Source organism: Eulemur rufifrons, chromosome 18, assembly GCF_041146395.1.
Source record: "Eulemur rufifrons isolate Redbay chromosome 18, OSU_ERuf_1, whole genome shotgun sequence".
In the NCBI taxonomy this organism is placed as follows: domain Eukaryota; kingdom Metazoa; phylum Chordata; class Mammalia; order Primates; family Lemuridae; genus Eulemur; species Eulemur rufifrons.
The window spans coordinates 18,703,955-18,992,312 of NC_091000.1; the positions used below are offsets into that span (position 1 = coordinate 18,703,955).

The window sequence follows — 288,358 nt, forward strand, 5'->3', positions numbered from 1 at the left end:
CCTTAAATATACACAAGCCAAGAAAACATGTGCCTGGGCTTAAACTGTCCATGAGGTGCACTCAGACAGTGAACTTTAATTGGCTCCATCAGGTAAATTCACTGGAGGATTTTGGTATGTTGGTGAGTTCTCCGAAACGGTCAACTTAGAATTTAAAAAAATAAAAATAAAACCATAACTGTCATACAAATATAGAGTGAATATAACAAAGTTTTATAAACCCAATAATGAGGAAATAAGTAAAACATTAAAGCAGGTTTTAAGAATATTTGTGGAACCAGTCATTTACAAACATTATTTTAAAATAAAAAATATTAGGATTGTTAAGTTAGAACTACAACAGATTAATGCCACACAGAACAATAAAATCACGACCTTTAGAGTTATCTTTTCAACTGGACAGCAATATACAAGTTGACTTTTAACTTTTCAAGTCAACCTTCAAGTCAATTTAGTGGGCTCTGAGCAATTAGAACACAGGTGTATTCCCCTAGATAATTAAATAATCCATGACTGTGTCTATAAAATAATGTTCCAATATGGTGTATACTCTATTTTGCCTTATTTCCAACTTTTGAATAATTTTTCTAAACACTATAATTTAGTCTTTCTAATCAGTGGTCATGAGCATATTTTATTTTAAAATATAGTCATGTAACTGGGATTTCTATAAACCTGACTTAAACTAGAATGTTTCTCAGTATGTTCATTTTCATCTTCCTGAAGTTATGATTACTTTCACTGTCTCACTATCCAATATTTCATCTTTATACACTAACCATTAAAAAAAAAAAAACTCAAGAATTTAGGAAAAAATTGATTTTAATTTAACCCAATTTGCATCATCACACTTTTCTAATACAAAGGACATAGATTTGTCTTGTTCAGGGATAAAAGATGATTACTGCTTTGAAATGCTCCTGAGTTAATATTGACTTTTAGTATTTTAGTGCTTCCTTTCAGTTAATATTCATTAAGTTACCAATTAAGTAACCCCTAATGAGATTTATAAATAACATACAGAGTATCCTTTTTTTTCAAATACAGTTTCTTCATTGATAAAAGGGCCCAAAATCATAAAAACAAAATTAGTGATCTATTTTAGTTAATAAAGAGGCAGATTGATATTTGCGTAGAGTCTTCTCTGATAATTGCTATCTCTTTCTATGTAAATATATATACATTTTTGCTACATATCACAAAATTTAGCTTTCGCATGTTCTTATTTACTCATATCATTAGATACTTAGCAGTAGGCTTCACTTGTATCATTTTTCTTCATTCAAAATATTGTAAAGTGAAAGCAGCCAAGAATATTCAACTATTCCTACACAATGTTTGCAAACATTACTTTGCAATATTAACTTCCCTCTTCTCTTTGATAACATAGGAGGTAGGTGTCTCTTTCTGTCATTTATGTCTACTGCATTTGAGAAACAGAGGAAGAGATAATCCCAGCAGGTACCATCAGAAATGAAGACTTTGACATGTTTCACATATCAGTTCCATTAGTTTGTCAAAAGCATTATTCTAAAACTATAAAATTCTGAAAAAAAATTCTTGCTTCATTTCTGAAGACAATAGATTCTGAGGCTAACAGAGCATATAAAGAAGGAATCCTAATCTTTTTCTTATTTTTGAAAGCAATTGTGTTTTCTTATCTTAAACTTGCACATATAGAGAGACATAAATAAATGTCTATTTTTCTTGAGGATGATTTCCACATATTTACTACTATCCTTTTATTTTTTGTTTTCTTCGTATGAAAATTGAATAAACTGAAAGTCAAATCAAGTAAAAAGGGGAATTTTGTCTATTCATTTCCTAAGGTTTTTTTTTTTAAATCTTTGCTTGCGTTTCAAGTTAGACACTCCCATGCTTACTTCTCAAGAATAATGGGAGATTTGCTTTGAACTATATAACAGTAATTGTCAATTTAGATGATGAAGGAAAAAGGAGACATGAAGGTATTTGTCAGTCTCATATGCCCTGGTGAATTGCAAAAAAGATGGAGAGGGGGTGTAAAGAACACTATATTTGATTAATAACAAAATATTCTTTGAAGGTTTTATGAAAAGCAGGCATAAGTATAAATGAAATAAAGAAGATTCAATAAAATGGATTTATAGGTTCACATGTTCCTTTAAGGTGGGTGGGAAATTGCTTTATCTAAGCAATGCTAAGACTTTATTGTAAGATTGTAAAAAGCTCATTAGGCAAGAAATTCTTGGAATCTCTTTTTGGTTTATAGCAATTAGCTGTTTGAATGCAGCCTTACTTTTTGTAGCAATTAACTTTGTGGAAAAATCCCATTAAATTATCTTTGGGTAACATTACAAAACTACCAGCAATTGTTTGCCTATAACTAAGTCTTTGTAATTTCTTTGGCCTTTGTGTTATAACAAAATATTTTTTCCATGTAGGAGGGCCAATTTCTCATTGTTGTTGAAATAAGTCAGGAACTAGAAAGATGGGAGTATATGCATTTTGTATGCATTTCCCTCCCTCTGGTGGGTTAGCTGTGAAAGACAATGAGGTATTATGATTGCCACAAATTAGCTTGTGACTTGTCATTTAAATACCATTCCTTATGAATGCTATGTATTTTAGAAGAAGGAAATCAAATAATATTCTTTTGATTACTGACAATTTAATTCATATTCATGAGTCCTCAAAAACTATTTCCAGGTTATTAAGATAGATTGAGCCTGATTCTTCCAAAGAGAAGGGACACATTCCCTTGTTATGAAGACATTCAAGTACAAAAGAATGTCATATATCTATTCATATTCATCTCTTTATTAGTATGTATCTATCTGTATGCAGCCAGCTATTCACATCTAACAGAGCTGATTCTGGAATATCTCCCCAGGGAAAGCCAGTTTCTTTTCTCTTCACTCCCTTTGCCATTATGGCCCCTTGGATATGGTCAGGGTTACTATCAACTTGGACTGGAGAAAGAAATAATAATATAAGTAATTTCCTTTGAGTCGTACACCAGTGAAAAGCCCATCTGCCCACTTCAAGTCTGCTAGGCTAAGAGATAAGATGCCAATCAATGTCTTTTATCACCAAGCTGGAAATCAACTTTGGGTAGCTGTATGCAACTCGGTGACATCTAGATAAATATTACACTATAACTAAGGATATCCAAGCCAAATGCTTGTCTTTCAGACACACCTGGTTCTGCATATCCCTTGAAGAAACCCAACACTAGATCAGAATTATACCCAGATGATGGTGGACAGATCAGTCAGAGTCAGTGTTCTTGGTTCCCATAGCCTGTAGAGGCCTTGAAGATTATAATCAGTGGTTAAAATTCCTGCTTCTTTGGTGAGAGAATATGGAAAGTCAGTGGACCAGTGGGGAATCAACATAACCATGAAGGCCGGGGTAGAACGTGAGAAACAAGGACTTCCCAAAACTCAGCAGGCTTCTAAGATTTTGCAGTTTTGCAGGCGATGATTAAAGAGTTGTCCTGGTGTTAAAGAGGATCTCAGGCAGAAACCATCACATTGAAAACCTCCCTCCTCCACGAGATTGTAAATACCCTGTCTACCCGAATACCATCTTAGGGAAGAACATGAGAAGGCTGAGACAGTCTGTCTTTACTTTTATGTTTAACATGATGCTCTAAAGATTCAAATCAAATAAAGTATAATAAATATTTTAATATATTTTTCCTGTATATACTTGGATCAGTTTTTACCTTGACAAGTTTACTCAAAAGAATCTTGTGCATTCAAAAGGAGCAAGTTGGTACTTTAAAATTTTGCCTGGGAATTTCTTTAATCATGAGTTCATTAGGTACCCTTTCTATTGTCTATATTATTGCAGATCATGGTGCTGCCAAACTTTCCAACAATGCATAACAAAGGAGCTCTAATAATAATTTCTTCACTTTCTTTCAAATCTTCATTAAGAGTCTCTTGGAAGCCCTTCAGACCTCACCTGCTCCACCTCCTCACCCCTGTACTAAAGACAATGCCACAGATTTTGAATTTGTTTATAGCACCATCACAGTTCCAAGTTACAAATTCTGTTTTGGTTATCTGTGGCTGTATGACTCAAACCAACCCAATTCTTAGGTGCCTAAAATAATAACAATAACTTATTAATTCATAACTTTGTGATTTCAGCAGACTTGACCTGGACAGCTTATCTCTCTTCCAAATAGTGTCAGCTAAAGAATTCATTCCCACGGTAGTCTATTCACATGGCAGGAGATTGGGCGCTTGCTCTTCCATGGGAGGATCCATTGCCCTCTGCAACCACCTTTCCCTGTAGTTGCTTGAGTTTGATTAACTGCTGGGTTCCAAGGAGCAGGAATAAGGAAGTAACATTTGTTTTAAACACTAGGTCTGTGTCTGGCAATGCGTCACTTCCATCATGCTCTATTTGTCAAAACAGATTAAGTAGGTGGATAAATAGACGCCTTTCTTTGTGGGAAAAGAGGATTTATAGCCTTCTTTAATCCACTATGGTGTTTAAATTGTTTTAATTCAACATTTCCCACCTCTCCCACTAACGCTACAGACATGCTACATTTTATTTTCAAACAACCTACACCATAAGTAGAACCAAAAAGAATAAAATTGGAAATCTGTTTTTACACAATTTGACATTTGCTTATGAATTCTGTGTTACTCAGCAAAATCCAGTAGATAAGCAATTTTCTGAAAATTTTAACATACATATTTATGCAGGATAATTGAAATTCCCATTTGTGGTTGGTGGGGGGAAGTAACCCAATACTGTTTATCTGTGTATCTAGCCCAGAGCAACCTAAAAATTTGGTACTCAGGTAAGCTAATGCTAATCATTTTGTATCATTCAAAACCATATGCATTAGATATTGTTTTCAATATTTTCTGTCATAGAAGTTGGGGATAAAATGTTTTTCTATTAAAAATTCTCTCTCTCTCTCTCTCTCTCTCTATAGCTTTATATAATAACATGCTTCCACTAGTCAAAGGATCAATTGTGGACAAAAGCAATATTGTTTCTGCATATTATGGTTTTCACTTTTAGATTTTTTTTCTCATTCAGTGTAGAATTTTACAGCACATGTTGCTATAGTGATGCTTAGAAAGGTCCTGAGAAAGTAATATTTTATGGTTGGGTAGATTAGCTCCTAAGATTAAAGTCAAATTATTATTGTAGTATAGAAATGTTCTTACAGATTTGTGTATGTGCATACATGTGAATGTGTTGGTTTTAGTAATTTCAAAGGCACTGGCCCAACTCCCAAAAGCTGTAATTACATTTGTTCAAATTATAAAGAAATGTAATCGCTTTCTCATTAGTTGAACCAAACAGTCAGCTATTTTACATCTAAAATCAATCCCCAGCATATCTTACCTTCTTTATGTTATGGACATATGTTTGCATGATATTATAATAAAAAGTCGAGTAGCTCATTTTCTGAAAGTCATGACATGTTAAAGAACTCTCAAGTTTATAGAAACAAGCCTTTTTTTTCTTACAGCACATAATAAAACAACTAAATCAAAGTGGCTTTTTCTTTATAAACCAATTATAGCATTGCAATATGGTTTCATTTACATGGACTATTAAAGGTTTGATTGAAGTTGCAAACTCCTGAGTTTAGAATATTAGCTCACCTGAATGCAAAAGAAATCTCTGTTTCAAAAGGCAATTATCATGCATGTCAGTACTTTTTGTGGTACAAATTGGATTGCTCTCCTTTAAAATATATATTTTCTTCCACAAACAAGTTACACTAAATTACAACTGAACCTTTTCTCAGAAACTTAACATTTTAACAACTTGAGGTTTCAAATAAAATTTAAGAGTTTCTTTTTAATAAAGTTTCTGTCATTAGAAGAACTCAAGGTATGCTAAGAGCACAAAATATTCAAATACATTTGATTATAAGCACTTTAAAAATGATAGAAAATGTTGATCTTTTAATATATCAATATCAACCTTAATTTATTTCAGAATAAAAATTATGTTTTTGATTAATGTAATTACCCACTAATATTTATAGGCAAATACATTTTTAGAATCTGAGTACAAATGACAATGAAATCATTTAGTATGCCTAGTTTTAGAATTTTGTGATTTTATTTTCATCTTGAGCCTCACAGAAAATTTCAATACACATTGTGAGACTCAAGATGAAAATGTTTGTCCCTTAAATTTTTTTCAGAAACTGGACTCATCAGAAAAATTAAAAAGCGATTCTTGATAAGACTCTGACAAAGAATAAGTAGGAATTTAGAAAGCAGTGATTATTAATTTTTTTAGGTCATGGGTCATTTTAATAACATATGTAATTTTTTCAATACATACATACACAGTGTGAGCTGATATCTACCAGACCCCGGACTGACTTCGTGGGTCTGCAACCTTCACCATCACATGTGCCAATAAGGACCCCATACATGGTTTAATGCTCTGCTGTTGTTGACTTGACATTCTTGGAGCTCCACATTTTCATATTGCACTAGACCAAGCAGATTATGTAGCTGTTCCTACCTGGCCTTGTTTTCTTCATGAGCTCTGACCCAGAGACTTCCAGTCTACTTGAGTAGAGAGATAATAGTTAGACAAATAAATCTATAATTAAAAATTTCAGTAAATAGCATGAAGAAAAAGAAGCATTGTTGCATTGTTGTTTTAGCCTGTTTATGCTGCTATAACAAAATGTCTGAGACTGGGTAATTTACAAACAACAAAAATTTATTTCTCACAGTTCTAGATGCTGAGAAGTCCAAGATCAAGGAAATGGCAGGTTCAGGGTCTGGTGAAGGCTGTTCTCTGCTTCCAAGATGGCTCCTTGTTGCTGTGTCCTCACATGGTGGAAGGGATGGAAAGAAACAAACTCACATGTTCAAGATCTTTTATAAAAACCCGAATTCTATCCATGAGGGCTCTGCCCTCTTGACTTAATCACCTCCTAAAGGCCCTACCTCTTAATACTGTCACATTGATGATTAAGTTTCAACACATGAATTTTGGGGATATTCACACCATAGCAGTTGTTATAAAGATTAAAGGAAAGATATTTTTGTTTACTTTAAATTGTTTGGTCTAGAATGGGCTATATAAAAAAATGAAATTTTAGCTAATGATTAAAGGATGAGCAGGTGCCAGTCCTGCAATAAGTCAGGGAAAGAGCCTTCCATGCTCAGGAAATACATTGAGCAGATGGTTTAAGACAGGTGTGGTAGTCATGGAGATTTCCTTTCAAGGATTTGCCCAACTGCTTAACTTCTCCCACTGTCAATTCCACTGTCAATACCTCAACCTCAATGAGCTATACCTCAGCCAAGGTCCATGCATGCCCTTTGCAGGGCATCTCATATCTTGCACAACAAACTCCATCTTAGCATCCACTTCTGGAAAACCTATCTGTGCCAGTTGGTGCCAGTTGGTACCAGAAGTGGTTCAAGAATCCAGGCTATAAGGTGAAGTTTGGGAGCTGGCTTACTCATCGCCTAGCAGGCAAAAAGGATCTCATCACTAGTGGGAGAATCTCATCACAGACAACAGCCGGCAAATGGTAGCACTCTGATCATTAAAATCTTTACCTGTAGTAGATAGAAAGTTGAGATGGTTCACCAGTAAGAGAGAATGCATTCAATGGAGCAATGCACCATGCATTTGAGATGTACGGAAGAGAAAGGGGATTGGGTAGCTATAACTAAGCCCGACTGACAGTTTACAAAATGATAACAAACAACTGAGGGGGAAAAATGGGTCTGATTTGGAAGCCAGACGCAATCTTTGTTTACATACAGAAAAAGCCCTCATCTTTTTCTGCAAAGGGCAAAGAAAGCTGAGGACCAAGTCCCAGGGTATATTAATAAGTGTGGTTGAACTTCAAGACAAACAACAAAAGCAGGCCTGTGATAGCAAAAGCAAGGTCCTAGCTGAGAAAACTGGAAGCTTAACACTTGATATGCAGTCATCTGACGGATGTCCCCATATAGTTCGCTTCACCAGGCTCTTCTGATCATGGAGAGGTAGCAAAACCTTTCTGACTGAAAGCTGGAATACTCTCCCCAAAACTAGAAAACAAATTTTTCCCCTTGAGATCTTCTAAATGTTTCAATCACAGAAGTTAACATAGATCCTTCTCTACCCTCCTAAATGCCACCAGGTCTATAACTAGCATTAATTTTTAACATAACCCAACTGAAACATGCATTGCCAGAGAAAAGAGAAGAGGAACTATACCCCAAGGAGCTACAAGACCTAGCTGGCATGTACCAGCAGAGCCAGGACAGTATGTATGGGACTTGATACCAAGGGTTCTTAATCAATAGAGCAGGGATAAAATATTGACAAGAACTCCAGGATAGGATGCAAATTTACTTTCTACAAGTATGAAAAAATGATGGCCCAAACTGGGGGAAGTTGAAATGCAGAATTTCCATGACATATAGTGGAGGAAGCTATAAAAAACTCAGGAAAATGGGCATGCAGATAAAAGAACTCTTAAATGATATTTTGCACTAGAAGACCTAAAGGTCACACCATGTACTAAGATGATAAGAAATGTGCTAGTGAGAGGAACATCAGTATTAATAAATAGTCATATCTGCTGAAGTTCATGGCTTATAACAGAAAAGGCTGTTACAGAAATAGCTTTACTAGTATCAATGGGGATGATAGAACATCAAAACAATAGAGGTCAAGTAGTATTGTTTGAAAGCCAGAAGCCAAGGGTCATGTTCATAATAAGGTCAGAGTGAAAACCAAGGGGAACCTTACCTATAAAGAGAGAAGTATGGAGATGGTTAAATGAATATGTCATCCCTAGATGCAAAATGCATGGATAGACAATAATATTAATACCACTGCTTACCTGTACCAGCAGAAGAAATCAAGGGTAGATGACTTAGAAGCAAAGGTCATAATGAAAAGTTAAAATCTCTTACCCAGTTTCTAAACCCAAACAAGTTTTCAGACCCAAAACCCACCAAAAGATGTGGCTGGATCCTAAGGAGAAAGAACCTTGCAGCACCAAAGCCGGTATATAATGTAGTGAAACCCCAAGAGGATTAAGGCCAAATGCTCAATTACTGGACACCAGGAGAAAGGGGATACTCAATTATTTTAGATATCTGAATTGACATTGTTATCTAGAGACCTAAAGTATCACAATGGATTTCTTATTAGATTTGAGACATGAAGGAACTATTTTATACATGAAGTTGAGGCAAGAAAAGAATTTTTATGTGAGGAATGTGAGCCCTTTCAAATTATTAGGTCCAGATAGGCATTAAAATGAGACTGCAAGCATGTCCTGCTTCCCCCCTTTTGAGCTATGCGTTCATCTATTGAAACTGCTTGCTATTAATGCAAGTAGCTTTGAATTAACTTAATAATGCCTCACCTGATACCACTATATCCCACACCCTATAGCTTAATGATGTATAGTCACTAATTAATGTTATTTCTGTAAACCAATGAGAATTCCGGCAAAACTCTCTATCAGCCCACTGCCTTTCCCCCCACCCCTATTTTCTTTTTCCTTTAAAAACTTGCCTGTTAACAAAGGCCAAATGGAGTTCATGTCCAAGGTTACTTGGATCTGAGTCTTTTGGGTAGCTGTCCTTATTTTGGCTCAAGTAAACTCTTTAAATTGCATTTTGTGCTTTAGCCTCTTCCTTTTAGGTTACAAAGTTATGACCAAGGTCTGATTTACAGAGGCCCCGCTATGCCCACACAGTCCAGTAGTCATTTCCCCTGTCAGTGAATAATTGAAATTGACATACTTGGCAGTTGGTACAAAACTCACATTGAATACACGGTCTGTTGGGAAGATATTATACTGTGGAAGGTTAAGCAGAAGTCTCTGAAACTACCAACCATCCTTCCTAAGAATTTAAATCAACAACAATATCATATTCCATGGGTAATGGGAGAAATCAATGCCACCCTTAAAGATCTAAGATGCAGGGATTGTAGAGCTCATCACATCTGTGTTTAATTCATTAGGCTGACCCCTGCAAAAATCTGATAAATCTTGTAGACTGGTTGTAGACTATTGCAAGCTCAACCAAGTAATAGCCAAAAGGCAGTCTTAATGCCAGATGAGACATCTGTGCCAGAGAAGATGAATACAGTCTCAGGAACATGATATTAATATATGATTATTGACTTGTGATTACTTCCTTCTCTATCTTGTTCAGAATAAAAGGTCAGAAACAGTTTGCTTTCGCAAAAAAGAAACGACAGTACACAATCACAATTTTGCCTCAGGGCCACCTTCTAATATAATACAGACCAAAGAGATCTAGATCATCTGGATTTCCCATAGATGATCAAAATGATCCATGTTATGATGACATTATGTTAATTAGGCCTGATGAGGAAGAAGCTAGTACACTGCAGGTGTTGGTAATTTGTATATACTCCAGATTGTAAGAGATGAACCGTGTGGAGATTCTGGGGCATACCACATCAATAAAAGAATTAGGAGTCTGGGGGCAGGGAGCAGTGGGGTCAGGAGCTTATTGGGATGTTCTCTTTAAAGAAAAATTGTTGAATCTTGTATTCTCAACCAGGAAGATAAAAGTACTCCTAGTTATCCTCTTTGGGTTCTAGATGTGGAATATTTTGCACCTAGGGATACTCTTCCCATCCATATACTGGATGGCACGAAACCTGATAGCTTTGAGTGGGAATCAGAGAAGAAAATATCTCTATAGCAGATTCAGACTACAATGCAATCAGTCTTGTGGTTTGGGCTATAAGATGCAGTAAACCCTCTTTGTAGGAGGTATCATTGGGGGAAAAAACTACCTATATGGAATTTGTGGCAAACCCCCATGAAAGAATCAGAATGGTCATTGTGATTCTATACCATGACCGTGACAACTATAGCAGAAAATCATATAGTTTTTGAAAAACAGCTCCAGGGATGCATTGGGCTTTGATAATAATAGAATATCTGACCATGAGATACCAAGTGACCCACGAATCCAGAGTTGCTCTTCATGCATTGGGTCCTATCAGACCACCACACCAGGACATAATCAGGAAGATCCAGCAACAATTTAAAGTGAGATGGAAGTAGAACATTCAATGCTGAGCACAAACAGGGCTAGAGTTCACAGGCAAGCTGCCTAAGTAAGACGCCTGACCCCTTGGCACTCTCTACCATTGTTTCACTGCCTCTGCTTCAGTTCATGCCTGAGGCTATACTGAGGACTCTCTACCACCAGCTGGAAAAGAATGAAAAAGTCCAAGCTTGTTTTATGGATGGGTTGACTTGGCATGTAGGTACAAACCAAAAGTGGACAACAGTTACCCTATAGCCTTGTCTCAAAGGATGGTAGCAAAGGAAAATCCCTCCAGTAGACAAAGGTTTGAGCACACTTGGGCACTGGATAGAGAAGTAGCCTGAGGTTAGAATATACCTGGCCTGGCCAGATGATTATTACTTTAATTCGCATAATTTTGTCAAATATAGATACAGCTTTTAAAAAGAACATTGGTTTTTTAGTATCCATATTTATTCACCATTTTATGTTGAGAAATACTAAATTCACGGTATATGGTGAGAATTAAATTTTGCATAAAATATACATATATATGTAAAGTGAGTTTGCACAATTTAGAAAAAAATAAATGATTTAAAGTGCTGAGTATGAACTCTGTATTGAATAAACTCTTTTAGTATGATTGTTTTGGTGAGGGGAGCAATATAGATATAACCCTTCTTTGGTAGTTACTTCAAATGTACTAATATTATCTCTTTTTTTCTTTTTTAGTCATCCAAACATATTCTTTCAGTTTTGAATGTAACTGAATAAAAATTACCCAAAAGTAAAATAGGCTTCCAAATCCACTGGCCACAAAGAGTAAAATGATAATATCTCTTGAAATGAAAATATAACTAAATCCAGGATGGAAAAATCTTTGAATAATCATGGATTTCAGTCCCTGTTTTATATAAAACTATATTTTGACTCAAAATCTTAGAAGGGGATCACTTTCTTATATATAGATGACATAAAATAATAAACATGTTTTCTCTCTTATTACACAGTTCCTTGGCATATGGGCATATAGAATACATGAGATAGAATGCACTTGCTTTTTTGGTAGAATTTCTTTATACCATTGGCTCAGTGTTACTTGGATTTTGATATCAAATGAATCCTGACCCAAGAAACCTTACATACAAAAAAGCAAAACCAATTGCACTGTGTTATTACTCATGTTAACTTTAATCAGCAGTATAAATTTAAAAAGACATTTGTTGTTGCTATCATATCACTTGTGAAAGTGCCTATATTAAAGTAATGTGAAGCCATAAGGCAAGAACTGGGGTAGAAGTCTGATTTCTACAGAAGTATAGGCATCGCTAAAAGTTAACTAGCTGTTGTTTCATTGCTTGCCATCCTATAGTTGCTTATTGCTTGGCAGCTCCATATCTCTGTCATAAGACTTGTAACTTCCCTAATCACTTCCATAGATAGCATCACTATTATAAAACCTAAGACTGGTCTTTGAGATATTTTCCATACTCTGCATTGAGAGGACTGACTGACATAAACTGGATTAGTGGCCACACTTGGGGACTGACCATGTAGGTCCTGCAATCCTTTACCCAGGAATCGTCTCAATGCAAGAAGACAATTTCTGCTTCCGAACTATGAGTTCATCCCCAGCCAATCAGCAGACCCAATTCCCTAGCCCTTCGTCTGCCAAATTACCTTTAAAAACCCTGATCCCCAAATTCTCAGGGAGATGGATTTGAGAAATTCCTCCCATCTCCTCACTAGGCTCCCTGCAATATTAAACTCTTTCTCTGTTGGAACACCTGCTGTTCCAGTGTATTGGCTTCCTCCTGTGCAACAGGCAAAGAAGCCAGTTGGGTGGTAACACTTGGAAGTTATTGGGTTATTCTTATGTTACTTAGTTGTAACTTGTCCCCCAAAGTTGCCTATAACTTCTTTAAAAACAGAAGCCATTTTTTCTATATTTACTATATCCTTTAATTCCTACCACAATTATTCCCACTTTGAAATTATTATCTGAAAACTACTCTTAACATATGTACTATTATTATCTCATTTACACATGAATAAGCCGATGCCTCTTTTAAGAAGTCATGTAGCTTGCATAGCCTTGTAAGTAGTGAAATGGAGACTTGGACCCAGATCTATTGGATTCCAAAGGCAATATTATTTTCCATCTATACCACAGTAATTTTGCATCATTCCCCAAATTGGCAATGAATCACAAAAACTTAGAGCAGTATACATTTTCCTCTCCAGTGTCAGACAACTTGTTAGTCTAAAAATATAACTGCAAAGTCTTAGGTTACTGTCCATCCTTTGTTCTTTCCTTCCTTCCTTCAACCAACATTTCAGCATCTATTCAGTGCTAAATACTGTGCTGGATTATAAAAATTGTTTTTCTCAATAGATCCCACTGGGACTTAAAAACAAATCACAAGAATTGGAATCAAATCACCGTGTATTCTATTAATACTAGAGTTCACAATACATGGTTCTCTTGTGTAGAGAGAGACTGTCATCTTAATTTGATATTCAAATTTTAAGTAATCTGTAATAGCAGAATTGCTTTGGCTTGTGTACCTACTGCTCATAGAGGTTTTTTTTTTTTTTTTTTAAATGATTATAGCAAAATATTATTAAATTTTGAATAATTTAATGATAGGAAAAATATCAGAGTGCCAGGGAGTGTTGTTCATTATTAGTGTTTTCCCTTGAATACATAGTAATATTAGCTGTTATGTATGTGTTCTCACTATGTGCCAAGTAGTTAGGATTTTTGCTATTCTTGTTCTACGAATGAGGAAACTGAGTCTTAAAGAACTTCAGCAATTACCCCAAATCACATAGCTATAAAATGGTAGAACTGAGGCTGGAAACATGGTTGTCTTTGCCAGAGCCTATGAACTTACCCCTGTCCTATTTGGTGCAAGTGCAGGGAGTTTGAATGGATTAATCAAATGTAGTTTTTGTAACAATAGAGAATATTCCCATCAAAGTGTTAGGTAGACAGTGAGGACCTCCAGCCCGTCCTGGAGACAAAGGGAGGCGCCCCAAGCAACTGCCACACCTGGGAGAGGAGGGAACGCTGCATCAATCTACCAACCATAATTTGGCGTGCCAACTGCAAAAGGATGCAGAGGTACAATAGGGTTTGGAAGGTGACCTAGAACAACCTAAGGCTAATTATCATGTCATTAGCTTAAATCTACATTGTGGTTCATCACTCCCGCAATGGGATTTCAGAGAGGCTCATGGGAGGTCTACATGCACAGTAAGACTTAGGTCATATAACTACCAACTCTCCATCAAAGTGGTTCCATGATGCCATCTGAACCACGAGGAGGGCCCAATCCAGACACTATAAAATAAGATGCCAGACCATAACTAAGACACTTTTGTTATGACAGGAGGTCCATTTGTCATCTGCGGCAAATGTATCTTGCTCTTGCTCTAAAATCCTATCTTGTCCTTCCTCAATAAACTTCTTTTCATGCTGGCCTTGCTTTTGGTGTGTCTGTTCATTCTTCGGCCAAGAACACACCAAGAACAGAGAACAGACTATGACCCGACAAAAGATCTAATTAAATAACTCCAAAAATCATAATTTTAAAAACAGAAAATATAACACTTTGATAAAATTAATCCCCTCCTATTATACTTGTAAATTTGTAATTGGAACAAGGACTAAATGTACTGGTCACAAATGCACCTTCAAAATGTGGGTTAGATTATTATTTTTTTACCTAATGACAGACATCATCAAAAGGCTTTCTTGTGGCACTTTGAGGAGTTTGTAAATTGCTATAAATTGTTCCATACTTTCTTTTTAGAGTCTTAATCTGTCCTTAATTCAGGAGAGAATGAGACTATTCTTCATGTTGACCCAGAGAATATTGTGTTTAATTTCCCTGAAGGGCAGAGTCCTATTTCATTGTGGTCACTACAAAAGAAAATGGTAAGAAGATGAAATGGCTGTTTATTTTACCACCATTGTTTTAATTTAAATTGCTGTTGGGGTTCTGATTATCCACTAATACTAGGAGTTGTTGAGAAGCTAATGGCTTACTTCATAAAAAAATTGAAGCACGTATAAGTTATTATAAATCACTTGACATTTTCATGGAAGATAGTTTCATGGCAATCTTTATAGCTATCCCTGAACTTATTTTTTTGCAACTTTTTCTAAAGTTGGTAACATCACTGTGTTCAGATATAGAACATCAAAGTCTTAAGCAGTATCTACACACAAACTTGAAAGCAGCAAGGAATTCTGAGTCCTTCACCCATATATAATATATACAAATCTTATAGTGTACTATCTCTTTTGACAGTTCTAGGGTTTTAAAACTATCTTGACTTATCTCTTTGGGGAAACTATTTTAAAGGAAGAGTATTCTTGATGCTAACACTCTTTTCAATATGACTAGAATAACCTCCAGTACAAAATGCAAAAGACATGACTTGGTACTGATTATTTGCAATATATGGCAACATCTTAGAAGGAATTTCTGTCTGCCTTAACTGAGTTAGACAGATTTGTAAATATCAATCTTATGCAAATCTTCACAATGATATCACATAACTGTATAAGAACTGCAAATATTGTGAAAGTTATGTATCTACATGAAAAAACTGCTCAATAAGACTGAATGGGCTTCTTGGCCTCCCAAAGCAGCAAGAGAGATTGGTTTTCTTTTTCTATTCACATCACAGTATTATACATGGACCCCATTTATACTAAGTCAAGAACATATAGAAGACTGATAAGGATTTATTAAGAGCATGACTACTTCACATTATCTTTCTTATTGTTATTGCAGGAGTATCTTTTACTGGAATTATGAGTTGCATAAAGATAGATTCTTGCAGGTATAATTGGGGACACAAAATATTCATAATGGCATACCAGAGTGAATATGAATCAGTGACTATGTAAAAGGTTATTTTCACGATGACTGAGTAAATATAAAATCCTTAGAAACATATCTAGGGACACTAGTAATGGCTTTTGACTAAGCATTCTGTAGCTTTCACAGAAGAACTATTTCTTCTCTGCTAACTCTGGAGCAGATTCTAAAAAATGTAGTTACTTTATTTCTATACCTATTACTTATAACAATGAAATGGCTCTGCAAATGTTTAAAGAATTTGTTTAGCTAAGCAGAAATAAAGGTTTATTCTATCACTACAGGGATTCACAACGAGAGTTCTTTTTCAGTTATCATAGTTAATTGCTGTTTGGTTTGATCTAGTTTGGGTTGCTTTACTTTGGGGGTTATTTCGTAAGCTACAGACTTTTAAGTGTGGTTGGAGTATTAGTTGCAACAATAAAAAATTGTTTTCTTCAGGGCCAATCTTGTTATAAAGTTAATTCTGAACAGTCTCTATGAAGAAATACTGTTTGTCATCTTGGGAATGCTATTTTGTGACTATATCAAGGCTAAAGATCCTGAATATATCCTTTGAAAATAAATTAATGAAACTTTCACTTCTGAAAAAAATTAGTTTATGTCCACATCATCTTTTCCTGTGTTAGAAGTAAAAAGTCAAGTTCAGTAAAAGAAACAACTGTTGAAAATCAACAAATTATACTTGATTTCAAAATCAGAATTTTCTCAACCCATCAGCCAAAATTCCATGAAAATATTTGTCACATGTTGAAATATTCATTGGAAGTTGAGTTATGTCTTCAGTTTTAAGACAACCCACCACTTTCAATATTAATATGTTAACAGATGCTATAAATCTAACAATATAGAGACTGAAAGATTTTGAAGTAATCGTATAGAGTTAAAATAATATTGTTAACATGGTAATTTACATATCTTTGGAACATAAATATCTTGCTTTCAAGTATAAAAACGAATTATCTTTCTTTAAAATGTTTTTAAAACTGAATTCAGTAAAATTTGTCTTAAGATTTATTCTATCACAATTTTTTCTTTGTGCTGAAATTTTCATGCAGAGTTATAATTCATCAGGAGAAATAGAAAATTATTTTGTGGACCTTTAATTCTCTCATCACTTTTTATAAGAAAATTTCTCCTGAACAGAAGAGAATTTTTCTTTTAAGACTGTGTGTGCAATTCCTCCATACAGGAATGTGTTATCTACTATTGTGCTACCATAGTTACCTGCCCTCTTAGAAACAGTCAATGCTGAAGAACTTCTGCTCATTCCTGATATTCAGGTACATTTATTTAAATATATCTCCCACTATGAATCAAATAACCTCTTACAAACTTTTAAATAGACAAAAAGAAAGCATAAGAAAATGCTTCTTTTTCTAGCAATATAGCAGAGCTATAGCTTTTCTTTTATAACTTCTGAGTCGTAGTATTTTTGTTATATTTTCTTCATTAATTATTTATGAACTGTTAGAGATAGGAAAAACCCCGCTGTTTTTCCTACTCTTACACTTAACATTCTATACAGAATACTTTACCTCTGGTCACCAAAATGTGTGTGAGATGTTTATCCATATACCAAGCAATTCTATAGCACACCAAGTGGGTGTCCTACAGTTCAATTCAATTAGGCCACTATCTACCTGAAGTTAGAGTGAGATCACACAGGTTAAGGGTCCAGTCCCACAAGACCGCCCCCTACTTTAACAGGTCAGTTGCAAGTCCCAGGTTGTGACTTGTACTTCTGACCCAAAATGTGCATAATTTTAGAGATAGGAAGAGATACATTTCCAATTATTATTTATTTACTTATATCTATTTGCAACAAATGGTTTCTAAAAATTTATCATCTTCACATTTTGTATCAAAGTATTCCAGTTATTTATTTTTGTATAATAAACCATCTCAAACATAGAAGCTTAAATAGTAATTTATCATTATCTTTCACAGTTCTGAGGATTGGCTGTGCCCAGTTGGGTGGTTCTCACTAGAGATCTCTCCTGGAGTTACACTTGGTTGGAGGGTGGGGCTGGACTTACTTGAAGGCTATACCGCATTGAACATCCAAGTTGGCTTCTCCACTCAAATGTCTGGAGCAGAGCTGGGATGGTTGAAGAGATGAGGGCTGGCCAGGCCTCTCTCTCTCCAAGTGGCCTCTCCACGTGGCCAGCTTGGCCTTCCTCACAGCATGCTGGCTTTAGGGTAGTAAGAATCATATGTTGTCAGCTAAATTCTCCCAAAGCAAGTGTTCTACAGGCAGAAAAGTCAAGGCTTCTTGTGACTTGGATTAAAAGTCACACAGTATCATTTTGGTAAAAATGTGTATCATTGGTAAAAAAAAAAAAAAAAAAAGAAGAAAAAGAAAAAGAGATAGTAGTCAGCCTAGATTTAAGGCAGTGGAGGGGGAGAATATACAAGAAGATGATACCAGAAATACAAAATAATACCTGATCCTGTAACCAGCTCTGTGAACAAATATCAAGGACTCCTATATGGTTTTTTTTTTTATAATCTCCTTCCTTAACTAACTACTTGAACTTTTTGAGTTATTTCCCAGAAGTGGCAGAGTTTTTACAAGAAAAGGAGTTGAGATTTCAAAGTCCCCAGAACTAGATTCCTAAAACCAAATATCACCATCCCCCAAGACCTGTCACAGGGCACGAGCCCCTTCCTTAAAAAGCTGCTGATCTCTGTTGGTGGGGGGGACAGATTTGAAACCACTTCTCCCATTCTCCCAACAGATGTCTTTCACATTAAGACTCCTTCTTCCTTGGCAACCCTCGGTGTTTCAATAATTGACTCTTCGTGTGGCAAGCAACTAGATGTAGGCCGAAACCCACTTGCAGTTTTGTTAATAATCCTTAAAAAACAAAAAGAACTTACTTACTTTTGGGATCTCCAATTTGACTCATTTAAAAGAAACATTACCTCTCCCTGTTTTATCAATGATAAATTGAGGAACAGAGAATGAAGTAATTTCATTGACATCGAACGAAGAACTCAATTTCTAGTTCCTATATTAAGGACCTAATTGAATGCCATTTTAAAAATGTTTTTTTTTTTTTTATTTTATTTTATTTCATCTTGTTATGGGGGATACAGAATTTCAGGTTACATACGTTGCTCCTGTTCCGCCTTTCCCCCCAAGCCAGAGCTCCAGACGTGTCTGTTCCCCAGGTCGTGCGCATTGCACCCATCATGTAGGTATATATCCCTCCCTTCCCCACCCCCCCTTCCCGAGTCAGCACCTTCAAGTGTTACCACTCCCCAAACGGTGCGCAATGCACTCATTGTGTAGGCATACCCCTATCCCCTCCCCCGCCCCCCACCTCAGTCTGACATCCGATTGGTGTTGTTCCCAGATGTGTATTTAGGTGATGATCGGGGAACCAATTTTCTGGTGAGTACATGTGATGCTTGTTTTTCCATTCTTGGGATACTTCACTTAATATAATGGGTTCCAATTCTCTCCAGGAGAACCATAGAGATGTCGTATCTTCATCATTCCTTATAGCTGAGTAATATTCCATGGTATACATATACCACAGCTTACTAATCCAATCATGTATTGATGGGCAAAAAAATTTATCAAATTATACCTCCCCCAAGTATGGCTGGGGACAAGACTAAGGTGGGGCAGCACCAAGACTGGGGGAGGGTGCGGTATATGTATTATTGAAAAGATTTTGGCACTTACCTTCTAAAACTAAAATACACCCACCTCATGACTTAGCAATTTCATTACTGAGCATATACTAATGAAAAATGAATGAATATGTCCAGAAAAAGACATTATATGAATGTTTGTATCAATTGTTTATATTAGTAGTAGTCTGAAACTAAAAGCAACTTAAAGCTCATCAACAGAAGAATGGATGGAAATGGAGGTATATTCACACAATGGAACACTACACAGGAAAATAATGAACTACTGATTTACACATAGTATATTTTAATCTCACAGATATGTTGAGAGAAACAAACCAGAAAATAATGATTACATACTATATAAGAGGTTAGAATCATGGTTCATTCTGAGGGGTTATAGTCTGGGAGGGGCACACTGGAAGCTTATGAATTTTATACATTTCTGTAAGTGAAGTTTATACCATGGCACTCTCTGTCTCTCTCTCTCTCTCTCTGCATGTTTGGGTGTATAAAACCAAGGTGAAAACCCAAGATCATATTACTTCATGCTCCTTTATGTATTTTATTATTCAATAAAAAATACAATGGTGCAATGTCCTACAGAATTGTAAGTTATGCAGAAATAAAAGAAATGACCACAACAGCACAAAAGATGAAATACATGAATCAAAGCATATTATTACATTAAATACAAGTGAACTAAATAATACAATTGATATTAAAAATATTTGAATGGTTAAAAACTGGAGGTAAATTCAAGGTAGATATAAACATATAACACAGGAAAACCACTCACAGCAAAAAAAAAATTGTCATCATTACAAAGTTTACGGCTATATTCTGGTGGTTTAGCAAGAAGATGTTAAATGGTGTTCTTATAGACAAAGAATACAGAATTAAAACAAGAAGACATTGGAGTTTTGCTTCAAAAGGATCATTCAAGTGGAAATCAAAGTTCTATAAAACGGTAATTGTGGCTAGGCGTCCATTATAGTTCCATTTCTTAAAATACTTTTGGATGCCAGCTCTGGCTTTCAGAATTGTTTTCATTGGCCTATATTTTGGAATATTTGATGTTTCATAAATCTTCTTAGTAAGGATATGAAAAAAATTACCACCGCCTAATTTCATATATCTCTTGAAGGAGCTCAGGAAATTTTACCCCAAAATATGATTCCTCGGTATAAAGAATATTTTGAATTACAGGCCCCTCAAGATCCACAAAGCATTGGAGGGGGCTTTCCTTCTATCTGCATAAACCGGACTGACCTGATCAAAAGATCAAAGGGGGTATGGACTTCCCTTCCTCTCCCTGTTATCTCAATATATTACAGAATATAGCCTGACCTGCTCCAAATCATTTAAAATATTTAAAACCTGTCTCTCAGGTTAATTTACAAGTCAGTCTGTTTCCCCCATTCATTCATCCTCTCTAGCAACGGTTTATCTTTTATTGCTCCTAAACAGAATTACCTATACTCTTCATTTCCCCTCTCCCCTCTAAAAGGCATGTATAAGAATATCTGAACTTCACTGGCATATGGGATAATCACTATGTAATTCTCCCCATGCACATGGTATTGGTAAATAAACATTTCTCTTATTAATCTGCCTTAATTGTGAGTTGATCTTTCAGTGAACTTTTGGGGAAAAGGGCAAGTTTCTCCTCACCCTTAACTCTTTTGAATGGATATTAAGTTAATTGTAAATTATTTTGAAAGAATTGCACTTTTGATACAGGAAGGAGGGTTAGATCCCTTGGCTATAAGTTAAGGTCTGCCTTAGGCCAGGCGCGGTGGCTCACGCCTGTAATCCTAGCACTCTGGGAGGCCGAGGTGGGCGGATCGTTTGAGCTCAGGAGTTCGAGACCAGCCTGAGCAAAAGTGAGACCCCATCTCTACTAAAAATAGAAAGAAATTATATGGACAGCTAAAAATATATATAGAAAAAATTAGCCGGGCATGGTGGCGCATGCCTGTAGTCCCAGCTACTCGGGAGGCTGAGACAGGAGGATCGCTTGAGCTCAGGAGTTTGAGGTTGCTGTGAGCTAGGCTGATGCCACGGCACTCACTCTAGCCTGGGCAACAGAGTGAGACTCTGTCTCAAAAAAAAAAAAAAAAAAAAAAAAAAAAAAGTCTGCCTTGAAGAAGGGGATTTTTCTTAAGGTCAATCAACCACGAAATTGGCAAGTGTTCAGACAGGAAATTGAAGCATACAAGTCAGATTTGATAGGCGTGGTGAAGGGAACCCATTTCTCTTTCTGACAATGTCTCTGACATCTAGATTTTGAGGATATGGCCAACACAGAGGACAAGAAGCAATGCATCAAACTGAATGATTTTAAAGTTCTTGCATATTTCAGAGAGTAGTAAAAACTACTAATTTAAGATAAATTGTAATAGGTCAGGGAAATATAGTATAGGGTAATTACTAAAAGAATGATGCAAGAATGAGTCACTAAAAAGCTAATTGAAATGAAAGATAGAAAAAATTTAAAAATATTTGATTAATCCAACCCTGGAAAATTCTTATCCACACCTCACACCTTTGAAAGCCTGACTCTTCTATTCCAGCACTGTGCTCAGGCTATTCTACATTGTACTTAGAAACTCTTTCTATCCTCCCAATGGATTTGATCTCAACTTGCTTATGTTCACTCTTCTCTTCCCTAAATCCGTATTCAGAAACCCAAATGCATTTGCCTTTAATCTCCTCTCCACAAGTTTTTCTCCCTGACTTTACTCTTGGCATTCAGGATTTCAGCTTTTTCACAAGTTTCTTTGACCCACAGCTTTAACTCGTTGGCTGTCTGTGTTAAGGACTCCTGGTTTCAGCCTAATAAGCCCCTATGAACTCTTGATAAATCTCTGTGGAATAAAAAGTGTTATTGATGGTGGCAAGTGACTGTTTAATGATAATATGGTGCCATATAACCTCAATAATATGGGAATTTATTTTTGATCATTTGCATGTTCCATTTCAATGGAAGCTCATTTAGAGCAGGTCCCTCATCTGTGGTTCCCCCCACCCACCCACCCACCCTGCTGTTGTTATTAGAATAGGGCTTGGCACAGAGTAAGCACTCAATAAAATCTTATCTGACGTAAAAATTCAGGTATGATTATCTCCACGTTACACTTGCCACAGAGAAGCTTGCTTGGGTTCTTAAAGCAGAGTTTATAATAAAACTTACATGTCCCATGTCACTTATGGAGTAACAAGTATGTTTCCCCAGGGAAGTCCTTCTAGTTCTAGGGACTGAGCACACAGTAGAGAATAAGACAAAGTCCCCATCCTTGTGAAGCTTACATAAATAATAGGCAGACAATGTGTATAAAATAAAATGTCATGTAGTCACAAGTTTTGGGAAGAAAAACAATATGGGCAAGGCAAAGACAGAGTGAAGGATGTGCCATTACAGGGTGGTTAGGGAAGCAGTGGGTCCAGCTCGGTGTATTTGTTCCTAAAATGCCCAGATAGCAGTACCTATAACCCATGTTAACCAGTCAATTACTTTTTTTTTTTTGTAACTGAGTCTGAAACACAAAGATTCTATGTAAGAACTCCATTCTATCTTAAGGCATATGCTAGAATAACTTGGTTTTAATTAATCTCATTGATACAAATCCAAATGTACATAAATAACAGTTAAAAGTGGGGATAATTAAACTTTACTTAAAATATTAATAATGTTTTTAAAGATTTACCTAGCATTTTTATATAGAAGGAGTAGCAAATTAAGTTTTAGATCTGCAAAAGTAATGTATGTTACCAAAATCTCGGCACTTGTCCTCAAGTCCACATCAGAAGAATGAGGACAAGTGGTTTTAGGAGAGGGAAAGAGAAGGTTATTGCTTTGCTGGCAAAGGAGGAAAAATGGTAGACTCTCATCTCAAAATCCAGATTTCCTGGACATAAGCAGAAATACAGAGCTTTTAAAGGGAGGGCCCTCAGTTCTAGGCTACTGATTCTAATTATCCCATCTCTGCCAAAGACAAAGCCTGTGACCTCTGCTCACCTGGGCCCACCTAGGAGGCTGTTGCCAGCCTGGGATGGCTGAGCTATCTCCTGTAATACAAAGAACAAAAGATATTCCCCTGCCTTCCCCCCACCCCCACCCCCGCCCCCCACCTGGCTGAAGCAGGGATGCAGGCCAAGTCTCAGTTCCCAAAAAGAGCGGGGGAAGTTTTAAAGAGACAGAAAATATTTTTGCCATTTTTTTTCAGGCCATTCCCTCTGTTACATATTCCCCACTCTCAGTTTTATGCTTCCAGATCTATGGGAGGAGGGGTGACTACTCTGTTACGTATACATGTAAGAACCACTATATTATGAAAGGAAGACACACAATGCCACAGTGATTTTACACATGCCACACAAGTTGCACTACAAAAGATAATTTATTTAAAGCATTTTTTACAAAATTATGGATAATTAGTAGAAAATTATTAGTAGAAAATTAGATCCTAAAACTAAATAGGACCTCAAAAGATTAACTGGCTAGACTTTGTTGTGAAGATCTGAAGCCTTAGCAACACATTGGGGATGACAGACAGCTTGTCATTTGGGGGATCATTGAAGGAAAAGAGACATAGAACTCACATCTCCTTTTTACTCTAGGGTCTTAGAGCATGAGCAATTCAATGCCAGCTGATTTAGCTGGCAGAAAATTTTAGCTGGAGAAACAATGAAAATCACTGCAAAAGGCTATGGAAGATGCATCCTTAAAGTTTTTTGTTCTGTTGTGTTGTATTGGGTTCCTGTGTTATTTTGTTTTTTGGTTGAATAATTATTAAAAAATCCTATTGCTTCCTCTGTTCAAGGGCATGATGTTCAGGTGGTGCCTGCTTTAGATTCACATCCTTTCTTCCTCCTTGTATTGTTCAAATTCAATTCAATTCAATTCTGCATCTTTTCATGCGTAAGCAGTCTTACTTATCAAAATAGCTCCGTGGTGTACTGAAAAATGCTAATGCACATTACTCATGGAGAATTAGAAATTTTATTGTTTTTAAATCAAATTTATCTTTTAAAAATAGGAATCATAATTTTGTAAAGAAAAAGTAAAAATGTTAGGAATTAAAATGAAGTTTGACTACAATCTTGGGTGTTACAACATTTCCATGGACACTTTGTATGTGGAATTTTTTCAAGCAAAAATAATTTATCATGTAGCACACTTTGTGAGCTAGAGTATACAAATGCAAAAATTACTTAAAATGATAGATATTATTTATGAAAATTTACAAAATATCAGAAGTTGGCTAAGTGTCTACTAAAAATATCCCTGAGTTTTGCTTTGGCAGAGTATTTGCACACCATGTGGAACATTTCCTTTCCAGCTACTTTTACGGAAAACTCAGGGATCCATTTTCTGCCTCTAAAAAATTCACTTGGCTCTGCACTGGAGTAGAGAGAAAAGGAGTTTCAGGCGGAGTGGCTGAGCAAGCAGCAGCTGCTCCCTTCCACTGGCCCCATCTCTGAGTGTCACATGTCAGGGTCTTAAAAAAATAATGATCACTGTCCACAGTTACAAAATTTAGCATCTATCCCTATGAAGTAGCCAGGCATTAGAGCTTAAGGAATTGTGCTCACATGTATCAGCACCCTCTTAAACGCCTCACTAATGAGATTCAGGGTGGGGAAGGGGAAAGCAAGTCAAACAAACCCCATCTAAACAGCCACTTGAGTTTATTTTGTTAGTTTATTTATTATTTGACATAGTAATAACAATCCTTCTATATCATAGAAGGTAGTTAATAACGATCATTGTTTAACTGAATTCATTTAAGCAATTTTTCTGATATTTGTAGAGTAATTTATTAAGCACAATCTTTTAAAGTGATCCAAACTAAACTTCTTTCTTTCTTCATTATCCTTTTCTATATAGCTCAGTGTTTCGCATGCCATCACCACCAAATTGATAGCTGCAAGATTGTGACTCCTATACTTTTAAGAGGGGAATGTTACCTGTTGACAATATAGCAAACAGACCTTATCAATTTGACCTAAAAGTATCTGTAACTATATGACAGGAACTCCTGCTGACTGACTATATGGTTTTAGAAGCAAGTGCTACAATTATTTCTTTTGTTTTCAGAATCTCATGCAAAATTTGATATTCACAGCTGCTAGGCATCAACTTGATTGAAAACCAATCTTACCACAAAAAAAACACAAAAGTAACTGATTCCAGATTATTGCCAGATCATGCATTGTAGTGCTGGAGAGGATTCAAGCTTAAGTGCTACAAAAGTAGCCATGGCCCAGGTGGGCTATAAGATTTCAGTAAGCCAGGCCAGACTCCTGTCTGCTGATACAGCCTGATAGCATCTAGGAATTCCTACTAGTGGAGAAAGCATGGTAGCTGCAGATATTCCCCTCCCCGCCCTTAATATGACTATCCTGAAACAGACAACTGATAAAGGAATTACAAGACTGAAACTAATACTAATACATGTTTGCTTGCTGAGAAACTCAATCAAAATTCCTATTTACAATGTCAATAAAGACCGTGCATTGCAACATGAAACATATATATGCATATACAATATATATAAACATGGTTTTCACAAACTTAAAAAACCATATATAGAGAGAAGCCATATATAGAGAACATGGACTATACATAAAACCATGGGAAGCTATGTGCATGCAGAGCCTGGAAGAGCCTGGACACAAAGCAAGAACATTATTTAGAAAGTAATTTTTTTTATTATTTTAATTCCCTCTCTTTAAATATTGCTCTTTGAGTATTAGTTAAAATTATAAGAGAGAAACAATTACATGAGAAAATCATTTTAGCCACATAAAAAGGTGGAAAGTCACAATGACAACAAAAAGGGGGGGAATTACTGCATTCTTTTGTGTTACAATAAGAATTCCTGTCAATATCTCTTAAAGAATTAAGCAAGTCTTGGGAATTATTTATCTCTGTCCAACTGCATGTGTGGCACATTTGTTCTACAAAAGATTTATTGCCATAAATAGACTAAACATGCTTAAAGAAATCAATATAATTCAAAACATCACATGTTTTTAAACTTTAAATATAAATTTAAATGCAAGCATTACTGGAAATATTTCTACATACACATTGTTTTGCTTTTGTTCAATATGTGTTCTATGCTCTTAGAAGAGATTTACTTCTTCATTATTTTCTGTTCTTTTATTGTTACACAGATATTTCCATGCATTATCATCACCATTTCCACACATTTATAGACATTATTCATATGTGTTTCTTGTGCTTTCATTCCCATCCCATTCTAGACATGTATGATGATAGTTACATTTCAACATTAGGTTGTACCTTTGTGCTTTTACCTCTGCCGAGAAAGTTTTCTGTTTTACCAAAATGAGCATTTTCTAATTCTCTATATAATTTCTCTTCAGCTTCCTACCTACTACATATAGGCATGGTAACACTATTCAGAATAAAACCTATTTAAACCTCAGAGGGTTTAGACTCCCATGCTCTGCTATGCTGTGAGCTGGTTGTTTTGAAAACAGTAGTAATAGTAAAAAAATAAAAAAAGTACTCAGTCAGACTTGAAGAACAGGGAATCGGGAGACTAGGTCATGTTTTGTGAGCAAGTCAGTTTCCTTATCGTGAATCTTATATGACTCTTAGGTAAAATGAGGAAGAGGAAAAGATGATCTCTAAAACCTCTTCCAAATCTAAAGTGTTGGATATCATTAATTTAACAAACATCTGTATGTACAGAGCACTTTCTTTATTTTAATGAATTTATGGGATACAAGTGCAATTTTGTTATATGCATAGATTGTGTAGTGGTCAAGTTAGGGCTTTGGGTTATCCATTATCCAAATAATGTACATTGTACTCATTAAGTAATTTCTCATCATCCAGCCCTCTCCCATGCCCTCACCACTTCCATGTATCCATTGTCTATCATTCCACTCTCTACATCCCTGTGTAAACATTGTTTAGCACCTACTTAGCAGAATATGTGATATTTGACTTTTTGTGGTTGGCTTGTTTCACTTAAGATAATGACCTCTAGTTCCATCCATGTTTCATTTTTTAATGGCTAAATAGTATTCCATTGTGTACATGTACCACATTTTCTTTACACACTCATACATTGATGGACATATAGGTTTTGTTCCTGTCATATTGTTAATTGCTTTTTAGATGTTTTATAAATTCTTTGTTGCTATCTTTTTCTCTGTCTTTGTGGCTTGGTAGAGTTCTGTAGTAGAGTCATTTGATTCCTTCCCCTTCCTCCTTTGTGTGATTTATAATTTTATGTATTTTCATGGTGATGAGTAGCATCCATTTCCTTCATTTACGAAGCTTAATCTTGCTCAATATAGAATTCTTGATTAGCAGTTTCTTTTCTCTTTCAGCAGCTTGAATATGTTATCGCATCCTCTTCTGGCCTGCAACTTTTCTGCTGACAAGTCTGTTGTTGTTGGTTTTATGGTGTTTTGTTTTGTTTTCTGTGATAGGTGACTGGACATTTATCCCTTGCTGATTTTAGAATTCATTCTTTCACTTTGACTTTAAACCATTTGATTATAATATGGTGTGGTAAAGTCTTTTTGTATTGTATTTCCCTGGGGATCTCTGAGCCTCCTTTATCTAGATATCTAGATACCTTTAGCCTTGGAAAGTTTTCATCTATTATTTTGTTAAATAGGTTCTCTAAGCCTTTTAATCTCTCTTCACCCTCATAAATAGTGATAATTTGTAAGTTTGGCCTCTTTATGTAGTCCCAAATGTCTTAAAGCATTTGTTCCTCCTTTTTTATTCTTTTTTCTTTATTTTTGTTTGGCTGGGTTATTTCAAAATACCTCTCTTCAAGTTCTGAAATTCTTTCTTCTGTTTAGTCTAGTCTATTTTTGAAGTTTTTGAATGTATTTTATATTTCCTTCAATGAATTTTTCAGTTCCAGAATTTCTACTTTTTTTTTTTTTTTTAAGATATCCACCTCCCTGGTAAAATTCTCATTTTTATCTTGAATTGATTTTTTTGAGTTCTTTGTATTAGTTTTCAGACTTCTCTTGCATCTTGTTGAGCTTATTTAAAATCAATATTTTCAATTCTTTATCTGTGATTTTGAGGATTTCTTTTTGGTTAGTATCTGTTGCTGGAGAATTATTGTGTTCCTTTGAGAATTTCTTTGCTTTTTTTATGTTTTCTGTATCTTTTCATTGTCTTTCCATTGATTTCTGCATATCTGTTGTAACAGTTGCTTCTTCTTATTTTTCAATTTACTTTCCTTGGGAAGGAAATTTTTTCTTGATGATGTATTTGTATACATTATTATTATTATGACATATTATAAGTCAAAATATGAACAAGATATTTTCTCATCTTCACCAAGTTTTACCTATAGATAGATAGATAGATAGATAATAGATATAGATGATATAGATACAGATAAAGATATACAGATCTATCTTTTTTCTTTTTCCCTACCAGTTTTCTAATGAATATCCGTTCTCTTTTTTACTTTATTGACATGTTATTGTCCTCAGTTTTGGTATGTGAATTGTCAGATGTGTTTTGTCAAAATGTCTTAATTCCCAAAGCTTCTTTGCTTCACCAAATGGATTTTCTTGAAAGAAAAAGTTTTTCATGTTAAAATGTGGCAGGTACAGCTGGAAAATATCACCACTTGGAATCCACTTTCAGTCTGGGTTATGGAATTGATGTTTGGAGATAAAGCAGCCATCTTGTTGACATGAATAGGGTGTTAGATGGAGTCTGTATCTCAATGGCTAATGATTCCACTGGGTGGCTTCCACAGCCCTGAGCTACCTACATTGAGATTTCTTATTATGTATGAATTATAAACTTACATGTGGTTAAGGCAATATAGTTTCTATTTCTGTTATTTTCAGCATAAGTAATCCTAGTTCATATATTTGCCCTTATATTTATTAACCAGAAGTAATGTTCTGTGTATGAAAACTGTATTAGATATTAGTAGATTCTTTAGAAAATTTAAAATCTAAATATAAATATATAACATTTATGCTTTTACTGAGATAACTTTTTATCTCTCTAGTGTTTATTTCTGTCTTTGTTCTATATTTTATTTCTTATATTCTCTTTCATTCAGCATTGATTTTAGAATTTCTAATTGTCTTACCAAAAACTTCAGTTAGAGAATTGATATTTTATTTACATATTTATCAAATACTATATCTGTTTCTCAAGGAACAGATGACATCATAATCTATTGTACTTTCCATTGTCATTCCCTTTCTTATTGTATTGATTTGGCATTACATACCTCTCAAATCCGTTGGTTTTGTTTAGCATCTCAATTTACTCTTCATTCTATCAAGGAATTATTCATATATTTTGGCTTTTATTTCCTTGTACTTTATTTTCAACATTTGTAATCTTTGGCTTTTATTTTTGCATATTGCTGTTTCTTCCCTCTGTAACTGTCATCTGTATTCTCATTGCCCTTTAAAATGATCTCTGTGTGACTGATTTTCTGCATATATGGTCTCATTTTTCAATTTGACATTTGATACTATCCTTATTGTGCATGCTGTGTTTTAAGACAATAGATGAGCAAAATGTACATAAACATTCTGCATGGTTTATGTACTAGGGAGAGTGCTCTTCTTCATTAAAAACCTTTGATGGGTAGCACAAATGCTAAACAAAATTGTGGTTCTTTCTATTTTAGAAATAGTCCTACAAAGTGTAAGAAAGAATGATCTAAGTTATATGCCACTAATATCCTAGAAATTATATCAAATATTGGGACATGTGTTTTTCTGCTGAGAACTACAATAAAATTCACTCAAATGTCTTAGTATACATTTAAAGTATAATTATTGATAAAAATTGAATATGAAACAATAATTTGGAAAATTATTAGAAATTATTTTATACTGTATACATATTAACTTTTTAATTAAACAAACTTAATTAACAAATTTTAATGTGTTTACTAACAAAATTTTGTGACTCAGGTGTTGTGCAAAACTGAAGATCAAAGGGTAAGCAAGACAAATGAGGTCTCAGTCCTCATGGCAATTTTAGGTGTCATGCATAAATTAATATATTATGACTGGTCTAATTCCAGAGTTGGCAGACTGTAGTTCACATGCTAACTCCCACATGCCAGCTGTTATTTTGTAAATAAGTTTAATTGAAACACAGCCATGCCTATATAAAATACTGTCCATGACTGCTTTGATGCCATAATGGCTGAGTTGACTACTTGGAACAGATATCTTATGACCCACAAAGCCAAAAATGTTTACTATCTGGGCTTGTACAGAAAAAGTTTGCTGACCTCTGGTCTAATTGATCATATCCATAATTAAATAACAATAACAGTAACTCTGACTACTTTATCCAGCTGTTTAAAATATGATCTGCATGTGTGAATGCAATGGGAATTGACAGGTTTAGTTAACCAAAAAGTCATTCCAGTTTGTATAAGAGCCTTTATTTGATGCAACCATTGCTGCATTCATTTGCTCAGGACTATCTTTAACATATACAATATCATCAAGCCAAGAATCAACGATTTACCTTCATTAATATTATGGTCTTCCCATTCAGGTACAGATGCAATACTATAACTAACAGGATAACTCATAGTTATTATATTAAGTATTCAGGAGAAATATCTAATATGGTTACTACATCAGTAGAGCACCTTAGAAGAATTCATTTTTCTTAAACACCACAATGGCTTTGAGATATCCTACCTATAAATTTAGATAATATTTAAGAGTCTATTTAAATATTTTTGATTGAGAAAATTTGCTGATGTTTATGGGAACTTAAAGATTCTAGTTGTAAAATATGGTTAACAGGAAATTGTCCTATTATAGAATGGACTCTAAATTTCCTCACATTCTCAGGAAGTTTGTAGTCTAAATCACCTTCTTGCTTCTCCTAGTAATTAGCTATGTTAATAGCACTGATAAATCCTCACAGGTATTCTGTCAACCCCTTACTTAACTTTAAGATAGCATTTTTTGATAAAAAGCATACAGATAAAAATCAATCATTTCCTTTAATAAATTTATTATAGATATCTGTATGCCTGTTGTATAAAAAATAAATTTGGCCCCATGTGTTTGTAGAGAATGGATATTTATTATTGCATATCTATATCTGTTTTCAAAAGAAAGTATATTCCTCCCATTATTTAATCTTCTTTTACACCAGATTTTCAGAAAAATAAATTTATGCAATTGATGGAAAACTTACCTGAGATTAAAAAATAGTATGACTTCATCATCACTAACCAATAATTGAAAAATCCCTGCCTAAAAAGTGATAGATTTGAGATTTACTCACTGATCTTTCAAACAAAGAAATATCTGGTAAAACACTACTGAATCATATTTACTAAAACAAACTAAAAATAGCTTAAAGCGAAATATGAAAAATATCTTTTTTCATCATTTAGAGTGTTGCTATTATTCTTATTATTTAAAGGTCTATATTTTCTCTGTATATAAGATTGTGTGTGCAAATGCTGTATAATTAGCCTGGGCTACAAAAACATCATAAAAATTTATATAAGGGGGATAACACAAGAAAAGAGTACATAATGTTGACTGACTTTTCTAAGCAGACTTGTAGGTCTCTAGCCTGTGTTAGTTCTTGTGATTAAGACAATTTTATCTATCCCATACCTTTATCCTGACATCTTAAAGATTAAAAAAAATTGAGAGAATCAAGAGTCAAAAAGAATAAATAACAATATTGCATTAGTATATGGCAGCTCCAATGTTACAATCTGTCTGCTTCTAAGACCTGTATTCTTTCCTCCATAGTATGATGTTATGAATTTGGCTCCATGTATTTGAGTAAATACATGGGCAATCTTCATAGAAAGAATGGGAGGGGGGCACCTCGTAAGTATATATTCAGGCACATCTTCTTTTCTGAATGAGGTGGACAAGTGGAATCTTCAAAACTTCTGACAATTACAAAGGTCTATGGTTTTGCAAAAATGGAAGTCCAAGAGTTGAAATTTAATAATTCAAAAATTAGAATTTTGATTAAAAGTGGAAATTCACTGTACAAATGTACAATGACAAATTTGTATAATCAAATATATATTTCCTTTACTAACACATGTTAATTCTGCCAGAAAAAAATCTCAGAAAAACTCTTTGGGCCGGGCGCGGTGGCTCACGCCTGTAATCCTAGCACTCTGGGAGGCCGAGGCGGGTGGATCGCTCGAGGTCAGGAGTTCGAGACCAGCCTGAGCAAGAGTGAGACCCCGTCTCTACTAAAAATAGAAAGAAATTATATGGACAACTAAAATATATATATACAAAAAATTAGCCGGGCATGGTGGCGCATGTCTGTAGTCCCAGCTACTCGGGAGGCTGAGGCAGTAGGATCGCTTAAGCCCAGGAGTTTGAGGTTGCTGTGAGCTAGACTGACGCCACGGCACTCACTCTAGCCCGGGCAACAGAGTGAGACTCTGTCTCAAAAAAAAAAAAAAAAAAAAAAAAAAACTCTTTGATAATATTTTTAACTTGCTTTTCCCAGAATAAATCAAGATAAGCATGACATGAACAGGACAATGTTATGTCACTAATTTTTGAAATTTGAGATTAGATTGTAGCATATATTCTCAGCAGAAAGAATAAATTGGTGTGGATTTAGACAACATATTGAATTTCTCAATTTCGGTATTCAGTAGCCACCATCTAAAATTTATTTTTAAATTATGTTCTATGACTTCCAGATTCACAAATATTTAGAAATTCAGTTGTGAAGTTAGCCATCTTATTCTGTGATTTCTGGTAAAGGATGATGTTATAAATGCTAAAGCAGATTGTAAGAATCCTAGCACTCTGGGAGGCCGAGGCGGGTGGATCGCTCAAGGTCAGGAGTTCGAGACCAGCCTGAGCAAGAGCGAGACCCCGTCTCTACTAAAAAATAGAAAAAAATTATATGGACAACTAAAAATATATATATAGAAAAATTAGCCGGGCATAGTGGCGCATGCCTGTAGTCCCAGCTACTCGGGAGGCTGAGGCAGGAGGATCGCTTGAGCCCAGGAGTTTGAGGTTGCTGTGAGCTAGGCTGACGCCACGGCACTCACTCTAGCCTGGGCAACAAAGTGAGACTCTGTCTCAAAAAAAAAAAAAAAAAAAAAAAAAGATTGTAAGAAAATTAGAAGGTACTTAAGGCATTTTTCTTTTGCAAATTATTATGTGATATTTTTAAATCATTTTATATTAAAAAAGTTTAAGCATTGTGAATAAAGTTTTTTTTAAGAAAATACTACTAGCTTTCAACAAATGAATACCTAAGAAATAATGGAAGCTATTTCATAAAATAAAATAAGAAACAATATTAATGGTCATGTAACTTATAATATTCATAAAATTTTGGATGGTGTTTATAAATGCAATTTGTCTTGGATACATAGTACTTGATTCAATGTTAAAAAGAATAAGCTTTTGACAGTTTCAGATATTAGACATTTAAAAACACTATTAAATTCTTAAATAATTAGATTGAATAAAATTTCTATTTTGAAGTTATAAAAATGTTCTCAGCCCAGAAATGTTATCAACATAAAGTGGGCACCGAATAAAACTTTATTAAATGAGTAAGAATATAATAAGACAATGGGAAAACAAACAAAACAAGCTGAGACTGCCAAGTAAAATTAATACTGACTACAAGAAATGGGCAGAAATGCAACTGGGGAAAATATAAAGATTTATCTTTATCTTGCTTTTACAACACTGCATCAATCATCCATTCATTTGTCATTTGGAAGATAAAGAGTGAGACATAAAAAAAAAATAAAATAAAACCTCTTTATATCAAAATCAAATGGTAAGTGTTTGTAGAGGCATTCTGCCATGGAGCCTAAACATCCCTGCCTATGCTTGCTGGGTATTCCAACAATGCAGAGCTCTGACTGATCTTCACCTTAGCCATTTTTCAAGGTTGTGATTGTGGTGAGCAACCTTAAGATGAGGTAGCATCTGCCCCTTGGCAGAGGGCGGTCTTGTTCCAACTTGCTGTAAAAACAGTAAATCCCACAACCTCAGTGTTTCTCTGTTGTAATGCAATTCACTGCATGTGTAGACACCCGTGGGACTTGGAGGACAGAGGGAACCTGTATCAATATGAAGCTCTGGTTACTACTTTTGCTGTGAGTAATAAAGTCCTTTGTCTCTGACATAGTTTTGTGATTTTTGTCAGAATATATGAAACAGTAACAGTCGAATTTTCTAGCTTGCAAGTAGGATAAAATCTAAGACCCTGGACAGTTCTGTATAATGACATCACTATCAAAATTTGTGTGTGTGTACATATATAATTCTCTCTATATAATTCCATATATACAAAGACACACACATATATATCTCATTATCTACTGTTTTTTTTTAGTTAGTTTTTGTAACATATTGCTAATGACATGCAATCTTGTGTCATTTTCTTAAGTTCTCTGGGCCCTTGTTTCCTCAACTATACATTGAGGACATCACTGGTAGATAACTCATAGGGTTGTTATATACATTAAATGGTGTAATGAGTGTAGCATTCTTAGAACAATGTTTGGCACTCAATAATTTTAACCATTCAACTTTATCTTTGATTTCTATTAGTACGTTTTATAATCCATCATTTTGCTGAGATATTTCATTGAAAGTAGGCTTATGATACTACTATAAATATTAAAGAACATAGACTTTGAGTAAAACAAATGCCATTTATAGAGTAATATCTACAATTGCATATAATGACAATTTTTAAAGGAAAATTTCACATTTTGCTTTAAAATCACTTAAAAATCATTTTTTTAAATTTCAAATAGGCAGATTGCACAAAGGACAATACATGTCTTCCTCCTGTTTCTAAAATTGATCACTTTTGAGGTTACTCAGACATAATATTTGAAGATGTTGATAATGATGAAATATATTTAAAAGACAACAGTGGCCTCTAGTGATGCAAAATCTAAAATAACAGGATGGAGATCTCTAAGCCATTCAAAGAAAAGTAAACAAATTATTTACTGACATTTTTAAATTCCATTGATGAAAGATTAATGTAATCTTTTATCTTGTATCAATGAAGAAAATGTCAATAGAGAAAGCACCTTCTTTTCAAAAGTGACTTTGCATACACTGTTAATGTGCACACTGTTTAAGTCAAATAGGAACTGACATCTTCACTTCTACAGTTTATAGATACATAAATAGCCAAATCATAAATAATTACAAGAATACTAATTTATTGTTCAAACATCTTTGATTAGCAATGAATTAAAACTTTTCTGTGAATATTAATGCAGATGGTCCCTGACTTACAGATGGTTCAACTTACATTTTTTTGACTTTACAATAGTGTGAAAACAATGTGTACTCAGTAGAAACCATACTTTGAATTTTGAATTTTGATCTTTTCTTGGGCTAGCAATATACCTTATAATACTTTCTTGTGATGCTGGGCCAAATCATCTAACACAAAGCCTATTTCATAATAAGAGTGGTAAATATCTCATAATTTATTGAATACTGTACTGAAAATATTCTGAGCATGTTTAAAGGTAGGCTAGGCTAAACTATGATGTTTGGTAGGCTATGTGTATTAAATGCATTTTTGACATGATATTTTCAGCTCATGATGGGTTTATTAGGAAGTAACCCCATCTTAACTTCAGGAGTATCTGTATTATACTAGGATTTGGTGCCAAAACTCCAACCTTGTAATACTTGTTTTTAAGAAAACTATCTCAGGGAGGTCCAACTATTTAGTAAATATATGTTTATATAGAATTTTAGTTTAAGTCAAAGGAAATTATGATTATTGAATATATACACATGTCATACATATATCATGCATGCATACACACAGGTGCCTTATGTCTGCATATTGCATATGTATGTATGTACACATATATATATATTGTGTCATATTGTATACTTTTTGATTACATTATACAGATAGTTTTTACTTATAGTTTTTATATTATCTAGTGAGAGTCTATTATTTACCGAGCATATAACTAAAATCTTTTATTTTAGTTTGACACTGAATATTTTGAATGATTTTCTTTTTTTACTATTCAGTATATAAAAAGCCATGCTTTCTAAATTTGCTTATAAAGACATCAGTCAGGTAAAAAGTCAAAAGTCTGTACTTTACTGATCCATCTGAAAATGACTACTCAAAGCAACAAATTACTCTCTTTAGCTTATGAGTGAATTTTTCTAAAAAGTAAATCCACCAGAAATTAAAAGTAATTTTTTTTACCTTAATGTTTAACCTTGGTACATTTGAATAGTTAAATCACCTGTATACCATATAAATCTAAGTATCAGCTAACTTGGAAAATCTTTCTGAAAATGGGGTTAAAAATCTTAGAAGTAAATTTTCTTATCTCATTTGGTTGAAGGTGATAATACCATTGTTTGTTATATTGCTAAGAGCCTAAGAGTCAACAAATGTCAAATGACTACAGTCAGTCAGGTAGTTTTAAAAATACATGAGGATGTTCTAGGATAAGATAGCCTGTCACTTAGGCATTACAAAGCCCTATATTGCTTTCTGTGTTTTTCCTATTCCCACATGTGTACAGTAATTTTATAATAGTTATAAATTGTCTATGATAGTTAAAAAAAAATGCTCTCAAGTTTTCCAAGACTTAGTGTTCTCCAACCTTTTTGGCACAAGGGACTGGTTTCGTGGAAGACAATTTTTCCATAGATGGGGATGGGGGTGGGGAAGGGGTGCAGGGCTCTGCAGCCTGGTCCCTGACAGGCTGAAGACCATACTGGTCCGCGGCCCAGGGATTGGGGACTGCAGCTTTAAGATAAGTATAAGTTAACATTTGTTGCTTCAGCTGAAGAGTTTCTAAAGGAAAAATTAAATAAAAATAAAAACCTATAGAGGAGAATAAATATTTGATTGATAATTAGTTAATAACTAGACTAAAATAATAACTAGACCAAATAAGTCAGCATCATAAATATTTCTATTTTATTATCTGTTCTAAAATATATTTCCCACTTGCCATTACTTCTAAAACTAATTCTTCTCTTTTTTTTTTTTTGCTCAGTTCTTCATTTTTTTCCTTTTCATATATTTCTTTCCATCTGTTGTTTCATCTCGTATAAATTGCAATTCTCATCTATAAATTGATTCTCTTTGTATAATAAAACAAAAATTGTTTTATGTTTTTAACATTTATGAACTTTTTTCTTTAATCCTTCCTTCCATTTTCTTCCTCCCTTATATGGGGTTGGCAGATATGAGAGCTCTTATTCATGGCTAATAGATATGTGCATTTTGACTTCCAAACATTTAATCCAATTGTTTGTAAACTGTGACCTTAATTATCAAAAATTTTGAAGCAAGACGGGAATCTATTGTAGCCTGAGAATTAAAAAAATAAAATAAAAACCAAAAAAGAAGGCTCAATTCACTTCTGATAAAGCAGAAATAATTCTTACATAAGAAAGAAATTGGACTAAAAATTTCAAGGAAACTACTAATACAGTAGTAAAAACTAAAATTTTTTTCCATCAATAATATTCAAGTAACCATCACAGAATATCATCATGAGAATTAATATGAATTACTAGATAAATGACTTTAGGTGCTTTCATTTGAAGAATGTAAAATCTGAAAAACAATTCTGAAAATTATCAGCATGTAAGTAAATATCAGTTAACATATACACCAAACAAGCAAGAATTTACATTGTGCTCCAAAGACCATTTGGTGGGAAAGTTAGTAAACAGGAACTCTATATAGAATTCAGGGTAAAGTTGAAGGATATTGCCATATCTGAATCATTAGAGAAATTTTTATGGAACATAAAGGGTTTCTAGAGATATTTAAAAAATAATCATCACATAGCTTTTTTTAAAAAAATAATGCGTACGAAGTGGTTAGTAGTTGGAAGATGAAATCAGAACCCAGACTGCTTGATTTTGTGTGTGTATGTGTGAGAGCATAAGGTTTTATTTCTCTTGAATAAATACTTAGGAGTAAAATACTGGGATGTGTGGAAAGCATATGCTTAAATTTATTAGAAACTGCCAAACTCTTTTCTAAAGTGGCTATACCATATTGCTTTATCATTATGAGGGCAACGAAAGAGAGATTTTTTTAATTTTTATTTTAGCTCATTGAGACATGTGGTTTATTTTGTCACTTGCTTTGCTTTTTAATGCCCTATTTTCTCCTTCCCCCCAGCTTTATTGAGGTATAATTGATATACAAAAACATAGATCTAATTAATGTATACAATTTGATGAGTTTGGATATATGTATACGTTAGTGTTGTCATCACCACAATCAAGGTAATAATAGGTACCATGTTACATTGATGCAAGATGAGTAAGTTCCAGGTTGTATTATTTTGAGTCCTTGCTCTGCCACCTGGTAAGTTTGGCATTTTACCTCTATTTCCTCAAATTCTTCATCTGTAAAGTAAGGATAGAAATAGTGTGGTTTCAGTGAGGATTAAATTAGTTCATAAATGCATCAGCCTCTTTATATATTACCTATAATTATGGTTTTAGTTGGGAAGATTAATTAGAAAAAAAGCAAAGGAATTACATCAAACTAAAAAGCTTCTGCACAGCAAAAGAAGCAATTAGCAGAGTGAAGAGGTAACCTTCAGAAGGATAGAGAATATTTCCAAATCATTCATCTGCTAAGGAGATATTAGCCAAAATATATAAGAAACTCAAACAACTCCACAGTAGGAAAAACAAATAACCCAATTTAAAAAGGAGCACAGAAAAAGGTACTTCTCAAAAGAAGACATACAAATGGCCAACGCGTATATGAAAAAATGTTCACCATCACTAATCATCAGGGAAATGTAAATTCAAACCACAGTGAGATTTCACCTCACACCTTTTAAGATAGCCATGATTAAAAAGACAAGTGGTAACAAGTGTTGGTGAACTCCTTACACATTTTAGTTGCTTTGTTTGCAAAGTTGATTAATTTAGTTATTACATTTTTGCACTCAAATGTCAGTCACACATTGGTGAACTGCTTAACTCACCAAAGAATTTGAAGCAATACCATATACTTGGCTTCCAACTATCTACAAGTAGCCATATTGCTATAAGCCAAGCATGTGAGGTCAGAGTTCATGATATACCCAATAATTCCTGCTTTATTTTTTTAACATTTCTAGTATATCATTTTGTTTAAACATTGTATTACATAGCAGTTTTCTGTGCATACACACTCCTATACTTTTCTCCATGCCTATAACAAAACAAAAATATACATACATAGGTAATTTTTTATATAAATAGGATACTACTCATGTTTCTCTAAAAATTATTTTTTCATTACACAATTTATGACAGTCATTTTTCCAGGTTAATACCTATAAGTCTACATTAATATTTTAAATAGAAACAACATGGCATGCATCCAAATTTCTTAGTTGTTTTTATAAATTTCTTAAAATTATAGGTCCATAAAAACCTTATTTACAATTCTAAAATTAAAATTTTTCTTGATTCATTTGGTGGGAAACCTGACCTGAAGCAATATGAGGCTATTTATAATCTTTATTTAACCTAGTTTGAATATTTAAAAATTTCTATGAAGAAATATTAATGTGTTTGATTATAAGGTGCTGCCCCAGACAACCTGGTGGTATTAATAATATATGAAATATGTTTCATATTATTGTCATAAAATCCTAAAATATCAGAATTCTTAAACATTATCTGACCCTAAAGGTTTTAGTAAATGGTTTGTAGAATCGTATAAGGATTGCTGCAATAGAAATCCTTGTGCCTATACCCCAAAAGACTGGGACATTCATTTTTATAAATTAGACTTTGTGGAAGTGAAATTGCTAGGTCATAGAATATGTACTTTTTCAATTTCTTAAATACCTTAAATTGCTTTTCTGAAATGTTGTAATTCATCGTTTCATCAAAAATATGTTAATATGTGTCTATTTCTCATGGTTTCACCACCAAAGTATTTTTACAAACTTTTAATATAGTATAATAACTTTTATACATGGACTACCTTAATTTTTATGCTGATGTTTCCCACAATGAATGTGCCATTCAAGGATTACTATGCACAAGATTTGATAAATAATTCTGAAACCCAATAGACAATGTAAAATAGGTAACTCAGGATAAGTAAACATAAAAGTTTATCTTTTTTTTACTATTTTTATTGATACATAGTAATTGAACATATTTATGGGGTACATGTGATATTTTGATACACGCATACAATGTGTAATGATCGAATTAGGGATTTAGGATATCTATCACATCAAACATTTATCATTTCTTTGTGTTGGGAATATTTCAACTCTTCTCTTCTAGCTATTTTGTAATATATATGAAATTATTATTAACTATAGTCACGCTACTATGCTACTAAATATTAGGACCTATTCCTTCTATCTAATTGTACATTTGTACCCATTAACCAACATCTTTTCATTTCCTCCCACTCATATTCCCCAGCCTCTGCTGACCATCATTCCACTCTCTACCTCCATGAGATCAACTTTTATAAATCCCACATATGAGTGAGAACATGTGAAATTTTTCTTTCTGTGCCTGGCTTATTTCACTTATCATAATGATCTCTGGTTCCATCCATGTTACTGCAAATGACAGAATTTCATTCTTTTTATGGCTAAATATTATTCTATGGTGTGTATATACCACATTTTCTTATCTGTTCATGTATTGATGGATACGTATGTTGATTTCATACCTTGGCTGTTGTGAATAGTGCTGCAATAAACAGGAGGGTGCAGGCATCCCTTTGAAATACTGATTTCCCTTCTTTTGAATAAATACTGAGGCAATACCGAGTAGTGGGAATTCTGGATTATATGGTAGTTCTACTTGTAGTTTTTTGAGAAACCTCCATGCTGTTTTTCATAATGGCTATATTAATTTACATTCCTATCAACAGTGTATGAGAGTTGCTTTTTCTCCACACGTTCACTAGCATTGGTTACTTTTTGTCTCTTTAATAATAGCTGTTCTTACTGGGGTAGATGACACCACATTGTGATTTCGATTTGCATTTCCTTGATGATTAGTGATGTTGAGCATTTTTCATACAACTTTTGACCATTCGTATGTCTTCTTTTAATGAATATATATTTAGATCCTTTGCCCACTTATTAATGGAATTATATGGTTGTATTTTTTGCAGAGGCTATTATTTCAGGTCCTTGTATATTCTGGATATTTTTGGATGAATAGTTTACAAATGTTTTCTTCCATTCTACAGGTTGTCTTTTCACTCTGTTCATTGTTTCCTTTTCTGTGCAGAAGCTTTTTAGTTTAGTATAGTCCTGTTTGCATATTTTTGGATTTGTTGCCTGCGCTTTTGAAGTCTCAGCCATAAAATTTTTGCCCAGACCATTGTCATGAAGCATTTTCCCTTATGTTGTCTTGTAGTAGTTTTATAGCTTTGGATCTTATGTTTAAGTCTTCAATCCATTTTGAGTTGATTTTGTGTATAGTGAGAGATGGGGATTAGTGTCATTCTCTCGTTTATGGATATCCATTCTTCCCAGTGCCATTTATTGAAGAAGATGTCTTTTCCCCAATGTATGTTCTTGGCATCTTTGTTGAAAATCAGTTGGCTGTAAACATGTGGATTTATTATTTCTGAGTTCTCTATTCTGTTCCATTGGTCTATGTGTCAGGGTAATGCTGCCCTTGAAGAGTAAGTCAGGAAGAATTCCTTCCTTTTCAATGTTTTGAAATAGTTTGAGAAAAACTGGTGTTAGCTATTCATTATATGTTATTCATTATTGTGTTCAGTAGAAAAAACATGCATTCTTGGGCTTTTCTTTGCTGGGAGACATTTTATGACTGATTCAATCTCATTGTTTATTATTCTGTTCAGGTTTTGGATTTTTTTTCTAGTTCAATCTTGGTAGGTTGTATGTCCAGGAATTTATTTATTTCCTCTGGATTTTCCAATTATTTAACATTCGTTATTCACGATAATCTCTAATTATCCTTTGTATGTCTGTGGTATCAGTTTTAATGTTTCTTTTTTTCTGATTTTATTTATTTGGATCTTTTACCTTTTTTCTTGGTTATTCTAGCTAGGGGGTTATTGATTTTATTTATCTCTCCAAAGATGCATTTTTATTGTTTTATTGGTCATTTTTATATTGCTTAAGTCACTAATTCATTTAGTTTTGCTCTGATCGTTATTATTTTTTTCCTTCTATTATAATAATTTGGGGTTTGGTTTGTTCTTGTTTTTTTTAGTTTCTTTAGGTGCATTATTAGGTTGTTTATTTGAAATCTTTCTACTTTTCTGATGTAAGCGTTTATTTCTATAAAATTCCCTTTTAACACTGCTTTTTCTATATCCCATATGCTTCGGTATGTTGTATTTCTATTTTCCTGTGTTTCAAGACAGTTTTTGATTTCTGTATTACTTTCTTCATTGACCCAATGGTAGTTCAGGAGTATGGTATTTAATTTCTTTTGTATTTGTAGAGTTTCCAGAGGTCCTTATTTTTTGTTTTTTATTTTTTTTCACCTCCCCCAAAGGTCCTTTTACTATTGATTTCTAGTTTTATTCCATTGTAGTCTGAGAAGACTCTTACTATGATATTGACTTATTTTTAATTTGTTGAGACTTGTTTTATTGCCTAACATATGGTCTATCCTGGAGAATGTTCAATGTTCTGATGAGAAAACTGTGTATTCTGTAGGTATTAGATGAAATATTCTAGAAATGTCTATAAGGTTCATTTCGTTACAGTGCAATTTAAATCTATTTTTTTGTTGTTGTTCATTTTCTGTCAAGATGATCTGTCTAATGCTGAGAGTAGGGTGTTGAAGTCTACATGTATTATTGTATTGCAGTCTATCTCTCTCTTTACATCTGATAATATTTGCTTTATGTATCTTTACATATGCTTTATTTTTTTTACTATCTTTATATATGCACACAAGCCTGGGTGGTCCAGGGTTGGGTACATATATATTTAGGATTATTATATCCTCTTGATGAATTGATCATATTATGATTATATAATGACTTCTTTTCCTCTTTTTACAGTTTTTGAGTTTAAGTCTGTTTTACCTGGTGTAAGTATAACTACCCTGGTTCGCTTTTAGTTTCTATTTGTGTAGGGTATCTCTTTCCATCCCTTCACTTTCAATCTGTATGTGTAAAGACAGGTCAAGTAAGTTTCTTGTAGGCAGCATATAGTTGGGTCTGATTTTTATCCATTTAGACAATATAGATCTTTTAAGTGAGTAATTTAATTCACTTACATTCAAAATTATTATTGATGGGTGAGGAGTTATTCCTGTCATTTAGTTAATTGTTTTCTATAGTGTTTGTTCCTCTTTTCCTCTGTTATTGTTTATCATTGTCATTTGGTGGTTTTTTGTAGTGGTAAAACTTGACTCCTTTCTCTTTTTCATTTGTATATCTGCTTTACAACTGAGTTACTGAGTTTTATATTTCTGTATGTTTTTATGATAGTAGCTATCCTCCTTTCACTTTGAGATGTAGGACTACGTTAAGCGTTTCTTATAGGGCCAGTCTAGTGGTGATAAATTCTTAGTTTTTGCTGGTTTGAGAAAGACTTTATTCCTTTTTTTTTTTTTTTTTTTTTGAAGAATAATATTCTTGACTGAGAGGTTTTATTTTGTTTTTTTTTCCTTTCAGCACTTTGATTATATCATCCCATTCACTTCTGGCCTGTAATATTACTGCTGAGAAGCCCCACTGTTATTATGAGGGGAATTACCTTATACGTGACTTGAAACTTTGTCCTCGCTGTTTTTAGAATTCTCTCATTGTGTTTGACTTTTGGTAGTGTGACTAATGTGCCTTGGAAAATACTTTATTGGGTTGAATCTATTTGGGGATCTGTGTACTTCTTGTATCTAGATGTCTATATTTCTTTCAAGACATAGGAATTGTTTAGCTATTATTTCACTAAATAGATTTACTATGCCTTTGCCTATCACTTCTCCCTCTGAAACTGCCAAAATTCAAGTATTTAATTGCTTATGTTGTTCCATATGTCATATAGTATTTCTTCATTCTTAATTTTTTAATTCTTTTTTCTTTTCTTTTTTCAGTCTGACAGGGTTATTTCAAAACACCCATATTCAAGTTCAAAAACTTTTTCTTCTCTTTGATGTAGTCTACTATTGATGCTCTCATTTGTGTTTGTTATTTCATTCATGGAATTCTTCAGTTCCAGGATTTCTGTTTGGTTCTTTTTTATGATATGTATCTCTTTACCAAATTTCTCATTTAGATTATAAATTGTTTTCCTGATTTCTTTGTATTGTTTATCTGTGTGCTCCTCTCTGTCACTAAGTTCCTTTAATGTCATTATTTTGAATTGTTTTTCAGGCATTTCATAAATTTTCTTTTATTTTGGATCTATTATCAGAGAATTATTGTGTTCCTTTGGAGATGTCATGTTTCCTTACTTTTTCACATTTCTTATGTCCTTATGCTGATATCTGTGCATCCCGTGTAACAGTCACTTCTTCCAATTTTCTTGATTGGTTTTTATATGGAAAGATTTTTTTCCTTGGTGTTTCTATAGTGTTGGTTGGAGTACATTGACTTTGATTCTGAATGGGTACCATGATGTAATCTCTGTATGAATTCTGTGGCTGTAACCAATGTCAATGTTGTCTGTGAGATCCTTAGTGGCTTAGACTACAGTTGTTACTTAAGGTTGTGGTTACTATGTTACAAAGAGCTTTTTTCAAATCATTTCCATAAATTATTTGTTAACTCCATTCATTTATTTTTATAACCTTTATTTCCATCCTTTTAACACAGCTGCCTGTTAACTAAAATTTAGTAACAAACCCTATTAGTCTGTTGTTCTCTTCTTCCCTCCTACTTGTTCCCTCTTTCATTACAGTATCATTTGGAGATTACTTTTCTTCCAAGTGTATCTGAACTTTAAGTATTTATGGTGTTGAGTTAATAAACCCACATTTATTTCTCTAGACTATTCTTCTATTTCACATACACTTGGCTACAAAATGTGCAATGTAGTATGTGCACTGCATATCAACTAGAATATTCCATAAGCATTTTATTCTCTTGTCTCTCACCATCTGCCTTCTTAAAATGCCCATTTTATATCTTATGTATCCCAGGAGCTAGCAATGCCTGGCATTTAATGGACTCACAAAATGTTTGATGAATGCATGAATAAAAAATAATAGTGCTTTAAATTTCTTTAAAATATTTTCATAGAAATTACCCAATATTAAAACATGGTAACAATAATTCTTTGAACAGTTGGATAGTTCCAAAGAAGTGAAGCAGATTGAAAAATTTTATAATACTCAAATGTGGTAGAATCGGCAATAAAATCAAGTTTCTTGGTTTCAAATCTACATTTTTAACTATTTCATCAGATGGATTTTAACATATAACTCCTTCATTTATTTACTTTTATAAAGTGCATCTCAATTTGTTGTTGTTCATTAGCTTAAATACATCATAAAATATAAAATCATATTGGAATACTAAATAGACTAGTTAATAGTGTGGGCAAAAAATGTGAAATGTTCACTTAAAATTATTACATATAATAGATAAACTCATAATTGCATGTATATACCTGAGCATACACTCTAAATTCCATTTTTCTTGAATTACAGCCATTTTCATAGGAAATCAAAGGCAATGATAGATACCCCTGAGCCAGAAGTTGATGCCTTTGGTTTTAGTCTGCCTTGCTTTTGGTTTAGTGTATCTAATGATAATGAGGACATATATAGATACATTTGATTTTACAAAGTGAAGATATGTCATTTTACTTAGTATGAGATTGCAAAGAAATACTGCTTTATTTTCAGGACTAGTACATATGAATCATAATCAGTTTTTTGAATTCCTTCAAAGAGGTTGAAACCCATCCAAGGATGCAAACTTTCCTCATTTCACAATATTCTTGAAAGATATGTGACCAGCAGACACCACTGTGCCTGTTGGTACGTGCGGGAACACTGCCGCATATTCATTAGCCAATCATTTCTTCTTGCTATTTCCCTATATTGGCAAAACAGAATATTCCCACGCTGGTTTTCTTCAGATGACTCAGTAAATCTTTCAGCTTATCTGTAAAGCTCTCTCCACACTACCCACCTCCCAGAGTGTACAGAATGCACGCCTGTGGTGAGTACATGTCAGGACTTGATCAAAAGGCTGAATGTGGCTCTGTGCCTAGTTTGCATTTTACAGTCACAAAAGAGACTGGACAAAACCATCATGCTGTAGACCGTTTACTTGCCTGGAGCGTCACGACACTCCTGGGCTCCAGATAACTCTCTGGCCTTTTGAACTGACTTCCTCCCTGCTTCATTCAAATCAACGTTTTTCAGTGCACCTTTTTAGATACAGTGTTCATTAACAAACTTTGAATAAGTCAGGCAATTAGAAAGATCTGTAATCTCTTCTGCAAACCTAAAGTGAATTTATTTGGAGACAAAATCTAACCTGACCAGACATAAGGCTATTCATAATCTCTATTTATTCTATTTAGTGTGACTATTTGTTCAGGTCCCTGTGGAAGAATGTGTTTGATGAGAGGGTGCCACTCAAGACATAATTGGAAATACTACAATAATATACACTATGTGCATCATATTACCTTTAGAAAATTCTGAATTTCAAAATGTATCTAGTCCCAAGAGTTTCAGGTAAGAGAGTATGGACCTACGAATATGTACTGCATTGTATCTCTTAATATATGTATTAACTTGGAAAAATTATTATTGTATATTAAGTTTTAAAAAAGTTTTTTAAAATATGGCATAATTCCATTAAAACAAATACATATCTGTGTTTATGTGCCTAAGGTGTGTGTTTACATATAACAATGTTCACAGCAATAACTAGAAATATATGTTACTCTCTTATATATTCTATTTTATGTCATCTTATACAAATCGGCAACTTCATATGTAAGGACATAAACTTTTCCTGAGAATTTGTACTAGGTAGGAAGGGCATATGGAGAAGGAGGCAGTTATATAATATTCTTTTACTATGAATATAATTATTTCTAATTCTGCTGCTGTTCGCAAAATATTTATTAAGCACTTACTATAAGGCACACATTGGAATAAGTATTTGCATTGATTACTTTATTTAATATTTAACACAATTCCTTGAAGTTTAATTTAATAGACTTTTTACTCTCTAAATTTTTAAAGGTGATCAAAACACATAGGACCTAACACATGGTAGAAATTTCCATTTTAACTGCATAAAATTATAAAAATTGCTTAATTATTTTAAACTACAATAGAAAAGATTCAATTTTTAAATGCAATACACTTCCATTTTTATATTTAGCACAAAAAATGCATAAATAATAAGTAGTAATGTTTACCAACCAGCTTCCGTGGTGTAGGAGGAGCCCTGATTTGTTACATCGGTCCATTAGTGGGGTATAAATAGTCCTATTATGGCTGATTTAAAGATACCCATGTGACACCTGAACACAGAGTTGCAATGAGATGTGCACAATTGCTTTAGGGAGCCAGTGCAAACCGCCTCTTGTGCTCCTCTGAGGGAAACTCAATAACCCCAGATATAAGAAAGTTAATTTTAAATAACAAATATAGATGCCAGTGCTAAAATGTTCTAGATACATTCATTAAACATGGAAGAAAAATACAAGTAAATCAAAACAAAGCAAACAAGTACAAGCAAGGTTATTCCAGCTAAGTTCATTATATATTTAACATAAACTAAAATTTATAAACAAGAATTTTTATAAACAAATAGCTATATTTACTGAATATCAATGCATTTTTCTGAAAAATCAGGACGATTAACTACGTTCAGGAATTTTAAGAAGTGGGTTCCTTTGAGGTAGCACAATACACTTGAGGTCACAGGATTCAGGGAATGAGCACATACGCAACATGTTACTTCAACAGCATTTTGCAAAGCTGTGATTCGTTAGGGTGTTGCACATAAAACTCCAAAGAATGTCACCTGCATTCTCCATAATGAGCATGAGTACATGAGAAGTCTAGGTAAAAAGAGAAATGCTGGCTGTCACTTTAAGAAAAGGTGCAGTTGGCCAGGCAAGGTGGTTCAGCTCAGGAGTTCAAGACCAGCCTGAGCAAGAATGAGACCCCATCTCTACTAAAAATAGAAAAATTAGCCAGATATCATTGCATGCACCTGTAGTCCCAGCTACTCAGGAGGCTGAAGTAGGAGGATTGCTTGAGGCCAGGAGCTGGAGGTTACAGTGAGCTGTGATGATGCCACTATACTCTACCCAGGGCAACAGAGCAGACTCTGTCTCAACACACACAAAAAAACAGGGTTTTTAGGATTAGGGTTAGGGTTAGGCATGTGATAAATGTGGGATATTGGAAGCATCAATTTGACATCAATGCAATAGGACCAAGTTGAGGAGTGACAGCTTGGTTGCAGAAGAAAAATGGAATGAAGATATTTTAGAAACTACCATTTCTTAAATGTACTTAATGAGATAGACACTACATTAAGCACTTTCATACATTATCTCATGTAATTCTATACGATAAACTTATGAGGCAATTTTTTGTTATTCTCTCTTAAGAGGAAGATGAGGCTCAAAAAAGTGAAGTAACTTGCCCAAAGTCACACAGCTAACAATGGTCCCATCATTCTAGGGCAGTGGTCCCCAACCTTTTTGGCACTAGGGCCCGGTTCCATGGAAGACAATTTTTCCATGGATTGGGGAGCAGGGGAATGATTTCGGGATGATTCAAGCACATTATATTTATTGTGCATTTTATTATTATTATTACATTGTAATATATGATGAAATAATTATACAACTCACCATAATGCAGAGTCAGTGGGAACTGTGGGCTTGTTTTCCTGCAACTAGATGGTCCCATCTGGGTATGATGGGAGACAGTGACTGCCAGGGGGCAGAGCTCAGGTGGTGATGTGAGCAATGGGGAGTGGCTGTAATACAGAGGAAGCTTCACTTGCTTTTGGCCACCCCTCAGCTCCTGCTGGTCTGCAGCCCAGGGGTTGGGGACCATGGTTATAGGGCATCAGCTAACAATGATCAGCTAATAATAATCCCCTCCTGAATTCAAACCTAGAGCAACTGAAAAGTTTGTATTTTAACTACTACATTAGTGATCTAGAATTTGTTTTATTGCACATCACTTTCAGTTTGATAAAATACAAATATGTATGACATAAAGTTTAAATATGACATTTCCATTGTATTAGAATTTCACCATAGCCCCAAATGCTGAAATCAATGTGATTAACTGTCAAAACCTTCTTACTCGAAAGTGAGACATTATACCACCTACTCAGAACACTGTGAATCTGTTTCTGTCAGTGTTAGCAAATTACCCACAGCCAGCCTACAGAAGAGAAGACAAAATGTGAATATAAAATTGAATTATGAAAAGCCCTATTATGTCATGCCCTACTCACTCCTTAGAGGCCAAGCAAGAGGGAGAGCTTGATGTATATGCTCTGAAATTTGAGTAAGAAAGAGACAAATCTAGAAAGAGTGAAATAAAGAGGTTGCTTCTAGAGTGAGTGTTTCAGGAGAGCCCACTCTAGGAGTGAGCTACACTTCCACCTTCAGAGAGCTGTGGGAGCAAAGGCTTTTGTCCCCCTAAGGTTCACTGAAAAATCACTGACATGAAGCAGATTGACCAATAGGAGGAAAAGATACAAATTTATCTTTTATTTAACATGTATACACAGGAACCCTCAGAATGAAGATTCAACTCCTCAATGAGGTACAGATGTTTTTAAAGAATGCGGGCTTGAAAACAGAAAAACAGGTTTTGGGAGGGAGAGAGGAAGAGGCTTGTGTAGCTAACAAAGGTGGTCTTGTTATGTAAATGAAACCTTAGAGGTAGCAGCCCTCAGAGAGAATAGAAGGTTAATGTTTCTTTAACGGTGTCAGACTACTCTCAGTTAATCTTTTCTAGATTGGGAAAGGATAGACTTGGCTGTATGAATGCAGATTCTCTACAGATATAAATTCTCAAGCGGCGCCCCCCCCCCCAAAAACACACAAAAGACAGCTTTGCAGTGTCACTTCTATCTGTGAGACTTATGGCAGCCATCTCAAAATATGTCATACAAATATATTTTGGAGTAAAATATTTCTAATTTCTGTCAGAGCCAAAGGTATGTTCTCATCTCCATGGGTCCTCTGTGGTCACCTGGATGAAAACAAGCATTTTTGAATAGGATGTATTCAAAATGTTTTCCTGACACAAGGGAGGTGACCTGAGCAGAGGGAGCATGAAGGTGAATGTTGAGTGTGATAGTGGGGTGGGGGCTTAGCAGTGCGCACCTGGTAAAGGTGGTACCTGCACAGAGGACTTCAGCTGGAGACCTATGGCACAGTGCCTCTGAGGAACCCACAGTGTGAGGCAGCTATGGATATTTGTCACCTGTGATTACATTTGGGCCACTTGAGAAGACTTTTTCTGTCCTTCACTGCTGCTCCTCCCTATCTCCAAACCTGGAGAAGATGGAGTAGCACAAATAGAAAATAGATATTGTCAACTACAACCCACTGTCCACACTGCCAGTGTGCACATTTGAACCGAGCCCAAGGTTGAACAACAAGAAATGCTTTACATTTGAAGAGCACCTGAAGTTTTTGTATTAGACTGGAGTAGACTTGACAAAACTCAAACCTTTGCAACTCACCAAGATTTTATCCAAAGGATTAGAGAGATAGTAGCCCATGGATGGAGTCGTGAAATGAGCATGTTACTGAAAGCTCTGCACCTGTCTTTGAGGCTGCATCAGAAAAATGAGGACAAGTTGTTTGAGGAGAAGGAAAGAGTAGTTTATTAATTTGCCAGCAAATGAGGAGGATGGAGACTCCTGTCTAAAATGCCATCATCTTCCTCCTAAGCAGAAACACAGAGCTTTTAAAGGGCGGCCATTCAGCTTTGGGCAATTGCTGTTCAACTACAACTACAGTTGATGATTCCCATAGTCCCATCTCTGTCCCATCTCTGCTGAAGACAATCCCATGACCCCCACCTAGGACCTCCACCTAAACAGTTCTGTTGAGCCATCGTCTGTACCACAAGGAACAAAGGAGGCTCCCCTACTCCTCCTGACCACTGGCCTGAGGCAGGGATGCAGGTTTTAGTCCTCCAAAAGGAGTGGGGGAAATTTTAATGAGACAGAAAACATTTTTGCCATTTTTATCAGGCCATTCCCTCTGTAACAAGCAGATGTGAAAAAGAACCCATTTGCTTTCTGCTAGCACCCCTCAGAAATTGTAATTGGTTTATTTTTTTTTTATTTTTTTTTTTTTGAGACAGAGTCTCACTCTGTTGCCCAGGCTAGAGTGAGTGCCGTGGCGTCAGCCTAGCTCACAGCAACCTCAAACTCCTGAGCTCAAGCGATCCTCCTGTCTCAGCCTCCCGAGTAGCTGGGACTACAGGCATGTGCCACCATGCCCGGCTAATTTTTTTCTATATATATTTTTAGCTGTCTATATAATTTCTTTCTATTTTTTTTTTTAGTAGAGGTGGGGTCTCGCTCTTGCTCAGGCTGGTCTCGAACTCCTGAGCTCAAACGATCCGCCCACCTCGGCCTCCCAGAGTGCTAGGATTACAGGCGTGAGCCACCGCGCCCGGCCTTGTAATTGGCTTTATGAACAAATTTCAATGGCCTTTATGTTTTTTTTATAATCTTCCTTAGCTAGCTATTTGAAATTTTTGAGTTGTTTCCTAGAAATGGTAGAATTTTACAAGACAAAGGATTTGAGATTCCAAAGTCCCTTGAGCAAGATTCTTGATGCCAAGAATCACCATCCCCAATGACCTACCCCAATACATATTACCTACGCCAATGCGTGTGGCCTCTCCTTAAAAAGCTGATGATCTCTGTTGATTAGGCACATGGATTTGAGACCATTTCTCCCATTCTCCCAACATATGTCTTTTGCATTTTAATTCCTTTCTTCCTTGGCAATCCTCATTGTCTCAATAATTGGATCTTTGTGCAGTGAGTGAGTAACTGGATCTAGGTTGAAACCCCCTTGTGGTTTTAATAACAAAACAAGTGATTTTATATAATTGCTAATATGTTTATTTACTTATATTTGCCTCTCTAGTGATTTTAACCCTACAAATATACTATAAAACACAAATCATGTACATCTTGAAAGGATAATTGTGTTCCCACTTTGAAAGTTAATCTATTGTAATAATCCCTGCATAAGACAATGAGTCTATATTGAGAGAGTGTGGGATGAGAGTGAGGTGGTTCTATACATATGTAAGGAATAATTGACAGCTGGTTAGGGAAAATGATTTTGATGCAATAAATGGCAAAATCTAGACTAGTAGTGGACTACCATAACATCGTGAGATCCAGTCATATGTAATTTGGCTGTTTTAATTAAAATGAAACTATTTTTTTCAAAAATACGTGAGTAAATTTTTAGTAAGATGTTAAAGGAAAGGCAAACATGTAGTCTAGAGTATTTTTTTAATCAGTTTTCAGTGATCATTTATCAAATGTTGGGACCATAAAGTGCTATAAATAATCTTTATAAATGCAACTTTATTTGTGTTACATAATCAGTTTTCAGATTTTCAATAATAGGCATTGTTTTTTATTATTATTTCATATAATTATTTTTAATTATAGAAATTGCTGTATTTTATGAATAACATATATGAATGTATTCAATTAACTTTTCCTATCTCCTGTCTTCAATTTTTTCATATTTTCCAGTAACTTTCCTATTACTAAACCATAATTGTCATATTTGTTTAAACTACACACATAGACACACACAGCATCCCCTAGCTTCTAAGGTATAATACAGTTTCACAAATGATTTTGTAGGAATAAATGGATGAACAAATGAATGAAGGATGAAAGAAAAGAATAAATATGTTTAACTCTTTCCACGATGAGGTAATAGTCATTTTAATTTGAATTCTTAGACTTTTGTTCATGTCCTTCTCTGATTAGATAAGAAAAGCTGAAGAAATGTATGCTTTCAACTGGTAGTCTCTGTTCCTCAGTGGTCATTCTTTTTGTGGCTCTTGCCCCCATAACTTCTGACCCCCACAACTATTCTCTTTTACTACTTACATTGAATTCTGAGAAAACCGTAAAACAAAAGTCCCATGTGCAAATATCCTTCTGCATTTCTCCCTTTGCCCAGGGAGCACTACGTGGAAGTTGAGAATAGTGAGGATTTGATACAGTGATATTTTTTCAGTCTTCTTTTATTTATATCCTACACACACAATTCATTATCTTTAGGCTACAACTATCTTTGTTTTTAGAATTCTCACCATGCCATGCTCATACATCGTTGTTTCTAGATGTAATGCTACCTTTATTACTCCTTTGGCTGCTGCTGCTGTTGTTGCTGTGTGTGTGTGTATGTGTTTCTGTGTGTGTGTTTTATGGAGTATTTCAATGCAGGAGGAGTATGGACAAGGAAGAGAGGATGGAAGGATACTTGGGAAGGAAAAAGAAATATGTGCTGGTTTAAGATTTCCAAGTATACTTCACTATCTAAAAATTCTGCAAATCAAATTTACTCTGTAATGATATTTTCCCAGTTTTCAGATACAGGTAATAAGCTTCATAGCCCTTCAGTGTTTACTTTCCTTTTGTTAATGATAATGAATAATGACAACACTGTGTATTACATGTTTCTTACATGCAAGTTCTCTTCTAAGTACTCTGCATGCATATTTAATTCTTAAAAGAAACCTCTGAGGCAAATGCTTCTCTTATTCCCATTTTACAGACAAAGTTGAGGTAAGGAACATTAAAATATTTCCCAACGTCATCCAAGAAAGTAAGTAGTAAAATCAGAACAGAATCTATAAACATTTACCCTTATGATCCCAATATTCATGGTCTTAAATTTTTATTATACAATTGGTTTTTTCCTATCAGGTTGATCCTTTCTTCACCTGGTGATAAAGAATAAGTTTAGAAGAGAAAAACTATCCAGTAGAAGGAAAAGTGTTCCTTTTCCACGCTATATAGCATCTTCAGACTTAAAAAAAGTTCTCCATCTGATGCCAAAATAGAACTGTTTAGTTCAAGAAATTCTTTTTCTATACCTTAAACTTATGCCTTAAACTTAAATTGTATTTCTGTGTTTTGAGACTATAAAGATAAGTAAGATATAGTACCTGTTTTGTATTTAATTTTGTAAATGTTTGGATTTTACAAATCGTTTAAAGGAAAATAATATGACAAAGGGTAAGAAACTGTCTTTGTTTGGTTAAAGTCTGCCACCATGTGGCTACTTTGAAAAATAACATTTTTAGAAGTGATTTTTCTTAAGCATTTAGATGCAGAAGGGTATATAACATACAATGGGAAATTCCATCATTGGTAAGCCGATTTAATCAATATAAAAAGCCCATTTGTGATTATGGTATTATTATACAAAGAATTTCACATAAATAATTTATTTCTCACTACCAGCTTGTGAGGTAGATGTACAAGACCTCTCCTTGGTCTGCAAGTATTGTTAATATTTCCCTCACCCTTCATGGAGTATTGACACAAGCCCTGAACAGGAATGCTTAGATAATAAATTGAACTGTAATGTCAACTAGCTGTATCTGTGTAGCATCACACGACTATGACATGGTAGAGTTGGATTTTAAGCCCAATTTAGTCTGACACTGAAACTAGATATATTAAGACCTAAAAATTTTTCCATGCCTTGGAATTTCTAGATATTTTAGTATATTAATTATATTTGTCAAATAGCTAAAATATCTAAGCTTTCACTTTGTGCTAAGTTGACATAAAATTAGTAGTGCAACTAGTACTGGTATAGTATAGTATTTTTGTGAGAAGATAAATATTCTAGTGATGGTTAATTTTAGGTGTCAACTTGGCTAGATTAAGGAATTCCAAGAGAAAGAGTGTTTCCGTAAGGATTAGAGTGTAAGTCTGAATGAACTAAGTGGGGAGGCACCATCTAATCAGCTGAGAGCTTGAATAGAACACAAACAGAGAAAAGGCAAATTGTTTTTTTCTCTCTGGGATCTGGGATACACACTTCTTCTCCTGTGTTGGGCATCAGAATTTCAGATTCTCCAGCCATAGGACTGCATGACTTAACACCAGTTGCCTTCCAGGTGCTCAGGCTCTTCGCCTCAGAGTGAGAGTTACACCATTAGCATCCCTGGTTCTTAGGCCCTTAGTCTTGGACTGACCCAGGTTATGGCATCCCAGGGTCTCCAGTTTGCAGACAGCGTGTGATGGGACTTCTCAACCTCTATAATCTTGTAAGCCAATTCCCCTAATAAGTTCCCTTTCTTCCTTCCATCTATCTATCTATCTATCTATCCATCCATCCATCCTATTGGTTCTGTCTCTCTGGAGAACCCTGACTAATATAATTGTTATCTTATTAAGAATCAGTACCTAAGGATTTCCAAGTTGTTCTTTTCACACTATGTCAAGCAAACCACAACAAAACAAACATAAAAATAACATGATATGGATAAATACATAGTATGTGCTTGTTTTATGAATTTTCTACTGTAATGAGATGAGAAATTATCATCACTGTGTGAAGAATTATCACTAATTTTGTGTAATAGCATTTTATAGCAATGTACTTTGATTAAGCTAAAATTTATATTTTTGGACCTAGCAATAAGTTTTATAAGGTAAGGTTGCATATTTCTTACCCTCAGAATTATCCATAACCTCTATCACAATGTTTTCTTTCCTTTCATAGAATCACAGGATCAAAAGAATCTATTTCCTTAAGAACTGGTCTTATACGGTTTACTTTTTGTTGTGAAATTATCTCAATTGTCAGTTAAAGGATCAGTTAGGGAAACAATAATTCTCTATTCCACATCTTTTTTTTTCTTCTTCTTCATAATGTTATATAAGAAAGAGTGACTGAACAACCACTTTTTACTTCCCTCTAAAATTATAGGTAGAGGAAAGTATAAAACTTTTGAAATAAGAGTCTAGAGGCTGTTTGTTAACCACTCTTCTAAAAAATTGCTGGCAAGAACTGTGGACTAGATCTCCAAGAAAAATCAGGGAAATTTTTGAATACGTTTTTTTTACAAATCACAAGCAAAAAATTGCTAAATTTGAGCCTTACTGTGCTGAGTTGATCTTTCTCCAACTTTTTTAAACCTAAATCCCCTCCAACTTTTTTAAACCTAAATCCCCTCCAACTTTTTTAAACCTAAATCCCCTCAAACTTTTTTAAACCTAAATCCCCTCTTTCCACAGTTTCAGTTACCCATGGTCAACCATAGTCCAAAAAATATTAAATGGAAAGTTCTAGAAATAATTCATAAGCTTTAAAATGCACACTGTTCTGGGTAGCGTGATCAAATCTCACACTTTCCTGCTTTGCCCTGCTCCATCCTGCACAGGTCCTGAATTGTCCCTTTGTCCAGCATATCTACCCATGTCCAGCTGAATACTCTACCCATCCATTAGTCACTTAGTAACTGACTTGGTTATCAGATCAAAAAAAACATGGTATATATAAGGTTCAATACTATCTGAGGTTTCAAGTGTCCAATGTGGGTCTTAGAACTTAGCCTCCACAGATAAGGAGGGACTACTGTACCCTCAAAAGTTTAAGGTATAACACTGTATTTGCTATACTCATGATTTAAGTTGATTTAGCACCAGAGAGACCTGTTAACCTTCATTTTTTGTTACTTAAAAAAAAATCCATTGATGTTGCACCTCTCCTATTCAGTGTATATTGCAATATTCCACAACTATCTGAAGCCATCATAGGAAACAGATCTTGACAGCTGCTTACACTGCAGGTAAAGGAACCTTTAGACAATTCAGGTGGGGAGGATATAGCTAGTAATAATATACCATGTATTTATCCATTTGACGTATGTCTGTTAAATATTTATTGTCTGGTAGGTTTTGTTCTAAGCAGTGGGGATAGAACTTCAATAAGTCAAGGCTCTTACACATGTGAAGCTTACATTCTAGCGGAACAGAGAGTTTATCAACAAGTAAATAAATAGCATAACTTTGGATTGTGACTGCTTCCTTGAAGAAAATTAAGCAAAATACTCTAATAGCAAGTAACTGTTGGGAGGCAACTTTAAATATGGAAATTGGATGAGAAATTTCTGAGAAAGGGACATCTAACTGTAAGCTTAAATGATAAGAAAGAGAGAACCATACAGACACCTTAGAGATGAGCATTGAGCCAGAAAGAATTAGGAAGTGAAAAGGCCTTAGGGGAAATCGCGTTTGGGAAAAAATAAAAAAATAAAAGCAGGGTAATTGGATCAAAGAAGTTGATCCAATTTCACAAAATCAAATACCTATTTGTGATAAAATTTAAGAGTGAGGAACTTCCTCAAATTGATAAAGAATATTTACAAAAAAACCCCAGAATTTATCATTATACTTAATGGTGAGAAACTAGAAGCTTCCCCACTAAGATAAGAAACAATGCAAGCATGTTCCCTCATCACACATTTTTTTTTATTTATTAAATATTTTATTATAAAAAATTTCAAACAAAAGTATAGAAAATAGTATAATTGAACCCCCATGACACATGACTCAGTATAACAACAGTTAAAGTTTTGGCAATCTTGTTAAACCTATATACCTCCCTCCCCTGTTTATTTTCTGGTAAGTATTTTAAAGCAAATTGCAGAGAGCACATAATTTTATCTGTATACTTCAGGATGCATCTTTAAGAAATGAGAATTTAAAAACTACAATACCATCGTCATCCCTAAAAAAATCGACATTAATTTATTGACATTATCTAATAACCAGCCCATATTCAAATTTCCTTGATTGCCCTAAAATTACTCTTTTAAGTTGATTTTTTTTCAAATCAGAACCCAAATAATGTCAACATATTACATTTTTGTCACTGTTTTTTTAATCAGTGGTGGCCATCTACCTTTTTAGTTATTTATTGTCTATTGATACCTTATTATAAGCTATATTGAATTTAGCTGATAATTCTTCCCCTCTTCACCTCCTCCCCTAAAATACCTGATTTGAAATAATGCTCCTTAATTATAAGTTAATAACTAATAAGCAACAGGCAAACATTTTATTTTTTATATCTTCTCTGTATTATCCCTGTTTTATTTATTGTTTTATATGTCTATATTATTAAAGCATTTGTCCATTAAACAGTATATTATCACCTTGTAACCATTATTTAGTGTTAGTGCTATAGGCAAGTATATGCTTTCTTTATTTTTTTAATTTTTTTTTTTATTTCAGCACATTATGGGAGTATAAATGTTTAGGTTACATATATTGCCTTTGCCCCACCCGAGTCAGAGCTTCAGGTGTGTCCATCCCCCAGAAGGTATACACCACACCCATTAGGTGTGTATATACCCATCCCCTTTCCCCCCCTCCATCTGCCCAACACCCAATGAATGTTATTACTATATGTGCACATAAGTGTTGATCAATTAATACCAATTTGATGGTGAGTACATGTAGTGCTTGTTTTCCCATTCTTGGGATACTTCACTTAGTAGAATGGGCTCCAGCTCTATCCGGGTTGATACAGGGGGTGCTAGATCACCATTGTTTTTTGTGACTGAGTAGAACTCCATGGTATACATATACCACATTTTATTAATCCACTCATGTATTGATGGGAACTTGGGTTGTTTCCACATTTTTGCAATTGTGAATTGTACTGCCGTAAACATTCGAGTGCAGATGTCTTTATTATAGAATATCTTTTTTTCCTTTGGGTAGATGCCTAATAGTGGGATTGCTAGATCAAATGGTATTTCTATTTTTAGTTCTTTGGGATATCTCCAAATTACTTTCCACAGAGGTTGTACTAATTTCCAGTCCCACCAGCAGTGTAAGATTGTTCCTATCCCTCCACATCCTTCTTGCCAGCATTTGTTGTTTGGGGACTTTCTGGTAAAAGCCATTCTCACTGGAGTTAAGTGATATCTCATTGTGGTTTTGATTTGCATCTCCCTGATGATTAGAGATGTTGAGCACTTTTTTATATGTTTGCTGGCCATTATTCTGTCTTCTTTTGCAAAATTTCTGTTCATGTCCTTTGCCCACTTTTTAATGGGGTTGTTTAATTGTTTCTTGTTAATTTTGTTAAGTTCTGTATAGATTCTAGTTATCAGCCCTTTATCGGATGTGTAGCATGCAAATATTTTCTCCCATTGTGTAGGTTTTCTATTCACCCTAATGATAGTTTTCTTGGCTGTGCAAAAGCTTTTTAATTTGATCAGGTCCCATTTATTTATTTTTGTTGCTGCCGTGATTGCTTCTTCTTAATAAATTCTTTATTAAGGGGAGATTTTCTTCATAAATTCTTTGCCTAGGCCTATGTCTATAAGTTTTCCCAACATTTTCTTCTAGAATTATCAAGTTTTATGTCTTAGGTTTAAATCTGTTATCCATTGTGAGTTGATTTTTGTGAGAGGTTGAGAGGTACAGATCCAATTTCAATCTTCTGCATGTGGCTATCCAATTTTCCCAGCAACATTTATTGAATAGAGATTTTTCCCAGTGTATTTTTTTTTCTGCTTTGTCAAAGATTAGATGACAATATGAGGATGGTTTTATATCTGGGTTCTCAGTCCTGTTCCAAAGGTCTATATCACTGTTCTTGTGCCAGTACCATACTGCTTTGGTTACTATAGCCTTGTAGTGTAGCTTAAAGTCTAATAGACTGATGCCTCCCAATTTGTTCTTTTTGCTTAAAATTGCTTTGGCTATACAGGATCTTCTCTGGTTTCACATGAAGCATAGAATTATTTTTTCTAGGTCTGTGAAAAATGATGATGATATTTTGATAGGGATTGCATTGATTCTGTAGATCACTTTAGGTAGTATAGGCATTTTAACAATATTGATTCTGCCAATCCATGAGCATGGTAAGGTTTTCCATCTGTTTAAATCCTCTATAATTTCTTTTCTCAGTGTTTCATAGTTCTCCCTATATAGATCTCTCACCTCTTTAGCTGAGTATATTCCTAAATATTTAATTTTCTTGGATGCTATTGTGAAAGGTGTTGCGTCTTTGATTTGATTTTCAGCTTGACTATTATTGGTATATATTAAAGCCACTGACTTTTGTGCATTGATTTTGTATCCTGAGACTTTACTGAATTCATTAATCAATTCCAGGAGTTTCTTGGTTGAATTTTTGGGGTTTCCTTGATATAATATTATACATTCAATTGTCTTAATAGCACCAACTTAGTTTCTTGAGTTATATAATGATATGATAAATGCAATCATCATGAAAGGATAACAACTAAAGCCAGAGATTTACCATTTGCAAGCTAGAGTCTACCATGAGGCATTGACCATGAAACACTCCCCAAGAGGCAAAGATGAAACACAAATTACCAAAGCCAAAGTGATTATTTCAAATCATATTGTTCTTTTACAGAAAGTCCTTAAAAAAGAAAAAAATAAATAACAAAGTATAGACCCACTGGGGATCAGAGATGGAGTTTGGACTATTCCCTTAACATGCAAGCTATAAGTTTGTTACTACCAATCTCCTAACTCAAAAACAACAGAAATATTTTTATAAAAAGTTAAATTCAAGTTTGATGTATAGATTTCCAAAGGAAACTGGTCATAAAATTATAGAGCAGTATTTTGATTACTGCCTATAGTAATATTCATTGACAGTTGCTTTTACTGAAAGTGTTAACATGACATTAGAATTTCCTCAAATGTATTTTTTATTTGGAGGAAATAAAACTTTTGTCAGTTTCTCTGAAATATTTGTATATATGTTACTATGTCTATATATATATATATATATATATATATATATGCTTCTGTTCAACTTTATATGGTTTTGGTATTTTCTTAGCAATAAATTTTATTAACATATTGCCCTGTTTAAATCCACTCCATTTCTATTTATTTAAATTTAATTTAAAATAAACACACTATCTGTATTTCCATTCACATAACCATATTATGGCATTTAGTTTTATTTACCCATAAATATATCAATAATTTACTTTATATTATTTTTATTGTTTTCATCCAAGGTTTGTAGAAAATTACTACATATCCCAAAATTCCATATATGTGTGTGTGTATATATATGTGTGTGTGTGTATATGTATATATAACTCTGCACTATGTACTGTTAAGTGAATAAAATTATGCTTTCCTTCCATAAAAATTGTAATTATATGTTTAACTTTTCCTCAATGTCTGTACAACCAACAGTATTTAACTTTTATCTAGAATTTTTCTCATTAAACTGAGATGTATCTCACACACTGGCTGGTGGTAATCAACTCATAGTTACCACATGAGCTGATTTCTCTCATTTAATAAATGAAGAAAAATATATTACAAATTCAATCATGGAATATTGAAATTACATGTGACCCTACAGAGAACAGAAAATAGAGTCAGGACTAGATACAAAGATTTTTCAGATTCAAAAACTGACCTTTATTTAAAGGCATAAATTAAGAGACTTAAAGATATCCTATCTGTGATTGCCCATACTATTTTAATTTAACATTGTCTTGTGAATATTAAACTGTCACTTTTTATTTGCTTCTTTCTCCAGAAATATCTCCTTATGTAACTGCGCTAATATTTGAATTGAAAAATGTTTTATTTTTATATGCTTTGTTTATTTTGTGTTTACTGTTTCTTTGTGTTTTCTTGTGAGTTCATAAGCAGGGTGGAAAGGAAGGGGTTAATATGTTCTGCCACTCAGAAATTACTACCCACAACCAAAATCATAGCTTAGTTTCTTCTCAAAACACATGTTTGCCATTTTTAATCACAGACTCAGTGATTAAGAATGGAATGAAAAAGAGACATGACTAAGGAGCAATTCAAATAAACAAAGAATTAAGATGTTGTGATATGTTTATAAAGACTAGCAACATCCGGAATATTCCAACTATAAGTAGTACAGATAATGCACTCTTTCTTTTAATAAGGGATTTTAGCATCATAAAATATAAAAAATGCTTAATTATTACTGATACCCTCTGTTACTTTTCTTTTGTCTTTTGGCATATGCCAGGGTCTGAGTTTTTTCTTTATTTCAATGTGTTGTGTTCACTACCTCTGACTCATGTTAGATATTAATCTTCTTTATTTAAGAGAATTTATCTTGTGTTCAAACAGTATCATGCTAATCAAATCTTGATGAATTATACTTGTCATGCAGGACTATTCACTTAGATAACTCTCTATTCAAAAGGAAAATATGCAGTGTTATAGAGGAGGTAAAACATTCTGATACCAACCACAAAATCTCTCCTTTACTTGAAAGAGAAATGAAAAGGGAATAATTTTCATAACCTATGATTTTTCAGTCAAGGTTCAGTTGCTGGAACTATAAGGCAGTCTAGCTATTTCGAAAAGTACATTTACTATTAGGAATTAGGTGATTTCAAAATTATTGAGAAAGCTACAGAAATATAAATGCCCCACAAGGGCACTGTGACTTCCACCACAATCAGCAAGGTGGAAAAATTGAAGGCCACCACTGGAATAATTGATTTCATCAAAATGACTGTGATCCAGGGATCGGAAATTTGTTGCAACTGCAAATGGCCTGACTGTTGCCTCTCAACACACACAGACTGGCCACTGGCATACTGGTGTGGACATGCATCCACCGCTCTGCTGGCTGGCAGAGAAACAGCTCATGCAAAAGGAAGAATTACCAAAGCTACCCATGTAACAAAAACATTTGTACCCCCTTAATATTTTGAAATTAAAAAAAAGGAAGACAGTTTCTGCCCTATGCGTGCTCACAAATTCCATGTGAATGCATCTAAACAGAGGAACATTGCATGAAGAGTGTCTGAATAAAACCTCTAGAAACACACACTAGAAATAGGATGTGGAGGTTTTAATGGAAGGTGAAGGTCAAGCCACAATACCCAGCACAGTGTTTTTAATTTTTTAAAAAATTCTCATTTATTGTACCATTCAAAATCCTTTTCTAAATCCCCAGCATCATCTGTGAGTACCAACACTATTATGTTTCAGAAAATATTGTTTTAGACTGTGGAGTTCAAACCATCTATTACTGCTTTTTTTCTGATCTTTTTTCTAAAAATTTAGGCACCCTGTGAGGTATGCAATTGAATAGGCATGTGTTGAATCCTATCTGAAAGCCAAGCAATGTGCTAGGGACAGAGAAAACAATTAAATATTTATTTTCCCAGCTCCTGTGGCATGAGGCCAATTGATACAACATAATTAAGAAAAAGGAGAAGGAAGAGCAGAAAGAGAAGACTAGAATTAAAGTCTTATGAATACTTATTTTGTTTCTGGATAAAGGAAAGAATTACAAATTTAAAAGAAAGGTGTTCACAAAGGAAACAGAATAGATTTAACAACAATAGCAGCAATGACCGGAAAAAAATCGCTGAGACCTCAGTTGATTAAATTGGCAAAGAGCATGGATAATTTTTGGGGAAAAAAGACATACAAATAGCAAATATATGAAAAATATATTAGAAATTCATGTCAAAAGAAGACATTCTTTTATCCCCTTAAATGGGTCATGCTTTAAAACATGCTACATTCAAACATGTTTGTTTCTTTGTTTTGCTGATAGAATTCTGACACACTTCAGTTTCAATTACAAATTGGTACATCATTTCTGGAAAGCAACTTAGCAATAAGTAATAACAGAGATTAAGCATTTACATTCTTTTTAAAATTTTTATAAATTGACTAAACATGGCAGAAGTATGTCTATTTTATTCCCGAGTGTATCATATTTAACTTAGGATCTGACATATAGTTGCTTTTCAATAAATTTTGTTGAATAAACGAATGATACTTATAAAAGCATTATTCATAATAGCAAAATAACCTAGAAATATCCTGGAATGGCAACATTCAAGGAAAACTTAATAATTTTTGAACTATTTACATGAAAAAATGTTATTCAGCCAAGAAAATATTTATGTCAAACTATTATAATATTAATAGCAAGGGAATGCTCATTAAATGATAATCCAAAATAATGTAGTATTATAGTATTCTATATTTCATTATCTCAAATAAATTTAAAACAGAAAATCAGAAAAGGTGATAAAATATTAGCTGTGAGTAAAGGTTGTTTGTGTTCTAAGAATCAACTCTTCTGGTAGGTCTCATCTAGTTCTCCACTCTCCTGTTGATGAAAGTTACAGTAGAAATTGTTCTGTATATTCAAAATGTTTTGTATGTTAAAAGTTTAGCAAACCTAGACTTTCATTCTCCTTAACACTTCTCTGGCATGACAAATATACGTATTTCATATAAATTAAAGGCATCTATTGTTCTTCGTTTTCTAGCATGAAATGCAATGCCAGGTTTATTTTAATGTTTTTGATAGGAAATATACGGTCTTTGATCATGACCTATATTAATATTTTTTTAGTTTGATATAAGTAGGATACATATTATATATAATAAAGATTTAAATATGACCAGTTCAACATATTGTATATTTCAACAAAATGGTAGCTTGTCACAAACAGTTGTTGGACTGAGAAGTTTCTCCAAATTATGGTAGGTAATCACTAGTTTGTGGCAAATGCCACAACATTCAGAAACCTAGTCTCACATTTAGTATAAGCAATTTCCATTCCAGTGGGTTTGCTCACATACTCACATGTACTATATTATGAAGGATTTTAAAGCAAACCCTTCATTTTGTTTCTCCCATAAGTGTGATGTTAAAAAATATGACTCTAGTTTCCATCATGTAGTTTTAGATTTATTTACATACAATGATGGTTCTACATAATCTTTGGAAATTAAATACTTGTCGGAAAAAAATTACATATACATATAAAAGTTTTTTATATATTATAAGTATATAAAATAAGGAGATACGGATAATGAAAGAAGATAGCTAAGCACCAAATAAAGGCAGAAAGCTTATGCAAAGGCAAGAAAGGATGACTATTCAGAAAAAAAATTGCTTTTGCCAGTACGCTATGTTGCCTTGAGGCAATTCTCACCTACTTCTCTGCAGAAAGCAGCAGCAGCATCCTCATGAAATAGGTGCAAACTGGCCAGTTGCGCTTAGGCATTAAGCATCCCAACCCTACACTCTAAAACTCCCCAGGGTTGAGTATTACACTTTAGGGAGCTTGTCTCTTCCCAATCATGCTTCACCTCACAGTTTAAAATTCAAGATTACGAATGGGAATGATTAACACTGGTCATCTGGTGAAGTTCTCTGTACAGGGCTTATCTCCTCTGCTCTAAAATAGGGGTCAGCAAATGATAACTGGTGGGACAAATTGGCCTTGGTTCCTGTTTTTGTAAATGTAGATTTATTGGAACACACCCAACAGGTCATTTCTATAGTATCTAAAGCTGCTGTCCTACTACAAGAGTAGGGTTAAATAGTATGACAGAGATTGTCTGCCTCTCAAAACTAAAAATATTCACTATCTTGTGTTTTACAGAAAAAAAATTGCCAACCTCTGCTCTAAACTCACAGACTAAAGCTTGGGCTTTGATTCTTCCTCAACACACGTTACCACTGCAGTTGGCACACATCACAACAAAAAGATCATGAGTTAAAATAACTGAACACATAAAGAAATGAATATCTCAGGAACTTCAAACTGGATAATACAGGTCACAGGAAGCAAAGAATTTTAACAGATGAACAAGAATCTAAAATAAATATCTCCTAAAGATAGGTGATTGATTGATAGGTAGGTAGATATGTATTGTCAATACCAAACAGGAATTAAAATTTATTTAAAAATAAAGTAGAAATATTAGGTATAAAAAGATATGAGTCGAAATAAAGAGAAAAAAAATATTGGTCAGCAGTGGATGGATATACTGTACCTAAAGAATGAATTAGTAAGTTGAAGCATCAAATTTAGGAATTTTCCCAAAAGGTAGCAAGAAAAGCAAAAGAGACATGGGTGATGGATGAGAACCTAATAATAAGATTTCCCAAAGGAGAAAAAGCAAATGAGAAAACTATTTGAAGAGATAATGAAGGTATCCTTCCTATTCTGGTAATATGCCAATAAAAACAAGGAAAATCACTGAATTGTAAAATACTTTCTTAAAGGATTGGCCAGGTGTGGTGGCTCACGCCTGTGATAGCCACACTGTGAGAGACTGAGGCGGGAGAATCACTTGAGGTCAGGAGTCCAAGACTAGCCTGAGCAAGAGTGAGACCGCGTCTCTACAAAAAGTTAGCCTGGCATGGTGATGAGTGCCTGTAGTCCCAGTCTTGAGGCAGGAGGATCGCTTGAGCCCAGGAGTTGGAGGTTGCAGTGGGTTTTGATGATGCCACTGCACTCTAGTCTGGGCTACAGAGTGAGACCCTGTATCAAAAAAAAAAATCAAAAATCAAAGAGCTGACATGATAGTTAGGAATTACCATATAAAGTCTAGGAAAAACTGAGGGTCCTAAGAGGTAAACTCAACAATGAAGTAGCTTTTACCCTGAGAACATGTGCCAAACTTTGCAAATCTGGGCTTTGACTTTTAAGGTGTAGAAGAGTATGAAAGCTAAGAGGAAAAGCCCAGGCTTTTCTGAAGGTATGGGGTCTAACAGGAAATTTCTCCTATTAAAGCTGGAGTTCCCAAATACTAAGGTCCTCAGCTAAGAGTTTAAATATGTGTGTGTGTGTGTGTGTGTGTGTGTGTGTGTATGCAGTCACCTTGTCTTCTCCAAAAGACTGAAACTGAAGTTGCCTTGGCACTGATTAGACCAGGAGGGTAGGGGGATCAATTCCTGAGAAGTTAAAGCCACAAGGCAGCTCTCAAAACCACATTACTGGGGAGGTACAAGAAAAAAAACCCTCAAGTTGGAAATTTACCTTATGCCATTGTTTTAAGATTAACTTTTTTGGAGGGTACCATTTTAACATTTCCTATAATAACATTAACAATTAGGATGTGTATTGTATTAGGGCTAAAATCCCAAAGCAGCTGTAACTTAATTACTATTGATTGTACATGAACATCAAATAGGCAGTGTCAGGATGTTAGAAAAAAAAACCCACAGATAATAATATAGCACTTTTTCACACAACAAAATGATTAACTATGAGCAAAAACTAACAATGACAAGGCAAAGCAGAAACAGACTGTTCAGTATTTCTGATATTGGAATTGTCAGAAATTTAAAACAACAGGAAAACTATAACATTCTTGACAAAATAGAAAATAAGTTTGAAAATATCTGGAAGGGACAGTTATCTATGAACCAACATAGAATGTTTAGGTAAAAGAATTCTGTAATTAAATACAAAATCAAATGAATGAATTTAGAAACAGATTAGAAACAGCAGAAGATAGAATTTGTGAACTGAAAGACAAGTCAGAAGAAATCATTCAGAGTTAAGCATAAAGAACAAAAAGAAACAATTATTGAGGCATGGACAATATGAGAAGTTCTGACAAATGTCAGACTGCTTTTAAAAAGAAATATTAGATTTACAGCAGAATTAAAGCCAAACTTCCATATAAAAAACTGTGCTAATAAATATGGATAGTGATGATTCTGAGCCAAAAAAAAAATTCACGTGAATTGAATTATCAATGTATAGCATTAAAAATGCCCTCATTTATTTCCTTCACATTTTTCTGTATATTTGCACAAGAACAGCATATGATAAAAAATCTGTCTAAATGAGTCTAAAATCATTTTGAATTGTATTATTTGAGGAAAAAAATATTTTAAGAACAAGAGTACAATAAAGTATTTCTACCAGCAGATGACATTCTAAAAGAAATTCAGAAGGATGTATTTCAGGCAGAGTATAAGTGTTGTAAGATAGAATGCTTGGGATAGAAAAAAGACTGAAAAGAAAAAAATGTGGAAAATTACATTATTCTTTTTCAAAAAAGAATAATTCTATGCAGGGCTAAGATAAAATGAAAAGTTAAAAAGCTACACAAAATTAAGATGTGAGTTGAGAAGTAAATGAATGTATTTAAAATGTATGTCCAAGGAGACTTTTTAAAATCTTAAGGCATTGGTTATCATAGACTTTGAGAAGAATGTATTTTGTAATTTCTAGAGGTAAAATTAAACTGGCAGAGGCAAAGCTCACAACATACAAAGTAGTAGAAAAGGGAAAAAAAGGAAAGTGAAAGAAATAGCTAATTAATTATAAAGCAGGTAAGAAACACAGAAGTAAATGTGTAAGGCTAGACAAACAATAGCAAAAGATGAAATTAGATAGGCAATATAAACAGAAATAAAAGAGTAACTATATTAAATGTAAATAAACTGAAAGCTCCGGTTCAGATACAATGATTTTTAATGTGTTGACAAAAAAAAATTTTTAACTACAATGGTGTGTCAAAGACACTTTAAAACATTAGGGTACAGAGAATAGTACATAAAAGGATAGAAAAAAATATCTGTCATGGTAATAGCAAAGAATGCTGGTTACCTGAACGTGTATTAGAGAAAACTAGACTTCAAGGAAAAGCACATTATTTGTGATAAAGAGAGTCACATCATAATTAGAAAAGCTTTAATTTATCAGAAATATATAAAAATCACATGCATGTATAGACTTGGCACTCCTTATCCAAGGATTCCACATCTGTAGATGCAACCAACCATTGATTAAAAATATTTTAAACAAAACCAATAAAAAAATTACAGTGCAACAATAAAAATTACACAAGTTAAAAAATACAGTATAACAACTATGTATGTATCATTTACATTGCATTAGATATTATAAGTAATGTAGAGATGATTAAAATTACAAGAGAGGATATACATACGCTATATGCAAATATTATGCCATTTTTATATAAGGAATTTGAGCATCCTTGAATTTTGGTATTCGTGGAGGTCCTGGAACCAATCTCCCATGGATAGGGACAGATGATTGTATGTGTGTGTGTGTGTGTGTGTGTGTGTGTATCATAGCTTTAAAATCTAACTCAATTAATAGATACATAACCATATAAGAAGAATTAAATCTACAATCATAGATATATATTTAACATGCCTCTTTTAGTAATTAATATATGAAGCCAACAGAAAATCAGTAACGATATATAAGATTGGAATACCATAATTGACAAACAACCCAATAATGGATATGGATAGAACAATGCACCCAAGAACTGCAGAATTCACATTCTTTTCTGAGTGTTACCAACTTATTTGAAGTCTTGAGACAGGCTTAGGTAACCAAAGCACTACCAAGTGCATAGAAAACAGAAAGGGACAATTTCTTTCTTGAGCCCTGAGGTGCTATATTGTAAAACATCTGAGACTCAGAAGTAGTGGTCTATGAGGCAGGAGGGCAAATGAATAAAGCAAATGGAGGAAAAGGAAGTGATCAGCTGCAATGTTAATATGAAAAAATGCCAGTGTAGTGCTTTGGGCAAAACTCTGATTGGAGTGGAGTAAGAAAAAATGGGAGTAGAGAAAGAAATTGGAGATTTCTTTCTATCACAGATTATCTACTTGGAATATAATATAATGAATAATTCATAACAAAAGTATATAAATTCTATGTACCAAGGAAGGTGGTGAAAGACAGAAGGGTTTGCTGAAGGAGAGGGCTGGGCTCTTTCTTTGTCTATATGTATTTTGAAATGTAAGTACATATTAATAAATAATCTCATGGTACAGAGAAAAACAAATTACTGAATATTTAAAGGTGAAGGATAATGAAATTACTACATATGATACCTTGTGGAACTAGGCTAATGTAGTATTTTGAGGGAAATTTATAGCTTTAAAGTTATTTATCAGGAAATTAAAAAATATAAAATACTGAATCAAACATTTAGCATTAGAAATTGGAAAAGAACAGAACTAGACCACAGACATAAGAATAAGAGAAAATAACATAGATGAAGACAAACATCCTATCCACCTATATTGCTGTTATCAAGAACCAGTTACCAAAATGGTCTAAGAACCATTCCCAAAACTGTTGAATTCATATCAGTAACAAAACTTTTGAAATTCAGCCAATCTGCAAAAATTGCACTCTAATAACTTCAATTTTACAGTTAAAAGTTAATCAATCTCTAAGTCCTCCCACTTCTGAAAGTTTGTTATCTTTGGACTCCATGTTTCCCAAAACCTGTGTAAGATTAGTTCTTGGCTTTTCTCAGAAAGGCTGTGGGGTATAACACAGCTCTGTCTTACTTAGCAAGCAATTCATGTAGCTATTTGTTTCAGATACTGAGTGAAGATCTCCTCCGTTGACACTACATTTCTCAGATATATTTTCATTCACTTCTATATGGGGATAGTTACAAGGATGCTAAATGCAGTCTTAACTGGGATACCAGGTATTTGGAGACAAACTAGATGTCATTAACTGTGTAAGTGAATAGCTTGAAAATAATGGCTACATACATTATAGTAAAAAGAAAAAGTCAGAAACAACAGTTTAGATGTACATATAGCAACATGTTTAAATCTTAAAAACAGTACTTGGTGGAAAAGGTAAGAAATAAGATGAGCTACATACACAATATAACACAGTACCATTTATCTCAGTTAAAAATACAGGACAACTAAGTGATACACATTTGGCAAGAACATACAGAAACAAAAAGGTACACATTCCTAGAATGGTTGCCTCTGGGGGTGCAGTACAATGAGAATGAAGAATAGTAAGGAAATAAAGTAGAGTAAGATAAAGTGAACAAAGAGTGAAGTGTAAAGTATGGTGTAAAGAGGAACCTGAGGCAGGAGGCGAGGAAGGGAGGGGAGAGAGGGCAGAGAGCCTGGAGGAGGCAAGGAAAGGGAAAAGAAGAGGGCAGGAAAGGGAGAGGTGGGGAGGAAAGGGGGAGGTAGGGAGAATATCTTTTCCTGGAACATTGTTGCTAATGTGTTAGGAATTAAAGAATGTGATTAACCTAACTTTCCTCACCTGGAATCTAAACATGAAAAAAAAAATCAGGCATTTAATGAAATAATGGTGGCAAATGTGTATGGACTATAACCACTTGTTATAAAACTATTTGTTTTAATGTATGTTCTAAAATTCAGATGGGCTGCATTCTCTGGTTCCTTTTATGTCTGGATATAAAAATATGTTCCCAACAGTCTATGAATATCTTCTCCTTCAGAAGCATACAACTTCATCTTTATGAAAAGCTTTGACTAAACAGCACTTTTCATAAAATGATTAAACTTTTGGTGGAAAGGAAAAACTAAAATAAACTTGTTTTTCTGAAAGGCAACTAATTAAAGAAAATGAGAAATGGTCCTTAAAATATCTATCTATTAACGTGTTCCACTATAATATCTGTCTATTAATATATTCATTTTTTTCATATTTCATGTGTAAAATGGCCTCTATGTCTATACTTTCTTTCATTTTACTTTTTGATGTCATCCATACTTTTTAATCATGTATTAATATTATATTACTACAATTTTTGAAACCCAAGAGATAAATATAAAAATAAAATATAATAAAGGTTCATTTCTCATCTTTTATTAAAACTATTCTTTATATCTTACCTTAAATTATATACCTATCTAAACACAAATTGTAATTTTATGTGTAGGCTTTTTCTATAAATAAATGTATTACTTTAAAGTAATCATCATCGACTGGGCGCGGTGGCTCACGCCTGTAATCCTAGCACTCTGGGAGGCTGAGGTGGGAGGATTGCTTGAGCTCAGGAGTTCGAGATCAGCCTGAGCAAGAGAGAGACCCTGTCTCTACTAAAAATAGAAAAAATTAGCCAGGTGTGGTGGCACATGCCTGTAGTCCCAGCTACTCAGGAGGCTGAGGCAGGAGGATGGCTTGAGCCCAGGAGTTTGAGGTTGCTGTGAGCTAGGCTGACACCACTGCACTCGCCCAGGTAACAGAGTGAGACTCTGTCTCAAAATAAATAAATAAATAAATAAAATACATAAATAAAGTAGTCATCATGAAAGGCTTGTACTTATTCAAATATCCATATATTGCCTAAATCATTTTTGATAATCCTCTTTTGAAATTGTCCAAAAGTTACTTTAACAATATATACTGAATATGTATACATTTTCTGTATTAATTTATTTTGCCATATCTTATTTTTTAAATTAAAAATATATTCATATTACACAGATTGAACACTCCCCATTTCACAGAATGAATGATTTTCACCTGTTTCCCCAAATCAAATTCACTCATAAATAATGCAAACTTAATATTATTGAGACTAAATCTGAAGATTATTCCACAGGCTTTCTAAACAAACAAGCAAACCAACAAAAGTCCATGATCTCCAAGTATATGAATGACTTCCTTCTATTTCTTCCCATCTGAATGATACAATTATGGTCTATTAACACTGGTCCCCAATCCCTGTCCGCAGAGCTCCGCCCCGCCCCCCAACTCCTCGCCAGCCCCCCCAGCCCGTCCGTGGAAAAATTGTCTTCCATGAAATCAGTCCCTGGTGCCAAAAATGTTGGGGACCACTGCAAACAAAAGAAAACAAAACAAAACAGTAATATTCTCTTAAAATCACGCATCATTGCCATGATTTGTAAAAATTTTGGTTCCACTTTAATCTACAAATCTTTCTTTGCTAAATTACACCAAAAATAATGATATTAAGATTGTAACTTGTTGGCAGAGATGATTTGTTTTAAAGGCTTTAAAATGTCTCTTTTAAAAAAGACTGGAGTCTAATGCTTTCAATAGTTTTCAAGTCTTAAAAATTCAGAAATGGTTAAATTTGACTTTTTTGTCTGGTTCCAATTCATTCATTATGTTATATTAGAGGAATATGCAAAAGTGAATGTTCTAAAGGAATTGGTGGTGGTTTTAGAATTCAGGTTTCCACATATAAGTTTTGGGTTACAGGCTGTCTGCATCAGCAAGATTTGCCCTATTACTCTTGATTTTTTCTTACCCTAAATAAAGAAAGGCACGAGGAGATTCTTAAAGATCTTTTTCTTTGCCACTATCCCTAGGCAAGGAGGAGGAATTAGCCTTGTAACCGTATCCTTTAGTCTCTGCATTTAATTTTAAGCAAGAAACCAAGCAACTAAAGATGTAAGACTGACACAGAACAGCAGAGGGCAGTATTTACTCATGCCTGAATCCTTCCTGGGCACAGAAAGTTTTAAGTTTGGAGGGGTCCCTGTGGCAGAAATGTATGACATATGCCCTATATTTTTGCATTGTTTGGCTTAAATTCATATTATCTAAGTTGGTTCCCTTAAAGGGAAAAAATACTGACCTGATTCCTACTCACTTTTTTCTTCTTTAAAGAAGCGATGCATGCCACCACAAAAATTAGCCAGAGTGAATACTAGGAGAGTTCATCTGAGTGCAGAACGTCACATGTGGACATTTAAAAAAAAAAAAAAAAATTTGTTTAAATTTATCTTATTTATTTCTATTTTCTCATATCTATTCTTCCCCCAGACCAAAAAACAAAACAAAACTTTATTAGGATTCCTTTGGCTACAAGATATGGAGGGGGAAATACTTCACCAGGGAACAAAATTCCAAACTAACTTTCCAACAGGAAAAGATCTCCCTCTTTTCAAAGGGCTGCCATTGTTATTGTTGTTGAAACCCTAAGGTTTGGGCTACTGACACCTGGAATCCAGTTGGGAAGGAAAACAAAATATAACAAACACTGAGTTCCCCCTGGCTTTTCCTATAGGAAGTCCAAAGTGCGGTTGGTACCCAGGCCTGTGTCCCAAGTCACCCGGAAGATGGGGGAGAGGGGCAAGAGGGTGCAGGTTTAGGGTTTAGGTTGCACTAGACTGCAGGGAGCCCGCTGTGTAGACAGAGGAGGAACGGGGAAGATTTGGTTTGGATTCTGTCCGATCACATTGTACAGCGGATCTCTCCCTCGCACAGAAAGAGAAGGGGCAGGAAACGGTTAAAGTAAATCTGCGCTGTGCATTCCCAGACAGGCTTTGCTTAATCCTTCCTCCCGCTTTAACAGACCCTCACCCCCCGCCTTTCTTTTATTCCTCTCGACCCCCTTACCCCTGAGTTATTACTAGCATAACAACCTAACGGTCTTCCCCCAGACTCCGCCACTAAGGTTATTTATCTGCAAACCTGACCCCACCCCCATCGATTCTGCGGCAGCCTTTCGCTGTTATTGCTCTAACGCTGGCCAAGATTTGACCAAAAAGGACAAAAAAAAAAAAAAAAAGGAAAAAAATCACCCCCCTTCTTAGCGCCTCCGCCTCGCTGGGCTCCCACACCAGACCGCCTACGGCCCTCCGGGAGGCCGGAGTGATTAGCATCCCGAGAAGCCAGTCGGCGGCCGGGAGAGGCGGAGGGCGCTGGCGGCGGGAGTGCCAGGCGGGGCTGCCTCCGCGCCGGCCCAATGGGGCTGGGGCGAGGGAGGGGCAGTAGGTGACAGGACCGGGAGCTAGGGGGAGTCCGGGCGAACTAAAGTGTGGGGATCAATGAGTGGCGAGCAAAGTTTCTGAGTCCGGCTCCAGCTCGCGGTCTTCCCTCCCCCTCTGTGTTTCGACGACGCGCTGTGTGCGTGCGTGTGTGTGTGTGTGTGTGTGTGTGCATGTGTGTGCAGCGGCGAAGGGGCGGGGAGACTGTGAGGGACCGGCGGAGGTTGAGAGGGGCTCGCTGAGCTCTAGCTCCACAGCCGTACAACCTTCAGCCCCGGCAGGCGACAAGGAGAGCGCTGACAGGCGCCGTCCGGAGCTGCGGAGGGCGCCACCACAGCCCAGCGCCGACTTCCCTGCCTCCACCGCCTATGGTGAAGGAGAAAGAGGGACCAAGCACCCCCCTGCCCCAAACAAAAAGCCTTGTGGATTACAAAGTGAAACTGTCACGGGACAATAAAAGCAGAGATAACCAGGGCGGGGGCAAGGCGCACTAGAGTGGGCTTCTGACTGCGGCCGCCAGAGAACGCTCCCCTTGGCATGGTGAGGGGAGGGGACTCGGGGACCGCGCACTGCTGCTGCCCGACCCCTGCGAGGCCGAGAAGAAAGCGGGACCTGAGCTCGATTTGGATGTACAAATAATGGGTCGGCAGGCGCCCTGGCAGAGGTGAAAAATGCCGAGGAGCGTCGGCTGCTGCCTGTGCCGGACCACGGGCTTGAAGCCGCAGCAGGGGCGGCGGCGGCGGCGGCGGCTGCCGGAGGGGAAGGGACTGAGCTGAGCGCTCCCGGGTTCCGGAGCCAGAACGCGAACCGGAGCGCTTGGAACGCAGTTCCCGGACTGCCCGCGCGCAGACGCCGCCGCCTGGGCCTCAGCGGCCGCTGCTGGAGCCCTGTTGGAGGGGCGTTGCAGCCTTGTTTCTGAGGAGTGGGGACTCGAGGAAATCCCTCGTCTCCAGAGTTTGGGAAAGGAATTCTATTCTCCCGGTTCCCCACCGCTCCCTCTCCAGTGCGCAGTTGTGCCTTCCGTCGCTGCGGACGTTTGTTCTTCCCTCTTCGGTCTCTCTGCTGTGGGTAAGTTCTAAAGTTTCTGAAGACAATTATTTGCAATGATTCTTCACATACCTTAAATACAGGCCACCTCTTCCAACTCTCACCCACCCAGGCGAGAACGCCCAGACTCTCCGTATTCAAAAACAAAGTAAAGGGGGGAAAATACAAGAGGTTTGAGAAACTTTTCTGGGAACTCAAACTCACAAGCGTCCCGCGGAATGCCCTGCCGCTTTTCTCCACGGCATCTCTCTTGCACTACGCATCCAGCAGGCTACCTGAAGCCTTTTGCTGATGCAACTTGCTTTTGCTGGACTGGAGGTTCTTTGAAATAGCAGCAGTCTCAGACCGAGCCGTCGACTGCATCTTTGCTGGCGCTATTTGATCCCTGTAAATATCGTTCTGTTTGCTTCACCCCCTCCTTCTCGTCGCACGGTTCCAGGGAGCCAGGACCATGGACTTAGCAGCAGACAGTGCTCCTGGCCGTCCGTGGCTCCTGCTGCACACTCGATCAGCATCTCAGCTCCTTCGAGTGTTTTGGCTGCTGTCATTGCTCCCGGGGCCGGCCTGGGTCCGCGGAGCCGAGCAGCGCCAGGTGTTCCAAGTGCTGGAAGAGCAACCTCCAGGCACTCTGGTAGGCACCATCCAGACGCGCCCTGGCTTCACCTACCGGCTCAGCGAAAGCCACGCCCTGTTTGCCATAAACAGTAGCACCGGAGTCCTGTACACCACCGCCACCATCGACCGCGAGAGCCTGCCCAGCGACGTGATCAACCTGGTGGTCCTTTCCAGCGCGCCCACCTACCCCACTGAAGTGCGAGTGCTGGTGCGGGACCTCAATGACAACGCCCCAGTTTTCCCAGACCCCTCGATCGTCGTCACTTTCAAGGAGGACAGTAGCAGTGGGCGCCAAGTCATCTTGGACACCGCCACTGACTCGGACATCGGTTCGAACGGCGTTGACCACCGCTCCTACCGTATCATCCGGGGCAACGAGGCGGGCCGCTTCCGCCTGGACATCACCCTGAACCCCAGCGGAGAGGGCGCGTTCCTGCATCTGGTGTCCAAGGGCGGACTGGACCGCGAGGTCACGCCGCAGTACCAGCTCTTGGTTGAGGTAGAGGACAAAGGTGAGCCGAAGCGGCGGGGCTACCTTCAGGTAAATGTGACTGTGCAAGACATTAATGACAACCCCCCGGTTTTTGGCAGTTCCCACTACCAGGCGGGGGTGCCTGAGGACGCGGTTGTGGGCTCCAGCGTCCTCCAGGTGGCGGCGGCGGACGCAGACGAGGGCACCAACGCGGACATCCGCTATCGGCTGCAGGACGAAGGGACCCCCTTCCAAATGGACCCGGAAACGGGACTTATCACAGTGCGGGAGCCCCTGGACTTCGAAGCCCGTCGCCAGTACTCGCTTACGGTGCAGGCGATGGACCGAGGCGTGCCTTCCCTCACTGGGCGCGCCGAGGCGCTGATTCAGCTGCTGGATGTGAATGACAATGACCCCGTGGTGAAGTTCCGCTACTTCCCTGCCACCTCGCGCTACGCCTCAGTAGATGAGAACGCGCAGGTGGGCACTGTGGTGGCTCTGCTCACCGTCACTGACGCAGATTCCCCCTCGGCCAACGGGAACATCTCGGTGCAGATTCTAGGGGGCAATGAGCAGCGTCACTTTGAAGTGCAGAGCAGCAAAGTGCCGAACCTGAGCCTAATCAAAGTGGCCAGCGCTTTGGATCGCGAGCGCATCCCTTCCTACAACCTCACGGTTTCCGTCTCTGATAACTACGGGGCGCCCCCTGCCGCAGCGGTCCAGGCGCGCTCTTCTGTAGCAAGCCTGGTAATTTTCGTCAATGACATCAATGACCATCCTCCTGTCTTTGCACAGCAAGTGTACAGAGTGAACCTGAGCGAGGAGGCGCCTCCAGGAAGCTATGTGAGTGGGGTATCTGCCACTGATGGCGACTCTGGTCTCAATGCTAATCTGCGTTACAGCATCGTCTCTGGCAATGGACTAGGATGGTTCCATATCAGCGAACATAGCGGCCTGGTGACCACTGGGGCTGCTGGGGGCTTGAACCGTGAACTTGCTTCCCAGATTATACTGAATATAAGTGCCCGGGACCAAGGAGTTCATCCGAAGGTTTCCTATGCCCAGCTTGTGGTAACTCTCCTAGATGTGAATGATGAGAAGCCAGTATTTAGCCAACCAGAAGGGTATGATGTGTCTGTGGTTGAGAATGCCCCAACAGGGACAGAACTACTGATACTCAGGGCAACTGACGGGGACCTGGGGGACAATGGAACGGTGCGCTTCTCCCTACAAGAGGCTGAGACTGACCAGAGGTCCTTCCGTCTGGATCCTGTGTCCGGGAGGTTGAGTACTATTTCCTCCTTGGACAGAGAGGAGGAAGCCTTCTACTCCCTGTTGGTTCTAGCCACAGATCTGGGCTCCCCTCCTCAGTCATCAATGGCTCGCATAAATGTGAGTCTTCTGGATATCAATGACAACAGCCCGGTGTTCTACCCCGTCCAATATTTTGCTCATATTCAGGAGAATGAGCCTGGAGGTAGCTATATCACCACAGTGTCTGCCACTGACCCAGACTTGGGTCCCAATGGAACTGTCAAATATAGTATATCAGCTGGGGACAGGTCTCGGTTTCAGGTCAATGCTCAGAGTGGGGTTATTTCTACAAGAATGGCCCTAGACAGAGAAGAAAAAACAGCTTACCAGTTGCAAATAGTGGCTACTGATGGTGGCAATTTACAATCTCCCAACCAGGCAATAGTAACCATCACTGTACTGGACACTCAAGATAACCCACCTGTATTCAGCCAGGCTGCCTACAGCTTCGTGGTTTTTGAGAATGTGGCTCTAGGATATCATGTGGGTAGTGTGTCTGCATCCACCATGGATCTCAATTCCAACATCAGTTATCTCATTACTACTGGGGATCAGAAAGGTATGTTTGCTATCAACCAGGTCACTGGGCAGCTTACCACAGCAAGTGTGATTGACAGAGAAGAGCAATCCTTTTATCAGCTGAAAGTGGTGGCCAGTGGGGGCACAGTGACTGGAGATACTGTGGTTAATATAACAGTTAAGGATTTGAATGACAACTCTCCCCATTTCCTTCAAGCAGTAGAGAGTGTAAATGTGGTAGAGAATTGGCAGGCAGGTCATAGCATTTTCCAAGCCAAAGCGGTGGACCCTGATGAGGGTGTCAATGGCATGGTACTCTATAGTCTGAAGCAAAATCCCAAGAACTTGTTTGCTATCAATGAAAAGAATGGTAACATTAGTCTGTTAGGACCGTTGGATGTTCATGCTGGCTCCTACCAAATAGAGATCTTGGCATCCGATATGGGTGTTCCACAGCTCTCCTCTAGTGTTATCTTAACAGTTTATGTTCATGATGTAAATGACAATTCACCAGTGTTTGACCAACTGTCTTATGAGGTCACCATTTCTGAGTCAGAACCTGTGAATTCTCGATTCTTTAAAGTACAAGCTTCTGATAAGGATTCAGGAGCAAATGGTGAAATTGCATACACCATTGCTGAAGGAAATACAGGGGATGCTTTTGGCATATTCCCAGATGGTCAATTGTATATAAAAAGTGAACTGGACCGTGAACTTCAAGACAGATATGTTTTATTGGTTGTTGCTTTTGACAGAGCAGTGGAACCCCTTAGTGCTACTGTGAATGTTACTGTAATTTTAGAAGATGTAAATGATAACAGACCTCTTTTTAACAGTACCAATTACACATTTTACTTTGAAGAGGAGCAGAAAGCTGGATCATTTGTGGGAAAAGTAAGTGCTGTAGATAAAGACTTTGGGCCAAATGGAGAAGTAAGATATTCTTTTGAAATGGTGCAGCCAGATTTTGAGTTGCATGCTATCAGTGGGGAAATTACAAATACTCATCAGTTTGACAGGGAGTCTCTTATGAGGCGGAGAGGAACTGCAGTGTTTAGCTTTACAGTCATAGCAACAGATCAGGGGCTCCCTCAGCCTCTCAAGGATCAGGCCACTGTACATGTTTACATGAAGGATATAAATGATAATGCTCCCAGATTTTTAAAAGACTTTTATCAAGCGACGATATCAGAATCAGCAGCCAACCTGACACAAGTGTTAAGAGTATCTGCCTCAGATGTTGATGAAGGTAGTAATGGACTTATTCATTATTCTATAATAAAAGGAAATGAAGAAAGACAGTTTGCTATAGACAGTTCCTCTGGTCAGGTAGCACTAATTGGCAAATTAGACTATGAAGCAACACCTGCCTATTCCCTTGTAATTCAAGCAGTGGATTCGGGGACAATTTCCCTTAATTCAACTTGTACCTTGAATATTGACATTTTAGATGAAAATGACAATACTCCTTCTTTCCCTAAATCAACACTCTTTGTTGATGTTTTGGAAAACATGAGAATTGGTGAACTCGTGTCCTCTGTTACTGCAACTGATTCTGATTCAGGCGACAATGCTGATTTACATTACAGTATTACTGGGACTAACAACCATGGAACTTTTAGCATTAGCCCAAACACTGGGAGTATTTTTCTTGCCAAAAAATTGGACTTTGAAACGCAGTCTTTGTATAAATTAAATATAACAGCAAAAGACCAAGGAAGGCCTCCTCGTTCATCTACAATGTCAGTGGTTATTCATGTGAGGGACTTTAATGACAATCCTCCTAGCTTTCCTCCTGGAGATATTTTCAAGTCTATTGTTGAGAACATTCCCATTGGTACATCTGTCATTTCAGTGACTGCACACGACCCTGATGCAGATATTAATGGGCAACTGTCCTATGCGATCATTCAACAGATGCCAAGAGGCAACCACTTTGGCATAGATGAAGTCAAAGGGACCATATATACTAATGCTGAAATAGATCGGGAATTTGCTAATCTCTTTGAGTTAACTGTAAAAGCCAATGATCAAGCTGTGCCCATAGAAACTAGACGATATGCTTTGAAAAATGTGACCATTTTGGTTACAGACCTCAATGACAACGTCCCAATGTTTATATCACAAAACGCTCTTGCTGCAGACCCTTCAGCTGTGATTGGTTCTGTTCTGACGACAATTATGGCTGCCGACCCAGATGAAGGTGCTAATGGAGAGGTGGAGTATGAGATCATCAATGGGGATACAGACACCTTCATTGTGGATCGTTACAGTGGAGACTTGAGAGTAGCTTCAGCACTGGTGCCTTCCCAGTTGATCTACAACCTTATAGTTTCTGCCACAGACCTTGGCCCTGAAAGGAGGAAATCGACCACTGAATTGACAGTCATTCTTCAGGGCCTTGATGGACCTGTTTTTACTCAACCCAAATATATAACTATTTTGAAGGAAGGGGAACCCATTGGCACCAATGTAATATCAATAGAAGCAGCTAGCCCCAGAGGGTCTGAAGCCCCAGTGGAGTATTATATTGTTTCAGTTCGTTGTGAAGAAAAAACTGTTGGCCGCCTCTTTACCATTGGACGACACACTGGCATAATTCAGACTGCAGCCATTCTGGACCGGGAGCAAGGAGCATGTCTTTACCTGGTGGATGTTTATGCCATAGAAAAATCAACTGCTTTTCCCAGAACACAGAAAGCAGAGGTAATGGTTTTGTGGTCATTTATTATTTGTTGATGCTTCTTAGAAAGATCTTTCTCTTTATGGTCACTTTCTATAATTATTAGTATTTACCTTTATTGTTTATTATTAATTTTACAAACAGGAAGATATAAAAATGTTCTGTCACAAAGACTAACAAAGGATGATGTAAATTTAGTTTTAATCATGGTTGAAGCTAAATAATTAATAAACTTTTTTTTTTACGTTACATTTGACCTCATAGCAGTCAAATGTATAAGGCTAAGAAGTAACCTTTAGCCATTCCAGAGTGGGAAAAAAATCCATTTATCTAAGTTAAATCACTGAACTAACTTAAACTTTAAGCTCTCCTCTCGGTAAAGAAGTCTGCTAGAAGCTGGGCACTTTTGGAATTAGAAATCCTTATTTCAAAATGAAGAGCCCTGGAGGAAATCAGCCTTATGCCCCAGCCTGTTAGGGGGCGTGGCGATGGAGGCCAGGCTGACAGTTTACACCAGGGCAGTATTAACTTTCACATCCTCAGCAGTCTTGGCAGTTTCTTTATAGACAGTGACTAATTTTAATGTGCTCAGCCAAGTTTTGGGAGATTCCTGATTTCATTTGCCTTCACATTTTAGACACTATCTTCTGATTTAGGGTAATCCTTTCTTTTCCCTCCTACACTAAAGCATGCGATGTGCTGTGAATGATCAGACAAAATGAACTGTTTCTTCAGACAAAACTGGGTTGTTCAATGCCATGGTATAAGTACATGTTGTTCTGTCTGCTGGTGGGTAAGAAATTAATGTTTCATAGCGGAAGTCAAAAGAATTCCAAGCTTAGCCTTCCCTGGGGTGTATTTTAGGCTGCTACCTCCGTGTATCATTGATTTGTTTTTAATTGACTTACATCCAATGTTGTTTTGATAATCAACTAGAAATGATATAGGAATACTGTGGAAAAGTCTTGTTTTCTGTTTTCCAAGTTCATTCTTTCCCTCCCCATTTCCCTCAAAGACATTCTAGTGTCAATCAGCTAAAAACACAAAATATCAAATGTGGTTTGTGATACTTGGCAGTGACCCAGATACAACATGCTAGTGAAATTGAGGCTTGTGTGTTTGTTTTCTTGCTTTTTTTTCTTTTTTGGTGAGGTGGAGATTTTCTTCGTTTAAAATACTATTTATTATTAATATCCTTTTGTATTCTTTGTGGGTTTTTTTTTTTTTCATAATAGCTGGCTATGTTCATTCTATGGATGAAGTAGCATATTCATGGCTTAGAGGACATTAGAGATATAATTAGAGATGTAATTCTTAATAGAGATAAATTCTTAGAGATATAATTCTAAGTGGAATTCAGTTTTATCTTACATACATAGCTCTGAAAGGATTTCTAGGTCAAATATCCTCTTTTGCCTACTATTTTTAAAAAGTATTTTAATATAGGTCTTATATGTTGAGTTATTTGGTTTAATTCAGGCCATGATTTATATGTAATTTTATTTTGATTTGGAGTTATCCCTCTCGTAAACCCACCCACTGTCTCTACTTCCCTTCTTTGGAATTATTTCTTAGATGAAGAGATTTGATTAGTTTGAGAACTACAATATTTATTGAAGGCAGGCAATTAAGTCACTCCAGACTTTAGATGAATTTGGTAAACCTTAAAACCAATTTTGTTATTAGGTGTTGTTCTTTGGTTCAGTGCTCTAGATTTTACTGGAATACTGTGAAGAATGAGAATAAATGTTCAGTGTTATACTTAGAAGATTTATTATGTCTTATTTACTCATTAGATATGCAAAGATTGGCTTAGCATATGTAGTGCTACTTCTGCAATAGGCATGAGAATTAAAAAATAATAATCAGAAATAACTTTGTTAGTAATGCAGGTGATCTGCCCATTAGCTTTTTTTAAGTCAGTAGCACCAATATGAAAAGTTATCATTCATATTTACTGTACTCTGTTCATTTAAAAATCCAGGGAGAATTCAATATGATGAATTTTTTTTATTAAAAAGAAAATGTTTGTCAGGATATCTTCTGTGAACTTAGTGCTGAAATTGTAAACCAAGTTTGAGTTCCCAAGCTCCATCCACTCCTAAAATTAAAAGCAAATGTGTTTCTCCAAAGAATATTGAAAGCAGTAGTTGAGAGCTAGAATTTCATATTATTATTGGTTGTATCTTTCAAGTATATACAATAAAGTCCTCTTTTCCTTCTGTTCAAACAATCAATTTACTGCTGTTCTGCAAAAAGAGGTTGTTAAGTTTCCTCTGGTTATCAGAGGTGATTTTTTAATTGTTTGTTTCCAAGTGCAGACTCTGTCCAATGCATTTTTAAAAATTTATTCGTGTACACTGATAAGCGTCTGTGTTGCTTACTCAGGTTTCTGGCCAGAGTCATGGCTGATCACATTCCATGGGCAAGCAGAAGGTCAGTGGGCAAAAGGGAAACAATTTCATCTGCATTCTTTTTCTAGTTCTGACACTTGGGGTGGTGAGTTGAGGTCTGTGACCCTGATAGTGCTCATTCCAAAGATTGTGCAGTTGTACACCTTCATTCATATCTAATGATTCGGCATGAATAGGAATGTCTTTGAAGGATGGCATTTGAGTTATGGACATAAGATTTACTATCCTTTTAATCTACTTTGTCTATATTCTCAGAAGGGTTCACGCTGTCTTGTATAGCTCATACAAAGTTTGTACCATTTTTCTAGGTTCAACAACAAAAAAATGGACATGTAGTATTTCAGTAAGCATTTCTCTTTGAATATGTGTTATATAGAAACATGCAACTTAGGGACTTTATTGGACCTCATCACGGTCGTGGGCTTTATTTATTGATCTTTGTCATTTCAGAGCCTGGCATAATACCTGATATAGAGTAGGAGCTCTTTGCATGTTTGCTGAAGGAGATGGTAGAAGAGCTAAGATTAGAACATACGTTTTTGTGCCTCAGGAATAAATTAACAGAGAAAAGCTGGAGAAAGGGAGGGAGTTGGTAAATCTGGTCCTGCTAATTAATTGAACTGAGGACACAAAATACTAATTACCTCTGCTCTACAAATGAGCTGAAAATTTTCAGAAAACTTAAAAAGGAAAGAAGAACTTAGGTGGGTGGTCTGATATGGAGTGTAGGGTTCAAACATAAGGAAGCGATGTGTATGCATCCAGGTTGTGACCAGGCCGCAATTCTCAAACTTGCTGGTACTGCGACCCCCTTTATGCTCTTAAAAATTGTCAAGGACTCCCAGGCCTGGCTTTTGTGTAGCTGTGTCTTATATATTGGTATTTACTGTTTTGAACATTAAAACTGAGAAAATTTAAAAACTACATCAAACATATAACATTTTCATTTTATTTTTAAAACTTTATTTTCCAAACTAAAAAAAAAAATTGAAAAGAGTGACATTATTTTACATTTTTACAAATCTCTTTAGTGTCTGGCTTAACAGAATACAGCTGGATTCTTAAATCTTTTTCAGTCTATTATAATTTTTTTTTTTGTTGTTGTTGTTGTTGTTAAAATATCTGAAAAGAATCCACCATCCTCACAGAGATATATTGAGTTGGATAATGGAGAAGTACTTCAATTTGATATCCTTTTTAGATGATTGTTGACTTTTTTTTTTTTTTTTTTTTTGGTACTACACCAGAAGTCCACAAGTGGTAGTTTCTTATAACTTGCAATGTGGAATATGAAACCTCAGTAGTGAACTTTTCATACACTGTTACATAAAATTGCATTGATCTATCTTGCATTCTGAGTGAGTCTTTTACCTGTTCATAAATTGGAAATATCAAACATTGATCATTTGGAAAATATTAGTATAACTGATAAGGAACTCATTAGAAAAGTCGTTAAATATGTTGACTCTGAACCTCATGGTGATGAAGTTTTCTAAATTAGATTTAACATATTGTTAGTTGTTTTCCTTGAAGTATCATTCTTCATTTATTCATTACCTCCCCCCAAAAAAAGATTTTTGCATACTCAAGTCTAAAAAAGCCAGTTTCTGTCAGCTGTTCTTGCAAGGAAAAATAATATTCCACGAATGAAGTGGCTAGTTCAGCTTGCAACTCACTCACACAGGTGCATTTCTTTGAGACAATCACAATACTTAGGGAACAGAATAATGATTCCTTGTACACGTTTTGCTCTTTGTCACCCAGAATATTGAAAAAAGTCAAAATTTAAGTCTAGACTTAATAAAATTAGTAATTTTTCTGTTTCCTCAAAGAAATTCCTTTACATTTTTAGTGAACGTGACATTTATTTTAACTGTGACTACCCAGTGGTGAAGAGTACAATTACTACTCAAATACTTCAGAGCTACTTGTTGTGCTAAAGCACCAGCAGTTTTACTCAGCACTCTTTTGCACTTCTAGTGTAATTGTCAACACAATGAACAAAGACAAATAATATTTTTCATTATCATGAAAATAGTTTTGATTTCCCAGGGCTCATTAAATGGGTCTCCGATTTGCCCAGAGGTCCATGAAAACCATTGGTAGAGGTACTGAGATTTTGGCAATTCAGTAAACAAACAAAAATGAGCCACTAGAAATAATATATTAAAAGTATATTTAGAATATTAAGTAATTGGACTATGATTCATTAAAAATAAAAAATGAGATTTAGCAATTACATAATAAGTTAATTTATTTTCACAATGAAACCATTAAGATTTCCAAGAGAAATGATGGATGATGGAGACATTTGTAAGGTCAGTTCTCAACACAAAGTTTAGAAATCACTTTCTTTTAGAAGACTTAAAATCAGAGTAGTGCACCTAGACTAAATGTCTGTATATCTTGGGTATAGTTCACAGGCCGATTATAGGCAATAGGGCTGGGAATATAAAAATAATAATGATTATTATTACAAAATTTATTGAGTCTTGCTATATTGGGTCATTGGGCTAAGTGATAAACCATTTATAGGGATTTCATCATTTGAACCTTACAACACCACTAATAATATCATTACCATTTTATAGCGGTGGAAACAGTCTCAGATAAGTTGAATAACTTGCTTAAGTTCACATAGATAGAAAATGACATCCAGACTTCAGAATTTGTATTCATAATTACTATTCTGTCAAGCTAGGGTAATCTGTGGTTTTAGTTAAGAAAAGGGCTCTTTTCTCTCTAGATATGAGCATATACGTACCATATATCGGTAACCTTTTTTCACTTTCTTATTTGTTGTTGAAAAAGTCTGTTAAGAAGTATGATTATGTATTGTGTGAACTAAGGGGAAACAATTTTTGCCATTTTCAGTCAAGGCCATCAGCTTATCAGTTACCTTCCTAGGGGTCAGTTCCTGGTGATAGCAATGACCTGGATCCTGAACTGAATTAGAAATATGTGGAAGTGTTTCTGGAGCAGGGAAGGAGGTGAGAATGTGAGAGAAGGGAGCTGCAGACAAATGAAGAATACAGGTGGATGAAGGGCCCTCCTAATCCACAACACTGTCCAATTTAGAAGTAGTCACCACAGTTTAAGGAGGTGGAGAATCTATTTTTGGATTTTCAGATGATAAATCTTCCTCTCCTAGGAAGATTAGGTTGGAGTAGATGAATATGAAAATTATATTAAAGAGAGGAAAATATTTTACTGCTTCCTCTGCTTTTGATTTTCAGAGTGTTTCTTTAAAAGACAACCTGTCAATGATTTTTTGATTTTGTTTTTACCTAGTGATATATTTTTAAATTTATTGAACAAAATACTGTGAATTAAAAGACTTTATAAATTTTCAAGACACGGCCGGGCGCGGTGGCTCACGCCTGTAATCCTAGCACTCTGGGAGGCCGAGGCGGGTGGATTGCTCAAGGTCAGGAGTTCGAGACCAGCCTGAGCGAGACTCCGTCTCTACTAAAAATGGAAAGACATTATATGGACAACTAAAAATCTATATAGAAAAAATTAGCCGGGCATGGTGGCGCATGCCTGTAGTCCCAGCTACTCGGGAGGCTGAGGCAGTAGGATCGCTTAAGCCGAGGAGTCTGAGGTTGCTGTGAGCTAAGCTGACGCCACGGCACTCACTCTAGCCTGGGCAACAAAGTGAGACTCTGTCTCAACAAAAAAAAAAAAATAAATTTTCAAGACACGTATAAATTTGTATCACAAACGTGATTATTGATGATCAATTATGTTCATGCTGCATATTTTATATATATGTCTTCAGAATGCTTGATTTGGTCTCACTGTTTTTGTGATAGATTTCCATAGAAATGATTCATCTTCTGATGAATTTACTATGTATTTCTTTTTCTGCCTTTATTAAAACCCTAATCATTTTAATCCTTTATTGTTCCATTAGATTTTGAGGCAACTACTCTAGGAATAGTTTTGAAAAATACTCAGAATTTTGTGGAATCGATTTTTCATTGCATTGTCTGTAGCTTGCAGTTTGTCACCATTAGAATGAAAAACTGCCTAAGAACCTCATTAGCTGTGAGGGATTGCTACATTAGTGACTGTGGAAAACTGTGTGGGCCCAGAGGTGAGTTCTCTATTTCAAGAATTAATAAATCTAAGGCTTGGCTCTTTATAATACTCATAAAAGTAGGCAGTATTCTGAATTATTAGCTTGTGAGTGGAAATAGAAAAAATAACTGGCAAATGGTAGGGGTCAAGATGAATATAAAGTGTTCCAATATAGAATATGGTATTTTCTTTTGTGGGTGTGTTATCTTTTTATTTATTTGTTTATTTTTATTTAGGTAAAATATACATTTATAACTTATCATCTTTGCCATTTTAAGTGCATAGTTCAGTGGTAACAAATATATTTATATTCTTTTTTCTCCTTCATCCCCCTTTTCCTTCCCCCACCATCCTGGCCTCTGGTAACCACCAGTCTACTCTCTCTCTTCATTATTTTCACTTTTTTAGCTCTCACATATAAATGAGAACATACAATATTTTTCACTTAACATAATGGCCTCCAGTTTCATCCATGTTGCTGCAAATGACAGCATTTCATTCTTTTTTATGGCTAAATAATATTCCATTGTGTGTGTGTGTGTGTGTGTGTGTGTATGTATATATATATCACATTTTCCTCATCCTTTCATCTGTTGATGGACACTTAGATTGATTCTACATTTTGACTATTGTGAATACTGCTTCAATGAACGTGAGAGTGCAGGTATCTCTTTGATATATTGATTTCCCTTTCTTTTGGCTATATACCTGCTAGTGGGATTGCTGGATCATATGGCAGTTCTATTTTTAGTTTTTTGAGGAACCTCCATACTGTTCTCCATAGTGGCTGTCCTAAATTATATTCCTACCAACTGCATATAGGTGTTCCCCTTTCCTCACATCCTTATTAGCATCTGTTATTGACTGTCTTTTTGGTATAAACCATTTTAACTAGGGTGAGATAATATCTCATTGTGGTCTTGATTTACATTTCTTGGATGATTAGTGATGTTGATCCTCTTTTCGTATACCTTTTGGCCATTCGTATGTCTTCTTTTGAGAAATGTCCATTCAGATCTTTTGCCCATTTTTAATCAGATTTTATTTTTTGCTGTTGAGTTGTTTGAGCTCCTTATATATTTTGATTACTAATCCCTTGTCAGATGGATAGTTTGCAAATATTTTCTCCCATTCTGTGGGTTGTCTCTTCACTTTGTTGATTGTTTTCTTTGCTGTGTAGAAGCTTTTTAGCTTGATGTAACCTCGATTATCTATTTTTGCTTTGGTCACCTATGCTTTTGGGGTCTTACACAAAAAAATCTTTGCCCAGACCAATGTCCCAGAGCATTTTTCCAACGTTTTATTCTAGTAGTTTTGTAGTTTCAGGTCTTAGATTTAAATCATTAATATATTTTGATCTGATTTTTGTGTATGGTCAGAGAGAGAGGTCTAGTTTCATTCTTTTGCATGTAATTGTCTAGTTTTCCCAGCACCATTTATTGAAAAGATTGTTCTTTCACCATTGTATGTTCTTGGTGCCTTTGTCAAAGATGAGTTGGTTGTAAATGCGTGGATGTATATTGAGGTTCTCTATTCTGTTCCATTGTTCTGTGTGTTTGCTTTTATGTCAGTACTGTGCTGTTTTGGTTACTATGCCTTGTAGTAAATTTTGATGTCAGGTAATGTGATGCCTCCTTTTTGCTCAGGATTGCTTTGTCTCTTCAGGATCTTCTATGGTTCCATAAAATGTTAGGATATTTTTTCCTATTTCTGTGAATAATACCATTGGAATTTAGATAAGGATTACATTGAATTTATAAATTGCTTTGGGTAGTATTGTCATTTTAACAATATTAATTCTTCCAATCTGTGAACATGGATTATCGTTCCACTTTTTTGTGTCCTCTTCTGTTTCTTTCATCAGAGTTTTATAGATTTTTTTATATAGATCTTTCACTTCTTGGTTAGATTGATTTTGGGATATTTTAAATTTTTTTAATGATGATAAATTTTTTTAATGATTTTTAAAAATGATATGGTAATCATTTTCTAATGCTTTCAGACTTTAAGTAGTCTGTGACTTGAGTAGCCAATTTTAATAGTATGTTAAAAAGGAGGAAAGAGTGCAGGGAATGCAGACAAGTGGGAAATAAAAAACTCTTTTAGACAAATGTTATGGATAAAATACACATATGTAATTATATATTACCATACATATAGCCATTATACAAAGAGTGTTAGCTTTTCCCTGATGTTACTATCCTGAGACAAATTTGGACAATGAAGCCATGAAGATGAAATATAATCTAATTGCAACACAATCTTCTTCAGTTTCCAGACATATTTGCATACTTAAGAAACAATCAGTGAGTAATTTTAAGGTTGTGAGGAAATGTTGAAAGACATTTATAAACATGCTTCACTACTGGCATTACAGACATTTTAAGGCTTTGAGGAAATGTTGAAAAATGTTTACAAACATGCTTCACTGCTGGCATTTGGGAGCAAATGGCATTGCTGATGCTTATTTATAACAGATTATTTGAAATTTTTCTACAGCTTTTTATCATTCATAGATTCTAACATATACAAAGTGCTTACATTATTGTTAGACACTGGTAAACACTGGGCATTGTCTTGCCTTTATGATAGTTTTGGAGGCAGGTATGACATATCATCATTTGACAAATGAGAATACTGAGGCTTATGGAGGTTTTTAGGTAGCTGGTTTATGGTGGAAGTGGGATGTGAATTTTGCAGTCTGACTCCAGAGTCTGTTTAGTCTTAACACAGCTTGTTATAAGAATGATTAATAGCTTCTGTGCTGTGGTAGGTATCTTAGTTTTATTATGTAAAGTGTTGTTCTCATATTTCAATATTTTTTTCTTATTAGTGTTTGAAGAAATGTAGGGTAAAGTGAAATTTGGGTAATGGCCCTATAGTTGGATTACTTTAGGTTCCTATCCATCTTTATTTAGGTTAGGCTTGGAATCTGTCCTTTCTTCATTTTGATTTCTTAAACCTGAAGCAGGAATATATTTCTATTATTTCTATTCAGGAGTATATTTCTATTACTGACCCATTTATTTTCTTCCCTTTTCAGCAAAACTTCTTGAAAGAGCTGCCTATACTTGCCTTCTTTCTTCTCATTATCTCTTAAATCCACTCCCATCAGGGTTGGCTCCTGCCACTCCTTTGAAATTTCTCCTACCAACTTTACCCTGATAGGAATATTGCCAGATCCAATGGCCATTTCTCAGTACTCATTGTATTTAACCTATAAAGAGCATTTGATTTAGTTGATCTCACTTCTATTAAATGTTTTATTTACTTGGCTTCCAAGTCATCATACTCTTTGACTTTTCATCTTTTTTTTTTTTTTCTTGGACCCAATTCCTTCTCAGCCTCCTTTACCAGTATCTTGCTATTTCCTCAAACTCTTAAGGTTGAAATATCCTTAGAATCAGATCTAAGAATCAGAAAAATTCTTCTTTTTTCAATCTACACTCATTCCCTTGAGCATCTCAATCTCTTAACATTAAATAACATATATACACTGATGACTTGAAAATTTTATCTCAAGCCCATATGTCTCTCCCAAATTCTATATTCAGATAAACAACCACTTATTCATTATTTTCTTGGCTTCCTAATCAATATTTTAAATTGAAATTTCCAGATATGAGCTTCTGATATCCTCCCCAATAAAAACCTATTTTATCTGCAGCTATCTTCTCAGTTGATGGTAATTCCAGCCTTCTGATTGTTCAGGTAAAAAATGTTGGTGTTTTCTTTGATTCCCCATTTTCTTTCTCTACATACGATCTGTCAGTTAATCTTGTTGGCTCTCTCTTCAAAATATATTCAGAAACTGATCATCTCTTATCATGTCCATTGTTACTACTTTCCCCTAAGACACCATCATCCTTCCCTTAGATGACTGAAGACATCTTAGTGATCTCTGACATCCATTCCTGTTTTTCTCCTCCTTTTGCTCACTCTGCTTTTGCTACACTGGCTTCTTGCTATTCTCACAACTTTCTAGATACCCATAGGCCTTAGGGCTTTTGCTCTTGGCTCTTCCTTCTGCATAGAACTTTCTTTCCTCTAGACATCAGTTTTGAAAATTGCCTCTCATATTCAAGTATTTGCTGCTATCTCACATTCTAAATGAGGACTAACGTTCCTTTACTAACTTATTGCTATAACCACCCCCTCATGACGTTTGATCTCCATTTCCTTGCAGTAGTTTTTCATGTTTTCCCCCTTAATATTTACCAGCCTCTTTCACCAGCTTCTACTTATCTCCCGCATTTTAAATGTTGGAATGCCCCTGGAATCAGCTCTTGAAATTCTTTTTCTTTTTAATCTACTCTATTTTATTGAAAAGCTGAACCAATCTCATTACTTAAACATAACATACACACAATATATGTATAGATGCAAATGTGGGTGATATAATTTACAATCTATAATGTTGATCATGTTTTATCTGTCTTCCTCCCACTGGAAGGAATTTCCACAAGAGCAGGTGTATTTATCTGCTGTGTTCACCAATGTACATCAAGAGCCTAGAACATTACTTAGAGCATACTAGGCACAAAATAAGTTTTTGTTGAATAACTGAATGAATGATTGAATGCCATCTCTACTTCTGTTCTTGCTCCCTTCAATTTAGTCTAGTAGCTGGAATGAGAGTAATCTTTTAAATCATTTCATTTGCTCAAAAGCTTCCTATTTCACTCATAGTAAAAGTCAAATCCTTAGAGTGCCCAGAAGGCCCTAGGTGACTGCTCGTGTTGGTTGCTGTTTGGACCTCTTCTTCCTGGCTCCCCCTCACTGAGCTTGCTCAGCAGCAGTGATGAGAGCCCCAGGCCCTTGCCTCAGGAGCTCCTCCTCAGGGTCTTTGTGCCATCTCTGGCCTGGACTGCTCCCTTCCTCATTTCCCTCACATCTTTTCTCCAAGTCCCTTTGCAAAGTCCTTCTTCCCTCCGATCTTCCTTGGTCTCTTTCCTTCTTTTTGTTTCTTTTTAGTCCTTATCATCACCTGACATAACACATGTTACTTGTTTACTTTGTTTATGGTGTGTCTTTGCTCTAGACTATCTGTTCCATGAGAAGAAAGGTTTTCATCTGTTCCTGCTGTATGCACAGCACCCTCGATGAGACTGACTCAATGCAGATGCTCAGTAAATCATTGATGAACTAAGGAATTACTGTTGATACTGCTGCAAATGTGTGGCTTAATCTCCAGAAGCTCAATCAGTGATGCGTGCTGAAGAAGTCATTTTTCATCTCTCAAGCCAAGTCTGTGGAGCCTCTTCTGAAATTAGTGAAGCTAGCTAATTGGCAAGGACTGATATTCCTGAATGAAAAGAGAATGGCTGCATGACTTTTACTGGCTAAGAGCCTTGTAACCCAATCTTCAGAAATCTTTATATTGTCTGTGAAGTGTGGTGGGACCACTAATGCTTATTTTATAGATATTTTGGCAAAGTAGAACATTTTAGAATATATATATCACAATGTATGCTACACTATTACCATGTCTTCTCATTTCCTTTGAACTTAATTTTGCTTTAGAGAGCAAATCTTAGCTTATTGTAAACCATATTGTTCCTCAGCAAAAAGATGAGTACCTAGAAACTTTTAAAATATTACTCCTTTTAATATTGATAAGTTTAAGTAGTGTCATTCTTTTTTTCAGATTTATCATCCTTGTTCAACATTTAACATCAATAATATTGATGAAGATTATTGATAAAGATCTTATCAATAAACTTGATAAAGAAAATTCAGCAAAGAAAATAGTGCTTAACAATCCATCCTGACTGAGGTTTAGTAGAAAGAGTGCTTGCTTTTGATTTGGAAGAAGCTTGATTCAAATGTTGTCCCAGCTCCTCTCAGAATCTTATTTTCCTAAGTTTAGAATGATGAAGCTAGTACCTCATTTATGAGGCACTAAATAAAGTTTGTTAGTGCCCTTCCCCTTTTCCAAAATATGGAACCATTTACCTTAAAAAAACACTTTCTATTTCTAAAGTATTTTAGAGTGCTATTTTTTAATCTTGATTTCCTCAACAAGTCTGTAGGTAGGTAGGTCAGGCATTTTTATCTTCCTTTTAAGAAAAAGATGTGTCTGTATCTGTATATCTGTGTGACCACAAATATAGACTAACATCCAAGTTTTTCTGACTGGGGTCAACATGCTTGACACTAAAGCATGCTGCCCGGTCTGTGGTTAACTTAGTTTTATTCACCTATCATTTTATTGTTGTTCACATAAGTTAGTAATAGTTATGGCCCTTTAAGGGAACTTATTTATGGATTCTGAAACTTTGTTAAGAGGCTTAGTTGCTCAGGAAAAAATAAAATTAGAATATTTGAATATTTAGTGTTGTTTCATTTTGAAGCCTTATCTCTGATTTAGATGGGGGATGTTCATCTCTCAATTTTCAGTGACAGTAGTAAAATATTGACTACCTTGAAATTGTGTGTCTGTTTATTTGTGAATCTTTCTTGAATTTTTTTTGTTAATGATTTAATTCACTTTTCTTAATTAAAGTCAAATGGGCTTTTCCAATCAAATTAAGGCAAAGCTATCTTTCTTTCAAAACTGCTTTGCTTTTTACAAAGCATATAAATTCTAGTAACTTCTTAATTGAGGGGTTTCTAATTAATAGTTAAAACATTTACCTTAAAAGAAAAATGTTTTATTACTTTATGAAATTTTCAAAATAAGCAAATAAAGAAGATGGGCTTCCCTCTTGCTTGGTATAGTGTTACATAGTATATCACTCTTTGTTCTTTAATCAAAATAATTGACTAAATAGTTGTAAATTCACTTATATATCTACTTCATTTTACAATGAATTTGTAGCAGGCTACAAAAAAAGTATATATACAACAAAAACAAAAAATAGTTAAATGAATCTCTAGGAATAGGAAGTAAAAATAAGTGCTAAAAATATCTTGGGCTATATAAGGTTAGCATACAGAAATATGTGATTTAGGTAACCTGCTCAGTTTATGTTCAGCTTTCAAAAGGCCAAATCAAACAGAAAAAGAAGATCAGATATATAAGTCATGGTGTTCTAAGACTAACCAAACACGTACATAGAGAGAAACAAAACAAAAGAAATACAGATTTTCTAAACCCAGGGACCTAAGCAGAATTTGATCCACAGATGCTCAAAAACAGATCTATTTTAAAGTGATGATTTTTCTCAGTGGCATCTTCACTAGTTCAATGACAAATTTTCAACATCTCTTTGTTGTGATGTCTTTTAGTGTGGGTTTGCAGCAAATGCTAAAAGTGCAATTCTGGCAAATAATTTATTTGTGGATCAAAAGAGATTCCCTATTGGTAAAGTGCTTTTATTTAGCTTTATTTCATGCCTTGGATTAATATTTTATAATCACCGAAAGAATATTCCTATAGGAGTTTTTCATATTAACATATCTGTAGCATATCACAAGGAAAATCTGACTATAGAGATTTCCAGTAAAACTTTAGTGTAATCGATGAGGAGACTTGACTTTTTTTTTTTTAAAGCCATACTGCAATTGGTTAAAATAACTTGGCACAAATTTCTAGCAATCTGTGTCTTAGACTGTTGCCCCTTTTCAAGAAATGGAAACAATTATCCTGTTAGATAAAAAAATTAACTATTGAAAATATTGATGCTATTTTAAATATTTAAATTTAATATTTTCAAATATTAAAAATATAAAAGAATTGTCACATAGACTCTTATTTTTTCTCCGGTGGACTCACTAATATCCTAAGGCTAGCAAGGTGAGGAATCGGTCCTGAGTAAAGGACAGAGCCCTAGGATGGGAATGGGAGTCTCAGGTTTTTAATTCTAGGACAGTCATTTGCCACCTCAATTTCAAATGACAAACTGAAACAATGGTGTTTAAGTAACCCACTCATATGGCATGCGTAGTTGGCAGAGGAGTCACACAATAGAATGCCTTGTATGCAAACCTGTACCCAGTGTTGACTCCAGTCCTTAAATGGGGAGGGAGAAAAGGAGACTACACCTTCCTCATGATCTTCGTGTATCCATTAGTATCACCCCAAAGACATCCTGAACAAATACGGAATTTAATTAAAACAGGGATTTTTTTTACTATGCAAATGTAGCATCAAGAAGCAGCCTTTGGACCCCTGCTTCTTGCGCTTTCCCTCATACCTTCTCGCCCCTCTCCATGCACCTGTCCATAAAAAGAAAGCAAAATATTGAATCTTATTATCACAATAATTTCAAATTTATAACAATTTCATATCTTTGACAGCCTCAGAAGTATTGCTTAAAACAAGACATGTTTTATTTATTACTTTAATACTAATATCAATTATGATTTTGTCTAACTACCTAATGGCAAATTTGAAACATAATTCAGAGTTACTAATGTGACTTGAATTGATCATATTGTTTTATTGAAGTATTTTTCCTCACCAGTAGCTGTAGGAAAGTCCTTTAATTGCTACAAGAAGTTGACCCATAGTCTATTTTTTAAAACAGTACATTAAATTCTCCACTAAAAAGATTAAAATGCTAATGCATCTGTAGTATGGCTATGGGACAGGACAGCCTATGTTGCAACGCCAGCTTAATATTTTATTACTTTGCATAATAAAATAGGGAAATTATTTATGCATTGAGGTTGCAATTAGTTACAAGTAATGAATTTTTAGTGTTCCAAGTCCAGAGCCTGGCAGATTTAGAATATCACTTGACCCCTGACTTTCTGAAAAATGAAGAAAGTAGGAGTGAACATTTTCTTCACAGGACAAAATAGTTTGGGATGGGAGGGACAATATAAGCTTGCCAAAAATGTAGGTCAAACTGAACACAGATGGCTGTAGCTGATAGAGGTGTCTATTACTATATTTTCTTCTCAGCATTTTTCTTTGTGTGTGTGTGTGTGTGTGTGTGTGTGTGTCAGCATGTTTATACTTACATGAAAAATTTTGTTGCTCAGCAACCAAGAGAAAATACACTAAGCGAATCCATTTTTGTTAAATGGCGGTAGATGTTGGTTGGTGGGGTTGGGGCAGTGTTGCTATTAAGTAATAATAACATGTGAGCAGAGGTGATTTTCCAGGAAAGCTGTTTGTTATATGTGCCTAAAATTAAATATATCACATCATACATTTTCTTAGCTTAACTCTATCTTCTACCTCAAATACTATTTGAAAAAGATGGCCAAAGTATATACATTCTATTAGTGAAATTATATAACTTAGAATGCACTGGAAGAAGTAAAGCTGTACGTTAAATTTTATTTTCGTAATTTCAATATTTCCTAAAGTCAATCTTTTTAACCTTAATTAAAGGATTTATATGTATTTCTCTTTCTGAAGGAGTTCCATGTTACTCTTAACATATGTTATTAACATTGTTCTGCATGGTGACATAGTAAAATAAATATAAATTGGAAAGTCAGAATAGTTTTGTTCCAATTCTGACTATGCCTTTTCATGCTGTGTGACCTTGAGGCAGAAACCAAACTTCTCTGAGACACAGTGACTTCATCTATTAAAGAGGGAGAATTCCAACCCCTTAATAAGTGTCGTGAGGAAAATGTGCAGTACACATAGCATTGCAGATTTTCCTAAAAGACTGTTTGGTTTACTTTTGTTGATCCTACATTCACTTATTTACTCCTTGTGTGGTCCAGAAGGCAATGATTTAAAAAAATGTAAACAACTACTGGTCATGTAAATAGCTACTGTTCATGCAAGAATTGTGATGACATTTCTAATGATGCTACATACGTAGGAATCAAAACTAAATTTACAAATCCTATTTCTTGGTTTTAAGGAACTTATTAAGGAAATGCATTATAAATTTGGTAATTTTTCTTCTATAGTAAATTTCTTCATTACACTATATCAGGTAGAAAAATAATTTTAATTGAGAGTCATTCGTGAGTTGAAACCCATAGCTAAGAACAGAAAGGTTATTAGCTAAGAAAGGGAAAGGGATGTAGTTTTTACAATACTGATGTTGCATATATTTATTTTAAGTAAGTTGGAGAATTCTTTTTTAATTTTAATATAATACAAATCTAGATCAATATTATCCAATTTATAGACTGTTTTGATATGAATGTCAAATACAACATTTTTAAAGTATAGATAATTTACCTGGGGAAAACAATAAAATAAAATAAAACCTTTGTTTAAAGATAGGTTGAGTGAGTTGTTAACAAATATGCCAGAAATGAGAACAGATTTAGAATATATTTAGGCTCTAAAAGACCTTTCTTTCAATTTAATAGCATATTTGAAACATTTAGTAAAGATAGACCTTTAAATATCCAATGTCTAATCATTATAAGCATTGCAATTTTATGAGTTTTATTTCTAAGAAAATTTATTTTGAAAACTGTTCATTTTGTTTGTGCTTTTCTGAGTAAGGGGCTTTCTTTGTGTTCTAACAGGGAAAATGAAACAAGGTACTGCTCTTTTAATGTGTATATTCTGATATCAAGGCAATTATATCAGATACATTTAGAATGTACTATTATTGTGAAGATAAATAAATTTAGGCAGAACTAGAATCAGAGGAGGGAACTAGTTTCTGTTGATTTTCAACTTAAATGTGCATTATATTATATGCCTTAGAAATATCATGTCATTTAATTCTCTCAGCTGCTATGTAAAGTAAATAATGGTATCTCCATTTCACAGATGGAGCATCAGGGACCTTTGCACTTTTAGTATATTGTTTTGGTAGAGCTAGACTTGAGTTCATTTGGTTCCAAGGCTTATTCTTTCCATCACACTCCACTGTCCTTTAATTATTATAAATCATTGCCTGTTAATGTAATAGAAAGGAGACTAAAAGAAAAACTCATAAAAGAAAGCATTTGTTCGAGGGTTGACCCATATTATAACCAGTTCTTACTTTTTTTTTTTTGGAGTATAATGAATATTCACATTTCTTTAACTAGAAAATCTAATCAAACAATATTTTTGAAAGAGTTAATAGCCTTGCTTCAGAGAACATCAATGAATCATATTAAATTAAACATTAATTCATCACATTATAAGAAAAGACATGCTTAGAAAACATAGAAAAGTTTATATTATGTAAGGGTCGCATTTATAATTAACTGAATTCAATTAGGGGTTTAAATAACTTTGAAAGGGACATCTCTATCACCGATATACCTAAACATGTCTTCTAATTAAATAGTTAAAAATGAATAAATTGATTTTTACTTTTATTAATGGCACTAGGGGAAGGAAATATTTGACTTCAACTTAATAATAATTAGCATAGATTTAGTAATGGAAGAAGGGATGATATGGAACCTACACTATAAACTACACTTATATGTTAAAACACCTATATACATACAGCCGGGAGTATTTATATGGAGGTTGGTTTGAGGATTAGTGTTATTGTATGTACAATTTTCCTTACAAGAGCAAGTCAAACAGAAAAAGATTGTAGAATTCAATTCTAGGGAACCTGTGATGAGAAATAAAACTCTTTTACAGAGGTTGTGTAATATAATGGAAAGATCAAGGACTTTTTATTTTTTTTAAAGACAGGGTCTCACTCTGTCACCCAGACTGTAGTTAGTGGCATGATCACAACTCGCTGCAGCTTCAAATTCCTGGGCTCAAGTGATCCTCCTGCCTCACCCTTCCAAGTAGCTGGGAATACAAACACACCACAATGCCTAGATAATTTTTTAATTTTTTTTTTTTTTTGTAGAGACAGGGGTCTTGCTATTTTGCCCAGGCTAATCTCAAACTCCTAGGCTCAAGTTTTCCTCCTGACTCATCCTTCCAAATTGCTGGGATTTCAGACATGAGCCATTGCACCTGGTCAGAGCAAGGATACATACTTGATTACAATCATGACCTTGGGAAAGTTGTCTAATATGTCAGAGTATCGGTGGCTTCTTTTGTAAAATCTATCTCACAGAGCTGCTTTCAGAAATAAAATTTTAAAATGCATGCATGATATTCACTGAAAATAAATATCCATTCACTTTTTTTGTTTACATAGGTCTTAGTTTTGTCATTGATCAGACAAGACAGCAAAGACACAACATTGAGAGCAATGTAAATGAAACCTCATCTTTTCATTTCTACCCTTAGATGAGAACAAGTTTGGAAGTTTTCTGAGGGTGTTTTGGTAGAGGACTAAACCTACTTAGGATTGATGGTTTTGTTCTGAGATGGATGATGGACAGGGAAATAGAAGGGATGCTAACCTTTTTCCCAGCCATTTGCCTGGATGTATATGTGTACCTTACCAAAATCTTGATTCTGTGCATTGTCATTTAGACAGTAACCAAGACCTTCAGAATCAGAAGGGATAAGTACTAGGATCTGGTTCTTATTTTTTATTGTGAATAATTTATTTACCTTTGTATTTTATATTACCTTCCCATCCTCAACTTTCATTCCAGTATTCAATATGCCAGACGTAGTGTTTAGTACTGGGAATTCAAATATGAATAGTTCAGATCTGTGCCCTCAAGGGACAGTCTAATAGGAAGACAAAACTGACATAAACCATCATCAGAAAATCCAGAAGATTGCTATGATGAAAAGAAGTTTCACCAATTGATTATAGTAACTGATCTCACACAATTGAGATTATTCATCCTACTTGAGCTTTTGGTTTTTATACTTAAGGCTTTTTCTGCATATTTTAAACTATTTGAAATGAGCCATTTTCTTGGTCAGCATATAGCTGAGAAAACATCTGGAAAAAGATACCTGCCTTTGTTCTTTTCCTGTTTTTAAAATATTTGCTATGAAATATTACTATATAATTAAATTGAGTTTGATTTAAAACATGCTCACCTTGGGCCTCGTCCAAGGAATACTCTAGTGTACCTCGGTCTAGGGCTGTTTGTCAGCCCTTATGTGCTTTCTCTTTCCTTCCTGTTTGGACACAGGCCCATTATGGGCTGCTGTCATCTCTGCCCTGAAGAGTTTCCTTTGCCCTAAGATGCCCTGATGCACATCTATATTTGATGACATATTTGTACACTCTGGTCAGGAAAGGTATTTATTCGTCTGTCTCCAACATTATTTCTATGTATGGCAATAGTTATTAAATAAGAACTATTGAACAATAATAATCACTATATCTAAAACAACAAAACCCAACATTTATTAAGAACAAATGGTATTTATGTTATTTAATCCAAACCTCAAAATAGTGGTATGAAAAAGATATTGTTATTAACATTTTACAGATGAAAAAATGGAGACTTAAGGTAGATAAATTAAGTATTTTCAAATTATACAATTAGAAAGTCCTAAGCCAGGACTGGAGCCTAAGCAAAACTCATGCTTAACAATAGTACATCCTGACCGTGGTTTCTGATAAAGATATTAGTTTGGGAAATTTTTAAAATAATTAATATTCTCGGCCGGGCGCGGTGGCTCACGCCTGTAATCCTAGCACTCTGGGAGGCCGAGGTGGGCGGATCGTTTGAGCTCAGAAGTTCGAGACCAGCCTGAGCAAGAGCGAGACCCCATCTCTACTAAAAATAGGAAGAAATTATATGGACAGCTAAAAATATATATAGAAAAAAAAAAATTAGCCGGGCATGGTGGTGCATGCCTGTAGTCCCAGCTACTCGGGAGGCTGAGACAGGAGGATCGCTTGAGCTCAGGAGTTTGAGGTTGCTGTGAGCTAGGCTAACGCCACGGCACTCACTCTAGCCTGGGCAACAGAGTGAGACTCTGTCTCAAAAAAAAAAAAAAAAAAAAAAAAAAATATTCTCTTTATGTATCTATAGTCCCCAATCACCAGGCCCTGGACCTGTACCAGTCTGTGGCCTATTAAGAACCAGGCTGCACAGCAGGAGGTGAGCATCAGGCAAGTGAGGGAAAGAAGCTTCATCTGTATTTACAGCTGCTCCCCATCGCTCGCATCATTGCATAATCCCCACCTGTCAGATCAGTGGTGACATTAGTTTCTACAAACCCTACTGGAACTGTGCATGCAGGGATCTAGGTTGTGGCTCCTTATGAGAACCTAATGCCTGATGGTCGGAGGTGGAGCTGAGGTGGTGATGCTAGCACTGGGGAGTGGCTGCAAATACAGATTATCATTAGCAGAGAGGTTTGTGCAATAGATGTAATGCACTGGAATCATCCCGAAACCATTCCCCTAATCTCCATCCATGGAAAAATTGTCTTCCATGAAACCCGTCTCTTGTGCCAAAAAGTTTGGGTACTGTTGCTATACATGACATATATTGGTATAATTGTATATGTGTATATAGCATAGACAGTTTTAAAATATTTTAAGTCCTTTTTGGAACAAATCATAAAAAATAGTTTGAATGTAGTAGTAGGATTTTAATCAAATAAATGTGGAAAAATATTCTGTAAAATCACGGGCATACAGAATATGGGTATTTCAGAAAACATAAGTTTCTTCACATATTTTTTTCAAGGGCTTTCATTGTTTCTATTTTATAGATATTCATTTAAAACAAAATTTAAACTTTTGATGAATATTATGAAATATTCAATTTTCGTATGGTGATATATTTTAGTTTGATTGGTTCTCAATGTACATGAGAATCCCTCATGTGGATATTTATTTAAAATGCAGATTTTTCAGAAGAATTAATGAAAGTCTGTGGAATGTATAATTTTAACAAGTCCCTCAACTGAGTCTATGCAAATGACCCCATGGAGCACTTTGTAAGAAACAACTCTTTTTAATAAGAGAGAACTCTGAAGTAGCAGTAGTAGCAGCAGCGTAGTGGTATTAGTAGTAACAGTAGTAGGAGCAGCATAGTAGCAGTAGTATAATGGTAGAATTAACACATGGAGCACCAATGGATAATTATTTTTTAATGTGATAGCTACTCAAAAATACTATATTTTTGGTGTTAGTTGAAAAGTTATTGCAAGTATCTCTAGGCACCAATAAAATAATAAACTATAACTTTTGTACACTGTCCTAGTTATTAACTAAATTTTGTATAAATGTGTATATATAGCTATGTAGCTTTCAGAATACATCATTGACTTTTCAGAAATTACACTTAACATCACAGCTTTTATTTATTTTTAAAAAGATGACACCAATGGTTTTTTATTAGTATAAGCAAACATTAACTGATTAAAGCTTCTTATGTAGTGTTTCAAGAGCAAGGAATGGCTCTATGTGCCATCCGTAGCAAAGTGTCTTTAAAACGAACTAAAATAAGGGTCTTTTGCCTCAAATAGAATATGTGGGATGGTTTAAAAAGTACATGAGGTGGCCTGACGCAGTGGACATATGGGAATTTATACTAATATTAGGGATTTATATTTAATAGTAAATGATACTGACTAATATACATAAGGCCTCTTAGTTTTCATTTTATAGTTCTATAATTGTGGAGTTACAATTAATATAGAGTCCCAACGTGTTTCTTATTTCTGAAGTCTTCTTAATAGTGAAATCATAAGAAGTATAGAAATGTCCATTTTTGATAAAAATGATTAATGATGAACAGAACTTTTTATTTTTTAACTTTTAGGATCTATCATATGCTCAGTATCTTTTTGAAGTTCTCGTATACTGTGCAGTATTATAATTCTGGTATATTCTTCCTTATCTAAAAACCATTTACATTTACAAGTAACAGTATTTTTACCTGCACCAGTCAATATACAATCAGTGGCCATAAATGTAACATGCTATATGTAAAAAAGTAAGAGAACACTTGAAAAAATTGTAATTTAGCTTAATTGAGACATGTGCCCAGCCATCTGGAGCACTTCTGCATAATATAAAGACATTTGGCATCTTAAATAAAGGATTTTGAATTAAACCAGAATTCTTTTGTGTCTTCCAAAGACGTTGATTTATTGAGACTGTGTGTGGCTTTTCATCATATACAGAAGATTAATGATTTCCTAAATGTCCTTTCATTTCTTGATTTTATAAAATGTATACATAAGGTTAAGAAAAATGAAATCTTTGAGGATCTGTGAACAAAGGTGCCAGGAAATAGTCCAAAGTATTTTGTTTCAAGAATTCATCAAATGATCTATAATATAGATTTTCTCAAAGTGAAAAGGGAGATTGGCATTATTGAATGTTAGTTAATGTTGAATAAGTAAATTTATAATTATCTCAATATTATTTATACATGTGATTTTTATGAACACATTAAATAGTGCTGTAAAATAATTCTAATTTTTGATCTATAAATTCTAAAACTTCAGCATGGTGATCGGTGTTGATAAACTTAAAAGAAAATGTTAACCAGATCTGGTCTTATCATTATGAAGTAGCTTAAATAAAGATATTTTTGAGAGTCAAATTTTTATTCAGCTGAAATAATCCTAAATCTCATAGTTCAAGTGATCAGAATATAGCTTTTATGTTATGAAATATGAAATTGTTATTGGTCCGATTATTCTAGCTATTGGTATTTTAATTTTTGAATATTATTTTAAATTTGTATCAAGATTATATAACTGAAATTATAAATGTATTATTTGTAGTCAAATTGAAAACCTGAGCCACTTCTTCAGTGCCCTATTTTAATGTAAAATTTTCATGTGGAGTGGTCATAACAAAAATAGATTTTTGTCATTTCTTGTCCAGGACACATGCAAATCTTTATATTCAAATAAATGAGATGATTTTATATAACTACATATACATAGGTTGGGCAAGAGTTACACCAACAAAAAGAACAACAAAAAAATGCAGACCAGGAACAAAACCCTGAAAACCCACTGGGAAGTGACTGAATTTAAGCAATTAGCTCTTTATTGGCTGATCAGAAAGAGGTCCTTTTCACTGACTGGCATTCACATATTCTGAATGAAAAATAAAACCACATATTAAAAATGCCATGTTGTGTGGGCATAAAGCTGTCTTATGGTGCTTAAAATTATTAATAGGCCATTTATCCTATGAAAGGCATCCATTAAATTCACCAATAATTATAGTTAGATTTAATAGTTATTTGGTTTATCATTCTAACACAATATGATATAAGAATTGCTGAGTTCCTTCTTTGGTTATGTTTGCATGAAAAACATATGGCTTTGCTAGAAAAATAAGTAAATAAAATTATTTGTGAAAATAATTAAAATATACTCATATTTTATTGGTTCTCACCTAGAGCAAATGTATTCTAAGAGTAAGCTACTTAATCAAAATCATATTTTCGGGGAAATTTATTAATTTTTACATGATATATTTTTGGTTAAATTTATAATGTGAGGGTCCTAATGTAAATATATCTAAATTTAAATTGCATTTTTAACATGAAGAGCATGAGATATGTTGTACATATTTAGAAGAGTATATTTAGTATATTACTTTTTACTTAATGTACAAAAGGTTTCTCTTAGATTTTTTCATATTAAAGCATCTAGTTTCCTGCTTTTTTACTTTTTAAGGCTCCTTTTATTTTTCAGATTGCTAAATTTCATCTCTCTCAATTTGATTTTTAAAATATCCTTATCATTACTGAATGTTGGACATATTTTCTTCTTTTGGTTTTGTGCTTCCTGTGTGAGACAGTACATTTTGATCTGTATTATAAATCATCTCATAAGACTTGCAAATATTTCTTTTCCTAGGAAGTGTTATTTAGGCTAGAACAAGTAGCAAGGGCAGCATCCAAGATTTATATATAGTATATAGTAGTCATGTATACACACACACACATATACTGGTACACACACATATATATGTACTAATTTAAAAACTGTGATGAGTTCTTTGTTGATAGTTTATATTTTAAACTAAAGGATCAGGTTTTGCATTGCACTTTATTTTTGCTTAGGCTCCAGAATTAGAAAGATTACCCTTTAAAAAGATTTTTTCACTATTTTCTTACTATTAATATACATTGAAATATTAAAAATTCATAAAACAAATTGTATATTTGTCCCACTTTAATGTGATCATGGCTGACACCTTTTGTCTAATCAAACAAACAGCATGAACATGGTGAGACTAGGAGACCTGGTGCCATTTTAATTTACTTTTCCTTGTGAGCTTACTGACGTGGAGATCATCCATTAGAGCCAAAGTTTTCATCAACCAGAGAATTCTAGAACATATCCCAGACACCAGTCCTCCTCATTGGAACACCTGATTGCCACTCTTGCTACTTTGGGTGCTTGTGCTGATGGACATTATTCACCTTTCTGGTGTGGGAAATTCTTTCTCATCACTCAGTGTTTAGGTCAAGAACAAACCTATGGAAAAAAAAATCTTTAGTTGCCTTCCAGGTAGAATTAATTCGTCTCTTCTAAATTCTGTAACATGTTATTCACACCCCAAATGTAATGCTTACTACATTGAAATACAGTTACTTGCATTTCTGTCTCCCCCGTCTGGTTATGCCCTCTTTGTGCCTAGTCTATTTCTCATCCATCTCTGGGTCTTCCATGTCTGCAGTAGTGCCTGGCCCATAGAATAATCCATAAATACGGAGAGAAGGAATACATTGAAGTGAATTGTATGAATAAATGAATTTTGCTTGTTTTGGTGCTGTTGTAGTTGTTACTTTTAGAGTTCACTTTTTACCTTTAGAAGGTACATGTGTAATTTGGTCATAGTGTGAATTGCTAGTAGGAAGAAAGATCGTCTTTTAAGTTCCTATAGTAGCTAATACTTCCATTTACACAGTATGGGTGGTTAACAATTGTTTGAAATAGGTGAACTGGATAAATGTCCAGGTACCTCCTGGAGGAAACAGTGAATGAAGGAGATCATCCACCTGCTTGATCTCCACAATGTAATTTCTTATAATGGAGTAGACTGGTGAAAAAATTCTTTGAAAAAGAAAACTATCGGGCAATTAACATGCCAACTTTGCCTTTTCTGTGTTTTTTGATTTGGGGACTCTGTTTGAAATGATACCAGTGCACTTAGGTTTCTTCCCTATTAACTTCTGCTTTAGACCCAAGAGGACTGTCTAAGGGCTTCCTAAGGACCATTGAAAAAGCAAGGAAAAAGTAGTGATAATAAAACATATTATTTTTTTAGCCAATTATTCTTGTTTAATTTTTTTCTAGGATTCTGTTGCTGTATTACCATTTAAAGATAGCTAATATTAATGATTACTTTTAGTAGCGCTTCATGATTTTTTTTTCTCCTAAATGCTATCTGGCATGTATTATTTATGTACTTTGATTTGCATTTGCCTTTTAAAATTTGGTTTTGGGTCTAATTCAGTTAGAATGCACTTAAGAGTATCGAAGTATTGCAGTTTATATAACTTACCTTATCTATAAATGGAATTAAAGATTTGTCATTAAAATGATTTACTCATCTATATTTTAAGCAAATCTATACATATAGTGCTAGAGCTGATAACCAGGTAGATTTTTCCCAGCTGCTCAGCCAGAGAGCACTGTATTCAGTGTCACAGTTCAGTTGAGTTGTTATCTGTATGAGATCAATCTTTTGGAGAGGTTTATTATTTAATTTGCTTTCAACAAGTATCCCCCTTTTTAAAAAAAATTTTAAGTAGTGCTCTTAGTAGGTCATTAGACTTTGAGAGTTATTCACTTTGTTAGCCCAAACACTAAAACTTTGTGTCTTTTAACTCTGATTAGTGACACTTTAATAAAGTCATTTGAAGTTCAGTGGACTGAATTTTCCAACTTTTCTGATGTTTCTATGGTCACGGTAGAGCAACCTGTATTGAAGCTTGTACACAATCTTTTAAATGCAAATCTTGGAAAGCTGTGTGTAATTTTGTGTATCTGACTTCAACTCTGACTGCAAAATGTGAGGGATTTTAAAATAAAAGCGGTAGCTGTGTTTTCCTTCTTTTTTGTTTTTCAAGTTGGGGTACAGTGAAGGCTGGGAATTGGAGAATTTGTCACTTGACTAAACTTAAGTCTCTGTGACTAAGAAGGTTGCAGATAAAAACTTTTATGGCCATATTTTTTTTTTTTTTTTTCTGGACAAACCAATGAGGACAAAACCTCATTTTCTTCCACATGATTAGATAATAAGGAATGCAAACTATTGAATGAAAAATTTCTTGGAGATAGATCCTTGAATTTATTTTTTGAGAAAGTAAAGGAAAAGTATGTCCAATTGGCTGTAATTAAATCATGCATGGTGAAGTCACTTTGGAGGAATTAATGCATTTTGTATTGCATTGCAACTTGAGTGAACATTTACAACACGTGAGAATGGAAAGGATGAAAAATTATGGTTGTCTTTTGGTTCACAAAAAGCCAAGGAGGCAGGTCATTGACTTAATTTTCATGGGAAGACTGACTCTGGCCTGCTCGCATATTCAGGGGCCAAACAACCTGGTATTGACAGCCGTAGTTTGGGAGTGGAACATGCAGCAGCATTGTGCCATGGTTTGTTGAGGAAAAACAAGGGAAGATTTAAAACAAAGCTGTGAATGGGAACAGTAGTCCTTGTGTCTTGAAGCTGACTTTTCCTCTTTAGTCCTTCATGAAAGTGTTCCCCTTTTCTCTAAAGAAGGGCTATCCTGTGGTAAGAGAAATATTTAAGATATAATTCAGTGACTCTTAGGAGTGGGAGCATTTATACTTCTTGAAAGAAATAAGGTAGGAACAACTAACTGGAAATGCCATGAGAAAGTGTGAGCCTGAGCTGGCTACGTGCTAGTCAAGGCATGTGTAAGAATACTGATACTAATGGGTTCATTTTTCCAAACCAATGAATTAATAGCTTTGCATAATTTTTTGGTTTTTTAAATCTTAATGCCAATAAATTTGGATATTTTTATTATATATTCAATCACATATGAAAATATGGCTTTGAATTTATTAATAGTTATTGCCTTAGTGAATTTTAGAAGGCATCTTATCTTTTATATCAATTTACTTAATTCATAGATATTTTATATGGATTGATTATATGAAAACTCATCAGCAATATTGGCAGGATCCAATACTGACAATATTGATATATTCACTAGGGACTTAGTAAATGCTGGATCTAACAAGTGAGAACATCAATAAATTATGACAAGTTAATGAAGAAACTAGGAGCTAACATTGAATAGATCTTTGTTGCATTTTTAATGAGTAATAAAGTATATCATGCAATGATGAAAATGAATATTTATTTTTTAATGAAGTAGCCTTGTAAAAACTGATGAAAAAACAAAAATGTTCTTTGAATTCTTAAGTTTTCGTTATCATAATATACATAATAGATAGCATATATTCTTTCTATATGTGTATTTCAACCATATAATCTACTTATGTATTTTATACACAGAGATATAGACATATAGAAAGGCCAGTCAATTAATGGTACTAATTAAAAATGATACAACAAAAGGTAAAAGAACAATAAGAAAAATAGTAACATTGATATATATTCTTTGAAGTAAAAGTAAATGTCAACATTGCTTGCAGTGGAAAAATAGTTTTTTAGAACTGCCTTTCCCTTTCCAGTAACTCTTCAGTTTGTTGATATTTAAAGAGATGGCTGCTAACACTTAACCAAAAACGTTTATTTTGTAAAATAAAAATTAATGTATGAGGTTGAATATATAGTTGATATAGAATTTGAATATTATATTAAATATAAAGCATAAATATAAATCATAAATATGCATTACTAATAAAATTCCTAAAAATACTCACTTTGTTATATTACCATTGGGGGTTGAATCCATTTTTCATCAGATTAAAATAAAAATTACATTTATTTTTAAAAATCAATATAGATTACTTTAAATGCTGAGATGATTTTAGTACATACTTCCTAAAATTTTGAAAAGACACAGAATTTTTTAATTGGAACTTTAGGTTGTATATGACTGAAAATTAATCGACTTTTAGGTTTGGATATATAAGCAATTCACTTAGTGAATTGATTTTAATTGGTCTATCAGTTGTTAAGAGTTAGTAATTTTATCACAATAATCATACTGATGCTTAAAAACATCTGCATCTACTAGTTTGTATGTCGATAGCTGAGAATTATTATAATACAATGTTAAATGAGCTAGAAAAATCATGAGTTTTAGAATCAAAGGGCCCAGGGTTCAAATTTCACATCACTCAGGTTCTGAACTAGCTCTGACATTGAGAAAGTTGCTAAATATTTCTGAACCTCAGTTTATTTATCCATAAAATAATGATAGTAATACCTACTTTAGTTACTATGTGTCCTAATTAGTTAATATGCCAATATACCTAATATAGTAGTTTCTGTACTATAAGCCCCATGCCTAAGGAAATAATTGTTTATCACATAAATTGAAATATAGCCTTTGATATGTAAAATAGCCCAATTAATGTACAACTTCCGAGTCCAGAGAACATTACCATGAAATAACAAGGTACCCACATCTGCAATATGAAAAAGAATGAAGTTCTTTACCTACGGTGTGTACTTCAGGAAGGTGAAAGATCCTTTCTCTTTTCATTTGCCCTCCTCATCATTGTATCCCCAGTGCTGGTCCCCATGCCTGGTAACTAGAGAATGATCAATAATGCTTTATTGAGGAACTGAATCAATACCACAGGATTAGAGTGGAGAAAATTAATTCATGCAAACATTATAATCTTAACCAGGTTTATGCACTAGAAGGGCTGCTTTTTTATTATATGAATACATAACGTAATAATCCTGGAGAATATGTACAGATAATCTATGAAATATTCAAATTTGAAGCTGTTTAATGCTGTCTACATGGATAATCTCAGCCCAAATGATATTGATAATGCTATAATTTACTTGTGATTGAAGCAGACTTTTTTTTCCTAAAAGGATGGGCTGAGGAACATGGAGGAATCTAGGGATTCTATATAGACAACAGGAGTTATTTTCCAGAATTCCAAAAAATCAGGAAGATTAGAAACTAAAATAAATTATTGTATAAGAAATAATGAATCTATTCATTGGCAATAGTTTATGTAGTTTCGGTTACTACAATTAAGAAAGATTCTGAAAAGGGGACATAAATTATCCAGAGAAGTTTAGAAGAATATACTGAAAATTACAAAATTGGGACTCAAGTCTATGGAAGAAAATATAAAAGTTATTTTTGTTGATATTTATTAAGTGATATAAAGTATTACTGAAATGACATTGTTCAGAATTCCCAATATATTAAAACTAATGCATAATAACACTTGTTATTGAGAGAGATTTATTTAGGAAAAGTAATATAGCATACAGTAGTATTCCATTATATATACTATATTAGCACATATGTTATGGATTGAAATTACACCAATATCTCAAGAGAAGAAATGGGTTGAAAACATAAGGTTAAAAGAGCTTTAAATGAATTAGTGAATGACTTTCATATCCTTGTACATACAAGTGGCTCTTTGCTTCCACAGTCAGAGAACCTAATGCAACATGGATCTGAAGTTCTTACATTCTAGGGTTAAAGTTCATACCGTGCAAGATTTATGATGATTTACGCAGGTAAATAACACAAGTGGAATTTTATATATAGTATATGCATGATTTTATATATAGTATATGCATGATTTAATATATGTGCCTACTTGTAAATGCACCAGAAGTGCATTTTGGAATATAATAGTGAATTCATTTTGAATATTGTCATTTTCCTTGACATTCATATCATCACATAAAATAGATTCAAATTATATAAAGATGCATGAAGTCTCATTTCAGAAATAGAAACTAATAACTCATTAAGTTTTATAAAGGTGAAGGACAATAGAAACTGATTAAATCTTGCTTAATATTAATACAATTCAAAGTGCTTTCATTGGGGCCTCAACTCCATGTGAAATTTCAGACACACATTAAATTTGCAATTACTGACTACATTAAATTTATTTTGTAATTATGGTCAGTTTTTCATGTGTACATCTATTAATTTCAAATAAATTTGGATTCAGTAAATCTCTGTCTAACTGGAGCCTGGTTATTTGGTACTTCGTAAAATGTACATTTGAAATAATGAATGATTAACTTATATTATGATTTCTCTGGGGTAGGACTGTTTCTTACAGGAATATAAAGGAATAGTAAATTTTGGTTCCACTAATTCATGTTCTTTAGAGCCAGTTGAAATGCCAAAGTAGCTTGGTTGTTTTAATCTTTGGTCACAGTTGGTGTTTTTTTTTTTTTTCTTTCTCCCAACAAGATGAGAGATTTGAAGGTTTTTTCTACTTGGGCCAAGTCAATTCAAAAAAAATAAGAAAACCATAGATTTGGGTTTGGCCTTACATTTGCTGTCATTTTATCTTTCCAAGTATAAAAATCAAAACTTGTTCCTACTTCATTTAGATGATCTTTTCAAAACTTGTTCCTTAATGCTGATTTTTAAAAAAATCAGTTTCAATGACTTAGTTTCTTGTGTACAGCAGAAAGAATCCAGTTTGGTCTTTGTAAAGAAAGAGTGAAAGGCTAGGAAGGAAGTATGTGTTGTATAGCCAGAATTTCGAAGTTGGTAGTTTTTGCTTTTGTTTACTGTGTTTCTCATTCAGTCCAAATGTTCCTATCTATAACAAGCTTTGGAGAAGCACCTTTGTCCCCAGAGCTGGCCTCCAGGAAGGCTTGGATACTTACAAGTTTGGAGAAATGGGTCCTGGCTGTCATCCACAGGAAAACAGAGCAAGTTTACAGAGCTCCTGCTGATTTCCTTGAAAGTCCTCCCTCCTTATGCACTGCAGTGAGCCATTGAATGTTACTAGGGACAGGCACTAAGCAGAAAGATTTTGAGATATCTATTCATCTTGCCCAGTCAGACAATCCTTTAAATTTGAAGAGAAATGCCTGACCCTTAAGACAGGATAGTTTATCATATTTCCCACTATGACAATTTGGAATAAAAGGACCCTTAAATTATTATTATTATTGGCTTAGAGGAATGGAGATTGCAACTGAAGTTTCTCAGTAGAGAATTCCTGACTTCAGCCCTTGCGTCACTCAGGAGCCAACCAGAACCTGTACTTAGTGGTCGTATGATGTGGTTGGTTGGTGGAATTAGAGCAAAGCTCATTTTTCTTGTTGTTGTTTGGTTTTTAAATTCTGTTTTACTTCATTTTCATTCGGTGAACTTACAGTCAAAGGTAATGATCCTAAGAAGTTCTAATTTTGTGATTAAAATATATGTGAACATAAGTTTGATGTCACTAATTTGGAATTAAATGTCCAGATGATATACTAGAACCATCACTGATACAGTGACTACTTTAAAATGTGCCATAAATCTCATTTTCATGTAAATTTTGGTCAATGTGCTTTTTTACATTTAGTTTTACAGCTTTTAGTTCTGGAAATATTAGTCATAAATCAATTAGCAAAACAGAATTTCACGTTTTTGAGAAACCATGAGCAGTGTGATGCATTTTCTTTTGTTCTCTCTGCTGTCTTGTCAAGAAATTATATTCTCCTACTCACATTATTGGTATCAGCCTGTCTGCATTACTAGGAATCTTCACATTTCTCTCTTTTATTAGAATAAATTCAATTTCACTGTATGTGTAATAATTCTTGTTTATACCATAAACTTTTGAGCTGTTTCAGATGATAACTTGGTTCATCCTGAGAAGGATAAATTTTTCAGAATTCCCCCACTTGTTACAAAATTCTTGACTCTCCCATCTCAGGATAAACCTGGTTTTGAGGGATACCCCACTTAGGCACAAGATTTAATGCACCAATTCAAATCATTTCAGAAAGGTAGATACTCCCTATTGATACATTTTATAGTGGCATTTCTAGAAACAGTAGATATACTAGACTTTTGGCTTTATTGTACTATAGCTTATTTTCTCCAACAAATATTTTTTAAATAAAGGGATTATATTACTTTAATTTTCATGATTTATTTAACCTATAGAATAGTAATTACGAAGACTACCATGCATTGAAATTCTGTGCTTAAATGGGGTATAACTCTAAGTGTTATAGGAAGGGTAATTAAAATATTCAGGAGACATTTTTTTATTACCCAATGCAGTGATTTCCAAACTAGAGTTGAAGAAACCTCGAGGGCCAGGGGCAGGGAAACTTTGTCACCAGTACTTCTCGCCCTCTTCAGCATTTCAACCAAAATAGCTCCAAGTTTAACAGTTTTAAATGATTTCTTCCACCTAACATTTATTTTTAATGTACCAGTTCATTATTCATGAAAAATTTTGAACAGAATAAGCAATCACTAAATGTTTTGTTTGAAAATGCACCAGCAAGCAGGTCGCCAACAGATTTTGGGAATATTATCTCCTGTGCTCGACTGTTCCCCTTTTAAGTAAAGAATTCTTTTTCCATTGTTACCTTTAAGTCTATCAGTCAATATTTCAAACACTCTGTTTATATTTTTAAAAGGGAATAGGGGTCCCCAGTTTCAAAGACCAGCTCTTCAGATTGCTTCCCCATGGTGCAACTAATGGTGGGGGCACTTTCCTCTCTGAGTGCTGCCAGTCTTTGTATGGCCGACACATAGAAGTTGCTTCTTTCTGAAATGGAACTGGGGCTTTCCTATGCTTCTTTAACACACTGCAACCCTTGACATTAAAGGAAAAAGTTAGTATCAAGTGCGTAAGCCATAAGACTACATGTAATTCTATTGGATGCCGTGGTAGTATTAGACACATGATTCATTTCCGTATTGCCTTGTCCCCAGCAGAGTGCCTTGCACATAATAGGCCCTTGATGAATGTGTTTTTAATTCCCCACTAGCCCTCTTCTGTATGGTAATGTTAAAATATGATTTCACTCTAATTGGAAGATGTTTTAAAACCTTTCTGACATTGAAGAAAGATGCAAATTTTAAAAGGATGCAAAGGGTACATTCTTAATAACTAATAAAGATTTTAAATGACCCCAACTAAATCTTGTTTTTCAAGAAATATTTAGTCGCATAGAAAGTTTGGCATTCAGTCAGCATGACTTCTTTATCCAAGCAGTTTCTATAATAATTTGAAAATGAAAACCAGCCAGCATTTAGTGATGATAGTTTACAGAAGTTTAACCAAAATGTTACTTCATCACAAACAAAGAAACTATTCATTGCCTGTTAGGCATCGTCTCAACATCTGTCCACTATTGACTTGTCCATTTTTATATTGTTTTAGGTTATGATGTAAATAAAATTTTCATTATTTTCTCTTTACTTTAAGATCGTCCTATGTCCCAAGTTGGAATTGGCTCAGAAATGAGATAAATATGTTTTAAAGTAAGCCCTTTCATCGTGTGTTTACTATCATTTATCAATCTGTTAGTTGGTTTAAAGCTTGATATTATCTTTCAAACCAGAAAATAACATTTGTCTTAGAGTAAAACAGTGCTGTAGCAGAGCTCATCGTTATATAAACCGTACACATATATTCCTATATGTGTATTATATGTATATATCACTAAGTAGAAAGTCTCAGGACTTGTGTTATAAAGGAAGTCTGTTATTTCTATAAGGTGACTTAGGCACACATACACATCTTTACTGTATTAAAATGAACATATGTTACATTTTGATCTTCAGAGTACAATATTTAGTGACTATGAAATTCCACATAAAGACTAAGTAAAATATGCTTTGGTTGAATTGTAAAGCTGGAGAATTTGCAAAGCCATAATTACAGAGTCAACCCAAAGGTCTCATAAATTTTATGTAATCAATCATCCTTTCTTTAGACTGAATTGTATTTTGATTATCATGGGAGGATAGATATCTATGCTGTTATTAACAAATCTTTCAAAAATGAGTGGAATTTCTAAAACAAAAAAGTAAATATGTGATTTGAAGGAAAGAGTATTACAGACTTGGTTTGAGTCTCAGCTCTTTTTTTCCAGCTTCATGCTCTTGGTAAAGTTCCTTAATTTTTCTGAACTTCTGCTTTCATGTCAACTTCCTACTTTTGTGTCTGTGAATGGGGAAAAACACCTACATTTAGGGCTTTGTTAGATTAAGGGATGTAATTTATGAATTACATGTACACCTGCTATGATACAGGTCAAATATGACACATCTTTATCTCATTTGTTTGTGATGAGATGGAGTTGGTAGTTCAATCTTTTTCTTTCTCCACTAATCAATGGACTTGAGGCAGAGAGGGTGCTTTGTGGCAATGATGATGATGATGAAGGTGATTTCCAGAATTTTATTTTAACAGACCATCTTGCTACAGGGCCATTGAACTTTTGCCTAACACTGATACACAGAAGCCATCTAGTTTCTTCCTCCCCCCCAAATATTTTTGTGTTGGAGGATTTTCTCTATCACAGCTGCACCCCTTGATTGACATAATAATATCCTGTGAGCAGCAGCCCCGCTGTTTGGATCATGTTTTGTTTTCTGTCAGCAGTATATCACAAGTATTTTCCTCAGTGGGCTAAACAGACCCCGAGTGGGAGGCTGATAAAAGCAGCCTCGTCTGCGTGCATCACTTTGAATGATTTCAAAGAGAAAAGGAGCAGCTGCGACAGTGTTCACACGAGCCACTCAGGGTGGTCTCATCTTTGTAGTCTAACAATAACAGTGTACCCTGGCTGCATTCCTCCACTCAAGACGAGCAAAGTCGCCTACGAGCCGTACATTTTTATGCCTTGACATGTCTTAAAATTGGATCTGTGATAAAAGAAATGACATCTTTACCACCTTGGGTAATTTGTCTTCAAAGTGAATGTGGAGAAGTGCTCTTTATGGATTTATTGCATGTCTGAATCAATATTTATTTTATAAAGATACTTGAACTAATATGTACCAGATTGGTATTTACATGAGCAATCTGAAGGTTTTTTTATTTGATTAACTAAAGAAACATTAAAAACATTTTCTACATATGCAGCAGATTGTAATAGTAATATTCTTCTCTAAATTTGTAGATCTGGGATTTTATTTTTACAATTTATAGGTCATGAGCCAAGTTTACATATTTCAAAGTATCCTATGTAAGAGTTATTTTAAAAAGTGACTGTGTAACACAGGTGACAAGACCAAGTAATATAAGTAGAATATAGTTGAGTTAGAGAATATTTTATATAATTTGTGTCTTTATGTGCATTTCCTATGAATATTATTTAGACAGATATGAAGAACAATAGATATAAATCCATATATAGTATAGATATTAATGTATAATACAATATACATTTAATATAATAATATGCTATTATGATATAATTATATGCTCTTATAATAGATAGCTATATATCAATAGATATAGAATATAAATAGATGGTGGGTTATTACATATTGCATTAATTTTCCAGTTTTCTGTTGAACAATCACGAATGTAAAAATGTAAAAATTGAGCTCCTTGAGGGTGTGACTGTGTCTTTGCATTCCTTCTATTTTATAATCTCACCATAGCTCCCCCACACCTCTCATTACCTGCTATCATACAAAGCATGTGGTAATGATGATGAATGAATGAAATATAAAGTGAACATACCATATTATGCATTACATAAAATACAATATAAAATGATATTCACATGAATTAAATTTATCATCATTGTATTCAACCACTGAAGTCTGTATTTTTGAGCACCTGTAAACAAAAAGAAGCATTAAAACCTTTTAGGGGTCACAAAAGATCATAAAGTACTAATTTTATTTTTAGTGAATAGATATGTCTGAATAAGTTATTTCAGATTTTATTGCGAATTTAGGCAGACGTATAACTTCTCTAATAAAAATTATCATTTACTAATTTAAATTGATACAAATTCCTACAGAGCAAAAAAATCTATGAAATAAGCTCTAGGGTAGATTTATATCTTAACTTAGATACTATTTAGACAATTTTGGTTCTTTAATAATGAGAAAACAATGGAATCAATGGAATTTTAATAGAAATTATTTTACTAATACGCTCATTAGCATTAACTAAATGAATTATATTTACCATTTCGCCTGTATTTGGCAACATTAGATTCTCACACAAAGACAGAGGAGATGTTCTTTTAACTACTCCTAACTACTCATTCTTACAGATTTTACTTCTTTTAGTAAAGAGAAACAAAATATTTTATTTCCTCATTGCCCCTCTGATGTGGAATGTTAACGGCTAAGGCATAAATTGTTGAACGCTGCTGGCATGTGCCCTGTGGATATGTTTGAATCAAGGGCTTGTACAAAGGGCTCAGACCGTCTTCTAGGGGGTTGTCATTTACTATGGATGCTCTTGTTCATTGTGGTGAACAGCCTCAGAAGATGTCTTGACATTGTTTGTCAACTTCAACAGATTAATGAAGTAATGGGGCCATATATCCCTTCCCCTTCACTTATGAAAAGAAATGCTAACTGTTTCATAGATCTCTGAGATGATTTCCTTTTGCCCTTTGGCATTGGTTTCTTTTGTAGTCTTTTAATCTTTAAATACTTAAACCCAACTAGAGATCTTTTAAGTAAGCCAGTGTGGGAGAAAAAACTCCTGTATTACTATGAATGGGTATTTAGGAAAAAAAAGAAATAAAATTTTAATTGATATTTAGCCTTTTTTTCTTTAGAAAAATTATGTTTAAAGTTTCTATTTTCTAAATAATTGGGATTTTTTACTATGGTTAAATTGCTATGTTGTGAGGAATTTGAGTTTCTATTACCATCTATATCCACATTTTTCATCTGTTGTGGAATTTGGTGTGAGTTTATGGGCATGAGGAGCTAAAATTGGGCACACCTGTAGCACGACTCAAGCATTACAAAAACGATCCATGTAACCCAAAACATTTGTACCCCCTTAATATTTTGAAATTAAAAAATTTTTAAAAATTATATCTGGTAGAAAAAAGCAAGCAACTAGAAGTGGAAAGTAAATCCATTCCCATTGTACTTTCTCTAGAACTCACATTCTAGTTACTATAAGTCATACCAATGTGTTCGCTGTACAAAATCTGTTTGAGTATTTTACCATTGTTTTATTTAGAAAATATTTAATTGTGCAATAGTAATGATGGCCGTTGTTGATTTGCCCATGTTATATTTATGATCAGATTTAGTGGCCAAATGTTCACCAAATAATTGAAGCAGCAGCACAGACATCTGTTGAGCATTGATCAGGGTCTGCTCCAGCACATTGACACATAAGTAGCACATTTAATGCCCCCAACAGTCCTGTGAGGTCGGTACTGCTACTCCCCGTTTTCCTGATGAGAAAAGAGAATCATAGACAGGTGGGGATAATCCACCCAAGGTCATTAAAGCCAAATGCAAAAAATCTTCTTACTCTAGAATTAGGTTACTTGTTAAATATCTTTTATTTTAATGGATATTATTGTTTTCCTAATAAGTGAGTTATCTAAATTAGAATGCTAAGCTGATAATACATACCATTGGCCAATTTAACTGGGTTCATACATCTTTGTTAAATGGGATATTTGGGGACAATATACTGCTTATATATTCAAATGCAAATAATTTAATTCACTGTGACTTTTCATACTACTACTCAATAAATCAACTAATGAGTGGCATAAGATTTATCAGTTTTAAAAACATAATTATTTATGAGATTATTATTTATAATTATATTGTTGTTTAACTTTCCTTTTAAATAAAAAACATATACCTTCCTGTTATGTGAATATAGTAACTCAAAAGAAAACAGAAGCTTCAAAGAGAAAACTGGAATAGTGGAGAGTAACTTTCATAAGAAAATTGTACTTTCATATCAATTCATATTGAAACATAACTATGTGATACTAGCATTCAGGGAACAAATGCCCTTATGTTTTGGCCTGTTTGTGGGTGGTTTTTTTGTTGTTGTTGTATTTTCTGGACTGTTTACCTTTCTTTTACTCATAGGCTCCAGCCCGGATCTCTGGGGAGAAGTCACCCCAAAGTTTACATTCCTAAATCTTACTCAGAAAACACTATTAATACTTATTGACTCTCCACTGCATTCCACTCACCCAAATTCCCTATATGGGTTTTCCCTTGGGACACAAAAAACATAAATTCAAGCATCCTAAAGTCCTCTTATTTCCTCCTTCTTGCCATGGCCATTTCCTCAGTTTCTCTTGTTTAATCTAGTTTATTCTTTTCTGTTAATTAAGTCTCTGGCATTCCAAAATCTCTCATGCTCCTTCACGGTATTTCTCCTTTATGCATTGACAGCACCAGCACTTCCACTCCTTCAAAAATTATTTCCTGCTTCCCTCTTTCCTAAATGGCTAAGAGATCTGGAGTCGTCCTGTCTGGGTTCATATCCTACTTTCCCAATTTATTGGCTTCCTGACCTTAGCAAGTCAATTGACTTCATTAAGCTTTCATTTCTTCATTTCCAAAAACACGCATAACAGTATTTCCCTCATAGACTTGTAAAGAGGATACAACTATGTAATGAATATAAAGTGCTTAGCAGGGAGCTTGGCACATAGATCACAGATTACCTATTCTTATTATTGCTCCCTCAGTAAAACCCCACTGTGAAGCCATTATTTTTCACACAACCAACTAATTCAGGAACTATTTAATCAGACCTATTATATCGAAGGACCTGAGTAAATAGTTACTGTCCTCAGGGAGCTCACTGTCTGGTTGGGGAGGCTGATGACCTAAGGGATGATTACAATGCACCTATGCTATTTGTATTGAACAATAATAATACATATGCACTTAATCGTAGTCACTCCCCTGACTATACTAAAAAATCTTAACATGAGTTGGGGAGAGGAAGATGGATTGCAGATATAATATGAATGGCATAGCCATCTTTACTTCATTAAAATTTTAATTTACTAAAGATTGTAAATGTGTAAAATATGGTTTGGCTTAATTTCACAAATTCTGAGATAAATATTTAGGGACAAGAGTACACTAATGTGTATTGTTTCAGAGACTTTTCATTAAATTAAGTGTCAAATTCTTAGCTACTGTATAGCTAAATATTGTATTTGTTTCCCTGTGGGGCAAAGTTCAAATCCAATTAGCTGTAATGAATATGTATTAGATCTCAACTCTCTCGGAGAGGTACAGTGATAAGTGTTGGAGGGAATTCAAAGACAATAAAAAAAAAGTGTCTCTGTTCTTGGTGATTTCAATCTATTATTAATGAAACATATGGAGCAGTTACACATATGAACCAGTTCAGTAGGACTTGACAATGAAGACAGTAAGAATATACAGGGGGAATAAAAGAAATGAGATCCATCAGATTATGTTAATCTGGAAAGTGTCATGAGTGAGACCCCCACTCGCAATAAGAGGTCATTGTCATTGTTCTAAAAGAGGGTGTGCAGGTGGTAATGCTTAGAGGTGATCTGCTAATTGTCCCTTCAAAACCTGCAACCTTGATCAAAAGACTGTGCTAGATGATATAAAAAGACATAAATTGTGCCCTAACAAGGAAAATAGGCAACCGAACAATTAATTTTAAAATTGTGATATTTGTGAACTGGGGGCTATTATATGAGACAAAAGTCACACAGAGAAAGGGTTACTCTGTTGGTAGCAGAGGATCCGACGAGGGTGGTACTGATTCTCTCTCTCTCTCTCTCTCTCTCTCCATATATACACACACACACACACACACACACATATGTATTTGTTTCAGGAAATATAATAGGAGAGAGATTGTGGGGAGGCAAGATTGTTCACATAAAAAGGTGATAGTTTTATCACCTGCAGTCGTTCTGATTTTCTGTCATTCGCCGTCCTCCTACTTCAGTCATGAGCTCTATTCACTTGTCCTCATGTGCAAATCCCAGACTCACTGGATGAACTTCAGTCACTCAGGAAGCACAGAGATTCCCACAAGCAGTGGGGACAAAGCACTATTGGACTCAAATCAGACTTCTGCTGCGTGGACAGACTATTGCCCTGTTTATTTCGAGTTTTATTTTCTGTTAATTTCCTTACGAACCATGGGTACACTTTGGACCAGATCTTCTCATGCAAGGACCTTTGCAGTTTTCTTAAACCAATTGCTGTGTGAGTCCTCTCTCTCTCACTAGATGCTCTTGGTGGTTGTACCACTCCCCAGATCCATGACCCGCTGAGAATACCATATAAGTTTTTTTTTCTGTTGTTATTTCATTATATTGACCCTTCTATTTTGACGGTTATCGATTAACAGCATGTGCGTGTTTACACAGTCACATTTTTTTCCTCTTTCTCAACCAGACTATATATGTCCTTTCAAAAAGAGAAGAGTTTGTAAACTGCTTGAGGGCAAGCATCATGCACTGTCAAGCACAATATTCTGAGAACCTGGCCAGATATCAAGTATGCATTGAAAGATACTGGTTGAAAGAATAGGTAGAGATATCATTTTGACAACAGTAATTTTAAGACGTTTGGTGGTATGATTTGGCAAAGAAATAATTCCTCTCTTTTGATAGGAGGGATAAAAAGGATAAAGTTCCCCAAAATATGCAAATGAATAATTGGTTAGACAGATACTTCAGTTTAGAAACGGGTCTGGAGATATACAGATTTACTGTTTGACCTTTATCACATGATTAAATACAATATGAATTTAAATTATTAGTGAAATATCAGTAAAAGTTCCAAAATTGCTATTGATAAGGAAAATTCATTGAACTGTATATTCTCATTTGAATAAAGAACTTTGTCAAGAAAAAGACAAATAGATATTAAGAGAATTTCTATGAAACACATGTGAGGGGATCCAGCTATTATGATCATGTGAAAAGGAAAGATAATCTTTTTCTAGCCTGAACTTATTTGCGTAGTTTATACAAAGGTTGTAAACCTTTTAGAGATCATTAGAAAAAAAATTCTGCAATTGAGCAAAAAGAAATTTTTCCTATAGTTAAAAATAAAAAAAAATAAGGCAGAATCATCAGGTTTCACAGCAATGGAAATGCTATACAAGACAAACTATATGCATATTTTTGTTTGTCCTTAGATAAGAATAAATGCCTAATTTCAAAGAAAGTCAGCTATAATAAATATATTAATAAAATTGGGTTATTGTATATGTTTATATATACTTTCTTAGTTTGAGAGAAGAAAATAGAAGTATATCTTCAAGTACATTTTAATATTCATATTCACCTATAATTCCTTTTATTTAGTCCCTTCTTTTAGAGTGATACACTGGGAATGGGGTCCTAAAATTAAAATTTAGTTTTAGACTAAGTCATATCACTTTACCTGTTTAATTCTTTTCTTAGCAATGCACTTTACTTTTTTTAAAAAAAAAACTAAAGTTGTTTTTAGAATTGCAAAGATTGTGGATTATTACTTATGTCATCATCACAGTTCAGTTAACAGAAAGGCTTACTTAGTATTTCATTTATATGTTTCCCTATTGATAGTTCCTGGAAAACTTTTAACACTGGTAATTCATTTAACAAATATGTATTTAGAATCTACTATGTGTTAAGCATCATTATAGATATTAGGGATATGAAAATGAGCAGAAACATTGTCAATTATCAATGGTCCTTCTTGAAACTCATTTTTTCTTTGGTTACTCTTCTAACCATTACCATTCTCTCTTTCTTGTCCCCCCCCCAACCTTCTTCCTGATACAAATTAAATATAAGTTTTTTCAAAGACCTTTCCTTGGACATCGCTCTACGTTGTCTCCTTAGCAATCTTATGGCATCATCTGCCACATTTATGTTGATCATTCTTTACCTCTCTCCCTGCTTTTCTTCCACATCATAGTCTGGTTATGTGCTGGAAATTCCTACCTTGAAATTTAGCCCCGGGTGCATTTCGTGTTCACCCTGTCTATTCAGAAAGCCAGTTATTAACAAAGTATTTTAATAAAGTATGATGGTTATATAATAAGGAGAAAGCAAACATGGGACTTTCAGAATATATCAGAAGGGAGCCTAAATTGGGCTGTGGGTCACTAAAGCAGTCTCTGTGGAAGTGATATTTAAACTGCAACTTGAGGGATCACTTGAAATTCATTAGGCAAAGTTCAACGGTCAGTAGGCAGAGTTCCAAACAGAAAGAACAGCATGCATAAATGCCCCGAGGTGGGAGAGCACACAACTTTGCTGAGTAACTGAAGAAGGAGAAGTTTACTGAGCTGACAAATGAGGTGATGAAAGGAAAGAAGTAAGAGAAGACCCAGGAGAGTCTGCCTGGGTATGAGTGAGTAAAGCTCCCAGAGTAAGGATAAAAGTTTGATATTTCTCAAACCAAAAGGAGAATTCATTGAGAGTTTTCATCAAATTATTGATTTTGTCCTATTTATGTTTCATTAAAAGCCTTCTAGTTAAATGGAACCAAGAGTGAATACAAAGAAACCAGCTGGAGGTTGGGCATTGTGGTCTTAGCAGTTCACCATTGAGAATATGGGGCCCTGAACTAACAGTTGGTGGTGAAGTTGGAGATACAGGCATTGATTTGAGATGTGCTGACGAGATAATACTGGTATTTTTTGGTGATGCACTGGAGGATGATGGAAGTGGCAAGGATAATGTCTCAGTTTCCGCCTTGAACAGCTAAGTGGATGGTGAGTTCGGGAGCAGTGAAGGGGGGAAAATAAGAAGACAGTAAATTAGTTTGGGTTCTGTTAAATGTGTGGTCACTTTGAGACACCCGATGGAAATATCCAGTAGGCAGATGGATATGTGATCTGGGGCACAGCAGAGTAGTCTAATGAAAATTTAGAACCAGAGTTCGGTATTCATGAAAGTAGCCATGAACTCAGATGTATTATCCAAAAGAGAGTGGACTCTTTGCATATTAAACATCATCATTCATGCTCAAAACTGCTACTTAATAAAGTTGACTTCTCTTCCTCTTTCTTTCCTGCTTCCTATATGTAAATCAATTGCCAAATCTTATCCGTTTTAGTCTCTATTATCTTTCTTATTTGTGTCACCATTTCTATTTCCAGTAGTCTAATTAGAGTCTTGTTACTTCTGACCAGAGCTATTATATATTTAAGGGTAGCAAGATTGGTTGCCAGGATTAATAGACTGTTGCGGTAAGCTCAAGAGTTATGACTGTTGTTTGAACATAGTTATTAATATCAGCTGTAGGCAGAGGAAAGTGAATAGATTTAAGAAATAAAGGATATGAGAAAGGAGAATGGAAAATGAATATTTGTCTAGAATTAGTAGGAGAAACATTAGAAATGCCTTAACATATAAGTAGACTAGAACTTTTTCCTCTTTATTTTTAACATAGCAAGTATGTATCAAATGACATCAAATTATTTTACCATACCACTCTACAAAGCATCATCTACCAATAACAATTCTTTCAGATAATATTAATTTGAACCAATTTCTGGAAGAGCTAGGAATTAAGTATTTGCCAGACACTTTCCTAAATACTTCATATACAGTAAAGCATTTTATGTTTATAAAAATTCTATGAAACACATCACATTTTACAAATGAGGAAATGAAGACACAGAAGTTCTGGAGCGTCTTTCCCAAGGTCATGCAATTTGTAACTGTCAGAAGTAGACTTGAACCCAGGTGTTCTGGTTCCTGAGTCTGTACTTTAATCTGGGAATGTAAAGGATTGTGTATGTTTTAAGCATCTACTAATGTGCTAAGAACTATGGAATGTATGAAAATATCGATGAGTCTATATTTAAATAAACATAGTTTATTTTTATTTATTTTATTTTATATAAATTTAAGGAGAACAAGTGCAATTTTGTTACAAGCATATATTGTGTAGTGGTGAAGTCTGGGTTAGTGTATCCATGACACAACTAGTGTACATTGTACCCATTAAACAATTTCTCATCACCCACGCCCCTCTCACCTTCCCACTCTTCCGAATCTCCTGTGTCTTTCATTTCACACTCTATATCCATGTGTACACATGTTTTAGCTTTCACTTATAAGTGAGAACATGCAGTGTTTGACTTTCTGTTTCAGAGTTGTTTCACTTGAGATTATGGCCTTCAGTTCCATCCATGTCGCTGCAAATGATATGATTTCATTCTTTTTTATGGCTGAATAGTATTCCATTGTGTGTTTATACCACTTCTCCTTTATCCAATCATTCACTGGTGGACACTTAGGTTGATTCTATATCTTTGCTATTGTCAATAGCGCTGTGATTATCATACAAGGACAGGTATCTTTTTGATGTAATGATTTCTTTTCCTTTGGGTGGATACCCAGTAGTGGAATTGATGGATCAAATGGTAGTTTTACTTTTAGTTCTTTGAGAAATCACCATATTGTTTCCCATAGAGGTTTTATACATGGTTTAAATACCAGGTTGGGGAAAAAGAACACATTCTGTAACTAGTTTTTAAACTGAATATCATAGAAAGTTAAGTTATTTTGTTGTTCAAAGTCAGTTGAGTTCAATGAGAGATTGCTGAAATGAAAAAGATTCTAGTTTCTTTAGGGGAAACTCAAGAGTGACCATTGCTATTTATTATCATACATCTATAACATTCACCTTTCCTTAAGTAGCATGTAAGAAACTGCCACAAAGTACTATATAGAAAAATTGGGTTTGGTGACTTTTGCCAACAAATGTGTCAATGTTTTAAATCAGGGGAAATGTGTGGAAACTCTACTCAGTCTCAAGTAGGTAGATATGAATAGAAAGGGAAAAGGCAATTTCCTACCTGATGGTGTGGAACTCTTTAAATCTGCCAGTTCAGTTTTTTATCCCTTCTGTTTTAGTTTTTATAAGACTTTCTAAATAGGCAATTTAGTATTTGTTACTAGTTTCAAAATTATTTTTCTGTAGGCAGTATGAAGTGCTAAGTATTTATAGACAGAAACTTTGGCAAAGAATATAGAGGATCTTGAAATGGCCTTTCACTGTGGTAGAAGAACTTGAATGGACTGAAGTGCAAATCCAGATTTGTAGAGAGTAGTGTGGGTTTGTGGAAATAAGGTACATGATTGAGAAAGTCATTTTTTCCAGCACGGTTACATGATTATTCAATAGCTCTGTTTTTTATTTGACTCACTTGGAGGGAAGCTCCATAGCATTAGTAGTAAACAATTTATGTGGTTAAAATATGAAAAAGACAAAGAAAAGCAAACTAAAAAGATGTTTTAGAGTAGAATCGGAGTTGAGCCAATGAGCCTGACTGGTAGAGTCTTTGGAGGGAAGCCAGTTAGTCTGTGATATTTCTCTAGTTAGGGGGTGTGTGTGTGTGTGTGTGTGTGTGTGTGTGTATGATAAAAAAATGTTAACTCTTTCCATTGAATTTGGGACCTTTCTGATTCTGAAACTCAAAACCAAATGCAAATTAAGATTTTTTAAAAGCATGATTAAAAAAATACCACATGCACACATGACATTTGGCAATGCCTTAGATCTCTCTAAAATGTCAAGATAGGAAAATATCCAAAACCTCTTTTTTTCAGAAAAAGACAAAGTTGGATTCTAGCCAAATGCATGCTGGGGAGTTCTTATGAGACTTTCTGGAAACTGTACTTTTTAAGGCATTCATGTTTTCCATACTTTCATGGCCCCAAACGTTACTTGAGTGAATTTAAAGTTTCATCTATTTGTGCCTTGTTGCTGTACATCCTTTCTGACCTCAATGGTCAAGTTTCACTTTGGCGAGGTGACAAAAGAAAAATATTGTGTTTGGCACTACGCAATCTTAGAATACTTTAAGTTTGAATATGCCAAGGGAGAGTCATATTATGTAGCTTGAATTATATTTTTCATACATAATATGTACATCTCCCTATGTTAGACAAATATATGTCAGCCTTTTGCTTTTTCATTAAAATAAATACCCATCAGATACTTTACATAAATATGCTGTGGTCAGAGGGCATAAGTGAGATGTGATTTCAGGTAAATAACACAAAATTAGCAGACCTCTAATAGGAACTTAATGTTTTAAATCTTATCAACATATTTTTTTAAAAAGAAGAGAGAATAACTGTCTACAATCAGAAATGGCTAAGAAGAAAAATGCCTAGTTTTCTTGCAACAATTTGGGAGATTACTATCACCTGCATTAATTAATTCATTCTGTTGTTTAATATAAATGGCAAAAGTGTTGTCATGACACTGAGTTTTTTTAAATTCTGGTAAATATATACATAGCATAAAATTTGCCATGTAAACCATTTTAAATATATAATTCCGTGGCATTAAGTACATTCACACTGCTATATAACCATCGCCACCATCTACCTTCAGAATGTTTTCATCTTCCCAAACTGAAACTCTGTACCCCTTAAACCCTACCCCGTTCCCAGGCCCGGCAACCACCATCCTTCTTTCTGTTTCTATGAATTTCACTATTTTAGGTAACTTGCATAAATGGAATCTTACAGTATTTTTCCTTTGTGTTCCTCCTCATCTGGAGAAACTGTTGCTTTTTCTTTTGAACTTTCATTTAGATTGGATATTTTTATATTTTTAAGTTTTTTTTAATTTTTCCTTCTTGAGGGTATGACTGTAATTTGTGTTGTATCTGGTTGGTTGTCTTCAATTTTGGGTGGTTTCAGGGGGCCAAAACCCTGTACGAGTTTCTTCATTATAGGTAGCCTTTGTGCAGTGGCTTTCTCAAATGCTGATTGTAGTCGAGATCTGCTGGACAGAAGAGCAGGCTCACTACCTTCTACAGGACTGGGATTGTGGTTGTCTCAGGAAGCTTATTTGGTTCTACACTGTTCCCTTCTGACTAAAGGTTTTATGTCGTGTTATGCAGTTCAACCTGCAAGCTAGGTAGCACTTATAGGTAAGAGCTGGGTGCAGTAGAAGCTGATGGGCATGTGTTTGATCGTTGTTTATTGGGAGGGGTCTCTGTTGTCTCAGGTGATGAACTGGGCCAGGGAATGCCCAATGGCCTAAATTTCCTGCTCTGTGGAGGACAAAGCTGGGAGGGGCTGGACTGCCAATCTCACCGATGGATACCACAATGATGAGTGCAGGCTCTGGCCCTGATGGGGGTGATGGGGGAAGTGCCTGGTAAATTGCACCTAGATCTCCACCAGGGGCAGCAGGGAGAGGGCTGTACCAGCTCCATGTCTTAGGCTGGCAGGAATACAATCCACTTCCCTATCATGCTCCTGTCCCAGGACTTACGACTTTTAGTTCATTTCAACACTATCATCTACCTTCAGGCCACAACGTGTCACAGAGAGTTGCAGAAAAAGCCTGTCCCACAGCTCTCTGCCTAAATGGTTTGGAAGCAGAACCCCTTCCCTCAGTCTACAACAGACAGCTTTGCAGCCCTGCTGTCCTCCTCCAGGGAATGCTGCTGCTCTGTGTAGATGGGGAGAGGGGCCCCACCTTTCAGGATGTGTGAGTGGGTACTAGCTATGGAGTTGCTGGCAATTTGGGTGAGCCTCACCTTAGATCCTTGGGAGAGTGTTCGAGTGCCAGCAATGGGAAACTAGTTTAGATAATCCCCAATCCCTAGGCCCCTGGAGGGCATGCTCAACTCCTGGCAGGACCAGGCTGGTGAACTTGTCCCCAGCTATTCTGTGAACTAATAAAGGGAGAACTCACTCATTATCGAGGGGAGGGCACTAAGCCATTCATGAGGGATCCACCCGTATGACCCAAACACCTCCCACCAGGCCCCACATTCAATACTGGGAACCAAGTTTCAGCATGAAATTTGTGGGGGGCCAAACATCCAAACCATATCAGCAGGCCCCTCTCAGTGGAGGTGAACAGCTGTGGGCTGTGTGGTCTGCTAGCACCGCCATCCCTCAGCAGCAGGTGGAGATCTCTGCCCTTGGGGCACATAGTAGCATCTGGCTTCCCTGAGCCCTCCTTGGCCTGGCAACAGCAGTGGCAGTGGTAGTGACTGCAATGGCTCAAACCTCTGGGGACTGGGCTCCCACAACTGTTCTGAGCTACCGTTGAAATGCTCTGGTGGGGCAGGGTGGTTGTGCCATAGGCCTGTCGCCAGGGAGTGCAGGTCCCCTCACTGGAGGCAGGCAGCTGAAGGGCTTGTGGTCTGCTTACACTCTCATCCCTCAGCAGCAGTGGCAGTCTCTGTCCTTCGGGCAAACAAAAGCGCCCAGCTTCTCTTCTCCCTCCCCAGCCTGCTGTGTTCTTAAGCTAGGATCTAGAGCTAAGAATCTATGCTCTAGTGGATTTTTTATGTAGTCAAATATTTTTTTAAAATTCTAAACCTGAAAGCTTTGCTATTTAAAATATTTAAAATAAAAATAGCTTTGCTATTTTTCTTTCTTATAAAATGTTAGCTTTTTATTATAAGAAATTTAGAAAATACACAAAAGAACAAAACAGAAATGACCACCAGTAATAATTTGGTATGAGTAATTGAAATCCTTTTTTCCTGTAAAAGTTGAAGCATGTTTTGTGTCATTTTCCTGTAAAATTACAAAGTTGAAGCATGTTTTGTGTAAAAGTTAGAGAATGATTTTATTCAAAACTATTATTTAAATTTAGATTTAGTGAAATAATAATAATTCAATCAATTGTTCAAGTTAGAATTGCCATGATGTAGCTTTACATATATAAAGGAAGTCAACACAAGGAATATATACTTTTCTTTTTATCTTAATTACTCTATTAGAGACAAATTTTATCCAAAAGGAGATGTAGAAATCAGAATATGGATTAGATTTCTAAAAGAAGTTTGATATTTGTTACTGTGTGCCCAAAATGCTTCTACTTTAAATGAAGCTTTATTTCTAAAATTGTAATCTATGTTTACATATGCATATATGTGTTTATTGGATATTTGTGTTCTGTTGGTAACAAATAAAACTTTAGCAATGTGCTATTAAATAATACTAATGCTACTATCAGCTCTCTTTTAATGAACACTGTGTGTTAGACACTATTCTATGAGCCTCATACTTCATCTCATTTAAACATCATGACAACCATATGAGGGAAGTACTTTTATTATCTTAAAATTACTGATGAAGAAACGGGGGCACAGGGAGGTTAAAAAATTCCTGGAGTCACACAGGCAAAAATGACATACGCAGGATTTAAGCTAATGCATAGGACTAATAGCATCCACATCTTTCTTTAGAAATTAATTTCAAACAGCATCTACATGAAGACAATAAATGTATTAGAAAATAATGAGAACTGTATACATTTGATTTTAGACTATTTCCTCTTTAAATAAATTAGGATAATTAGCATATTCATTAGAAGGTGAATGTTGGGAAAAATCTCAGTTCTAATCACAGACCTCTACTAACCCTGAAATTGGGGATACCAATCCCAATGTTAGCTCTTTGGCCTGGGACTTGTTATTGTATCAGATGAAATGATCTCAACAGCTTTTGCCAATCTTAAAATCCTTTTCTCATCCTCTATGTTGTCCCTTGTCTTTGGGTCTTATAGAGCAAGTGATGGCTTCAGTCTTCTGCAAATGTTTTTCTTACATTCTTAGTTGTAAAGTGAAACTGAGTTTAATGAAATAATGTAAGCCTATAGTCACATGTGAATGTCTTTGAAGTTACAGCATTCCAGATTTGCTGACAAGCAAGTGCCCTATTTTCAAAGTGATGAAGCATCAGAATATATCAATGAAAATCAATGAGCTTGACAATATTCCATAAGAGATTACTAAAAATATTCTTTGGAAAACTCAGAAGGGGAGATGCTATCTATAAGGAGCCAGCTTGGCTTCCAAATGAATAAGTTATATGAAATAAGATTCACTTTCTTATTCTATAGACATTAATTGCAAAAGGCTTCTTACCTATTTTTTAAGAGATTTTGCAAGATATAATTCACATGCCATAAAGTTCACTTTTTTGAAGGGTGTATTTTTAGTATATCGATAGGGCAGTTCAGATCGACCCTTATTTTCTCTTTTCACTTGTTCAAGAGCATCTCGCCCAGTAAAGTGTGCAATATGGTCATTCTATCTTGCTGAATAAACCACTTAATAAATACAAGGGTATAGCAGAAGGGACCAGATAATCTTAGCTAAACTCAGATGAAATAGCTTGTAAAAACAGAAGGAATAATTCAATATTCAGATATAAATTCTAGAAAATGCAAATAAATGACTAAAAAAACCATATTTATTTGTAATATTCGCTGTATTATTAGCACCTAGAAAAATAATGTGGGCTTTTTGGCATCAGATAAGTGGTCAAATGAAACATTTATTCCTTATATATCTTGAATAACTTTATGTGTGGCTTAAATTCATAGGCACACCTTGTCATCTTCGGAGCAAAATGAATTAACATTCCTGAGTTCTTTCTTTTTCTTTTCAATAGATTATCGCTTGAGAAAAGGCTGCATCATAACATTTAATGACGAAGTGTGAAATTTTCCTATAGGCCTTAGTGATTTAGCAGCTCATAAAACCAAAGAAAGGAGAGTTTAATCATTATTTTAGATTCCCTCTTGGTGACTCTAAATTCTTAAGTACAGGAAGAATATTTTCACTGGCAACTTTCTTTGTCTTAAAATTTAATAGCACAACACATTTAGAAAAGCAGCTAAATTATTTCTCATGTATGTGTTTGGCTGGGGCAGTTATTGCAACATAAAAGACAAACAAAGCATGAATTTTTAATTTTCTATCCTGTTTCCCCTGTGCCTCCAATGAGCACTGGCTGGCGTGTTCGTCTTCGTGTCACTGAATGGTCATTCTTTATGTACTTGCCCAGGCCTTGGCAACCAACTTGGTGCCCTGGTGAGTGGGGTTCTCTGGGGATTTGGCCTGGAAATGTGTACTTGGAAAATTCTATCCAATAATTCTAATTTGTAAGCCTAGTTAGAAACATTGCACTAAGAATAATTAAACTCTTTCAGTTCTCTGCCCTGGGTTCAGTAGTTTTCATTAACCAAAGATGTCTTTTGTAACTTGGCTCAAAAGACTTTCGTGATTTTTGAGGCCATCCATAAATGCATCTTAAGGAATTAATTTCTGCTTTTAACCAATTACAAGATTTTATTAACAAACTGTTTAATATGTAACAGTTACCAGTAAGCTTTATAATTTATTAAGTACTTAGATTTGTAGTCATCTGCACTATATTTAAACAAAACTTATGATTACCATATATTTACTTGACATTATGTAAAACTGCATTCTTTTTGTATTTGGGAACACCATTTTATATATGAAGAAATTGAAACTTAAAAAAGTTTTCAAATAACTGGTTAATGACATTAAGTTTAGAACCCAGATAGTAGAGGCGTCTGTACCAAGTTCCACGCCGTTAATGGATAAGAACTTAATTTCAGCAAAACACCTGTCATACCTATCTATTACTATTAATTCAAATTCTTTTGAGTGTGTACTTAATTTGCAAATTTGTACTGGTTTTTCATTTGTATAAGAACTATATATCTCCACAGGTTTTACCAAATTTATATTGTTAAATATTTAAAGTAGTGTTTTAAAACAGTTTAAATTGACACTTAGCCATGCAAGATTATATTTTTCTAAAAGAATGATCTTTGCAATATTTAAATATGAAACGAACAGCTATTACTGGAATAATTAAGGATAATGTTCCTGTTGATGCTGTTTGAGAAAGCCGTTAACTGAAACTTTGGGGGTACGCGTCTTCATTTACAGTTTCCCCTCCAGATTATACCACTGCTCCTCCCTATCCTTATGCTTTATTTGCCTCACAACCAATATATTTCTGAAACTAGACCCCAAACAAGTTAATTTTGGTTTTGCTAAGATTTGCTTAAATGTAAACCTTTAAACACTTACAATTTAGAAAATTTGATAGACAACAGCGTAGCTATCGCCAGATAAAAAACTATGTCAACTCTGCCCCACACTGCATCTGTTAATACATTATTGGTTGCATATGTTGTACTGAATTGGACACATAGACCAATGGATTTAGGAATATTTAGTCTTTTAAAATCTAAACTGTTTACAGCAAAATATCATTTTAAGAGCCCAATATAAAGGATAGCTTTAAGAATGTCACTAGCATGTAAGTTATATGAGGGTAGAAAATATGGTTGGTTTTGTTCATTGCTATATATCCACCACTTACAACAAACACATAGTAGGTGCTAATTACATATTTATTAGATAAATAAATGAAATATTATTACGGAAGCATAGTTATTTTTCAGGAAAGTAACAACATATGACATATCAGCCAATGATAATATAAAAATGAAATGCAATTTCATGAGATTTGCTGAGATGAATACTGGTCCAGAAACTTGTGTCTTAATCGCAGATTAATCATAAAACTAATTTGAAAATTATAGAAAATCTCAAATTTTATCCCCAAATGGATAATTATTACTTATACTGTATTTTCTTTTTAATAATATAATATTTGTGGTGTTACAGATTTTTGTCTCCAGGAATTTTATGCATATCTTCTAATCTTTGGTTGTGAAAAATTATTTTATCATATGACTAAGTTATTTGTTGTCATTCCTCCTCATCAAAACGTGCAATACCATTTCTCAAATAGATATGAGCATAACTTCCAAATGTAACAACCTTCAAAATACTGTCCCATAAATTAAGAAAAATTGTGTGCTCAATATTTATCATTGTAACATAACTTAGATTATTTTCTCAGTTGCAAGTATGAAAATTTTAAATGTAGGAAGTAAACTGAATTGAAATTAAGTTTTCCTAAAGGGAAGTTTTGTTGGCCATGGAGTAACTGGGAACAACATTCTCTATTGCAAAATGTTTATGAAAATAGCTTGATTTGCAACTTCATTGGTTGTCTTGTAAGTTCATCCTATACAAAAAAAAAAAAAAGATGCCATCTTGTGAGTAAGAAATGTCTGAACAATGGTCAACAGAAAATCCTTGATTAAATGAAATGTAGAAAATGATTATGGGCCCATTCCCATTTCTTTGAGTTTGCAGTTATTTGGAAGCACAAAACTTGTGATGCCTACGTTATGACAAAGAATACACTTTAAAAAATTATATAATAGATTTTCTTTATTGACATAATTAAAAACATGTTAAAATGAATGGAAAATATTAACACATTAAACTAACTTTTAGAAAATGAAATCATAGATTGTAGACCTCCAAAAAAAAGGCATCAATATTTTCTAGTAAATAAGTTGTATTTATTTAACCTTTCTCTGCACCAAATTTTGAACTTATTTCATACCTTCTATATCTTAAAGAACTAAATTCTATGCTTTTATGGAGTTTACTCTTAGAGACTTTAGGTGGGTGAAGATGGTACCCTACTAAAAAGATACAAATTGAAAGAAGTAAACTTTGGCTGTTCAGAACACTATTAATACGATTAAGTAACAATATGAACCAGCAAAGGTCATTTTTGGCACAATGAATAGTGTATGTTGAGGTTCTTTAAAGAAAATACTTTTAAAAAGAGAGATCTGTAGAGTGTAATGTACAGATACCTTTGACAGTTTAAGGGAAATTTGATGTGAAAATTTGCATACTGTTACAAATATAATAGAATATTAAAAATTACCATTAATAAAAACATGTTGACCATGCTTAACTGCTCTTTAGCATTAGTTTAAAAAGCTAATAAAGATTATTCAAATTATACTTTATTCTCTTATTAAAAACTATTTCCTGATTTGCTGAAAAAACAATCATAGTCTCTGAATACCTAAATACAACTAGTAGAGGAAAGAATAGACTTCCTGTAAAATTTATTAATATAAGCACACTGTGACAATTCTATTAATGTAGACATGAAAAGTGTAATGTTTCTTGTGTCTTGTGTATTCATTATGACAGATTTGAAGTGCTTGTAATTCTGCACGAACGGGTTTCCATAAATCCCCTACATTGATATAATTTAATTTTTGTATATTTCCTGGGTGTTTAAAAATGCAGTAATTTCTTAAATTTCAAGGTAGAAAAACCTAACTAGTAGAAGATTACATTAAATATTTGCTTTCTTTTGGATAAACACGGGTATATATTAACTTATTTAGATATCATGAATTCATCTTTGTACTACCTGTAATTACTTAGTACAGAAACATTTCAGTGCCAAAAAACTAATGTTAGTAGTCAAATAGTTTTTCTAAGAAACTAAAATAAATTTGCAAATTATAGGCTATGCATTCTTAGTACTAATTATAGTCATATTAGGCCATCAATAACATGATATTAAGAGAAAACCAAGAAACTTGCCCATTTAGTCAATCTCTTGGTATGTATTTAGAAGGGACAAAAAGCCGAATGATACAGTTGACACACATTATTGACCTGTTTATGCCCTTCTGTACTTCTCAAAGCTTATAGACTATGGTTATATTGCTATGATCACTTTGAGTAGCTACTTGAATTTTTGATCTTTAAATAAAGGCATACTTTGGAAACATTACAGATCTGATTTCAGAACACTGCAATACACTGAGTATCGCAATAAACTGAGTGTCACAATAAAGTGAGTCTCATATTTTTTTGGTTTTGAAGTGCATATAAAGTTATTTTACACTATACTGTAGTCTATTTTAAAGTATGCAGTAGCATTATGTCTAAAAATAGTACATGCCTTAATTAAAAGTACTTTATTGCTAAAAATTGCTCATGATCACTTGAGCCTTCAGCAAGTTGTAATCTTTTTTCTGGTGGAGGGTCTTGCCTCTATGTTGATGGCCACTGACTGATCAGGGGAGTGGTTGCTAAAGGCTGGGCAATTTCTGAAAATAAGACAACAGTGAAGTTTGCAGCATATAGTGACACTTTGATGAAAGATTTCTCTGTAGTATGCAATGTTGTTGGTAGCATTTTGCTCACAGTAGAACTTCTTTCAAAATTGGAGTCAGTCCTCTCAAACCCTGCCACTATTTTATCAACTAAGTGGATGTAATTTTCTAAATGTTTTCTTGTCATTTCAATAATGTTCATAGCATCTTCACCAGGAATAGATTCCATCTCTAGAAACCACTCTCATTGTTCACCCTTAAGAAGCAACTCCTCATCTGTTCAATTTTATCATGAGATTACAGAAACTCAGTCCCATCTTCATGCCCTACTTCTAATTGTAATTCTTTTGCTGTTTTCACCATCTTTGCAGTTACTTCCTCCACTAAAGTCTTAAACACGATAAAGCACAGGCAGAGTAGAATTAGCATACTTCTTATTTGCCTTAGGATTTTCAGAATGGTGAATAAGCATTGGCTTCAACTTAAAGTCACCAACTGCATTAGCCCCTAACAAGAGAAGCAGCTTGTATTTTGAAGCTGTGAAGCCAAGCATTGACATCTCCTCTCTAGCCATGAAAGTCCTAGATTACATCTTCTTCCTATATAGGACTGTTTTGTCTGTGTTGAAAATCTATTGTTTAATGTGTCCCCATTTACTGATGCTCTTAGCTAGATCTTCTGTATAACTTGCTGCTATTTCTCCGTCAACATTTGCTGCTTCACCTTTTACTTTTATATTATGGAGATGGCTTCTTTCCTTAAACCTCATGAACAAACCAACCTCTGCCAGCTTCCAGCTTTTCATCTGCATCTTCCTCACTTCTCTCATGGAATTGAAGAGAGTTAGGGCCTTGCTCTGGATTAGGCTTTGGCTTAAGGGAACATTGTGGCTGGTTTGATCTTCTAACCAGACCACTCAAACTTTCTCCATATCAGCAATAGGCTGTTCACTTTCTTATCATGTGTTCACTGGAGTAGCATTTTGAATTTCCTTAAAGAACTATTCCTTTGCATTCATAACTTGGCTAACTGGTGCAAGTGTTTTAGCTCATCTTGGCTTTTAATATGGCTTCCTTTTTAAGCTTAATTTTTTTTGCCTTTTGATTTAAAGTGAGAGATGTGGGACTCTTCTTTCACTTAAACACTTACAGGCCATTATAGGGTTATTACCTGGCTTAATTTCAATACTGTTGTGTCTCAGGGAATAGGGAGGCCCTAGGAAAGGGAGAGGGATGGGAGAATAGCTGATCAGTGGGGCAGTCAGAACACACACAGTACTCACTGATTAAGTTCACTGTCTTATTATATAGGTGCAGTTCATGGTGCCCCAAAACAATTGTAATAGTAACCTCAAAGATCACTGTGCACAGATCACCATAACAGATATAGTATTATTGAAATAGTTTGAAATACTGTGAGAATGACCAAATGTGACACAGGGTCAGGAAGTGAGAACACACTGTTGGAAAAATGATGCCAATAAACTTGCTGGACTCAAGGATTCCACAAACCTTCAATTTGTAAAAAGTGCAATATCTGAAGTACAATAAAATGAAGTGCAGTCAAATGAGGTCTTTCCAGACTGCAATGTTCAGCCATATCGTGAAATTCTAGACTCTAAGATATGGAAGAAGCTGAAAGCCCAATCAATTCAACTTCTCATTTCTACTCTTAAAATGCAGCTATTTAAATAAAAAAGCCTATTTTTATTTTAAAAGTATCTATTGAAATCTTTTTAAATAAGTATAATATAATAAAATTATTTGAATGATCACTAGCAAAGAGTCTATCCTTGTCACTGTCCAGTCAGACTGACATATTTCATTGGGCACAAAAGGAAATACTGTTAACACTGCTAATATGACTTCATTCCTTTTTATTACTGAATACTATTCCACTGTACAGATATACCACATTTTGTTTATCCATACATCAGTTGATGTACATTTGGGTTGTTTTTACCTTTCGTATATTTCTAATAATGCTTCTTCGAACATGTGTATAGAAGTTTTTTTGTGTGCATACACATTTCATTTCTCTTGGGTAGAATTCCTAGGAATGAAACTGTAGTCATGTGGTAGCTATGTTTAACATTTTGAGGAATACCAAACTCTTTTACAAAGTGGCTAGTGTCATCTTATATTCCCATATATGAGGATTTCAATCTCTCCACATTTTCACCAATATTTGTTATTATCTTTCTTTTTGATTATAGTCATTGTTATGGGTGTGAAATAATATTTTATTGTGGTTTGGATTTTCATATCCCAATTGACTAGTGACTTGAACATCTTTTCATATGTCTATTAGCCACTCATATATTTTCTTTGAAGAGATGTCTATTCAAATTATTTGCCCATTTTTAGTTAGCTGTTTACTTTTTATTATGGAATTATATGAGTTCTTTGTATATTCTGGATATAAGTTCTTGTCAGATATATAATTGTAAATATTTTCTCCCATTCTGTGGGTTTTTATTTTTCATTTAATGATGTCCTTCAAAGCAAGAAAGGTTTAAATTTTTATGAAGTCTAAATTACTAGTCTTTTATCACTTTTGCTTTTCCTGTTGAATCTTCATATTTTTTTTAATTACTGTGACATGTACTACAATTTTGGTTTAAGTGACTACACTCCTCCCAGACAGTAAACGTGAACACCTGGGGCTAGTCTGATTTAGTTTTGTATCCTAAGCAGCAAGCAAAGGGCCTGAGGTATAGTAGGAAATTGATTTCCTGTTTGTTTAATAGATTAATGGATTATTTGATGCTCTTTTTTCAATAAGTAAATTTGACACTACTTAGTAACAACATAATCCTTAATAAGGAATAATTTTTCCTATTTGAATAATTAATTTCAGAAAATTCTTGCTCATCTTCACACAAAATTCAGATATAGACTCCTTCTTAAATTAAAATTCAGTGTGTATATTTAAAGCATGTTTCAGCTGTAACCATCAGTTAGTCAATTGTCTGATTTTATCTTGGAAAGAGCAGGATGAGTGATGAGGAACCATTGTTGTTTTTTTTTTTTTTGTTCTTTGCTTTTTCTGGCTTGTTTCCAGAGAACATACCTTTCTTTGAAAACTGAAATCGCGTATCCATTGATAGCATCCTACTCACAGTGATATGGTCATAAATTAAGTAAGAATGAAACTGTATTGGAAAAAATAATCAAACCATGTTATTTTATGGGGATTGTTAGTTGTAGTCAGTAAGTATTTATAACTGGCATAGCCTTTTCCAGTACTTTGGAGACTAACTTCAAATCTTGCATCAGTGTACAGATGTTTTATTTTGAACATTTTTTTCTTTCTATTGGGAGAGTACATTTCTGTAGCAGTTCAAATATTTCTTGAAAATGAAATATCAAAAATATATTTTAAGCTTTTAGTCATACTGTTACTCCACTAAAAACTTTAGTACTTTGGTTTTGACAATGAGAAATAGCAAAGAAATAACTTTCCATGCCAACATGCCTTTGGAAAGAAAATTTATTTTGTCCTTTTTTAATTTTTGACATTTAAAAAATTTTCCTCCTATTCATTAGTTTTTCACTCTGATAATCATCATGGGATCATCCTTAGGACTTTCATTACCCCATCTAATTGTCATAGTTGGCGGTTCACCCAGCTCTTCATTTCGCACATAAAACACCATTCTCTTCATTTGTGTTTGTATAACAATGAAATACGCTAGTGCAGTGGACAAACTGGCTTTTACCTCATTGACTAAACGTACATTAAGTGCCTACTCTGTATTAGGTATTATGCTAGAAACTGATCTAAATGTTTCATAGTTTGAAGCTCAGCAGAGAAGCAAGCTTTCTGAGATCATTGAAACGGGATTTCTAAATATCCTTAAAGCACAGTTCAGTTAAAAAAATATTTTGAAAAGTGAGTTCAAGACTTTTAGAAGACATTTTACATTTTAGATCATATAAAAATTTTATTTATTGTTGTTTATTGATGAGCTAATGCTGTTTCACATAAATTAAATTTGTTATAGGTTTGAAGTAAAAAAAGAACACAAAACTGTAAAATGGGCCTTTAGTTTTAAAGTTTGAGATAGTTGTTTAAAAGATATAAGGAAATATAAGCATTATAGACTAATAACCAAATGAAATAGCATAGCATAGCTATAAGTGAAAATTTTGTCTTTTTTTTATCAAGTAATAGAAATTTCTGCAAAGATGAAGACTGTTATGCAAAGGTGAAGTGAGGCAGAAAGATTATTTTGACATTGCAGTAATTCCATGAAAACAACCATAGCCAGGCCTCATGTTGGGCACTAGAAAGCCACTAAAGATGAAGTCTGTGCTCTCATGGCGGCTGCATTCTCTTATTGTACTTGTGCAATAATTGTTCTCTTGTAGTGTTCCCCCTGGTTTTAAAAAATTATTATTATTTTCTAATTTTAAAAAAGATAATCTGATTGATTCAGCCCAGCCTATGATTCATTCCTCTTGGGTCATGTATTCCGACTCCTTCCCTAATCTTTGGATTGTAGGGGGGGAAGAGGAGCTTGATATATTTTATTTTGAGTTGCTCCTTTTAACAGATAGTATTATAGTTTGTTAAGTGAGATTGGGAAGTTTATATAGGGTAGGACAATGTATTAATAGGCTCAGAGCGACAAAACTTAACTCACAGTACAACACATACCACAGATCAATATACATTGTCTTTTTTCTCTTCTTTGTGCCTCTTATTTTAGACAGAACAGTAATTCATTATGTAGAACATAAAATATTGAGTTAATGAATCTGTTGTTTTGGCTTGTGTATCTGTTAGGTATTGTCACAATAAAGAGCCACAAAATCTCAAAGGTCCATGAAAATACACATTTATTCTCATACATTGGTGAGTAACTGTGATTGGGTTGCTCTAAGCTAGGCTCAACTGGAAAGCTTGCTTCAGTCTACAAATCTTTCTACTGGGATTCCTCTACTCAGTATCTGCTGTCCTCCTTCTGGTACCAGTGGGCTAGCAAGGACAGATTGTTCGAATCACCATGGAAGAGTTACAAGAGAACAAGCACATTTCAAGCCTTTATTTGTGTCATATTTGTAAATATCCCATTGTCCAAAGCAAGTATCATGAGTAAGCCCAAAGTCAAGAGGCAGGGAGAGAAATTCCACCTTTAGTGGAAGGGACTGCAAAGTTACTTACAGGGAGAGATGAAGAATTGGGACCAGTAATTCAGTCTACCACAGCTTGTACCTTTAGTACAAATCAAACAATTTTCTTTGTTTTCCAACAGTCTCAATAGAAGCCCTCTTTATTTCAGAGTATCCAGTATTTATTATGCAAAAAGAAGTGAAGGAAAAATTAGTGGCATTCTTTTGTTTGTTTGTTTTATACTGAATTTTCCCTTTGATATGTTTCTACCACATTCAGACTAACATCTATTAAAAAGTATACTACAGAATGCTTTTGCAGGGTGTTTGTTTTGAAGAATAGTATAAAAATTTCCATAAGTTTCATATGTAACCACACATATTTTAACATGATCTTTTATTCTGCATTTACTTTTGGGCATCCTTAAGAATCTGTTAAAATGCAGAAATTATGCAGTATTGATTTCAGGAAAAGTTGAAGTGGTTACACATGGTTGCCTTTGCCTTAAAAGAAATCCTTATTTGGTTCTAATTTGAACAATATTGAAAGCACAACAAAACTAGCTTTTTATTAAGTCACCACACATTTAGTGAGTTATGGAAAGCATTTTGTTTCAAGAATGGAGTTAACTATGTCTTATCCATACTTCTAGCCATTCTTGTCATTTCTGGCTACTCTCCAAGCCTGCCTGTTACTGATACATATTTCTTCCTAGTAAGAAATGCATCAAAATTGCAGGAACATATGCTGCCGACTGTTAGAAGAGTTTTAGTGGTGAGAGATTAATGTAATTGCTTTTGTTTGAGAAATATAATTGGTCACAGTTACATATATCTTGCATATGTGAGAAATACATTGTTTTAAAACTCACTATATTTAATTTAACTTTGCTTTTAAAAATGAAACTAAAAAGAATCTAAAATATATATATGCTTCCATTATTCCTAATATTTCAGAATACTTGGACTAGAACAGTACATTTTTGTATAAAGTAAATGAACAGATTTCTAAATATATATAATTTAATTTGAATTTAAGGTATAAAGTTTTAAATGACAAAATGCTTATTAGCCTAAAGTTCCAAAAAGAATAATATTCTAATTCTCTAATTACATGTTACTTCATCAAATATTATCATTATATCATATTTCTTTTACTAAAGTGTTTTCTATAAAACAGTATAGTAAAATGGTGTTTAGTATATGTGATTTAAATTCTCATCTTCTAGTAAAATGTAATGTTTATTCAATTTTTTCTTTGAGTTCTAAAGAAACAAATATATACCTAAGTGCATAGATCTACTTTCTGATGATTCCTGAAACTTCAGTAGAGTTTAGGCCCACAACAGGCTTATGTTTTCAAGATTTTGTGGTAGCAACCCTCATGTTTTTCCCCTAATAGGTCACATCTAGTCCCTGCCAGTCTTTCGTAGAATAGAATCATAGATCTTTTCTCCAAAGTTTGATTTCTCCCATTTTCTTCAAGATTTCAGTTTCAAAATTTCAGTAATACCATCAAGATGAGACAGCACACTGTTATTTCAGCCACCACAGACTCCTTTGAATTAGGTTGGTTATACATAATAAATAAATAAATACCTAAACATATCGTTCATAGAGTAAGAACAGACCTTGCATACCTACATAGTCCAAACATTACATTCCTGACATTTAGGGCATTTAAATGTAAACTGTTCTTTGTTAGGGCCTTCTCATAACTAAAATATGAGTCACTTGCAAACCATAATAGATTTTGGCTCTGCTACATGATGAAGTGTTCTGGATGTAGTGAAACATTTCACCCAGACCCATGGCAGTAGAATTCCCCGTGGTCACCCAAAATAGGGAAAGAAATGAAGAACAAAATTAAAGGAAATATGCAGACTCTGGCACCATCCCTTCATGGCAATACGGCTCTTGACTGTTGTTAAGAAATGGAAGTACTTACAGCTTAAACCCATAAATGATAATATAAGAAGGTGTTGAATTTTTTTTTCCTAATGGCTGAATTTGACTGTCTACTTGATTCCCTCGTTTAAGGTCAAGTTGCAGAGTATTCCTTTGCACACACTGATGCACCCAGCCTGTCACTGCACTGTGGGCAAACTCACACTCCACACTCTGAACTCAGCTTGGGCAGGAAAGGTGGAGTTTTCCTTTTCAGAGCCAAAGGAAGTGACAGCTCAGGCATAATGATTGTACTGATTCTGGTGTGGGTTTCAGTTTGGTTCATTTGCTTTCAACGTCAGCTCCTCACTTGAAACTCCATATAGGACATTAAATTGTAGGTTTCCAGAGTCTTGTTTCACTCCGGCCAAGTGAAATTGTTCCGAGTGTAAGATTATATATTTTTCCTCGCTGAATTTCAATAGTACCTACACAACATAAACTTAGGGCATCATCTAGCAAAGGGTTATTGGAATGACATCGTGATGGCCTATTAAGGGTAATGCACATTCGAATGAGCTCAGTTATTCTTTCAGGTTTACTGGTGCTTCTCATGGTATTTAATGTAGCAGCTTCTGAAGTAGGGACGGGGATTGCTTAAGACCTTTTATTCCAATCTTCTAAATGAGAGATTTTCTAAACAAACCATATAGAAGATGTTTTCCTGAAGCTTTTTTAATTTTCAGTCATCATTATGCGTATGAAGTTATTGCATTTTTGTAAAATCAGCAGCTCATTTGATTTCATAACATAAACATTATATATGATGTCATAAGGGGCACATATGGCAATCAATATGATTAAATTGGTTCTAAATATCACTGTGACAGAGAACAACTTTGATAATACTCTTGGTATACCAGTAAAATATCTACTTTATTATTACATTTGCTGAACATGTAACTGTAACATAAATGTGAAAATAACCCAGATTTGCTATAAAAACGGAAATATCTCTAAAGGAAAAGTTATGTGCCAGGTATAGATAAGTTGTCACAATGAGCAGAACAAATTCTTGCTTTCGAAATCTCAGAATCTAGAAGTCTCTAAATTTCTAGACTATGTCTAGAGTAGAACAATGATCTTCAGTAACTGGAGGAGATTTGCAATTACCAATTTATGTAATTTATATGTATTAAATAAATGAATGCTATAAAATACTATTTTTGAAATAAATATTTTTTGACAGAACTCCTAATTACAAGGTATATTTAAATGCAATCTTGATATCATTATTTTAATATATTTAGAGATAATATTTCTGAATTCTAAACTATATTTTTAGGGCGAAGCTTGTCACAATTTTTGTTGTCTAGGTCTGGGGTCCCCAACCCCTGGGCCGTGAGCCCGTGTTGGTCCATGGCCTGTTAGGAACCGGGGCGTGTATCACTGCCTGAGCTCCACCACCACTGCCCCACCTGGGTCCATGGAAAAATTGTCTTCCAGGAAACCGGTCCCTGGTGTCAAAAAGGTTGGGGACCACTGGTCTAGGTGATAGTATTATGCAAGGAATTTAGTTTAGGGGTGTCAGTTTCACATAAATAAAAAGTCAATAATGTAAATCATTATTATTGCCACTAAACAAAGCAAATAATCAAGCACCATTGGCCTTGATGCATCAGATCTTACTATTTTATAGTTCCTATACTTTCTGTTTATCTTGCCAACTATTTAAATGTCAGTCATTTCTGAAAATGAATATTTACAGGTTGCATCTTTTAAGAAAGAAACAGCTTTTTGTAGACATTTTAAAAGCACTCACTCTCACTGGTATCTACAGAGAATTTAACTAAATTATCTTTATTTGTAGTATATACCCATGACCTTCCTGCTGAATGATTATAGTCTTCCAGTGAGATTGATAAGACAAACACGCAGATTATTTTCTTTTAATGTAAATGTAAATAACCTAAAAATGGACAAGGGTGTGCATAAAATAGTGTTTGTAAAGCAGCCCATCAGATATTAATTTTCTCAAAAATCATTTTCTTGTGGTTGACATCAAATGCGTATTTTATATGAAAGATCATTGTCTTTGAGCAAAGATCAGAGAGAGGCACTGTGTGGTCTTAGGCCACATCATTCAGCTTGCTTCCCAGGTCTGGCTCTCCCTACAGGTCCCTGGAAAAATCAATGGGCTAGAGTTAGGAGATCTAAAATTTTTTTGTTAGACAAATTACTTGACACTTCAATGTCTTGGTTTTGATTCTCCGTAACATAAGAGAGATGGACTTCATGATATTTAAGTTTCCTTAAAAAATATTAATACTTCTAATTGCAAATGAATGGATTTCTGAACTTTTAGTGTACTGTATAAATACTACAATCTCCCAAATTAAAAGAAAATATATTATTTTTCATTCTCATTTGAGCACCATTCTGTATAGGTTGCAGGATGGATGCGAATTAAAATGCTTTATAGTTTTTTTCATCTACTTCATTAAGAACCATTTTATTTAACTTGCACAGAGGTTATGCATTTAAGAATATGTTTTTAATTGTGGTTGAGGTGGTGACCACAGGGCAATTATCAGTTTATTAACTGGGGAATGTACTCATCATGGACTTTGCTATTTTAGTCAATTCCTCAAACTTGCATATAATATCTTACTTTCATAATATCAATTTAAGTCAGTGAAATATCATGTTTTATAATTAGATCTAGTTTTATAGTTATAATAATGGTTTGATAATTGTTATTGTTAAATAATGATCATGTAGTTATATGCTGATATATTTGGTTAAAAAATTAAAAAACAAATCTCCAAGATATAATATCATTCTTGAGTCACTACAAATTAAAATGATAGACTGCATATTACAGAAAAAAATTAAAAGAGAAAAGCATTATAAATTTTATAGCACTATTCCCATAGTTTTATTTTTCATTTTTTAATATCCATTTCACTATTCAGCAAGCTGAATACCAGGGACTTTATTTCTTTAGCATAAAGTAGTTTGGTAACAATATTTAAAGCTGTATTTTTAATTTAACATTACCTTTACAAAACTACCAAAAGACAGACCATTTTTGAAGTAACTGGTCATTAGCTCCCTCAATGTCTGTCATCTTTTATATCTAAATAAAATTATTTTATTTACCAGGTTTCACTGTCTAGAGAGCAGGATCTTAGTCAAGAAAGTTATTATTCTAAAGGTCCCTAAATGGTCACAATAGTCCTGGAAGTAGACAAAACCTGTGGTTCAACCATTAGCTGTGGCTGATGTATTTGTTAGGGGTAAGTCAAACACAAATCTACCAAATGCCCTTCTTGTAACTGTAGCAGGTGAAAGCACATATGTTCTTTAAGGGCCAAATATCTAAGCACAACAGTCAGCATTTGATAGGCATGCATAAAATATGAGGGTGTCTTATCTTAACAGGGTAATGTTTGTTTCATCTTTGCAGGACATTTTTCACAAACTTTCAGAGTTGATACCTTGAAGTTGTCCCCAACTTAAGTTATAAATCTGTTGGCAGTATTTGTTTTCTTTTTATTTAAAATACAGCAACCTCATGAAGAAAAGCTTCTGAGTTTGAAATGTGATTTTTTTTTTTTTGCAAAATGAATATTCAAATGATATTATTTTACCTCTGGTCTAAACAAATGTAAAGATAAATGTAAAACACCAAATGGGCAATGCTAGCACTAAAAGCTTAGCTATGCAGTAGTGTTTGGTTTGTCTTTTAAAAGAATAGAATATATTTTGCAACATATACATTGTTTAGTTTTAGAATAATGTTGTAGGTTGTTTTCAGATCTCAGAATTTTAAACTGCTAATACTCATTGTCTGTATTCTTTAAAATGACCCAATCTGTATAGAAAGAAAGGGGTCTATAATACATTATAATGTCTTAATTATTTCCGGATATCTTCTCTAAACTTTTAATGTTTGATTCTTGTTTTGTATGTTAACATTTTAAAACAAATCATACCAAATCTTAGTCCAAAGAGGGTATAGTAATGGTTGGTGTCAGATCCAAGAGAATAAGCCAAGGACATGTTAGGATCTGGAATCATCAGGAAAAAATGGTAACAGCCAACAGCAAGAGGTAACGCAGCTAAAAAAAATTATCTATGGTGTGATGGACAAGCTTCTTGGAATAAAGATGTCAACAATATGTTTTCCCAGGGATAAATGTATATGCTCCTATTTAAAAACATTCTATTAACATACTTCACCTATTTTCTGCAATGGATGGTGACCTGTCTTATTTTCTTTCATATTTTAGTGACTAACACATACCTGTTGTGTGATAGATTCTAAAATATTGAATGAATAAATGTTAGACTGGGTGACCACAACACAGGCACATAGGTCACAATCTTGCAATTCTTTGTAGATAGAAAGATCTACAGTAGGGATTAGGATAAGTGAAGGGATTGCAGGACAACACTTACCTATGCTAAGATCAGATTCCAGAATCACTTATTCTTAAATCAGCAGTTTTCAGTCTTTGGAAATACATTTATATAAGCTCTTCCTACACAATGCTTAGTACACATTCAATATGTACCAGAGATGAACAACAGATTATATTGATTGAATCTGGTTGTGGGACTAGAATTCTTATTGATTGAATACTTTTTCTCATAGCCTGTCTCTGGCTCTAAAGAACCTCCTAGGTCTGCCCAAACAGCATAAAATCCAAGATCTTGACATCTTTCTGTTCCAGGAACCGCGCCAAGAACTTTCTTAACCTATATCATCAAAGTTGAGTCTTCCTAAAATGCTCTAAGACCCATATTATTATCCTGATTTTTAAGATGAAGGACTGAGGCCAAGAGAAATTAAGTGCCCAAGTTCATCCAGCTAGTAAGTGGCAGATCAGAATTTGAACTTCATGTGTCTCTAATTCTAAAACACATGAAAGTTGGAAATGATTCTAATAGGATGCAGTTGTGGCTATTGTGGGTCTTTTCTTAAAGGAAGTGGTGTAGATAATGATTGTTGCTAGCTAAAATCAGGAGTAGCAGATTTCCAACTTCTGAGACTCCCTGTCTGAACCATTCCCTGGAGTCATTTGAGGCATTTGCTCTATAATCCTAACTCTCCCACTAAAAGGTGGAACTAGAAGTGTAACAATTATTTGGTACTTAATTTTGTGTATTATTTTCTGAGGTTTTCTCTTTTTATCAATTTCTCATTCATTTCTTTGTCCAGCTCTCCTACATTTCCCACTCATTCCTTGTCAAAGAATAATGACAATCCAACATATTGTCTCTCCCCCTCCTCTTGACCTCTTTCCCCTACCCTCCAAAAGGAGGAAAACCAGAATTCTTTTGTTCTCCCATTCTCCTCATATCCACCCTCATCACTCTTGGATCTAATGGAGTTTTTGCAGCATAACTCTAAAAGATGACATTCTATCTGATGAGAAAAAAAATGCCCTGGTTATATCCTAGCTAAATGGATGAGTGGGTTTTTCTCCATGACTTAATTTTGTGATCCATCTGGGGAAGCTTTCAGTTTTACTGGCAGCTGTCTTCTTTTTTTCTAATCAGAACACCAGCTTTTAGCACCTAGCTCAAAAGACAAAACACAGGGTTTGAAGTTATTGTTTAGACTTCACAAATCCTTTAAACAATTTTTTATAGGTAGGGAAACAAACAAGTAACCCTGGCTAGGATCTTTCAAGAAAAACTGTTGATATTTGTAACCTATATAAACATGACAACTGTGATCATTTGGTTTCAGTCACAAATAAAAAGTGCTAATAGGAGTGGAAATAAAAAGAGATGTGTGTGTTTTTCTTCCCTGAAAGGCTGAGGGTTGACGTTACAGGGAGAAATTCTGAGTGTTTCTTAAAACAACATAATAACTTCTTTATTTCCCCTAGACATTAGTTGTCAATATGCAAACATTTCAGGAAGAAATTTTACACCGCTTCATCTACATGTCAGATGGCATTTAATGATTGAATGACAGATGGTTCCAATCCTTGGCAGTTCCTCACTGATATGCATATCTAGGGATTAAAATGACAGGTGATCCGTGACTTTTCTTGCATAAACTCCATGGCAATTATTTAAAATCAATTACTATCAAAAAGTCAAACAATCTTAGCTTCTACTTTATGTTTTCCCATAAAGATTTCACAACTTTCCCTAGGAGTAGTTTCTGTTGTTTGGATGTTATATGCAAAGGTTCAGATTCATTTTGGTAGTCTCAGTTGCAAGGGTTCTTGGTATGCATTTTACTTGGTATCTTGCAGACACATGGTGGCATTCATGCATTGTTTGTTTCTCTCTTTGTAGGTAGAAATAACACTTCAGGATATCAATGACAATCCACCTGTATTTCCAACGGACATGCTGGATCTCACTGTAGAGGAGAACATTGGAGATGGCTCTAAGATTATGCAACTGACAGCCATGGATGCTGATGAGGTAGCTCAGAACATGTCTCTGAATCTTTAAAACTGAGTATTGCAGTGATTTATCAAATGTTTAGATATGCTGACAACTTTAATTACCCAATAATCAAGGTTAAGCATTGTGTGCTCCTTTCCAAAGAAAATTGATTCTTGAAATGTGATGTAAGAATGTTAAGATAGAGACTATCAATAGGTAATTTCCTTTTATTGGGAATCCACAACTCAGTTAATTGCTGATTGCATCTCAGATTTCTTAGTCAAATTATTTTATTTTCTCAAATAATAAAAATATCTAAAGACATATCTCCTTTTTATACCTTTATTATCCCAATTGGCTATCTTATAGCAGCTAAGGATTGATTTATATTTGTAATTCTAACAAGCAAATAATTTAAAATTACAGAATTTTAAGGTTACCTTACAATTTTTCATTTAATTTGCATGCATGTGTATATATACACACATATATCTTTAAAAACAAAATACATAGTTCAATAATATCCTCATGTATTTTTAGGATATTATCTTGGCAAGCTCATGCTTTTTCAATTCCTTTAATAAACAGAAATTTCATGTGTAGTGGTGAATGTGAAATTTGGGGGCACAATTTTTTATATGTTTATGGAGTACAAATGTAATTTTGTTATATGCATAGGATTATGTAATGGTGAAGATAGGACTTTTAGGGTACCCATCATCCAAATAATATGTATTGTACTGATTAAGTAAATCTCTCATCATCCACCCCTCTCCCCCTCCCTCACCCTTCTCAATCTCCTTTGTCTGCCATTCCACACTCTATATTCATGTGTACACATTATTTAGCTCCCACTTATAAAGAAGAATTTTCAGTATTTGTCCTGTTTCTGACTTATTTCACTTAAGATAATTGCCTCCAGTTCCATTCATGTTGCTGCAAAGGACATGATTTCATTCTTCTTATAGCTGAATAGTATTCTATTGTGTGATACCACATTTTCTTTATCCAGTCATCCATTGATGGAAAGTTAGGTTGATTCCCATCTTTGTTATTGTGAATTGTGCTGTGATAAATGTAAGGGTGCAGGTATCTTTTTGATATAATGATTTCTTTTCCTTTGGGTAAATACCCCAGTAGTGGGATTGCTAGATCAAATGGTAGGTCTACATTTACTTCTTTGAGGAATCTCTATACTGTTTTCCATAGAGGTTGTACTAATTTACATTCTCACCAATAGTGCATAAGTGTTCCTTTTCTCCATATTTTCACCAACATTTGTTATTTTTTGCATTTCTATTAATAGCCATTTTTACTGGTATAATATAATATTTCATTGAAGTATTAATTTTCATTTCCCTGATGATTGGTGATGTTGAGCATTTTTTCATATGTCTATTGGCCATTTGTATGTCTTTTTTGAAAAATGGCTATTTATGTCTTTTGCCCACTTTTTAATGAGGTTATTTGGTTTTATTTTGTTTCTTGATTTTGTTTTTGAGATGTTTGATTTCCTTGTACATTCCAGATATTAATCCTTTGTCAAAATATAGTTTTTAAATATTTTCTCCCATTTTTCAGGTTGTCTATTCACTCTGGTGATTACTTCTTTTGCTGGGCAGAAGCTTTTTAGGGGGTACAATTTAGATCACTATTTTCTATATTCATATTTTAAGTTGAACCATGTAATCACCATGGTCCAAATGGTATGGAAATTTATATAATTGTCATTTACATATTTTTCCCATGGAAAAAAATTCACAGCTTGTTTTTGCCTTCTTACTGGGTAAAGAGTTTAATTAACGCTCTGGTGTTGAGGAAAGAGGAATAACCTTCCCAGACACCAGGGTCTCCTTACCTTTTGCCCCTTAAGCCAACCCCAACACAGAGAAGGGAATTTAATTTCCTTACTCTCTTCCAAACTCCAGAAATATCTGAAAATTTGATTTTTGGTTTATAAGTAAATTCATAAATTTATTTCTTTAACTTTAAAAAGGTGAATAAGTAAGATTAATTTTAATAGCAAATACAGAAATGTAATGACTCGGTCATTTACAAATTTTACCAAAATCTAACTAGTAAAAGGGAACAGAATAAAGTATAGACATTTAGATAATTATAGTTTCCTGTTAGAAAAGATTTGGTGTCTTGTTTTTAGTAACTTCCACTCAATTTTATGTAGAGAAAAGTTCACACTTATTCCACATTTAGCTGTCATTAAAAGAGTTATGTGACTGAACACTTCTATTATTGTAGATACATTTTATCACTATTTAGTCAATGTTTATATATGTAAACATTTAAACATAAATGTTGCTATAATTTAATAAATATTTTAATTTTCTTAAGGTTTATAATATATTTGGATATATCAATTCATAAAATTTCTTTAACTCTTATTTGAAAATAGCAATAACAACCAAAAAAAACCACATGTAATTGACATAAGACAATTCACATCAAACAATTGAAGTTGTAATGGCTATTTTATTGGCTATACTCTCTGTAGGAATAGAGCAAATAAAACTCATTTGTTTGAAATGATTTATTCTAATCATGTCAAAAGAATGAAGCAATAATCATGTTAATTATAATATATATTCTAATGGGATGGCTGTTTACTCCATGGAATATTATAATTAGAGTGGGATTATTCAGTACAAATTACAGTGAGTCAAAAATAAAATTGTATTTGGAAATTTAGTTGTTTTAATCATCATACTTCTCTCTTAAGAACTGATTATATCAAAGAGATGCAAACATTCAAAGCTTTTAACATTATGCTCTTGATACTGTTATAATTTTATTTCTCTCCCTATATTTTCCTTTAAGGAATATTACAAATAAGTGTTAATATAAATGCAGTGCTGCCTGCATGTTTATTTTTTTCTGACTTCTGTGTGTGTGTGTGTGTGTGTGTGTGTGTGTAATGTGTATATGTACTCACACTTCCATTGCCTTCAAGTTCATCTTTTGAATGTCTTTATGTATCTAGGTATTTATACTAACACTTATTTTAGTGAATATTGTTTTATTTCTATTGAGCTTTGTTTTCTTAAGTTTAAAAAATACTTAATGAACAATGCAGGTTTTATCACTTAGACATTTAGTTTAAAAGATACTGAATGTAAAATGATGGTATCTAGGATATACAAGAACTGCATTTGGGATGAGACAGGGTGGGCTAATACCAGGCAGAAAGTGTAAAGCTATAAAGTAGGAACAGACAAGGGAAATAGAGGGAAGGTTGTTAAAATTCCAGGGGAGAGAGGAATGCTGACAATATGTGCAAGGTGTGACTTTATGCCTGAAGGCATAAAGATCACCACATTCTTTGTAATGAGTTCTGTGTGTGTGTGTGTGTGTGTGTGTGTGTGTGTAGAAAGGCAGCAGAGGATGATGAAAGGGAGTAAGTAGGTGCACCTACAACTTTAAAGGCAAGGGAGACATTTTTGTAAAACTGCTTTAGGACCTTACTTTTTAAAGTTGAAGCTCATAAGGTTGTTTTTCTTCTTGAATACGTTTTCCCTTAAAAAATTTTAATAGTGTTTTAAAAACTACCAACTATAACTCTGACGTGAGGAACCCACATTTCTTTGGACCTATGCCAAGCAGAATGGCTTCTTATGGCATTTGGAATTTTTGACTGTTTCCCTTTTTTGAGTTGCTTAAAAGAAATTAATATTAATGTTTTTAATAATAGGTAAAACTTTATTCTGTTTTCTACTTTATTCTCAGTTCCTTACCCCTTAGTTGAACTTGGAAAAAAATACTTGAAATGTTTTCCCTCTTACCAAATCATGGCTCTGTTTTCTTTTTTCATCTAGTTTGAGTAGGACTCGAGATTATGTAGGTCATCAGCAAATTGTGTTTATTTTTTTATTATTATTTATATACTTTTACTTAATTACTTAAGCTAACATATAAGTATTAGTATGTTAGAGAAAGGGCTCTGGAGAACAAAACCTGGGTAATGGAATTACAATTTTAGAAAGCAACATGCACATGTTCAACTTAATTGAAATATCACTTGAAACATGTTTTGGATGAAGATACACATCTCTTAGAAGCACGTGACTCTGTCAGTCTGTTGTTCCCTTTTATGCAAAGAATGATTATTCTAGTAATGAGCCAGGATACTCACACTTTGCTTCATGGTACCATACTTGTTTTTGAAAATACTATTTAAGTTTGTAAAATGCATTTGCAATTTATAGCTATTTATTTTTAGAATTCCTTCCATGTGCTTTTGTCTCTGTGGTTCAGGAGAGTAGAATATTTTAACCAGCATTATTTCCACTGCACTGCAGCTGAAACACAATATTTGTTTCTTGACATTTTGCTGATATGGCACATTTTGGATATTAAATAAATATACTTTTCAAAAAAACCTAATTAAATCATTACTCTTGGCGAGGCATTTTCAGACATTCACTAGTATTAATTCACCACATCAGCGATTTTGAATAAGAAAAAATATTATTTTATCAACACAGTCTGATATGTCTTTGCTTCTTTTCAGAAAAATTATCACAACCTTAAGAATATTATTATTACAGTCATTTTGTAGAGAGGACATTTCTAAATATCAAACAATTTTTGTAATAGCTTTAAATAGGCTTTTGTTTCTTTGCTTTCCCTTAATTTTCAAATACTTACCATTGTAATAGGTCAAAATTGAATGTAGTTGTTTTCATACATGGGCTACTTTACTAAAATGTTGGAATTCCTAGTAAAATGGAACAAATAGTACAGAATATGGTCAGATTAGAAGTCTAAAATTCTTACTGAATGTTTTTGTTAAACCATAAAATTATAATAAATATGTTAGGTACTCCATGTACACCTGAATATACAAGATGAATATGGATAATGTGTTAGACTCGCTGTGCCATTATTAAATTAAAGTGTGCTTTGAGGCATTCATTTTACTAAATTTTCAGATTGGCTTGGGGAATGCCATACAAAAAGATAGCAAATACCACTACACATAAATTTTGAAAGAGGGAATATTTTTGCCTTAGACTGTTAGAAATCATTCCCTTATATGTTTGAACATGAAGGAAAAAACATATGTAAGCAATGAGGAAAAAGATGTATAGAAACATGGATGTTACAATCTTCCAGTATGTCAGCTTTAAATTCCTACACACTCAAAACTTAAGTTTTCCCTACTATTCTTCTTAAGATCTCTTTGTATGAATATTTTAATAAGCAAATTTTTAGAGGTTAATAACAGTAATAGTAATTGTTTATATGAGTATATCTAAATCAAAAAGTAATTTTTGAAGTCAATTCCAACAGTACTTATACCTCAGAGTCAAGATCAACAATCAGATATAATAGGAAATCAGAAATCATATTTTCCCTAGAATATACAGCAACTCTAACCATATTTTGATTTAAATTGTTCTTTTGCAGAGGTCTAAGTTGTCAAATACATCTAACCCATCACGTTAATCTGATAAGAAAATAGTAAAAATAAGAATAAAATAATAGCTAGCATTCTCCTATACTTAACATTTCTCAAGTGTTATTCTAGGTTTTTTAACATGTATTAACTAATTTAATCTTCACAACAACCCTAGATGGGGAGTAATATCATCATTCCAGATAAGGAAACATTGGCTCCAAGAGGTTAAGTACGAGGCCCAATGCCACACAACTAGTAAGTAGTGGAGCAGAGCCTCAACCCAGCAAGTGTAGCCCCAGAATGTTATGTCCCAATCAAAGCAGTGTATGTTTAACTCAGTATTATGATTATGACATACATAATTAAGAAATATCACTCTTCATTCTTCCCACTGCCAATCCCTTCCTCTGCTGCTGCTTCTCACTCCTTACGCATTCTTGTTCAGTCCTTATGCTGCTGCTGTTCCTTTCTTTATCTTTTCTAATTTAAATTCTGGACAACTTTTGCGGCTTCAAGATACCTCATACAATGACCCCCAGACGTTTTTCTCAAACCTCATTCCCACATCTCTAATCGCCAGATCACCGTTTCTACGAAGCTAGCCTTCAGTCACTGAACACACCACAAGTAAAATTTCACTTCATAATTTTTCCTACATCAAACCAGATCCTATTTCTGAAATGTCTTCAGTAATTCCCAGCCAAAGTAATCTGAAATTTAAAAACTTTTTTTTTCTTTTCTTTCACTTTTACTCATCACATGCGGTTGTTAAAAGAAGTGAGATTATATATGGAAATGTTGAACAAATGAGAGACATTATTATTTCCATGTCCAATAACCTGTCAAATCATACTAATTCCACTTGTATATTTTGCTGCGTACATTGTGATTCAGAATCTAAGATCTGAGGCAAAGATGGCCAGGATTTCAGTCCCTTTGTCTCAGTCTCTTTATATTTAAAATGGAGATTATAATAGTACTTAACTAAATAGTTTGCCTTTAAGAATTAAATCAATTAGTGCCCTTGAAGTGATGTGCTCAAAGCAGTGCTTAGCACCTAGTAAGCACTTAATGGATGTTCTATTTTTCCCAACCTTTCCTCTCCCTCTGCCAACTTTCTAGTTCAGAGTTCAGAGTTTTGAGTTCAAAGACCTGAGAGAACACATGAAATCACCCATGCTTTCATTGTATAGGACGGGGACTTGGGACTTGTTTCACCAACTTTGGGGAAATGAGGCCCATCTTTTGGTCCCAAACTCTACTTGGTGTTTCCCTTCTCTGGCCTTTTCTCACTCTAGTCCATAATACTATATCAATAACTTTTAAAGGGTGCTTCCAATTTAAACAAGAAATGAGTTTCTTGGCCATAGAATTCAAGCCAAGTTGTGTTCCATTTGAGATTCTGCAAAATATACTCATAACCTAACATTTTAGCTTAACTTTCTTCCTTTGTTCTAGATTAAAACTCTCCACTCTAACAAACTGTTCAACAGCGAAGTAAGCCAGGCGTATCATTTTCCCTCCCTCTGCACTTTTGCTTACACTCAAACATTTTTGTTAGTCTTTACTTTTTAAAAAAAATTTCTCATTCTACAAAACTCAGTTCAGCACCATAGTCTCCATTGTATCTTCCCTAAATAAAGCAACTCCAAATAATCCCTCTCCCTTGTCTTGGTTCTTAAAGTGTTATTGCAAGCCTCCTCTATTTAGCACCTGCCTTGTCATTTAATTACCTTTTCAGGCAATATCAGAAGGAACACAGCTCAGAGTCAGGCAGACTTGAGTTTGAAATCCACACTAACACTTACAGTGTGCCTGTGTGTGAAGGTGTACCTCATGGCGTAATGAATGAAGGTGAGGTAATGCGTGCATAGTGCTGCCACAGTGCCTGGCACTGAGCGAGCCTTCAGCAAACCTTCTGGCTAATGTGGTTACAAGTAATAGTATTATTGGTATTTTCCACAGTGACTATTTCACTCCTTTCCATGTGTATATTTTATGAGTTAAAAAAATAAAGCTAATATTGAAGGCTTAAACTTGTTATGTTATTTAGGGGAGTGAATGGTGAAAGACTATAAAATAGTATACTCTTCTGTTACCTTTCTTATTTTTTATTTTATTGTGGTAAAAACACTTAACAAGAAATCTACCCTCTTAATAGATTTTTAAGAGTGCAATACAGTACTGTTAACTGTAGGCACAATGTTATAGAGCAGAGCTCTAGAAATTATTTACCTTGCATAACTGAAGATTTATTTATGTATCAGATATGTAATTTACAAGCCTTCTGTTCTATTTCATAGTTCGTCTTTTCATTTTGTTGATGGTTTCCTTTACTATACAGAAGATTTTTAGTTTTATGCAGTGTTACTTGTCTGTTTTTGTTTTTGTTTCCTGTGCTTTTGGGGTTATGTCCATGAAACCATTGCCAAGACCATCTTTTAGTTTTCTTTTAGGAATTTTACAGTTTCATGTCTTATGTAACTCTTTAATACATTCCGTGCTGATTTTTGTGTATGGTGTAAGAAAACTGTCTAATTTCATTCTTTTGCATGTGGCTATCCAGTTTTCCCAACACTGTTTTTGGAAGAGGCTATCCTTTAGGCATTGTATATCCTTGGCACCCTTATCGACGATCAGTTGACCATTATGTGTGGATTTATTTCTGGGCTTTCTACTCTGTTCTATTGGTGTATATATCTGTTTTTATGCCAGTACTGTACTTTTGAAATTTACCTTAACTTTGTAATATATTTTAAAATCAGGAAGCATTATGCCTCCAGCTTTGTTCTTCTTTCTCAAGATTGTTTTGACTATTCAGGGTCCTTTGTAGTTCCATATATAAATTTTAGAATTGTTTTTCTATTTCTGTAAAAAATGTCATTAGGATTTTGATATAGATTGTATTGCATTTGCAGATTGCATAGATATTATGGAAATTTCAATAATATTGAGTCTTCTGATACATAGATATATCTTTCCATTTGTTTGTTTATTTCTTTCATCAATGTTTTATAATTTTCAGTACAAATCTTTCACCTCCTTAGTTAAGTTTACCTCCTATTACCTTTCAAAATCCTATATCATGTGAACTTAAAGCCAAAAAGCCTCACTTTGTCAAATACATGTTGAAAAGAAATATAAGGAGCAATGCTCTCACTTCTAGTATTCTAATTCCAGTAGTTCAGCTCCTTGGTCTCTTTTTTTAGGGTGCAAATGCTCTTGTGACATACACTATCATTAGTGGAGCTGATGATAGTTTCCGCATTGACCCTGAATCTGGAGATTTGATAGCAACCAAGCGGCTGGACAGGGAACGCCGTTCCAAATATTCATTGCTGGTTCGTGCTGATGATGGTCTTCAGTCCTCGGATATGAGAATTAATATCACTGTCAGTGATGTGAATGACCACACACCCAAGTTCTCCAGACCTGTGTACTCTTTTGACATCCCAGAAGACACCATCCCTGGTAGGTGACATGCCCTTAAGTATATTTTGTAAGGATCACCTTTGACTAAAATTACAGACTATATTTTGGCTGCTCTCAATTAGTGACTAATTTTTACCATATGCTACTAGCTATAAAAATATATATGCTGGATTTTTGAGTCTTTTAATTAACCATCTTTGCTACAATTCCCAAGCAAATTGCTAGATTTTTGAGACTGAATGAGGCTAGCCATTTATCTGATTACTAATTATAGGTATTTCTGTGTCTGAAAGTATTGTGACATGGCTTGTTAATTTTTCTGGCAACTACGGTTTGGATACTCTTTTTCCACTTTAAAAATGTCTAATGTGCTTATGCTGCTGTGTATAAATAGAACAAAAAAAGTACATGGAAAACTGTGACTACTGGTTCTAAATACTTACTGTGTGACCAAGGACAAATTAATTCATTTCTCTTAGCTTGAATTTTTTTCTTCTATCAAATAAAAACTAAATTCTGTTAGAGTTAGGGTAAAGGTTAATTTAGAAAATATTTGTGAGTTTGTATCATGAAACTTGGATATTGGCAGGTGCCCAGTATTACTAAAATCTGAATCTTGATTTATAATCTTGCCTCTTTGAACATATTATATTGGGATTGTTGAGTCTGAGTACTCAATATCCATATTTCTGGTATGTGTGTATGCTTCATTCCCATTATTGGAAATTTTTATCTAAAATTAAAATTTTATTCTGAATTACATTTGGAATGAGTATGCATGATAAGGCATATGGTCTGGAAACGCCATTTGGCAAAGGAATCAAACATTTATAGGGGACTACTTCTTTCTACAGTTTTATTGCCCAAGATGTGTTGCACATATCCTACATGAAATTCGTATCACATTTATTGCTTGCCTTAATTATAGCAATGACCATATGAGCTATGGAGTGATCTCCCCAGGGGATAAATCTATATTATTTCTTGGCATCCTCAGTTCCTGACACTAGCATTGTGCTACAGTATATGTTCACTCAATTCATCAATATGTTTATGAATTGGTACTGCTAGGTGGAAAAATAATGTCAGAGTAGGATTAATCAACCAGAACATTTGCACTGCAACCTGAGATGCACTGGTTATCTAATGTGTTATATATGTTTTATCGATACATGGGAATGTTGGGATCCGTGTTAATGTAGAAATCTGTGGAATGTTGTGTTCACTGTGTTTTCATAGTGGTTCTGTAGTTAAGATATTTTACTGTACAAATATATTTTTGGTGACTTTGTATTTATTGTCTGAGTAATACCCCTTGTTTCACTAATTTTAGACTATTAATTTATTCTTTTTGATAGGTTCTTTGGTAGCAGCTATTTTAGCTACGGATGATGACTCTGGTGTGAATGGAGAAATTACATATGTTGTGAATGAAGATGATGAAGATGGCATCTTTTTCTTGAATCCAGTTACTGGAGTCTTTAATTTGACTCGAGTATTAGATTTTGAAACTCAGCAATATTATATCCTCACTGTTCGAGCTGAAGACGGTGGGGGACAATTTACTACCATCAGAGTTTATTTCAATATTCTAGATGTAAATGATAATCCACCTATTTTCAGCTTGAATTCATATAGCACATCTTTAATGGAGAATCTACCTCTAGGATCTACTGTTCTTGTGTTTAATGTTACTGACGCAGATGACGGTATGTACTTTATTTAATACGCTTTTAAAAACTTCATTAAAATGTCACTGAAAAAAATGTCTTTTATATTATAGTTATTTAACCTGTTCAGTTGTCACAAATTTTCATTTTGTGACTATAGGTCCAAAGTCAAGGAATAGAATTATAACTTAACTATAGAAGATTTTAAAAATTAAATATTTTATCAGTTGAGTTCTTATTTATAATTATTGTATTTATAAATTGTATTAAATTTATATGTATTTATAATTACACAGCATACCTTTCATCATTATATAAAATATATAAACTACCTTCTTTTTTTCCAGTAAAAGTTTAGTAATGTAGAAGTAAGTCATAAGACAATTTTTGGTAGGTTTTTACTATATAAATAAAAATATTTATGTATATATATATTATTTGAACTTAAAAATGATAAAATTTCAAAACTAAAGGAAACTAAATCCTTAAAGAAAAATACTTAGAAGTGTATAACTAAGTTTTATATTTTTGACCCCAGAATTGCTAATAATATTTTAGCAAGCTTTCCTGCTTTGACTCAAAGGAGAGTCTCGAATCTGTTTAAGTTATATACTCAAGTTGAGATTTTGCACTAACTCTGTACTTTACATATGTTTGATTTCTATTTATTGCAAAAGCATTTGGTATACTTTCTTTTAAAAGCTTACACTCTGGCCTTTCTTCCAAGACTTGTTTTACAAGTATGCATATCAGATAAGATAGCATTAAAGATAGCATTGTAGAGATTACTAGTCTTTAGCCAAATTATTTGGAAAATTAATATATTGTTTTCCCTTCCACTGGATGCAACTAAATGTCCTATCAGTATACAAAACAAGGGAAGAGGAAATAGGTCTCTAACCTAAGGAATGCCAAGTACCATAGGCATATCTACCTCAATTTAGAATTTTCTCATTCTTACGACTTTGATGATTTATGTAATCTCAGAATACCATTCTATTTTAACATTCTGTTCTATACTTAGTTTCATTTCAGTAGTGTCTAGAAATGGCACTTGGAAAGATATGAGAAGCAAAAAGCACAGGACTTTATATATGTTTCAATAAACGAAATTGGAAATACTTTCTTTAGAATTCATTAAGTGCCTTTTGAAGTTTCCTCGTCTTATTCAAGTACAGTTAAAATTGGATACATGAATATGTCTACCATAGATGCAGCTGTAATCTAGTTTTACTACTCTTACTACTACTATTGCCAATAATACTACTACTCATCATAGCAATATTAATAATAATATCAATAACTGAGCTCTGTCAAATATTTAGTATATACTGAGTCCTGGCCTAAGAATGTGGAACACGCCATTTCACATACCTCATCCCAAGTCTGTGGATGGGCTCCAATTAGTCATCTATACATAATTGAGATTAATTGCTACTTTAGAGATTAATTTCTCTGTTATCATAACTTTTAGTTTACCTCTTTCCTGAATATGAATATTTTCAATGCTACTCATACATTTTTAAGTTCTCTGTCCCTGTGACTGTGCTTAAGCCTTCTGTAGTGAAGAATTTTCCACCATTTTCCTTTCTGATTTGTTTGGCATCAAAGAGAGCCCATTGTTTCATAGAATTGTGTGCTCCTCTACAATAAATTTCATTTACTTTCATAGCTTCAAGTGTAGGGAAACTGGGAAAATAGCATAAAATAAGCTTTCTTTGTCAACACCTAATGGAATATTCCGTGCACATGTAAGCAAAGAAATACATTAACCATTGACTCCAAGTCACTTTTCATGGATTTTTTTCTTTAATTGTGTAGAGTAAAAGTTTCAAGCTACTTTTATTCATTGTTTTAGTTTTGAATACTTTTATCAGTGTAATTTCCTGTACCTTGGCCTGAAATATAGGACAGAGTTCCTGTTCTTGCTGAATTTCAAGGACAATGATAAGGCTGTGAAAGGGTAACTAACCTTGCATGCAAAATGTGCCAACTCAATTACACTAAAGATTCTCAAAGTTTTTCTCAAACACTATTATTCAGATGTTTTTAAATTAACTAATTATTCTTAATTTCTGATCAGAAAGTTCTTAATAAGGTAATATTGTCATCTTCTTAAGTGAGGTAGTTTTATATGAAAATAAATTTAACATTTTTTGTTATCTGCATATAGATTCTCTCAGTTTAAAATTTAGGTCACATGACAATTCATAAGAATAAAGCAAATATTTTACTGTTTTCATAAGTAATATCTGTATTAATCATGAGGCTTCTAGAAATAATAAACTTCTAGAATAATACATGTGAAAATATTGGGGAATCATGTAAGAATGCTTTGCTAATAAAGCAATGGTAATTTTTGCTGAATAAATATACCCATATATTCTTAGTGCACAGTGAAGACCATTTGACTAGTCAATGAGTTTCATATTCTAGTGATCTTTTGAGGTTGAAACTGCTTCATAAAAATGAATGTTATCCAGAACACTTGTATGTGTTGCAGCAATGTGAAAAGTTGACAAATGTTAGTTCTTTATAGAAATCATAAGATAATATTTATAGATTGTGAATAAATATACATTTTTAAACATGGAACTATATACCTATCATTTTTTTAAATGTTTTGTTATTTATATATGTTTATGTATGTATATTTTTATATATTTTGTAGGCTATGCTTCCTGGAGATAAATTATTCATAAGGATGAAATCCAATCTGTATCTATCTATCTGTCTATCTATAACAGAACCATACATACAACAATGAAACTGCTAGAAGAATCATGTAACTAAACGACTTTCAGAGCATTGAACATAAAGGGTTTGAAATGTGGGCTGTTTTAAGTTAAAGTGGGCTTTTATAGCCCACTAAATTCAAGTTCCAACAGTTATGGATAAAGTGTAGAATTTAAAAATAATATATTTACTGTTTCATAGTTCAGATATTTGATACAAAGAGAGAGAGAAAAATGGTCCATGCTTAGTATTTTTCAGAATACTACAAATGTATAGGGAGAATTTTGAGTTTTAATATGTCCACATGTATTTTTAGATATAGAGCATGTGCCCAAAGTTACTTATTAGACTTGTCAGGAAATGAAAAGTCCTTTTCTTTACAGTAAAGTAAATGTAGACGGCTTCCGTGGCCTATAATTGCACCAGTTGGGTTTTGGTTCCTGAAATGAGAACTATTTCCTAGTGTTGTAATATTTTGTGCAAAAGTTGTTAAATTTTTATGTTTGTTTTATCAAAGATAATAATTGTTATCTTCAGTTCACTTTTAATATTGCTACCTAATATATTTGTCATTATGGATTACAGTATAAGATCAATTTTTTTTTTCTAATTCTAGTTAGTTTAAAATTTATTACTTCCTCCACTCACCCATTTACCAAACTTTTCCCCTTTATAAAAGAGGCTGTTCTGCAGTTTACAGCAAGGCCATAAAATCTCGGTATCATGTTCTCTTTTTGCCTCTGCAATTTAGCTGTTTACCCAAGGAAGCAGCAGACATGGTGGACTAAGGATATTCAGATTCTTGCTTTAATTGCTCCCATTGCTGTTGATTTATGTGGACATGTTAGACCATCACTTCACAGCCATGTGAAATTTTGTCAGTCTGTTTAACCTCCTTTGATCATGGATAGGAAAGATTTTTATATGCTTTTGTAGAACTAAATTTTATATCTCTGTTGATATTATTTTTATTCAGGTGTTTTCATAACTGTTTCTAATAATGTCTGAATGTGGGCCTCAAAACAATAGGAACTAAATATTTGCTGGTAGATTGGTCATAGGAAATGCAGAAAATTTCCTTAAAAAGTAATTAGATTATATATATATAACATATATAAATATTTGTGAATATACATATATATACATAATCAAAAATAAAAAGTTCCACCAATTGTGTGTGTATGTGAAATTGCTAGGACATTTTATCCTTCAAAACCTTTGGCATTTTGTTATAAGGAATTGAAGTAGGCTGTTGGCTTTGTTCTATCCAGATCTTAAAATTCTCTTTCTCTCCTGCTGGTGAATTGACCGGTAACCTGTGTTAGCTTTATTTATTCATCTTTTTCCTGATCCTCAGGCTCCTAAGTATTCCACACTGTATAACCTCTGCTTTGTTCACTTGTGAATAGTCTTAAATAAGCTGTAAAGGTTAAAAGCCAGGACTTATAATGAGGGGGGAAACCCTACCTTTTCTAAGTTCAACTCAACCATTGTTTACCCTAGAAATTTTTGTCAATAGCCAGTGCCTGAAAGTTATCTTTATAAATATTTTTCCTACGCATCAAGTTAGGCAAAGGACTTTATTTAAAGACCGTAAAATCACGGGAAAAAAGTAATTGTGGCATTTTTAAGAAGAACAAGCCCTACATGGTAGAAAGGAAAATCTCATTACTCAGGTAAAGTTTGCCTTTGTAAAAAACTTGATGAAGTTCAAGAAAAGGCAAAAGCTAACTGAAGCAGTCATAGAATACTAAAAAAAGAATATTTAAAATAAATAAAGAGCAAAAAGCTGATTAAATTGTTCTAGAAGGCTCTTGGGAAAGAGTAGACATCATTTCTGATAGGTGGAATTCAGAAACCTGGATAGTTAATTAACTTTAGAAACATAGGGGCTATTTGTAAGCAATTCATGTTACTCAGTAGATATTCCTGAGTCCCAAAGTATAAAATCTCTGCTAAAGATGGATTATCTAGGTGCATAATATGTATCTTATCACAATATCCTCTAATATTCCCAACATCTTTCAGATAAACTGTAAAAATACACATGGCATTATGACCAGTGAAGAAAACACCACTCTGAGGCAGAAAAATCTGACTTTTTCTTTCTGTTTTCAATGCTTATTTGTTATTTACCTTCAAATTATTTACTAAAACAATAGGCGGATCTAGTCTCCATGTTATCTTTGTTATAGGATTCTTTGCAATGATTTTCAGAGTTAAGGATTTAGATATATTTTTAACTTAAAAAATGATACATGTTCCTAAGAAAAATAGGCATTATCTAAATATAGCCCAGTGATAGTATGAGCATTTGTATTTCGAGACTTTTATGTATAGTTTCACTGCTAATGATTCCTTTAAAGAAAATTTTTTAAAAACTTTAAATATATATAATAAAGTTTGAGAAAGAACTACTTACTCGAAGACTATTACTTGGCTAGATGCTTAATAGGAATTAATAAGTATTTATTGGTTCTGACAAGAAATATAAAAGTAGACTTACAGCATCCATGAGTAATGCCATACATCAGAACATTTTATTACCCTTCTCTGAAAATTGGTGTTGGCTTCAATAAATTACTGAAGTTATAAATGTTTGGCTAATAGTATAGAGTGTGGCCCTGTTAGTATTGGACCATCGGGAATTATGTGGTAGAAATAAGGAAAAGTATAGAAAAATATCCACTCTACGGAATACTTTTACTTTTGTAATTTAACATTTCAACACCCTAGTAAATAGCAAGCAATACATAGATCATTTGTTCACCAGATTGTAAACATCTTTTCAGATCAAAAGTTAGCAGGAAAAGAGTTATATGTTTGCATTATTTACTAAATAAATTAACTGCAGCTAAATCATTCTTAAAGTGTTTCTGAGTGTACAATATATCAAGCAGGCCAGAAGATTTGCTGCAGCTTAGTTTGCTATCAGCATACATTTAAGAAAGTTTTATTTTTTCCCTCAATTTCAGGCATCAACTCTCAATTGGCTTATAGCATTGCTTCAGGTGATAGCCTCGGACAGTTCACAGTTGACAAGAATGGCGTACTTAAAGTTCTAAAAGCCCTGGATCGGGAAAGTCAGTCCTTCTACAACTTGGTTGTTCAGGTGCATGACCTACCACAGCTTGCAGCCTCCAGATTCACGAGCACTGCTCAAGTCTCCATTATTTTGTTGGATGTAAATGATAACCCACCAGCATTTCTTTCCCCTAAGTTGACATACATTCCAGAAAACACACCTATTGATACTGTTGTATTCAAAGCCCAAGCAACTGACCCAGATAGTGGCCCAAACAGCTACATTGAGTACACCCTGCTGAACCCTTTGGGAAACAAGTTCAGTATTGGAACCATTGACGGTGAAGTGAGGCTCACTGGAGAACTGGACAGAGAAGAGGTTTCTAATTATACTCTGACAGTGGTGGCTACAGACAAAGGTCAACCGTCTCTCTCTTCATCTACAGAAGTTGTGGTTATGGTACTGGACATCAATGATAACAACCCCATTTTTGCACAAACTTTGTATAAAGTGGAGATTAATGAAAACACACTTACTGGAACAGACATAATACAAGTATTTGCAGCAGATGAAGATGAAGGTACAAATGGACAGGTTCGCTATGGCATTGTTGATGGTAATGCCAATCAGGAATTTCGAATAGACTCTGTCACAGGTGCCATCACTGTGGCTAAGCCTTTGGACAGAGAGAAGAACCCTACTTACCTTTTAACTGTTCAGGCAACAGATCGGGGCAGCACCCCCAGAACTGATACCTCTACCGTGAGCATTGTCCTACTGGATATTAATGATTTTGTTCCTATATTTGAGCTATCTCCATATTCTGTAAATGTCCCTGAGAATTTACAGACACTACCCAGAACAATTCTTCAGGTCAGTATATTTAAATAAAGCAATATGTGTTCACTATCAGACATCTAACTGAAAATCCCCCTCCTTCTACAATGTTCATGCTTCCCTACCCTCTCCCCATTCTCATCCATAAATGCTCAATTACAGATATAGCAAATCTTGAAAAGGTTTATAAACACCAAACCTAAGAACCTATTAATTTTGTCATAGATAAAAATATTGCATTTCAATTACATTCTTTTGTGTATATCCATGTTGCACACATTTATGTATTTGTGGTTTTGAATTTGTTTCACTGAGAGTAATATCTGCACATAGTAAGAAAATAAAATGATGTAAATGTTTCAAAAATTTGCTACAAATATTGTTTTACCTTCTCTCTTCATAAATTCAATTACCCAGGTGAAACTGCTATTAAAAATTTTTGTGAAGCCTTCCAAAAATGCTATGCATTAGTTCTATGCTTTAGTTTTTGGCATATTTTTACATAAATAGACTTATGCAATATACACTATACTGCACTTTTTCATTTTTTACTTGAAAAAAATACATCTTAGGAATCTTTGAGTGTGGTTCTACCTTGTTATTTTTAATGAATACATTTAATTCTATTGGATGCATTGTCTTTATTTTGCTCACATCCATGGCGTGTACTATTCTCTCCTACAGGTGGTGGCAAGAGATGATGATCAAGGATCTAACAGCAAACTCTCATATGTTCTTTTTGGTGGTAATGAAGACAATGCTTTTACTCTCTCGGCCAGTGGAGAACTTAAAGTAACACAGAGTCTGGACAGGGAAACCAAGGAGCACTTTGTCTTAATGATTACAGCTACAGATTCAGGTAAGTCCATTGCAACCTTGTCAATTGTGAATAATTTCTTCATGAGTGAAAGAAAGTATGTTTTGTGTACTAGTAAATTAAATATTTGTTGAAATTTACTAATTCTTGAAATTCTGGATTATAGGTATATAATTTATAGCACATAAATCACTTTATGAAATTTCTATGTAAGTAGTAAGGGCTTAAGAACATCGCAAGCAAAGCTCTCTTCCTGTAAAACAGAATGCATCCTTGACCCCTAAGCCACCAGAGTCCCTCTGGGTGTGACCTTACGCTCTATCGCTTGAGGAAGGAGGCATTTAAAGTACTTCAGCTTTGAAAACATTCAGATGGTTCTAGTCCTCTATTCTCTCATGATAGACATGGGTGAGTGAGCCTGTTAGGAGGAACTTGGACAAGAAACAGGTTCAGTAAAGCATTTATCTAAATGCACAGACTGCTCAAGAACCAAGTCCTGGTATCAAGGAGCCAAACTGGGAAATCTGGGGGAAAACCAGAGACTTAGAATTCTTAATATAAGAACAAATAGCAGAAGTGTAACTAATTTCAATGAAGGACTGTTGCCATTAAATGAGAAATGTGAAGACCAGGTGTGTGAAAATTTTGTCCAATATTGAGATAGAGGGGTTATGATTTATGGAGAGTCCTGAGTTATAATGAGTGAAAATTTAAATTATCAGTAAAATTAATGTGTTTGGAAGACTGCCATACTGGGCCTTAAAAATGGAGCTAAAGAGCATGATGGGAGGCAAAAATGAATTTCAGTGACACTGGTGCCTTAGGTCAAAGTATTTTGGCAGTCTTGGAAAGTAAGGCATTTTTGTGACCCTTATCCCAAAGCACAACTCTCTATGAGTGCTTTTATTCAAGCTGCCCCAAAATGGACTGGTGTTTCTGAGGCCACTGGGGGCAAAGTATTCAATTAGACATCTGAAGATCACTTGATATGGGTGATGTAGAAAGCAATCAGATATTGTGAAAAAAAAAAGTCAAACTAGATGATTTTTTCAAAAACTCATGTGTGACCACAATTCTATGTTCAGTTACTTCCCTGGCGTACTTTTGATATCATTAAAACTCATGTGCAATGTGCAACCGCAATTCTATGCACACTTTTTAACCACTTTTTTGGGAGAATGTGGGAGTTTTAGATATCAGGTTTTAGAATCTGCAGTTTGATCCTGTTTTCTGGGAATGAGGTCTCTTACACAAAACTTAAAATACATATTCACTGCTATGATTTAAAAGTCAAATTGGTAGATGACATGTGAAAATTCAAAAAAATGTGGCATCTTTTAGATCCCAGATGCCATGTTATTCTCAAATTCGTAGTGTTCTAAGGACCTGGAAAATATCAAAATGTTCTGAAGAAAAAAGTTTGAGAGTTTTATTCCTTATCTCACAAATCACTTTTCCTTTGCTCTTTTTAAGCTCTTGCTTGATGGCAGCCCAAAGATAGATCAACTTTGGCAATATAGTAGAAATTGAAGCGGCAGCTTTTTAATCATGCAAACCTCTAAATCTTTGACTTTTGGGGGGAGAAAACATTAGCATTCCAACTATCATCATATTTTTAATTTACTGACTGCATAGCTATAGAGTAGCACATCTGGAAACTCTCTACTCTTGTCTACTGCTCAAAATAAGCTACAACCACACTATCATATGTGTGTGGGACTGAATGTTACATTTCTAAATAACAAAACCAGAACGGAGTATAATTCTAGCTCATTCTTTTCCTATAGGATTAAATTGCTAAGCAGACTACAACTCAATTATTGATGATATTTTATTTATCTATAATTAAAAGTATGGATATTCTGCCTTCATTATGCATTACTTATTGTTATTTCTTTTAGAAATATGTACTGTACCAAGTATTATAGAAACTCCTAGGAGGCTAAAGCATCTGCCTGGTACAGTAATGCAGGTACTACTACGTGGGTTCTTCTAAGAGGGGAGCTTGCTCTAAATGGGTTAATGTCCTTCACATGGTTAGACAGTCTATTTCTAAGTAGACTTCCTTACTAGAGTCTGCCTTATGCCTTACCATTTTCTCATATGCACAATAAATAATATATTTTTAATGTGGCAAGTAGCAGGGAATTATCAGAGAAATCAGAACAGCACGCTTTAAAAATTATTTTAATTAATTCAAATGAACGTGTATCCTAGGTTTAAATACATAGGATTTAGAGTTAAACCTAGGTTCAAATCTTACCTCTGCCATTTCCCAGCTACATAACCTTGGAAAACCTGCGTGTTCCTTCGTGGTCGTATCTATATGTGGAAATACTGATACCTGCATGAACAGTTTATTGGCCAGAATAGCTAAGAGAATGGTTTATTTTAGCTGTTAATAGAATATTAGTCAACATGTTTGCTAGACATCTCAAGCTTAGTAAGGCCAAAGTAACACTTTCTGACTGCCCTCTGCCACCCTGCCCTCCTCCGATTGCTTTCTGTCCCTCATTTCGCAATTGCCGAAGGCAACTTCTCATTATCCTTCATTCCTCTACCTCTGTTCCCCACACTCAACATGTCTGTTAACAAGTAAACTCTGACTCAAAAATTTCCAAACGTGTCCTGAATTTACCTGCTTTTCTTTATCTCTAATACTGCCACCTTATTCTAAGCCCTGGCTAGTATGATAGCTTCCTAACTGCCTATCTTTCCTCCTGCACAGTACTTTATCCAACAAGCAACAGACAGACTTAAAAAAATAAAACAAAACAAAATAAAAAAACCTTCCAGTGGTTTCTAGGAATAAAACTTAAATGTCTTACCATTGACCACATGGCATTAAATGACCGGGCCTCTGCCCACCTATCCCGGCTACCACCACCTGCTGCTGCCTTTGTCTTGAACAAGCCGTGGAGCCCTGGCCCCGGCTCAACCTTTGTCTCCTCCCAACCCTGCATTCAGTGTCATCATGTTGTTAGGTTGAAATCCGCCAACATGGATATATTTACACTATGGAAATCAATGAATGCTTCGGCTTGGGGTGGCTTGTTTCTTGAGAGCAGCTGCTGAACATTTAGTGCACATTGCCAATGCCAGTCAGTCTGGCTTTGTTAAAAATGCCAACCTTTCTCCTGCCCATGGCCCTTGCACTTATAGTTCTCTCTGCCTGGAGTTATGTACCCTGCAGCCAGCTGTTTTGTTTTGCTTTGTTGGACCATGAGGCATTCATGTCATTTTATCATTATATTTAGGTAAAATGTCAACTTCTCAGAGAGGATTTATCCAATCACTGATCCAATGTTCACCCTTCCCCTGTGCCCAGTGTCACTCTCCATCACTTGACCTTGTTGGGATTTCTTCTTAACACTAATTGCTATCTAAAATTGTATGCTTATATATAATAAAATATATTAATATATGAGTAAGTAGAGTTTGTTTGTCTCACCAATCTCATCATCCTTCCAGTAGAATGTAAATTTCCTAAGTCTTATTCAAAACTGAATTCCCAGAAACACTCACAATGGGACCTGTGACATAATAGGTGCTTGATAAATACTTGCTGAATGAGCGAATGATTTAATGAGTGGAAAATGATGATAATTAGTTATCAATTAAAGCTAACGTATTATTTTAATAAGCAACTAGTTATTTATATTTCTTTAACATACTTGTGTTTAGTTTACTGTTACGTATTTACCACTTACAGATTTTTAAAATGACCTTCCAAAAGGGAAAGTGCAAATCTTTTTTAAATCATGGCTGAAATTCCAGAAGTTTTTGCTACATTGGTTGTGGTCATTCACATTGACCTCTGTTTTGAAAAGCAGCACAAGTGTTTAAGGCTCTGTGGTGTTTAGTGTGATGTGATAAATTGCAGTCATATGTAAGGATCCACTGAAGCATTTTATGGCTTTAATTCAGTTTCAAGTGCTTAAAATACTGCTTGAGTTATATTCTCATGACTCTACCCTGAACTTTCTGGCTCTTACTCAATTCTGTTATCTATTAGACATTTCTAGACAGGTCTTATTGCTACTCTGTGCTTTGAGATTCACCTTTTCTTAGTTTGATTCACTAATTCAAAATCTCCATAAGCAGAAACTATGGGCTTTTGAAAAGTTTTACCATTTGGCAATTCTCTGAAACCTAGATATCCTAAAGCAAAAATAGTGTAAGTCTTCCATATTTCCCAAATATCCAAGTACCTTTTCAGCACATATATGGTTTTACGTAGCTTAACTATAAGGGTCCATCACTCTTCACATCAACTGAATTTGAAAAATTTGCTTATTTTGAATTTTATTTTGGAACATTTAGGGTTTGCATATACTATTCTAATAGATAGACATCTATGGAAGTAATTTTTGTAGGTCCTTTAGAATTTTTTTTTAACTACAGATAATCTTATGCCTGTGAGCCATTAATATCTGTCAGTATTCTTACAAAGAACTGAGTTAGTGTGCGAGAAGGCAGTAAAACAAGCTGGTATGACAGTTGGGGATGTTACAGTTATAATTCATTGCATAGTTTGGAGGGATTTTTAAAGAGAACTATGTGCAAAGAAATTCTAAGTTAGAGAAATCTGACTTAAAATGATGATTTTCTGGCCAGCGGATTTCTGGGAGATGAGCCAGTCCACTTCCTTTATTTTGTAGATAAGGGAATTGAAGCCTGCAAGAAGTAAGCCATTTACCAGAGTTTGCAGACCCAGGTAGCAGCAGAGTAAAGATCAACATCTAGAATTTCTGCCATTCAACGAAATTCTTGCTCACCTATACCATATTTATTAAATATTTTAAGGAAATCGGAATATTCCTTAAAATATACTGCTGACTCTCTGCATGCCAGATTTCCAAACATGCAATTTAAAAACCTTTTCTTCTCATATGCCATTCATTTTACTTTAATAAGTAAAACATGCAACTGTTATTTTTCTTTCCCGAAATAAATAAATGTTTCAAAACATTTTTAACTGAAGTGAAATTAATTGGAATCAGCAATTTCTATATTGATTTTTTTCAAAATAAGCTAAATTTAGGCATTGTTCAAATTAAATTGCTTTATAGGAAAAGATATAAAGAATTCATTAGGCTTTGCAGGTAGAAGATGACAATATTGCTAATTATTGCAGCCAATTATTATTTTGCATTTATTAAAATCATTGTCATGCTAACTTAATGCACCTTATTTATAAGTGCTGATTACAGTCAATGAGGCTGTTATGCTTCTGTGGGTTTTCAAGCATCTTGATATTATTTTGTCAGAAAATGTTTATGAAGCACTCTCTTCCAGGTAGTCTTCCAGGTGCTGAAGAGACAGTGTTGAAAAAAGAAGGTTTCTGTCCTTACAGAGCTTACATTCTAGACAGAAAGATAGGCAATAAATGAATAAAAATATAATGCATAGACTGAGAGTAATATGAAACATGATGAAGTTAAAATAAAGCAGGTTCAAGTGGCTGGAGAGTGGCGAGTTGGAGGTTAATTTTTGATGGTAGAATCAGGAATGTTCACTGTGAAGATCTGGTAAATAGTGTTGCCTGGAGATGAAACAACCTTAAAGTAGGGATCACGTTTGTTACCACCAAAGAGCAGCAAGGGGACCTGGGTGGCCGGGCTAGTGCAGAAGAGAGGAAGAGCTGTGATGACAGGCAGGCAGGGGCTGGATCACACAGCCTCTTAGGCCAGATTAAAGCGCGCTCACTTTCTTCCCACAGGTGGAGGCTTGTTAGGGCTTTGAACAGGGGAGTAGCCAGTGATTTTGAAAAGATCTGATTTTTGTGGAGGACAAACTATGAGGAGCAGTGATGGGGACGAAGATTAGAAATAGAGGTGACAGTGAGGAGGCCATTACAGTAGTCCCTGAGAGAGAACATGGTAAGCGACTTGACTTAGGTCTCATCCAGCTGTTTGTCAGTGAGAACAAGATTTGAAGCCAGTCAACCAGATCAAGGGACCATTTCTTAACCATGACTCACTGCTTCCCTCATGTCAGTTTGTCTACCATATTCTGTTTTATATAGACCATATTTATAAAATTTTCTTCACTTTGGATTAAATATTATTTCTATATTAAAAAGAACATTAGAAATAAAAAAAAACCTTGTGGTTCTCTTTCATTAAAATCGTTTGTAAGGTAAGAATATTCATAAATTAGAAATCACAGGGTTATTCTCCTCATCAAATGAAGACATGTATATCTAAGAGTTTTATAAGGTACAAAGCAAATATTAGATACTATACTAAGAATATACAGTACGTATAACATACACATAGATGCATAGACAATGTAGTGAGTTGGGCTGTATGTGTATTTGCATTTAATTTGGGGGTGGGAGATGAATCTGTGCACAAATTAAATATGTTATCCTTCTCTATCTATTTATAGTCTAATATACTAAAAGGATATGGAAATACTCCAGCTATAGATTTGGCCCAAAGTTCAGTTATGAAGTGTCTGTGCATCAGCATAATTAATAAGTATTCAGGGAAAAGTTCACTTATTAGCATTTCTTATTAAGTGCATTTATCATCCAACTGAAATAGAATAAACTTCATTCTTATGCAGGGACTGAAAATTATTCTTTCATGGAGGGAAAACATGATGCTTTTGCAAAAGTTAATGCTAACAACAAAAAGGACTAATCATCATGCTTTATTTTCTTGGTGAGGATATGATAACAATTTGGATTAATACTGTCTGTTATATCATTTAGTTAAAGGAGGTCATTTCATTACAAATGACTCTATAATTAAAAGAGAGGCCAGAATTCTGTAATATGACATTTTACATCTGAAGACAGTTGTTTTTAAATATTCCAGAAAGATGGCATTTTGTCAGTATGATTTGTGGGAAAATATGGTAGGAAAGCTTGCTTTGTTTAATGAAAATTGCTTGAAAACTTTTCATAAGGCACCAATGATTCCATAAATCAAATAGTGCTAGAGTTACTTTCAATTATCAGGAATTAATTTTATTTAACTTACTTGTATATATATTTTTTAGACTTTATTTTTATTTTTTTCAACTTATATATTTGAGTCTAAGGCAGCTTTCGTTATTTCCATTGGAGTATTTGTCTTAGATGGGAATTTTGTTTCCAAGGTTGATAATTGGTTATTGTTTTACTTCCTCTTATTTCAAGCAAGACTTTGCACCATGTCCTTTATTGACATAAGTGTTATTATAAATCATTTCTTTAAATAGCTATCTTTAAATCAGCTGCTCCTTAATAGGAAAAATTTTCCAACATAGAGTTTTATTTATATTTTCATAAGATAAAAATTCAAAAAAAATTAACTTCCAAAATTCTATTGAATGAGAACCAGAATTGCCATTATATTCCATAGAATTAAAATTTGATAAAACGATTTCAGTCTATTATTCATTTATTCCATATAAGTTGTAAATCTGAGTACACAATGGAAACTCAACTTTGAAATGGCAATAAACTATTTGCAATAGTAACCAAAAAGTTTGTATCCCCTGAGAGATAAACATTATATACAATAGAAAATAACGATTTCATTATAAGATTTTTTTTTCTTTTTTTCTAATTTTATCCTTTTAAAACTTGCTAATTTTTGTAGACTATTTTGATAACTATTCCATACATACAAGATTTGATAATTTCACTAAGGTGGTAGGAGGTAGGTCGAGTTTAAAATTCAGTGGTAGCCTCTACCATTTCAGAGTTTCAATATCTGTGTTGACAGTTCTGTTTTTTTAATGTCCTCTAAATAGTTAATTCTTCATAGTGTGCTTTTTGTAGGGGTAAAATATTTAGTTAATATTATATTTTATTTTATAATTTCTTAATTTGTGGTAAAATATGCATAAGATAAAATTTACCATTTTAAACATTTTTAAGCATATGACATTAAGCATATTCACATTGTGCAATTTTTCAGTGTCATTTTCATTACTAAGTTGTTTCTTTTAGTTTTACTTGTCCTCTCTATATAGTATACAATTTATATTAAGGAAATATAGTGTTTTTGATGTCTGAATAAATATTGAAAATAATTAAGTCATACTTAAGTGTGTATATATGTAATTTATATAAGCATATTTATAGAACTAATTAGCAGTAATAAATTATCTTATAAAGTGTACTTTTTAAAATACAAAGCTGTTGTTCATCTGTAAAATGTTGTATACTTGTTTGTTTTATATATTTTCTAGATTCAAATTTAAATATAACCACATAATCTTCAATGTTAATATAGGATGGCTGAATTTAAATACATTTTCAGTGGATGGCTTACTCACTGTGAGAAAAATGAGTTTACTTCATGGGAAAAAAGAAGCTAATACTTTATTACAACAAACACACACCCAGTCAGGGGACCCATTCACCAAATGTTTGATGTCAAGAATGAAATCGGATTTGTTGCAAAGCAACAGATTTCAGTTAAGCAAAAATTCTATTTCTGCTGAATAGTTTTTCATGTTTCAGTAAAGTATGTTTAATTTATAGGGACTAACATAAAAATGTAATTTGCCTAACATTTGAACTTTAGTCATTTAGACTCATTTATCATACTTGTGTGTTTTCTGATAGAGCAGTTGCCTCAAACTTTTTTCGTTTTGAAATCTTATTTTAAATTTCTTTGAACTCCATTTTGATATATTTGAGCTTATTAAGACACGAGTCTTAAAAGGCAATACGAGTTTAATCATTTTCCAAATTCAAGGGTATAACATGTGACTCAGACAATGCCTGGGACTAGCCATAATATAATGAACAATAAGAGGATTAATTGGTGGACAATCTGTGTGTGTGTGTGTCTGTGTGTGTGTGTTTGTGCTTGTGCACATGTGTGTGTGCATGATTTGGTTTTTGCACACTTTAAAAAATGCCATTTAGAATAATATGTATTTTTTGCTATTTTCTCTAAAAATTTTAAAAAGCCCTCATCAATTTACCTGTTTATTTTATATTTATATTTGTATAGATACACACACACATATATATAAAATATATATAATTTAAAAAAATTGAAATTTGAATTTTCTTTTATCTGCTGATTACTAATTATAAGTAGACTTTTGGCTTTTAATTATAATTCTGACTTCTAATTCAAATGTCCACTGTACCCTCCTAGACTCAAATACAAATTTCTGAGAACTTGACCTTTTATTTCATTTATATTCCACCCCTTTCATTGGCTCACTATCCTCCATCAGGAACCTGTGTCACTTCCATCTTGTTGTTTCTTTCTGATTGCATCTGGTTCTCATAAATCAATCCCAGATGAAATTGAACAATCTTGCCCCATTACGCCACCACCTATATAATTCATCATTATCAGATCTATCTGAGCTAAACGTTGGCCCTTAGTATTCTGATTCTTCTCATGGGATTCAGGTTTAATTGGGACCCTCTGTTTCTAAGCAGCATACTATCTCCAAACTTTGACCTTTGTCTGCAGTCTTGTTCTCTGACCCCAGCTGTAGGCTAAGGCCTATGGTCTCAGATTGTGTATTTCTAGAAGTATTTGATTCTTTGAACTTTCAGCCATGTAGTCACTCGACCATTATTTCCATATATAAAGTGAAAGGAGAAGTTAATACAGAGCACAAGGCATCATGGTATTCATTATAGGTCTATATATAATAAAAATTAATTAAACAGAAGTATTCCTGCTCTCAGTTTGTAAGTTAATAGAGGATATGGCAGGAGTTATGTTGATAATAATGATAATAATATACAGTAAAATGTCTGCAGTAAGAGTAGCATAGTTTTATCTAAGCCTTATTAACTTAGAAAAGATTTTTTTAAGTGTTTAAAATTGGCTCTCTGTCCATTTTGGCTGAATATAAAAAAATCAGTTAAGTTCTTTGAGTCTCAAAGTATTCATTATAAAAATTAAACAATAATACCTACTTCATGGAATCTGCATATTAAATGAGCAATACATATATTATTATATAATATATAGATTGGGTATCAAGTGTTCAAAATATATATAATAACAGGTATTATATATTTATGTATATTTCAATTTATATATAAATATATGGGCTAGGTTAGCAAACCATAATTATGATTTAAATTTTTGACATACTAATGTTGAGGCTTTTTGGTAACTTGCAAGAGGAGACAACAAATAGGTAGTTGGGTGTATTAGCTTGGGGACAGCAAAAAGCTCTGGACGAAGATAAAGTAATAGTAAACATTGTACAGCACTTCAAATGAGATATATACACAAAAATGTTGGGAAACAGAAATATAAGCACCTTAGTTGACTTCTTCACACAGTTAAAACAAAGGGTTAAACAACAAGCAAGCAAAACAAACACAGAAAAGTAACAGCAAAAGCATGACTTCATCATTCATTCAATTAGCACATAAGGTAAGTGCCAAGATCTGTGATCGCCAAGGACTAGGGAGCTTGGGTCCCTCATCTGGCAAGAATGCTGTAGCAATGAGACTTACTGGAAATCAAGGGACATTCCATTTTCTTCCCCTGATTTTATTTTTTCCTGCCTAAATCTGAGAGGCTGTGTCTTCTGGAGCTCATGCTATTAGTGGGCAAGTAAGAAGGTAGAATGATATGGACAGATGGTAAGCTCTATTTCCAAGAATAAAAGGCAAAAATATTAAAGGCAGAATTCAATTTTCAGGTTAGTAAAATCTTGGTAAAAGACTTATAAATTTAAAACAGTTTTTGGAGGATTTTCTTGAAAAAATTAAAGACAAAATAACAAGACCTGTGTGCACATCTCCTGGGGCAACAAGGAAGTCAAGACAATTGCAGAGATTGTGCTTCATTTTTCTTGAGAAGAGAAAAGAAGAAGAAAACTCCAAGTGCTTATAAAGTGGGTTGTGACAGATGCTAAGGGAAGAAAAGAGGACTCCGGGGAAAGTTCTTGGCTGTAGAAGAAAGGGACCCATGTGGATGTAGAATCACCTGTGGGGCCAGTTCTCAAGCCAGGATTATCGGTTGTCACTGGGATGCTTTGAAAATCATCTGGAAAAATAAAATATTCTCTGGTATGAAGACAGTGAGATTGAACTTGCTGAAAGTTTTTTGGGTAAACAGGCTTTTCTTCCCCCCTCTGTTTGCTTACTAACTCAGAAAACATGTGAGCAACAATATGTAGTTTATAGACAAAGAAAGAAATCACATGTCCCTGACCAAATGAGTTAGTCATCATTTTATGTGGTTTTCCATATGTGTACCACCAGACACTTTAGAATACCAAAGATAAAACCTTTGCTTGCAGTTGCTGGATTATTTTCTTAGTAAATTTAGCATTGTGATTTTGAGTGCAATGATAAGAAACATGCAAGTCTTCCTTAAAAGCTCACTGTAATTTTTTAAGTTTTGTATTTCAAAATTTCCAATTTAATATGTCTTCCACAAAGCTATGAATTTTTTGAGAACTGGGTCCCATATATTTTTACTACAAATCAATTATTGGGTTGAATTATGATTCAGAATGTGTTCCTGAATAATATTAATTGAGTTGAAAGATTTGTGGGGAGAAAAGCCCTGAGAACCATAATACAGAAATCTATATAATTAAAAATAGATTTTTTATATGTTAGTCAATTTCTATTTTTCTTGTTTCTAAAACAAGTTCAAGAACAAGCATGAGTAACAGAATGTATTTCTGCTGTGTGCTTGCTATTATCCTAAGCACATCACATTCCCCACAACATCACTTTGGGTAGAGTCTCTTCCGATTATTCCGATTTTACAGATGACTTCTGATTTTTAGTGAGTAGAGCAAGATATAAGTAAACGAGATTGAAGAACCCTGCATCTCCTCCCATCCTTTGTCTCTGGAACCTTGATTTATTTATCTCTTCTCTCAATTTATTGTATGCACCCTCTCCTTTTCATGACTCCCCCTTTTGCTCACACAAATACACAAATGCATAGATATCCCCTAGGTAAATTTGTCTTTTTTTAAATGCAACCAGTGGGATCACTACTAACATTAACTTCTATGTCACCAAACTGTATACAATGAGGCACACATTCAAGAAATTTAGACCAAACATAGGTCCTCAACAGCACTCTCAAAAATATTTATTTCAGTTTTAACATGTTGCTATGATAAATTTAAATGAAATCTATGCCAAGATTATTGTGCCTCAGTGCCTCACCAATTTAAACTGGCAGATAGCTAGAGTCACCCTTGGTCTTGGCTCTAGCTCCTGCCTCGTTCTGTTCTCTGAGCTCCGCGACAGCACTGCCTGTCCAGAGTCCCAGAGCATCACACGGAGCAGCCCTGCTCCAGCTGGCAGCACCTGCTGGCTGTTTGCCAGTGGTGAATGCTTCAGAGCTGCGTAACACGGATCAAATCTTGGTGCCATTCCTCACTGGGTCTGTGGCCTTGAAAAAGTTACTTAAACTTTCTAAATTTTAATTTGTTCATGTAAAAAATGGACATGACAGTGGTACTAATTTACGAGGATTAGATAAGATAATTTACATAAATTTTTTTAACCAGCATATGTATACCTAAGTATAAATAAATATTTGCTGTTATTGATATTAATATGTTACATGAGATTTTTAAAGTCTTATTTTGATGCGCTTCTCCAGTGTTTATAATACTTTCAACTCTATTTGGGTGCGTGAAATATTTGTTGCATAATCTTACCATTGTTTACACTAAGCACCTAGTACAAAGGCATTTACATTATTTTTAAAAAGCTTGTAGTTAATTATACAGATAACCATTATAGTGAGGACTAATTTTCTTTTCTCTAATGCAAAATGAAACACTAATAGGTAAGATTTCTGCAGTCATAAATTTTATATTAATGTAAATGAAATAATATAAAATATCTTACTAAGAAAGATATGTATAGCAACAATTATCACTGTGTAAATTAAATTTAATGGCATAGGTTTCTGAGAGTTATTATGCTACAACCATTGCATCCCATAATTTTCTAGTCTGTTAATTTTGGTTCCTAGACTACTAAGCAAAAAAGCTGATTTGGTAGTATGCTACCCATAATTACAATCCAAGAAACTAGGAAAAAAGTTTGAATGGTAGTAAAAAAATTCAACAAATCACAATATTATTAGAAAAAAATAATATTGAAAGCTTGTGAATCTCAACACCATTCTGTGATAATAAGGGTATTCCATAAACATTTTAAAGATGAATGAATTACTTTATTTACAGAATACTGAATAGTAAAAATATATAGGTTTAAACTTCATATAAAGACAAATAACTTTATTGGAGAAAAAGTAATATCTTAAGCAGAAAAGGAGACTATCCAGGCCTTTATTTTATTTTAGATGAATGCAGTTAAATGGAATTTCATTGTTTCAATTTAGAAGAGTTAGAGTTTGAAAAATGGTTTTGAAAACACAACCAAAAGAAGATGATTTGCCTCTTAGTTATGGGGACAACCCACAGAATTCTAACCAAATATGGCATCTGGCCTTCACCACAAAGTAGAGTCTGCTAACTTCGTGTAGTACAGATAGCATACTCCAAGTTTTTAATAAATGTTGGGTTTTCACTATATGATGGTAACAGCACTGCAACAGGAAATAAAAAATATTTCACATTCTATTAAGTATTAAATAGATGTAACAAAAAGGTTCCTAAGTTAGCTCATCCACATAAAGTTATTTCCAGCAAGTGGAAGATTACACTTTTGAGATATAACTTGAAGCTTTTGTTCTCTTTACAAACATGTATTGAATAGTATGGAGAAAGGGACTTCATTACCTCAGAAACTCTTTGGGATTTTTGATAGTAATGGTGATAGTCACAGCTAGGAATACAGTTTTTAACACTGCTTTGTTAGTTGCCCAGCCAGCATTTCTAGGCCCCTGGGTATTCTCCAAATCTGGTTTGTGCTATTTTAATGTAATTTCAGATAAATTACCAGCAGTGCATCTTTTGTGGCATTTAAATGATATTGTTGTGTTTTACATTGTTGAATCAGCACCTTTAAAATAGAATAAGAGCATGATTTATGCTTTTTGTGCAAAATCACTGGGAAAGAGTTCAAATTCTAGTTCATAAATGAAAATATTTTTCTTGTAACTAAAAACTCATTCAGTCACTTGTCTCATGTGGTCAGAAATTTTACTTTGAGGTTTTCTAAATTCTCTTCAGTAATTCTGTCTACAGCTAATTATTGCTAAATTTGTTATTATTTTTGTCATTTATAAGCATTAAGATTTAATTTTTTTCTTTTAGGATCTCCTCCCTTGACTGGAACTGGAACAATCAATGTCATAGTAGATGATGTCAATGACAATGTCCCCACTTTTGCCAGTAAAATGTATTTCACAACAATTCCTGAAGACGCACCAACTGGAACAGACGTTTTATTGGTAAATGCCTCAGATGCTGATGCTTCAACAAATGCAGTTATAAGGTTAGTATATTTTCCTTTGTAAACTTTGAATATTTTCTCATTAAACAATAGTTTTAGACTAAATGAACATAGTGTTTAATTTAACTGGAAATTTTATAATATTAACACATAATGCTATTCTGGTTATTTGTTGCTAAATAAATAACTATCCCTAAAATGAGGATTAAAGCAATAAATAATTTATTTATTATACTAAAATTTTATTCTACTTATTAATTTTATGTACATTGTTACATCACATGATTTTGTAGATTTTGTAGTGCAGGACTATGGTGGGTGGTTCTTCTGCTTCATGTGGTTGACTGATGTCACTTTGCGGTATTTGCCTGGCGACTAGAGGTCTGAAGGGAAGTCCAGGATCAAGGCACTGGCAGGCTGGGTGTCTGGGGAGGCTGCTCTCTGCTTCCAAGCTGGCACTTTGTAGCTACGTCCTTTGGAGGGGATGAAGGCTGTGTCTTCACATGTCAAAAGAGAGGGAACCCACTCCCTCAAGCCCTTTTAGAAGGGCCTAATCCTGTCCAAGAGAGTGCTCCCCTCAAGACTTAATCATCTGCTAACGTCCTCACCTCTTAGTACTATCACATTGGCCATTAAGTTTCAACACATGGATTTTGCAGGCACATTCAGACCATAGCATTGGCCTCTCTAAGCAGGTGATCTTTAGGACTGGGCAGTGGGATTGGAAGTAAGTGTGTGGTTTTATCTAAGAAAGTCAGTGTGTCTGGATCAGAATGAGAAAGGAGTCAGAGAGGTAGGCAGGTGCTGGATCCTGCAGGCCATATAAGGCCGCATATGCATTGTGAAAGGAGGGAAAGCAACATACGATCTTCTTTTGGACCTACTTCCAAGAGAAGAGCCGAATTCCCAGAGGCCTATGAAGTCAAATCACTGAGGATTGGGGACATTTCCGTCCAGGGTCATAGACTGTTTGGGTCATTGTGCTTCCACCGACCACCCAGAGAGAGGCAGGTACAACTGAACTTCTTCCAGGGTATGAGCTTCAAAAGGCCAGGAAATACCCTCTCCTTTACTTGTCCTACACCAAGGCATAGAAATTATGAAATTCATATCCTGACATTAAGTCCAAAGTCTTTAGCTTAATGTGAAGAGCAGAGCCTTGGGAATCAAGCTGTGTGGAATAGAATCCTGACTCTACTATTATGAACTGCATGAGTATGGGAAACTTATTTAGCATTTCTGGACAAAGTTCTCTTATCAGTAGACTAGGTATAGTAATAATCAAACTGAATCTATAAGAATAAATAAAATAATTTAAGTGAGCTGCTACTTAGAATAGTACCTGGAACCAAAAAATGCTCAATAACTGTCAACCCATATTGTTCTAATCCACGAAAAGCACTTAGCTCTGCATCTATCGATTGTTAGTGCTCAGTAAGTTTCTGATAATGATTTTGGAAGAGAAGTCCTATCCATTATAGTGTGGTAATCTAATAATTACTAATCTGTCATGTAGAGGAAATTTTCTCCTACTTAAGGCAGATATAGAATATTGCCAGTCAGTAACAGGACAGTTCTCCTGTCTGAGGTGTTTAAATTCCTGACTGTGCAGTTAAATGTTTACAAATGTGATCCCATCATCCATTGATCCCTTTTTCTCATTGCTAGAATAAAATGCTATGATGATATGCTGTTTTCTTCTAGCGTATGCCAAAGATTCATTGAAAAATGTCATCCTATGCTTGTGAACTATGCTTGTAAAATTGGTCTAGAAATTCTTGTTCATATTTTCAGAATGTTTTACAGAGTTGTACAGGTAGGTCTGATATGAATGTTTCGGTTTAGTAGTATGTATTTTGGTTGTTTGGTTGGCTGAATTTTCTTGTTTTCTTTTTTAATATCAGAGAATTAACTTTATACTTTCCCATTCACTGAAATCCAAAAAACCCATCTGTGAAAGTCTTGAAATGACTATAGAGATTATCATAGAATCAGTTAAAATAAAAATTGAAGTTGCTTTTATCTTGTGAAAAAAATTATGTTCACTTGGAAATTAATTTAAGGCAAACAATTATTCTAGTTTAAGGTAAAAATATTTGCATAGGTAAAGTAAATGATAATGACAACCTTAACCTTATTTAGTCCAGCCTAATAAAACCTTAATGGAATGTAATGCCATTAAGTGTTAATGACTCCTTTCTATTCATGGAATCCTGGAGAAATTCCATTCTCTCTTCTTGTTAAAAGAGCTACTTTTTAAATTGTTATATTGCCCATTTAAATTTTTCATACTTAAGTTATTTACTCAACTACCGAGGGGCTCTCTAGAAGCACAAACCTTTATGTGGCTTATACTTTGTTAATTTTCCCCTATGTTCTAGCATCATCTTGCACACAGCAACCAGCCAACAGATATTTATTTATATTTTTATTTGTATTTGATCAAACTATGCATTTCTACACATGATGTACTTACTTTGAGTTATATCTTTTACTTCACCTTTAATATTTTCCCTTCTAGCAAACCAGCCTATATTAATTCCTACTCTTGATCTATCTAAATTCTTATATCTTTACTTTCCACAGACCCATTCCAGAACTTAGTGTTTATAGCTTTTTATCCCCTTTTCTACCAACTGGTCCAAACCTTCATTCAAACCTCACTTCTAATTCTTTTACATTCTAACCTGGGAGAAAAATCATAAAACTGCATCGACAGGGTTCACTTTCTAAGGAAAATCCCTTAACCTATGCTCTTAATCTCATCCAATTAAATTCCCTCCAAGACATTAATTCAACAGTTACTGCATTTCTCTCTTGTGCCTTCAAGTTATCTTTCTTCTTTTGATCATTTTTTATCTACATTCATGCTTATCTATATAAGTTAGCATATCTACAGAAATGCTCAGAGTATCTGGGATTGAATTCTGGTTCTTTTATTTGCCTGCCATGACCTAGGGAAGTCATTTTAATGTCTTTCAGTCTCAGTTTCTGCAACAATAAAAGTAGAGATAAGAAATTATACTTTATACCTTGTGAGAATTACATATTTATTGACCCCTACTATGGGTCAAGCAGTATATATTAAATCAGTTCATATCCATAAATGTCTTTGGCACAATTATTAGGACATAGAAGTCACTAAATTAATGTTAGTTTTCTTTTTCTTTTTATCCTTATATCTACTTTATTCCCAATATATTCTTTCTTACCTAACGTCTGGCGTATCATAGTGGCTGTCACTTAAATAAGTGTATTGAATCAATGATTTTAAATTCTCTAGAAGTGCTGCTTTCACTCACTTTAGTTTTACTACAGTGTTCTTGAAAGGATGGCTTCACTACCTCACTGTTTTCTCTGGCCATTTATTCCTGAAAATCTTTCAATCTGATTTTCTCCTCTATTGCTTTACTAAAAAAGGCTCTATCAGAAGACTCTACTGCGATATGTCAAGTCCAGTGACTTTTTCTGAGTCCTTATTCTCTATTATCTTCTGCAATGTTCACACTACAGGTCATCTTTTCTTTTTGGCATTTTTTTCCTTCTCAATGTCAACATAAATGTTGTGCTTATTTGTCACTCCTTATTTGTCACCCCACATCTCCAACCACATCTAATTTGCCTTCTGTTTGTCTTTTTTCTCTCCCTACAAAGTAATTTGAACATTCCCCATAGCATTATTTTTTTCAGTCCTTTCTTTTCTTTTTTTATATTTGTATGCGTGTGTGTGTGTGTGTGTGTGTGTGAGAGAGAGAGAGAGAGAGAGATCGACTGAGATGCATTTCCATGGCTGAAAACGTGAGTTTTATGTAGAAAACCTCCAAATCTGTACTATCAACTGTGACTTCATTCCAGAGCTTCCTACCTATATTTATAACTTTCTGATAGACATATTTTACCTGGAGGTTCTGTTGGCATCATAAACACAATGCACCTGAAACCCCTAACCGTTACTGTTTCTCATTTGGTTTTCTGTTTTCTCTTAATAATGTCACCTTGCTTTTTCATCTACACCTTGTGGGTAAGGGTCATCCTCTACCCCCATACTCAATCAGTGGACACATTCTCATGTTTCTTTTTTTCTAATGTCTCTGGCACCCGTTCTTTTCTGTGCGTTCCTTCTGCCAAGATCCTAGTTGAGTCCATAATTGCGTTCTGCCTGGACTATTATAATAAAAATTAACTTACTTCCCTGACTCTAGTTTCTAATCCCTAGTTTCTATATGCTACACCATACTGTACAATTATGGAGCCTCCAAACACTGTTGAACTCTGAGGAGTTAGGCACTCGAAGTCCCATAAAGAGTACAGTTTAAAACAAGATGTGATTTTGTAATCTTCTAATTATTGTACCTTGTAACAACTATAATTTAAACACAGATGGGTAGAAAGAACAATGTAGTCAATATTACTCAGAAAATAAGTAGAAGCTTCAAGTAGTTAATGATTTTTAGAAGAACAAAGAAGTCATTTAGCTGCAAATGAAGGGACAAAAGGGACGAAATAATGACAATAACAGGTACAAAGGCAAAGAGCTATGCAGAAGCATGGCCTTAGAGAAACAAAGCCTTTCGGTAGGTTTGTGTGGGTTAATGGTGGACCTTGTGTAGTGTATAAAAAATTCAACATTTCTTTCTTCATCTAAGGAAAGAAACAATGGAAGTGTTTTAAGCAAGGCAATAACATGACTAGTTTATATTTTATGGTGATTCCTCCCCAGTGTTGTAGGAAATAATTTGTATGAAGCAAAGCCAGAGGCAATGAATGAAGAGGCAATGGCAGTAATGCGAATCAGCTTGAGCATCCACTGGCTCTGCTCTAACAGTGATACTCTCTTCCTCAAAAACTTTCAACTTCCAGTTTGCCTATGGCAAGCCGCCCAGTCTCCATATTCCAGTCACCCCATAAATGGCCCCAGAACCTTCCCAAGTTTATTCTGCACAAATCCCCAACATATAGTCACAGTGCAGCCTTACTAGATCCTTTTCTGCTCCTGGGAAAAGGATCTGCACTTTCCCAAGCCTTATAACTTTAATTCATTCTGTATCATAGACCAGGGCTCAGCAGATCGCCACCTGCAGGCCAAATTCTGTAAGTATTGTGCCTGCTTCTGTAAGTAAAGTGTTATTAGAACACAAACATGCTCTTATAACACTAGCAGATCTCAGGCAGAGGTAAAGAAGGTTAAAAAAACTCAACTGGGGGATATTTTAACTATACAAATACAACGATTGATTCAGAGTTCAGATGACAATGGTCTCAGTTTATACAAACAATTTGAAACAGTAATTTCTTATTCTCAAATCAGAAAAAAATTAACACATTGTTCATTTGCATTAAACTAAATCAATGTAACCTAATTCTACATTGTGACACCATAAGCAAGAACCCACTTTGGCCTGAGCAATCAGAGACATTTCTTGTTTTCACTACCTTCCCTCAGTTGAGTTTTGCCTTCTTATGCTGTGGTATAAAGGAAAAAGTGCATGTTGAAATCATAAGGACAGAAATTCAAACTCAGGATCTACCGTTTATAGATTGTATGTTTCTTTGTGCAACTATTTTAGTCTCCCTTAGATTCAGATTCCTCATCTATAAAAATCCAAAACTAAAACCAAACTGTTAAGATTGTTTTGAAGTTTAAATGAGAGCATATATAAATTGCCCAGTTGTGTGCTTGGTATATACTAAGTCAATAAGTTGCCAGAAACCTTTAAAAAACAGCATAGATGTTTAAATATAAAGAAAATAGCACAAGATACGATCTAATAAAGTTCATAACATTTCAAATTAATGTCGGCCAAAGAGACAAGAGAGGTCTCCATGAGGAATGAGAACAGAACCAAGCCTCAAGTCAGAGAGGTGTGGGCAGAGTATTTTAGCTGTCAGTCTTCTGACGAGGCCCCTTGTGCTTCTTCTATCTCCCTTTTTTTAACTTAAAATTATAAGTTTGCATGCAGCCAGTGTTACAGAATAGCTCATATTTAAAATTTACTTTTTATATGCTTTAGAATCTAATGAAGTCTAGAAAAAATTAATCACATAGTAATATGAGAATTTGTTTTTTCATTTTAAAAGTAAAAAATATATTACCTATTTTTAAACAGTCAATCATATGGTGCATAGTGTACACAATAGCATAAAATTAAAAAAATAAGAATTTATGCCATAGGGTTCTTAGTTCACTTTCTGTTGCTATAACAGAATATCACAGAGTGGGCAACTTTTAAAGGATAGAAGTTTATTTGGCTCATAGTTCTGGAGGCTGGGATAGCTAAGAACATGGGGCTGGCATTTGGTGAGGCCTCAGTGCTATGTTATTTCACGGTGGAAGGGGAAGGCATCACATGGCGAGTGAGTCCACAAGACCAAGGGAGGAAGTAATCAGGCTAAACTCATCCTTTTATCAGGAGCCTACTCTGGTGATAACTAACCCACTCCTGAGATAAAGGCATTAATGCATTTATGGTGGTGGAACCTCATGGCCTAATCCACTTGCTATCCACTGATAGCAACAATTCCCAAAATAATATCACACAATGCCAAAATCCACTTTCCTACAGACTTTCTTGAAAAGGTAGGGTAATTTGATTATTTCGTGAGCCCTGAATTTCTAATTTTTAAGACTTCATTTGTAAAACTCTGATGTTTTTATTTTGATAAAGACAGTAGATATTATCTACTGTATGAGAACAATAATTATACTTTACAAAGAGTCTCTTCTAGTCCAAGAAATACAATCAGTGCTATTCTCATTCACTCCTGACTGTGGCACGTGCGTGTGCCAAAAATTCTTAAAAATCTGAGCAATACCAAGTAATTTATCAATACTGAAATCATTTCTCAACCAAACCCCCTCTGTATTCTTTTTCTATTTTTCTGTCATTTTAGGAGACCTCTATTGCTGTAAATATAAGGTCCCCAATAGTTTATTATTTTACTAATGTAGCATAAAAACGTTGAAGTATTTGTTTTAAGCTGTGAGCATAATGGGAGGAGTGTATATGCTACTGGCTGCAATGTTGGGGATTATTTCTTTTTCTCCTGACATTTCTATTAGATACATGATGTTGCTATGTTTATATGGACAGGAACCAAACTATAGAAACATGTGGTTAACTCCAAGAAAGGTATCTCATTGCTATTGTAAAGAAGAAACCCTTTAAAGATATCTACTTTTTTGCTACTCTCCAACTTTAAAAATTATGGACCACAGCCAATTTCTGAACCTCCAAGCTTAGTTCCTTGTTTCCTGGCTGATCTCTGGGACCCCAACTCAAACATAAAATCAGGAGTATACACAGACAGCTTTACTCTTCGGAAAGAAGAGAGAAGCTATTCTCAGTGGAAACTCCTGCCCGTTAACCAATCTGGCTAGCATCAAAATAGCCATGAAGATGTCATACCTCTCCTGACAAGAAAGCAACAAAGCCATATGAGGACTGACAAATGAGAGAATTAGTAACTAGGATGGTCTCTGTATAAATAATCAGTTCTTCAGTTGTTCTGAGAACCAATGTAAGTCAGATACAGAATTTTGTCTTGAAAGAATAAAATCTTCAACTGATTATCTCTGGTTTACTATGGTACACAGCAGAAAAATAATTTTATTGAAGTTCATTTAAAAGATATTCATTTGTAATCCTGGCCACTAACCACAATATTAGAGCAAGGCCCTGATTTATGCTTTCAGGCTAACTTATTTCAAACACAACAGCCTGCTGGGTTTATTTGGGGGCCTTGCATGACTTGTGAAGACCTGTTTAACGTCATTGGACATCTCACAATAAAGATTGTCAATGTGGTGTTCACATAAAATTTGAAATATTTATCTTCTAGCCATATTCGTGCTTTTATTGTTGTGTGATCTTACTTGTAATATTTTCTTATATTTCTGCCTCAGTTTTTACATTGTGGTAAATAGATGTTATAATATTAAAACTATAAGAAATATGCCTATCTCTGCTGTCTGCTTTAGTTATAGGATCATTGGAGGAAACTCTCAGTTCACCATCAACCCATCCACGGGACAAATCATCACCAGTGCATTGTTAGACAGAGAAACAAAAGATAACTATACTTTAGTAGTGGTCTCCAGTGATGTGGGGTCCCCGGTGCCCCTTTCTAGTTCCACCAGTGTGCTCGTCACTGTGACTGATGTCAATGACAATCCACCACGATTTCAGCATCACCCGTATGTCACGCACATCCCATCTCCTACTCTTCCAGGTAATCACCCTAACTATGAGGCTGCACGGATATAAGCAAACTAGATCTCGGACATTTTCTATAAATATATTCATGTTATTTTTACATATGTATTTCTAATCTAGCCTAATTTTGCAAATCCTCTAAAATTCAGATTGTTTTGCCTAATGAAATTAAAGGAACTTTGAACCTTTTCAATGAATTCTTTCTTCCCAGACCAATTATGTACAGGATTTTATAATTGCCACATCTTTCGTATTACTATTTCATAATATTACTTGCATATTATAAATGATTGAAATAGATATCATTTTATAGTCAAGGATGGTAGTGCCCAGAGGTATAATTTGTGTGTAATTTCCCTAAGAATAGGGACATCGTCTCTATTTTTCATGCCATATACCAGTGCCAGAAACATTATCTGAGTGGCAACATGTATTTAAATATACATTTTGGTAGAAAATGAATATTTTACTTCAATTTTTCATAGATATATTTTCAAAAATGTTAATAAATAAATATTCTTATTAATATTTATTTCTATTTCAGTTTTTTGGATAATTTTTTGTTAGTAAGTTTACAGAGCCATTTATGAACCATTTTGATGTGACAATATGTATTTTTATTTATGTATCTTTTAAAAAATTTAGTTTGATATCATTTTCTTTTTTTGAAAGAATGGCATTCTCTATTAAGAACTACACAAATCTTCATCGATTTGTAATTTTTAAAATGCATTCTTGAATGGGGAAATATACAAATATAGCACATTATTAATTTAATCTGCCTTGCATGAAAATATTATTAATTCAAGGGAAAAATTAAAAAAAATAAAATAAATGAATCCAGCATTACTCCTCTCAGTGGTCTGCCTAATTGATACCAATTTAAAGTATCAAATCCATAAATGTATGTGCCAACTTTTTATCGAAAGGAAATGTCAATATCAAAGTCATAAATACCTGATGAAGATCTTTAGCTGAAATGATGTTGGCAGGCGTGAGTCTAACATCTAATGTGTGGTGGTGCGATATAGCATCTCCTACGCACAATGAGGTATGCTTAAGTATCTTTTCCTCATTAGACTTATTATAATTAATTGGAATCACTGGACTTTTTTAAAATAAAAGACTTTTTGCTTTGTTACAAAGTTTTCTGTAGGGGTGGAAGTGCAAGTTTGGGAATGGTTTCTGAATGAGTATATTGAAAACATGTTCTTATGGCAGCTTTTCTGCATATATTTACTACAATCTGTTCCATTGGCATTCATTCCAAGCACTAACTCTTGGAATCCAAACTGAGTCCATTCTTCAGTTCTTATTTCTTACTACTTTATAATTATTTTAATTGATCTATGTGTATACTTCATTTGCATGTGACGATAGCTCACAGATAAAGGGATTTTGCATAGAACAGTGGATATAAGGAATCAACAGTAGTCATATCAGGCAGCAATATAGTGTTCTATGTGAATTAACCTACTACCAAATATTTTCTTTGGTATTCCACTTGATTATAATTGCACACTCCCTCTTTTATAGGTTCCTTTGTCTTTGCAGTTACAGTCACAGATGCTGACATTGGACCAAATTCTGAACTGCATTATTCTCTTTCGGGTAGACACTCGGAAAAATTTCACATTGACCCACTGAGGGGAGCCATTATGGCAGCTGGACCACTAAACGGAGCTTCAGAAGTGACATTTTCTGTACATGTAAAGGATGGTGGCTCATTTCCAAAGACAGATTCTACAACAGTGACTGTGAGATTTGTGAACAAGGCAGATTTCCCTAAAGTCAGAGCCAAAGAACAAACTTTCATGTTTCCTGAAAACCAACCAGTAGGCTCTCTCGTCACCACCATTACAGGGTCCTCCTTGAGAGGAGAACCTTTGTCCTATTACATTGCAAGTGGGAATCTTGGCAATACTTTCCAAATTGATCAATTAACAGGGCAGGTGTCTATTAGTCAACCTCTGGACTTTGAAAAGATGCAAAAATATGTTGTATGGATAGAGGCCAGAGACGGAGGTTTTCCTCCTTTCTCCTCTTATGAAAAACTTGATATAACAGTATTAGATGTCAATGATAATCCCCCTGTTTTTAAGGAAGATCCATTTGTATCAGAAATATTGGAAAACCTCTCTCCTCGAAAAATACTTACTGTTTCGGCAATGGACAAGGACAGCGGACCCAACGGACAGTTAGATTATGAAATTGTTAATGGCAACAAAGAAAATAGTTTCAGTATCAATCATGCTACTGGTGAAATTAGAAGCATTCGACCTTTAGACAGGGAAAAAGTATCTCATTATGTGCTCACCATAAAATCTTCAGACAAAGGTTCCCCTTCTCAAAGTACCTCAGTAAAAGTCATCATTAATATTTTAGATGAAAATGATAATGCCCCTAGGTTTTCTCAGATATTTAGTGCCCATGTTCCTGAGAATTCCCCCTTAGGATACACAGTTACACGTGTCACAACTTCTGATGAAGACATTGGTATTAATGCAATTAGTAGATATTCTATAATGGACACAAGTCTTCCATTTACAATTAATCCCAGCACAGGGGATATTGTCATTAGCAGACCTTTAAATAGGGAAGATACAGAACGTTACAGAATCCGAGTTTCTGCACATGATTCTGGTTGGACTGTAAGTACAGATGTCACTATATTTGTGACAGATGTGAATGACAATGCTCCAAGATTTAGCAGACCCTCCTATTATTTAGATTGCCCTGAACTTACTGAGATTGGCTCCAAAGTGACTCAGGTATCTGCAACAGATCCCGATGAGGGATCAAATGGACAAGTGTTTTATTTTATAAAATCTCAGTCAGAGTATTTCAGGATTAATGCCACCAGTGGAGAGATTTTCAATAAACAGATCTTAAAATACCAAAATGTCAGTGGCTTCAGTAATGTGAACATCAACAGGCATAGTTTTATAGTGACATCTTCAGATCGAGGTAATCCTTCCTTACTTAGTGAGACAACAGTTACCATCAACATAGTGGACAGTAATGACAATGCTCCTCAGTTTCTTAAAATTAAATATTTTACTCCGGTCACCAAAAATGTTAAAGTTGGTACAAAGTTAATCAAAGTTACTGCAGTAGATGACAAAGATTTTGGACTGAATTCTGAAGTAGAGTATTTCATTTCTAATGAAAATCATTTAGGAAAATTTAAGTTGGACAATGATACAGGATGGATTTCAGTGGCATCTTCCCTGATTTCTGACTTAAATCAAAACTTTTTGATCACAGTCACTGCAAGGGATAAAGGAAACCCCCCACTTTCTTCTGAAGCAACTGTTCAGATCACTGTCACTGAGGAAAACTACCACACACCTGAATTCTCTCAAAGCCACATGAGTGCAACTATCCCTGAGAGCCACAGTATCGGCGCCATTGTCAGAACTGTTTCTGCCAGAGACAGAGACGCAGCTATGAATGGCTTGATCAGGTACAGCATCTCTTCAGGAAATGAAGAAGGCATTTTTGCAATCAATTCCTCCACAGGTATATTAACACTAGCCAAAGCTCTTGATTATGAGCTATGCCAGAAACACGAAATGACGATTAGTGCTGTAGATGGAGGATGGGTTGCAAGAACCGGTTACTGCAGTGTGACTGTAAATGTGCTTGATGTGAATGACAATTCTCCGGTATTCCCCTCTGATGAATATTTCCCTACTGTTTTGGAAAATGCCCCAAGTGGAACAACAGTTATCCACCTAAATGCAACAGATGCTGACTCTGGGACAAATGCTGTGATTGCATATACTGTACAGTCATCTGACAGTGACCTCTTTGTCATTGACCCTAACACAGGAGTCATAACCACTCAAGGCTTCTTGGATTTTGAAACCAAACAGAGCTACCATGTCACTGTGAAAGCCTTCAATGTCCCCGATGAAGAAAGGTGTAGCTTCGCCACTGTTAATATACAATTAAAAGGGACAAATGAATATGTGCCTCGTTTTGTTTCCAAACTTTACTATTTTGAAATCTCAGAAGCAGCTCCTAAAGGTACTATTGTTGGAGAAGTGTTTGCCAGTGACCGCGATTTGGGCATTGATGGGGAGGTACACTATTTGATTTTTGGTAATAGTCGAACGAAGGGTTTCCAGATCAACAAGAAGACAGGACAAATTTATGTTTCTGGAATTCTTGATAGAGAAAAAGAAGAAAGGGTGTCTTTGAAGGTATTGGCCAAGAATTTTGGCAGCATTAGAGGTGCAGACATAGATGAAGTCACTGTAAATGTCACTGTGCTTGATGCCAACGACCCACCCATTTTTAGTCTAAACATCTACAGCGTTCAGATCAGCGAAGGGGTCCCAATAGGAACTCATGTGACCTTTGTCAGTGCCTTTGACTCAGACTCTATCCCCAGCTGGAGCAGGTTTTCTTACTTCATTGGATCAGGGAATGAAAACGGTGCCTTTTCTATTAATCCACAGACAGGACAGATCACTGTTACGGCAGAATTAGATCGAGAAACTCTACCCATCTATAATCTCTCGGTTTTGGCTGTTGATTCGGGGACCCCCTCAGCTACAGGAAGTGCCACTTTATTGGTCACCCTGGAAGATATAAATGATAATGGGCCTATGCTGACCGTCAGTGAAGGAGAAGTTATGGAAAACAAACGCCCAGGAACTCTGGTGATGTCCCTCCAGTCCACTGATCCCGATCTCCCTCCAAATCAAGGTCCCTTTACCTATTACTTGCTGAGCACGGGCCCTGCCACCAATTATTTTAGTCTGAACACTGCTGGAGTTCTGAGCACAACTAGAGAGATCGACAGAGAGCAGATTGCAGACTTCTACCTGTCTGTGGTTACTAGGGATTCTGGTGTTCCTCAGATGTCTTCCACAGGAACTGTGCATATCACAGTTATAGACCAAAATGACAATCCTTCACAATCTCGGACGGTGGAGATATTTGTAAATTATTATGGCAACTTGTTTCCCGGTGGGATTTTAGGCTCTGTGAAGCCACAGGATCCGGACGTATTAGACAGCTTCCACTGCTCCCTTACTTCGGGAGTTACAAGCCTCTTCAGTATTCCGGGGGGCACTTGTGATCTGAGTTCCCAGCCCAGGTCCACAGATGGCACATTTGATCTGACCGTCCTCAGCAATGACGGAGTTCACAGCACAGTCACGAGCAATATCCGAGTTTTCTTTGCTGGATTTTCCAATGCTACAGTGGACAACAGCATCTTACTTCGTCTCGGTGTACCAACAGTAAAGGACTTCCTGACTAACCACTACCTTCATTTTTTACGCATTGCCAGTTCACAGCTGACAGGCCTAGGGACTGCTGTGCAACTGTATGGTGCATATGAAGAAAACAACAGAACGTTTCTTTTGGCAGCTGTGAAGCGAAATAATAATCAGTATGTGAATCCCAGTGGTGTAGCCACCTTCTTTGAAAGCATCAAAGAGATCCTTCTCCGGCAGAGTGGAGTAAAGGTGGAATCTGTGGACCATGACTCATGCATTCATGGCCCATGTCAGAACGGAGGGAGCTGCGTAAGAAGACTGGCTGTGAGCTCTGTGTTAAAGAGTCGCGAGAGTCTTCCAGTCATCATTGTAGCAAATGAACCTCTGCAGCCTTTCTTATGCAGGTGTCTGCCAGGATACGCTGGTAGCTGGTGTGAAATAGATATAGATGAATGCCTTCCGTCCCCTTGCCACAATGGGGGGACCTGTCACAATTTAGTGGGAGGATTTTCATGCAGCTGCCCAGATGGCTTCACGGGTAGAGCCTGTGAGAGAGATATCAACGAGTGCCTGCCTAGTCCTTGCAAAAACGGTGCTGTCTGCCAGAATTTTCCAGGAAGCTTCAACTGTGTTTGCAAATCTGGATACACAGGTATGACAGTGTTTTGCTTTTCTCACTGACTTTAGCCATGTCAAATATCATAGAAAGGAATGAATTTTGTCATCTGTAAATGATTTTCCACAAAAACAGGCATAATGATAACAAATGTTTTTAAGGATTTACACTTCTCGCAAGAGAACCTCCGAGGTAGGGACATTTTCTAGTTGTTACAGACAAGGAAATAGAAGTAGAGAGAGGTTAAGCAGGTTTTCCAAGGTGATTCAGTTACTTTGTTGTAGTGTCAGTATTCAAGTCTACACAGTTAATTTCAGAGTTTAAGCTCTTAGTCAGTCTGCTCAGTGTCTCTAAGAAGAGCTGAAAGAGAGTAGTATCTTCCTAAAAGAGTGTTCTAAAGTTTAAAGGACATGGTATATATAAAGCATAAGACCTGGGCCATTTTATATGCTAAGTAATAGTTCATTATTGTTGATTCTTTTATCATTGGCATTTTTATGATCTGTTAAAATCATAATCATTATTATTATTGAAATGTGATCCACATTGTGAGGAGAATACATCGAGAATCATGTTTTAAGACTGAGATTAAAATGGTATGTTATTTCTAGTAGTTGGGTAGAAAGAATAATTGGCTGATTTCTCAAGAAAGCCAAAACAAAACTGAGCCACAATTCATCTTGACATTTTAGAAGCAGCATTAAATATATAGCAGAAAATCTGTTCAACTAGTCTTTAGCATCCTAATAGGAAGTGATGTCCATACATACAAATATCTCTATCTGTTTCTATTTCTAATCTCTACGTCTATCTATCTACATATCTATCATCATTACTATCTGGCATAATTATCCATTTATCTATCATCTATTAGCTGATCAGTGGTTGATGTTCCTTTGAATGTGAATAAATATTATGCTGTTGATAAGTTTGAGGACAGCAAAATTCTATCTTATAATTTGTACACTATACATTTTTAGAACATACATATTACCTTGGGTTGCTCTGTAGTGTTTATAAGCACAGGTTAAAGTACTAGTACTATAGGTAGAATCAGAATAGATTGTTTTAGATTTTTATAGATGTATTGCAAAATAATACTTTAAAGGAAATTTTTAAGCAAATACATTTGGATACCATATTTTTGATATGTCCACCCTCTGTATACTTATGTTTTTATATTTGGAAAATTAAACGTCTTGATAGTAATATAAAGCAAGTTTGAAAAAGTTGAAGCAGAACATACAGACTTTGCCTTCTAACAAAATAATGTCCTTGAAATATAAATGAAGAAAAGGGACAAAAGGCATGTATAATGGAAAGAATAATAGCTTTGGTAGAATCTGATTTGCCTATAGCTTTTGAGAAGTCACCTAACTTTGCTGACTTTCAATTTCTCCATCTGGAAAATGGGAATAATTGTAATTACTTATGTTTTAGGGTTGTTATAATGAGTAAATATTATATTTGTAAAATACCTAGCACGGTGCCCAGCATTCTATAAGTTGTCATGCCAATTGGTTATATTAGTGATAGTATTAGTATAATGGTAGTAACAGAGGTGTCCCAGAAATTTTTTAGAAAGACAGGACACCTCAGTTGCAGAAGATAACTATGAGTCTTACCAGAGTTGTGTCTTAGGATCATGAGTAATGGGGCTATATACATGTTGAGTTCAGGATTTCTAGAAAATTTTTCTCACTCTTTCCAACCCACCCCCAAAATTACTTCCTCAGCTGAGAACTCAACAATAAAGATTTTTTTCCCTTGTCCTATTATAGTAGAATTCACTTATTCACACAGGTTTAAATTGAGTTTACATTAAGTCCTAGGATAAAGAAAGTGCAAAAGTATTTCGTCTTGATAGGGAACAGGAAAAGTGCCACTGGTGTGGGCAAAGGTACCTAAGCTGATTTCACCATCAAATATCATTCAAGTCTTTTTCACTGGTAGAATATAAACCTGAACCCTGCTAGAAGGAAAACTGGAAAAGGAAGTTTTCTGACTTCCAGCCCCTGCAATATAGAAAGATAGGAATGATGCTGAATGTCAACAGATAATATCTGGCCTAAAAAGCTATTATTATTTTGCCTATTTTACATTGTAGGAAATTGAACCTACACTCTAGTGACTCTAGGGCCAGAGCTGCCAAAGTCTGTAACACAGCCTCTTTCTGTAAGGAAGGTTACTTGAAGTTACATATTAACATTACATTCTTCCCTTTGGAGTTCACTGCAGTTCCCATTTGCACAGATGGACATAATCCAACTAATCAGGACTGACGTAAACAAACATAAACTTGAGTAATTAATATGACTTACAGTTTTTGAAATGATGTAATTCATTGTTTCAGATTCTATATGACCAAATCAGCCAGTAAAACTAGCAGATTAAAGTCTGATACTTTTATTTCTTTTGTTTCATTTTGCAGGAAATAACGTAACAAAAAACATGGTCACAAATGTTAATCCATACTTTAAGTTAAGAATATATTGTATGGTTAATGTTCTTTGTAAAGTTAATTTCTAAAGGATCTTGTTGAGTTAATCTTTTTTAGCTAATCTCTGCCAGGTAAGGAAGACAGCACTGATACACTAAAACATCTTAAAGATCTAGTCAGAGCTAAGAATCCAGAGGACAAAATTCATACTTACATATATATATAGTACATATTTATATATACACACTTATATATACACATATATGTTCATACTTACATATATGTGTGCCTCATAAAATGAATTTTTAAAAAATTACTCATACTGGCTTAATTTTACTTCTGTTAACATTAATTGAATACTAGTGCCTTAGTAAAGCCTTGCTTCTTCAAGGACTGTATATATTCACATATTTTTTGAACATCAGAAATATTTCAAATCACCTATATTTTTCATAGTCTATTTACTTTTGTGAACTTTCCCTTGCATTTTATCAGTGGTTTTTGAAGTCTAATGAATTGCAAATTGGACCTGCGAGATTTTCTGAGCTTTCTGCTTAAAATGATCCTCAGCCACTGACCCCCCATCTCACTCTCGCTCTCTTTCACAAACACCACTGCATATTTTATGTGTGTGTTAGTCAATTTGCATAGCTATCAAGAAAATATCTGACAGTGGGTAATTTATAGAGGACAGTGGTTTATTTGGTTCACAGTTCTGCAGGATGTACAAGAAGTGTGGCGCCAGCATCTGCTTCTGGTGGAGGCTTCAGGGAATTTCTAATCAAGGCAGAGGGTGAAGGGGGAGCAGGCGTGTCACGTGGTGAAAATGGGAGCAAGAGAGGGAGGAGGAGGTGCCAGGCTCTTTTGAACAACCAACTCTCGTGAGAACTAATAAAGCGAGAACACATTCATTATTTCAGAGAGGGCAGCAAGTCATTCATGAGGGATCCATCGCCATGACCCAAACACCTCCCACTAGATCCCACATTCTGCACTAGGGACCAGATTTCAACATGCCATTTGGAGGGGCCAAAAACATCCAGACTATATCAGTGTGGAGTTAGAAATTCTGCTACAGATAAGAAGAGTGAGGGGCTTATGAATTGATATGAACTGAGAGACTTTATCCTCAGAATCCCACAGAGAGTGATTATGTCTTAGCCAAACAGAGATTTTGTGTAAAGAACATCTTATAAGGATGCAAGTGTGAAAATGAAAATTACAGAAAAAAATATGAAGGGATATAGTTCTTATCATATTGCCACCAATTTATTCCTGAAATATTTTTAAGGTTTATTTTTAAGTTTGTAACCATGCATATAAAATAAATATGAAATAACTATATTTCTGAATGAATGAATGATTTGAGGGGATGAATTTGTTTGTGTGACTTGCATTTCTGATGTCTTTTTCTTAGTTACTGGAAAAAGAACTAAAAGGAAATACAAAAAAAATAGATTGTAACATATTCAGTTACAATCACTTTATGTTTCATTGCTAACGAAATTTTCCTATAATTTAATTTTTATATCACTAAATGGAACTTTGATTAGCTGTAGTATGGAATATTAGAAAAGTGAATAAAGTTTTTCATAACATAGGCCATGCGAAAAATTAATTTCTAAATTTTCACAAAATTTAATGATACAAAAATTACATCAGTTGTCAATATACCTCAGTAAATAAAAAAAAAAAACCCACATATTTCATATTATTCATGCCTCAGAATTCCAGAGGATCCTGGAGGAAAGCGTTAACCTAATAACTACAATTCTGCTATTTCTTTTCCTATACAAATGAAAATGCATTTAATAGAACGATAATTAGCAAACACAATTATAGCCAGTAACCACCTCAGCATTTGTCTTCCTGCTCTCAATTTTTCACTGCTTGCAGCACATCCCTGGCATTAAGTCCTTTGTTGTAATGAATGGTATTGTAAAATGCAGCACGCAGACAGAGCTTGTTTCTAAACCTGGATCTCTTATAACGTGTTTAGTTCATAGTCCCTTTAACCTTTTCCATTCACTTTCACACATCTGGATGCATTTTAGGTGTAGTATTTGGAATAATGCCAGGGGTTTATTGCCATATGGAGAAGTTTTACTATGTTCTCAACCAAGTCCTGATATTTCAGGCAGGATGAGATTTGTCCATTCATCACTTTTATGTCATTTGACAGTATGATCAGTAATATTTTTAGAGATATAAAAAGTTATATATAGTCTGTGCATAGTAATTTTACTGAGAAATTTGCCAAATATTTGCTTTTGTAAAGGTGGAAGGAGTAACTAAGAGGCATTCTTTTAAAATCACTGCAGTCATGTATTAATCTTGATCATGGGACCAGAAAACCATAGAATATTAAAGAAATTTAGTGAATAGATAAGAAATGAAATTTTCTTTGAGATATAGAAGAGTGGCTGATGTAATAGAGGATAAAGGATGCAAGTCTTGTTTTGATTTTATGTCCAAGAATGAAATTAGGCAGTTTGCCTTAGGTAATACATTAACTTTTTAAGGCATTAATGCCTTATGGTTGTACTAACTTAAATGCTTCTTATTTTTGCAGAAAATAAGCATGTGTTTGTAAGCTTATCATGAATATTATATATGTAACCATACGTAATCATTTGTAGCCTCATTGAAATTATGTTTGTATTTGTGCTTGTTATCAAATACAAAGGTAAAAATATAAAAATAAAAAAGGTATTTTTTTTTTTTTTTTTACTTTTCTTACTGGCAACCCTTGTCAAAACATGTTTTTTTTTTCTTTTGTTTTAATGTAAAAAACCCATAATGCTATTAAGCAGGATATTTAGACGCACCATCTTCCTACCTAGTGCCTTTAACAATAACAGGAAACAATTGCATGGTGCGCAAAAAACAGCTGCTTTCCAGGAGAATAATAAAAAAGTTTATAAGCATAAGTACATAAATATTCAGAATGAATAGCAAACATATTTTAGAATTATATTTATTAATAACATAATCAATTTAAATATAATGTGGACTTTGATAGTTACACATCCTTCCCCCTCTTTGTGTATAAATATAAGAGATACAAAAATAATACGTGTACTAGTCTAATGCATATGTATCTGTGATCTAAGATATTAAATTGAAGGCTACATGAATTATAGGATATGAAAAGTTAGCATGTCCTCATGGGGTGGTCTAGTTTAACAGCTGAGAATAAATTCAGCTCTGCTCTACATAGCTCAGCATTAAAATGTGCTATTGGACAAGTAAAACTTGAAGATACATCCTTGTTGAAAAGACCATAGGTGATCACAATAGATTGCATTTATGTTTAACACATCATCACATCTTCTGTCCCTGAAGATAAAGATATAGGCTCAATTTCTCCTGGAAGTTTAAAGCATAATGTTGGAAAGTCTTTGGATACCCTGGCCTCCTATTATGCATTTATTTTCATCTTCAGCAATTGCTATTCCTCATGTGCTAAGAATTTACACTTCTTGAAGCACATCTTCTTCTATCTCTGATAAATAGTGTATGTCAACACAATTAATTGATGGATGTCAAAGCAATGAGATCAGTTTATTCTTTTAAACAGCTGCTGTGACAGCAAACATCTTGTTAGAAAAAGACCTCTTGCATTCAAGAGGCTTGGATGCCTAAATTTGTGCAAGTCTTATCAGTCTCCTTGCAAGCCTGAAGGCAATGACAACTATTGTTAATTGACTTGCGGCATTAATTAAGTTAATGATCCAAGATTTTGTTTCAAAGTGCGTCAACACATCAGATTATTTTACCAGGAGCATGTTCGAGTAATTCAAACTACTGCATTCGCTAATAATCATTATGCCATTAATGCTACAATTTAAGTAGATAGACTTACAAAGAACAATGCAGAATTTGTTGTTGATTTCTAAATGAGTAATAGAGCATAACCTTTCCAAATCTGAGAAATATGCATTTAGAGCCTTTCTTTTGATTCTAAGTAAAGTTATGACACCCTTTGTTCATACAAAAGAAACAGGTATCTTAAATAATAATTTAAATTAAAACATTAAGTTTTCAAACTGTCTTGTAATCTAAAGATCTAGTATGACAACCTCTTTGAGATCATGAATTGTAAAAATGTTTACTCATTACATATAGAACTCAAACTAAGTTTTTGAATGGTAAACATTTACATACCTTACCACCAACAAGTTAAGTCTATTTTTTTCCCAAACTCAACAATGCATTTCTTTATTCAATCCCAAGCAAAGCTATCTTACACATTTTGATAATTATCTACTAAGATAAAATAAGAAAATAAAATCTATTTTAAATTATAATGTTAAATGAAATGTTGAATTTTTTTTACCAATTTCTACTTAGAATATTATACACTCAAAGAATCAGATTCTATTGAGAATTAAAGTTTTAAAGGAAATTCATACTCAAAGCTAATATTTTCTTAGTTTGTAACCTCTTCTACTACTTCTGTAGTCACTGTGTGTTTTAATACATGAATAAGTCTTTATTTTAGGATGTCTTTCCACCCCTCACTTTGGACTAACTACAATAGCCTATAGTTTATATTTGAATTAAACTCAGATGTCTGCGTTGTATCATTTTGTAATGGGTAAATAAGATAACTGATTTATGTAAATTATACACAAAAGAACAGCACCTACATTTCTATCGTTGTTTAAACCAAGATTTATAAAGGTAGTATTTCCAAGCAAAGTTCAAAAAAGATATAGTTGAGATTTCTAGGAACAGTAACTCGAGTTTTTATACCTGTACCTTCTTCTTAGCGAGCACACATGTCCAAGTATTTGAGAAAATGTACATGGCATTACCCCTCCAAATTTGTTATCCTTGCTTCCCCATTTCCAGTCTTGGCAATCTTGTAATATACTAACAGGTTTTCATGATATAAAGGCTATGTTGACCACACTATAAAATATATGAATCTATGTATTTAATACATGTTACTTCTAACACAAGTCTAAACTAAATTTTCAGAAAAAGAAAGCAAAAAAGCAAAAGCCATACTTAATCCAGTAGCACATGTGAAAATTACATATGCTTTTATAGTGAAAACAATTGAAGGGGTGGGATGTGACTTTCCTGACGGCAAATAATCAAAAGCATAACTAGCAGGCCTTACGTATTCTCTGCCGGGCCTTACTATGTTGTATCAAGAAAAAAAAAAATCCACATCTCTAAAATGGCCTGTCAGATATCCAGCTGGAAAACCAAATAGGAAGGAGTTCTTCTATGAAACAGCAACTCTCTGGTTTGAAATCAAGCACAAACTTACAGTAGTAAATTTTCCTACCTGTTTCTCAAATGTAACACATTGCTACAATACTTAAAACCTGATTTTTGCACCCCGGGATTAGTAACTTGTTTATGTCCATGTTCTCCCCTCAGAATAGAAAAGTATTCTGAAATTCTGTTAGCTCAGTGTCTTGCCTTGTAAGCAAGTTCCCAATATTATTTATAAAGGAAAAAATGTGCTTATGATCCTGTGATGTACAGAAATGGGCTCAGTTGGCAGTGTCATGAGATCTGACTCACACTTATAATTTCAGACCAGAACAATCATGGCTCCATAATCAAACCACAAAAACAAAACTAAGTTAAACAAAACTTTGGCAATGTTTTAAGCATAGTTATTATGCTGAAATCGATTATCTATGCTCAACATTAGGTCTAATTGTGCATGTAAAATGCATATGTTTTCATGAGATATTTGCATTAGGACAATCACGTTGGGAAGTAGAAAATACCTTTACAGAAACAAACTGTATGGTAATTAAAGCCCTACTGTCAATGAATGAATATGAAATAAGAACTCTAAAACATCTCACTATTTTATGGAATTTATGAAATATGTCGTATGGAAAAACTAGATTGTTCTAACATATATATTAAATTATTACAATAATTTAAAGTTATAGAGCAGTGGCATTAGAACATATTTAAGTTTATGTAAAAATAAATAACAATAAGAACAAGTGGGATTTACACCCTAAGTTTTGTCTACCATGTGATCAACTATTCAATCAAAGCTTTGTTAAAGCTGAATATGGAAGCAGAAGACCTCAATTGGTCTGTGTCGTAGTCTTAAAATTTTTCAGGCAAGATATTAGCTTCCAAGGGCCTTTTCTCCTTCACCTGTGAAATGTAAATATTTTCTTTGTATGGATTAATTCCCCCTACTAAGATGCAAACATCATGTAAGACCCTTGTTTGCTTTCTTCACACTATATTCCCATCTACTATCAAGCCTGGCCCATAATAATCAATACTGCTTGATTCAACTTAACAGATGATGTATGAAAAAGTCTTTTTCAACTGAAAAATATGCTCCTTAGGTAATATCTTTTCAGAAAAAAAGACAAATCTTCATAAACATTTGAAAATGTTTGCTGTGTTTTATCATTTCTTATTTTGCTTTACAACAGGTATGTATAAGTTAAGGGATATTTCTTGAGAGTAGAAGGATTATAGTTTGACAAATAAGTTAAATAAGATGAATTCTTACCTTTGAAAAATCTGAATCAAGAAAATCTCTACAGTGAAAAGAATGCTATAAAGGTTTGAACTCTCCATCTGTACAATGTAAAAGATGAAGGGACATTGACAAAGGAAATAAAGTCAGTGAAAGCATTGAAATATTTTCACCATGTCGTTTTCCTGAAAACAGTATTTTCATCCAAGATGATTAAGTAAATTATTTCCTAAAGAGTATAATATGCATCGTCACAATAGAACAACTAAATAATATTTTGAACTCTAAAATATCATTTCAATTTCCTCATGTCAAGTAAAATGTTTTTATAATTCTTTTCTCTAAGCCTCGGGGATAGATTTTTGCATATGGTAATGCTGTAATGATGTTAATATATTTATAAGATTTTTAAACAAATTTGATACATTTTAGGGAAATTGTGTGAATCTTCAGTAAATTACTGTGAATGCAACCCCTGCTTTAATGGTGGTTCCTGCCAGAGTGGTGTGGATTCATATTATTGTCATTGTCCATTTGGTGAGTATAACTTATTTGTTGATATAAAATATCTATTTTGACACACAGTTTAGCAATTTTGTTTTATTATGGCCACGAGTGATTAAGAAAATGTTGTTTTACACAGGAAGTTTTCTAAAATAAAATCTGAAACCTTTAAAATTTTTGAAGTTAATTATGGAAATTCCTTTTACTAAATAGCATTGATAATTACTGGAAAAATAGTCAACTTAAAATAATTGAATCAATGTTGTCTCCCTAAGACATTTCACCTCAAATATTTATGGACGCCTTATTTTGAGCCTAGAACTTATCAAATAAAAAATCCTTTAAGCACTATTTGACTTTGCTTTCTGTTTAAAATCTTTAAAAATAGTCAAAGGGTTTTTTTTTTTTGTTTTACTTTTGCTTTTTACTTTGTTCTTTACATTAATCCAACCTCTGCGATTAGAAGAATTTAATAACTCAAACTTGTAGTTTTCTTAAGTTTTTTTGTAGATAATACTACATGACTCATAAAAATTCAGGCTAATGTGTTATTTTGAGGAAGAAAGTTGTTAAAGAGAACTTTCTCTTTGCACATACATGTTTATTCATCTTAGTGGAAGGAACTAAAGGTTTCCTTCAAGGTCGCACTCAAATGTTACCCATTACTGGGCCAGCCAAGGACTATGAGAACAGTTTAGGAGGAACCTTTTATATTAACTTGTTTTGTGTCATAAGTTTGTGATCATTCCCTTTGCTTAAAGGTTGCTTAATCCCAAAACACAATTTATCTCCAAATGACCCTGTCCTTTTCCTTAAGCAAGAAAGAAGATTTTTCTGGACTTTCCTTGGATGTATTACTATGCTATATAGACCTGAAGAGTGAAGTTCAATTTATAGTACAGAATAGAATTTGAAATATGAACTTTCTAGTAACCAGTAACATATACTATGTTATTCATTTTCAACAAATTCCATGACTCTATTTTTTATTAAGCATAACATCAATAGAAGGATATAAACAGAATATAAAAATATCTCATTTTGATCCACATATTTCACCAATGGTTTTGAGACCCAGAAATTGAATGATTTGTCCAAAGTCCAGAAATGAAATTCAAACAAAACTACCCCAGGATGACATAGTGACTGGAACACAAATTTTATTTTCAGTCCAATATGACATTCATGGCACCCTTCCTTTATAAAATGACCTTGATATTCTCACCAGGAATGCCCATGAAGTAATTAAAGCTATATCAAGGTCAAAATAACCACAACTTTAGATCTCCTAACATTTTTCCTTTCTTTCCATGGTCTCTTATAATTTTAAATGGTGCTGCTTTTTACAGATAACTGCAGTCAGGTTTTATGGTTTTACTTGTGTGTTGGAATAAAAGATAAGGAGATTGGACTGGAAAGTGGAAAATGATTTTCAAATAACTGAACAGAGTTGTTTATGTTTTTAGGGACTCCTTTACATTCCAGGTGCAAATATGAGGATTTAAGAAAATCAATAGCAAATAGTGACAAGTTGTTGCAGTGGTATAGCTGATAAAACAGTTGTTGATTATTAGGTGAAGTGTTTTGGGGTCCAAATGTACCTTCCTCTCACCCTACCAGACATCTCCAAGGAAAGGGAAATAGCAGAACATAAATTAAAATAGACACAGATCACAGGTAATTGGCAGTATAGACTTCTCCCCTATTCCTTCCAGTGGTAAAGACAAAAAACATTATTTAAACTTAGATATTGTTATTAACAGCATAAACACTTATAAAATAAAATAAAACAAAAACCCTTGACACACCAATACATAATTCGAGACTACAAAGATAGAATTAAAAGGAAAAAGGATTTTTCTTCTCATATTGAATGAGAAGAAGTATACAAATAATAATGGCAGATGGAATGCCTCAAGCAAATAGCCAGAGATAGTTACACATGTATCCCATAGAAAAACACTGAAACTATCATTCTGAAGTTAAGAAATTTTTTTTATACTATTTATCTTCTCATTAGTAAAAGATTGGCTGTTTGGATTTTTAAAAGTTTTTTAGATGCTTATTTTGGGGGGATTTGTTTTAGGAAAAACAAAGGGCTACCGACTTTACAAAGACAGCTTGTATAATTATAACTTCTTAGAATTGCTTTGTTATTATATATGTAACATATACATTTACATACTATATATATGCATATATGCATAATATCCTATATATTAAAATTATAAAGTGTGTATATATGTGTGTATTATATGTAATTACTAAAATATTATATATAAATTTCTCCATTAAGTAATTTAGATTTCATTTAATATAATACATACACACATTATCCCATATTAGAATAAATTTTATGACTTCTCTTGACCTTTAGATTTGTCATGGCATTCTATTTGAAAGGCAGATTTTAAATACTCATTACATTCTATTATTATATTTCATAGACAAGAAGCTACCTTTCTGTAGAAACAGTAACAAAACTCTTTAAGAAGAAAATAAAATCCACAATAAAATTTTCATATTTGAAAACACACAATCAGTTTGAATAGAAATGTGAAACATCTTTCCAGTATCTCTATATTGTCTACATATATTTATGTTCAAATTTTAAGTACACCTTTATAGATTAATTGAAATTTAATCAGGAGAGGCTGGAATGGGCACACAGTATAACTTTTTTGTCTGTAATCTTTCTATTTCATTTGTATGCTTTATCTTTGCTTTTTCTTTAACTTCATTTACTCTTACTGCATATATAATGTATATATAATATAGTAATATATATTTAATATATGTAAATATAATTTATTATACATAGATATTAATTATATGCCATATAAATATTATATGATAGATATAATAAAAGTGTTATATTAAAATACATATATACCATGTATAATATATAGGATATATAATATATATCATTTCTATAATTGCTTGCCTTTTCTTCAACTTCAGTTAAAGATTTAAAATAATAAATATACATATTTTCTACTCATTTATAATCAATATTATCTCAGTCTGGACACAAAAGGAAAAGATAAATGACACAGTTTTTATATCAGCTTCTAGGCCATTTTAATTTAAAGAATGTTTAGATATAAAATGTGATATAGTCAAAACAACTAAACAATCAGTAGATCTGGTCTCAAATTTTGGCTGTTTCCCATGGTTCTGTGACCTTGGGCAAATTTTAAATACTTTGTAAAATAATGGCATTGGTTCCTTGGAGCTGAACAATTCTCTAAATGTAATGCAAAAATATTAAAAATAAATAAGTCAATGTAGGCCGGGCGCGGTGGCTCACGCCTGTAATCCTAGCACTCTGGGAGGCCGAGGTGGGCGGATCGTTTGAGCTCAGGAGTTCGAGACCAGCCTGAGCAAGAGCGAGACCCCATCTCTACTAAAAATAGAAAGAAATTATATGGACAGCTAAAAATATATATAGAAAAAATTAGCCGGGCATGGTGGTGCATGCCTGTAGTCCCAGCTACTCGGGAGGCTGAGACAGGAGGATCGCTCAAGCTCAGGAGTTTGAGGTTGCTGTGAGCTAGGCTGATGCCACGGCACTCACCCTAGCCTGGGCAACAGAGTGAGACTCTGTCTCAAAAAAAAAAAATAAATAAATAAATAAGTCAATGTAATTCATTTACTAGAGCTATAAAGCCAAAATTAAGAAATAAAACCTTTGAAAGTTAATAAGAATCATGATGTATTGGCATAGGTTAATTTTCCAATCATTTGCCACAGTCTACTAATATTTGTGGGAAAAGAATTTTGGCGTAGCATTGTAACATCAATAAAACTTTTCAAGTGTGAAAAAGAACCAGCACAAACAAATGGGAATTCTGAATTTCAGAAAAACAAAAAGCTATTTTAATGTAGTAGTCTTCTTTGACTCATACCAAAGAGGGTATAAAACAAGAAAGAGATAAAGACTTAAGACAGTTATTTCCTTCCCTATAAGCCATGATTCCCCTTCTCTAATGTTATGACCCTTGAAAATATCATGAGTATAAACACTGCTTTTTTTAAAAAAGTCAAAACAAATGAGTTTGCCATCTTAAATTGAATTTAGATTGTTTTTAAGAATTACATATTATGAAGGAAGTATCTTGGTTGAAAATTACAGCATAGTAAAACCTTAAGAAGATTGATAAAATAATTTTGAAAGTTTTCCAGGAAAGAAATCTAATCAGGCATACTCCATTCCACTAAGTCCCTAAGTTTTAGAAGTAGGTCATATTTCGATACATTCCCTAGTTGGCCAATGAAAAATAATTACATTAGTTTATCATGTCTTTTATAAAGTTCATCAATTTGTTCTAATTCAATTTTAGTTTGGATGATATTCTTTGCAGAGTAATAAGAAAGTTGTTAAAAAGCATGATTCATTTTGTAACTTAAAATATTTTAATCAAAATGATATAATGAAACTTCACTGGAATTTCATGTGTCAATTTGTCAATTTTCCCACCTACAGGTGTCTTTGGAAAACACTGCGAGTTGAACAGTTACGGATTTGAGGAGTTATCATACATGGAATTTCCAAGTTTGGACCCCAATAACAACTATATTTATGTCAAATTTGCAACAATCAAAAGTCATGCTTTATTGCTTTACAACTATGACAACCAGACAGGGGACCGGGCTGAGTTTTTGGCCCTTGAAATTGCCGAAGAAAGACTAAGATTTTCTTATAATTTAGGCAGTGGTACCTATAAACTCACTACCATGAAGAAGGTATCAGATGGACATTTTCACACTGTGATTGCCCGGAGAGCAGGAATGGTAAGATGGTTCATCCTACATTAACTTCATCCTGTTGTTGTATATCCGGTTAATCAGGCCTTCAAGTAAAGCATGAATCGACGTGCAGAGTTAAATTATGTTTATTCATCATTTGACCAAATTAGTTATGGACTACAACAGTATTAGAAGTGCTATTTTTCTTCTGCTCATGATGACTATGCTGCTATCTCAAAAACTTTAAAAGGGAGAAAGTAAATAGCCTAGTGCATAAAAATTTTATTGATATTTCCTGTGTGTTTTTAAGGCCATATCAGGACTATGCTTAAAATAGCTACTTTCTTTCATAAGAATTTCTGCCATAACAGAAGAAACAATTTAGGAACAAGGGGAGAATATTTTTTTACAAACACATTACTCACCAAACATGATATTTAATACTTACTTCAATGTAGTACTATTCTTATTAATCCTTATTACACTAGCACCTCAATATACTATAATCTGTGAAGTCTGTGATATAAGACTCTGTTAGAATGAAATGGGCTTTTTGGACTATCTAAGGTATTCTCAGAATGACAAATCCATTATATTTGAGATTTTCAGATTATACACAGGCATGCCTTGGAGATATTGTGGGTTTGGTTCCAGACCACTGCAAAAAGCAAATATCACAATAAAGCAATTATCAAAATAAAGTGAGTCATGCAAACTTTTTGGCTTCCCAGTACATATAAAAGTTATATTTACACTATACTGTAGTCTATTATAAAGTGTGCAATAGCTTTATGTCTAAAAAAGGTACATATCTTAAAAATATTTATTGCTAAAAAATGCTAACAATCACCTGAGTTTTCAGCAAGTGGTGATCTTTTTGCTGGTGAAGGGTCTTGCCTTAATGTTGGTGGCTGCTGACTGATCAGGGTGGTGGTTGTGAAAGGTTGGGTTGGCTGTGGCAATTTCTTAAAATAAGACAATAATGGAGTTTTCCATATTAATTGACTCTTCCTTTCATGAAAGATTTCTCTAGGACGTACGATGCTGTTTGATAGCATTTTACCCACAGTGGAAATTCTTTTAAAATTGCAGTCAATCCTCTCAAACCCTGCTGCTGCTTTATCAACTAAGTTTATGGAATATTCATAAATATTGATGTAACCATGAATATTGAGCCTTCCATAATTAGAATAAATATTTGGAGATTGATGTATCTAGTTTGGGGGTTATTATAGCCACAATAATATTCTAAAACTGATCAGTGACCCTAATGAGTGATAGTAGATATCATTTTACGCTAATTCTCCAAGCATAGGTAAGATAACCATATTTCTGAGAAGTTGTCAAGCAGACTATTATGTAGAAGAGACAATTTTACCTGATGACCTCAAAAGTCCCTTTAAACTTCATGTACATTTGATTCTATCAGACAAGGACTGGGAACTAGAGGTGAGTGGAAGAAGAAGTTCTGTAAAGTATGCAGCTCATTTGTGATATGTGGTCATAGTAATCAAGTTTTAAATAAAACCAAAGTGAAAAAAAATCTCTTCCATTATTACTTCAGTCATAGGAAAAAAGTCTCCCTATTTCTGAAAATATCCAAATTAAGCCCCCTACTGGATTGTGAATCTGTTATTTTCTACAGTTCAAATGATTTTTGTTGGAAACTGGAAATATCATTAACCTCTCAGCTTTAAATCATTGCATAGTCAGGATAGAAACATATCAATTTACAGTGGTACTAGTAGAAAAATTCAACAGTAAAAGAAGGAGTATTTAACTCTGAAGATTAAATTGCATAATCTTCTGTTCAAATAAAACAGCCCCTTGGTTATTCTTTCTTTGAGTGATGTCACTAGGCTTTTAGAAAATAAGAAAAATATATTGATATGAAATAGTAACAATGACTAACACAAAATTTTAAATAATTCTAAGGTTATTTTTCTAGTTGAGGTATTCATAAATATTCATGTGATACTGTCTAGCTTATGATAGCTTCAGGAATCTCTAGAATGGATACTTTGTATGTAGAGAGAGATGTGTTAAATCAAATAGTCGACATAAGCAACCTAAGTTGTATCATGAAAACCTAATACTGCTTTTGAGATTGAATGTCACTCAATTTTATAGATAACTGAAAAAAATCATAACTACTGAAAATTTAACTAAAGGAGGCATGAATGTCTTGACAAAGAATTAAAAGTGCAAATGTTTCCTAAAAATGTTAGTATTTATTATAATTTAATTGAAAAGGCAGCAAGGAAAAATTCACATGGCTCACCAGAGTTTATTGCATGGAGCTTATAATAATTAACTCATAGAAATATTTAAAAGTTTGCTGGACAGTGATATTCACAGTTTGTAACTTGCTTATAAATTGACCCCAGTCAGTCATTATTTTTAAAATGTGAGATATTTAAGATAAATATTTATAAATATTCCATCTAAATATATCTCATATAAATATATATTTTATGGACAGCACCTAAAAATAATAAGCAATATTGATAAAATTGGGATATTAAGGAAATGAATCATTTCCTTTCAGAATGAAAGTGACCTGATTCTGTAAGACGGAAAATCTGATATTTTTCCTCTTTGCATGCAGGGGAGGTGTCATGTTAGTCAGCTTGCTTAACCTTCCTGTGCTGTATCCTATATTTGCTTTGTTCTTATTAAAATCAACCTCAAATAGAAAGCATTCTGATAAATGGATACCTGCACAGTATTTATATTTCTCTTAGACAAGTTCTAGAATGTTGGACTAGTCCTGTTTTGTGGCATTCATAAATTTAGGTAGAACCCTTTATTCTCTCCATTGGAAGAAACTCTCAATCCTGCTATAATTCTGCATTGAGTTATGCCTCTTTTATGATTTACTGAGCATTTTCTGAAATGCCACAATCTGAAGACCTTCCTTATAATTTCAACAAAGAAGATGTGTAGGGTAGGGGGGAGGGGGGAGGAGAGGATGCATATATTCACACCTAAAGGGTGCGGGGTGCACCATCTGGGGGATGGACACGCTTGAAGCTCTGACTCGGGCGTGACAAAGGCAATATATGTAACCTAAACATTTATACCCCCATAGTATGCTGAAATAAAAAAAAATGCAAAATTTTGTCATTAGTCAAATGTTACGGAACTTTAGGGAGCAAAGGAGGGGCATCACAGCCCTGCAGAGTGCAGAATAATATGTATATACAACTTTGGTCTTAAACTGGACTGCAGCCATCTTCAGTTGCTGATACTCAATATGGAGAACACTGACTTCTTTCATATTCTCAGGCCTTTTGCCTATAAATTTATGACTTTGGTTAGTAATTGAATGGAGTGTAGTGTGTGTGTGTGTATACACACACATATATAGAACATATATACGTGTGTGTATACACACATATATAGAACATATATACATATATATATGTTCTACTAAATAGAAAGCCTTTGTCTCAAGGGGATATGCATCCCTTAGAAAGCAAAAAATGACTACTGTTAGTTGTGATTTAAATACAATTGGGGAGTTTCTACTGTATAGCATTATATAATAAAGCATTCTGATTATATATAGATATGCTGTAATATTTATAAATAATAATTCTTAAAATAAATGAGAAGAGCATTTATTTTATTTATTTTTTTGAACTTTAATCTGAGAATTAAAATTTTTGGATTGCTATAAAATATATTTTCATAATCTTTTTTAAATAAGGATGAAACATTATTAGAATAAGATTTTCCATGGGTTTTGGGGAGGTTTTTGTTTTGTTTTGTGATATGGTCTCACTCTGTTTCCCAGGCTGAAGTGCAATGGTGTCGTCGTAGCACACTGCAGCCTCAAACTCCTGGGCTCAGTCTCAGCCTCCTAAGTAGCTGGGACTACAGGTGCAGGCCACTATGCCCAGCTAATTTTTCTATTTTTTGTAGAGATGGGGTCTTACTCTTGTTCAGGCTGGTCTCAAACTCCTGGCCTCAAGTGATCCTCCTACCTCAGCCTCCCAAAGTGCTAGGATTACAGGCATGAAACACCATGACTGGCCTAGAATAAGATTTTTGAAAATCAAAAATTGAATGTTTTTTCAATTTGTTAGAATAGCCGGATAGTAGGATAAACATTCTCTCTTTAAGTTTGTAACCCAAGGAAGATGTTCCAGACCTAAGGTATTCTGGGAAGATTCTAAGGATATTAATAGTATTCTGAGGAAGATTAATGGCATTTTTATCCTTTCATCTATAAAACAAAGAGCAGGAGATTTCTGAAAGCACCCTTCCACCTCTTTATATATAGTAACAATTTTACTTTTATAGATATAAACGAAATACATGCTCATAATTTAATGTTACATTGTAATTATATTATGTTACCTTTTATAGTACATTACATCAAAGTGTTATCACAGTTTTGAAATCATGTCCACATAGAAACAAGTCCTGGATAGTATTGGCTGGAAAGGCTCATGGGGACACCGGACCCAAGCTGAACGTTTCCTTCTCTTGCGTTACAGGCCGCTTCCTTAACTGTGGATTCCTGTTCTGAGAACCAAGAACCAGGATATTGTACTGTCAGTAATGTGGCAGTTTCAGACGACTGGTAAGTAAAATAATTAGTTTGATCTTCATTATTACTTGAAATTAAAAAGGAAATTTTACACTTAAAAATAAATAATTACCCTGTTACATAGAAGTTTAAGATGCTTTATTTCTCCCCCCAAAACTTTTTCATACCATAAAATACTCTGATATAAATTAAATTACAGAATATTGTATAAAAAAGGTGTGAAATAAAGTACTAGAATGAGAATAAAACTAGAGAGAAGAAAGTTTAATGACACCAATATTTTTTGAAAAACTTCATGAAATAATTGCATGTGATTTTGGTCCTGGAAGAAGTGTAAGATAAGGACCCCAATTCTTTCAAAACACATTCTGTAAAAGTGTATGTGATGATTATCAGTAAATGTTTTAATAGCACCTAAAGCTGAAATATACCATTCATCTATCAAAAAATAAGTGATTTTAATAGAAACAGTAACAGACGGAAAAGTAAATATTGATACATCATTCATATTCATTCTTTTTTAAATTAAACATTCTGCTAAAAATCTTTTTTGTTGGTACTAATATTGTTACCTTTGCTTTTTTATTTAGGACTCTTGATGTTCAGCCAAATCGAGTCACAGTTGGAGGTATCAGGTCCCTGGAACCAATCCTTCAGAGGAGAGGACACGTGGAAAGCCACGATTTTGTTGGGTGTATAATGGAGTTTGCAGTCAATGGGAGGCCTCTGGAACCCAGCCAAGCTTTGGCAGCACAAGGCATACTAGATCAGTAAGGCAATTTTATTTCTTACAATTTTAAAGAAAAATGCAAAAAGTATATGATTCAGTAACTGAGCATCAAAAGATGAAATTTTTGTACTCAAATCCCTAAAAATACCAAATGTTTTACATTGTTTTGAATTTTAAATATTATTAATAACTCTGCAATGAACACATTTTCACAAAAATCTTTGCACATTAGTTTCTTGGATGTGATCTCTAGAAATAAAATTACAAAGACAGAGCTGTGAATACATTCTCATGTTTGTAACTTAAGTGCTTGAATACATTTGGCATTTGTCTTTCTTATTCTATATGTTATTCTTGTTCTGTTACAAAGTATTTCTGGCTCATCATTATTAATTGAACAGTATAGAAAAATACAGGGTCTTGATTGCCAACCATTGGTAATATTTTGGTGTGGATCCTGTATCTCTCTCCATGTTCACACAAATACTTTTTCAAATACCATTTTTTTAAAAGAAATATGTTGTGAACATCTTTTTAGGTCAAAACCTGCTCAGACGAAACTTTTAGACTTGCCTTTGAGTCCTTTCTTTCTGCCGGACCTTATATCCAGTCTGCCAGCAACCAGAATGACAATTTTAAAGCCCAAGTCAGGTCTTATCTCAACTCCAAGTGCTTCAGTAACTTCCCATCTCTCTCAGAGTAAAAGTCAAAAGTCCTTACCCTGACTGTCAAGGCTTTATGATCTGGCCTCCCCCTTAACTTCCTGACTCCTTAACTTCTCCTTCTTGTTCACTCAGCTCCCGCCACATTGAGCCCCTTGGTGTTCCTCAAACATGGCACTGTGCTTTTCACTTTAGGGCTTTCTCACTTGCTGTTTCCTCTGCCTAGAGTGATCTTCTACCAGAAATATTTTGCTCTCTTATTTTGTTTAGATCTTAACAAACACAGGTCCTTCTTTCATTGCCTAAAGACTCAGCAAATCCCCATACTCCCTATACCCTTTCTCTGTCTTAATTTTCCCATAGAACTTCCCTCTCTCTAACATAACTACATATATAGCAACTTTTTTTCTTTATTGTTTGTCTCTTCCACAAGGAAATATAAACATTTCATGAATGCATGGATTTTTTTTTTTTATCACTTTACTCCATGCTTAGAACAGTACTTGGCATACAGTAGACATTCAATAAACCTTAGTTGCCTGAGTAGCCTGGTAGAGAGGTATCAAGTAAGTATGTGACTCCTAGATCATCTTAGCTGAAATGCTTATTTGACCAAGGTATTTTGCCCAAATAAGACTTAATTTCAAGATGAAATTGTAACCCCCTTATCTTTATTGTGAAAGTTGTTGTTTTTATTTAATCTTCTCCTTTAGTACGAGGCAGACCATTTATTACAGGACAACTTCTAGTTTGATTAGTCCTTCTAAATGTAGTTAGAACTTGAGCTTCAAATAATAGAGTGCTTGAAATTAAACAGGTTCGTAAAAGTTGGTGTCTACTTTTTGCAAAGTCCCCCCCATCTTGCATGTGCTTTATGGCTCTTTATTGTGATTTTATTACAGATGCCCTAGACTAGAAGGTGCTTGTACTCGCAGCCCCTGCCAACATGGTGGCACCTGTATGGACTACTGGTCATGGCAGCAGTGTCAATGCAAAGAAGGGTTGACTGGGAAATACTGTGAAAAATGTATGTGAGCCCGTCCATCTTTCACTGGAAATTATAACCACGAAAAGATAAATATATCCATCCAAATATGTGATTGAATTAGAAATTATATTTTCATCCTAAGTATTGAAAATATTAAATGGAAAATAATTGGTAAAATACAGTGACAATATTAAATTTATTTTTTTAACCTGAAGAAAAGTGATATCCTTATAAAGAATTATTTAAACTTAACTAAATCTTTAGCTTCCATCTTATAAATATATCATTCTGTTATTTTTGTTTTACCTATAGGAATGATAGTCATTTTAAAAGATCAGGGTTTTATTCAGGCTTTGGTTTCATATTATCTGCCTTTGGGGAATATTTCTTTGTTGAATTTTCTGTATTTGGGTAAAAAACAATGTATACACACCAAGACAGCATTGAGCTCAAAACATCATACAATAGCAATACAATATATTAAAATTAAGAATGATACTCTTGTTTTAATTTGCAAGTACTGGAATTAGTTTTAAATGTTAATTTTTAAGTCCCTTCATTAATTATCTTTTGAGGCCTAATGTTATTGTTAGTAGGACATTAATGTGTCCAAGCCATCATTAGAAAATGGTGCGCTCTAATTTCAAGCTGTGCATCACACTAACTAACCTTAATGGGACCTCTTTTATAAAAAGTACTTCATTTTCAAACAGGTGGCTACTACTTATATTAATTACAGGTATATGACCACTTTTTAAGGAGGAATTTGATTCACTTATAATATGGAAATGAATAGAAATGTGTGACAAAATTTAGGCTCTAGTATAATCTAAAATATCTTAGTAGCAGGAAGTATGATTATGTGTAATTATTTCAGAGATAATTAAAACATTTTTAAAAGTATGTTGTCACATGATTTTTTAAAGTAATGAGAATTTACTAGATAGGAGCCTAAATATATCTGGAATATCAGATGAGTCATTGGCTAGATAAATGCCTGAGCCTCTTTTTCTGAAATCAAGATATAAGTCACATACTATAAAATTTATCCTTTTAAATTGTACCAGTTAGTGCTAAAATCCTTTTGAGCTCATCTTTTAATGTACTTTCTTTAGCTATATTATTTGTTACCATAACTTTAAATTTCTATACTTCTGGAGTGTGAACATTTTATCAGATTACCACAAATTATAATTATATGTATTATATATGAGGATAAATTAAATTATACATGATGATAACTGAAAATAAAGTTAATTACAAATATAAATTTTGGTCATACACATTTGTCCAAATGTATAACATGCTAGAGACTAAAGATCCCAAGTCATTTTAACTATGAAAACATATATTCAGGTATAAATTTTGGAAATATAGTTAAACTCACTACAAACAAAATTTTCAAGTGCATATTTCCAGGTGGCTATGTCTTCAGATATTCATGATATATATCATGTGGCAAATATTTTTTGACTATTTCCCAAATGATTAATGACTGTTAGAAAGTATTTTACATTTCATGGTTCTGAAATGGATTTAAGTATTTGAAATCAACAAAATAATAATTCACAAATAGAAATTACTTTTTCAAGAGTAGATTTAAGGTGCATTCAATCCAAAACTTAATATTTTCATTGTCCTTTTTATTTTTGGTCACCATAGAAAACTCTGTAAGAAGTGCCTAATGGGCGCATTCATTTTCTCTTTTTTCTTTGGCTTTCAGCTGTTACCCCTGACACTGCCTTATCTCTAGAAGGCAAAGGGCGCTTGGACTACCACATGAGTCAGAATGAGAAGCGGGAGTATTTGTTAAGACAGAGCATACGAGGTGCCACGTTGGAATCTTTTGGTGTGAACAGTCTGGAAATAAAATTCAGGACAAGAAGCGAGAATGGCATTTTAATCCATATCCAAGAAAGCAGCAATTACACTACTGTGAAGGTGAGATAAAAGCTAATGGTGACTTCATTTGACTAGACCGCCTGCTGTGTCATGGTTTAAATCACTTCTCCCATAATTTCTGTCCTTTTCTTTACAACACATTGGAGTTCCGACTAATGCTGGGCACTATTCCAATAGCATCTATCTTAACTATTCCCCAGGCATTGGCCAGAGTAACAAAGATCTGAATGGTCTGGTTTCTAAACACTTTTGTTTTGGTTTAGAATAGAGACCACTGCCAGGTAGGCCAGCACAGAAAGAATTAGTTGCAGTCTATTTTTCTGGTGGAAATTTATATGTCTTTTTTTCTACTTTTAAACAAAGCAAAACAAAAATATAATGTGTCTTGGAAATGGAAAAATATTTTCTCTAAGAATTATTTCAAATTCTGATAAGTATATGTTAATTGGCAGGATTACAATAAGAAAAAACATTTTGAAATTATCTAACTTTACTCTAGAGCATATGTTCAATTTACCATCTAGGTAAACTCTGTGAAGTTAAGTATATTTGGAACTTAGTATAAGTAAAATTTTACCTAACCTCTCCAAATGATTTTTAAATAAATAATTTTTTAAAATTGCATTTCATGAAAACAATGGATTGATTCATCATTAGGCCTTTACATAATTTCGTTTTTTTTCTCATCTGTAAATAGTTGCTGAACTGGTGAATAATTTTATTAGATATGCATTTTTCTATCAGCTCTTAGCTTTCAGAATTTTTAAAACACTATTCTGCTTTCTGTCCCACAGCTAAGTCATCATCTCTTAGACAACAGTTTCTTTAGTTATTATAACTACTTTTCCTTAATATTATTTTGTATAATTCCATTGATAATTCTTAATATAAATTTTAGTAAATTCTTAGGAAACCAAGCCTGTATTTTCACCCATAAATCAATATTTCATAATTACTAAAAAGATTAGTTCATGAAGAACTACTAAAAATAAAAATAGAAGTTCACCTCTAAACTTTAGCCTTCTTTTCCTCGAAATTTCAGTCTGTCCAAGCCAACCCTGGTTGTTATGTTGCATGTACATATCTTTAATAAGTAGTACAAACACCATTTTTTTAAATTTCTCAAATTATAATCCTCCTAGACCAGACATTTTCAACTGGGGGTGATTTTACCTCCCCCTGCCGCTCCTCTCCCCCGGCCAGGGGGCAGTCACTTGGCAATGTCTGGAGACACATTTGATTGTCACAGTTGGAGGGGTGGGAAGGATCTGTGTGCATCTAGCAGGTAGAGGTCAGGAATGCTGCTAAACATCCTACTGTGCACAACACAGCACCCACAACAAAGAACTGCCTAGTCCAAAATGTCAGTAGTGCCAACTGGAGATACTCTACCCTACAAAAGAACATCTTCAGGTTATAACTTTTTCTCTATTATTGAAGCAAAGGACCCAGTTTGAGAATTAATAAATCAACTGTAAAACATAACACGTACACCACTGTATAATGTGGTGTTTATAATTTTCATTGAAAAGATATTAAAAGTAAAGAAATTAAAGAAGCAAAAACAGAAGTAATTCTTCTTCTTCTGTAAGAAGTGTATTTTATATTTTATATGCTTTGAGAGGCTTTGACTTTGAGGTCTGTGCATTATCTGTTAAGCTGCTTCCAAGTCCTTGTGCCGTTTAAAAATGACATATGAATATTTCTCTTCATTATCTCTTTAAGCCAAGGAATTCAGTCAAAATACAATGTGGTTGAAAAAAATCAGAGACAAAATTTTTTCTTCCCTAATGAAGACGCTGAAAGTTAAAAACCATTTTTGTCACCATAAATTCTTGCATTTCCAACAGGACAGTAGCATGCAACTTCTCTAGATTGTTCCTTTGGTAGCAAGCACTTATTAATAGATTTTTTTTTCTGAAAGGAACATAAGTGCTAATTGATAAAAATCATGACTAATACAAACCAAAATCCATACTTTTTGCATGAAAATTTTGAAAAGAAGCTTTTCAGAGATTCATGGGCTTGGCAGGTAAAGAGAATAGATAAAAAAAAATAGAGACAATGACTAAGAAGAACTAAATAAGACTAGAAGACAGTGGCTGTTTTAAGCAGGCAAATTATTTGGATGGCCAGAATATGGTCTACTTGTACAGGCTAGAAAGCTAGTTAGAATGGACTTTGACTTAGGAGTTAGCTTATCAGTGGCTTGGGTTTCTTTTCTTTTTACTCTTCTGCTCTTCCTTTCTCTCTTATGTTTTGCATACTCTGATTCAATCTCTCTCCTTATCTCAATCTATCTCTCTCTTTTTTTCTCTCTCGCTCATGTGTACACACACACACACACACACACACACACAGGCAGGCAGAAGATGAAGATACTTTGTGAAACATGAGGAAGAGTTTTGAGCCAGTGGGGTTCCATGTGGTTAGAGCAGAGAGAAGGTATCAGGAGGAGGTAAAGATGGTAATGTGAGGAGAGAGAAGAATATGTAGAATAGATTGGATCTGTTCAGATAAAAAAAAAAAAAAGAGAGAAAATTTCAGAAAGAAAGGGAAAAAGAAAGACTACTGTTGTATAACTTTATTGACATGATATTTAAAGCATTTCACAAATCTCTTATCATTCCTAGCATATGATGTAGCTCCATATTTGGAGTTCTGTGATAATAAGCCGATAATGGACTTTATTTCTACTCCAAATAAGTTTTATCATTTTGTGTTTGTTTGTGTGTTTGTTTAAAGGAGGCTACAGAATTGGAATAAGAGATTTAAATCTCTATAGATTCAAAAATAAATAAATGAAGAAATAAGTACAGTAATGTGTTGCTTAATGACAGGTATACACATTCTGATAAGTGCATAGTGCATCATTAGGCCAGTTCATCCTTGTGTGAACATGGTAGAGTGTATAAAAAATGGTACACCTATATAGGGTTCTGACCATGAATGGAGCTTGCAGGACTGGAAGTTGCTCTGGGTGAAGGATGACATGGTGAGACCAGTTGGGAGAGAAACTGGGAGGAGGCTCTTTCCCACGCTTCTTTTCAAACGACTCTGGCTATAACTAAAAAGAAGTTGCTGTTTTTACTGTGTCATGAAATGTTGCCCATTTGATGAAATGTTATTGTCATTTAACTTGAATTTTCTTTTTGTTTTTTTCCTATCTGACTTTGGTACTGAAATATATTATTATCTGGAAAGGTTGCTTTAATAAAATATTACTGTATGAAAAACGTATGTAAATGTGTTAGGCATATTTTCCACAGAATACAAATGAACTGATTTTTAGTTCTACCAGATGTGTTTGTTGCATGTAGAAATAGCATTTGATCTGAGTGACAAAATAAACTGGTCTAGCCTTTGATTCCCGTTATTTGAGGCACAGTGCCACCTCATCCCCTAGCCAAGGCACCAGCTCTGGCAGTTATGATGGGATCATGCTCCCTGAACCAAATGCTCATCCTGCCTCATAAATTATTTCATGTTCTAAAGTGGTCTTCTCAAAATACTGGAAAATTGGTAGCTGGAAACTGGAGTAGGAGCATCCTGTTACCCAATGTTCTACTGGGCAAAGTAAAAGAAACCAAATGTCCCTTAGATAAATTGTAAAAGACAGCCAAAGTGAAGACTTGCCCAGACACCTCATTATTAAGAATTCACCGTTTATTCATCATAGCTTTTCATCTCAATAAGTGATATAAATAATAGGCATTATTTTTCCTAAAATTCCAGTGAGTAATAGATGAGAGGTAAAACAATTTATTTTCGTCTCTATTTTTCCAACTATGCTTCCTTTTTAGCTGAGCATTCAGTTTTCTTTTTGCAAGTGGTTTTCACATTTTTTGATTACTGTGGGCCTTTTACTAAACTTAACAATATCATACACTCACCACTGCCATTGAAATACAAATAATCACAAAGAAGGTGTAATTTACTTATTTTTAAATGGTTATTCACCCCTGTATTATCTCAATTGTATTCTGGAAAATAATTCTATGTATCTTGAAAAATTAGGTATAAATATAAGAATACCCTAAAAACTATTAAAACTATTAAATGTGAAAGGATATTTTACCTCAAATTGTAAAGACAAGATGTGTAATTATACTCTAATATAACCAGATTCTTCAGCTATGCTCTCTGTTTGAAATTGATCAAAATTTTAGTTTCCCTAAGAATTTCTATTTAAGCATATTATATTTTAATTTTATATTATCTTTAATATGTTTTACAGATTAAGAATGGCAAAGTACATTTTACATCAGATGCAGGAATTGCCGGGAAAGTGGAGAGAAATATTCCTGAAGTATATGTTGCAGATGGCCACTGGCATACTTTCCTAATTGGGAAAAATGGAACAGCCACAGTATTGTCCATCGACAGAATATATAACAGAGATATCATCCATCCTACTCAGGATTTTGGTGGCTTTGATGTGCTTACTATATCTCTTGGAGGAATTCCACCCAATCAAGCTCACCGAGACACTCAAACAGGTAAATGTTTATGTTGAGTAGAGTCACAAAGGAAAGGTAAAATGTTTCCTCAAAAAGTAACCGATTTATACTTTCCTGGGGAGCATGTTAAAAATGAAAAAAAAAAAGTAATTTGTTTTGGTGTAAAGAGCAGCTAAAATCTATGCATTTAGCATGGATCCCATATTCTAGGGCTATCATAATTAACTTTAGAAAGTTTGTAGTAAGTTATCAGCCATCACTTCCTTTAGGTAACTGCATCTGTCCTACCAAGATATAATTCAGCCCATGGTGCTTCATGCTTTGCTTGTCCACCAAACATTTATTTATACATTTATTCATTTATTTATTCATTCATAGCCACGCTCTTCATGGAACACATGATTCATTAAGGGAGACAACCATCAATCAAATCCTTACACAAGTAAATGTGTTATTTTAATCTATAATAAATGTTGTGAAGGAAGAATGAAGATGTAGTGAAAAAAAAGAAGAAGGAAAAGAAAATTAGCTGGAAATTGACATGTGTACTTAAATCTGAATGAGTACATAATGATGAAAGATTAATTTATATTGATGAGAATTAAATAAAAGGGAGTAGATTATGTAAAGGTTACAGAACACAGCACATTGGAGCTGATGTCAAAAGGCAAAAGATGAAGTTGGAAATGAAGCAGGGATTTCAAGACCATGTTGTAGTTTTGATGTTATTTGTGGAAGAATGTGAAGTTATTAAAATCTTTAATCACTGGAGTGTTAAGATTAGACATGCAGCAATAGGAAAGATCATTCAGGCTACCACATGGAAAATGAATTTGAGAAGGGCGTGAGGGGATGTGCAGAAATTTTCTTGTGAGCTCCTGTTAGTGTGGTGGCTGAAGAATTAGAAAGGAATGGATAGGCAAAAAGTATTCTAGGAACTAATGTCAACCAAAGTCGTGGTGATTATGTAAAATTCAGGGAGGTTTCTGACTTTTCAACTGTAAGAAGTATAGTGCCACTGAGAAAGGAAACTGCAGAACACTGCAAAAGGAGCCCATCTCTGGAAAACATCAGATTGGGTTTGGGACATTTTGGGTTTGAAGCATATTTGAGAAAGACCTTTGGATGGCTGGGATGGAACTTAAAGTTAGACTTTACCTGGAAATACATATTTAGGGGTTGTCAGCGTCAAGCAGGTAATCGAAGTACTGGGCCTGGGTGTGGTCACCTAATACGCCCAGGGCACTCCCTCGACTACAGAATGAGTCAGAAAAGGACACTAAGTAATAGGAACAAATCCAGCAGTGTAGGAACAGAAGCAGATGTCCCAACCCTTATGGAAAAAGAGGGTATCAGGGATGGGACTGTCACTAGAGAGAAATGATGCATCAAATAAGGAACACTGAAAAAATGCATGAATGAGTAATGGAGTTAAGGCATAAAAGTTAAAGTCCAGGTCACAAGTACTTATGTATTTACTTTATTTTAGAATACAGACACTAATTCATTTGGATGTTGTAAGAAAAGAAGCAGAAACAAATCATGCTTTTTTGTTAGTGTCAAAAGAGGTTCTTGGGCTCTGAGATAGAAGCATTACCAGTACTAGTGCACTCCAGTTTAATGAGGTGCTTCTCAACTTTTCATTTCATCTTTATCAGCATCCTAAAGAGACATTGTAGATATTTTTTTCTAACCCTTCCATCCCCAGGTCATGAAATGTTAATATCATAGTCATATTTTTCATTTGTACTTTCGAGGCCCAGAAACCATCATATTAGCTAAAATTTTTCTTTTGTTCCCCAAGAACCTACATTCACCTTCATTGGCAATGCATGATCAAGTGGTTGAAGTTATTGGTCTATTTTTGTTGTTTTTAAGTTGCTTAAAAAACCTTTTATTTCTATGTATGCAATTCTTGGTAAATAAACTATAAAAACTAAAGAAATAGATAAATGAAAAGAGAGAGAAAAAGAAAATCCAGCCTGTCCAAGTCATTCATAAATCTTCAGAAGGAGTGGGATCCAGGCATTGTGCTCCATGTGTGTGTCATGGTAACCTTACACATCTTGCTAAGATGTCCCATGCACAGCCTGACTGCTTGTGAACTGGACGGTGGCTGAGACTGTGGTTTCTCTGCTCTCTCAGGAGGAGATTGTGAAGCTTCTCTTTACCAGATCCAAGCAGTATAGTGTAAGCCTTTGCTTTTTTTCCAGAAGGCCTCACTGCTACTTCTTCCCTCTGCAGGTTTTGATGGCTGCATTGCTTCTGTGCTGTACGGTGGAGAAAGTCTTCCTTTCAGTGGGAAGCATAGCTTGGCCTCCATCTCAAAAACAGATCCCTCGGTGAAGATTGGCTGTCGTGGCCCGAACATTTGTGCCAGCAACCCCTGCTGGGGAGATTTACTGTGCATTAACCAGTGGTATGCCTACAAGTGTGTTCCTCCTGGAGACTGCGCCTCCCACCCATGCCAGAACGGTGGCAGCTGTGAGCCAGGCCTGCACTCTGGCTTCACCTGTAGCTGCCCAGAGTCGTACACTGGGAGGACCTGTGAGATGGTGGTGGCCTGTCTTGGGGTCCTCTGTCCTCAGGGGAAGGTGTGCAAAGCTGGAAGTCCTGGGGGCTACGTTTGTGTTCTGAGTCAAGCCCCTGAAGAGATCTCCCTGCCGCTGTGGGCCGTGCCTGCCATCGTGGGCAGCTGTGCGACAGTCCTGGCCTTCCTGGTCTTGAGCCTGATTCTGTGCAATCAGTGCAGGGGGAAGAAGGCCAAAAATCCCAAAGAGGAGAAGAAACCCAAGGAAAAGAAGAAAAAGGGAAGTGAGAATGTTGCTTTCGATGATCCAGACAACATCCCCCCGTATGGGGACGACCTGACCGTGAGGAAGCAGCCTGAAGGGAACCCGAAGCCAGATATCATCGAAAGGGAAAACCCCTACCTTATCTATGACGAGACGGACATTCCTCACAACTCAGAAACCATCCCCAGCGCCCCTCTGGCCTCTCCGGAGCAGGAGATAGAGCACTATGACATTGACAACGCCAGCAGCATCGCTCCGTCGGATGCAGACATCATCCAGCACTATAAGCAGTTCCGGAGCCACACCCCGAAATTTTCTATCCAGAGGCACAGTCCCCTCGGCTTCGCGAGGCAATCCCCCATGCCCTTGGGGGCGAGCAGTCTGACTTACCAGCCCTCCTACGGTCAAGGTTTAAGAACCAGCTCGCTCAGCCACTCAGCCTGCCCGACTCCCAACCCTCTGTCTCGACACAGTCCGGCCCCTTTCTCCAAGTCCTCCACTTTCTACAGAAACAGCCCCGCCAGGGAATTGCATCTTCCTATAAGGGATGGGAATACTTTGGAAATGCACGGTGACGCCTGCCAACCTGGCATTTTCAACTATGCCACAAGGCTGGGCAGGAGAAGCAAGAGTCCTCAGGCCATGGCATCGCATGGCTCTAGACCGGGGAGTCGCCTAAAGCAGCCAATGGGGCAGATCCCTCTGGAATCTTCTCCTCCGGTTGGACTCTCGATTGAAGAGGTGGAGAGGCTCAACACGCCTCGCCCTAGAAACCCGAGTATCTGCAGCGCGGACCACGGGAGGTCTTCTTCAGAGGACGACTGCAGAAGGCCCCTGTCCAGAACAAGGAACCCAGCCGATGGCATTCCAGCTCCAGAATCATCTTCTGATAGTGACTCCCATGAGTCTTTCACTTGCTCAGAAATGGAATATGACAGGGAGAAGCCAATGGTATACACTTCCAGGATGCCCAAATTATCTCAAGTCAACGAATCTGACGCAGATGACGAAGATAATTACGGAGCCAGACTGAAGCCTCGGCGGTACCACGGCCGCAGGGCCGAGGGAGGACCCGCGGGCACCCAGGCGACAGCGCCCGGGCCCGCTGACAGCACGCTGCCCTTGCCGCTCGGGCAGCAAGCGGGGACTTTCAACTGGGACAACCTCTTGAACTGGGGCCCCGGCTTTGGCCATTATGTAGATGTTTTTAAAGATTTGGCGTCTCTCCCAGAAAAAGCAGCAGCAAATGAAGAAGGCAAAGCTGGGACAACTAAGCCAGCCCCCAAAGACGGGGAGGCAGAACAGTATGTGTGAAGTTTATGTACTGGCGTTATAAAAATATAAAAACAAGGAACACTCAAACCACGTACGGTTGCCGACTAGGTTGGGTCACATTTGAAACACAGGCCAGTATGATCTGGTGTGGTGGAGGGAAACGTTAAAAAAATAATAACCACAATGCTGCTGAAACAGACTCAGAACAACTCTTAATTTAAATATGCTTGGTTGAATTCCTTTTCCTGCATGCATTGTGTTTTGTAACTAGCTACGTGGCATGCAGCATTTTGCAAAGTTTTTCTTATTTACCAGTGTTTGATTTGTGATTTTTAAAATTAATACCTTTATCATTGCAGAGATGAACTTGTTCTTTCACAGTGGGGTAAGTGTACTGTTTCCATTATATTGTTATAATTCTATTTTGCATTGCAAGATCCAGGTTTAACCGGTCCTCGTGAAGTGTCGTAAAGAACCCCCCTATCCTTGAATGAAAGACTAAGTACAATTAACATTTTTCAGAATTATAGATTCGTGTTTGATGTTACTCAGAAATACCTGAGTATTGGAGTAAGTTTTACGTGACAGTGGGTACTAAAATTAGGTCATTTTGTTAAGCACTTTAAAGCTTTCTTATGAAATTGTGTTAAAACTTCTGAACCTTTTTGCAGATGATTATAGTCTCCTGACTTTCATTAGGCTTCCATTTGGAACAAAATGATTGCATGTTGTCCCCAGAACACTGCCATCTTCCTGCTGCGAATGGTGTTCGCAGCAGCACTTCTAAGAGACATTTTCAAAAGTTATTTATTGAAAAAATATTCTATGCTTTTAACATTTTAAAGAATTGATCTAAGGAAAGCCTATGATTGGACTTATTTTTCAACCATTTAACATGTACACCAAGTACCAAGTCCAATTTCAACATTTATTTTCTGTCATTTTGTAGATCCTTTTTTTTAATACTGTGTAAAAACTTTTTTTACACCTAAGCTGTGTTTTTGATACTGATATTTTCCTATGATGAATAGTTTTCTTACTTTCGGGGAAGGTAAGAAAAGACTTTTTTTACATTTGTTACTTATGTAACATTCATATTTTCCACATTTTGATATTTGTAACATACTGTATGCTTTCTACTTGTAAATGTCAACAATAGAATTAAAATATTTATTTAAAATACTTTGTATTCAGAGTGTAATATAATTTTTTATCATTCTATAATCTTGTATGACCAACTGAGAATAATCTATGCTTGTCAATAGGGTATGGCAAGTTGAACTATAATATATATGGGCAGCATCATTTTCTTTTAAAAAACAGGAATATGGATCATTGCCAGAACAGATATTTTGATGTCACTTTACTGCATTCCTACTTGTCAGAATTCTTGGATTTCCCTGGAGTATAATGAGTCTAGACTAGGTTGATCTTAGGGGCTACGTTTGTTATAAACCCGGTTTAAGCATTCTTGGAATAAATGTTTAGAAGTTCCCAGTAGAATATTTTCACTGAAGTTCAGTTCAGGACTAGGCTTATAGAAGCAGCAATGAATTAAAACTAATTATGGAAAAATGCCTGAGTCTGATTTTCTTCAAGGTTCTAGCCCCAAATTTTTTAAGTCCAATGGTGGGTAGAAAGAATGATAGCAAAACTCTGTTACACATACATGTTTTTAATTTATTGATTACCCTGCTGCATAAATTCTAAACAAATTTTATATGCTATATTAGCCAAGGCAATCCTCTATTTTATAGTCACTCAAGAGGAAAACTACCCAGAAGTAAAGAATCACCCAAATCAGGAGTCATATAGTTACATCTTAAATAACAGGACTTCTAAAAATTACCTCACAATCTCAGAACACTTGTAATTAAATATCTGTCCCAATCGTGATAATTGTTAAAATATTCTCCTATAATACTGACTATACCATATTGAATAGGAATTTTAACAATATGTGAGTGTTTTAATCAATAAAATATTTTTAAATCAATGACAGGTTGAGATATATGCTAGAATCATTTTGTCATTTAATAATGGTGAGATTATTAATTTTTGTTTCAGAATAGGAAGTAAAATATGGGTTTAATCTAAATCATGGTATTCCTTTAATGTAGTTTTAGAGACTGAATATATGACTCTAATCTAATTGTCTCTTTATTTTTGTCACCTGTGATGAGCCAACATGTTTTAGTATTTCCCTACAAATTTCAGTATTATAAATTTCTGCTCCAAATATGGGAACATGTTGATTGCTGTGTGTAACTCAAAACAGAATACTCTTTTTTCAGAAACTCTGAAGCATCTCAATGTCCTCAAAAATATAAACTCTATAATTTAGAACAGAGCTCAAAGTAAAATGATAAACATGATTATAGCTAAGGGTTAAAGAGATAGAACTTGATGCCAAGATTCTGTATTCTTAGTCTCTAAAAATTCTTTGTGAGATAGAGAATTACTATTCCCTTGACTAATCAATTCCAGTTTAGGAACAAGAGAGAATTCTTGTAGGAAAATTTCTAGACTTTGGTTCCTTTTGGAAATCTTTTCCACTGAAACAAGAACAATATTTATACCAAAACAAATCAGAAATGTATGAAATTAAGGTCTCATTTAAAATGGAGATTAATACTTAACTTATTGAAGTGTTGAAGTGACATAGCATATCCTGGGGGAAAGGGATTATAGGCAAGTTGACAGGGTAACAATCCCCACAAATAAATGGTCAGTAGTGACCAGAATGTTCACACATAAAATTATGACCTTTTCAGAAGTTTAATCCAGACCCAGTAAAGGTTGATTAGATTGCCTGGAGTACAGTCACTCTTTTGAGCTCCTCCTGCATCTGTGTTGTGGAGAAAACATTACTTTCTTCCAGGTGCATGCTGAAAACACCCTAGTGGTTATGCTTTCAGCCAGGAAAAGAAGCCTGTGATCACTCAGCCACGAGATCTGTGGGCTTGAGTGGCAGCATGACATAGGACTCCGCTTACTCAGTTCATAAGGAGCACATTTCTGTTTCTTTCATAGCTGTTTCTGGAATTTTCGAAATGACCTGATTTTACTGATAGCTTGTTAAGATAAATTAAAATCATTTTAAGAAAATGGAGCATCAGAAGGGCCTGGAGCACAACTCCTGAATTACATGTTAACAAAATGCTTCCCAACACCAAGGCTGAGGAGAAACACAACTGGCTTACACTATTGCAAGTTGTATCCTATATATTTTATTTAACAGGGAAAATAGAATATATCATCTAGTAACTTTATTACTTCCAGAGAGTCTGTCTAAGAACAAATCATTATTGTCACGTAAGCACATTTTAATTTTACTTCAATTTATCATTATGGTAAAATAAAACTGTGAAAAGTAAAATTTTTAAAATTATAAATCAATAATTCAGCCATGCAATTTCTCTTTTCCCATTTTATGTCATAGATTCAATTTTGAAAGGACTAACATTTCAAGATGACTGAACTTAACTTCCCTTAGGAAAAATAAACCTAGAAATGAAATACATTTTAACACATTATTAAACATTTCATTATGGAGTAAAATATTAAAGTCTATGATTAATCTAGTATATGTCCCTTAAAGATATTTTGAATGAAATGCCACATCATTAATAATTTATATGGTTACTACTACTGAGCCAGCTAGTATTTTTAAGGGTTTATCGGTCCAAGTGTAATAGGTCAGTGTTATATATGAACTTGATATTTTCCTTTGTTCTTAATGAGGGAAAAGGTACTATTTTATAATAGATTTTGGTGAATACAATTCTGGTGCATACAACCAGATTTCAGTGGTTCGATATAACCTATACATCTATGATTATCATTGTAAATAAATATATTCTGGACTAAAGACCAGGAAGTACAATAATCTTCCTTAACAGAGAAATACATTACAACACAAAGAAGTTTAATGAACTGGGTTAAATTTAATCACAAACAATAATTAATACTGTTTACGTGCCAGGCACTCTTCTAGATCATGGAAATAAAGTAGTGAACAAACAGACATAACATCTGCCTTGCTGGAACTTACATTCTAGTAGAGGAGGCAGACAATAAATACAGTAATAATTATGTGTTGTAATATTTAGTTGAGGCAAGTACTCTCAAGACAACTAAAACAGATCACAGGGAAAGAGAGTGATGTGGGAGTGTGTATGCTATTTTAGATGCATTGATCAGGAAGACCTTTCTGGGGAGGTGACATCTTAGAAGAGAGTTGAATGCGACAGGTGAGTGGACACACGTATGACCCTGTTGCAGGCAGAAGCAGTGGCAAGGGGAACCCCCAGAGTAGGGGAACAGTCCATGTGAGAGGAACAGCAAGAGGGTCAATTAGGCCAGGTCATTGTCAACACATCAGCAAAGACTGAACCATAAAAAGCCTAGGGATGAATGTATGTGAGGATACTAAACAATAATGATAACTCAAAACAGACCCAGAAACAGAATTATTGTTGATGCAAATCTTCAAATGTGCAATGAATTCTGAGAATGTGAATATGCACTCACTCTGCACTGATGTCTAAGATCCAGAAGACAAAAAGCAAGACGTGTATACTCAAGATGCATGTCTGTGCTGACACTGATTAGTCATGCTAGCCTTCGTTACCACCCCAAACCTGGAGGAATAGTAATAGGAAGAGTGTGAGACAAGGTAATGTAGTACTTTATTGCTGAGGCACATATACACCCAAAGTATGAGATATATATTGATAAGGAGGTTGTAGAAATTTTTATTTTGAAAATTGATTTTGATTTTTTAGAAGTGGATCATTGGTAATGAAAATTCTTCAAACTGAATGAGACAGATTCATATTGATGGGAGAGAGTGATGAAAAATAAGATACCTCTGAGACACAATGGTAACCTATGCCTGAATTCAAGGCAACAAAGGGTTGCCCAAAGAGCTTTTAATGAGTTGTTTATAATGAGTGTAGTTACTTCCATCTGTCCATCACTAATAAACTTTTTTGTCAAAGTATGTTGGAATTTCATTAAGGATCCAAATGGAGTGTGCTGAAATAGGATTAAAATATAAAGACATTTTTGACATTGACCATGAAAACTCTTGGGGAAGTCTTTTTACACACTGTATAATATGCATATGTTGGACCCACAATTGTGTTATGATTCACACAATTCTGAAAATGTGTAATTGACAATAATACAGATAATCTAAAGACTGTTTACACGTATTAAAGGAATATGTTGAATAAATGACAAATTCATCAAATCCTCATAATAATGTGTAATATATTCAAAATAGACCTACTGAGACATATTTGTGAGAGAATCTCCATAGCCGAAGACATGAAAAGACCCACAGAATGTTTAAAAACACACTGCCTAACGGCAAATGGTTTTCAGGTGACCCATTTGAAATACCCATTTGAAATTTTATGAGCTTATGTATCCAAACTCCCAACTCAGGTTGCAAAGTACAAAGTACAGTCATGATGGTATTCTGGCAGAAAGTTAAGATCTTAATCTATGTACCATTCTAGCCCAAATAAAATAACCAACAACTGACAAAGTTCTTTGGCAATGTCACTGAGTTCCCCGTTTCATTGAAACCATATTGAATGTGGTGCAGATGTTGATCAAAATAAGATTCTGTTTTGCCAGAGCAGGCTACTCACTCAAAATCATCCTCCCCTTACTGTTTGCACAGTCACAGGCCAGAATGCTGCTGAAAACAGAGTTGTTGATAATTGACTTTGAAGTCAAAAAGTAAAACTTTCCAGGAAAAGATCTCTTTACAAAAAATAGTATGATTAAGACAATAAGCAGCATAACTTACTCCAAGAATGTGTGAAATCTTTCGCAGCTATGAGTCTGAGGACAGAGAAAGATGCTGTATACAGAATCTGGGGTAATTCCACTCAGAAAGTCAGATAATGAGATGTACTCTTTTTAGGAAACTGATAAGTTTGACAAATGGCTTTGGATAAATAGAAAATAAAAAGAGAACTGTCCTCGTTTGCTTTGGCAGAATTGTCATCAAGAAACTTAATTTGACAATCATCTAGTATTTAACAAGAAACCATTTATGTCTTAAAAATGTTTTGTCTAATCCAGGCAAAAAGCCTGCAGTAGCACGAACTGTGCAGACTGGTACATGGATCTGGGGAGTGAATTTAAACCAGATTTTTTTTTTTCTTTTAAGCTTTATAGACAGTGAATATTGGATAATGTTTTGAGAAAGATGATGGATTGGGCTGTCAGTATTATAAGATACTTAAAAAGTATGTTTTTCATTTGAAATTATCTTTATGCAACTTCAGATCAAGAACAGAAGTAGCCCAAGAAATACTCAATAGATTTTACAGCAGCAGCAAAGACAATTATTTATAATTCATAGGTAGCTTTCTATTCAAATTAAAGTATAATTCCTGGGCATTCTGCATTTAATAGTTACTTTTAAATAGATACTTGTGGGGCATTGAGTTATAAAATGTAAAATAACTATGCCTTTTAAGTTAGCCTGTGAGTGAGTCTTGGTGATACAGCCATTTTCTAATTTGTTCAACACTAGAGTTACTGAATGCCAAGCACTGTGGAGAGCCAGATAAATGGAAGATGACTCTTGCCTTCAAGAAACTTGCAATTTTTGGTGACTAGACTCTTCCTTTTCCGAAGTACCTTAAAATTCGCATAGCTGTGTTTTCAGAGAATTATTTAAATATTTCTAATGTAAATATGTGCGCTACATACAGTCTTCTGGACAATTAATCAATTACTTCCTAAGTTTTGGTTACCTACTACATTTTCAAAAGTAACAAAATAATAGGTTTAGTGAGCTTTAAATAACACTTCAGGCAATTTACTAATATTTTTCAGCAGTGCCTGCATTGTCTAATTATGCAAGACTTAATGAAAATCTCCACTATTTGAAAGCTATTGCCATAAACTAACTACTGTCAGCTTTTTTCCTGTCATATACTACTTATTTTGAAGTTGGTTCATTTGGTTGCAGGATTATACTTTTTCACAAATCTGGTGTCATCCTTAGTAAAAAGTATGTGAGGTTATCCAGACTGATCATGTTTTGCTGAGTTTGCAGTAAGTAGAGCTAAAGCTTAGCTTGGGTAAAATGACTGAATAATTACTTCTGACAGTAGTCTAGCTACCTCAGCGTTCCCTTTGCTTTCCAATTTCAATGTTGTTAATTTTCCATTTTAATTTCTCTAGCCCTCATTCAAATGGTTATAGGACCCATTTGTGGCTATATTCTGTGGAAGGAGACATTCAAAACTGTGAAGAAAAAAAAAAGAACCTAATGACTCATGTTTTCTCAGACATTTTTTTTCCAAGCGTATATTTTTCTGACTACTGTGCTGAAACTAAATAAAATATTCTATGTGTCCTGGTTTTACTGTAAATTTCCCCTATAGTATTCAATATGATTTGTTAGTACATTCTAAGCCTTGCATTTAAGCAAATCACACATCTCAAAAAGGTGCTGCATTTAGCAACAGGCAAAAAATATTTTATAGACTTCATAATTATCATGAGGTAATTGGTAAATAGAGTCTAATATTGTCATAATATACATGTTATCATTAATGTCACAAACTAAATTAAATATATATTTAGATACTGAATTCTACTGAATATGTTTTAGAATAGCAACTCATTGTTACTTGTTACAGTTTTTGACAATATTAATCAAAGAACTTAGTTTTATTTTATGGCCATACCATCCTTAGTCAAATTTTGTTTAATAAGTAGCAAATGCCAGTAACAAAGTAGAAAATGGTTTTATTAATAATACTGTGTAACAAAGACAACAAAGAGAATAGGGAAAATAGGGAATGGGATGCCTCAGGGCAACTTGAAGTAAGAAAACATTTGGCCTGTAATATTGAACATTGAGAAATTTTTGAAAGTGTTAAAAATTTTAGCTCTCAATGTGTTGAAGAACAGGAATTGATAGTAGGAAAATGTGTGCTCTCTTTGATTCTAACTGATGCTATTTGCTTCTGTGACTATGCTTGCTTTTAGTTGCTTGATAAATATAGTTAATCAGAATGAAAAACAGGGATAAGAGCAAAGGTAACTCCATGATAGACTAGGCTTCCTGGATGTGAGAAGCTATCAGCCTAGTTCTGCTTCTGTATATATGGCTTGCTGGCTTGGTGCTTAGCATAAGTGGAGCCATGGCAGGCTTCACTAAAGTAAAGGAAAACAAAGCCCCGGGGAGGTAACCGCAAGTTACTTCCTGATAAAGGACTGGAGAGTCCAGGGGCCCTCCAACCAACTAGGTAGATAAGAAGAGCAAGACGTGATCAGCGCATGAACGGCTTGTGCAGGGCGTGTGTTCCCAGTATCGCTTGTAACCAAAAACTAGACGGTATGCAACAACAGCCCCCCTCCCCCATTGGAGACCCTCCTCTTCCCCTGGATGATGTTAACTACAACCGGCACCAGCGCGAAAAGCCCAAAGCTTAGAGTCAACAAACCAGGAGCCAATGCGATCAGCCACTTCTAAAAAAGAACAAATAAACTAAAGGGGGATGAAGTGCAGACTAGTATGTCGTGTGCAGACTAGTATGTCGTGTGCAGACTAACGTGTCGTGTGCAGACTAACGTGTCGTGTGAAAACTAGCATACAGAAAAGTATAAAAGCTTAACCTTTACCCCAGGGCGGGGTCCTAGTTCTTGGAGAGGCCACTGCGTTGGTGCTCTGGGACTTAGACCCTAGCTCGAACTAGCCAATAAACTCTTTTGCCTTTTTGCAGCCTCAGTGACTCTGCCTCTCTGTTCCTGGGGCCAAGGGGAACCGGATCTAACAGTGTCCTGTGACTTTGAACAAGTCTGTTTCAGACTATTTTCCTCCATATAAAATGTGATTATCATTCTTGCTTGTTCAACTGTGGAGATAATTGAGATTTTAGGGCAATTTCAGAGACAAGTGTCCTCAAAAATAAATTTCAGATTTCATTAAGCTAAGGTGACCACTTTAATAGTTCCCCTAATAAATTTTTTTAAGAATATCAGTATTCAGATAAGGTTAGTTAATAAAGGAAAGTAAAAACAGCAGTAAATCTAACGGTTTAGATTGATATCCTATGACTGCAACACTTTGATATCACATACAGCCATATACTCACACACATCAAAACAAAGCAAATCATGACACTATTTTTTAAGTTGAAGCTTCATTAGTACTTTTGACAATTTGATAATATTGAGACTTGAGAAAATATTCTAATCTTTTTTTAAACAAAGATTTAAAGAGAATGAATTTGCAGTGTTAGTATACTAAGCGTTGTCTTAATTCTAAAAGAATGCGCTGTGATTCTGGGATTTGGACAAGGAAAGGAAGAGGAGGAAGTTACTGATAAGGGCGGTGACAAAAGCCCCCTTTGCAGAGTGAACATTGAAGCTGCGATTTAGAAGAGGAGTCTGCCAGGTGAGGAGCTGGGAAAGAGCATGTCACACAGACAGAGGAGAATGAGCAAAGCCATCGCGGTGGGAAGAAGCACTGTGTTTCAGAAACCGAAGAAAAGGGTCAGGGTGTCTGCAACACAGTGAGCAAATGAGAGGCTCAAAACGGGGCAGAAGTGGAAGCAGCGTTGCAATCGCACAGTGTTCAACACAGCGTTCAAATGTGATGAAGCATTTGGATCTCACTCTAAACTATTGTGAATGTTCTTTACAAAATAGACCACTGACTCTCAACTATACTTTTAGTTCCTCAATCTCATTAAAAAAATTAGCAGATATAAGAGTCAGTAACAGAAATTTGTGGCATTATGCTTACCAAAAATATGACAAGCTTGAATCAAGGTAATTCATGTATATGAGCACTAGGAACACTTAACTGCAAGCATCTTTCTTTCACACACTCACTGAATATTCATGAAGCATTTTATTTGTGTAAGCTACAGCACTATCAAACTGTCCACCTAAATAAGAAATTATTATCCACCACGTGGTTCCTATTGTAAAATTGCAAAGAGGCATGAAATTAAAATTTTATCTATGAAATTTAATTGTTAATTTGCTTTTGTAATTTAATCTTTCTCAATTGTTAAAATAAGTCTCCTCTCAGCAATTGCTGTAGATGTATACCAACATGGCAGCTAAAAAACTAAGCAAATAGCTTTCTCTACAATTCATCCTAAACTGTTTCTTTGATATGCAATTCTAAGCCATCACTCTTTGAGCCTGTCATATTACTGTCATTATAATCATCATTTGTGACCCTGCCTTTTGCATCCAGCACCATTACAGATGCTTTGGTTCAAAGTGGTGAACTCATGTCTTCCTGCTTCAAACCAAGCTGTCTTGTCAGCTCTTTTTATTTCTTTGCAGTCCAAAGTTAAGCTAGTGTTTGATGCTTGCCCTTGCTGCTGGCAGCCAACCCATTTCATTCCCTCGTATGACAGCTGCCTAGCCCTCACTGTCATCCATTCTCTACACAATGAATGTAGATGCAATGAAAATTGTGTCACGATAAACACCTTTGAATTCCCTATAGCTGTGCTACACAATGATATTATCATGGACTATCATAGACTCTCCCCTTCATTTTTATTCTAAGATTCTAATGAATTTGGTTCCCTTAGAATCAGGAAGCTATTATAATCAGGGTGGATGCCGACTAAAAGTTTGGAAAATAATGATTATTATGCTATATCAGTGTTTTGTTTGTGTTTGTTTTGAATTTAATGCATGTTGGCTTGTTTTGGGCCTGCGGGACTATATGAGGATGGTATTAAAAAATGTCCAAGTCCTAGTAGAAACCTGATGTACAGATAAGGTACAATTCTGTCACAAACCTAAATAATAATGTTTGACGATAAGATTTTGCCCTTTGAAAGTAGATATTATTCTTCACCATTTTAATTATAAATCCTGAGAATCAAAAAGAGTAAGTGACTTCTAATCCCCACAAAACTGGTAAGGACCAGAGCCAGGGTTTGAACTGGGTTTGTACAAGATTTCAGAAGCTCACGCTTTTCCCGCTACTACCTAATACTTGTATATTTCTTTTCAGCTTTCAAAGAGTTTTCATATGAGTTATTTAATTTGAACATTATATCACATCTGTGAAGTTGATCAAGCAAGAATTATAATCACATTTTATAGAGAGGAAAATAGTCTGAAACAGACTTGTTCAAAGTCACAGTTAATAACTAGTGGAATTACCAATGTTTCTTTTTAAATAGACTTACTAGCCCCATATGCAGTGTTCTTTCTGCTATCGCATGATAAAATGTGGAAATGGTGGAATGCCAGAGTGACATCTTTGACATTAAAGTGTAGGCATTTAAAGAACATTGAGCCAGGAATTGTCATGCTAACAGTAATAGTGTTGGAATATTAATTTGACAATGGTGTGTGTTATTTGAAATTAGGAAGCAATATTTAAAAAGCTATAAAGAAAATGTGATATAGATATAAGATATATCTATACCTTATATCTATATAAGATAGATATAAGATATAAATGGAAAGCAATGGATAGTGAAGATAATCAGAACATTTAAGAACCTTATTCTTAAGTACATTATTCTACTTAATTTAATTAATTGGGTTTATTTAGATCTCATAACAACCATAAGACATAATAATTTTATTCTCTGATTTGCCTATAAGAAAATTGATGTTTAGGGTCTTGTTCAAAGTCATATAACTGATGAAGAGTAGAACTGAAATTTAAACCCCAGTCTCTTAGAGTTTAAACTCAATTTTACTACTAAGTGAACCAATGGCTTTCAACTTGTCAAGGTTCCCTCCTGTTTAATGGGTCTCTGTCTTTCACATACAGTTCTTAACATGGTATTTCTTTGCTGTGTTTTCCCACAACTTGACTTATACTTCTGGCCCTTGTCCTCTGTTTCTCTTTACTTAGGATGCTGATCCTGAACAATGTGTTTCCATTATGACATTTCTTGCCTATTTCTTTATGAGTATATAGAGGGTGATAATAATATCATAGGGTGGTATGAGGATTAAATGGTGATAATAATCAGCACCATCAACAATGAGAAGGATGAAGCTGACCATTTTTTTTTTTTTGAAACATTTAGTGAGCACCTACAATGATTTTAATCCTGAGGCCAATGTTTCTGTTTTCAAACTAGTAGAATCTAATCTGGCTTCTAGTCAAATGAGTAGGAAAGATACCAAACTAATCCTTTAATAGTTGTGTTATAAAAGTATAAGATCTTTACTCCAAAGAAGAAGCAAATGAATTTGAAAGACATTTCTGATATCATGAGCCTCCAAGGCAGTTCATATATAAGGTTCTAAGTAGACAAACTCAGAGATTTGAATCTAGAGCACAAACGTGAGTACTTGAGACGTGTTGTTAACTCAGTACTCTTCATCAAACTTGAAGTAATGAATTCAAACATTTATAACAGAAAATATATTCTTTTTAGAAAGCCATTGTGTATGCATTTTGTTACCCTTTTAAAGCTAAAAATCTGTCTTATATGTGGTAAGATTATTTTTCCTTGCAGTTTGCAGCCAGAAAAGTTGCACTCCAGGCAAAAATGACAAGACAGTTCTGTTAACACAACGATTTCTAGATCAGCCAATTTAGTATCTTTCTCAAGTGCCAGATTTATAAATCATGTAGTCTCTGGAAGAATCATTGCCCTTGTGAAAGGGAACTGTGTGGATATATTATTAATGCTCATCAATTTTTATGGTGAATAATAGGATACTTAAAAAGTGGCTCACTTATTATAGAGCATAGCTTATTTAGAGAACTATATTGTTATAAAATCTTAAATTTCCTTGTGCCCGGTGTCTTCTAATTTAAAAAGTCATCTTATACTTACATCAGTGGAATTAGTTTTTTGTTTGTTTGTTTGTTTCATACAAAGCAGTATTTATCTTCTATGAATTCGTATAATGATATTAAAATATTTTAATAAAATTGTCATCTCTCTCTTCCTTATTTGATTACATATGGAATTATTGTGTTTATTTGTTTTGTTCTTATTTCCTCCTTAGTATAGTTTAGTCAATTGACATTTCACAATAATTACAACTACCCCTGAAAAAAAGAGAATGCTTGGTTCAAAAGATATTCAAAAACAATATATAAAAGAGATGAACAAAAAAATGCCAACACTTCCCCTGCTGAAGCTTCTCCTGTGTGTGTGTGTGTGTGTGTGTGTGTGTGTGTTCTGTGGGTGAATGGGCTAGGCTGGAGGTGCACTCCCTTGACACGGCCTGTTGAACACCTTGTGTACCCAGCATAACCTCTTGGGGGCTGGGGTTATGGAGCAAACCATCATCTTGAATTTCTTTCTCATTCTCATCTTCCTCTAAAAATTTCTTTGCCACCACAGTAAGTTGTTCAAGTTTTATGAATGACTGTGTATTCAATCCTTCCAATGATTGACAGACTTAATTAAATATTACTGGAATATATGAAAGCACATTTGTAGACAGTAAAGCAAAACACAAATAAATTTAGGAGTGTCACAGAAGTGACTTATTTTCAGCACTCCATTCTTGCATGTGTAGACTCTTTCTTATAAGTCTTTCTGAAGACTGGATAAATCATTTCTCAAATGAAAGGAGAGTCATTCAAGACATTGAATTACAATTTGCTTCAAAGTAATAAATAATATCTCCCTGTTTTGGCTTATTTTTTTTAGTGTGTCTAAAGACAAGAGGCTAACATGGAAAATGAATGATATAATTCTTAGTGAATTCTACCTTTCAAGTTACATAATATGTGGTCCCTGAGTAAAAGAGGGAGAATATATTTTGAAGGATAATTATTGTATTTCTTTTCTCTCTGTTTTTGACTAAGGAATGTAGATTATTAGGTTCTAGTATCCTTAGACAAAAACAAAGCAGATAAAGATCAGCTATGGTAGAGACACCAAGATTTACTAAGGTATGAAAATAGCTTTGTGCGTATGATATGATATCAGTTAAAACCCATATACATTTTACTCTTCCTCGAATGAGTTTAAAGTCTCAGCAAGCCTTTCTCTGAGACATTGGCAGTGAGCTCCTTGAGGCATGCTCTTGTTTTAGCAATAGCCAGTTGCCAGCACCACTTCTTCGGCTTGGAGCTTTGTTCCTAGTCTTGACTGTGTTGTGTGATAAATTTGCAGGCTGTATGGGTGACATCATAGTTGGAGCAATACCTTTCTGCACTGACATTGCTTTAGTATTTAGTAAACAGTAAGATATTTTTAAAATATTGCTGATGATTCTAAAGGACTCCATTCCCAGAATTAAAATATGGGTTTAATAAAAAAGATTTCTTATAACTACCTATTTATTTGTAAGATTGGAGCAGCCATATTATTCTGTTTCCAAAGTTTTTCACTCCATTTATGCCTGACACATACATTTATTTATGTAATTACCCACGCATTTATCCATGTTACTGAGTAAAAAAATCAGAATAGGAAATGAAACTTATTCTCATTACACTCTTTTTAATGTAGCCAGACCTGCAAACAGAATAATAGTATAATAAAAATATTTATCATTATATTAGATTATAGGGAAGATATTTGAGTGATAATATCAAGTCCTTGTAACTTTTAGCCAATACAGGAGACATGGAAATATATGGAAGTGTTTTTTTTTAATAATCAGTAACAGTTGTAATATATCCTTATTTTTCTGTTATGTTTACTCAAACTCTTTCTAAAAATCTTAAGAACCTAGTTTCAGGACTGGAAAACAATTTTATAAATTGATTTTAGAAAAATATTTATGGGATTGATTGTATTATCATAAAAAATTTTCCTATTTTTTCTTGCAGAGACTATCCTTTTAGGAAAATGTTACTTCTCATCTCCTGGACATGAGTCTTGGCCATCTGAATTCCTGTAGCCAGTGAAATGTGAATGGAAGTAATGTGCGACACTTCTGAGCAAGTGTTTTGAGAGCATCCTCTGGCTACTCCGTCATTCCTTTCTCTCTGCCACAGAAAGAGCTTATGCCAGATGGAGGCTGCCCCTTCCACCTGGGTATTGGGATGATGAGGATCTGGAGCAGAGCTGCAATGGACATGAATGTGAGTGATTAAGGTGAGTAAGAAATAAACCTTCTTTGTCATAAGCCACTGAGATGTTGGGGTGATTTGTTACATAGAATAGCCTGCTAAAAGCTGACTGATACAGATGAGCTAATGAAACAAAGATTTAAGTAATTCTGAACTTCAAGTTTAATCTAAGATGTTCTTAGAACTAAATTGAAATGGGGGGTATTATGTGATAGGGAAAATGCAAAGTTAACACTTCATATTCTTTTATTAGCAATAAAAGAATAACATCAGATTATTTCACTAAAACATCTTGGCATATGACTCATATAAATATATTGAGATGGAAAGTCATAATTCTATTTTTATCTCCCAATAGATGAGAGTGAATGGGAATTAATTTGTCTGCATTTTTCAGTGGTACACTTAGGCATCTGTTGATTAACTTATGAATACTCCCACTGAATCCATGGGTTGCTGTTAAGTTTCCTTTGGCAACAATTAAGAAGCATCAGTTTGTAGAGTCTTCTTCTTCCTGTAATATAAGTATAATTTATTCTCTATAATATTGCAGAGGAACATATTAAAATATTCAACAGAGGGTAATTAGCTATCTGTGTTGTGTATGCAATACTAATGCTTGAAAGTACTTGTAAATTTAGTAAGAAAACTCAGGCAGGGGCAAAACAAACTGGTTATCTGAAGTTAACAATTCACACAAACCAAGTGACTTATGGTCCCTTGTAGACTTTTAAGTTTTCTCCTAATTTTCTTATTGCTCAGTTTTCTAATCAAGAAAATAAGCAAAAATTACAGAATTTTTTTGTTTTTGTTGCTGAAATATAAATTTCCCCAGTGACTCTCACTAGAAGGCAGAACTGTCAGCAATGCCCAGAAAATCTGATAGCAGATATTTTGGTTTCAATAAAATAAAGTTTAAATTAGCTAATTCATTTTGCTATTTAAACAGTCATGGACACTAAGTCATCAAAACTAAAAGACTCAGAATAAAACTTCTCCAATAGAGTGACTTCAAAATATTTTGATTAACCATTCTCTGTCTACTTTTTTCTAAAAGGGAGAATTCTTGGGGTAAAAAACACAATTTAATTCTAATGTCAGCTGATCATTTTTCATCCTAGTATAGTGGCAAATTAACCACCTATTTTATTTCCAAGGCACAGATATAATTTGAGTTTGCTGACATTGTACATTTTGGTAGCAACTAGATAATTTTTAAATGCATACTTGTGCATTTAGTATAATCTTCATAGGCTTTGAATTATAATATCTTCAACTGAACTGGACTTCTTGTAAAGGGATGTAATTTTTTCTGCTTCTAAACAATTGACAAAGGGCAACAGTTTCTAAGAAAAAAGAAAAGAAAGCTGAAGAAAACCTGACATTCTGCACAACTCCAATGGAGCATAGAAAAAAAATGTTTAGAACAGAACTGAAAACCCATTAAGTATTCTGTGTCCTAGGGGATAACCACTGCTAGTCCTGAATGCTCAGCACAAGTTTTTCCATTACAATTTTTTGGGGGATGAGTATTTTTTTTCTTTAATAGTAAAATAGTTCTCTGTGTTTCTGTGACTCTCATTAAGCTATTCAAAGGAAACACTTTTTCACTTTCTTTTATCATTACCCTCTTTAGGTAGAAAAGTCTGGATTTCAGTTTTTTGTTTTGGGGTTTTTGTTTGTTTGTTTGTTTTATAGAAGTTTTCCCTTATCAAAAAGTCAATATAAGTCCCCATGATTTCTTGAGAGGGTATATCTAAAGACTTTATAGTATGTTGTCTTTAGGTGGGGGATTTCTGTAAAAAGATTTTCTTTGTAAGACTAGATCAAGTAAAAAGAGATTCTGGAGTTTTATATTTCATGACAGTTTCCATAAATAATCTGGAGAAGATGATTCCTAACTTTTACTTCATTAATAAGAAAGAGTATCACTTTAAGAAACACAAAAGATTTTAAAGCTAGACAGAAACAAACGGTACTTTTTTGTAAAAATTCTAGTTAACATAAAAGCATTCTTTTCAAAAGAGGAAATATTTTTCATACATCATTGTGAAAGAAAAAAAATCTTACACTTTTAAACCAGGCATATGTATTTCTCATCAAATAAAATAATGTGACTTCACTGTATTTATACATTGCTTAAAATATATTTAATTTAAGTATTAAGTTGTTTCTTTAAACATAGTTTCCATTTTTAAAATAACAAAATGAATCTTTAAAATCATAGTTTAAAAAGTAACAACAGCAAATAAAAATATGTCAAGGTATTTGATAAGAAAAATGAAATAGCCAAAAGTTTGGCTCTTCCTAATGTATTGCATAGAAAAAAACATCATATGCATTTTTATATGCTGCTCATATTGTGATACGTTAGCATATAGTCTGTTAAGCAAGACAAGCTCAAATTTATTACCTTCTGATAGCACATGCCAGCAAGGTTGCTACAAAGATTTTTGAATAAAATATAACTTAAAAAGGCCAATATGTTGTCTGCTGGAACTAACTGAACAATAGGAAGTTACTTGACCAGAAGTCATCATTCTGATTGACCGTTGTAGGAATAGATATAAAAATAGCCCCATGGCACAAGTTTTTCGGTTGGTTATAAAACCGACTGGGATCAATTTGTAGCATTTCCAAAAAAACATAAAATAATGCCTCTTTGTAATATTTGCCTTCATTAAAGTATATCTGGTACTTTATTGACGACTCAAATTCTTCGAGAGCTCAGCAGTTGGTGATAGCATGGCTAGTAAGAGAGGGTTGTCTGTGTTTGTAGTAATCAGTGACTGAATCAGAACTTTTGAAGAAAGGTGAGTGATTCATATCTCATTACTTTCACGGCCTTTCAATATGCCTTTAGGAAAGGGCATTCACATGAAAACAGTAAGGAAGATGCAAGAAAACCTTCCAGGAATCACATATCTTGGGCACTTACTATTTTCTTGCTCATATTTTAATAATTAATCATGTATGGAACAAGAAAAATCACACTCCTAAACCATTTCCTAAGTAAATACATTTACTTTCCCAGGTTCTAATAAAATCATCCATTTAGTCAACAAATATTTAGTCAGTACCTCGTTGATCCAGGACACAACGGTGACTGAGAGACCTTCCTTCATACAGCTTAGAGTCTAGAGACACTGAAAATCTCTGAATCAGGGGAGAGTTTTATGTATGTTAAAAAAATAAAGAAGGTAAATCAATGTTTCCTATTGTTGCTATATGGATTTACCATGAATTCAGGGACTTAAACCAGCACAAGTTTCTTATCTTTCATTTCTGTGGGTAACAAGCCCAAACTCAGTTTCAATGTGGTAAAATCAAGGTGTCAGCATGCTTGCATTCCTTTCTGAGGCTCTAGGATAGAATCCATCTCCTCATCTTTTCTAGCTGCTACAGACCACCCGCAAGCCTTGTCTCGTGGCCCCATACTCCATCTTCAAGGCCAGCAGAAATAGAACCTTCTCTCCTCTCTGACTTCCGCTTCCATCCATATGTCTTCTTTCTCTGACTCTGATCCTCCTGCTTCCCTCTTGAAAGATGTATGTGACTATATTAGGCCCAACTGGAGAATCCAGGATAATTTCCTATATCAAGATCCTTAGCTTTATCCCATCTGCAATGTCGTTTTACATGTAATATACCCACAGGGTCCAGTATTAGAATGCAGACTTCTCTGGGGACCATTATTCAGCACACTGAAGAGGCCAGTGATCTCAGATTGAGGGGTGAACTGTGGCACAAGAAGAGGTTGATGAGTGAGGCAGACATCAGTTCTTTCAGGTTGTTCAGGCTTCTGTATAAAGAATTGTATTTTTATTAATGCAATGAAGAATCCTGGAAGTTTTTTGTTTGTTTGTTTGTTTGTTTTAAATTTAACCAAGGTATTTTCATAACCTAATTTAAGTCAACTGTTCTGCGAACAATAGATTGGAATGGAGCAAGAATGAAAATAAAGGCTTACTTGTTTTCTATTATTTTCCTATATTGGTTTAGGAATGAAAGTGCTTGGAACATAAAATAAGCAACAATTTAACCGGTGTTTGTGAGATAAAATACTTTGTTTTACTAAGTGTACTGTAAAAAGAAGCATTGATTTTTTAGCTTCTGTTCTAGAAAAGTTATTAACTGTGAAGTTAGGGAAATTAAGACCATAGTACACATTAGATTTTTCATGAGTTTGGAGTTTATGATAAATTCTCAGAAAATTCATGGGTTGCTGCAGATGATTAATTGAAAAAAAAAAAATCGTTCCAGCATTATGTAACTAAAGCCAATTACTCTAAGACAATAGTCACAGCAGTTCTCTTCCATAATTTAAATTACCTCTTTAATGTGCGAATAGAATTGCTCCAATTCCTTTACTTAGTTGAATGCTTATAAAATTTTGAAATGCCCTCCTACCCCTTCTTCACTTGGTTTTATAATGAAATATAGTCATAGTACAGGTTATAAGTTAACAACTCTAACTATCTAGGTCATATAATTTCTTCACATAATTTATTTGGAAAACTCTTTGCCTAAAATTCAGGAATCCAATAAATCCCTGACATGGTTATCAATGGTTTCCAAGACTCTAAGGCCAGCTACTGAGAAAAAGCGCCACTAGGCAGTAGCAACATTTACTGAAAGATCCCGCGCTGCAAACGTGTGTGACTTCTGTCGTTTCAGAGGAATGCTCTGCTCTCTGTGGCTGTAACAATCCTCTCACCTTGTAGTTCTGCCGCCAGGTGATTTCTCACGGGAGACGTTATGTTCACTTCTAGGGCGCGGGTTCAGCTCTGATCTATGTTGACTAATTTGAACCATCTGACGGTTGATTGTTGACCTCTGCTTAAAAGAAAATAAAAATGCGATCTTAAAACAGTTTTACACAAATGAAACCGAGGAAACTGAAGAAAAGCCAAGGCAGGTTCTATCATAAAACTGGACAGCTTCATGAACGCCACACATTTTTACCCTCTAAAAATTCTCACCAGACTCTCACGACTGGCTGGGCGTCTGATTCCACGCTGTCCGTACAAGGCAATGGAAGTTCCTTCACGCGTCTGATGTACCGGAAGCAGTATCAATTTAGCTACTTAATGCACATGACCTGGTTAATGGGGACATTGAGTCCTGAATGAATGTCCATCTGCTTATAAACTCTATGTCTGGAAATAAATGCATGCTTAGAAATAATTATAATGTTGAAAGCGTGCTATGCTTTTCTGGCCACAGCCTACTTTGGTTTCCATTCCAAATTACTCTCATGGTATTGCATACTTAGACAAGAAGAAGGCTGGGAATGAAGAGCCTGCAATTGGGTCAGGACGATTTTCCTTTAATCAGATTTTAAGAAAATCAGAGCATTAATAAATAGGCCAACTGGAATATCTTTTTTGGTACTTTGAAAATTTCACAAATGTTTAGCCCTATGATGCAGTTGTTTTTTTTTTTTTTTTTTTTTTTTTTTTAGCCTCTCAACAAAATTTAAGGGTCTCTTGAAAAAAGAGGGATCTTAAAAATAATGCAGCTTCTCTGGGTAAATCAGTCCTTACCTAGTGATTAAATAGTCTGGCTCCAAACCACCCAGCTCATTGTTTTTTTACCCACAGTGTGAAAGAAAAATCATCTTCGTGCCAACCCCACATCATATAAAACCCTAACAATGTGTTGAGTGTGACTTAAGAGGCCATAATGTATTTTTCATGAAGGTAAGGAAAATCCATTAAGGAGATTAATTTGTGTTTGGAGAGCCTACCTCTCTACAGCCAAAAATATTTGTTCTGTTAACTGTGGTTTGCTGATACACTATGATAATACTGCAGCCTAGTAATTGCATTGTTATCTATACCATTACATTTTCTGCAGATAGGTTGCTTATGAATTATTAAACAGCTATTTCTTAAAGGAAACTGTTGATATGGTGCTAAAACTTTCTTTTTCATTTTGGTAATTATTATAATAGATGGTTTTAAAAAGGCCATTCTAGGCCTAATGATTCCTTCAGGAACATTTATGTTGTGGAAACCTGCTTTTACACCCAGGTAATGTTCATTTGCTGCTACTCAGCAAAAACTTTCTAGGAAAAGAATTATAATGTCTATGATACATTTTTAATTATTAATAGCGGCACTGTGCATTTAGCCATATGATATTCTTGAAGAGAGAGAATTAATTGACTTGAGACAATTTCTGTAGTTAAAAACTTTGAAATAGGCAACTTCTCAGGCCCCTCTCTCTTGGAACCCATGAACCTCTCCTGGGCCCCTCTCTTGGGACCCCTTATAAAAAAAATTTGAAATAATAAAATATACCTTGTATGTTATAAATTATTTGAGTCATACAAACTCATTATGATGAAGTGTGGTCTGAAAAAGAGAGAAGATTACACCGTTTTATTCTTACACCACTCCCAGCCCGATTGTTTCTTCGAATCTGCAGTGATTCTCAGCTTTGCTCATTGTAATTACTTGAAGCACTTACAGAATACAGATGCCTCGGTCCTTCCCTCAGAGTTTTGGGTCTGGAACACAGCCTGACGATTAAGAGTTTTCCAGGTACTCCAGGTGATTCCAGCATTAGCCAAAGTTGAGACCATTACTGCAGAGAAGAATAAAAGATCCAGTGGAAGGTCTTTGCTAGAAATGGGGAGAAGGAATAGAAGGAAACAAATTGTTTTCTTTCCCAAATAGTTCTATCCACCAGCTTGACTTTATAATTTTCTACTTGGATTCTCCTAACTATGAGTTATTACTGTTGAGTATTGTTGTTAACTAGTAACAGAAAGTATCTGAGACATGAGGCTTTTATTTTTGTAGGTGCTTTAGTCCCCAGGACTCTGAGAAGGAAACGGTACTGCTGCATGTTTGTGCAAGGCGTTTACTGTACAATAACACATGCCTGGTAATGAAATCTAACCTATGCTCCCCTCTTCAGGCTATATCCAAATGCAGGGATTTCCCACACAGAGGAAGGGTGGCCTTTGTCTAATTCATGCAAAGGTGCCACACATTATAGTGCTAGACCTGACAAAAAGAGAAGACTCATATTATAGATTAGATTATTGAGTTAGCCAAGTGAAGGTAATCATCTGAGCCTTCAGTAATTCTTATTCTTTTTGCTGGTGGAAGGTCTTGCCTCAATGTTGATGGCTGCTGACTGATCAGGGTTGTGGTTGCTAAAGGTTGACTAATATTCCATTGTGTGGACAGACCACAACTTGTTTATCTAGGATAACATTAGATATGTAGTATGCTGTAAGATTTAAGGAAACACACATACACACCACAGAAACATATCATGCAAAGACTCATAGAACAAGCATGAATTTATTTTGTTAAAATTCCTAGATGCTCCAACCAGCTCATGTTTGGCACATAGAAAAGTGAAAGAGATAGTATACCAAAATTATTAAGAACATGAGGTTTAGAGTCAGGTTAAAGAAAACTGTAATATTTGTATGACTTGAGAAGTTTACATAACTTCTCATACTCTAGTTATCTCAAGTAATAAGGATGATGATGGTGATTATACACACTGTAGATGACAGTTGTAAGGGTTAAATGAGATCATGTAAAGAGCTGAACTCAGAGCTTGGCACATTGTTAGTGCTTAGAAAGAATTAACAAATTTTATTAATCTCTTCATAAATCAATCTAAGTTTAAAACAAGAATAAACCCCTTAACATTAATTCTTTGCCAACATATCACAAAATGCTCCAGAATTGTCTGCATTACAAAGTAGTTTTCCCCACTGAGGGAGCACTTCCTTTTTAAAGTTTTGCAGTTAAATAAAATCATAAGCTTTGAGAAAAATGAGTTTTTTAAACATTGGCAGGGATCCTGGAATTTTTAAAAAATAATTCTTATCACTCTTTCAATCATCTGAGCCACACCAATCACTGCCAAAACACTTCTTTGTTACCATAGAGATCCACAGACATATTCATATACTAAATAACAAACGTTGCTCAGCAAGAATAGAATTGAAGACAAGGCACTCCTTTTTAAGTCCCTGAATTAGATTTAGTTTTGCCAGAATATGGGCATAAAGGAGATTTGAACATATGGAGACTTCTGAAAGTTTAATCATAAAGCAATTTTTTGTCCTTGAAATACAGTATAAACAGTATATTGCCTAAGTGAAATTATATTTTCTTCTCTAATGATTGCTTCTGCATAGCCATTCTCTATAGGGATAGCTCTTGCCTATCTTAGTGAATACAATCAACAGATTTTGGGGGGATGCTTTCAGATAATAAAATACTCATTGGTGTTGTTAATCCGCCAGTCTCAATTCATAGTGTACTTTTATTATGTTAATATGTTTAGTACTACAAAATAGTAAAAATCCTACACTCCTTTCAAACGAAAATCTGGTCTCTACCAGCTTTCTGCGTGTGTTTGTGGTCGGTGGATTGCCAAGGTGCACAGTAAACTTACTGTAAAGAAAGCTTCCAAATTCCCAGCATTCTTGTCTCCTCAATTTTATCCGTTGTCATGCTTTAAAAAAGTGAAAGGGTTAGGAGTCTAGACCACAAAGTAGTTAATTCCCTTCCTTTGTCTATCCTGCACAGGTGTTCTTGAACCTCATTTTGTTTTTTTTTTTTTTTTTGTTTTTTTTTAATTTTTTTTTTTATTTAATTTTACAGAATCAAAGAGTCTAACAGTATATCTTGTTAGATACAGTATGTCCTCATAATGTATACATTATTTCTTGTACAATGATATGAAATAATATGGGAAATATTCATGATAAGTTATTAAGTGAACAGTGCAAGTTAAAAACAATAGTTTCATATTTTTTCCCCACCCCCCCTTTCCCGAGTCAGCACCTTCAAGTGTTACCACTCCCCAAACGGTGCGCAATGCACTCATTGTGTAGGCAGACCCCCATCCCCTCCCCCACCCCCCACCTCAGTCTGATGTCCAATTGGTGTCTTGAACCTCATTTTGGAATTCGGAAGAAGTTGGCGTTTAATGTTTTGGAGACTTAGATGAATGTTTCCTTTTTAATACTCTGTTGCATAGACTGGTATGCTGTGTGGTCTATCTTCTTAGATAGGACGAGAGCCAGATATTTTAAGGTAGTTTTTTTCTAGTTCTTGAACTACTGGAGTATTTAGTTTGGCCATACTAATTTTCATTTGATGTTTTCTAATTAGTAAAGTATCATGTAATACCATGCAGCTATTCTTTACTCTGAGACAGTGATGTGAGATGTTCCCAGAAAAAATTAATATAGCTTCCCTGAGTCACTGCATGCTGTACATATTTTATCTCTTTTACTTTCTATCCTTTCCCCTCCTTCTCTGTCTTCTTCAACAAAAGTAATAAGAGCGACAACTAACGACTAAAGACTTTTTGGGTCTCAGGCAGAGTGTTGAAGTGTATATAGTAACCCTTGAAATTTGGCTTAAATAATGCTTGGCAGCACTCAATATCTCATTATAATGTATATCTAGAAATTAAAGTCTAAGAATCAAGCATTATGAGTTTCAGCCAATGCTTTAGAGAATTAATTCTTCTGAAGCTATTCTATGAGCAATAGTATTTATCAGTTTCTATTTTCTGAAAGAACTCTGCACCAGCCTTGCAAAGTTGCCATGGATAATTCTTATTATTTTGAGAAGAGTGGAAAGGCATTTTGTTCATGCAAGAATCTGGGAAATGTTTTTGTCCAACTGAAAATATTCTATTCTTTCTTTACAATCTGCAACTGCAACACCTCCCACCTGTCAGAGTTATATATTCACAAACAAGAGAGTTTAATCATTTTCCCAAGCTTGTGTGGTGGGCTCAGGCCCCCACTCATGCCACATACAATGTGCAGGAAAGTACATATGCATGAGGAAGAGACTCATTAACTCTATGGCAAGTCTGTGGTTCAAAGTACCTATTTGTGCAGGATCAAAAAAGGTTATGTAACACTCATTTTAATCAACATTTTCAAAATGTTAAAGTAGACTTGTTTTCTTTTAAAAAGGACAAGGGGGTGGGGGAAGCAGAGATAATTCCTACTAATAGTGTCAAATACACTCACAGGCAGACATTTGGGAATAAAAAAAATCTTATGTGCAGATTTTCAAGGCCTTAAAGCTTTTCAAATAAATGTATGCACCATTAGCATTCACTCAGCTATAAAGGCTTTGATCTTCCTTTAAAAGAAGCAAGGGAAAAAAAGGAGGGAGTAAAAGAAAGAAGTGAGAAAGTAAAGCTGTCAGCGATTTGAATGCTGCCAATTATTACACCACTTATAAAGAGCTAATTAAACTCAATTGCTTCCCAGAAGAATCATTTTTATTCTTTTTGTGTCCTCGTTTTATTTGTACTGTAAAGAAACTTGATTATTGATAAGACCCACGTTGCAAGCTGAATTGGTAATGTCTTTGCACAATAGTGGTACCATTCCTTTCGTACTCTCCATCCAGGCTACGTGGTATTTCTGGGTTAGAAATTCTACTCTCATGGCGTTAGCCTTAACCTCAGTTTCGATAGCTTGCAAATAAAATGCAGGATTACTGAATTTATATCTGTTCTCTATTTGTATACTTACCAGGACATAAATATCACCTATTTATTAATATTTCCAGCCAATGAATAATTATTTTCCAGCCACACACTCAAGACCTGTGAGTCATTCCAAATAAATTTTTCCTCTGCCTTATCTCTCGACTTCCATTAGTCATCAAACCATGTTTATAACTAGCTACTATCTCTAAAATGGTTTCCTTCCTTCTGTTTCTGCTGCCTCTCTCTTTGTTGAGGCCCCCATTTCTTCCCTTACGAATTATTGAAATTTGCTCTCAATTGCTGGGTTCATCTTCCAGGTTAAAGAGCTTCCTCAATAATTCTTTTCTTACTGGAACTGAAATAATTTTGCTTTCTAAAACATTTTTAATGATTATGTGAAATAAAATAATAGGTACAGAAAAAATTGCAAAACAAAGTTGTGCCAATTTTGTACAGACGAATTATGTCGCAAAGTGAACATTTGTGGAACTACTCAAATTTGGGTCAAAGAAGCCCAAAACGGACAGAACACAGAATTTCCCTTCATGCCATCAACCCCATAAATCTAGTGTCTATCAAAATGTCTTGTTTACTTTCTATGGGACAATCTTTTTCTTATTTATAAGAGTTCTTTATACATTATGAATATAAGCCCTTTGTCGTATGTGTGACAAATGCCTTAACTCTCTTCTTAGCTTGCCTTTTTAACCTCTTTATATGTTTTTAATGAGCAGATATTTAAATTATTGAGTACAATTTATCAGTCTGTTCCTTTATGGAAACTGCATTTTGCATTCTGTATTAGACATCCTTCACTACTCTAATTACTTGAAGATATTCTTGTATAGCACCTTCTAGAAACTATATTATTATTTACATTGCAAATAGATCTATAATTTACCCCCAATTGATTTTTGTGGTCAAGTTTCTTCTACATGGATTTCCAATTGTCCCAGAATGACTTATTGAAAAGTTGATGTTTTCCCCATGCTGTGCAATGCCAAATTCAGGGCATCTGTGCCTGGGCTCTCTATTTACATAGTATCAGATTATTTGTCTATTCTTACAATACAATGACTCTATTACTGTAACTTCATAATAGGTCATAAAATCAATTTGAGTAAATCCTTCCAATTTGTTTTCTTTTTCAACATTTTCTTGGTTACTCTTAGTGCTTTGCTATGTATCAATTTTAGATCAGCTTTTCATTTTGATTGGGCTTGCACTGGGGAGAGAGACACCTTTACACTCCTGAGTCTTTTAAAACATGAATACGTTGTATCTTTTCCTTTATTTAGGTCTTTTAAAATTTCTATTAATACCATTTTATCCCTTTGCATAGAAGTCATAGAGATCTTCCATATCTTTCATTGGATCAAATTCCTATTTATTTGAAATATTTCAAAGCTATCATCATGATATATATAGTTAGATACTTATTTAATTACCTAAATATTCATAGATTATGTTCAGAAATAACACAGACCCTTATATTGAACTCTAGTCCCTTTTTGCAAATGGCATGTTAATTCCAATAATTTATTTGTAGATTTTTCAATTTTTAAGGTACACAGTTATAAAATCTTTGAACAATGATATATTTATTTATTTCAGTTATACACATTTTATTTCTTTTTCTTGCCATACAGTACTGGCAAAAACATTCGTTACATCTGTAAACAGTGGAAGGTGTAGTAGTAGACATCGTTGTCTTTCTTCTGCTTTCAAAGGAAAAGTTTTCACCATTAACTATGGAGTTGTAGAATGCTGCAGACATCCTTTATCATAATAAGGCAGTCCCTGTGTAATGCTGCAATTTTTTTCTTTATCATGAACAATTGTTGAATTTACCAAATGCTTTCTCTGTATCTTCTATTGATTGCATCATTATTTCTTCTATTATTTTAATGCAGTGCATATCATCAACTGATTTTTAAAATATTAAAATGAACTTGTTTTTCTGGAATAAACCTCAAATAATTAAAAAATAGATGTGTGTTTTTCATGTTTACTGGATTTGACTTAATATATATATTTTTTTAATTTTACACCTAATTAACAAGTAGATTGATGTATAAACATTACTTTTTATGTTTTTCAGGTTTGGTATCAAGGGCTGGCTTCATAAAAGTGACTTGAGAGTTTTTTTTTTCTTTTTCTATTTTCTGGGAGCGTCTGTGGAAAAACATATTATTTTTTAATATCTTAGTAGTAAATATTGCTAAAGTAATCTAAGCATAGGCTATTCCCTGAAAAGTTAATATTGCTTACAAATACATTCATTTCAATGGAAGTATTCATATTTTCATTTTTAATTTGTCAATATTGGTTTTGATTTTAGAATTATTCAATTTCACATAAATTTGCAAATTAACTTGCATAATATTATCCATGATATTATTATATTATTAGTTGTATATATACATATATTAATGATATAATAATATAATATTTAGCATATATTATTGTTTTGTTATCTGGATGATATGTAGTGCTCTCTCATATTTATTACTGATTTTGGTTAATTCTGCCCTTCTTTTTTGTTCTTCTAAAACTTTCTCAAGGGTTTTACTACATTTAAAATCTTTTCCTCAAAACAACTTCACTTTTGTTGATTCTTTTGTTCCATGGTTGTTTTCTATTTCACCAAATCCTGTTCTTATTTTCATTATCTTTTTTCTTTTACTTCTTTTTGGATTTGAATTGTCATTTTTTTGTTTTGTTCCAACTTTCTAATCGAATTTTATTGCTTCTTCTTTCCTAATACATACATTTAAGGCAATAATTCTCTTTGAGTATACCAAAAGTATTGATATGATTTTAAGTACATTAATTATCATTTGTTTGTGAATAATTTCTAATCATAGTTTCTTCTCTGACCTCTGAGTTATTTAAAAATGTATTGTCTCATTTAATAACATGTTATTTTATAGTTACCTTTTCCTATTTATTTTTTGCATTAATTTATTGAGGTCAGATTAAATTTCCTGTATGATTTCAATTTTTTGAATTTATTGAAACAAACTTTAGGCCTGACACATGGTCATTGTTATGTTTATGTTCTATGTGTGCTTAAAACTAATGTGCATATTGCAGTTTGGTGGCTTAGGTTCTTTATATATTCATTAGTGTAAGTCTGCAATCATGTTGTTAAATACAGTATGTTTTTAATACATTTTTCTACTTGTTCAATCTGTTACTGATAGAAAGATCTCAAAATCTTCTGCTAATGTGAAATTCTTCAAAAAATAACAAAACAATTAAAATATTATTAGCCATAATTACTGAGTGCTCATTAATTGTCAGATATTGCTCCAAGTCCTTTACATGCCTAAATCTGTTATTATTTCCAGTGATTCTGAAGGTAAGTTATTAATATTATCTTCAATTACAACTTAAAAAAGTACAGGGTAAAGATTAGGTAATTTGTCCAAGGTTACACAGGTAATAAATATCAGAACTAGGGTTCGATCAAAAGCAGATTTATTCTAAATGTCCAAAAGTCTGAGCTGTTGAACATTTCATGATATAGCCTCATAGCAATAAAACAGATTGGCTTTTCTATAGTTCAGTGGTTCCTAAACTGAACTCCTAGAAGCACTGGAGACCTCAAAAGGAACAAATGATGTCTCTGAACAATTTTTATGTTTCTAAATATCATAACTATTAAGATTACTCATATATTTTCCTATGGTAAAGTGTCTCTACGTCTACTCATTCAGGAAATATTCAATACCTCCTCCACGTGCAAGACTCTCTTCTAGGCCCTGGAGATAATAGCAGTGAAGAAAGCAAAGTTCATCCTGTCAAGGAGCCAACATTCTAGCAGAAGAAGAGAGATGATAATTAAGTAAACAAATATAATAGGCAGCATGGTGGAAGGGTTACGGGCATTGCATTCTGGCTCCAACGCTTTCTAGATGTTTCACCTTAGGGAAATCACTTAAACTCTCTGCAGCTTTGTGTCATTGAGCTGTTATGAAAATCAAGTGAATGAATATTTGTAAAGATCTGAAACTGTATCTGGTGCCAAATAAACACTATAAAGGTATATGTTAAATAAATTTTAAAAGTATGTTACTAAGTGTTTTAAAATAAGTGAAATTATGGAAATTGGGCATTAAGGTAATTAAGAGGGAAGGACTTGGTATTTTAGGAAAACAATTATCAAGGAAGTTGTTTCTAATAAGATTCCATGTGAACGGAGGAGACCTGACAAAATATGAGGACGTTAGCCTCTAGGTACCTGTTGTAGAATATTCTAGGCAATTGAAAGAGCAGACACAAGGGCCTCGGGCAAACGTGTTTAAAGAGTTAGAAGAACAACAGGCAGAGTATAGAATGTCTGGAGCCCAGAGTAAGTAAGGGAAGAGAGCGGTGGAGAGATGAGATCAGAAAGGTTGTTGTTGGCCAAATTAAAGGGACCATGGTAAAATCTGCTTTTGTTGTCAGTTCGGAGGTCATGGGAGGGTTTTGAACAGTAGGGTGACATGATCTGACTCATTCCATACAATTTTCACATTAGTTGCCAAAGACTGTAGAGAGAATCCATGTAGGAGGCAAGAAGGAAGAAAAACATTAGTCTGGAATTACTGCCATAATCCATGGAGAGGTAAAGTTGGCCTGAAGTAGCATATTACTAGAGGATGGTGTAGGAAGTGATGGTTGGACACTAACAGACTTTTCTACACTAAACTACGTAAAACTCCCCAAACTGAGCTCCTCATATTGTCTCTCCCTAACCCCTGGAACTCCTTTAATGATCTTCCCCATCTCAGGAAACAGATTCCATTTGTTCAATTGTTTAGTTCACATGTCTTCAAATCATTTCTGACTGCTCTTTCCAACACCTTTTATCACACCGTCAGTGAATCACATCAGTTTGTCTTTAAAATATATCTTCCTATCCACCTTTCCCATGGACAAGAAGAGGTGGATAGGAAGACTCTCCACCATTTTTTGCTTACATTATTATTAATAAAATAATATCCTTAGTGATCTCCCTTCTCTAGTCCTCTAGAAAAAGACGGCTTGTTTAGATAGATCATATTGTATCCGTCCTGTGCTCAAACTCTCCATCAGCCCCCCCACCTCACTGGGAGTTAAAGCTGAAGTCCTGCTGTTGGGTTCTGAGGCCATGTTCTGCTCGTCTCCTGCACTTTGTCTCTTCTTCCTCTCACTTCCACCACTGTGAATTCCTACTGTTCCTTGAATATTCCAGGCATACATCCACTTCAGTCTTTGGTATTCTTTTTCCTCTTTTGGAAACATTCTGTTCTAAGAAATCCCCAAGCCTGGATCTTGCACATCCTTCAGATCCTTACTCAAAGTCATCTCCATGAAGGTTTCCCCGTCAACCCACTCATATTCCACCACACACACTCTGCTTTTTCCCCCTCTCTTCTTTTCTTCTTAGCATTCATCACTATCATTGCCTAATATAGTATGTATTTTGCTTATTTATATTGTTTATTATCTGTCTCCTCCATTAAGATCTAGATTCGATCAAGCCAAGGATTTTTTTTTTTTTTTTTTATCAACTGCTGTTTCCTTGGTAACTAGAAGAGTGCCTGACACATTATAGATCCTTAACAACTATTTATTTTGAAAAAAGGATGTATATTTAACACAAAAGATATAATTATATCAACCACTATCTGAATTTATTCTAGGAAGTTGGATCCATTATAGTAATAACAGGAAAAACAGCAAACATGCTTAATTTTTTGAATTCAGAGTTACTGAAATCTTGAGACATTTTTAACTACAAGGGATTAGAAAGGTAGTGCATTTTTAATTAAGAGTACACACATCTAACACAACAACAACAGAACTCCCATAGTTCTCTCACAAAATTCTGTTAAATTTCAATGTAAATCTAAAGAGTAAAAAATAATATCATTAATGCTATCTGGAACAGTCAGTTGAATCAAAGCCATTAATGTGATTTTGAGAGACTAAATTGAATTATTAAATTCACTCATTTATTCCAGAAATGGCTTCCCTTGTTGTAAAGAAATTATTCTGCCTTTCAAATAGTATATTCATGTCTCTTAATATTATGTGCATGTAAAAATGTTATAATGTTCAAAATATTTTGAAATTTTAATTTCAGTTGATATTTAATGCTGGTAGTAAGTAATGAAATGTAAAACAAACATTTGTTTGCCTACTGATGATTCTTTATTATAAACAGGAAAGTTTAACAGAAGCTTATTCTTGTAAGTTTCTTCACTTTAATTTTTCAGTTTAATCAAATGCAGATGGTTTGTACAAGATTAAAATGTTTATCTTTTCATCTTTGGTGTTTATTAGAAATTAAACCAACTGCTTATCAGTTTGATATTCTTCCTTCAAAGTATGCATTTGAATAATAAACTATTATAATATAATAGGGACAGATGGATGTTTACATCTAAACTGAATGATATATAATTTTCATGGTCATCTTTTTCTCTTTCAGAAGTCTATCTTGGCTTTTTTCCAGTTTCCACTCACTTCATTAGTCCTCCATGCATTGTCCAACATGACAGTTATTTGATTTAACCAATTCAAAGGCATCCTACTGAGTAAGTAATCAAGGCCTGCTGATTCAACATTGTACTATGGAGAATAACTGTTTCAAACTATATTATCTCTCAGTATATGATTAAGAACACTTGCATTTTAAAGTTTGATAAAACTTGACAATTTTCAACTGAAACTTCTAACTTATTAAAGATTTGCACACTTGTGATTAAAATACTAACCCCTAACAATTTACCTAGAAGATTAACAAACATTCTGTGTATTCAATGACTATGTTTTATGCAACTTGAATTTTTTTTTTCAGGAAAAACATCCCAGATAATTTATAAAATTGATATCTTGAAATAACACTAATATTTAATAACTCAGTTCATCATTAAATTAGGTTATTTTTAACTTTTTGTTTGTTTGTTTTTGCTGGAGATTCTGGGTATTGTTCCATAGTTCTACACATTTCTAGCAAGAAGATGTAAAAGTTGACTTATTTCCAGAGCAAGGACTATATGCATATTATCCTTTTACTTTGAAACCAGAGAAGATGATAGAAGCGATCTACATATGAAGATGCCATTTCCTACTCAAACCACATTTAAAAATATAGAGAGAATATCACGAAAACATCCTTTTCTTTTGTATCAATTGGCACCCAGTACATGATGTGTAATTTTATTCTTATGTTTACTGCATGTATTATTCTATTTCCTTCTAAGACTTCATTCAAGTCATTGTCTACTTGCTTCATTATCCTTATCTGTAGAAAGGGGATTTGAGAGCATCATTCAAGGAACAACAAGTCTTCCTTTTAGGGCCTGGCACAGTTTGGAAACTGTTCTTCCAATCAGAAGAAATATTATAGTAAGCCTATTTGCAACCCTCTAATAGACTCAGAAAACATACAGAGAAAGACAAAGAGGTGGCAGTACAAACAATAAATAGGGATAATATTTCCAGATAATAATCAAAACATGTCTGGCATTTTGAGTACAAAGTTGTAACGTAATGCAAGTTGAAACTGTATCATGAAAAAAAATTAATAACTTTTTCTGATCTATATAAACCAAGACTATTCTAACTAAAAGTTTGAATGAAATATGACCAAAAAAATAAGAGAATTAGGAGTAAATGTAGACAGAGAAAATAATTTTATCCATAAATATCTTAGGAATTTACCAATTGTTTTAGAGCTAAGATATAGCAATTGTATGTATATATTTGTAGGAAACTAAATTTAATTATTATTCCAGAAAGTACATTTTGTCACTCTCATTTTATCTATTGTCCTCATAAAGTCATAAATTAAAGAATCCTATAGACACAAAAATACTCAACAAAATACTAGCAAACCCAATTCAATAACTCATTAAAAAGATCATTTAGCATGATCAAGTGAGATTTATCCCAGAGATACAAGAATGGTTCAACACTTTGGCATTATAATTTTTGAAGTCCCTTAAAAAGAATCTTGTACAGTTTTCCTTAAGAAATATATGAAGAGAGTCTTAGTGTTTGGTTAGGGATGAAACAGTGACATTATATTAGTCTTCTTGAGCTACTATAACAAAATACCACAGAATGGCTGGCTTAAACAACAGAAATTTATTTGTCACAATTCTAGAGACTCAAATGTCCAAGACTGAGGTGCTGGCCAATTTGGTTTCTGGCGAGGACTCTCTTCTTGACTTGCAGATGGCTGCCTTAGCACTATGTTCTCACACAGTAGAGAAAAAGCTTTGGTGTTTCTTCCTCTTCTTATGAGGCCAAAAATCCTATTGGATTAGGGCCCCACATATATGACCTCATTTAACCTTTAGTATCTCATAACAAGCCCTGTCTCCAAATATAGTTCCAGGAGGAATTAGGGCTTCAACATACAAATTTTGGGAGGGACACAATTTAGTCCATAGCAAGTATCCAGTAAAAAGTCAGGTGTTGGTGTCAGAAAGCACTGGGTACACATCCTGATTCTGGCATTTATTCACCTAGTGATTTCAGGCAAATTTATTAATTAATTCCTCTACATCTTAGTTTTTCAATTGTAAAATTGTAAAATGGGAATGAATATAATATCTATTTTATAGTGGTATTGGGAACATTAAAAATGTAATGTATATTAAAAAAGTATATAAAAAAGAAAGTATAATGCCAAACATATATTATTAAAAATAACTAAATACAATTGGCCCTTTGTAGCCATAGGTTCCACATCTGTGGATTCAATCAAACACAAATCAAAATATTTTGGAAAAAAATTTTATCTGTATTAAACACATACAAACTTTTTTTGTCATCATTCTTTAAATAGTATAACAGCTATTTGCATAGAATTTACATTGTATTAGGTATTATAAATAATTTAGAGGTGATTTAAAGTATACAGAAGGATGTGTGTAGATTATGGGCAAATGCTATGCCATTTTATACCAGCCGCTTGAGCAGTCATAGGTTTTTGTATCTACGGGAGGTCCTGGAACATATTCCCCATGAATCCCGAGGGGCAACTGTATGTGTTTCTGTGTATGTAAGTGTATACGTGGTGGGGTAGTACATATAACCTGGAGTCAGTGTGCAGGAAACCATGGTAACTTTTGGATTCAAATTATTCATTTTCAATTTCTAAGATCACCACTTTTTATATTAATACTTGTAACCTTAGACAAATTATTTATCTTCTCTGTGCCTCAGTTTTAGTCTTTGAGAAATGGTAATAATTACAGAATCTACTTCATGGAATTATTCTGTTTATTAAGTAATATATAACTGTAATGTTTATAAAGTGCCTAGAGCTTTACAAGAAACTAACCTGTACATTAATACTTTACTATGACTTAAGGAAGACATAAGTGCTGCTTATTTTTCATGAAGATTCTCTTTATCCATTCTAGAATTTTTGTATTTTAATTTGAATGATTTATCATCTCTATGTTAACTCTATTTGTTTTGGCTCATACACCAGTATGAGAATATGAGTCTCTGGCCCAAGCCAGAGAACACGGGTCTTATTATTTATTTGAGCTGAGGAAAGCAATTGACAGAGCTAATATAGCATGTTAATTAAGTTACCATTATGTATACTACAAAAAGATCTCCATCAAAATTTAAGTTAATTTTATGTCTTCTTTGAGCAGAGAGGTAGGGATCCAGTGCTAGGGTTAAGTGTCTGTGGTTAACTATTTTGAAACTTGGGATATTAAATACAAAATTACTCACCTCACTGGAGATAATTGCTCTTATTTTATCTTCACTCAAACTCATCATGATTGAATGATGAGGAAATATTTAAAGAACATATGGCTTTTCTTGTATTTGTTCTTCTTAAATACCTAATCCACTGGAAGATTTCATTTGAAATGAACATCAGCAAATGGCTATATTATGATAATTTTATCACAACTATTAGTACATAATTTAAAATTTACATGTTATGTCTGGTATGTGTATATTTCTTCTTAATGAAAACAATGAAACTTCAGAAAGAGAGCTACAAGTTTGTTAAAAAAACTAAACTAAATCTGCAAAATTCTGAAGTTTTGATATTGCCCTGCTAATGATGATCAGTTTTATTCTTTTGTATAACACCTGGTTACTCCATTCCACTGGAGGAAGGAAATACAAGCTAGTACAAAACTCAGAGAAAGTTATCTACATCGAATGATAAATTTAATCCTCTCATTTTAGGAAGAGGTCAGGGAGTAGGAGAAAAAATATTAGAAAAAGATGAGAGAAAGAAAAGTTAAGTTTGAGGTTTTGATGATAACATAGATGAAAACAAATAAGAGAGTGAATTTACCAAAATGGTAGAATAAGAAGTTCTAGAACTTGTTTTCCCACAGAGACCCCTACTTAACAACAATGTACAGTGTAAAAAGACTTCACGAGAAGTCCAGAAACCAGTTAAAGCCAAGCACAGTACTTCAGGTAAAGCCAAGAACAGCCACATTGCCAAGAACAGCTATGTTGAAATGGGTAAGAAAAGCAATTTTATTTCACCCACTGTAGCTCCTCTCCTAAGCCAGCACAGCTTGGCCCAATTAGGAAAAAAACAATTAACTCACAGCTTCTTCCTTGGGAGAAAGAGAGAAGAGTGGAATTTACATCCAGTGGTCTGGCTTTGGGGGGAACTACCTGAGGGATTGGTTTTTGTCTTACCGATTTAAAGTTTTAACTAGGAAACAGCATACTTTGGATACCTGAGTATTTCTGAGAACAAAGGAGAGCTGGGTGTCTTGTTGTGGCACCAGAAAACCTATAGCACTGTAGACAGACACCAGGGAGAGTGTGAGAGTATGGGCTGATAAAAATAGAAACTGACAAACATCTGTAACTGAGAAATGAAATGTACAAGCCAAGAGAAGTTGCATTCCTAGAAAAGGTTTGAGAGGCCTCCAGAATCTTTAGCCAAGCTGATTGATATAGGTCTTCTGCTATCTGAAGCCATTTCTGAAAGCTTGGGAGAAGTGACTATTTTTTTCGAATGCATAAATCCCAGAAAAGAAAAAGAAGCATATGAAAAACATAGAGACACAGGCCAATAAAAGGAACAAAATACGTCTCCAAACTTCATCCTAAAGAAATGAAGATCTATGAATTAGCATTCAAAACAATTATGTTAAAAGAGATTAACTACAAGCAAACACAGACAACTAAATAAAATCAGGGAAATGATGCATAAACAAGAATATCAATAAAGAACTGAGAACTATAAAAATGAATCAAATAGAAATTCTGGTGCTGAAGAATATAATATCTGAACTACAAATTTCACCTGAGGGGTTTGACAGCAGACTTGATCAAGCAGAAAAACAAATCAAGGAACTTGAAGACAAGTCATTTGCAATTATTGAGTCAGAGAAACAAAAAGAAAAAATAATGAAAAAATGTGGAAACAGAATGAGAGACTCATGGAACACCATCAAGTAGACCAATATTTGTATTTTGGGATTATCAGAATGAGAAAGGGTCAGAGAGCTTATTTGAAAAAGTAATGGCTGAAAACTTCTGAAATCTGAGGAAGAAAATGGACTTCAAACTTCAAGAAGCTCAATGGCTCCACTAGGATGAATCCGAAAAGGCACAGACCAAGACATATGATTAAACTATCAGAAGTTAAAGATAAAGAATCTTGTAAGTAGCAAGAGAAAAGAAACTTTTCATATACAAGGAATCTCCTGTTAGATTATCAGCAGATTTTGTCACCACCCAACCTGGTTGTATTGCCTGCTGTACAGAGAAGAGCCAATACACTGAGACAGTCAAGGTTGCAATGGGGAAAGAGTTTAATACCACAGAATGCTAAGCAGGGATATGGGAGGAATTTCTCAAATCTGCCTCCCTTAGAATTTGGGAGACAGGGTTTTTAAGGACAGTTTGGTGGGCAAAGGATTGGGCAATTAGGTCTGCTAATTGGCTAGGTATAGGGCAAAATTATAGGGGTGTATTGCTTCAGTTCCTGGGGTCACAATTCCAGTTGAGTCAGTTTCTGGTATGGGCCACTGGTCTGGGTGGGTCAGCCAATCCACTGGAATACAGGGCCTGGAAGATATCTCAGAAACTACATTTAGCTTTGGAAAAGGTGAAGTTATCTACAGAGAGAGTTAAGAATCTTTATGACCGCCAGCTATGTGACTTCAGAGTAGCAATTATGGAACAGTGACTAATTATTATATTTTTAGCTGGGCCTGTGCCTTCACAGAGTTTTTAGGTCCTTACCCTAGTTCTTGCCTTGCACCCCTTTCTTGATTTGTAAAGGATGGTCTCAGTTTCTCAACAGAAATATTATAGGGCAGAATAATATATTCAAAGTGCTGAAAGAAAAGATCTTACAACCAAGAATACTATATCCAGCATAGCTATCTTTCAAAAATAAAAGAGAAATAAAGACCTTCCTAAACAAACAAAAGCTGATAGAGTTTATAAGCACTAGCTCTACCTTAGAATAAATGCTAAAGGAGTGTTTCAAATTGAAATAAAAGGATGCTAGGCAGCAACCCAAAAGCATTTGAAAACAGAAAGTTTTGTGGCAAAGGTAAATATATAAACAAATACAGAATCCTGTAATACTGTAATGGGGATGCATAAATCATTTTTAATTTGGGGTCATAATTAATAAGATAAAAGCATAAAAATAACTATAACTATAAAGCTAAGTAAATTATTATAAAATATAAGAAAATATAATTTATGGCATTAATAAAATGTGGGGGAGGGGAGATGTAAAGAAATAGAGGTGTCATATGCAATAGAAGTTGTTATATGTTTAAAATAGATTGTTATAAGTACAAGATTTTTTTGTAAGCTCCATGGCAATCATGAAAAAAATACAAGTAGGAGATACATTAAAGAAAATTAAAAAGGAATCAATGCATATAACTACAAAAAATTCAATAAAACACAAAGGAAAACAGCAAAATAGGAAAAGACAGACTAAATGTAAGACAAAAAGTTATAGAGATCTGTTACACAAGAATATGTCTATAGTTAACACTACTCTACTGTACACTTAAAAAATGGTTAAGATGGTAAATATTATGTTACATATTTTTTAATCACAATAAAAATTAAAAAAAGAAATCCACCAAGAGAGATAACACCAAAATCATCTGCCAAGAAACAATTATTTAGCACTTCTTTAAAATGTAAGAGCCTGAAAAGTTACTGTGGGGTGTTCTTCAAGTTATTTTGAGTCCCACTGGAGAAATGAGTAAAACCACACAAAAAGACAGTGTACATAGGGTAGTAGATGTAGACACTGAGGTGCATCCAAGGGCTTGGTGATCAAAAGCCTGGTTTCAGGTGTCAGGTAGATTTGTGTTTGCATTCTGGTCCTTCTACTTATCACTATAAAATATAGTGCAAGTGTAGATTAGCCTCCTTGTCTAAAAAAAGAGACAACAGTAAAACCTGCTTAACGGGGTTGTTGTTTGGATTTCATGAAATGCTTATGTAAAATACCTAGCATAGTATTTTTACAGAATGCATAATAATTAAGGCCATTCTCGTTTTTTAAAAAGAGAACAAGGAAAATAAAGAACACACCCCATAAAGACTTAGTCATTATAAACATTGCAGTTTATTAAGAGATTGTTGAGGGAAAGCACATAGTCCAGTCTCCCAAGCTACTGGGCCTCCCATTGCCAGGGGGAGATGAAGTTGTCTAAGAGGGGAAAGTGGGCTGCCAGAGCCCCGCAGGAAGCCGTAGCAGTGTGGGTGGGTTGGACACGAATACAAAGGAACTGCTTTAACTAACATTACTGCCTTTTCAAATATCCTGATAAAAGGGAGACTAAATAAAAGACTTGTAAGCTTCAGGGATCTGATGATGAAAAACAAGGAAAGAAAGTGCCAGAAACATATGCCCTTTATTCCTCAGCATTTAAGTTATATTGAAGATAAGATCGTTTAAATATATGTGAAATTGCATAAAGCAAAGTAAGCTTTAGCAATCATTATGCAGGGTAGCAAATCACTTAGACCTAATTCTCCTAAGACGAGAAAATAAATGGAGCAGTACAGAGTACACCACCAAAAACTAAGCTTTTGATTTGTCCCTTTCTTTGGTTAGAAGATGAAAACAGTAAAGGGGGTGGGAAGGGGGCTTTGTTCCAATACTCTGGTAAATGCAGAAGCGAATCATTTTTAAAGAATAATATTATGAGGGTGTGAAAATCCCAACTCCTGATTGAAAATGAAAATGTTAATGTCACCAGCTTTGCAAAATATGACTTGTTTCCCTAATTTCCTGCTCTCTTTTATAACCAGTGCTCTGTCTGAATGTATCAGCTTTTCCATGCAAAAGAAAGCCTCAGAAGTATGAGAGTACGTGTGTGGCTAGAAGAAATTAACAGGCGTGGTGGTTTATTAAAGGACAGACACTGCTTAGTATTTTTCTCTTTTTCATCTTATAATTTTTCTAAGTTTACTTTATAGTTTAAATTAATGCCATACTTGTTTCTCTCAAGATAAAAGAATAAGAAACTCAATTTTAAGAATTCTACAATTCCATTTATATAGGAGTTTTATGCTGTGAGTGGCAGCTGATTATTTTTAGAGCATAAATTTTATAAGTATATTCAAAGGCCAGTATTCTTTTTTTTATTTGATAAAAAATATTTCTTATGCACCTACTAGGTGCCATGAACTCAGGTAGGGTTGGGATTTATAATAAGTCATGCAGGTGCCCTGGATTCATGGATTCAATGTTCCAGTGGGGGAGAGACAATAAACAAAGAAAGAAAGAAGTCAGATGAATAAAGAGAAATTATGATTAGTGTTGTGAAGGAAACAGAATGCTGTGATGAGAAAATAAAGCACAAAGCGGGGCAGCTACTTAGATAAGGTAATCAAGGAACACCCTTCAGAAGAAGTGAGGTTTATACTGGAATTTGAAGAAAGGGAAAGATTCAAACACAAGAAGAGCTTGGGTAAGGCCTCAAGGGAATGCCACAAATTAGCAAAGGAGTCCCGAGGCAAAGGTTTTGTTTGAGGAGCTTGCAGTAGGCAGAATTCTAAGATGACCCACCGCCAAGATTCCTGTCTCCCGTCTAGTCAATCAAACACTTATCTGTAGACTGCTGGAAGGGCAATTTTTTGAAATATAATGAAATTTCCAAGTCATTTCACCTTAAAATGCAGAAATCATCCAGGTGGACCTGACAGAGTCTGGTGAGTCTTTTCAAACGCAGAGTTTTCTGTGGCTGGTGGGAGAAGTCAGAGGGATGTGTTTTTGTTGTCCTTGAGGAAGAAAGCAAACAGGTAGTTTCTGAACTGTTGGTAAAAAGGGACGGGCTCTAGAAGCTGAGAGCGACACCGCGCTCCCAGCGAACAAGGGAACAGGGAACCTGGTGTTACAACCACAAGAAAATCTATTCTTCCAACAACCAGTGGGCTTGGGAAAGGACCAGAAACCTCAGATGGGGTTGGTAGCCCTGATGGCCACTCTGATTTCAGCGCTGTGAGACCAGAACTAGGATCCAGTTTAACTATCCCTGGACTTCTAACCCACAGAAAATGTGAGATAATAAGTGCACAGTGTTTTAAGCCACTAAGTGCGTGGTGATTTGTTACAGCAGTAATAGAAAACCTAACAGAAAAGCAATGGCATAAAAAATATTAAATAAAAGTAAAAGTAATAAAAAAGTAACAGAAAAAAGTAATAGAACAACAAAGCTGTAGAGACTAACTGCAGGCTACTGTGCTTAGAGCTTCCTGAGCACAGAGGTATGGCCTGAAATAATATTAGAAAGACAGATGGTGAGTAGTAAATCACAGAAGCATATTTAACGTCACTGATATGCAATGGTTAAGCATCAGTTGGGCTACATAACTCTGTTAAGCATTATATGCATATAACCCAATTTTTAAAACAATTTTTCATCCTAAACGAGTCAGGCCTTGTGATGTATAATGTCTAATATCAGACATTGCAAATACAAAGGTGGTGAAAGCATGGTCACTAAAGTGGAAAAATTTACAATCAAGGAAGGCAGAATACACACACACAAATACTCTTAATCGGTAGAAAGAAGAATTGATAAGGGGCCATGTGTGTTCAGAGGAGTATTGGAAAAATTCAGGAATGTGGCCTGGAGTGGCAGCGGAAGGGCTGGGCCGTGAAAAGTGAGCTGAAGTGGCTCAGGCAGAAGTTACATTCTTCCCGATGGAAATGCAATGGGAAGCGCACGACACTAACTTTTGAATAGCCGTGCCAACAACAACAGAAAGACCTGAGTATGGGCAAGCCTTTAGAGCTACCAGTGGGCAAGAAATAAAGGAGATGGGAAAACACATTAAATGACACCAGGGACACACATTCTGCCAAATGCAGAATGTAGAAATTTTCCAAGATAAATGATGCACACTATGAACAAATAATTACCATAAAAATTGACTTAGAAGATATACCATTACAAAATAGGCCTCGATGAGATTTTGATTCAACAGTATCACTGTACAAAGTTATTTTTGAGGTAATCGTGGAAATGTAAAGGCAGACTAGCTGTAAAATGATACTGAGGGACTATTTTTAATTTTGTTGGGTAAGATGATCTTTAAAATATCATTATCTATTAAAGATACTGTCATAGTCTATTTGGGCTGCTATAAAAAAAGCTACCATAGACTGAGTGGCTTATAAACAACAGAAATTCATTTATTTCCTACAGGTCTGGAGGTTGGCAAGTTGAAGATCAAGCATCCAGTAGATTCCTTGTCACGTGAGGGCCCACTTTCTGGTCACGGATGGCCGTCCTTTCACTGTCCTCACGTGGTGGAAGGCGTGAGACCTCCCAGCTTCCTAACTGTGAGTCTATGAACTGCCAGTCTACGGCCGTTTGTTACAGCAGCACAAACATATCAGTATGTTTAACAGACAATGATATTTTAAATACTATCTTATTATTAACTTTGTGAATCTTTAACAGTCAAAAAACCTCTACTAGTTTATGATATATATTATGATTATTAGACTGTTATTGTTTTTTAACTTTATAGTTTTTCTATGCACAGGTTAATTTTTATTTCTATATATTGCACACAAAATTAACACCAGATAATTTTTTGAAAGCTTAAGCACACTATATTATTTAATAGATCTGTCCCTCAGTTTCTTCCTCTGTAATATGTGAATAATTTTATTTATCACATTGTATCATTGTGAAGAATAAACAAATTAATGCATCTAAAATCCTCAATATGATTCTTGGTACATAAGCTTTCAATGAATTTTAGTTATGACATATTCTAGTATGAATAATAGAAAACATGTGTGTGTCTTTAATCACATGAAGTGATGTTTTCAATGTCTGTCTTCCTAGCTGGACAGAGAATTCTGAGAGGGAAGTGCCTATGTTGTGTAAGTCATTTCAGAATCCCCTGGCCTAGCACAAAGCCTACCTACCACAAAGAAAACACCTAGTGACCGTTCACTGAGTTCAAGAATGCGTTAAAGACCAAACTGGTCAGAGCATGAGAAGATTACATGACTTACTAGAAAGTTGCTTCTCCATTGCTGTGAATCCATATCCAGTCTTATATGTTGTTTGACATATGATTGGTATTTATATATTTCTTTTAATTAACTTAAATTGGGGTTAAAACTTTAACAGTAGTTTTTAAGAGTAATTTTCTATACTCCAATGTAATTTTAAGACTATAAAAATCCAAAAATGCAAATAAGTGTATTTCACTGAAATTTTTTGTTATGTAATTGGATGACAATCTAGAAAACATTTAAATAATTACATTCAATGAGTATTTCATATTTTTGGTGCATATTTGTATTTTACTACAACATATATATGAAAACATAAAATATCTTTAATGCCATATTTATTTTAAATATACATTATGATATGTTATATATAGGAAGTTTAATAAGTCTAAGTCTAAGACTTTATATTCATTTTTTATTCTCCACATTTAAAATCTCTCCCTTTGGCTTACTGTATCCTTAAATACCTAACTTTTCATGAGATTATAAACTAAAAACAAATTTTTTTTAATGAACAAGAAGATGTCATTGTTTATCTTATATTTACCAAATGTACACTAAATTATTTACATTCCTTAATTAATCTTTCAACATTTGTTCATTTTTGTTGACATTAGAAATACATTGTTAAACAAAACAGTGTCTTATAAAAAGCAATCTTTCATATTGTTATCACTTCAAAATTAGTGCTATATTTCACAAACAAAATATTTACATATAATATATGAAACTAAGAATTTTCATTTTCAATATCATCCACATTATAGAAGCCATTTATATAACATGACACAGTATATGTACATTTGCAAAGTGATGATCTGCCAAATATTTATGTCACATTTACAGGGTTATCTGATGGTGTAATGGAAAAACCCTGTCATAGCACATAATACCAATGCTAGTTTTGCTTTGCTGTGGGAACCCAATTTCTGAATCTCCTGATTTATGTAGGCTTAAATATCTCATCTTAACCCTACCCTGATAAAACTTTGTTACATGTAAATTTATATGTATGTGATCTTCATGGGGGTATGTGCATGAATATATAAGTGTGTGCTTACATGTGCAGGAGGCCTACATACATATATATCCCTACACAGCCATGTAAATCTATATGTGGATTATCACCAGCAATTGCAGGGGAGATGATCTGACAAGAGTACTTGGATCCAAAAGTAGGTATTGAAGCTAAAATAACATGAGTTTAAGAGAAGGATAGCCTCATATACTGTTTTTACAGATGGAATAGATTAATTTTACTAAGTTGGTAACAAATGTATTCTTGCAATCAACTGTCAATCTACTAAATTTTTATTAGCTTCATTAGACTTTAGTTTCAATTAGGATCCTCTGAGGGGAACAGAGCCATATGTCCCCAAAACTCAATTTTCTATCAAATATTTCAATATGTTCAGAAATTTAAACTAAAAACTGGATTTCAGTGATTGACTATGCCCTTGAATTAGAAATATAATTTGTGAATCAGAGCCACATGCTGCATTCTCCAGCTAGTCACCAGCAAAGTAGTGATAAAATATTAAAAAATTTTATTAAATCAATTTTTTTCTTAAGCAAATTTGTCATCATTTAATTTCCAAATAGCAATATGAATATGGCCTGGTAGGGATAAGAATTGCATTAGTATTTGGATTTTTATTTCAAATGACTTGCTTGTAGAACTGAAGAGCAAAATCTGTGTTGTTATTCTTAAAAAAAATTAATAAACCTAGGCTAATGTTTTAAAGGAAGTGAAATTTCAGTTAGAGCAAAGCAGACTGAAGACTAGAGTTTTCATAAGGACTTTGTTTACACAGTTCATTTCAACAAACATTGCTTGAGAGTCCACTAGAGGTAAAACTGCTCAAGTGCTGTGAGATCCAGGAGAGAGCACTCTATTATAGAAGTGAAGAAGAGAAAGAATTCTGAGATGCTAGAATAGCAAAAAATCACATACTTCTGGAAACTATGAAGTTGTAATCTCAAAAATCACTAAAGCAGTGATTCTCACCCTTTGATGTGTCTCAGAACCTCCCGGGGGGACTTATACAAATAGAAAGGCCCCAGCCCTATCCTCTTTAAGGACCCTGGACCTATGTTCATTAGCTTTCTAAGTGATTTTGTTACACTTTGAAGAACTTTGAAGGACCAGTGCATCAGAGTGCATGAACCCTGTAAGGAGGGAGAGCAGCAACACAGGCATGAGTCTAAGAAGTGAATAATGTCAAAAATGAGAAGAGAAAAGCCATGTGCCCTTGACTTTATTTCTTCTATTACAGATAAATGAATAAATAAATGATAAATAGATAATACATAATAGGCAAGTAGATATTACAAAGTGATTGAAGAAATTTGTCAGCCATAACTTTCATTGTCATTCAAAGTATTAGACCTTAAAAATGCATGTCCTCAATGGTGATAATTGAGATAAAGTCATATTATTAGTGATTGTTCTGAAATGAGTTTCTTTCTTTCTTTAGTCACTGGGAAAACATTTTCTAAAACTTGTTCACTATAGGATAGATGCCAATTGTTTGAATTCCAAACAAATAGATATTAAATTAATAAGGGTTTATTTCAATGTGAAATAGCTTTGGATTCTACTCATTAATTTAGTTCATAATAAAGTTATTGAATTCATAAAAGCTGTTATATTTAGAAATGTTTATTTAGTTGTTCTAGGCCATGTTTGGGGAATACAGTGACAATAATTGCTACAAGTAAAGTGACATAATTTATTGTCATAACTGAGACTTTTGATGGTTGAGAAAGGCATTAATAATGTTACATTGTGACAACAGGTAACAATTGGAAGTAAACATGCAATCCACAGTATATCAACATAGCTATAAGAGTATAAGACAATTCAAACCTAACAGATTATTAAAAAAAAAAAAGATCTATACCTGAATGTCGTATATATTTGGTATTGGGTTGGGTACTGTTACTATAATGTCAATCTTTCTCATTCTGAATAAAAACTGTATTATTGGTGTTAGGTAGATAGTTAGGATCTCCGGCTCATCTCAGGACAAGGGTTCCCTGCCTTTGTGCAATTTCTCCACCTGGGAAGAAGGCTAAGTGCGGGCACTCCATTTAGTTGCTGCCCCACCCTTAATCCTATCCAGAACAACTGCTACACCTGGGGAAGGAGGGAATGCTTTATCAATCTGGGATTTCCCCAGCCCAGGTATGATAGGGTTTAGAAAGTGACCTAGAGTAACCTAAGGTTAATTATTATGCCATTAGCTTGGATCTGCATTGTGGTTCACCCCCGCCCAGGTAGGCTTTCTTAGAGAGAGCTCATATTAGCAGATGGATTTTTGAGGACACCTGTTGATTAATTTGATAACCTCCACCTCCCGAGAGCACTCTCCCAGACTGGGATAATAAAAGAAAACAATCTGAGACGTCAGAGAGGGAGTGGGTAGTATGTGTGGGTGTCAGTCGGTGAGCCGGTCTGTCTCTCTCCACTCAGGAAGGCAGACCCGTTTTATTCTACAATAAAGAGCTGCTCGTGCGAAACTGCTTCCTGCCTGAGGTTACCTGCTGGTGATTTTTCTAAACAAGGACCAGGATACTAGTCTGGACTTGACCCTTTGATGTGTCTGGTCATTCTTCGGCCAAGAGCACACCAAGAATCAAGGACGGACTGCCACCCTGACATTGGAAATTCTTTAAAAGACTATAAATTGCTGTGAGTACATGTTATCTAGTCCATTCTTTGCTTCTATAAGAGAATACTATTATATGATAATTAGAGGGCAAGTTATAATGAACAGTAATTTATTGATGCAAGGTCTGAAGGCTGAGAACTCCAAGGTCAAAGGGGCAGCATCTTGTGAAAGCCTTCTTGCTACATCATCCCCTGGCAAAGGCAAAGGGCAAAGGGCAAAGGGAGGGCAAGAGAGAGACAATAGGGGACCAACCTTGTCCTTTTATAAGGAATCCACTCCCCTGCTAACACCATTAATCCATTCATGAGGGCAGAGCCCTCATGGCCTAATCGTTCTTAAAGGTCCCACCCCTTAATGCTATTACAATGGCAATTAAATTTCAACCTAAGTTTTGGAGGGGACATTCAACCCATAGCATTCTGCCACTGCTTCCCCAAAATTCGTCTCCTTCTCACATACAAAATACGGTTATTCAATCCCAATAGCTCCAAAAATCTTAACTAATTCCAGCATTGCCCTGGTTGGGGCTGTCTGTGTCAGCTCTGCCCCTGCAACAAGTCTCCGCCTGGGCCCCAAAGCTCTCTGTGACATCCTTTGAAATCTAGGTCGAGGAAGCCATGCCACACAGCTCTTGCCTTCTAGGCACCTGCAGAATTAGCACTTTGTGGCTGCCACCGAAGCTCACCGCTTGCACTCTCTGGAGCAACAGCTTGAGCCACGGCGGGGGTGGCAGAGGAGCACTGTGCTGGAATGCAGGGAGCAGAGTCCTGAGGTGGCGCTGGGTAGTGACCCGTGGAGGGCACCCCAGGACCATCCCCCCAAATTATTCTGTCCTCCTAGAGCTCCGGGCTTGTGATTGGAGGGGATCCTCAAAGATTTCTGAAATGCGTTTAGGATCATTCTCCCATAGTCTTGATGAATAGCACCTGGTTTCCTTCAATCCATACTCATCACCTTACTGAAGGGTGGCTTAGTCACACCCTCGGTATTCTCTCTCAAACACATTTTTTTAATTCTTTATACAGCCAGGCTGGGGAAGTTCCAAACTTTCACCTTCTGTTTCCCCATCAATTGTAAATTCTATCCTTAAATTATTTCTCTCTTGTTGCATCTTATTATGTTCAGTTAAAAGAAGTCATGCAGGATGCTGAATGCTTTGCTGCTTAGCTATTTCTTCTGCCAGATACCCTAGTTTATCACTCTTTAATTCTGCCTTTCATAAAGCCTTCACGCATGAACACAGTGCAGTCCAGTTTTTTGTGGCTCTATAACAAGGATGACTTTTACTCTAGTTTCTACTACCTTGTTTCTCATTTGCTTCTCAGACCTCATCAGAATGGCTTTTGTCCTCCATATTTCTACTGACATTCTGATGATGACTATTTAAGTAATCTCTAAGAAGTTTCAGACTTTCCCTACAGTTTTCTTCTTCTGAGCTCTCATCAGAATCACCCTTAATGTTTTGTTTGTGGCAATCTCGGCTTTTCCTAGTGTGCTTCTCCAAATTCTTTCATCCTCTACTTGTTATCCAACTCGATAGGCACTTCCACATTTTTATGTAACTATTACAGCAATACCCCACTTCCCTTGTACCAATTTTCTTCATTCAGTTTGTGCAACTATAACAGAATACCACAGATGGGGTAATTTATAATAAACAGGAATTTATCAGTTTATGGTTCTGAAGGCTAGGAAGTCCAACATGGAGGGGGTGGCATCTGGTGGGGGCCTCCTTTCTGCATCATCCCATGGCAGAAGGTGGAAGGGGAAAGAGAAGGGGAGACAGAGGCAAAAGGGGGCTAAATTCAACCATTTATAAGAAGCCTACTCCTGTGATGACAAACACACTCCTGCAATAGCAGGGTTAATTCGTTCATGAGGGCCCTCATGGCCTAATCTCTTCATAAAGGCTTCACTTCTTAATATTATAACAATGGCAATTAAATGTCAACATGGGTTTTAGAGGGAACATTTAAATCATAGCACCCGTATAAAATGGGAGGTATATGTCCTCATATACAGAAAGTCCTTGCCTCTAAAATCTTAGAAACACAATTTATTTGAAAGTTCTTCACTGTAGATTATTTACAGTTTCTATGCTTGACTGACTATTAATGTTCCAGAATTACTAACAACTTCCAAACAGCACATTTTTAGTCCTAAATCTCTAAAATTATTATCATTATTAGATGGAGTGCCACCATTATTGGCTAGAGTGCCATGGTGTCAGCCTAGCTCACAGCAATCTCAAACCCTGGGCTCAAGTGATCCTCCTGCCTCAGCCTCCTGAGTAGCTGGGACTACAGGCATGCGCCACCATGCCCAGCTAATTTTTTGTTTCTATTTTTAGTTGCCTGGCTAATTTTTTCTATTTTTAGTAGAGTCAGGGTCTTGCTCTTGCTCAGGCTGGTCTCGAACTCCTGACCTCAAGCAATCCTCCTGCCTTGGCCTCCCAGAGTGCTGGGATTACAGGTGTGAGCCAATGTGCCCAGCCTAAATCTCTAAAATTATTTTTGTCTTGTATAGAGATCTTTTTTCCAGAAGAAACATCTCAAAGAATTTCAGTCTCTTTCACATCTTATGAACGGTTAGATAGAGATTCAATAGATGTGCTAGAACGTAGCTTTAATGTTATAATCAGCAGTCATTGTGTTTTTGGCTTATTAGAAAAGTGAGGCTTTAACAGATGGACTGACATTATTTCTTAACCAAGCCAGATTGGGGAAAATAAAATTTGGCTGATGATCAGAACCCATGGAAAAATAATTTTTATTAATTAGGCCAGATGGAAACCAATAATAGCAATATTGTGGAAAAGAGTTAAATTAAATTAATAGTTGCTAATTAACATTAATCTAATGCTTCTGAAGTTAGAATATTTTTACTTACTAAAAAGTTTACTTCTTGAAATTAAGTACTTTCTGTGATTTTGCTGCTAGACTTTTTTTTTTTTCTTTAGTATAGTGGTATCAAACCATAAAATTTGCTCAAAGTTTATGGTAGCCATGATGAAATGATTCATTTATATTTAAAATACATTCAAAATTATGTATTAAGAATGTACTGGGTTCCAGATAATTAATGGGGACAACACTAACTTAAATGTCCTGTAGGAGGTCAGAACCCTAGGTCATGCCAAGTTTTGAAAGGCAGAGAACTCAAAATATTTAAAAAATTAATTGTTACTATTCATAAGTTATGTTATTTTTTATAAACAAATGATCTATGTAAAATATGTATTTTATATATTAATTTACCCAAGATATGGCTTGGTGTGCATAGCAAAGGTACCTGTACAGGTCAAATTTGTTGTTCAGTTAGTTTTAAAGCATCTGTCTTCCTTCCTTCCTTCCTGTCCTCCTCCCTCCCTCCCTTCCTTCCATCCTTCTCTCTTTCTATTCATTTATTTTTCTGAAGAAAATTGTCCACAGAATGAAGGAAAGATTTCTTGAAGTCATTGTATTTACAACCAGGATTCTTTGGAAAATCTGGGACAGCAAGGCTGGCGACCAGGGTCTTATTTGCATGATAGCTGCAGATCACATGGGAGGAATTCTGATGGTAATTTTGGAATTAGTGGTTGAGTCCTCCATTACCCAGAATAAAATGGTTAAACCAAAGAGAAGAGCTGAGGACTGTCACCCTACCTCTGAGAGGATTTATCTGGAGGTAAGAGAGGGTTAAGAGAGATGGACTGCAGGCTGAAGCAGGCTCGGGAGTAGAAAGGTTATCTTGTATTGTTGCACTCAGCTCCTATGTTGGGGTTGACACAGAGAGAAGCTGCCATTGTTCCCCCTTCAGCTCCAGAGCCTCAGCTGAAAAATTTGCCTGAGAGAAGAAGCAGTTCATAAAACAAATAGCTCCTAATCTTCCCCAAAGTGAGTGTGGAGAATTTCAAAGATAAGGACATTCTCAAGAATAGTGAAAATTGAGGTGAAAGGAATTTGGAGGAGATTTATGGATTTAATGAAGACACAGCCTAAACTGGAGTGCCCTCAGTTTGCAGGAAAGGAACAGAGTAATAAGAGCTAGGAAGAGCCCCCCTGTGTCAGAACAAATATCAGTGACCTCAGAAACCATTGATTCCTTTAATTAAGCCATCATGTGGATTGTTAAAACTAACTTATTTTTAAGGTAAAGATATTTTATTCTCACTGAAGACATTTATATTCATTTTACCTTGTTCCTCTGCCTTGCTATTTATAATATTATAACAGCATATTTTCTTCAACATACTATTGGCTTTGATATGTTTTTGCATGATCTGAAGATAACCACCAACTTGTTGAAATACTGTTTTTTGAGCAAATCACGCTTTAAATCTTGGTGATTTTAGATACATAAAAATATGTTATTTATTTCACAAAATTTCTGAAAATATATTCAAAGTAAAAATGAAAATTTATTAGACTGAGTTATTAAATTTTTAAAATAAAAGTTAAACTACAAATGAAGCCTCTGCAAATATTCAGAAGCATTTAATATCATTTTTCATAATTGTATTGGTGTGACCTATGACCATAAGAACCTGATGATAGTATTTTAATTTCAATTAAAAATACTAAGTTTTCATCACTAGACTGAACTTCTTGAGGGAAAATCTTGTTTAATTTACTTTTCCCCAAGACCTATCAGAGCATCACACACATAGCTGGCACTCAGTAAATGTTTAGTAGAAAGAAACAGTTCAGGGAAGAAGAAAAAAAATGGAGAAATAAAGAGAAGAGGCATATAGTGAACATTTGAATAGCAACCAGAAAGTTTTTATGTTCAAATGCCAACATCAGTAGGATATTATATAGAGATGAGGTTTGAATCCAATTTAAAATTTGTTCTGGGGGAAAGGGCCAACTGGACAGTTTATTTTTTCAACATTGTGACAGAATTGATGGTCTAGTGAGCCTTTAAAACACTTTTTCACAATAAAACTGGTTCTTGGCTTTTCTTTTATTATATACAATTTTGATTTACTGAGCTTAATTCTGAAGTTCTAAATAGAAAACTTTATGAACAGAACTATTGCCTTTGGCATTTATATTCTCTTCTGGTAACAGGTGCTTTTATTTCCTTACAAAAGAACAGACTTTTCCCTATAAATCAATATAGCATTTTTTTCTTTCTTCATTACGATTTCAGCTTCGGGTTTTATTGTATTCCATTGCATTACACTCAGCGTGGGTGCCAAACTTATTTATAGCATTGGTGGATCAGTTCACAGCATTTGTTTATTTTTTCCCCTAATCAGACAAATACATGCACATTCTGTTTTCAGACTGACAGTTAAAGTAATTTCACATGACTCATCAAAGGCCTCGCATCTTTAACAAGTTCTCAATTTTATCTATGAGAACAAGATTCTTTTAATACGCTTCTTCATTGACTTAACTTACTGCATATCTTTGTGAAACTAATTTACCATCCTTATGAAAAATGAGAGAGATTAATTGGGTATGACATAGCTAGTTTAATTGCTTTGGAGACAAGCTATTCTAGATTAATTAAATCATGCTTAATATGTTGCAGTAGTAATTGTGAAAGTCTTGAAAAATGGCCTTATTCTTAGAAACATTAATACTTTGAGCTTTAATCAGGAGAGATCTTAATACTGAGTGATGGAACTGGGAAATAAAATTTCCAACCTCGTAAGTTAGATATCTGTGCTCTTTTATTTCATAATATTAAATCTGAGATTTACTGATGGTAATATGTATGCCTCGGGGATTTGGAAGGCACAAGGATACTTCATATAACTCATATAACTTATTAGAAGGTATTGCTTTACCTTATTCCTAATTAATATGATTTTGGAAAATGCAGTTATTAAAAGAAGAATACATACTTGACAAAACCACTTTGCTGTAACATTTATAGTGAAGTGACCTAAAAAGGACTTTTGTAATGCAATATATGATGTCACCACCAGTGACTCTCCCTAGTGCTTCTCAATTTTTTTCTCTTCATGGCCTCCTTAGAAAACAACAGTAGTATCCGCAGGGCACAACTGGGAAACTGACAAAGCTACTGCTTGAAACAGAAGGGGAAGAGCTCCTGTGTTTGCTGAGAGAAACCCTACTCAGCATGGGTGGGGTGCTCTGCTCTCTAAAATATATACTCAAGCAGAATATAGCTAGGCTTTTCATGTAACTCTCCAAAAAAAAATTATAGGCAAGAATATTTATTAAATATATGCAAGATATATACACCAAGTATACATAATTTTCATAAGACATTTGAATTAGAAGTTTAATATGATTTATCTCCTTTGTTCTCTTAGAATTCACTATCTCACTATATCAGTATCTTCCCATATTCATTATTTCCCTTACTTTTCAGTATCACCGGTATTCCCATATTCTTTGAGCTCAGGGGCAGCATGTTGCTTCTATTCATGTAAATCTTGGCACAATATACTATGGCATATTCCACTGTGATTTTTGGCAATTGTATATTTATTTTATTAGGCTTATCAGACAGCTCCCTGAATATGAATTGGTACAGAATTTGGGACAATGGAACAGTGGGAAAAGTTATTGCTCTCCTCTTCATAGCGTCATAGTCATAATGTCCATGGTTTTGGGAAGGCCCAAATAGAGAGGACCTGTCCTCTAGAGTTAAAGGAGATTTCATTGGAAGAGTTGATTAAAAACTCTTTAAAAATGGGAGCACATTTTATACAAATCTAGGCAGACAAACATAGAGACAATGAATAGAGGTGCAGGCTTCTCTGTTCTCTCAACTAGAGTTCAAGGTCTTATTCTCAAAATAGGTAATAAATACTGTATTATTCTGCTTGTACTGCTGCAACAAAATACCATAGACTTGGTGGCCTAAATAACAGGAATTTATTTTCTCACAGTTATATAGGCGGGGAAGTCCAAGATCAAGGTGCCAGCTGATTCAGTGTCTGATGAGCTCTCTCTTCCTGGCTTGCAGATGGCCACCTTCTTGCTGTGTCCTCACATGACGAAGAGAGATCTCTTGTTCTTCTTTTTATTAGGGCACCAGTCATAAAGAACCTATCCCCAGATAGAGTCACACTGGGGGGTTACAGCTTCAACATGAATTTTGGGGAGATATAATTGAGCCCATAGCATTATATCTCTGGCCCTCCAAAATTCACATCCTTCTTGCATGCAAAATGCATTTATTCCATTCCAACAGCCTCAGAAGTCTAACTCATTCCAACATCAACTTAAAGTTAAAAGTTCGAAGTCTCATCTACATATCATTAAAACTCTCTATGGGTGAGAGGTGAGATACCATTCATCCTGAGGCTTTCCAGCTGTGAACCTGTGAAACCAGAACCATGAAGTGAATTATGTCCTCTCAAAATTCCTGCGTTGAAACCCTAGTCCTCAATGTGACTGTACTGGGAGATAGAGCTTTTAGCTGGTAAAGTTTAAGGAGGTCATGAGGGTAGGATCCTAATCCAATATAATTGATGACCTTATTAAAAAAGATTCTCTCTTTTTCTCCCTCTCTCTGCCATGTGAAGACAGTGAAAAGTTGGCCATCTGCAAGCCAGGAAGAGAGCCCTCACCAGAATCCAAACATGCCAGCACCATGATCTCAGACTTCCAGCCTCCAGAATTATAAGACATTAAATTTCTGTAGTTTAAGCTACTCAATCTATGGTATTTGTTATGGCAGCACAAGCACCCTAAAACAGATTTTGGTACGTAGAGTGGGATGTTGCTGTAAAATATACCTAGAAGTGTGAAAGCAACTTAGGAATTGGTAATGGGTAGAGACTTGGAAGAATGTTGAGGTGCATGCTAGTATTATGAATGTGAAGGGAAGTTTTATGAGGACTCAAACAGATATGAGGAACATGTTATTGTAAACTGGAGGGAAGGATATCTCTGTTAAAAAGTGGCAAAGGAATTTCCTGAACTATGTTCTAGTGATTTGTGGAAGATACAACTTACAAACAGTGAAACTGAATATTTAGCTGAAAGGATTTCTAGGAAAAGTGTTGAAGGAGTGGTTTGATTTCTCCTACTGCTTAGAGTCAAATATGAAGGGGGAGAGATGAATTGAAGAAGAAAGTGTTGAGCAAGAAGGAACCAGAATCTGAAGATTCTGAAAATTCTCAGCCTGTTCATGTGGTAAAAAATAAGAAAGCTTAACTCTGAAAAGAACATAAAGGATGTGGCTGGACTGTCACTTGATAAAGAGATTATAGGATTATATAAGCAGAAACAGTGCCATTTTGAACTGAAGGAGGCAGAGATGGAAAAAAATGAAAAAAGGCTATTGGACTTCTCAGATTTAACATGATAGGATGTTACAACTATTTGGCTGCAAACGTGTTATTCTTCAAGAAGGGGAAAAAATGACCCTAAAGGCAATCAACAGGGACACATCTTGGTTTCAACAGGGCAAAAACTTTGAGTGTGGGGGTGCCCTGCATGGCCACGGCACAGACCCAGGGCTGCCCAGAGCTCCGGGGACAGGACTGCCTGTCAGAGCCATGGAGGTTGGGCCTCCATCTGCAGCTGTGGGGGTGAGACGGCTGCCCCAGTGAGCCTGGACAGCACAGGATCAAACTGAAGATTATTCTCAAGCCTTAAACTGTAATAGAATTTGTCTTGTTTGGTTTTGAACTTTTTTAGGATCCACTATCTCTTTCTTCCTTCTGATTTCTCCATTTTAGAATAAGAATGTCTATCCTGTGCATGCCTCACCATTATATTTTCAAAAACATAACTTGTCAGGTTTCACAGGTTTGTAGCTGGAGAGAAATTTTGAATCCGGGTACCTCAAACCTCACCCACACCTGATTTAAATGATATTTAGATGAGACATAAGATATTCAGTCTCAACAGGAATGACTCAACAATTTTTCCAAGTAATAATTACCTTTCATATTTAACCTATATTACTAGGGATATTTAATATTTTTCCTGCAGACACTAACTTATCTCTTTTTACATATAGACACACACACAAACACATCACACACGCACGTACGTAAAAAAATCTTCCTATAAAAATAATAACATCAGTGCAGGAGGACTGAATACTGTGCTGTTTATTTCTGCATCTTTCAGAGTTGTTCTATTAAAATATACAAAAAAGAATGTTCATCTATGGCACATTCCCATCATGAAATTTTACATAGCCAAGAAAAAAGAATATATTATAATTTAATTAGAGAACATGAAGTAATTTTCATAATTTATATTGAGGGAATAAAACAAGGTGTAGTGGCCGGGCGCGGTAGCTCACGCCTGTAATCCTAGCATTCTGGGAGGCCGAGACAGGAGGATTGCTTGAGCTCAGGAGTTCAAGACCAGCCTGACCAAGAGAAAAATTAGCCGGGCGTTGTGGCACACACCTGTAGTCCCAGCTACTTGGGAGGCTGAGGCAGGAGGATCACTTGAGTACAGGAGTTTGAGGTTGCTGTGAGCTAGGCTGATGCCATGGCACTCTGGCAATAGACCAAGACTCTGTGGAAAAAAAATAAAATAAAAAACAAGGTACAGTAAATATTCATAATATGTTTTCATTTATAAGCAATGACCAGACACTCTACACAAGTACATGTGATTACAGAGGCTTGAAGAAGAATATGGAATGATGCATAATAGGTTGCCCCTGATAGTTACCAGGTAGAGCAGGAATAAAACTAGAAAAACTAGCAAATAAAAATAAAAAAACAAAGGGAAAATGCATTAAAAAAGAAGATGATTCAAGAGACTTACAAGACAAAGCAAAGCCTGGGAGAAAATATTTGCAAATGACATATCTGATAAATGACTATCATCTAAAATATACAAAGAATTCTTAAAACTCAGCAAAAAGAAAATGAACAACTTAAGTAAAAAGTAGGCAAAAGACCCGAACAGACCCTCACCAAAGAAGATATATTGATGGCAAATAAGCATATGAAAAGATGATCAATGTCACATATGCTATGGACTGGATCGTGTCACCCCAAAATTCATATGTTGAAACATTAACTCCCAATGTGACTGTATTTGAGGATAGTCTTTAGGACTAGTGCCTTTAAGGAGATAATGACAGTTAAGCAAGGTCATAAGGGTGAGACCCTAATCTAATAAAACTGTTGTTCTTAGAAGAGGAAGAAACACCAGAGATCGTTCCCTGTGTGCACAGAGGTAAGGTCATGTGAGGACACAGCAAGAAGGCAGCTGTCTGCAAACCAGGAAACCAGGAAAAAAGGCCTTACCAGAAACCAATTCTGCCAGCACCTTGATCTTAGACTTCTAGCCTTTAAACTGTGAGAAAATAAATATCTGTTGTTTAAGCCACCAGTCTGTGGTATCACGTTATGGCAACTCCAGCAGACTAATACAATACGTCATTAGGTAATTGCAAATTAAGACAACAATAAGATAGCACTACACAACTATTAGAATGGCCAAAATCCAAAACACTGACAACACCAAATGCTGGTGAGGATGTGGAATGATAGAAACTCTCATTCATTGCTAGTGGGAATGCAAATGGTACAGTCACTTCGAAAGGCAGTTTGGCAATTTCTGTTCCAAACTAAACATGTTAACATACAATCCAGCAATGATATTCCTTGGTATTTACCCAAATGAGTTAAAAACTATGTCTATACAAAAACCTGCACACAATGTTTATGGCAGCTTTATCCATAATTCCCCAAATTTGGAAGCAACCAATATGTCCTTCAGTAAGTGAATGGATAAATAAACTGTAGTACATCCAAGACAATGGAATATTATTCTCTGCTAAAAAGAAATGAGTTATCAAACCATGAAAAGACAGGATGGAAACTTAATTGCATATTATTAAGTGAAGAAAATGGCTACGTATCATAAGAGTCCAACTGTTTGACATTATAGAAAAAGCAAATCTATGGACACAGTGAAAAGATCAATCAATGGATCCCAGAGATCGGGGGTGGGCAAGGATGAATAGGTGGAGCACACAGGATGTTTAGGGCAGTGAAACCATTCTATATGAGATGACAATGTGGATACATGGTCATTATACATTTGTTAAAACTCACAGAATGTACAATACCAAGAGTAAATCCTAATATAAACTATGGACTTGGGGTGATAAAGATGTGTCAATGTAGGTCCAGCAATTATAATAAATATACCACTCTGGTGTGGGATGTTGATAGGGAGAGGTTGTACATGTTCAAGGATGGGGTATGTGGGAACTCTGTACTTTCTGCTTAATTTTGCAACGAACCTAAAACTGCTCTAAAAAATAAAATGTATTTAAAGAAGAATATTTTCACATTTAGGCATTTATGTTAAAGAAAACAAGATAATCTTTAGTGTGTAGAAGTTACTTTTCCTATACTGGCTCTGTTTCCTAAATATTATTTTTTGTAATAACTAGTAAGAATTTTACTTTCGCCTTAATACATTTTTATATTTTTCTTCTCTCTCTCTCTCTTTTTCTTCCTCCTTCTATAAACTATATATATACTCTCTCTTTTTTTCTATATATATGAGTGTGTATATATATATTTTTTCCTTGCAACATTTTCAATTGTTTAATTTTCTAACACTGTAAATAAAAAAAAATAGTTGGCCTATTATTCCAGTCAGTGCATTTATAATATAACAAAATTTCAATAAAAGGTATGGTAATTAAAAAGATACTTTAGAGTAAAAATAACAAACTGAATATATATAAAATCACTTTTCCATTTTTCCAAACATTATCAGCATCTTACAACAAACCTACACTATTTTTTATTATTTTTATTTAAATAACAGATTAGTAGTCAAATACCTTCAGTGTATTTTTGGTCTAAGTATTTTGTGGAAAATAATCTATTCACTCACATGATTGTGTAGTTGGGGTTTTTTTTTAAGCCTAAGATTGCAAGTAATTGATAAGAATAGTTTTCCTCCTCAGAATGCCCGTTACTTAGATTTAGTTTTAATAATTTGATATAAAAGAAATGCAGCAGAAAGCAGTGTAAAACGAATATCAGTTGCTTCTGACTGGACCTGATAGGGTTGTTAGAGTCACGACCTAAGAAGAGATCCGGGAATAGCGATGGGCTGTCCAAGGAGTCTGAGACTGGGGCCCAATCCCAGGGTCACTGAGGACCGGGAGAATGTCAGGATTGCTCATTTGCTGTAACAGATATTTCTTCTGCTTTTCCCACGCATATGTATACATTCTAGAAGAGGTATATTAGCAGTGACTTTTAAAAAACGATGCAGGGTCTGTATCTAGTGGGTTGGAACAAATAGGCCTTTGTGGATTCTGGAAATCCATTATAAACTGAGAAAAACCAAAAAAAGAATGAAGAGTGGGAGTGGAGACAAAACATTCTATGGATGTTGTCTGGCACTTAGAAGGGAGAAGGCTGTGCTGCGTAGACCAGGTGTGCCTTGTGCTCAAGGTGGGCAAGTGAAGGACGATGTCCTAGAAATCAGGTGACAGGTATAGGGACCAAGAAATAGTCAAGAAAAATGAGGTGGGAGACTCAGGTATGTAACGGGTTGGATATTCCTATTGAAAACACAAGCCAAAGAGGGATTGAATCCAGCATCAAGCCTAAGCTACTAGGAATAGTAAGGGTTGTTTTTTTTTTTTTTTTTTCCCCAGATGCTCTGCCTCTTTCACATTTTTTGTCTACTCTTTCTAACTAGCCAGAGAATTTCTTTAGAATCCCAAATGGACTGGAAGTCCGACCGGGCAGCTTCTGTTCCTCTAAGACTGCCCTGAACTCCCACACTGCAAGATATGTCAGGGACAAGAAAACATAAAACCTGATGTGGCCTGTGCTATTTGAGTTCTGATTTTCTGGATTTAGGGTTGTATCAAAATGTTACTGATGGCAATGATGGCTATGATATACAAGAAAATGACAAACAAGACACAATCTAAGAGTTGGAAGGCTACTTGAACTTTACATTTTTGTATAACTTCTCACTCTATATATTTTATCCTGGATGACAGGATTTTGCTGAATAAGGTTTAGGGAATGTGTTAGCTAAGTAATATACTATGGGGATAAGCTCAGTTTCTGAAGAATTTCAATCAGCATGTGGCTTCTATTTCATTTGGAATTTATTGCTTTAGCTTTTTACTCTAGAGCATCCTAAAAGGGTCATGTGGCTTTTTATACAAAGCAGGGATCATATATACAACAATCCCAAAGTTATCAAGAATCTGTCAAAATTTAACTCATTTCAATTTAGCACAGATAAAATTATTTTACTGAGGCCAAAGCTACCTATTTTACATCCCCTATCCACAGTTTTGGGTCTCTCTTCTGGAGTTAGACAGAATAACTCCAAATGATACCATTTTGAATATTTTAAACTTTCTATCACACCTGCTATAAAATGTCCTAATCCCTAATCTAACTCTTTCATGCTCCAATTCTGCTACACACATGCCTGTGCACACACGCACACGGACGCTTACATGTGTATGTGTGTTCCTTTCCAAGTTAAGCGTAGCAGAGCCTCCAAACTGTTCATTGTCTTGTCTGATTGCCTTTAAATATTCTCAAAGGTCTCAATGTGTCACTTTAAAATAAATTACTGAGAATGGAACACAACATTATAGGGACACTACTGACATCTTTGAGCTTTCCATAGCCATGATATACTCTCGTCTCATATCAAGGTTATATGGTTAACTAACACTCTGCCTCTCTTCTCCATTCTTGCCTCTACATAAAAAACTTTTCCCCAGCCATACACAACATCTCTTTTGGGACTTGCCTGAACAACCTATTGCAAACATTACCTTCTTTCTCTTTATGACATTCTTGATTCTTTTAGCCAGATACCTTGTGCTTCATTCTCCTTCCACAATACTATCATAAAAATAAACATATGAATATATGTTTTCAGTTATAGTTTTTATTTTTCCTCCAGACTTGACTCTGTGTCTCTTTTATAGTAAAACTGACTTTCTTTACTTAAAAAACAAACAAACCAACCAAAAAAACCCATGAAGCTGACCTGTGTACCTGG

At 34.6% G+C, this 288,358-nt stretch overlaps 1 protein-coding gene across 2 annotated transcripts; it reads left to right on the forward strand.

Annotated features, from left to right (window-relative positions):
• The first annotated feature begins 74,935 nt into the window (after positions 1-74,935).
• On the forward strand, positions 74,936-228,865 carry FAT4 (FAT atypical cadherin 4). 2 transcript variants are annotated; one of them, XM_069493145.1, is made up of 18 exons: positions 74,936-75,963; positions 76,382-81,568; positions 149,716-149,847; positions 158,434-158,695; positions 160,015-160,365; positions 166,038-166,960; positions 167,609-167,783; positions 181,938-182,118; positions 190,055-190,305; positions 191,826-196,175; positions 205,493-205,597; positions 210,051-210,358; positions 214,819-214,904; positions 215,462-215,641; positions 217,166-217,290; positions 218,975-219,192; positions 223,391-223,652; positions 225,858-228,865. In XM_069493145.1, exons 2-18 carry the CDS (start codon positions 76,394-76,396, stop codon positions 227,720-227,722), a joined length of 14,949 nt encoding a protein of 4,982 aa, XP_069349246.1. In that variant the 5' UTR covers positions 74,936-75,963; positions 76,382-76,393; the 3' UTR covers positions 227,723-228,865. The 2 variants fall into 2 exon arrangements, with proteins under 2 accessions (XP_069349246.1, XP_069349247.1); XM_069493146.1 differs by lacking the exon at positions 74,936-75,963 and adding an exon at positions 224,807-224,809 and having other exon boundaries at positions 76,394-81,568; positions 190,061-190,305; positions 225,858-227,936.
• The last annotated feature ends 59,493 nt before the right edge of the window (positions 228,866-288,358 follow it).

Coding starts and splice junctions, on each gene's coding strand:
- FAT4 (XM_069493145.1), top strand. CDS start 76,394: ATGGACTTAGCAGCAGACAGTGCTCCTGGCCGTCCGTGGCTCCTGCTG. Junction 81,569..149,715: donor CCAGAACACAGAAAGCAGAG/GTAATGGTTTTG, acceptor CTCTCTTTGTAG/GTAGAAATAACACTTCAGGA. Junction 158,696..160,014: donor CCCAGAAGACACCATCCCTG/GTAGGTGACATG, acceptor TCTTTTTGATAG/GTTCTTTGGTAGCAGCTATT.